The sequence below is a fragment of the Notechis scutatus genome, chromosome 2 (genome assembly GCF_049901735.1).
Source record: "Notechis scutatus isolate UNSWTSFEM ecotype Mainland chromosome 2, rNotScu1.2, whole genome shotgun sequence".
Taxonomy (NCBI): domain Eukaryota; kingdom Metazoa; phylum Chordata; class Lepidosauria; order Squamata; family Elapidae; genus Notechis; species Notechis scutatus.
Window position 1 is genome coordinate 158,877,259 of NC_142010.1, and position 258,991 is coordinate 159,136,249.

Genomic DNA, 258,991 nt, shown 5'->3' on the forward strand with positions numbered 1-258,991 from the left:
TGATATTTACTTCACAGGTTGTACCCACCTACTTTCTTCTAACTACTACAAGTTAGTCTCATCAAACAGGACTGCTGTGTACTAAAGAGTGATACCCTTTGATCACTGTACAGCTGAATAGATTTCTCTGTTCTATTTAATAAGCCTTCTGTGGGCTTTTAAAAAAAAAATCTTTTAAAAATGCCTGTAAATTTCCTTTAGTATAGAGGAAAAAACAAACCCTTTTTATCTTTCTGGAAAACTGCCCATGTCCATATGTACACGTATAGCCCAGGCTGGTCTTAATTAAGCCCAGTGTGACTTGCAGATCTAGGTCATGGATTACATTGTGGTTGAGAAACATACCTTAATCACAACTGATACTCATGTTTAGAAGATTTACTTCCTCAGTTATGGCTTTGTGTGTTAAATAAACCTGACAGGGATGTTTAAGCCACTGTTAAATCCTCCTGGCCTTCAGAATTAGAGATGGAAGACAGGAGAGGCTGCATAGAAATGCCTCCTACTACAGCATTTCAGCTGCTTCTCTGTTATTTGAACATGTTATTCTTGTACTCATTCAGCACATTTCATTAGACTAATATTTCTCATCCTTAGCAACATGTGGACTTACCTATGCAGGCCGGAGAATTCTCAGAGTTGAAATTCATTTATCTTAAAGTAGCTAAGTTTGAGAAAAAAACGGACTAGACTAGTAAATACAGTTCAACTTGTTCCACAGCAACACTTAAAAGTGCTCCTTCCTTCCTTCCTTCCCTTCCCTTCCTTCCTTCCATCAGTTGCCTGCTCTAAAGCCCATGTAAAATCTGCCCACCAACAATACCAAAATAAATCTCCCTTCCCAACAGCAGAATTGGCTTATAGGGAGATGTTTACCTGTCTTTGATTATATGGATATGCCTATGATAAATTCAGAAGAGTGTGCCAAGTATTAACATGAAATCTTTGCAACATGCACAGTTGTCCAATCTACATGATTCAACTTTTCAATTACTTGTTAAAGTAGTTAAATCTACATGGCTAAGCTCTTGCAATGTAACCCTTAATAATTCAGCTTTCCACCACTTCCAGAAGGTAGCCTGAAAAACAGGCTGTTGTCAAGAAGAAAGATTACTGCAGTCCAGTAAACTGCTAGTTCTGTCCCAGTGGGGCTGTGGGAGACCGTGGTCTAAAACAAAAACAAAAAAAGGAGGCATTGAATAAAGCATCAGGAGAACTTGGATGCTACCAAATATTTTCTGAGTAAAATAGACAAGAAGGTGATCTCAACTTGGAGAAAAAGCCATATCACAAACATACTAAGAGACAGAAAGGGATGGTCAATATATATACAGTGCAATAACTTATCTCAATCTAAGTTGGCAATAAAAGGGGGGGAGCTTATTCCTTTCTAATTTTTGTATGAGCTTGAGTCCTGAATTAAGCTTCTTGAACAATTTTTTAAAACTAGGAAAATTCTTGCATGTCATATGCAATCATAGCTTATTTGGCCAATTCCTGTCTCCCCCCTCCCCCTCCCCTTTCCTTTTCTCAAGCCAGCCTTGTATCGAGACATTATGGTAGGGCTTTAAAAAAATAAAGAAAAAGCTAGGCCACCTGCAACAAATCAAACACATATTTTGTGCCACACTTGTAGTCCAGTCCACCTAAGTTGATTTGTTTCTGGGGTATCCAATTTGGTACTGTATGTTTTAGTTCCACACTGATAATTGCAAATTTTCTTTGGTTTCTGATCTTCACATTCATGTGCTAATTAAAGTTGTCCTTGTAAGACAAAAAACTTTAAAAAGCTCAGGTATATCAGCAGAATTTAATTATAAGACTGTTATGTAATCATTAAAGAAATATCGATAACTTGTTTAGAGTGGGATAACAGATTGAGCTAAAGACAAGGGCAAGTATACTCTCATGACTCAGCATCTACCAACCGGTATGAAGCTTAAGTAAATTTTGTTTAAAACTTACAAATAAAATGGAGGTTAGAAGTTTAACCAGGAAGAAGCAAACTGATGTGTGGAACAGGAAGAATTAACCTGGACAGAAAGATGAAAATGAAACTTCAAGCAGAAAGAGCAGCAACCATGTCATCCAAGCATGAGTACAGCAGAGAGCAAACAGGCAGCCAAACAATAGTGGGATTGGCAAGGGAAATATCTTCCTTTGACAGACTACATTAATGTAATGTTATTTCACATAGAAATAATAGAATATTATGTTTATTAGGGCTGATATTTCCGATCTGAAACCCAAAAAATGCTTCACGTATCGGGTTACCTTGGAGAAAAACTGCTCCACTAAATGAGAATCGGAGAAATAGAGATCTGAGTTTCAATTTTCTACATTGAAACACCAGTATAGTGTTCATTAGCCCAAACAGAGCGGACTGGAGAGCACCAAGCTTAGGTCAGGAAGGATGATACAGAAAAGAAGAAAACGGGCTAATCCATGGTAGATAATTTTAATTACATGGTATAATTCCCAATACATACACATACTGCATCCAACACATACATGGATTTGAACCTTAAGGCCGGTTTTTAAATTCCCTGACGCTGCCCTGCTGAGCAGGGAAGCTGGCCCCTTTGTCCATTGTATGGCCCTGTTGCACACATGGTGGCTTTAGTCTCATATCCTATCCATTTTGAATTGACTATATATTTTAGTCTAGCATCAGAAAAGATTCTGCATTCCTTGCTTGTTATTTATGTTACATAAATAAGTATATAACAAATATTAAAATAGAAAATATTAATTTCTTCTTTTCTTTGCTGTGCTAGTGGAGAATAAAAATCAAACTCCTAAATCCCACAGGGCACTCACACAGCATTTAACTGCAGTTCCCCAAAACAGCCACACTTTTTCCTGGGACTGCACAGCTATTCTCCGCAGCTATCTACATGAAGGTTCAAGGTTCAAAAGGATCCTGAAAGACTTGAACATTGGGCCTCTTTTCCAGTAAAATTCAGTTTAATTAGAAGAAATGCAGAGTTATACATGGCTAAGACAGGGGCATCAAACTCATGGCCCACGAGCCGGATGCATCACGCACTGGCCATGCCCACGCCATTTTAGTGAAGGGGAAAAAGTCGAGATACATCATATGACGTGATGCCACGAGTTTGACAGCCCTGCACTAAGACAAGAAAAACCAGATGTGGAAATACAAGATAGGTGGCACCCGACTCAACAGTCACTGTAGTTTAGAAACAGACTCAGGTTCAAAATAAGGAGTAAATGAGTCATTTCCTGATTGTGGTTGCTATTAAGCAAAGGAATAGGCATCACTGATGATTTTCAAATAAAGGTTGGACCAGGGGTGGTATTTAGCAGGTTCTCACCAGTTCTGGAGAACCGGTAGCGGAAATTTTGAGTAGTTCAGAGATGCCACCTCTGACTAGCCCCACCCCCATCTATTCTCTGCTTCCCGAGTCCCAGCTGATTGGCTGGGTCTTCTTTTGTTGCCCTGCACAGGAGAATGGAGCTGGAAAGCAGGTTAGTAGCGTGGGGAGGGGAGAGAATGGGGATTTTGCAGTATCCGTTGCCTGCCACGCCCATCAAGCCACGCCTGCCAAGCCCACAGAACCGGTAGTAAAAAAAAAATTGGAATCCCACCACTGGGTTGGACAGTAATTTGTGATGGTCAATGGTCCCTGGTCAAGAGTCCTGGTGGTGCAGTTAGAATGCAGTAATGCAGGCAAACTCTGCCAGAGTCTGGAATTTTATCCTGATAGGCTCAAGATTGAGTCAACCTTCCATACTTCTGAAGTTGGTTAAATGAGGACCCAGATTATTGGGAGCAAGATTCTGACATTGTGAACTGCTCAGAGTGCTGTAAAGCATTATGGAGCAGTATACAAATCTAAGTGCTATTACTATTCCAGCTTTCTAGGAGACCTCCAAACTCCTTTTCCAACATCTTCTATAGATGTTAGATTACATCTTATATAGATCTATGAACAGAGTCCTAAAGTTGTGTTCAAACTGAGTTTACCTATGGTAAAGAGAATCAGTTATCCAATTAACCTAATCTTCTGAATTTGCACAACAGACTGAACCAAACCCACCACATAGACTGAATTCACTTAACAAATTAAATTAAAACATGGTTCATTAGTTATTCTGTGTGACATACATATAATCAGTTTGATATTTCTTACTAAAAATTAAAATGTGTTTTAGTCAAAACAGCACTAGATAGTGCTACCTCACATATTCTTCCAAATTGCTTGAGACAGCAGCTAATTGTCTGCTTAATTAAACAAGACATATACATATACATGTTTTGAATCTGGCTTGGTCAGTCTATGACTCCTTTCATGATTACCAACCAGGATGTGCAGAGCTTGGGTCCATCATCTCTCTCTCTCAGTCCTAAGATGACAGGAGCAAACCACTTAAAAAAAATCTTGCCAAAAACATGCAGGGACTTGTTCATTTAGTTGCCAAACATCAAGATACACATGCGCACACACAAATGCCTAACTAAATAAACCACATTGGTGTTTTCTGTACAATATATTAAGCCATGGCTAACTAAATATATTCAATTAAACTAGTTGCCTAGATTCATGTGAATACACTGAACCCCAAAAGAATCTTTCAGTCTATTGTGCTGTACAAAGTATACTTTCTTAGTGTGATATATGACTGCAACCATAAAGTCACACCTATCAACCAAATCTTTATTACAGTAGTAGTAGACCAACAAAATTGAAGCCTAATTTTCTACCAATCACCTAAGTCAGGTGTATGGCATGGTCAGATGTAAACTTCAGAGCAAGCACAAAACTTAACTATTTACAGATCACCCATTTCACAATAATGACTCTGGGTGGAGTACTTCACAAGGATTAAAACCATAACACTACAAAGTCACAAGACCCCAGTTAAAATAATCCCAAAATAAAAAGCCACATCAGCAAGAGATTCACCTTGCCTCCTGGCACAAATGCCTGGGTGTACAACCAGGTCTCAATGCCTTACAGAAGACTTGGGGCCACACAGATCTCTAAGGGAGGTGCTGTTTCACAAATCAGCCACACAACAGACATGATCTGGGGTCTAACAAGATGACATTGTCTGATGGAGGGAATCTGGAGCACGCCCTCCCTGTTAAACCTGAAGGAGCAGGCAAAAACAGTGGGGGAGAGGTAGTCCTGCAAATAGGCTGGTTCCATGTTATTACATATTACCTTCCACCTCCCACCCAGCACATTACTGTATTGTTTGAATTCAAAAATGGCTGTCACCTTGGATTATTTTAATCCAAATGCTATAAATTAGAGCATTTCAGTAAATCAATAAAATACTTGTTTTAGGTTCACATGATACAAAAAAACTGAAACCTCAGAAGAGTATTTGCAGTAGGAATGTTACAAGCAGACTCACTCAGGTGTATGTGGCCACAGTTTAAGAGACTAACCTTTTCGAGGTTGTTCCTTAGAGTTCTTCGAAATCAGAAACACTGATACAACGGGGATATAACTATAATTTAAATGTATGCGTCTACCGACTTTCAGCTTACAGAAACAAACGCCTGACGAGTCCTGACTAGCCCTTGCCTTACGCAAAATCTGTGACGTCACCGCACAGCCTGCCTCAAAGAGAGGCACAATTGTCTGCACGATTGTCTGCACCGAGAAATCTTCAAGTACACGTGAACTGGAGCGCAACCGTGATTTAAGAAACCTGAATAAGGATATCCATAAGATCATTCTGCTCTTGCTACAATTACTGTACTCTTTACTGCAGTTTCAGGCTTGGTTTCCTTAATCACGTACATCTAAAACAATAGGAGATAAATAGAACCCTAAAATGTATTTTGGATAACATTTTAACATCATACGAGAACACCGAGTTCGATTAAACTTTCTCCGGAGCAAGAAGTGGCTGTGGAGGTTGCAGTCGAAAACCGTATTATTGTGCTACCAGTGAAGCCCCGCCAAAAGGAAGGAAAATGAGATTCTCCCGTAGGTACAGCAGGGCGGTCGAGATCCGTAAGAATTGGAGGGCAGCGCCTGGAAAGCCCCCTCCGAAGCTCCCGCCATCCTGCTTCCGCTTTCAGGGGAAGAACCGCCTTGCAATCCCCGGACCCGGCCGGGGTGGGGAGACAGCAGGGGCGGGCGGCCGTTCCGGACCTGCTCCAAGTGGGAGTGGTTGGATGATGTGGAGCGTCGATTGCTGAAATCGGCTGCGGAAAGACGGCTCCGGCACGCCTTCCTTTTTCGCGGGTGGTTTTGCTCTCCTCCCGTGCAGACCAGCAGCTGCTACTACTGCTTCTCCTCTTCTCTGGAGCAACTAAATCAGCCCGAAAATCACAGCAGCTTCCAGCCTGTGGGAGAAACCAGGCTCGGGTCCTTAACGCCCAATAGCCAGGCGAAGTAAGTCAGTGATTTTGGCTTCTTCTGTAACTCTTTGTAACTAGGGCCAGTTGCAACGTCGGGTTGCTCCCCGGGCAGCCGGCGTTGCTCAGCGTCGGTGTTGCCTTTACTCCTTTTGTTCGCTAAGCGAGGCTGCAAGTCCAACCTGCCGGGATGCGAATTCCTTCCTTTGAGACTTCGGGATGCATTGACTTGGGCGCGTCCGGGTTCTCACGAGAGGGAAGGCGAAGCCGACTACCTTAGGGTTGACGCAGGAAATTTGACTCACCTTTGTTCCAGAGTCACGATCTTGGGTATTGGGGAACGGCATCGCATCCATTGCCTTCTCCGGCAACTGCGAACATCAGTTAGAGCTCCTCTGGAGAGTAATAAAACTAATGGCATGAGATTACTTTCCTTCTTTATCGGGGTTTTATGTATCTAAATCGCTGTGGAATCAACAGAGTTCTAATTCGGTGTTCTTTCAAGAATGTGTCAAAATACTGTTCTGCTGTTTCTCAGTAAAAATAGGGAGAGGGGAGAATTAGGGGACCATCCCTTCATTGGAAGCTAGTGGCTATTCAAAACAGCCATAGGACCCTAAAAAAGCAGGTGCACAGAGTCCTCAGCCTGGCACTTTCAGGGTTTTGACTATAATATTCATTATCCACAACTTATAGGTTCAATTGGTAAATTTACTGCATGTTTTATCTAATCCATTTGAAGAGCACCAAGTCGGAGAAGGCTGCAATAGCCTCTCTTATGCAGTTAGATATGTCTGTGGGAATCTGGTACTGTTCCAACTGTTAATCAAATGTAGATTATTTAGACTATTATAAATGTACTATAAATGTAGATCTACAGACTGTAGATCTATTTCTTCCACTTCAAGAATCTTTGAGATCTGCTTAGCACTGCTATAAGAGCAAACCAGTGTGGAAGTTCCTCCAGAATTAGTAGTAGACCATTAAAAGAGTCACCGCAATGATTTAAACCAGGGGTGTCCAACCTTGGCAACTTTAAGCCTGGAGGACTTCAACTCCCAGAATTCCCCAGCCAGCTTTGCTGGCTGGGGAATTCTGGGAGTTGAAGTCCTCCAGGCTTAAAGTTGCCAAGGTTGGACACCCCTGATTTAAACTTTTTCTTTTGACCAGTTTCTGTGCTTTTACCAGAACACATATAGTGAGTCGGATCTTTTGTGGCAACCTCAGCTGGCATCCACATTTGTGTGATGGTCCTGGAAGCTGTCAATATTTGCAGCTTTCCAATATTATCCTCACTTGGAAACCTGACACCATGATCATTAGAAGCAAAAAGGGCATCTGCACACCTGAATGGCTCTTCCTAGCTTTTGAGCAATGAAACGTGGCATTCCTGGAGTCAAGACTGCTTGGGTGGAGTGTACAGATAAGCTGATGAATCTAGACTTTTATTTTCTCTCACAATTTGTACAGTTGACATTTTCCTTTGGTGGTGTTTTCCTAATCCACCTTGATTTGGGAAGACAAAAATAGAAGAGCAGTATTAAAAAAAACAACCACAAAAGCCGGATTCATAGGTTGTGTGATTGTTTATTTTTGGCTTAGCATGTTGTATGAAGCCAACTGTTATAACTTGTGAAGCCTGGGTATTATAAAACCTGTTGGGTTACACTTGCTTAGCATAACATGATAAAAGGTGGCTTCACATGAAGTGTAAATCCAAATCAAGTTTGTAAACCATAGAATATTAGAGGACTATTCTAATATTAACATAAACCCAACAAAATTATTAGAAACTAAGTTAAGGTCTATTTCTTACTGAAAAGGTAGAGCTGCATCTGAAGCTTACCTCATGATCAGGATCTAAAAAAAGCAACACTTTCTATAGAAAAGAATTCCTTGCTTCTCTGCTGGCTGGGGAATTCTGGGAATTGAGGTCTACACATCTTAAAATTGCTGAGGTTGAGAAACACTAGCTAGATTTCTCTTTCTTGCATAAAGGAGAAAAATCCTTGCTGGTTCAAATAATACAGTCTAAATACACTGCTCAAAAAAATAAAGGGAACATTTAAACAACACAATGTAACTCCAAGTCAAACACACTTCTGTGAAATCAAACTGTCCACTTAGGTAGCAACACTGATTGACAATCAATTTCACATGCTGTTGCACAAATGGAATAGACAACAGGTGGAAAGCATAGGCAGTTAGCAAGACATCCCCAATAAAGGAGCGGTTCTGCAGGTAGTGACCACAGACCACTTCTCAGTTCCTATGCTTTCTGGCTGATGGGTTGGTCACTTTTGAATGCTGGCGATGCTTTCACTCTAGTGGTAGCATGAGACAGAGTCTACAACCCACACAAGTGGCTCAGGTAGCGCAGCTCATCCAGGATGGCACATCAATGCGAGCTGTGGCAAGAAGGTTTGCTGTGTCTGTCAGCGTAGTGTCCAGAGCATGGAGGGGCTACCAGGAGATAGGCCAGTACATCAGGAGACGTGGAGGAGGCCATAGGAGGGCAACAACCCAGCATCAGGACCGCTACCTCCGCCTTTGTGCAAGGAGGGACAGGAGGAGCACTGCCGGAGCCTTGCAAAATGACCTCCAGCGGGCCACAAATGTGCATGTGGCTGTTCAAACGGTCAGAAACAGACTCCATGAGGGTGGTATGAGGGCCCGACGTCCACAGGTGGGGGTTCTGCTTACAGCCCAACACCATGCAGAACGTTTGGCATTTGCCAGAGAACACAAAGATTGGCAAATTCGCCACTGGCGCCCTGTGCTCTTCACAGATGAAAGCAGGTTCACACTGAGCACATGTGACAGCCATGACAGGGTCTGGAGACGCCTTGGAGAACGTTCTGCTGCCTGCAACATCCTCCAGCATGACCAGTTTGGCAGTGGGTCAGTAATGGTGTGGGGTGGCATTTCTTTAGGATGCCGCACAGCCCTCCATGTGCTCGCTAGAGGTAGTCTGACTGCCATTAGGTACAGAGATGAGATCCTCAGACCCCTTGTGAGACCATATGCTGGTGCGGTTGGCCCTGGGTTCCTCCTAATGCACGACAATGCTAGACGTCATGTGGCTGGAGTGTGTTAGCAGTTCCTGCAAGACAAAGGCATTGATGCTATGGACTGGCCCTCCCGTTCCCCAGACCTGAATCCAATTGAGCACATTTGGGACATCATGTCTCACTCCATCCACCAACACCACGTTGCACCACAGACTGTCCAGGAGTTGGGGGATGCTTTAGTCCAGGTGTGGGAGGAGATCCCTCAGGAGACCCACGTCATCAGGAGCATGCCCAGGCATTGTAGGGAGGTCATACAGGCACGTCGAGGCCACACACACTACTGAGCCTCATTTTGACTTGTTTTAAGGACATTACATCACAGTTGGATCAGCCTGTAGTGTTTTTTTCCACTTTAATTTTGAGTGTAACTCCAAATCCAGACCTCCATGGGTTGATTTCCATTGATAATTTTTGTGTGATTTTGTTGTCAGCACATTCAACTATGTAATGAACAACATATTTAATAAGAATATTTCATTCATTCAGATCTAGGATGTCTTATTTTTGTGTTCCCTTTATTTTTTTGAGCAGTGTACAATTTTACCATGCCATAGCCTGCTTTAAAATCCCAGCTCCTGCATGTGGTCCCTTCTGGCTTTCAGGATGTTAGAGTTTAAGCTTGCTTAGAAGTTGCTTGCTCTTACAATTCTGATTCAGTCTGTTTGAGAACATTGTGGTTAATCACAAAAAGAGGAAGAGACTTACACACATGCTTAAGGGTAATCTTATTCATTATTCCATGGCCTGGCTAAGGACTTGGGAATTGTAGAGTAGCATACCTCCTTGAAAGTTAGTTAGCTCATTTTACCTGTAATTCTTCTGTTTTGTCCCATTGTGCCCTCCCCCCAAGCATCCTATGATACTTAAATCCCATTATCTTAAACAATCCATGATGCACAACAGCCATGTTCACTAGCACTTCATACCTGATAACTATTGAAGTAATCTATAGATAGTAAAGAAGGTCTGAATCACTGGTGGGATTCAAATTGTTTTACTACTGGTTCTGTAGGCGTGGCTTGGTGGGCATGGTGTGGCTTGGTTGGAGTGGGTTGGTGAGCATGGCAGGGGAAGAATACTGCAAAATCTCTATTCCCACCCCACTCCAGGGGGAAGGTTACTGCAAAATCCCATTCCCTCCCCACCACACTAATCTGCTTTCCAGTTCTGTTCTCCTATGCAGGGCAACAAAAGAAGATCCAGCCAATCAGCTGGGACTCAGGAGGCAGAGAATAGATGGGGGCAAGGCCAGTCAGAAGTGGTATTTGCCGGTTCTCCAAACTACTCAGAATTTCCGCTACCGGTTCTCCAGAACTGGTCAGAACCTGCTGAATACCACCTCTGGTCTGAATGCTGGTTAAAGGTTAGAAAGGCAGAGGAGTCCTCTTTTGTATGGAAAGTATAATGACAGAATTCTTTACTACTAATTCTGTATTCAAATACAAATGGTAGAAATTCAGATTAATTGTAACCATTTTTTCATACATTTTTGCTGAGTTACCAATATCAAGCTAGTATTTGTAGACCTGTGACTAAGTGATTTGAATGAATTGTTTATTTAAGAAGTTATTTTAAAAAGAATACATTTCTAGAATATTGGTACTCACTGAAAAAAGTGAAATTCATTTATTATAATGTGACAAATCTATGAAGATTCTCAATCTCAACATTTCAGTGGTGATGCTAATATTTCTGAAATTTCTGCCAGGAAATCCTTACATCAGTCTGAGTGCACAATGTGTTTTATTCCTTAGGCCTACAATAGAAAGGCTTAATTTGTTGTTATTTACGGACTAGTTATAATGTTTTGGCATTTTTTTCAATTATTGTTAGGTTGGAAAGGGAATATCCTAAGAAGACTCAGCAATTAAAAGTTTGTATCGCCCAGCCATGTATCATGTAAAGCACTATGGGGTGGTATGTAAGTCTTAAGTGCAATTGCTATTGCTATTTTGATTTTATTATTTTAATCTCTATTTTTAAAATAATCTCTATTTTATTGTCTTTTCAATATATAAGAAGGTCTGAATGTGTTAGTTTCAAAGCAACAAATTATTTGCTGCTTTCCAAGCAGGCAAGCAGGTAGAAGTTGGTGGAAATGAATTTGTATTTGCTTTTTAATCTTTGGGCATGTTTTCTGTATCTTCCTTGGTTTCAGCAGTAGAAATAATGCTGTAAAAGAGGTGGATTTCATCCTGAGAAAAAAGGGACTAATTGAAATGGCTTCAAGGCAAACTTTTGTGGGGTACAGGGGTAAAAATACTGCAGGTGAAAGCCCCTCTCAGACAATAGGCATTTTTATGTCTGCCCATTTTAGTTCCCTTTGTCTGGCTGCCTAGCTGTGGGATGGGGTGGGGGTACTAAAGTTTTTCTTCCCATATTTTTATTGCTAGATTAATATATTGTCTACTGCTCTGGACCTTATTTGAGATTGAAAATAGATTAATTCTATCTATTCTATTTTACTACCAGTTCTGTGGCGTGGCTTGGTGGGCGTGGCAGGGCAAGGATACTGTAAAATCTCCAGTCAAGGGTGGTTTGTATTGGCCAATATAAAAAAAAACCAACCCCAATTTTCTGTGTGAGAAAGACACTGAAAAGATGCTTCTGGTTCCCTTGACTTTTCTCTAATACAGGTAATCCTCAATTTACGACCTTAGTTGGGACCAGAACTTCCATCACTAAAAGATGAGGTTGCTAAGTGAGTAATCATGTGACTGATTTTATAATCTTGTTTGCCTTATAAGCAAATAATGTAGTTGTTAAGTGAATTGTGATGCTGAGGTGTATTGTGTCGGACTGGTTGAAAGGTCACTTGTTTCAGATTTCAAATAAACAAATGGTCATAAGTCAAAGATTACCTATGCAAGGGAAGTGATGAGGAACATTTTGAAAGAGCTGAGGCTCCCAAGAAAAGAGAGCATGGGTTTGGCTAAAAGCTTGGTCCTTTGAATCAATTCCTTTTCCAGCCTGCAACGTTTTTTTGCAGAGACTTGTTTTCAATTAACCACTGTATGTTGTGACTGGAAGGATCGATCCTGCTGGGAGTTTTGACTCTGATGACTCTGAAGATGGAAGGTTGGAGCCTGCTGTGAATGTGGAGTCTGAATTATCAGAGGACACAGATGTGAGCCAGGAGGATGAGAGATTGTCGCAGAGACAATCCTCCCCAGAACCTTCGACTTCGCTCATGCCAGCAACTGATCCACAAAATGAGTCAGAGGCTTCTAATGGGGAAACTGACATATCTTGGCTTGACGCTAGAACTAGGAGATGATTGAAACGTCAATCTGAAGGGAGGCGTCAAGCCAGACATTGATTAGAGAGACTGACATGCCCATCCAGGTGATTTAAGGAGGCGTGCTGACTCTCAAACTTTGCTTGGAAGCAAAGTGTTTGATGAGTGTGGAGCGGCCTCTGTGATTGATGGACAATTCTGAATTACCAGACAGATTCCGGGAAGTCTGCCAAGGACTGGAAAACAGTACTGTTAACCCTTTTTAGTCTGGTTTTGTTCTTGTTTGAATATTTTGAACTCTGGAACTCTGTATACTCACTTGAGAATATAGGTGAGACATAACAACTGTATATTTGAGATCACTTTATGTGGAACAGTTGCATGTTAATATGACTGAAATATCTCTTTAGTCTTTGAATTACAATAGCAAAACTTTCTAGGACATTCTAGCGGCTGACACTCAGCACAAACTAAATCAATTGGTCTGCACTTAACAGGGGATTAACATCAAAGAAAAGAGTATCTCCTCATCAGCGTGTTGGGAAATGTGGATTACAGAATGAGCCTGAATATATTTCACTGGAAGAGAGAGATGGGTGGATTTGTAAAAGTCATCATACTAGCCGATTAGGAAGGCATTTGTGATAGGATTAGTTATAAATGGCTTCTTTTTTGAGGACTGATATCTTAGTTGTCTCTAAGGCCAGCAGTGATATATTAATTGAGAAGGGTGGAATCAGGAAGTCCATAGAGTTTAAAACTCGGGGTATTGCCTTAAATGTTTCTTCCTTGTTTGTCAGGCAAATTCACAGGCACAGAATACAGATTTCTGAGGAAAAGCTTCATCACTGGAAGCTTTCAAGAAGCTTCGGTCCAATCTAAGTACGATCTAAGTATAGAATCATCTAAGTATAGAATCAATTGGTCCGATCTAAGTATAGAATCATACATTGCAATGACTTACCTGTCAATGAATACTTCAGCTTCACCCATAACAACACAAAAGCACACAATAGATACAAACTCAAGGTTAATTGCACCAAACTTGATTGCAGGAAATACGATTTCAGCAACAGAGTGGTCAATATCTGGAATACTCTACCTGACTCTGTGGTTTCTTCCCCAAACCCTAAAAACTTTAACCTTAGACTTTCTACTATTGACCTCACCCCTTTCCTAAGAGGTCTGTAGGGGGCGTGCATAAGCGCACCAATGTGCCTACCGTCCCTGTCCTATTATTTCTTTTATTTTTCTTACTTATGAATCCATGAATCCTTATTCATAACTATGTTTTTACTTATACCTATCACCTTGTAAGCAATTGACAAACCAAATAAAATAAATAACAAAATAAAGAGACTGGACTGCCATCTGTCAGAAATGGTGTAGGGTCTCCTGCTTTGGTGGAGGGATTGGACTAAATGACCTACAAAGTCCCTTTCAACTCTGTTAATCTGTAATCTGTCATATATACACAGGTTAACCTCCCTTCCTCTCCTTTGGTTATAGAGACAAATGTTGCTAGTTATAAGGTTTTACTCAGCCTGCAACTTTCACCAGTTTGGTTCCACTTGTGTTACCAAGAACTACCTTTCTAGATTTCAGTGCTTTATTTAGCTTTGCTTTGGCCTCAGTGGCCTATTGTTTCACTTGCACTTGGTCTCCTGCAGCCCTTGATGGATGAATTCCCTAGCTTCTTTACCTCTTCTGGACTGGTTTTAAAAATGGAATAAGAAAACACAGTTCTATCATTGTCGCTTGAAGGAGAACTTGGCAGAATTTCAGCCAAACTCCCTAGTTTGGCTTTTGTTTGGCTTTTTTGTTGGATTTCTTTAACAGAATAGTCCACCTTCATATGTTCCATCAATCAACTTGAGCAAAAAATGTGGAGGCTAGAGGCAGTGCCTGATGAGAAAAATATGTTCCCACCATAGTGTAGTCAGTTGGAGTGAGGGGAACTGCTGGAAGCCCAGCATACCAGTGCAAGACAGAAAAAGCTGCTTTTGAAATGAAGCCAGGAGACATGGGTGGAGGGTGAGGATGGGTTGAAGACAACGTCACCTTGGCTCCCTGCACTCCTGAAGTAAGTTAGTGGGTGGCTCATGCTCTTCACTCTAGACTAAGCTGGAAGTGTAGATCTGTAAGCAGAACAGCAGAAGCTGAGCCTGAGGTTGAAGAAATGAGAGGAATTCTCTCTCTCTCAGCCTTGGAACTAACTTATTCAAATCTCCAGAAGGTAGCAAGTACAGGAAAACTAATGTTTTGGGTAGTGTGATTTCTAAGAAAAAACGGGGTTTAAAGGTGTAGAAGAATTTGTGTTAGACGTTTTCTTTTTTCTCTGTGATGTAAATTGTTCTTCTTTCTTTTTAAATTAGAAAATTAAGGTTTATGTCAGCCAGGTTGCATGGGGGTATAGTGCCTGGGGATCCATAATTTACAATAGTGTTTGAAGCCTGCCAGTGTTAGCATCTGCATTCCTTAGCAAGTGTGTGAACAATGGGATGTGGAAATATCTCCCTTAGTTTCCTCCTAAAAATGCCAGGCACCACACAGCAGTGAATGTTCCTGAGGCTACAGAAGAGGGGAGGATTTTCTTTTAGAATACTTTGGGCTAATATAGCAGGTTCCTCCTCTCTTTGTACTCAATTAACTTATACTCTGCCCTTTTCCAAAGTGCCCAGAATAACTATACCCAATCTCACCCTGTCTCCATGTTATCTTTTCTTTAATCCTTTGGGGTAGATTAGGTTCAGAAACAGGAATTGGCATGGTCACCTAGTAAATATTTGAGGGTGGGTTTCTTTATTCTTTATTAGGCACCAAATCGCCATGCAATCCTATGCCTTTTTATCTTCCTTTTCTCTATGCCATTTTCACTAATTTACTTCTTCAGCTCATTCAATTGTTTTCTAGTTTCTACATAACCAATCTATTCTTTGTCTATTTTGAATAAGCAAAGAGATATGGGTGGGTATCTGTTAGCTTCAAAGTTGCCCAGACAAGAAGCACAACCATGAGTATTAACTCTTATCTTTATTATAAGGTTATGTCTATGGAGATTCTCAATCATCCAGGTCATAGTTATCCCAAAGGTGCTTTTTCAAGAGGCAACTGGACTTTCTGATTTTTCTTTGAAGACATTTTGCTTCTTGGATATGAAGGAAGCTTCTTGGATGAGAAGCGAAATATCTTCAAAGAAAAACCAGAAAGTCCAGTTGCCTCTTAAAAAAGCACCGTTGGGATTATAAGATTATGTTAACAGAATCTTGGAAGACTAAAAGAGTCACCCCATCTTTTGGGGCGATCGACAATAAATACATTTAATAAATAATACATGTCTTCCCTTCTTTCCTTTTATTCTCCAGAAAATTAGGGAGGGTCCCTTCCGTGCTCTTTCTTCTCCTTCTGTGGACTGAAGTAGTAATTGGGCAACCCTTTAGGTATATGGATCTTTCTTCCATGTGAAAATACGACCTATTTCTCCTTGGATGTTTTCAAACTGAAGCTGGTTCTAACTTCAAGTGGAGTCTGAAAAATGTGGCATTTTGTTGGCTGACCCAAGTAACCACTTAACTGTCTGTAATGCCCTATATTTCTTTATAATGCCCTAGAAACTGTTCAGGTTTTAAAATGTATAACTAAGGAAGAAATCATCAACACTTTCCAATGATGGGAACTAAACCAATTAGCTATTTCCTCCAGAGATGGAAAAGCTTTCCTGCACTTTGATATTATAAACACTTCTGGCTACAAGGAGAAGAGCATGGGCTCGGAACTTTGGATATAACATCGATTTAGAAGAATGGGAGAAATTATGGAGTACAAATTATAAATTAACTACATCCACGGCATGTAAAGAAAATTTATGTAAAATGTTTTACCAGTGGCATTTGGCTCCAACAAGATTGGCTAAGATATATCCCAACACAAGCCCAAAATGTTGGAAATGTCAACAAACAGACGGTACTTTCTATCATATGTGGTGGTTATGCCCTGAGACCAAGAACTACTGGACTAAAATTAAAAGTTGGATGCAGAAAATTACTGGAGATTAAATTGAACCTAAACCAGAACTCTTCCTATTAGGAATAATCCAACATCAATACCCAAAAGAGATAAAGTATATTATTTTACACATTCTAATGGCAGCCAGGATAGCTTTTGCACAAATGTGGAAAGGACCCAACACCCCTCCCCCCAGAGGAATTAGTCCTACACAAAATATTGGAATGTGCGAAAATGGACATGCTTACGTTAGAAATGAAAGAGAAAGAGAACACCGAATACTACTCAATTTGGCATAAATGGTAAGAATGGTTAGAGAATAGATATAAGAAATAAGAAGAATGGATTAGTGTAATTACTATAAGAGACCTTAAGAGAATGATACGGTAGACACATAAAACATAAGTATATATGATAGAGGTAAGTATAAATAAAGAAAATAGTTATTAGTTGATGTATATAAAACATAATATGATTCATAAGATAACTACATTTGTTGATGTCAAAACGCTGTCATAAACATGAATATGATTTGAACTGGTGGAAAATTTAATAAAAATCTATTTTTTAAAAAAAAAAACCATTTTTGGCTAGAGATACCAGAAATTCTTTCTACCATTGCTTACATAGCTGTTCCAACAAACAGCTTTAATCTGATTCATCATTTTTAATATGCTCTGTTATTGTATCTGATTGAGAACTAATACAAAAGAGATAATGTCAATTTAAAATCTTATTGGCTGAGGGGAGACACAATTTGGTAGAGAATTCACTCCCAGCATTTCTTTCAGCATTCCTTTGATCTTTGCTTTTGTTCAGCCTCTAGAAATTAGTAGGCCTGTTTGCTGATAAAGTTCAGGAAACCAGAAATGTGGTTTTTTTGAACAGCTCTTTGTCACAAGAGAGCCAAACTAGTTTGACTGGTTGGATTAGAGCCTTTGCTATGAGAACCTTGCCAAGAAGGGAGAGATCAAGTAGAACCAGGCAATACATGTACTCAGGTGTGTACATTCGCACAAGCACACAGAATGGTTAATCTCATGTAAGACCTGTAAATAGTATTAATAACTCAGATGTATAACCTTCTTGTAAATAAATCTCAAAAATTTATATTATGCTTTTTTAAAACGAGCCTTCCTTAGCAAACTGGGAGAAATATAGAGACTTCCTTTTCTCCAGCAGCCTGCTGTGCTCCTCTGCTAACAGAAAATGCCAAATCTCCTCTTGTATATTCTGCTATGGGCTTAAAGAAAGGAGGCACATATTGCCAACATGGAATTCCTCCTCAATTACAGCTGCATGGAGAGAAGGTCGAACTGTAATGTGCTATTCTCCTTAATAGCCCGAAATCATAATCACCAAGTCATACATATAATGATACAACGACCAGTTGGTGTCTTGGCTGGCAAAAGATTTGGTTGTTAATTTTATGAAAAGGAAAAAAAAAACTATAACAGATAATAAAAGATTAACAGAGTTGGAAGGGTCCGTATAAGTCATCTAGTCCAATCCCCTGCATTAGCAGGAAACCCTATAGCATTCCAGACAAGTGGCTGTCCAGTCTCTTCTTGAAATGCCTCCAGTGATGAAGCACCCACAATTCTGAAGGCAAGCTGTTCCACTGGTTTGGTTGTTCTCACTTGTCAGAAAATTTATCCTTATTTCTTTGTTGAATCTCTCCTTGATCAGTTTCCATCCATTATTCCTTGTCCGGCCTTCAGGTGCTTTGGAGAATAGCTTGACCCCCTCCTCTCTCTGACAGCCCCTCAAATATTGGAAAACTGCTTATCATGTCTCCCCTGGTCCTTTTCTTCACTAGACTAGCCATGTCTAGTTCTTCATATATTTTAGTCTCCAGTCCCCTAATCATCCTGGTTGCTCTTCTCTGCACTTTTTTTTATAATGTGGTGACAAAAACTGGATGCAGTATTCTAGGTGTGGTCTTAGTAAGGCTTTATAGAGTGGTATTAGTACTTCACTTGATCTTGATTGTATCCCTCTGTTAATGCAGCTTAGGGTTGCATTGGCTTTTTTGGCAGCTGCTCCACAGTTCTGGCTCATGTTTAGGACTCCAATATTCTTCTTACATTTACTGCTATTAAACTAGGTTTCACCTAATCTGTACATGTACTTTTGGTACCATTACCATAGTTTAGGATTCAAGAGAAAAGCACATGTGTGCAAAAATGCAATGTTATCTGAGGGCAATCCAGATGTTACTGCAAGAGAATTATTGGAGTAGAGTTTTTACCCTCCCTCACAAGGAAGCCTCTAAGACCAAAGCATTCAAGCTTTTGTTCTAGTTATCTGGGCTACATATATTAATAAGCATCCTGCTAATGATAATTTTAGAAATGAAGAGGGTTACTTAGTTTTTGGCAAAAAATATCCTTTCTTCTTCTCCCAAGTTGGCATTCTTGCTACCCCACCCACCCCCAAAAAAACCCCTCAGTTTGGAGCAGTACACACAAAATAGAACCTATCTCTCACATTGCACTTTGGGATCACAAAAACAGGTTTATTTTCTTCACTAGAGTCACCAAACCCCATTGATAGGGCAAATGACTTCCTGAGATAGGCCTTTCTGGCATGACTCTAGTTGCCTCATTCATAATGATGGGCAAACCATGGTTATTTGCAGTAAAAATGGTTGCCATCCACCAATGATAGCTTCACGAGAATGAGACAATGTTGGTGTGTGTGTGTGTGTATGTGTGTGTATGTTTCCTTTCTTAGACATATCTCTTCAGTGACACCTGCAAAGCAAGTCACTCTTTATTTTATTGGCATCAGTGAGTAATGTCAAGGGGCGGTAACTTCTTTTATTTGAATTTTCAAATCAGGCTAATGTTTGCTAACAAGGATGTGCCAAGACAGGCTGACCTAGCCTGGCACCCATTTACTTTCAAGCAGATAGAACAAAATCACTAACTTCTCCTAAATGCTTTCTTTATCTCTAGCATAACCTGGGGTGGGATTCCAGATGTAGTTGAAGAATGGAACTTAACTGCCGTTGGAGTCCTTCCTCTTGGCTTTCTGCACTGCTCTTGATTGTGAAGAGAAGAGGAAGAGAAGTTTCTGTTACATCAGTGGCTGTTGCAATAGGTTTGCTCATTTGAGGATACATTTGTATATGGGCACTATTACTCATTGTAAATATCCTGTTGAAGTGTGAAAAGCAGAATATTTTACCGATAAAATATATTCTTGATTAAAAATCAAGATTCATGGTTTAAAATGCACAGTATGGTTAACGGTTCACAAAGAACATCTTAATTTAAAGAAAAAAGGAATAAAATCAAATTAGCAGGCTTCAAAGTGAGTACAGTGTGTCAAATCCTTACTGTAAACATAGTTTGGTTTTAAGGTGAATGTGAAGGTGTTTTTTTCTTGACAATTTTATACCTCTGCTTTGGGAATTCTTTTAAATGACTAAATTTGTTATTTTTGAAAATTGATCAAAGGGCATTCTTTCAACAAAACAGCATGTTTGACGTCTTTATTGTTCTACCAACTCCAATATGTGATATTCCCTCTTTTTTTTGCAGTACTATCAATTCTAAAGAATAATGAAGTTTGATTTGTAGAAAACCTTTTAGATATTCAGTGCAATTCCTTGGGACAGCAGGATGTTCTCGATCAGATCTACGTCAAGTCTTTTAAAATTAGATAATCTCTGTAAAATTCACAGTGCAGGCAATTTTATTTATTCATTTATTTATATTCCACCATTATTATTTTGACAAATAACTCAAGGCAGTGAACATTCCAACACACCTTCTTTCTCTTACTTTCCCCGCCAGAACAGCCGTGTGAGGTGAGTTCGGTTGGCAGAGAGCGTCTGGCCCAAAGTCACCCAGCCAGCTTTCATGGCTGGGGCAGAACTTGAAATCGCAATTTCTTTCTTTCTAGCCTGGTGACTTAACCATGAAACCAAATTGTTGCATTTCTCTTGGAAATTAACTAAGAGCAGACGAAACTCTCTCCTCTCAAAGTATTATGTATTTCTCTTTAATTATGTAGAATTCTTTATTGGCCAAGTGTGATTGGACACACAAGGAATTTGTCTCCAGTGCATAAGCTCTCAGTGATAAAGCATGAACCATAAGCATAAAATACAATCATCATAAATCATAAGATACAATACTCAGCTATAGGCATAGGATATTAAATAAGCAATCAACATAAATCATAAGATACAAACAACAAAGTTATAGTCATAAGATGCTGAGGGAATAGGTAATAGGAAAGATGAGAATAATAATAGTAATACAGCCCTACTACATGGTTTGACATCCTAGGGCAATGATAAGACATAAGACATAAGAATTTATTTGTCATTATACTCGCTAGCGGGTGCAACAAAATGAGGTGCTCTTCCACAAAGTAAAACTGGACAAACACCACTAAAAGAAAAAAAATTGAACTAAACACAACCAACCATACAATAATCTCTATGCAATTTAAAAATGTAAATACCCCATTACTCTCAGCCATTTAAATTCCACAAAAATCTTATGACCCTGCATTCAAACTCAAAACTGCACTTGGATAAAAACTGTTCTTAAATCTGGTCGTCCTTGTTCTTAATACCCTAAATCTCCTTCTCGATGGTAATAGTTCAAAGAGCTGATGTCCCGGATGAGAGGAGTCATTCAATATATTAAGTATCTTCCTCTTACATCTATTCCTATACAGTTCTTCCAAAGAGGGGAGTGAGCAGCCAATGATGTTTTGGGCTGTCTTGATCACCCTCTGAATTGCCTTTTTCTCTGCCACTGTGCAGCTCGAGAACCATACACAGAGACAGTAGGATAATATACTCTCAATTGAACTCCGATAGAAGGTAGTCAGTAGACTCTCAGCCAGTTGTTGTTTCCTAAGAATCCTTAGTAAATACAACCATTGTTGTGCCTTCTTAATTAAAGCAGCGGTGTTTGTGCTCCAAGTCAGGTCATTTGTAATGATGGTCCCGAGAAACTTACATTCCACCACATGTTCCACACGAACTCCCTCTATATACAGTGGCTGAATGTCTGCTCTTTTTTTCCTATAGTCCACTATAACCTCTTTGGTCTTCTTAATATTAAATAGAAGATTATTATTCTTGCACCAGCGGGATAGCTGTAGTACCTCATCCTGATATGCAGACTCATCATCCCCAGAAATAAGTCCTACAAGCGTAGTATCGTCTGCAAATTTCATTATCCTATTGTTGGGTTCGCCAATGATGGCGAACCTTTTCGGCACCGAGTGCCCAAACTAGAACGCACATGCATGTGCACGTGCCAGAGCACCGGAAAACCAAAGACCAGCTGGCAGGTGTGTGCAATGCTGGGTTTTTTGGCCAGTTTTGGGACCGCTTTCAGGCCCTTTTTCTGGACCCTTTTCAGGCCTAGAAACTTGAAGGTCTCTACTGTTGATACCATGTTGTTGTCTAGTATTATAAGAGATGGTAGAATAGGAGAGCTTCTCCTGAAATCTACCATTTCTACAGTTTTGAGTGTGTTGAGTTCAAGATTGTTTCAACTGCACCACAGGGCAAGTTGTTTAACTTCCCGTCTGTATGCAGATTCATTGTTGTCTCGAATGAGATCATTCACTGCTGTATCATCTGCAGACTTAAGTACTTTAGCAGAGGGGTCCTTTGAGATGCACTCATTGGTGTAGATTCTAGAGAGAAAAAGGTAACAGAGAGCACACACAGCGGGGTGGGTGGGTGGGTAGAGGCTATGCTAATTGTACAGCTATCTGATGTGATTCTGCCTAGCTTCACCTGCTGCTTCCTGTCTGTTAGAAAGCTTATAATCCACTTAACAAGTGTGGTCAGACACAGCTAGTTGAGTCAGTTTAGTGAAAAGAATATCTGGAATGATAACATTGAATGCTGAGCTGAATCTACAAAAAGGGTCTTTGCATTCAAGATGTTATAAGATGTAGTGCAGTGCCTTATTAACAGCATCTGCTGATCTATTTGCTCAGTAGGCAAATTTCAAGGGCAATTAGGCAAATCCTAAAAGAGGATTTGTGATGGTTTTCAGGTGGGCCAGCATTAACCTTTTGAAGATTTCATAACTACGGATGTCAGAGCAACCAGTTTATAGTCGTTCAGCTCCTTGATGGAGGGTTTCTTAGACACTGGGATGACAGTAGAGCATTTGATGCAAGAAGACATAACACGCCTCCAGTGATTTATTAAAGATGGGGGTGAAGATGGGGGCCAATTGGTCAGGACAAATTTCAAGCAAGAAGAAGTTGTAAGTACATCTATGATCATGCTTGAATGTGGCTTCTGTTTGCAAGCTCTAGAATGAGTGTTGAGATTCTGCTCTGGCCTTGAGCTTCACAAGAGATATCTACTTCCTTCCCTTAGATGGCCTCTGCAAATGACACCCGACAGATGCCCAAGGATGCTGCTGACCAAAACTTTGATTACATGTTCAAGCTTTTGATCATTGGCAACAGCAGCGTAGGCAAGACATCGTTTCTCTTCCGATATGCTGATGATTCCTTTACTTCAGACTTTGTTAGTACTGTTGGCATCGATTTCAAGGTGAAGACTGTCTACAGAAATGAAAAAAGAGTCAAGCTGCAGATTTGGGTAAGATACTTTACTGTTCATGGGAAGCAGAGTATAGGAACTGAAAACGGAAGTTGGCAGAGCTCTGCATCAGGCAACCAGTCTGTGCCTGGGTACTTCAAGGAGTGCAAATGGGCATACATGGCTTTCTTTGATTAAATCTTAAGAGAAAGAAAGGGCAGTAGAGTATAATGAAAACATGCATTCTTAACTAAAGGAGATAGTGTTCTAGTTACTGCTGTCTTTCTGAGCTTTTGGGCGGAGTTGTACTGATATAGTCATGACATTTCCCCTTACATTTCAATATCCTGAAGAGTTTTTCCCCATACCTGAAAAGGGAAAGTACAGTACTCATTTGGTATAAAACTACATTCTGTGCTCCTGCTGATTCATGACATCAATTGATGGGCGAACATACATGTTTCAGCAGTGAAGTAGATTTCCTAAGAACTGAAACTGAAGAAAATATCTCCAAAGCAATTGGAATTCTCAGTTCTGCTTCCCAGCATGTTGCTTTTATTGATTTAGAATCAGCCTTTGATTGCAGGGAAGCAGAAATAAGCCTGCTTGAATTTTGTACTAGAAATTCTAAATTGCATATTGATTGATCAATGACCTCTGATGTCTGCTCATTTATCAACTAGAAATATCTCCTCTTCTAGCTAACGCAGAAGCTTATAAAACATAAAGCATACATACAGTTTACAATTGAATAATAATTGGAAAAATTACTGCACTAGTGCCTTTCTTAAAAAGTGGGACAGTGATAGAATGTTTCTAGTATTTAGGCATTGGAAAGTGTTACTAATAGGTGTAATTAGGAAGGCCAAAGGGAGAGTATGTATGAATAGATTTGTAAACTTAAAAATACACATTTTAAACATCCAGGTCAATATTTATTCCTGGAATATGTGAAGATGGAAGTATTGTCAAGAATTGTACTGTTTTTGTTTATTCTTGTTTTATATGTTTTCTCCCAAGATGAAATACAAAATACAGAATGAAAAAAACAACAAAATAAAAATTACAAACAAGACAAAAAGTGTTTTTAACAAATATAAAATTAACAGTAAACATACAATCTCTACCCTAGTTGAATACTGATATCTATATCTAACACAAATCTAATAGGTTTCCCCCCTTCCCCTTGCATGGCAGGTCTAAAATAGTTATAGATTTTCCATCGATACCTGTAAATTACTATTTTACAACCCATTCTCTTAATAAATACCCCAGATATATAAATCTATTGTCTATCAATCAATTCAACCCAATTCCTGTTCACTGTAGAATAGAATACAATAGAATAGAATTCTTTATTGGCCAAGTGTGATTCGACACACAAGGAATTTGTCTTGGTGCAAATGCTCTCAGTGCACATCAAAGAGCTGTTAACTGTTAAAACCTCCCAAATAATTTTCAAAGCCCTGTTAACAGTTTGTTATTATATTTAACTTGCAGAAACACCACAATGGCTTTGTTTTTGTTTTTTGTACCATTGAGTCAGCTTGACTTCTGGTGACTACCTGGTTTTCTTGTCTATGGTTTTCTTGGCAAGGTTTTTCAGAAGTAGTTTGCCATTGCCTGCTCCATAGGGCTGAGAGAGAGCGACGGGCTTGTGTTCACTCAGCTGGCTTTGTGCCTCAGGCAGGGCAGAACTCCCATTTTGTAGCCTGATGCCTTAAACCACTATACCAAACTGGCTTAATATGTTTAATATGGCTAAAAATGAATCTGCATTTGAATAAAAAAACACATTTTAACTTTTTTCCCTGACCTTTGCCATTGTCTTAATTTTTCAGCTGATATTATTTCCCCACTTTTTAATAAGATGGATTCAATGAAAAACATCCTTTAATTGTCTATTATTTAGGTGTTAAGTAACACAGGAAAAAATTTAAATGAATACTCTTTGTTGCAATGGTTTAAATTACTATTGTAGCGAGCCATCTTTTAATGGAATAGCTTATTGGCCGGAGGTATCCAAGTATTGTTTTCATATGGATTGTCAGCTACTCTAGAGAATAAAGCACCTGTAGCATTTTATAGATACCCTTTGGCCTCCCAAAACTAACCTGAATGCAAAACTCAAATATTTCTTTGGGGAGAGTGACAGCATGTTTCTGGATCCCTTCAGTGTTTAAATGTGGCATCCTGCTCCAGCGACTGTGAGATGGAAAGCACTACTAAGGTTCTTAGATCTGGGGAAATGTTTTTCAAAATATTGAGGATCCAACTTTTTAGCTATTTGAATACACAATGGCCTGGGCCACTGAGAGGTGAGGCCAGATAATTTGCTTTTTTGGTGTGTTTAAGGTTCCAAGTTTCATAGGTTTGTTGTTTCTTATTAGAATCAACCAATAAGAGAAAAAAAAGATATTTGGCGATAATGTGATAATTTTGTGTAAGTGCTCAATGCAGCATTATGCTGAGGTTCTCCTCCATGCTGCAGCGAAAGCCCAGGATAGGTAGACTCCTTCTTATGACATCATTAAGCTGAGTCTGGAGAATCCCCAGCTTCTTTAAGTCACAAGCTGTGTCTCTGAAAGCGTTAGCGTTTCATTCAGCGATTTTCTACAGAAGCTACCCTTGCTTCAATCAGCTCCTGGGGATCCGGCCAGCTGCAACTTCAGGAGAGCAAGGCTCCGTTCTCCTGCAACGTTGGGATAAACGTTTTCCCAAGTGCTGCTAGGCAAGCAGGGAAGCGTCTGAGACCTTCCCCATAGCCGCAGTTTGTCCGATCGTAAAACTGATTGGCAAACTGATAACAGAGCCAGCCAGCTGATCGCGGGGAGGCGATCTCTTCCTTCTCTGGCTAATCTGATCGCTTGAGGCTTGCAATAGCCTAAGGAGCAAAATTCACTTATCGGAGCCATCGACGAGCAGCGGCCATCTTTGAGTGGTCTCTTCAGACACAAGGTGAGCGGCCATTTTAAGTGGCCTGGTGGCCATTTTCAGGGCTCCAAAGACCCAATTCCACCCTCTGCCATCCTTAAGCACTTTTGAGAGCCATTCTCTCAATGTTTGCGCCTTGCTTATTTTAAAATGGATCAGGACAGTGCTCATGCAGAGCTTTCCCCTCCCCAGTGGAACAGGCCCTCCAACCCACTAAAAGGAAAAGACGCAGACAACGTACTGCTCAGAGGGAAGTGGCTGCAAAAATCAGAGCTAAGGCTCTAGCCCCTAAGAAGACAACTCAGGATGAGTTGAAGGCAGAGAAACGCAGACATGAAGCTCTAGAGAGACAATTTAACAAGACTATTCAACAAATGAGAGGGCAACTGCAACAGGCTTCCCAGCCAGCCGAACACCAGGGTTTCCAGAGAAGCCCCCCCAGGGGAAGGGAAGTTGTTCATGGAGCCTTTGGACACCCCCCATTTGGTCCCCTGAGGCATTTGAGGAACAACTAGATCCTCAGGATTTCAGCAGGTTTGGGCCATATTTCCAGCATTCTGGGCCCTGGGCCCCCTCTCTTCCCTCCAGAGTTCAGGCCTCCCAGATCCTCTACTGTCTTTGATAACAGGCCCAGGGAGATCCAAGATGTTGTTTCCTTAGCCATTAGATAGGGATTGGCTGAAGGTTTTCAACAGATTCTTCGGCCTCTGGAAAGGGTTCAGGCCCTTCTCCCTTCTCAGTCTATAGCTTCCTTACCTCTGCAACGAGATTTCCACAGATCCCAAGACCTCAGGGTCCATTCTTCACAGGCAGAATGGGAGGAGTATGAAGGGGAAGAGGGTGTCTTCCCATCTGAACACAGTTGCTCCTCTCATTCAGAGCGCGAAGAGGGTGAAATCTGTGATGCAGTCTTTCAGAGGAAGAAGACTCTCATCCAGATCAGCCCTCCTCTGCATTAGTCTTTAAACCAGCCCTCTTTAAACCCCTACTTAGCAAGGCCCTGGTCACTGCCAAGCTGTCACCTGAGGAAGCAGCACCTGAACCACAAGGGGAACCCTCCGGGCAACGAGACTCGCTCTTCTCCAAGCCAGTAGTACACACGGAGGTTTTGCCTTCTCCCCTTTTGTTTCTCGACATGGTCAAGGAACAGCGTGTTTCCCCTTCAGCAGGTCCTCGTCCATCATCTTTGGACAAGCGGTTCTACATTGTTAGCACATCCCTAGCCAACACCCTTGCGGTGCTCTCAGTAGACACTCCAGTTGTGGCATCATTCTCCTCTTCTGGCACTCCCACCGAGCCAGAGGATGTCCTTAAACCAGAGGACAAGCATTCAGAACAGACCCTCAAGCGCAACCACCAAGCAGCTGCGTAGGCTGTTCAGGCTTCAACCGCTGCATCATTTTTCACGAGGGCATCTCTACGATGGCTGCACCAACTGCAGGACTGATTGCCTGCCTCTGACCTCAGGTCTCATCAAGACCGTAACAAAATTATAGCAGTGGCGAAATTCACTACGGATGCCACCCTCAATTCCGCCAAATTTGCATCAAGGGCCATGGCATCTTCAGTGGTGTCAAGAAGGCTTCTATGGCTCCGAAATTGGCAGGCGGAGTCACGCCGCAAATGGAAGCTGGCCTCTGCCCCCTGCGCAGGAGATGAGCTTTTCGGCAAGACTCTAGAGCCGTATCTCATTGAGACCAGAGATAAACGTAAAATTCTTTCCTCCTTGGGGAAAAAAGCTGACTATCGCCCAGCTCCTTATCGCCCACCTGCCTTTAAGGCGGAGTCCACCTCCCGCTTTCCTCAGCCACAGAGGGCATATTCTCAACGCCAAGACCAACATCAAGAACCACCTGGCAGACAACAATCTTCTGCTGGTAAATGGCCCTTTCGGGGGGGAGGGGGTTGTGCCTTCCGTCGCTCAAAGTAATACCTCATTCTCCCCACCCATAGGAGGTCGCTTAGCCTTCTTTGCCTCCAAATAGGAGGAGTCAACGACGGATGCCTGGGTGCTCAACACTGTTAGGTCAGGGCTACAATTGGAATTTCTATCGTCACCCCCAGAAAATGTTTTGATTTGTCCTGATTCACGGGACACTTCAAAGAGAGCCCTTATGAATTCGGCCATTCAACACATACTCGACATAAGGGCTATTTAACCAGTTCCCACCTTACAACGAGGACGTGGATTTTACTCTCATCTTTTTGTTGTTCCCAAAGCCTCAGGGGGTGGGGTGGCAAGCCATCCTTGACCTAAAATTTCTCAATCAATTTGTCAAATACACGAGATTTAAAATGCAGACGCTGCATTCTATCTTAGACAGCGTTCGGGAGGGCGACCTCCTCTCTTCCATTGTTCTCAGAGGCTTACCTCCACATCCCCATCTGGCCTCATCATCGCCAGTTTCTCCATTTCTGTTACCAGAATGCCCACTTCCAGTATTGAGCCCTTCCCTTCGGCCTCTCATCGGCTCCAAGGGTCTTCACAAAGATTCTAGCAGCATTGGTGGCTTCACTCTGTTCTGTTCCAGTGAGGATCCAATGCTACTTGGACGACATGTTGATACTGTCTTCCTCCATCCACTCGGCCCATCAGGACTTACAAATTACCCTGTCTTGCCTCCAAAGCCATGAGTTTTCCATCAACACCAAGAAGAGCCATCTCTCACCCACGACCAAACTGCTACACTTGGGAACAGTCATCGTCATGACTTTGTGCCAGTTTTCCTGTCTCCAGATCATGGAAAAAGCCTTGCAGAGATCATCAGCCAGATTCAACAACAACAGACTGTTCCACTGTCGCTGCTGTCCAAACTACTGGGGAAGATGGTCTCCTGTATTGGCATTGTCCCATAGGCACGGCTTTACTCCCGATCGCTCCAATGGTTCAACAAGCAGGAACCAGCCACTCATCAATCAAGGTCCTGCTCTCTCAACAGGCCCAGCGGTCCCTCAGTTGGTGGCTCTCCCGGTCCCTCTGGAAGGGGCTCCAATTCAAGGAACCAGACAGGCTAGTAATCACCACAGATGCCAGGCTTCTGGGTTGGGGCTTCTATATGGAGGATCAGATAGCTCAAGGAGTTTGGTCCAGATCAGACAGCACCCATCCCATAAATTGGTTAGAGCTCAGAGCTATCTCTCTGGCTCTCAAACATTTCAGAGCCTCAGTGACCGGCTCCCATGTTCTCATTTTGATGGACAATATGGCCACAAAGGCACACATCAACAGACAGGGGGGGACGAGATCCAAGGCACTTAAGAGAGAGGCAGAATGTTTGGGGTTATGGGCAGAGAAACACCTGCTGTCGATCTCAGCGGATCACATTTCCGGAGTCGACAATTCCCAAGCCGACTGGCTGAGCAGAAGTTTAGTCGACCAGGCAGAATGGTCAATTCCTCCGTCCCTATTCAGGGATCTTTTCTCAGATTCGGAACTCCGGAGGTGGATCTCTTCTCCACTCCTCAAAATGCCCAAGTCAACAGATTCTTCACCAGGCTGGAGACTAAAACATAAAGAACATTGCAGGATTTCATTTTGGCTAGTCAAGAAAAGAACAACTAGGGGTGACATGATAGCAGTATTCCAGTATTTGAGGGGCTGCCACAAAGAATCCAAATCTCCAAAGCACCAGAGGGCAGGACAAGAAACAATGGTTGGAAACTAATCAAGGAGAGAAGCAACCTGGAATTAAGGAGAAACTTCTTAAGAGTGAGGACAATTAACCAGTGAGACAGCTTGCCTTCAGAAATCATGGGTGCTTCATCATTGGAGGTTTTTAAGAAGAGACTGGAGAGCCACTTGTCTGAAATGGTATAGGGCAGGGATCTCCAAACTTGGCAATTTTGAGACTTGTGGACTTCTAACTCCCGGAATTTCCCAGCCAGCATGGCTGGCTGAGGAATTCTGAGAGTTAAAGGGTCTATAGGGTCTCCTACTTGACAGGGGGCAGGACTAGAAGACCTCCAAGGTCCCTTCCAGCTCTATTCTATGCACAAGATTGCATGGTTAGGCAGCTAGACTGCATATGAGGTTCATTTCACATCTTTATAAACATAAATAGATTTTACAAACCAATTGTAGATTTCTTCAGTATGGAGCAAACTCAAACAGAAACATGTTGCAAGTTCAGAGCAGAGCTCCAGTCTTCAGCAAGCAAGTAAGTTTCATCTTCAATAGATCAGCAGGCAAGCAAGAGGAGAGAAGCAGTTTCATTTCAATAGACAGAGCTCTAACATAGCTGCAGAGTTGCAGAGTTTAACATAGAGCTATGCCTAAGCTACTTTTAGTTTCAGTTTCCAGCCTAGACTACTTCTAGTTTCAGTTTCCAAACTATCCTCATTGGCTGATTTAGTTGCTATGCTTATTCATTGGCTGGTCTTGTTACCATGCTCTATTCCAGATCATGAATATACTCTGACAATTAGTGGATTGCCTATAGACATAGATTTTGTATGGATAAATATAAGGTAATGGGGATTTTTTATTCAAAGTTCTATAGGTTTAAAAAGCATGCTAATCATTATAAGTGTATTAGAATAATGTTTGTATTAGATAATTATATATAGAATTGTAGTTGTTTAGTGGATGTCTCTAATCTTAATAGAATATGATTAATGCTGATGTTCTTGAGGCACATTGTAGATGTCAACTCCAAAAAATGCTAGTAATTATATACCACATTGTGCCACATTGTTATGAGGGTCCATTATAATGACTAAGAAGTTCTGGGAATTGTACTGCAATGCATTAGAGCAGCAGGCTGAGGAAGTCTGCTCTGGGTGGGGTCATTCCATACGTCTTGTATGCAATTTGCTAATTGTCTATAACTTCAGTCTGCAGTCCTTAATGGTGCTTTTTAAATTGGAGATAGCACCATCTGCTTCTGAAAAAAGTATGACTCTCTTTGGATCTGTGCATTTGCATACTGTCCTACAAGGCTGAAAAGATAGTTCTCTGTCTTTTCCAATTTTGGGGTTGGCCTTCATTCCATGTGGTTATTTTGGTGGGAAGGGCAGCCTGGAATACCCTTTTTTTCTATTCCATCAAAAGAGCCCTCAGGCCAAAATCCTCAAAACTGAAGTATCAACAAGAATGTCTGTTTCTCTTGTTGCTTTAATGGTCTGTGCTCTGATAACAATTCCACGCTGGGGAAACATTTCCACACTAGTGAACCTTTTAGGTCAGGAACTCGCTGTCCTTTCTACCCTTAGCCTTTGATAATGCACCAGAAGCAACCCATTTCCAGCTTGCTGTCCTCTTTTCCCTCATTTAAATGCTCCGTTAAGCTTTCAATCTCTTTAAATTTTAATTAGAGTCAAATGCCAACCCTTATGTACATCACGGCCATCATAGAAATATTGTCCTCAACCAGAGATGAGTGTAAAAGGAGACCATATGCCAGGGCCCTGCAGAGTAAGCACAGGTTTCCACAGTAACAGTGAGTCTTTGGGCTACAGGAACAAATGTCAGGAGAATCAGGGAAGAGTCTAGTCTCCAAGGCTGGGCAGCAGAAGAGAGACTGCTCTTCCATAGCCTTTCGGTGCCTGTGCTTTGTAAGTGGCCTCATCTCACTTCATTATTATTATTATTGTCATGTTTTCTGCTTGAAACCATGAACAAATAGAATTGCTTTAGATTATAGGTTTCCCCCAGAAGAATTTCTGAACTTTTGAGATTGAATGAGGTTGGGCATACTTTGCATCTATTAGCGGCATGCCAATCTGAAAAATGGAAAGATTCATGTATCAATGCCGAAAGAACTATGTTGAACTAGGGATGCTGTTTGATAGGTTGATTGATTATAAAAGTAGGCAAGATGGGAGATCACAGAGAGAAATTTCTGATAATAATGAAAAAAAGATAGATGAAATTGACTTTAAAGCTTGACAAAGCAAGTAGTTAGATAAGGAACAATACATGGGGGCTTTGTCTGAAAGGGGAAGTCATTTAATTGATCCTTTTTCTGTTTCTGTCTTTCTAAGGACACAGCTGGCCAAGAGCGGTATCGGACCATCACAACAGCCTACTACAGGGGAGCAATGGGTTTTTTACTCATGTATGATATTTCCAACCAGGAGTCTTTCAATGCTGTACAAGACTGGTAAGGATTGCTGTGCAGAATCCTGTTGGAGCAAGGACTTTTTCTGTCAAGGGGGTGATTTCCAGTTACGGACTAGGAAAACAGACTTAGAAATGTGCTGAGTTGGTAATGTACTTTTTACAGGTACAACCATCTTTCTATTCAGGAACTTGCTCAGGGCCAGAATGTCTTACCAGTACATTAAAAGCTGAGTTAGAAAGCAATGTTTCATTTGCACAGCAACTCCTAGGTTCCATAATTGGCATCTCCAATTAAAGTATTTTAGCAACAGGCCTGTGAAATATCAGGGCCCAAAATAACACTACCAGTCAGAACAGGTGACATTGTATGGCTTTTATCAACTGACTCATTATAAAGCAATCAGGATACACACACCCATTGTACAAATAGACCTCAACTCCTGACTAGTAATTTAACAACTGTTCAGAGTTATGACAGATTCAGAAAGAGAGTTTTACAACCTGTAAAGCACTTCTGGCTATTGTACAATATTGTGCTGTCGTCCCATTCCCCCCCCTCCCCCGCAGACACATGACTACATTTTAGGCACTTGGTAACTGGCTCACATTTAAAGCTGGTTGCGGTGTTCTGCAGTCACATGACCATGAGTTGCAATGTTTTTTGCTGGTTTCTGATAACAAATGCCCATTTGACAGAAGAGTTTTACACTTATGCCTGAATAAAACAGAACAGAACAGAGCTGGAAGGAACCTTGGAGGTCTTCTAATCCAACCCTCTGCTCAAGCAGGAGGCCCTATACCATTTCAGGCAAAAGGCTATCCAATCTCTTCTTTAAAAACCCCCAGAGACGGAGCATCTACAACTTCTGGAGGCAAGCCGTTCCACTGGTTAATTGTTCCTACTGTCTGGAAATTTCTCCTTACTTCTAGATTGGTTCTCTTCTTGATTGGTTTTAATTCATAGCTTCTTGTTCTGAAATGACCATCGCTGGTCCCAGAATATTCCACCCAACAATTCACTGCTCCCTCTCCTGAATACATAATCCATAAATAAACTGAAGGCCCACCCACTAATAATCTCCCCAATATCTAACAATAGCAAAACAAACTAAATAAAAACATAAAATCAAAACACCTGCTAACTGAATTCCAAGCTCTTCCTTTTTCATATAATAATTAACCACATTCCCCTCCCACCCACCAAACACTTCAAAACAGAACAAGAACAGCTACAATTCTTCTACAAACTATTCCACAAGCCAGAAATGGTTACAACAATGATAAGAATATCTCCAGTCATTGCTTGCACAAGTTACTTTAACAAAACACAACTTTCCAAAAATTCTTCAAAGTCCAAATTAGGATTGTCATTCCATTTCTTCTCTTTTTAGAAGTTGTCTTTTCTGTCACATTACCTTCCTTCTGATAATATTCCTCAGCTACCCATCCACCCTTTTTTCTCCCTAGTCCGCTACAGTTCTAAAAAGAGCTTCCAGAATTATTGTAACTCATAAACTCAAAAGCTCATCTTAAAAAGAGTTAAGACCTTCCTGTCTGAATAAGCCAAGTGATATATTTTGAATTGGTATCTCATTCTGGGTGTGTGCACACAATAAGGATTCTGATTTCCTTTTCCCCATTCCTGTCAATTAGGGAAAGTGGGGAGAGCAACCACCATTCAAATCAACACTGTTCCTTTTTGCAAAAGGTGGAAATAATAGTGCATATGAACTGATGAAACGAGGATGATTATTCTGCCTTGACTGTCACTGACTGTTCTTTTTAGGTAACTGTGAAATTACAAACCCAATAGCAAATCCATTCCAGAATTTTCTATATCCTTCTCTTAGGGCAACTCAGATCAAGACTTACTCCTGGGATAATGCTCAAGTGATTCTGGTTGGGAACAAGTGTGACCTGGAGGATAATCGAGTAATACCCACTGAAGATGGCAAGAGACTTGCTGATGAACTAGGTTTGTTTTGTCTCTTATATAGGAACACCTCCAGATTAGATTGCTCCCTCAATCTCCTAGCCAACAAAACAAGAAATGCCTCCTTCCCTCCCTCCCTCCCCTCTCTTTCTCCCCTCCCATCTTTGGGCTGCTTCTTCTTTTTTTAACATTTCTTCTCCTTCCAGGTTTAGAATTCTTTGAAGCCAGTGCCAAGGATAATATCAATGTCAAGCAGGTCTTTGAGCGCTTGGTAGACATAATCTGTGAGAAGATGAATGAGAGCCTGGATGCAAGCTCTGGCATGAACAGCGCCAATCACAAGAACACTGCCCTAAAGGAAGCATCAGCTTCACAGTCCAACAGTTGTTCCTGCTAGACAGAACTTTGCCCACCACTGAGACTTGCAGTGCCTCGCTGCCCTACATAAATGAGGAGGAAGATTCAGCAGATTGCACATCTCCTTTGACTGCTGGTTGGCTCATCTCCCTGTTTGCTTCTGGCTGTGCCTGTTTGGCCTCTGACAGCATGTACCAGTTGCCTCCCCTCCTCTTCTCTGCAGCATGATTGGCCTTTTCTGGCAAAGGAGTATGATTTCTTTTGCACTTCACTTTACACTCCCAGTGACAGGTCTTTGCAACCCAGACAAATTGGGTCTCGCTCTGACGCTGTTTTTCTCTCCACTCTTTTCAAGATTTTAGTGCCAATTCTCTGATTTGATTGCTCTCACTTTGTGACTAGGAATTGAGCAATTTGTCTCATATTTAACCTGGATCTACATAAGGATGTTTCCTCCCGATCTTTCCTTTTTCCAGTTTAAATCCTGCATCAATTTAACATGCATTTGATTAAGTGTGCTGCGGTTCACAAAATTTTATGCCTTTTAATAAAAAGTATTTTTTATTGGAAAGGGGCTATGTTATTCCTTTGGATTTTCTGCCAAATTCAGCCTTCTGCAATTTTCTCAATTCTGCAATTCTGATAGCAGGCTGCACAATTTTTAATGCACAATATTTCAGTGAGACAGAGAACAGAAATAGATAGTTTAATGAATGAGAAGGGATTTTTAGACGCACACACCCCAATTTTTTTTCATTGGGGGGGGAAACCCTTTTTACAGATAATAATACATTGTCAAAGAGCTCTTATTCTCCTCACAATTTGCAAGATTCTCAAATTTCATTTTTCATGTTATTGATTTGATAATGAGCCTTAGATGTACTACACCTGGCATTTAGCTCTTCTTTCCCTACCCTTTATCTGTACTGAGGAAAGCATTTCTTTGATGAGTTCGACCCTCTGGTTGACTGTCACATTGGGAGCCCTCTCCAGGCTTGCCACAGGTTGTGCTGCCCTCCTGGCTTGGGCCTGGATCCTCTGATGGTCACCCCTACTGGTGGTTCTTCCAATTTTCTGATGCCAAATGACCATTGGGGTCAATCCCCCACCATGGGAGACTTACTCCATCTCTCAGGGGATCCGGACAGTGGTACTGGCTTCTATGAGGCTGTCTTAGGGCAGGCGCCAGGTTCAGCTGTGGTTTGCTGGTTGCTCTTCCAGGTTGGAGGAGCCTCAGCTCCTCTCCCCAGTCAGGGCTTTTGCAGTTGTTCTTCAGTCCTGTCACAAATTCTTCCCCGCCTTCCAGCTCTGCTTGATCTTCACCAGAGCTAGCATGGTTCTAAAGATTGCAAAATTCCCATGGTAGATTAATCCTCTGGGTGGATGAAAGAATGCAGTTCTGGCTTACTGTTGGATCTGCCACAATTTAAACCTCTAAATAGAATAATCTTTGGCTCCATTTGTTAAGAAAGGTATAGTTTATTTGTAAGTTCAATTGTAAGTTCAATTGTATTGCAGTAGTGCAAAGCCAGAACTGAAAATTGCATGCCAAAATCCCTAAGTTCTACTTTTCCCTCCTTTAACTGGCTGACAAACCATACTCAATGAGGAGTCCTTAATGGTCTATGTCTCCATGGAAGGAAGGAAGCAGTGGGGTACCACAAGGTTACATCTTGGGCCCAGTACTCTTCAATAAGCGACTTAGAGAGGGAATAGAAGAGGAACTTACCAAATTTGCAGATGATACTAATCTGGCAGGAATAGCTAGCACCCTAGAAGATAGGCTCAAGATCCAGGTGGATCTTGACAGACTTGAACATTAGGCCCCATTTAACAAAATGAAATTCAATGTAGAGAAAAGTAAAGTTAGGCAAGAAAAACCACAGGCAAGAAAAACCTAAAGTATGCATATAGACTGGGTGAAACTAGGCTTAATAGAAGCAACTATGAGAGGGATCTTTTGAGTCTTCATTGACAACTAGCTAAATATGAGCCAGCAGTATGCAGCAACTGCCAAAAAAGCCAATGCAATCCTAAGCTGCATTAACAGAGGGATACAATCAAGATCAAGTGATGTACTAATACCACTCTATAAATCCTTAGTAAGACCACACCTAGAACACTGCATCCAGTTTTCGTCACTACACTATAAAAATATGTTGAGACTCTGGAAAAATGCAGAGAAAAGCAACCAGGATAATTACAGGACTGGAAACTAAATCATATGAAGAACAGTTACAGGAACTGGGTATGTCTAGTGAAGAGAAGGGCCAGGGGAGACATGACAGCAGTGTTCCAATACTTGAGGGGCTGCCACAGAAAGGAAGGGGTCAAGCTATTTTCCAAGGCACCTGAAGGCCAGGCAAGGAATAATGGATGGAAACTGAACAAGGAGAGATTCAACCTGGAAATAAGGAGAAATTTTCTGACAGTGAGAACAATCAATCAATGGAATAGAAGTTGCCTTCAGAAGTTGTGGGAGCTTCATCACTGGAAGCTTTCAAGAAGAGACTGGACTGCCACCTGTCAGAAATGGTACAGGGTCTTCTGCTTGGCAGGGGGTTGGACTAGATGACTTACAAGGTCCCTTCAACCCTTCCAAACTGTCTCTTATTGTTTCCTCCAGTGTAACCAATCCAGTTCAGGCAAGATGTTTTCCTAATGGTCAGTCCAAGCATAGTTTGGTATGCGGCCCCCTCCTTCCAGCTGGGTGACCTTGAGGCAGTGTCTCAAAGAGATACAGCATTTACTTTCATTTCTCCCTTCTCCCCACAGTTCATGGCAGTCTGTCACTACATAGCAAAGCACAAGCAAGCGTAAGGTGGCAACTGCCATTGCCACTGATCCCCGTCCTCTCTCCCTCCCACTGTGTGGCCACAGGTGATTCACCCAGGACACTAATCTTTGACCAATGATGGCATGGACAATTGTCCACCAGCCAATCCGCACGTTGCCAACTACTATAAAGTAAAGATACAGGTACTGTGGATGGGATGAAGGCATTAGCCTTATTTGTGTCAAATAGGATTGAGATAATTTTTGTGTATAACTGGTAATAATTTAGGGGAGGGATAGAGATTTTGCTAATTAGCAAAACCGAAAGAGTGAGCACTGATTCAACTTCTGGTATTCTCTATGTATTCTTTGTGAATCTTTACTTTCAAATTCATATTACTTGTTAAGAGACTGAACAGGCTGATACAAAAGTGCTCCATGATTTCATTGGTATATTAGACAAACTTAGCAATTAACCAATTTTTGTTATAATCATGATTAATTATGCTTGGTTGTAATGGTTGATTTTATTTCTGGTTATCTTGTTTCATTTTGTTTATGTTTTTATTTGTTTTAATTATAAATTATATTCTATAAGTTGCCCAGAGTCAATTGGAGTGGGCAGCTATATGAAATCTAATAAATAATAATAACAAAAATAATAACAATTATAAATTGCAAAAGGCAGCTTTAGAGAACAACATATCCTGTGACGATGCCTTCAACATCATCAAACAATAATATCAGCCTATTCCAGTCCTTGGGAAGGACTTGATAGATGGATAAAAATGCCAAATCCAGTCTAAATATTTGGCTGACTTGCAACAGACCACAATAATAAAGTTCATTTTCCTTTTTTCATTCCCTATTATGCCATATCAAAAAAAAAAAAAACCCTCCTAGTTCATGGCTTCATTAATTAAAATTGTCTACTAATTCATCTAATACAGCATTAGCTAATATTTTTGTTACTTAAATCAAACTCTGAAATCTTAGCTACATAATGAAATCAAAATAACTCCTAAAGATTAATCACCTAGTGACATAAAAAGTATAGCACATGTTTCTTTAATTTGAAGTTACAGTATATTTTGTCTTTCAGAATAAAGAACATTGTATAAATAATTATGGCAAAAGGAGTTAGATTATAATAAAAAGTGCTTGAGAGTTATATTATTATTAATGACACGTCTGCATCAGCAAATTTGCCTATTTGCCATTTAAGTTGCTATCTCATGCAGTATATTTTCAAACCATTCCATGAGACCCGTACTAAAGGTTTGTCATGAAATATTTTGACACCACTGGCTCTTAACTGTGTCACTTCTGGGAACCAATTCTTCCTGGCCCCAATTCAAAGTTTCCAAACAGGGAATTACAGATGCTTTATATAGCTGCATTCCTGATCTGCTTTAGGAATGATACTGTTTCCCTGTGTGCATTCTCATCAGGTCTGCTAAGCCTTGTGCACATATCCTTACAAATAACATTCAAATATATTTAATGTTGTTTTTCAAAGTAAATGTTCCTTCTAAAAATTTCCTGGGGTTCCCACCACATAGAATAAATAGTAGTAGGTAAAGCCAATTTATTTTCTTGGCATGTCTAACTATTATACCATTTATAATAGTAAGGGGAAATTAATGATCAATCAATACCATTATCAAAAAGGTTCAAGATGTGCCAGCTCTATAGCTATACAGAACCACTGAAAGATACTGCTTTTTTCCATTTATGAACAAGGACAATTGTCCTGTCTCTTCACCATAGGCACAGAGATTGACTTGGCTGGTGCTTGATCAGGCCAAGAGATGGCATTTTGCTTCAGACCTTTGTACCTATATGAAAATAGAGGATCAAGGAGACAACCATAGCAGCCATCTACAAAAGAAAAGAAAAAGTGAAATGAGATTGACATAAACAGATTGCACACTACTTTACTAATCTTACACACCCTCTGATGTAAAATGGACTTAAAATGTCCTAAAAACCTTGAGAACCTATTCAATTATTCTTTTTCTAGATTTCAGAAGGATTATGATAACATTTTGGAGAAAAATATGCAGTAAAAGTTTGACTCATTTTCTATAACAGTGTAGTCTCTAGTATACGAGGGCTATCCACAAAATAGATTACGTTTTCGTCTGTAGCAAGAAGGGGCGGAGCTAGGGTGGCCATCTTTGGTCTGTGCGTCCGCCGCTCAGTCTGCATCTAGTCGTGCTAGTGGGAGGTTCGTATCGTTGCCCATTATTTCACAGCAAACGTTTGAAATGTGTGCTGCAATTGAAAATCCCACGAGTTGTGAGGTGCGATCGGTGATAAGGTTTTTGTTGGCAAAAAAACATAAACCGATTGAAATTTTTCGGCAACTGTGTGAAGTGTACGGGGACAACATCATCATTGAAGGTGGAGTGCGCCAATGGTGCATTAAGTTTAAAAATGGATGAACTAATGTTCATGATGAACAGCGGAGTGGACATCCGAGCATTGTGACTGATGAACTGGTCGCGAAAGTCGATGACAAGATTCGTGAAAACCGCCGTTTCACAGTAACGGAACTTTCGCTTAGTTTTCCACAAATTTCACACAGTTTGTTGCATGAAATTGTTACACAAAAGCTAGGCTACCACAAATTTTGTGCAAGATGGGTGCCAAAAATCCTGACAGAAATCCACAAGAGTCAGCATATGGCCACATCATTGACATTTCTGTACTCTTACGACAAAGATGGAGATTCATTTCTTGATCGAATCGTAACTGGAGACGAGACTTGGGTCAAACATGTGAACAGCGAGACCAAATTGCAGTCTATGGAGTGGGGGCACACAAATTCCCCCCAAAAAACCAAGAAAATGTTTGCAAACGTTGTCTGCAAGGAAGATTATGGCGACTGTTTTTTGGGATAGGCAAGGTGTGCTTCTTATTGATTTCTGGAACATGGTGCAACAATAAACTCTGTGAGGTATTGTGAAACGTTGCAAAAACTAAGAAAAGCAATTCAGAACAAGCGTAGAGGAAAGTTAAGCTCAAAAATTTTGTTTTTGCATGACAATGCCCGACCACACACAGCAAATCGCACTCGAGAAGTCCTGAATGCTTTCAAGTGGGAGATTTTTCCTCATCCGCCCTACAGCTCTGATCTTGCACCAAGCGACTACCACTTGTTTCTGAGGATGAAGACCTGGCTTGGAACACAGCGCTTTGATGACAACGTGGAACTGCAGGTGGGTGTGACTGACTGGCTCAAATCTCAGGCGGCTGAATTTTATGACAATGGAATTACAAAGCTTGTTCACCGCTATGATAAGTGCCTCAATTTGTTTGGTGAATATGTTGAAAAGTAGTATTTAAGTGTCACTTTCAAGTGTATATAATAAAAATGTTTTCCTACACTTTGTTTTTTTTCTATCGCAAAACGTAATCTATTTTGTGGATAGCCCTCGTAGTATCTAGGCAACATCTACAAATGATATAGGTGAGTGACTTATATGAATTTTGCCTGAAGTTGGAAGATTTATTTGCTTTTAGATATGGTTTTTCTGAATCCATTTATCAATTCCACTATAGAAAAGAGATAGCAACTTCTGCAAATTAACCCAGATCAGCATACTGGTATATCTCTGAAGACCAGGATATAAGAGGAGATATTTTGCTGTGATGGACAGGAAACCTCCTATTGCTTCTCCTGCCCTTTGGAACAGAAGTGAGGTCAGCTCTCACCTTCCTGACCTTCTGCAAGAGCCTGAAAATGTCACTCTGCCAATTAGCCTGGGGCCCAAGGGGACTATCACACTGGAGGTGGTTAATTGGTTAATAACATATTCACCTGCTCAGCCTACTCCCTCCCCCATCTTTTAGCTTTATTTATACCTGATAATTCATATTTTATAGTATTTTACTCTTGTTGTATACATATTGTTGTATAAGCTGCCCAGAGTCACCTTGTGGTTGAGATGGGCAGCAAATAAACTTAAAAATAAATAAATAAATGAATGAATGAATAAACCACATGGAATATAATTTTAAATCTGCTAGTGACATTCAGATTTTGACATTATGATTACTGGAGTCTTTTATTAGCAGTAAAGCAGTAAAGTATTTTGGCAGTAAAGATAAAAAGAATAAAGATTGGAGAAGATGGTTAAAAATACTCATACTGGATCTGATCAATGGAGGTAATCAGATGAATTATACAGTTTTTCAAAAGTCTCTATCAAACAAAACAGTGAACATACATTATCCACACTGTCTGGGCTTTTGCAATAAATTTAATCAAAAATTACTTTTGAAAAGCAGATTCTTGGGTCTATGTAAATAACATCATGAATCTTGAGATCAGGAGAATGAGCCTATGTAAGCCTACCTCAACCATCCCAACTGCTAGAGCCACTCCTCCGACAATCTTCCCATTGTGGTTCAGAAACATCTCAAATTCAAACAAGCAACCCTGAAAGACGAAGGTATGTGATGTAGTGGAGATAATTTGTTATCACTTTTCTATGTTACTGAAATATCTTAATATCAGTATTAGTATTGATACAAGAGTCCTGAATCATTTTGCCAATTTATTGAATTCCTTGGGACTTTAATAAAGGAGGATGTGTAGTAGAAAAAAATCAGACACTTTTATTTAAAAAGCATATGCATTAGCATCATTCTATCAAAATATTTTTACTTCTTGTCATTAGGCATTGTTAGGAATCTGTCCACCAATTAGTTGGGTTGGCAATATACTGTATAAACCAACAATGTATGTTTGTAGCTTTAAGACAAAATCACTGTATTGATTTGTACTGTGTTCCGATTGGTTGATTGTATTGCAGATTGCCATAAGAGAGAGCTAGAGATCATGGTTTGCTCTCTCTGATATTCTGTATCTCTGACATTTTGTATCTCTGACATTCTGTTGCTATCTAAGATTCTCTGCTGTGCTTATACTTTGATATCTTTGTTTACTGTAAATGACAAAGGCAACTGGTAAGAAGACTTTGTAATTGGATATTCTTTGGACTGTTAAACGTATATGACCTGGACCGTTTATTGGATTATGCTATTTCTTAAAGTAAACTTTAACTCAATTTAGTGTATCTGTGTGTGGCTGGATAATTATTCATAACTATTCTCATAAACATTTCCATGTGCATATCCTTGTTACTCAAGGGTTATTTTGTAGATATCATAACAGGCATCAAGCTTGGAGACAAAGGCTTGCTTGTTCTGCATTTTTTAAAAAAGGTTGTTTAATATATGCTAACCTTGCCAAACAGTAAACAGATTAGTAAAATTCTTTCCTTCCTTGCTTGGCTAGAAAAAAGAACTATACATGCAACATAGGAGGATACTTCCCTCCCCCAAATTTTACTGCAAATACATCATTCATTCATTTTATATGACTATCCACCTGCAACTAATTCTGGGGGAGTGGGGATATTGAATCATATACACCTCTGAAATGCATGTCTGCAAAGAAAGCAGTCTGTGGGGTAGATATCAGGGTCAATAGTGGGATTCATATTTTTTTACTGCCAGTTCTGTGGGCGTGGCTTGGTGGGTGTGGCAGGGGAAGGATACTAATCTCCAGTCAGAGGTGGTATTTGCCGGTTCTCCAAACTACTCAAAATTTCTGCTACTTGTTCTACAGAACTGATCAGAACCTGCTGAATACCACCTCTCAGGGGTGGGATTCTACCAGTTCTGTCCACCTCTGTAGAACCGGTTGCTCTGAAGAGCAGCAGACATAGAACTGGTTCTATGTCTGCTGCTCTTTTGGCCCACCCGCCCACCCTGGCTCTTACCTGACCTTTATTTCCTGCTTTTTCAACCTCAGCTGCTTTGTGCGGCACAACTGTGGTTGAAAAAGCAGGAAAAAAGGGCTTTTCCAACTGCTGCGCACCTGCACACAGCGCTGCTCAGCTGTCGGGTAGCTTAGCAGGTCGTAAATTGCACTCGCGCGACTCATGCATGCACGCGCGACGCAGAGCAACAGAACTGGTATTTATACCGGTCGGATCCCATCCCTGCCACCTCTGATCTTGACCATTCTGTTCTGAAGCATCTGGCAGTGTTTTTGCATCTACCCCCACCAATTGTAACACACATATGATGTCAGTTTTTATACAGAATCATGTTGCTTTCAGATACAAATGTTGCTTTCAGCTATTAATGTATTATTTCAGTCCTCATGCAGTGACCAAAGAAAATGCCTATTTTCATTTATTTTAAGGGACTTTTAAATAGAGAGGTGGATCCAATAGGGATGGCAATAACTCCCTCCCACTGATTGGATGATGGTTTATGAAAGCAATCCTTGGTTCACATGTTTCCTGTAATTCAGGAATCGCTTTAATGAGGCAGAAAATGCTATGGTTCAAACAGCTTGCTTTTCTGGTGGAGGAGAGCTCCAATTTCCACTCAAATGTTTCTTTGTCATGATGGTATTCTGGTTTGACTGACTTACGGGGTCCAAATGGAGTGATTCTAACCACTTATTTACTTTGAAGGGGACTGATGTAATTTATTTCTTTTTCTTTGATTTCTTTAAAGAGAGGGGATGGATGTTTTGAGCTTAAGCCAACAGTGCAGAGAGCAATGCAGTCAATAATAGGCCAAGAACTGAACACTGACTAGATGGCAGTTCTGTGTGCTTGGCTATTGGGCCAAATTAAGCAGTTCCCTGCCTACAAAACATTTTTTTTGTAGTGTCTTGATTCTTAGCAGGAACTGAAATGATCAGAGTTGCCTTGCACAATATCAAGTAGTCTTTGAATTGGGATTAGAATGGTTTGGGGATGAAAAGGTTGGTGGCCCTCAATTAGCTAGATTTTACCTACATACTGGTGGGGTGTCATTTCCTCTACCAAATTTGATGGGCTGCTTTAGGTTTTCTTAAAAGTAATCCTTGTCACAAACCTGAAAAGCAACCAGCCTTTTGTGATTCTTTAGGAAACAAAGTTACCTGCTTATTCTGGTCGATTTCAAATTGTTGGCATTCTTTGCTGGATAGGCAGCAAAGAGAAGGATATTTCTTATGAGTTTGATAGAAGTAGGAACTGTTGAAATCTGCATAGTTGTTGAATCCACAGCATTTCAGCTAGAATATGAAGATGCATAGGGTTTACAGTTGCCAAAAGACAGAGAAACAGCCAGAAAATATATTGATTATCCGAAAGCTGCTAAGATATAAATTCAGTACCAATCGGAGCTTTTATACTAAAATATTATGATAAATAACACACTACAAACAAGATATATACATTTGGAGATTTATATTACCCAATTCATTATGCTTAATGTCTTACAAAGTAGACCATTTTCCAAGATTTTTCCAGAGGTAATAGAGGGATAGAATCGAGATCAGGTGAAGTAGTAGTACCACTTAGTGCAGCCACACTTGGAATACTGCATCCATTTTTGGTCACCACAATATAAAGAATATGTTGATATTTTGGAACGAGTACAGAGAAGAGCAACAAAGATGATTAGGGGGCTGGAGGCTAAAACATATTAACAACTGTTGCAGGAATTGGGTATGTATAGTCTAGTGAAAAGAAGGATTATGGGAGACATGATAGCAACATTCCATTATTTGAGAGGCTGCCATAAAGAAGAAAGGGTCAACTTATTTTCCAAAGCACCAGAAGGCAGGACAAGAACCAATGGATGGAAACGAAACAGGGAGAGAAGCAACTTAGAACTAAGGAGGAATTATCCTAATGATGAGAATTCTCAACCAGTGGAATAGCTTGCCTTCAGAAGTTGTGGGTGATCCATTACTGGAGGCTTTCAAGAAGAGATTGGACAGCCATTTGACTGAAATGAGTCTCCTGTTCATGCTGGGGGTTGGATTAGATGACTTTCAAGGTCCCTTCTAACTCTTTTTGTTACTTTGTTATTCAGTTGGTTCTTCAGATTGCAGCACATATACAATTCATTATATTTTCTCAGTCTTTCTGTCCCTTCTTGCACTTTACTGATGCATACAGAGATTAAAACAGAACAGTCTAGAGGCAAGTACAAATTAAATCATAAATGAAAAAAGAGACTTTCCCCACAAATACCCTGGTATTTGTTTAAAATGCAACTGTATTTGAACAAAATGAATCAAACTTAGAATTTCTTCGAGTTAAAGTGGAAGGCAAACTAACAAGTTTGCAATGTCATGCCAAATAGTCATTTGAGTGCTGGCATTATATTATCACAAGTTAATTTTAATTAACAGTAATTGTGATTCATCAGCAGTAATTGTGTGATTTCAAATGTGGATATAAAATTTGAGAGATCATTTATGAAGACATTGAAGAGCACTGGGCATAAGACAGAACCTTGAGATATTGCACTGCATGCTTCCCTCCATGTAGATGTTGTTCTATTGAGGACTACATGCTGAGTGTGGTTGGTAGCTGGTTGTGAATCCATCTGGTGGGGATAATGTCTGTCCCACATTGTTTTATCTTTCCAAAAAGTAGGCTATGCTCTATTTTGTCAAATAGCTTACTGAAGTCCAAGTATATCCACAACATTTCCTCGATTCATTAATTTAGTCACTTTATCAAAAAAGGCAGACAGGTTTGCTGTTTTTTTTTTTGCATCATCTGTTTTTTAAAAAACTGATGCAAGCTTCTATTAATCACCTTGTTCATGGTTCACAAATCTGCCGCTTGGAGATTTTTTTTCCAGGATTTTTCCAGGAATTGATGTCAAGCTGATTGATCTGTAGTTTCCTGGATCCACCCCACCCCCCTTTTTTTTAATGGAACCACATCAGTTCTTTTCTAGTCCTTTGGTAGTTCCCCAGGGCTCCAGGATCTTTGAAATATATAATTCAATGGGTCTGAGATCTTGTCTGTCAGCTCCTTTAGAACTCAGGGATGTAATCCATCTGATCCTGGTGATTTGAACTCGTATAGGGTGAATAGATGCTGTCTTACTATTTCTTGTCTATTTTAACTTTTATTCCTAGTCTGTCTTTTAGGATTCTTGTTTTGGTAGGTTGGGCTATTTTTTTTCTTTTCTGTGAAGACAGATGCAAAGAATGAATTTAGTAGCTCTGCTTTCTCCTTGCTGCCTGTCACCTTCTTATCATCTTCTCCCATTAGTGAACTGATTTTTTTCCTTGACTTTTTTCTTGTTTTTTTTCATATATTGAAAGAAACTTTTTAAAAATTATTTTTGACATTTGTTGTAAATGTTCATTCTGAGCCTTAGCTTTCCTGACTTTGCAGATTCAGACTATATGCCGGTGTTCTGCCTTAGTTATGTGTCCCTCTTTCCATTTTTTTCCTTTCTTTCTTTCTTTCTTTTTTCTTTTTGAAGATGGGAACTATATCAGCTCTTTTCCAGTCCTCTGATAGTTTCCTGGTGCTCCAAGATGCTCATTAGAGAGAGATCCAATCTGAACTAAGGAGGAATTTCCTGACAGGAGAACAATTAGTCAGTGGAAAAACTTGCCTCCCAGAGCTGTGAGCACTCCATTGCTGGAGGTTTTCAAGAGAAGATTGAACATTAATTTGTCTAGGATGGTATAAGGACTCCTGCCTTGGGCATGGGATTGGACTAGAAAACCTCCAAGGTCCTTTCCAGCCCCTATGATTCTATGATTTTATAAAACTGGTCTTTGCAGCTGAATTACCTGTTTCATTGTAGTGTCCCAAATGGCTGTGAGGTCTTCTTGCCTCCCATAGTCTTCTTTTAAAGTCTTCATGGCCCAGTTTTTCAAGTGTTCAACAAATATAGATGTCTGGAGTCAAGAGGCATGTTAATGGTAAATGATAACATTACAATTTGTCACTTCACCTCCAAATACCGTGTTTCTCATATAATAAGGCCGGGTCTTATTTTTTTTGAGCCCCGAAAAAATGGCTAGGCCGTCTTTCTGGGGGTGACTTAATTCCCCCCCCTTGCATCTTTGGGTGGGCGGGCAGTGACGGCTTGGATGTTGACCTCAGCGTTGGTGGGGCACTTCGTATCGGGGTCAACACAGGCAGCACCATATCCGGATGTGCAACAAAAGTACTTCCTAATGGCAAGCCCCCCCCCCCACCATTCCCCACCATTTTGCATGTTTTAATATAGGCCTTAATTGGGGGGAGGGGCTTAATTTCATTTCATGCCTATAAAACATGCTGGGACTTCCTATTGGGGGAGGCCGTATTGTTGGAGAAACAGGGTAATACTGTTTAAAGTGTCATCTACCTTATCAGCTGTTCAACATATTTCACTATAGTTGGATGAACTGTGTCATCAACATGCTTAAATCAGCTTGTCTAAATTTGGTGTTCTTTAGACCTATTGGACTATACTACACCACATATCCTAGTAGGATGGGTATTGAGTAGCCTGTGGAAAAATGGTGGAGGGGGGTGGTGATTGTTAGCCATGACTTACCACAGTGGAGAAAATCAGCACCACAACAGCACATACCACTTCTGCTGTGAAGATTACCAGTATAACTGCAAAAAACTAGAAACAGAGAAATGTGCTGTTTACTACTAGCAAAGCCAAAGCTCAGAAATGCTAATTAAAGATTACAGGAGGCCCAGGGTTTAGGCAAAATCTAAATAAAGTGACTTTCCAATGTTTTTAAATAGAAAGATTCGATATTGCACCATATAATTGCTTTTAGTTGAGACAAAGAGAAACAGACACACCGCAGTGAGTAGATAAGGTATGCTATTCTTTCTTTTGTTGAGTTTGTTCTCATAGTGTTAATAATACCTATACAGCAGCCCATTTTTTGGTATACTGTACTTATATCGATATAAATTATGTCCATGTGGATTATAAGGGAGATGGATGGAAGTCAACATATTGCCAAAAGTGAAGTGGCCTGAGACTGCCCCCACACCACATATAAGGAACAGCCTATTTGACAGAATGAAGCAGCCAGATCATTTAACTAAGCGGTTTCTGAACTGGGTAGGCTTTATAAAGAGATGGATTTTAAGATATTTCTCAGGTGCTTTATAACGATGTTTGATATCATGATCAAGAAATTCAAGATTAGTCTGCCTTGACTTGCTTGGGTATAAGAAGGAGAAACTATGTTAGGCTTTCAAGATTCTATTATTAAAGCCTATTTCAATAAAGTAATCTATTGTTTGTGATACTTGTTTTCTCATCTGCCTTAAAGGGCTGACAGGTTATTTCAAATGTCAAATAGCATCCAATACTAGGGCTGTGCAGCATTTTGAATTTGAAAGCACTTATGTCTTTAAAGAACATATGGATATATCGTCAGGACCTATCTACAATTCCTTTAACCTTTCATCAGTCTTTTGCTGATAAAGAATCTAAGTAGAATAATTCTTTGCACCATCTATTAATATATTGAAAGAATTTTAAGGAACAAAAAATAATATTCCTGTCTATCTAACTGGAATTTTTGAGTAATATCAATATCGAGAACTGACTTCAATCCAGTTACATAAAATAAATAGGAATCAAAAATGCTTGAAAAAGAGCCTGGTGATCCTTTCATGATAAATGCTAGTTGGGACATTTATTTTGGTACTCTACCAGCATATCAAGATTCAAAAGAATTGGGAGGCAGAAAAGGTCCAGGAGCATATATTAAGTCAAGATGAGAGTAGCCATGTGTAAACTATACAGCTTAGTAACTTCACAACACCCACATTTGGTCCATGGCAAGATATTTTTGCAAATTACTTACTACCAGCAGGAGACATCTGTTTTCTTTCACAGCTCCCCAGCATCCCAAAAAGCCCATGATGAAAAGGATGCTGCCAACTGTTATGCATAGGTAACCCACATGGAGAAGAAGCAACATTTGCGGTGAAGCAACTCCAAGGATCTTCTCAAAGGAATCACCATCTACCTTCACCCAGATACCAATGCCCAGCAAAACTAGGCCCCCTAGCTGGGAGGAAAATGGAGAGAACACAGATGGTATCACTTCTAATTCTGCAATAAAAGCTTTTGAGCAAAAAGGACTGTTTGCTAGTTTCAACATTTCATTCCTAAGAAACTGAACCACCTATCAATTGACTGATTAGAAATATTCATAAATCTTCCCCTTACCACAAGGGATACTCAAGGCAATGTACAATCTATACACATAGTCCTTGACTTACAACTATAATTGAGCTCAGAATTACAGTCATAAGTTGTTGCAATTGTAAGTCATGGTACTCACATGGCCGGAAGTAAGTTTCCAACCTTTTTTTTTTTTTTTGCAACAGTTGTTAAACAAATACTACACACACACCTGATCTTAGCCAAAAGGCCGAGTAGCGAATACTGAAGTTATTAAGTAAAGGCTATAGTTGTTAAGCCAATCCATTAATTTGAATGAGTGCTTTTTATCGGAAATCAGCATAAAACGCTAGAAACTGACAAAAAAATCATTGCAAATTGTGGTCAGGTAACCAAGGTAGGTAGCAAACAGTCATAAAGTTGACTCCCCTGACAAGTAGTCAGTGACTATGGGAGGCAGTGTGACCATTTATGATAGCTGAAGGTGCTTATAGGTTGTAAAGCACCCATTCTATAGCCACTGTAACTTTAAATGGACATAAAATGACTGGTTGTTAAGTGAGGACTATCTGTAATAAATAGGTTAAAAAGAAATATATATAAAAAGCTAAAATATAATGAAACAATATCTTTCTTAAAAGAAAGCAGAGAATGGGCATTCCATTCCATTGAGAGTTTGATGGAATATTTCAGCCATAACAAAGGTATCCTTTTAAAATATTACTTTATCTAACTGTGATAGCATGTAGGTTGGATTTTCAAGAGTGACAGGATACACTCCAGAGAACTAAGAGGCAGTTTAGTTCAGATAGTTTGTGTAAGAGAAAGAAAGAGTCTCTAATAGTTCTCTGTTTATAGTTTACGCATGTTGTGGGCAGCAGGGTGCTTCAGTTTGACAAGATTCTGTTTGTTTGTTTATTTAAAATTTGTTTCCATGCATCCTGCCACCAAGCATCTCTATAAGTGAGGAACAATAAAGAAATCTGCTTGGTAGAATCAGCACGTGTCTTTCTTGGTTTCTGGAGCCTGACACTAACTAGATATTGCTTATCTGCCAAGACTACGGATTGCCCTCACTTTACAGTCATTCATTCAGTGATGACTTTAAGTATTTTTCACTGGCCTTTGGCTGTCTGCCTATCTAATGCTGCCAGCTGTTCCTGCTGCCTTGTTCATCACTGTCATACTCACTTCATAGTCTACCACTACTATACTGGCCCATGGCCTCTGTTCACGTCCCACTCAGGGTCTCTGTTTTGTGCTGGCCACAGGCCTCCATTTGTTGCCCACTCCAGAGCCGCATTGGGATATATACTTTTTCAAATAAGTTTTTTTATTTTTCAATATAAATATACATATTTTGTGAACATTGCATTGACTGGGTAACGTCTTTTTTAAGCAACAGTAACAATAATACAAATAGGTATGTGTAATTCTAATCTTTCAATTTCCATAACTTCAACAATGCTAGTCTCTTTTCATAACCCATTTCTCATTTTCTCATTAATTAAGTGTAAATAACATTTCTTTGTGCCCTGTATTTATAGTCCCTAAATAATATTATTTAATTTTTTTGAAAATTATTCATAATTCCACCATAACTTCAATATTCCAAATGTGTAGGGTTAATAATAACGCCAAATATTAACATTATTTAATCAATCCCAGAAGTGTATCTCAAAATCCCACCCAATTTCTAATCCTTAATATTTTAAATTCATAATATACTTAACACACAATTAATATTAGTAATACAGTTTAATTATCTAATCCTAAATTCCCATTTACTGTCTTGACTTATTTGGATTATATTATTAAATTATATTTTCTATTAGTGCATATACTACTATTTTCCCTGTATATATTTTCCCATTTTATTCATATGTTTTCTCATTATCCATCATCTCTTAATCTTTTTGAAGTTCCATAGTTTATTGATTTTTTAAATCAACCTTTTCTCTCTCTCTCTCTCTCTCTCTCTCTCTTGGAATCTTGTATTTCTTTTTGATTTTTTTTGTACCTAATCTTTCCCTTCTGAATACTTTTTGTCTCTTCTGTATTATTTGAACTCCCATCAATAAAACTTCTTTTGGTTTTTTTTAAGGAGATTTTTTTCCTTTTCTCACTATTCTGTTATAAACTTTTAGGGGGTTATTTAATTGTCTTTTACTTATTAATCCTTTCTCCTCTTTGTTTTTGACTTCTTGCATGAAAGAAGACCCTGGCTGGTACCATAAAGGTACATAATGCAGTGAGCATCTAGTGTGGGGGCAGCAGACAGGGCTGGGTGGTGGCAGCAGCAGCAACTAGCAGCAATGGGTATAAAGGTGGCCAAAACAGCAGAAATGTGGGAGCAGGTGGATGGGGGAAGTTGAAGTGGAGGCAGCCCCTTATCTTTTTCCAACAGTGGCTTGGGTTCTCACCTAACGGTTATGTGGTATTCACTCAAAAACACCAACTGGGAATACTAAAACTGCTGCTACTGATTGGAACAGTCATGTGACATTTCACTCAGCAACAGGGTTGCCAGTCCCAATTAGTGATGACTTGTACTGAGAATGGAACTATTTGTTGGTGAACAAATACACATAGTAAAATAAACAAACTTGCAGAGAAGGATGATACTTAATCCTTCACATCCCATGCAATTATTTATATCAGACAATGTTAGATAGGAGGTGATTTGTTAAGAATTGGAGGATGGAGGAGGAAATTGGGATCATTCCCAATTTGTGCCATTACATTATAAGAGAACTACAGTGGGAAACCATTTTTTCTTTTCATATTTGTTCTGTTCTATGAACAATGGAATGTATTAAGATTGCTTTCCAATGCTGAATATTTCCACACATGAAGCTCATACTGCTCTTAAACCTCTCACATCTGCATATCAAAGATATTTTGCAAAAATGTACTTTGTGCATCTATTTAACCTCCCAAACTATTTATCCAACTCTCTGCCACAATAAGTTTTCATCCACCCTAGCACATACTTACAAAGATCACTCCATTAAATACAAACATCATCATTTTCAGGAAGGAGAAACAGATATTCATTTTGTACCTGCAGTCAAGAGAATGATAATTATCATTATCATAATTATCAGAAAACCATAGAAGGCTGACAATGATAGTGTAGGATTTGGCCATATTTTTTGGCCATAAAACAAAGACATTAAAATTAATAACAAATTTGTGAAGTCATTAGTACAGACTTAAATTGTAGATTTTAGAACAACATCAATTTTCTGTTCCCTATCATTTGCTGCCAAATAAATGTACAAAATTTAAATAGCTGAAAAATTCCAACTTTAACAACATCACCATGTCATTGCAATGCCTCATACAACTGTCTTAGATACTTCCAGAATTAAGAATGCAGACTTAAATGTACTTGTCCACTATGTTGTACTATTTTGGGGCATCAACGTTATACAAAATACAGAAGGGGAATCAGAAACAGTGTTAAAGTAATTACAGGTTTGAGCTGGAAAAAAGAAAAGGAAATACAACTAATTCTAGTTTAGACAAACATTGTTCAATATAACAAACTTTTCTCTTTATTTCTTGCATATAGATAGCATCATGATCATGATCGTCTTAGCCATTGTCTATCTATCCGCAGGTTAAAGACCTCTTCCACATGTTTCCAATCAATACAGTCATGAGCTTTCTTTTGCCAATGGGGCCTGTAATACTGCTGATGTCATAGATCCATCTTGTTTTGGGTCTCTTTCTTAGATGCTATTTATCGTGTGGGATCCATTCTATGACTATTCTATAGTCCACCATCAGTTCCTCTTGCTATGTGACCAGCCCATTTCCATTTCCATTCTTTTACTCTCTTGATAATATTGTATACTTTGTTCTCTAATCCATGTGCAGGTCTTTGTATCTTGTCTTGTAATGCTGAGCATGTATCTTTCCAAGGCTCTTTGCACCACTCATTACTTTTGTATCAATTGTGAGGTTAGTGTCCATGTTTCACTGGTATGTAGATATACAATTTGATATATTGTCTTTTGTTCTTTAAAATTTTCACCTTTTGTCAGGATTTTATCTACTTCATCCAAACATAATTCTCTTATATTTTTTCTTTCTTTTTGAACCGTTCAATTTTTTTCATATATTTGTCCTTCAACTCAACATTCTCTCTATGTGACTAAACCACCTCAATATGCCACTTTCATACATTTTCCATATTTAGTCAATGTTCTACAAAGGTACACAAATTCATCTACTTGCTCTTGTTTTTCATTTATGTATAATTTTTCATAGTTCAATGCATTTACCTTTTTTTGATAAATTAATTTTCAAACCCATGATAATAATTGCATATACATTCTACTATTTCTTGCAATTGATTCATGTTCTTAGCCAATAATATGGCATCATCTGCATGCAAAAATACACAAATATTTGTGTCCTCAAAAAACACACCTCTGGGTGGTCATCAAGATCACTCCCATGTAGCGTGCATTATAGTCGTCTGCAAGGTGACAAGGTCTGTTGCTCAGCCTTGTGTGGGGCACTAGCTAAAATTGGGCCAAGTTTTTCTTGTCCATAGCTTCTATCTACTACTTCTTCAGGAACTAAGAGTCCAGGAGCACCCCAAATTGCACAGCAACTCTTTCAGGAGGAGCACACCCCCATACAGAGCTAAATTCGAGACTTTTCAAGTGTTTCTGAACCCACTGCATTTTGTTTTGTGTATTCAAAAGTAAAACATAATAATTGCCAAAGGAACCAATAGAATTACAACTTTCAATCTTTACAGGGAATCAGATGTACACGTGTTTCTCTTTATATTTGGGGCTTGCACTAAGCCACGCAACCCAATACTCAGCTTTTACCCTCAACCACAACCCTACCTCAATCCATCCACCATCACCCAAGACTAGGCACGCACGCCCCCAACTACCTCAATTCCAACTACTGCCGGCCTTAAATGCAAACTACTCAATGCAAGAAGCCTCGTGAATAAAATACCTGAATTTCTCTTCCTCTAAATATGGCTAACTTCGACATTATATTTGTCTGTGAAACATGGCTCAATGCATCTCTCCCCGACTCCATTACCACAGTAAGAGACTATCATGTTTACAGATCAGATCGTGAAAATCGTCGAGGAGGTGGTGTTGCTATATTCTATAAAAAATCCTTACATCTAAAAAATATCCAAGTTACCCAGGAGCTTGCCCTTCCTGAAACCATCATCTGTGAACTATCCTCAAATATCACAATTCGATTCTTACTATGTTACAGAGCACCTGATTATGACATCGAACATGTAAACAAGCTAAATACATTACTAACATGGGCTGCATCCTGCCCATACCCTTTTATCCTTCTTGGTGATTTCAATCTACCTCATATTGACTGGACCCTAAATGATTGTACAACTGAAATCATACACACAACCTTCTACAATGCTATTACAAATCTGGGACTGGAACAACTAGTAATCAACAACACTAGACTAAACAACTGCCTCGATCTCATCTTCTGCAACAGTTTGAACCTAATTTACGGAATACAAACTAAAGAACCCTTTTCCAGTAGTGACCACAATATGATTGACTTTTGTCTCAACATACATCCACACAAAAATCACCACAATGATGTAATCCCCTATTGTAACTTCAAAAAGGCAACTATGATCTTATAGACAACGATCTCTCATCCCTTGATTGGCAATCTCTATTCACTGGATGCAATACCGTTGAAGACCATTACAACATATTTTTACTTGAAGTCAAAAGAGTCATCAAACTATATGTTCCAACAACAACTCCCAAAACAAAACAAAAAAGCAGATTACCCATATCAATAAGGAAACTTCAATCCAAAAGAGATCACTCTGGCGGAAAAACAAATCTGGTCACGTTGCCAATTTCAAAAACCGATACAAAAAGTTATGCCACCAGATAAAGACTGAATGCACCAATTATCACATTAAACAAGAGGAAAACCTTCTAAGCACCAATTCCACCCGAGCTTTTTACAATTTTGTAAACAACAAACTAAAAGACTCAAGGTCCATCCCTCCTTGATAGGACCTGATGGTAAAGACTACAACGACGACACCATTAAAGCCAACATCTTTAACACATTCTTCGGCTCAGTATTTGTAAACAGCAATGGATCATGCCCAGTATTTCCTAGCCGTACCACAGATAACAACAATGATCTAATACATATCGATTTCACAGAAGACAATGTTGAAAAATCACTACACAATCTAAAACCATCTCTATCTATTGGACCGGATGGAATATGTTGCCTACTTCTTAAGAAAGCTATCCACTGCCATAGCCAAACCTCTAAGCATAATCTTTGAAAAATCTTTCAGGATCAGCTCCTTGCCTAACCTATGGTCACAAGCCACAGTCATCCCCATCTTCAAAAAGGAGACCCAAGCATAGTTGAAAATTACAGGCCAATCTCCTTATGCTGCGTCACCTGTAAAGTCATGGAATCAATTATTAACCAATCCATCATCCTCCACTTAGAGACAAACAACCTACTCTCCAATAAACAATTTGGTTTCAGAAAAAAACTATCCTGTAATCTGCAACTCTTACACTGCAAAAACATATGGACGCGACACAACTCGACCAGGGCAAAGCAATAGACGCAATCTACATAGACTTCTGTAAAGCCTTTGATTCAGTGGTACACGACAAACTACTCCTAAAAATAAAATCCTATGGTATCTCTGGACAACTGAATAACTGGATAGAAGCATTCCTGTCAAACAGACAACAAATGGTCAAAATCGGAGCGTCCTATCAAATCCAGTACCTGTCAATAGTGGTGTCCCCCAGGGCAGTGTTCTAGGACCAACTCTCTTCATACTCTACATAAGCGACCTCTGTGATCATATTAAGAGCAATTGCGTTCTCTTCGCTGATGATGTAAAGCTGTTCAATACCACAGACAATACTGCTACCCTACAAAAGATCTTGACTATGTATCTGAATGGTCAAACAAATGGCAACTTCAAATCTCAACAAATAAATGCTCTGTCTTACATATTGGCAAAAAAATCAGAAAATAAAATACAAGCTGAATAGTCAAGATCTTGTTGATGACCCAAGCTCTGTAAAGGACCTTGGAATACTCACCTCTAATGATCTAAGTGCTAGAGCCCACTGCAACTACATAGCCAAAAGGCATTAAGAGTTGTTAACCTAATCCTACGTAGTTTTTCTCTGGTAATATCACACTACTAACCAGAGCATACAAAACATTTGCTAGACCAATACTCGAATACAGTTCATCAGCCTGGAACCCTCATTTACGTATCTGATATTAGCACAATTGAGAAAAGAAATATTTCAGAAAGAGTTCTCCACTCTTCTACTCGTTGTAGAATACCTTATGCCACCAGACTTGAAATTCTAAACTAGAAAACCTTGAATTACGCCGTCTTCGGTCTGACTTAAGCATGGTATATAAAATCATACATTGCAATGTCCTACCTGTCAATGAATACTTCAGCTTCAACCATAACAACACAAGAGCACACAATAGATACAAACTCAAAGTAAACCGCACCAAACTTGATTGCAGGAAATACGACTTCAGCAATAGAGTGGTCAATGTCTGGAATACTCTACCCGACTCTGTAGTCTCTTCCCCAAACCCCAAAAACTTTAACCTTAGACTGTCTACTATTGACCTCACCCCTTTCCTAAGAGGTCTGTAGGGGCGTGCATAAAGCGCACCATCGTGCCTACCGTCCCTGTCCTATTGTTTCTCTTATTCTTTTATTTTTCTTATATGTTTCTAAGCCAGAACAAAACCATCACATTATGGCTTAACTTATTGTGTAAATCCAAGTATCTGCACCTTCAATAGCTCACCAGAGTGACCCAGGTATCACTAGGACCCAAAGTAAACACTTCAGAAGCCTTTTGCATAACCAGAAGCTTGCATCAGCTTCAAGCTCTGTTTATACCTTACTCAGGAACTGGCTGAGGGGAGGACTTTCACAGGGGGCTGCTGGAAAGCAAAGTGGGAAACCTTCAGAGAAAGTGGACTGGTGGGAACTTTCACTTCCTTTAAGCAGGGGCTGGCTTTGGAAACCTGTGGCAAGTTGGCCAGTGTGAGGTGTCCTACAGCCAGGTGGTGATGGGTGACCAGATGGCACAGCAAGTTGTCATAGTACTGGAATGGCTTCAGCCCATATAAGGGATGCGGGATGGAAGAGTGTTGGAATGAAGTTGAACCTTGTAACATTAATCCTTCTTGCCTCTCTCAACTAATTTGTTAAGACAAATGGCCCAAAGAGAAAGCTAGAGAAACAAACTGTGATAGCTTTTCTTGGCTACCAAGTAAGGACATTTTTAACCTTTCCTCGACCCTACTTTCTGTCACTAGTGAGCCCATTGTTCAAAAATTAGCATCACAGCTCTGATCCCACTTACTCTGGCAGGCCACATCAGATTAACTAAAGATCTGTTTCTTAGAAGTGAGAGAATGAGAAACAGTCCTCTTCCCTCTTCAGGTCCTCAGTGTTATGTTGTCATTACAAACAGTATGTTCCAAAAAAACTGCCATCAAACTGTAGCCAATGACTCTAGGCCATTTTGCCAACATCTTTCAGTTGATAACTCAGGCCTTGTTTTCTTTGCTGCTGCTGGAGACAAGCTGGAGCTGTTGCTTAGCAGCACCCCAGCAGCTGTTATTTTCTTGCAACTGCCAAGCTCTGGTTTCTGGTAGGCAAGGGATATCCACCAGTGCCTTTGTATCACGCATTTAGATCAGGGGGGCAAAAATGTCAATCTCTTGCCTTCTCAAATTAATCGCGGGAATAGACTTGTGGCACCAAGATGTCTTTTTTGGAGGGAAGAGCTACTTGGTATCCTCTGTACTGCGATCCTTCTGTTAAGAACCAGATTAAATCTTAATCTAGGAAATTATTCCCATTATCATAACTAGTTGCTGGATTTGCTCTTCTTCACATTAGGATCCTTGAATTCCTGCTGAATTACTTCCACAGATTCTGACCTAATATTCCATTTCCTAAATTTTATAGCCTCCATTCTCTGTTGACGAACTTGATACATTTTCATTAAACCCACTGAAATACCCACCCTGGAAATCAATGCCATGGGATTGCAGAGTACAGACCATCATCTGACAAACAAGACTATAGCTCATCCTAGATTTGGGCCATATTAACATGTTATATAGATGAGGGTGGTGGGAAGACTAAACAGAATGATTTCATATTGAGGCTTGACATTAACTTTATGGTCCAAAAAAATTACAAAAAAAAAAAAAAAAATTAAAAATATTAAAAAAAAAAAAAAAAAAAAAAAAAAAAAAAAAAAAAAAAAAATAAATGTTGTACACCAGTTATGCCCATTACTGAATAGGGAGATCACCACTCAGTCACTTGTGCCCTGGTCATCTCCTGTTTGAACTATTGCAATACATTCTGTATGAGGCTAGCCTTGAAAAATATTTAGAAGCTTCAGCTGATACAAAATGTGGCCAAACAGGCAATATTGGGTGCCCAAAGAATGATGGATATAACACCTCTGCTGCGTAATCTGCATTAGATGCTGGTTTGCTTCCAAGTCCAAGGTGTTGGTTATCACCTTCAAAACCCTGCATGTGCATGTGGTCAGGTTAACTGTAAAGCTGTCTTCATCCTGTTACATTACTCCACCCCAGGCAGGGAAGGTATGTTGCGAACCCTATCAGTTAAAGAATTCCAATTATAGTACACCATCCAGACTCCCTTTGTAAGCGAGAAGGGTGGTTTTAAATATGACAAATAAGTAAACAAATATATTCATTGGGACTTGGGATATGTGAAAAAGGTTAGCACTACCCTCCAGTTCTTTCAATAGAATTTTGTTAAGCATTTATACATTTCTTCCAAAGGTCTGGACCTATGGTAACAGTTGTTTTGTCAAAAGCTCCACAATGCAATCCTTGTGGTTCTTTTATATAATACATTGAAGATGAATTATATATCTATATAACAGTAGAAATAATACAGTGTCATTGAAGGAAAATGTATTGTTGTGGGCTGGTGTCTCTATAGCTGTCCTTGAAATTGTATATATACAATACATTATTTTGGATTTTAAAAACTATTATAGCACTCATGTAGCAGATACAGAGACAGCCTCATGGGCTTTATAAGAGCTTGACAGTGATGCAATACTGTGCAAAGTCTCACTGTATTCATAGGTAATTAGAAATTATAGGCAATTTAACATTCAATAAACTATTCCAGAAGCAGGTTACCATTATTTGCCTGTTCGGTTTTATAGTTATCTCTGGATGTAGAACACACAGGCAATTATCCAGTTTCTGATAAGATTCCATCTTTCAGAATGAACTCCAGCAGGACAACTATTCAGACTATTCAGCTTTAAGGGGATGAGATGTAAAATTAGACATCTTTAATATTCTGGCTCATTATTTTCATGCAGTTTGGGTTCTATTAATCCTGACAGGATATAACATATGTTCTGATTTTTCTTTATTTGCATATTTTTATCATAATACTGGAGCTTCTCAATCCCTTAGTTTTTCTTAAACTACATCTCTCAAAATTTTGTATCTAGACCACAATACTTGCAATCTGTTCAATGCATCCAATGAAACTATTACTCCGCTCTCAAAAAGTTCTTACCTTTAGGAGATTTTCAATCAAGAAATATATCCCTGTAGCCCCTGTACCTTCTATGTACTTGGTTTCTGGCATATCATGAGCTACTAAACCAAAAATCTACCTATGGCTGTGATTTCTTTCTTTGCCTCACACCTGAAGCTTATCACCCTCCATCTTTGCTCTTCACCTTAGTTTAGAAAGAGGGAGGAGAAAATACAAGGTCTCTTGAGAAGATGCTAGTTCTTTAACCCTTTATTTCCAGAGAGGAATCCATTAATTGTACACTTGAAATGTATCTGAAGGGCTTGTGTCTTCCTCATGAAGTGTTAGCTCTGCCATCTGCTCCACTAAACTGCTGGCATCCTGCCATAAATGGGGCAGGGGGCACAGCCATATTGGGGAGAAGGTGCATGAGGAAGTAGAAGGAGGCAAAGTGGGGAGGGATTGGTACTGACAGAAACCAGACATGTGAAAACTAGACAAATCCAAGGATGCCTGGCCTCAGAAAGAATAAGAAGCCATTTCAAGATGCACCTAACATCAAAGCGGTTCACAAAGCATCGTACAGGGATGTGACACTTTGGGTAGGAAGACATAGTTCTAGCCTGCTTTAGGAACTTAGGTGGGGCAGGTCTGACATTAGACTAGAACTGCAATAGTGGTCAACCCAGAGAGACGCTTCTACCGTGGGGACCAAGTTGGCCCACAGGAGTGACTAGGAGGAGATCAAGGCTTGTGGAGAAATGTTGGTGAGATCCCATGATGGAGTGGACCTCCCTCAATAGCTAGCAGAGACAGAAGTCTGCAATAATCAACCAAGACTCCAATGGTCACTGGGGGTCAGGAAGAAGGAGGGAATGGGAAAAAAAGGCTTCTAGGAAGACTTTCATCCATGGGGGCTGAGGGAGCTGCCAAAGGGAAGTTGGGGGAGCAAATCATGAAGACCTGATGCTGGGGCAAGTCATAGAGTTCCTGAGAGAAGCCTTCAACAACCTCAAGGTACATGCAGCCCTGGCTCGAATGGCACTGCCAGCTGCCCAACCAGTGCAGGTTGATGGTCGTTACGTTGCGGCAGCACCTGCCATGGAGGCTGCAGAGGTGCCTGCTCCTGTGGCACCAGCATTGCAATCAGCAATGGCCCACCCAGTGCCACCAGCTTGGGCTGCCCCATCAAGGAGAAGAAACTGCAGACCACCAGCCCTCAGGGTGAAATTCAACGGTGATTCCAAGCAACTGAGAAGTGTGGGAAGGAAGGGCACTGAGCTACCGACTGCCAAGCTACACATTCAGTTCAAAAGGTAACTTAGGGGCTGGTACATTGACTTCGCAGTCTGTGCAGGGCCAAACATCTTTTATAATTGTAGATGCATATTCAAAATGGCTTGAGGTAATACTGATGACCACTAGATCACCAGAAGCAGTCATTAAGGTGTTACAGGGACTTTTCTCCACCCATGGCCGACGAGACATTGTGGTCTCAGACAGTGGGCCCCAATTCACAACAAATCAATTAGAAACATTTTTAGCAGAACATGGAATCTGCCATGCCCTGTCCGCACCATTGCATCCATCAACCAATGGTCAAGCAGAGAGAATGATGTGGTTCAAAGAGGTGCTAGCAAGAATAGGGGACTGGCAAACTAAAATCAATAAGTTCCTCCTAGTTCAACACATAACCCCTAGCGCCATCACAAACCAAAGACCAGCAGAATTCAGATCACAACTAGACAGGCTACATCCACATTACAATGCAGAGACACCCACCAATTCAACCAGCCAGCGCTGGTTATTTGGCATAGGGGACTTAGTATATGCCCGCAACTATACCGGGGGTGCTGCCTGGGTCCCTGCCAAAATAATCACAATTACAGGCCCCCGTTCTTACCAGGTGGAATTAGAAGACAGTAAGATATGGAGGAGGTATATTGACCAACTCCAAGGCCAAGTAGGGCACTCTGTCCTAAGACAGCCAGAAGGACAAATGACCCTAACAACTAAAATTCCTGTAAACTCTCAACAACAAACCAAGACTCCCCATACACTTAGCTCAAACCCGAATCAGCAATGCATACACATACCTGAAGTACCAAGAATCCAGCGAAGAATCCTTGGAGAACTGATCCTGGTGGAGTCAGCCACACCCTGAAAAAACTTCCAGGTGCTTCCATTGGCTGACACCAGAGCAGCAGCAGACCTGACTATTGAGGTCGCTGCCACTGCTCCAACTGAATTTCACAGGTCAGGTGGAGCCCACCATCGTCCCGCCTACCTGCGTGACTACATCAGTTAAACAGCATTGATTGGATAACGCTCTTTCCTAGAGGGGAGGGGTGTTGAATATGCTAATGAGGAGGGAAACTGAGGAATGAAGGTTTCCCTCCAGTCTGCCTTTCTGGCAGGAAAAATAATAATTTAAAATTATTGGTTGGTCCTGCTGGTGGGAAATTACAGGAACCTCATTGGTTGGGCTGCCTGACAGCTCCCTTTAAAAGAGGGAGCTGCTGGACAGCCATTTCACTTCTTTGTACTGGTCTACTAAATAAAGAGCTGTTTGTCACTAGCTGAGAGTCCTGCCTCTTCCCTTGACCCACACTTAACAAAGATCATTGGTTGGGGAGCCCATGATGTTCAGATGGGGGCCCACACAGAAATCCTGAGCTTCATTGTGGCACCAAGCATGGAGAGATTCCTTTGCTAGATTTGGTGTGGCTACTGAAGTGTAACACTTTACACATTAAAGGAGGATATTAAAGATCTGGTGAAAGAGCCCCAAGGGAAAAATCAAAGAGAGACTTAATATCCCTAGCCCTAAACTGCTGAGAGTAGAGCTGAGAAGGGTGGTGTGAGCTGCGATCCGGAACTGCCCCAAAGGCGATCCCCAGATATCTAAACGGTACTGGAACTTACATGACATTTTTATATATAAAATTTAGAGGCCCCTCATCTCACTCATAGAGCAACTATGTGATATTTACATAAATAAAAATAGTTTATGCTAGTAGCAAACATATGTTTTTGGATATCAATCCTTATGTAAGGAAAATACCATCAATCCCAGTGACAATTTAATAAATACTATGGGAAAATAAGCTAAAACTTCTAAAAAGTTGATGTTATAAAATGTTGAACAATGATAAAAAGGAATCTATAGAAGTAGAAATGAAAGAAGTTGAAGAGAAGTTGCAGTTTCCTAAGAATGCAATATTAAAAACACAATTGCAAACACTTCTAATTTAGAGAAAAATATGGAGGACAGCCAAAGAAGCCAGTGTAGCTATGTAAACAATCTGAAAACAAAAAAGGACATGCAGGAAATGGAAAGTGGACCAAGTCACAAAGGAAAGGTCAGAACACAGACAGAATGCAGACCAGATAACCTGGAACTGCAGAGCTAATGACAGGAAAATGAAAGCAAGAAGAAGCTGAAGTTAGCAAAGGTACTTAAAATAAAATTTAGATATGCTAATAAAAGTCAAAGAAAATGTATTTATTTATTTCTCAAACATAACTCACTGCAATTACAGGTCTCTCAATGGCTCACAAAACAAAACAGAAGGAAGACAGATCAATGTAGTACAGGTAATCCTTCAGTTATGACCACAATTGAGCCCAAAATTTATGTTGCTAAATAAAACTAGTTAAGTGAGTTTGCCCCATTTTATGACTTTTCTGGCCCCAGTTGTTAAGTGAATCATATCATTTATTAAGCTAGTAACATGGTTATTAAGTGAATCTGGATTCCCCATTGACTCTGCTTGTCATAAGGTTGCAAAAGCTGATCACATGACCCAGGTCACTGCAACCATTGTAAATATGAACCAGTTGCCAAGCATCTGAATTTTGATCATGTGACAACAGGGATGCTGCAATGGCCATGTGTGAAAAATGATCATAAGTCACTTTGCTCAGTGCCATTGTAACTTTGAACAGTCACTAAATGAACTGTTGTAAGTCAAGGACTACTTGTATACCTTCTGTTTTGTAAAGAAGGCACAATGCCCCAATTGTCTGAAGTGACAGCTTTAATAATTCTGCAGATCATTTACTTTCTGAGCAGATCTTTCCAGGGGTGGGATTGAAATTTTTTAACAACCAGTTCTGTGGGCATGGCTTGGTGGGTGTGACTAGATGGTCATATGACTGGGTGGGTGTGGCTAGGTGATTGTGTGACGGGGTGGGCGTGGCTAGGTGGTCATGTGACCGGGTGGGCATGGCCGACTCGACATCACTTTTTTGCCATAATGACTGTTTTAAGTATAAAAAAAGATATACCAAAATGTACTTTATTATTTCATGCCTTTAATGCTTAAATAAGAATAAAAAAGATAAACAAAATTAGATTTTGTTAACAAGAAAGTTTTAAAATATTAATCAAAAACTATCACCCAGGGAGATCAGGCAGGGCCACAGTGGAAGGCAGGCAGCAATGGCAAGTGGACGAAGATTGTGGGCGGGCGAAGATGGCGGGAATCAGGACTCAACTGGGGCTGGCGGTGGTGGCAGCAGGTAGGTGACCGGGGCTTGCTTGTAAAGTCTCACTCACCCAGGGAGATCAGGCAGGGCCATGGCGGAAGGCAGCCAGCAATGGTAGGCAGGCAAAGATGGTGGGCAGGCGAAGATGGCATCTGGCCCGGAGTTGAGACTCAACTAAAGGTGGCAGTGGTGGTCGTGGCAGGTAGGTGACCAGGGCTTGCAGAGCCTCACTCACTCAGGGAGATCAGATCAGGCAGGGCTGCAGTGGAAGGTAGGCAGTGATGGCAGGTGGGCAAAGGTAGGCTGCAGGCAGCGATGGCACGGGAAGGAGAATGCAGGCAGCAATGGCGGGCAAGTGGGCGAGATGAAGAGTGACTGGGTGGGACAGGGTGGGCAGGGCCAGCCAGTGGCGCGATTTGTCGGTTCTCCAAACTGCGCAAAATTGTAATAAATGGTTTGCCCAAACTGGACCAAACTAGCTGAATCCCACCCCTGGATCTTTCCTAATGTTCTGTTTCTTCCTCACTAACAAGAATTTGAATCACTGTCACAACAGAAATCTTTTGTCAACTTCTATCGTCAACTCCATGTTTTGCAATCTACTGGGAATAGTAAGTCTTCGATGAGCACACGTATCATTCAATCTTGTTCTTGTTAATTTAAACTGTACACTGAGTCACTTTGAGAGTGAGATGGGTAGTACCTAAATTTGACAAATTAATAATAGTAAATAATTCCATGTTAAAATGAAAGATAAGCTTTAAATGGGGGTACACATAAATCTCATTGCACTAGTTCAGACTGAGAAGAACCAGCTGTATCCAGGCCTCAGAGGCCTACAATAGAGCACTAAGATAGGCCTCACTAATGCAAAGGAGCTAGAAAGTCTATTAAAGATCCCAAACAATGGAAATGTGCCTTTAAAGCACCAACTTCTCAAATATTTACTAACAGCTCCATTTTTATATGCAATTTTTCTGCTTCACTTCTGTCATATTATAGGCTATTTAGTTCTATACCATCTTGTACTTGTTGTCTTGGGATTGGTTTGTTTGTTTTTTAAAAATTGCAACAAAGATATTAAAAATAGAAGGCGTGTTTTACTGGACTATTGTGCAATGGAATTTACAGTGTGTTGAAAGAAAAATCTGGCCCAGTTCCAAAACTGGGAGAAAGACGCTGAAAATAAAATGGAGACTGGCTGCAAGGAAAGAAGGTTTATTTTATATGGATGCAAAAAACTTCAGTGACAGCAGAATGTTTCTGGGGTGGCTGACCAAATGGAGTTGGGATAGGTGGGCTTTTATATATTCTTTGGGATTTTGTGATTGAGTTCCTGTGTAATAGTGTCCCTTAATATATTAATGGCTGTTGCCAGATTCCTATGGGGTCATGTAGGGGTCATGACTGGCTCTACAGGCAAAAGGGAAAATACAAATCCTAGGTGTTTTTCTGTGCTAATTTTGTCAATTCTGGCTTGCCTAATTGTGTTCCTTATTTGGAGTTTATTGCTTATGAATAGATTGGCCCACTCTTTCTGAATGGATATAAAAATCTCCATTCAAAAAAACCAGCCTCTTCAAGCTTCTGCTTGAGGTTGTTTTCGTATGGCAGGAACACTGGGGCTGCTTTCTGCCTTTGTTAAGATTTTTCTCCATTTCTCCTTTGAGGAAAATATTCTATCTGCCTCTTTTAATGTCCCCCCAAATAGTTTATTTTCTAGGAGAAGGGGGGAGCTTCTCACAAGTGCAACAGATCAATCAGTTGCTGCAATTTATCTTATTTCATCCCATAAATGACATCAATTGAAATAATTCATATGACCTCCCCAAGAGATGTAAATCCCAATATCCAACTGTGAAAGTTCAAAAACTTTTCTAAAAGACTGGCCATGTCTTTCCTGCGGTGACTCTGTTGGAACAAAATATTGCTACAGAATTTTTAACTTTTAACACTAAATAATAATAACTTTCAATATATTGTAAGACACCTGGGAACCTGCTAAGACCATTAGATATTACTAGTTTGAAGAACGTGCCAAATGAAATTGGCATTTATTGATCTAAGCTCAACTTGTTTAACCACTCCTAATTCTGTCAAAGAATACTCAAGTAAAAATATATGCCAAGTTCTTCGACCAGCATCCTCCAGACAATCTACAATCTCCTTCACTGCATGTGGGTTGAGGAAAGTGGCTGTGCAGTTAATTGTTAAGGTATGAGAGTGGGCCTGGGAAAAATCACATTCAGGTCTATTCACACTGTGTCTGTTCCCAGGAGGACTTGGGTCAGTGACTCTCTTTCAGAACAATCTACTCCACAGGTTGCTGGGGTGGGGGGAAATGGGAAGGGAAGTACTTTGGACTGTACAAAACATATTTTAAAAATATAGACATTATATAGTTAATCCAGCTACATCCCAATTCTGAACATGTTGCATCATAGCCTAGAGGAAATGGTTTTATGAAAAGATGAGCTTAAAGCAAGAGTAGGCAAGATGGTACTCTTCAAAGATTTGGGATTGTAATTTCAGATTACAGATTAACAGAGTTGGAAGACCTTGTAGGTCATCTAGTCCACCCCCGCTGCCCAAGCAGGAGGCCCTACACCATTTCTGGCAAATGGCAGTTCAATCTCTTCTTGAAAGCTTCCAGTGATGAAGCTCCCACAACTTCCGAGGGCAAGCTGTTCCATTGGTTGATTGTTCTCACTGTCAGAAAATTTCTCCTTATTTCCAGGTTAAATCTCTCCTTGTTCAGTTTCATCCATTATTCCTTATCTGGCCTACATTGGCTTTGGAAAATAAAATTTCCTGGTTATCAGACCCACATGGTGGGATTAATGGGAAATATAATATTAAGCATCTGGTATAAATCCAGTGGTGGTATTCAGCAGGTTCGGACCAGTTCTGGAGAACCGGTAATGGAAATTTTGAGTAATTTGGAGAACCGGTAAATACCATCTCTGACTGGAGATTTTAAATTATCCTTCCCCTGCCACGCCCACCAAGCCATACCCACAGAACTGGTAGTAAATTTTTTTGAATCCCACCACTGTATAAATCTGAATATTCATGCTTCATCTAAATAAACCAGTTCCGAACTTCCGGTTTGAAAGGCTTCGGCGACAGACAGAAATCCGCAATCGTGCACAGTTTCTGTCTGGGCTTGCCGCTGGAGTGCCGCGAGCCAGCTGGTTTCGGGGCTAAGCCACCCCATAGAGGTGGTGAAGAGGGGGGAGACTGCCAGCAGGGTCGAAGAGAGCCACATCTCTCCTCCTCAGCTGGCCATTACTCCATTTCTCGAAGGCAGTTGCAGCGGTGGTCAGAAATTGCCACCACAAAGAAGAACTCGACCGGAAAAGAATGTGCAGGAGGAAGATAAGAAGTGAAAGTTTTGGCTGACCGGGTTAAATTGTAAAAGCAACAACCAAGGTACCCTGGAATTTAAACTTACAAAAAATAACATCGCTCCCAAAGAAGAGTCGGAAGCAGCGAAGGAAAGTGAAAAGGGAAAGGTTTGGCTTTTTCCCCTTCTCTCTCCTTCCCTATACTGACAACTAAGAGACTTAAATAAGAAATTGGAAAAATCCGCTTTGACATCAATAGGCAATTAAGCTGAAAATAAAACAAAATACCAAAGGGATAATAAAGATTTCTGGACATTAAAAACTTTCTTTTTCATAAGCAGGAAGGGGGACAAAAAGAATAAGGGCAGGATCTGGAAGAGGGAGGAGACTGCCTGGAATTAAAACGAAACTAAAGTAAAACTTCAACAAGACTTCTAAAAGATACATTTTAACTGAAACTTTGCAACTAAATAGTAACCCCAGGAAGAGAAAGTGAAAAAAAGAGCAAAAAAGAAACAGCTTGCGTGTATTTGGATTATTTGGTGATCTTTGGATTCTTGGTTATTACATTTGAATAACTAAAATCAATCGGGTGGTTGTTTAAAAATTTATACAATGGCACCACTTCTGGATGAATTTAAAATGGAACTTAAAAAGTACAAAGAAGATGCACAAGAAGGGAAGGGTTCTTTTGGCTTCGTTTTTCAATTCTTAGAAATGGAGATGTGGAACTATGAGAAAAAACAGGAAAAGACTGCAAAACAAGAAGATTGGGACGACTTCCGGTTTGCCAGGCTTCAGCGGCAGCAGGGATTCGCGATCCTGCGCGATCCCTGTTGCGCTAGCCGTCTATCCCGACGGGTCTGGAGGCTAAGGCTGCCCCGTAGAGGCAGCCGAAGATAGGGGGGATCCAGAGAGGGGTTTGGGGGCATCGCAGACCCCCTCCCCAGCCAGCAAAACCCCCTTCTCTCAAGGCGGTGGAGCGGCGGTCTGTAATGGCCGCCACGAAGAAGCTGGCAGCTGGGTAAGACTGTGCAGGAGGAAGAGGGAGAAAGTTTTGAAGAGAAAGTTTTTTTGGCTGAACCAGGACTTTAAGATATACCTAACATCCTGAAAACCATGACTTTTTGAATGATACTTTGTTCCCAGAGGAGATTTTCAAGCAGCGAATTTGAGGTGCTGAAAGGGAAAGTTTACTCTCCTTCCCTATGGAATTAACAAATGGACATTGAGAAACCTGTCTTTTTATAGAAGGTAAAAATTTGGCTCTTTGTTATAAGTGGGAAGGGAGAGGACTATATATATATATATATATATATATATATATATATATATATATATGTATATGTATATGTATATGTATATGTATATGTATATGTATATGTATATGTATATGTATATGTATATGTATATGTATATGTATATGTATATGTATATGTATATGTATATGTATATGTATATGTATCATGCCCGGCCACATACATTGGACAGACCAATAGAAGAATAAGTACCCGCCTGGATGAACACAAAAATGCAGTCAAAAAGCTGGAACACACTTCCTCACTAGTCCAACACATGGAAGCTACAGGTCATAGCATCAACTTCAATGGCACCAAAACCCTGGCCACTATGGAAAACCCTAGCCACAGAGTCATCAGAGAAGCCATAGAGATTGAAAAAAGACCAGAAAGCATGAACAGAAGAGATGATTCCACCAGGCTGTCAATCATTTGGAAGCCTGCACTCACAAACAAAAAAATCTCCACACCACAAGCCAGGCAAACACCTGGGCACAAACAGATCCCCCTGATACCTCCAGCTCAAACACACCCCAACCAGGCACCCAGATGAAACCCAGCTTCCTAACTAATGATAGCCGTCCATTTACCCGAAGCCAAGCTGCACTAAAGACCTCCATTAAAGTAACACAATGCTGCCAGCCAATCAAGATACAAAAAGAGCCAAAAACAGACAGAAGATATTAGAAACACCCATCAAGCAGAACACAGCAAACTCCGAGACCAATAAACACAGACCAAGACTCCCAACCAATCAGGATGAAGAAAAAACCATTCTGGCACAGCAATAGGCTGCCCCAAATTTAAATCTGAAACCACTGTAAAAGTCTGACCCACAGACGGACACAATACAGAAGCCTGATGATGGCAGATGAGATTCTGCTGAAACGTTGCTACAACTTTAAAAGAACTACAATGACGTGGGAAAATACCCGAACCAAGCCAACACCATATATATATATATATATATATATATATATATATATATATATATATATATATATATATATATATATATATATATATATATATATATATTAAGATCTTGTTGGAGGAGATGCCTTGAATTAATTGCAACAAGGCTTTAAAATACAGACTGGGCTTTTTTTCCCCTTTTATTGATATTACCCCCGGAAGAGAAAGTGAGAACTTTGTGCTTTATTTGGACTGATTGATGACTCTGGGACTTTGGGGAATTGTTTCAACTTTTGAAACATCTTGGTTGTTTTAAGAAGAAGACGAAGAGGGGGGGAAAAAGAAAAAAAGAAAAGGTTTATAATGGCTTTACCTGTTGATGAACTTAGAAAGGAATATGGAAAAATAAAGAAAGAAGGCAAGGACGCTGTGGAAGAAGCCTTTCATTTTTTAGAAATGGCGCTTGCTATTTGTCAGCAAACACAACAACAGATGGAGGAGGAGGAGGAGGAGGAGGAGGAGGAGGAAGAAGAAGAAGAAGAAGAAGAAGAAGAAGAAGAAGAAGAAGAAGAAGAAGAAGAAGAAGAAGAAGAAGAAGAAGAAGAAGCCATCTTTAATGAATCCAAAGGTTTAATTAAGAAAGAAAGGAGAAAGAGAGGAAGGAAAATGAAGGACTTAAGACTTAAAAAAACACCCAAGAAAGAGAAAAATAAGATGAAAAATCAACACAATGTTAGAAAACAAAAGAAAAAAGGAATACAACAGAGAGGGGAAGCTAAAAATGCGGAGGTTAGAAGAGGGGGGGGTAAAAAGGCCAGGTGGGAAAAGAAAGGAAGGGAAAAGGGGGGAAAAAGCCACAAAGGTATGAAACAAGATGGGAAAAAGGGAATTTTTTTTAGGGATAAAGAGTAATGTATAATCTTTTTAAAAAGAAGATTCTGCAAGGTACATAAGATGGTATTGTAGTATTTGTATTAGAAATAGAAAATTAGAATGTTTTAAGAATTAATAAAAGATTAAAATATTGAAATGTTTAGTAATGATAGACTTCAAAATTTAACAAAATATTAAAAGGAATGTTTAAAACATTGAGTTTAATTACAGAGTTTAATTGATTATTGTGTTGATGTTATTATACATTTATTACTGTAGCATTTGTTTTTGAAATAGATAATTGGAATGTTACAAGATTTAATATTTAGATTTATTATTTAATTAAGTATTTAATCATTTTGGATTTACTATTTTTTCTTTTTTTTAAAAGTTAGTAGGTAGAATGTACTAAGCAGAATCAGATTGGGAACTAGGTGTTATTTTAAATGTTAATTTAGGGGGATGATAGAAAGGCATCATACTTTGATTAGTGATTCCAGGAGAAATCCTTTTTTTACTATAGGGAATGAGATAAATGGATAATTTGGGAAGAATGGGCAAAAGATACAAGTATAATGATTTAAATTAAAATGAAATAAATAAAATAGAATTTAGAAGAGTGAAAAGCGGGGAGAAGCTATATAGAAGATATAGAATGGTAAATAAGATAGGTAATGGCATATAAGATGAACATGAATTTAATTGAAGTCCATATAAAGAGAGGTAATCTAGGGCCAAGCTACTTTCTAAAAAGAAGTTTTATGTTTTTGTGTTTTGTGTGTTTATGTTTGTTTGAGAATTGATAAAACCTTGGAGGAATGTTGGATGAGAATAACGGTAAACAAGTCAGAGAGAAATGAAGATGATGACTATAAAATGGATAAATATAGGAAAAAAATAATAATAATGAAATTGAATAAGAGTAAAGAGAAATAATGAGAAATTTGCTAAAAGATATTTATATGTTCATATGGAAATGGGGTAAAATAGAATTATATTATATAAAATAATGTTTTATCCGACTTGTAAAAATTTATAACGGAAAGAGGTTTTATGTACTCAATGGTTAATGATGGTTTGTTTGTCTTTAAAACTAATAAAATTTGTTTTAAAAAAAAAGAAGACTGGGACAAAGAAGAAGCCATCTTTAATGAACAAGTAATTTTATGTGGGGAAGAAAAAGGAAAGGGGGGAAAGAGAATGGAGAATTTAAGACTTAAAAAAACAACCAAAGAAAAGAAAAATAATTTGAAAAATAAATATAATACTGGAAAGCAACAGAAAAGGGGAATACAGAAGAGAGAAATAGAGGTAGAGAGACAAGGGGGTAAAAAGGGGAGAGAGAAGAAGAGAGGGAAGAAGGAAAGGAAAAGAAGTTACAAAGGACCGGAGCAAGATATAGAGAAACAGGACCTATTTAGAGATACCGGGTGAAAATCTAACTGAAAAAGGGATTCTGTAAAGGTACATAAGATTGTATTGTTATATTAGTAATAGAAATAACTTTAGAAAATTGGAAACAACGTATGATTAAAATGAGGGATAAAATAGTTAGTGTAATTTAGTGAAATGTTTGTGAATAAAATAAGTGAAATAAAATAAATGAGAAAATTGAATTAGGAAAGAACGGGAACATTTTAATTAGTTAATGTTTTATAAAATATAAGTGAAGAGGGGAGGGAATTAACTATGGAAAGCTTATAATTGTTCCCATAGAAGTATGATATTTAATTGAAAAGTAATGTTAAAGATGTTAAGACTTTAATGAATATTAATATTAATGATAGAATTGAATTGGAATGGAATGTTGTTTTAATTATATACATTTATAATTTTTTTCTTTTTTTAAGAATACAGTGTGTATTTTAAGAATGTACCAAGCAGAATCCGAATGGAAGTTATGTCTTATATTGAATGTTACAACTTTAGGGAAAAGATATGAAGGCGTCATACTCCAATCAGTAACTACAGGAGAAATTTTGTTTAATGAGAAAAGATAATAGATAATTGAAACAGGACAGACAAAAAATATAAATACAATGATTTGAATTGAGATGAGATAATTAAAATAAAATTGAGAAAATTAAAAGAGGGGAGAAGCTATGCAGAAAATGTAAAATAGTAATAAGATATGGAATAGAATATAAAAATGAGCATGAATCTGAATTTGTGTCTGTACGAAGAAATGTAACCCAGGATTATGCTGCTTTCAAATAAGTTTTATTTGTATTTTTTTCTCTTTGTGAAAATTCAAATAAAATTTACAAAAAAATATATATGAACCAGTTCCTTGTGTTTGCTCACATTTTAAGCAGTAAAACAGTACTTATTTGAGGGATATGTGATGGGACCAATTCATTGCTATTATTGAAACAAAAATCCTATCAATTTCTCAAAGGAAACCACTGTATTCAGACAACAAGATAATTGTACTGCACAATCCTTGCCAATAATTTAGAAAATAGGCTCAAGATCTAAAAGGATCTTGACAGACTTGAACATTGCGCAAGAAAAACCAAGTGTACACCAAGTGTTCTAAATAGGTAACTGGCTCAACAGCAGTAATTATGAGTGGGAGCAAGTCATCCTAGTGGACAACCACTTAAGTATGAGCCAGCAGTGTGCTGCTGTTGCCAAAACAGCCAATGCTGTCCCAGGCTGCATCAACAGAAGGATAGTATCAAGATCACGTGAAGTCTTAGTACTACTGTTTTGGTAAGACTACCCGTGGAATACTGTATCCAGTTTTGATCACCACAATACAAGAAAGATGTTGAGATGCTGGAAAGAGTACAGTGAATAGTAATAAAGATGATTAGGGGGCTGGAAGCTAAAAGAGTTTCAGGAATTGGGTATGTCTAGACTAGTGAAAACAAGGATTAGAGTGTTCCAATATTTGAGAGACTGTCACAAAGAAGAAGGGTCAACCTATTTTTCAAAGCATCTGAGGGCAGGATCAGAAGTAATGGATGATATCTTACAATCAAACCTAGAACTAAGCAGAAATTTCAGTGAGACAGTGAGAACAATTAACCAGTGGAACGGGTTGCTTCCAGAATGGATGCTCAATTACTACAGATTTTTAAGAAGAGATTAGACAGCCATTGGTCTGAAATGGTATAGGCTCTCCTCCAAGCTCCCTTCCAAGTCTGTTATTCCGTATTCTGCATTCTGAATGTGGGAATCAGTCTTCAAACAGCCCTTGCCTCCCTCCCACAAACTGAGCATCAGGAACAGTTGCAATAATCAATGCAAATTTACTGGTTGTTTAATCTTATACTTAAGCCATCAACACTCTGAATCACAGGTATGTGTCTTGCATTTTAGTGTACTCAAGGTAGAAATCTTATTGCCTTCTTTATCAGCAAGACTTACTGAACCACATAGCATCTCTCTCCTCTTCCAGAGATCACCTTAAACTCCCAGCCTACCCCCAATGAAAAACCCAATTATCTGTGAAAATTCAGAAATATTCTGATAACATCTTTTTTCATTAAATTGCAAAAGTAACATTTAACTGATACTTTTTATTTTTCTCACATGTAGCCTGCATCTACACAATCACTTTGCCTATCTTCCCTCCTGTACAGCCTCAACCCAATTTAAATCTTACATGAGCCTAGCTAAGGCATGTTCAACATTTTGGCTTGCCTGGGCCGTACTGAGTGAAGAGGAATTGTCATGGACCACATATAATATATATACTACTATGACGTGAGAAAATACCGAACAAAGTTGAAGGCCATACATACATACATACATATATATATATATATATATATATATATATATATATATATATATATATATATATATATACACACACACACACACACACACACACACACATACATACACTATATATATATATATATATATATATATATATATATATATATATATATATATATATATATATATAGTGTATGTGTGTGTGTGTGTGTGTATATATGTATGTATGTATGTATGTATGTATGTATATATATATATATATATATATATATATATATATATATATATATATATATATATATATATATATATATATATATATATAGCCTTCAACTTTGTTCGGGTATTTTCCACGCCATAGTAGTGGTGCTTTTAAAGTTGTAGCAACGTTTCAGCAGAATCTCATCTGCCATCATCAGGCTTCTGTATTGTGTCTGTCTGTGAGTCAGACTTTTACAGTGGTTTCAGATTTAAATTTGGGGCAGCCTATTGCTGTGCCAGAATGGTTTTTTCTTCATCCTGATTGGTTGGGAGTCTTGGTCTGTGTTTATTGGTCTCGGAGTTTGCTGTGTTCTGCTTGATTGGTGTCTCTAATATCTTCTGTCTGTTTTTGGCTCTTTTGTATCTTGATTGGCTGGCAGCATTCTGTTACTTTATTGGAGGCCTTTAGTGCAGCTTGGCTTCGGGTAAATGGACTTGCATCATTAGTTAGAAGCTGGCTTCATCTGGGTGCCTGGTTGGGATGTGTTTGAGCTAAGGCAGTTTGTCAGGCGGATCTGTTTGTGCCCAGGTGTTTGCCTGGCTTGTGGTGTGGAGATTTTTTTTGTGAGTGCAGGCTTCCAAATGCTTGACAGCCTGGTGGAATCATCTCTTCTATTCATGCTTTCTGGTCTTTTTTTCAATCTCTATGGCTTCTCTGATGATTCTGTGGCTAGGGTTTTCTATAAGTGGCTAGGGTTTTGGTGCCATTGAAGTTGATGCTATGACCTGTGGCTTCCATGTGTTGGACTAGTGAGGAAGTGTGTTCCAGCTTTTTGACTGCATTTTTGTGTTCATCCAGGCGGGTGCTTATTCTTCTATTCTATCTTCTATAGTGTCTGCCCAATGTATGTGGCCGGGCATGATGCAACAGGACTTCAGTATATGCCTTGGTTTTCCAGGTCAATTTAGGCCTTGGGGTTTCTGAGGATGGCTGCCATTTTTTTTTTTTTTTTTTTAGTAAGCATACTATACAGACACCACATCAAGACTGCCTTCAAAACAGACAGAAAAATAGCAGCCATCCTCAGAAACCCCAAACCCCATAATTTATATAGTATAACATTAAGGTGACCAACTTTTTTACAATGGAAAGGAGGACACAAATAAATAGAAGAAAAAAAACAAAGCCAGTTGCGCGCAGCACACTCTTGCACATGGCGCACTCTTGTGTACAGTACACTCTCTCAAAACAATTCTCCTGTGTGAAGCGCATGTGTCTCACAATCGCGTCTCGCCGCACTGTACCGAGCCTTGACGAATCGCCATGTCAAATACAAATACGTCATATCACACACAACGGATCGGATCAGCATCAATCAAATACAGAGATTTACAGATTAGTCTTCAAATATCAAAAAGGGGGACATTTAGGAGGACACTTTTCGAGAGAGGACAGAACTTACAAAAGGAGGACTGTCCTCCCTAAAGGAGTACTGTTGGTCACCTTAATAACATTGAATGTTTATGATTTTGTGGGGCTACATTACTAGCTATCCAGGGTCTCATGCAGCCTGTGAGCAGTGGGTAGGACAAGTCTGGTCTAGCCATTTCATTGCATCTGATGAAGAGAATGAAAGCTCATGATTTATATATTTTTTAAAATAAAAATGCTTCCTGACTCCTCCTGATTGCTTGTTACCATATACTAACACCCTTCTTTTCGTACAATATCTACAATCTACTGTAAGTTCCGCAAGATAAAGATTTCATTATTCCCTCTTTCCTCCCAAACAAACTTGCTCAGTTTATTAACAGTGGAAAAATGAAGGAGGGAAAATGTCTGGGAGAGCTATTATAAATCTTTGTTAATATTTATAATGTGTCACATTTTCCCCTCATCCTTAGAAGAAATATAGTCATTCCTGTTGCACTTTCTTTAAAATACAGTAATAGTCAGTACAGGCCATTAAATTATATCTAGGTGACCAAAGATACTCACTCCTTGTTTCAAAGTATTTGATATTGGAAACACTTAGTCACCTTTTTTTGGTTCAAATTTTCTGCTTGATTAATTTTCTTCTCTCCTTTTTAAGAATTCATGTGTGAGGAGATGCTAAAATTTCATATGGTTTGGATGGAGCAATACTGGGGGAAAGTACAGAATACGTTTGTAGGAAGGGCTACCTTAAGTCTTCCTGACTTAAGGTAGCCCTTCCTACAAACGTATTCTGTACTTTTCTCAGAAGTGAAAAGATATCCGGGAAATATTCATATCCTTCAGCAGGTATAGCCTTAAAAATCAAATGTCTTGTTTTTTTTAGTAACGTGTATATATGTGTATATATGTGAGCATGTTTTGAATGTTAGACTCTTTTCATAACAGTAGTCATGCAAACGTTTGTGTATTGTGTTTATTTCCTACATCCGTGAACAGACTCCACAACCTTGAATTACATTTCCTGATTCCAGCCACTGATTTCAATTCAACTCCTTCAAATGTATGATCATTCTATAGGTAGTTCTTCCTTACCAATGATAATTTGGATTAGTAAGTTCATCACTTAGAACTGAAGTTCTGACAGTCCTAGTTGCTGTTGTTAGGTGAATGCCATACTCTCATACTCATGTGATCTCCATTTGTGACCTGTGATCTTCCCCATTAGCTTTTGTTGTTAGAAGCCAATAAAGATCTCAAATGCCAAGGACCCTAAAGGATGCTGTGAGGTCATAACTGCAAGCAGTTGCCAAGGACCCAAGTTGTTATCACATAACCGCGGGGATTTTATGACAGCCACAAACATGAAGGCCCAACGTGAGTACCCCTTGTACAGTGTTGTTAATGTCAAAAAGTTGCTGAATGAGTGGATGCTAAATAAGAACTACCTATAGTCTATAGATCACGACTCATTATGGTAGATGAAATTTGAAAAGCTCATTGCTAATACTATATTGTTGCTAGGATATGTTCTTGAAATTCTTTTGGAAAATATTGCAATTGAACAATATTGCTGGCAGAATTCCCTATATTTGTAGGCCTAAATACAATTTTGCAGGGTTTTTTCTTTGCAATTTTTGTCACAGATATCACGAAAGTTGAAGAGTTAGTGTCCCACCTCCCCCATTTGTATTTCTTTCCAATTGTCCTTTTGCTTGTTCGGGTATCTGGTAACCCTAGGCTGCACAAATCCAGACCAGGCCTAGATGGCAGAAGAATTAGCTTTCTTTATTTGTTTTCTGCTATCTAGTGGCTGTTTTCAGGCCTGGTCTGCTAGAAAAATTTCAAGAGAGCTTTTTTTTTGGTGGCTGTTGGTTTTTTTCTTTCCATCAACATTTAGTGTAGTGTTGGACTTCAATTTCCCAAATTCCCCATTCCATACATCTTGATCTCACTGAGGTTGAGAAAAAAGATGATTGGGGGAGAGGAAGAGGAGTTACTGAAGGCAGGATCCCCGCTAAATATGCACCCCTCATTCATCACGATAGAAAGCATTCTATTGTTTAAGCAAAAAGGGAGGAATGAAGGAAAGTAGTAATAAGGATATAATCAATAAAAGTAGTATATATTATAATAGCTTTAGTAGAAACTTGTTATTCAAGCATTTACTTGTTATTCTATAAAATTTGTTCTCTGTAACACAAATACCCTACATTATGCCTCTGTATCTTCCTGTATTAAGGCATATCAAACATATCCTCCTGCTATCTGAATCTATCATAATTCTTACCCTTGTTTCATCTAGAGACTGGCACATATCTCAAAGGGCAGACACACCTGTATTGCTAGTTCCGTGTAGCAATAGGGGGCCAAGTGGTTAATTGGGAGAACAAAGGAATGCCCCAAGGATGAGATAACACTGGTGGGAAGGCATCTATCTTTTACAGGACCATGAAGAAGATGCAAATCTAGGTTAGGAAGCCGGAATTAGGGGATAATTAGGAATTATTATAATATAATAATTAGGAATTAGGGATAAGCTAATGGTATAAAAAGAATCCACATCTTCTCTTAGATGTAGCTTTTCTCTCATATCTCTTTTATATATCTTTGGAAAGGTTTACCCAGAATCTTTGCTTTGATCAAAATAAAGTCTGATTTTTGTTTTTCAAGCCTCTGTTTAAATCCTTATTTTGGCTCATTGTGGGCTTAAGCGTATTGCCAGACCTTACAAATCTTTTATCCAAAGCTGAGGCTTATTGACCTTTTCCATTGATACTAATCATAATCAACTGTATGCATTTTCGCAGGCTTTGATTTAATAAGCAGAGTCCTATGCAGAATGCTCCAGTGTCAAAGAAGCATTATTGTGCTCCCTAATGAATACAAATAAAATTGCTGTCTATATCGAGTTGAAGATCTTTTAAAAAAAAAAAAAAAAAAAAAACAAACTACTTTCCTTGTTTTTAAACGATGCACGTTCGTGTTTCAACAGAAATAGCCTTAGGCGTTCCCTGGCAGGAAGAAATGTCGTTTCCGATATAGTTTTTGGCATCTACCGCAGTACTTAATTCCTCGTGGGAATTCTTCGTGGCCAGAAGTTTGTTTGTTGACATATTACCAGTCAGAGAAGTGGCTATGCATATCCGGAGCGGGACATCAGAAACGGAAAGAATAGACTCTGCCCATGTCCAGAGGCATTCTCGTTCCTTCTTATTTAGTACATATTTTAAGACTAATTTTATCACTGAGAACAGATTCTCCTTCAACCACAGCCTCTAATTGCTTTTACCCCACCCCCACCCCCAAGCGACCAATTCGAGAAACGAGGTAAAGGAGAAAGTAAGCCTGGGAACCGGAGAGAAGAGGGTGGGCGGAGATGAAATCGCGGCGCTTGCCGCTTGAAGCCGACAGGGAGCGCTTTTGTCCCTGCCGCTGGCACCGAGGACCCCGCCTGGGCTCCGCCCCCTGCTCGCTCGGTCGCTGCCTTCGGCTCAGGAGGCTCGCACCCCCAGGCGGCGGTTCCCTCCCAAGGCAGCCTTGTTCCGCCCTTTCGCGCGCCGGGACTCCCGGGCGAAGGATCGGCGGCGGCCGCGCTCGCGTCGGAGAGGGCATGGCGGCTCCGGAGCGAAGGGCCTTCGCGCACCGTATTAACCGGTGAGGGAACGGATGGACGCCCGCGTGCATGCAAGGGCAGCCCTCTCGCGAGGGACAAGCAGAGGGGGAGGCGAGACACGAGGGTTCAGTTGCGGCAAGAAGCGTTTTTTCGGGCAGCTATAAGACCCTCGCCTCCTGAGGAGTAATCACCCCGCCCCCAATTCTTCCTTCGGTCTCCTCTTTCTCCCTAGTTGAGATTCGTGGACTCCCATTCCTTTGAGCTATCAAGGGCACCCTTGCAAGAAGTCCTATCAAAGTCCACTTTCTGTGTGGACTTTTCTCAAGTCTGCAACTTGGAAAAGGTGCCCAGAGGGAGGGAAGATTTTTTGCCCTGATCATCTGAACCCAATATTTAGGTATTATCGGTTATTCAGATGTTCGTTCAAATGTGTACTCCCCAGTATAATTGATTTTCTCTGACTTGCAGATAATCAGAGTTGGAAGGGTCCTTGTAGGTCATCTAGTCTCAATGTTCTTTTTCAGCATCATCAAATAGCCCTTCATTTCCTTGCCCAGCTGTCTTGCTAAAACAAAGGGAAAGAGGAAGCACATCCTTCACTTATTTCATTGAGCATGGATAGGCACTTAATGGCAAAATCATTGTCCCCACCCTTTGAGGCAGATTTTGAGCCAGTGCCCAAAATTTAATGGTTGTTCTAGGTATAATAGTTCTCTTGTGCACATCTAAATTGGTCCATCTGGAGCTTGGTTTATTTTTAATTATTTTTGCATTGTTATCTATAGAATCAACAGGCAGATTTTTTTTAAGGAGATTGTAGTCTATAATTATTGGTGGAGGGACATGGAACTGATGATAGAAGAAAGCTGTACTTTATTATCAGTTATGTGCATTGTAATACCCATTTTCAGAGAAGGGCTCTTCAATCCTTTTCTAGGATAGGCATAGAAAAGGGAGTACCTAACCAGCCTTTACGAGTTTTATGCTTCATGAAGAGACTTCGAATGAGTACCTCATGATCTTGGCCTTCACAGAGAAATCCCTTTATTTATTTGTTATATTTCCATTCCAGCTTTCACTCAGGAGTTCAAGGCGGTGTACATATTGCTCTGTCATCCTGTTTTCCCCACAACCACCATCTGTGTAGTAGGTTGAGCTTAGGGTGGGCTAACCTCAATCACCTAGTGAGTTCTAAAGAGAGCTTTTTACCTTGTACTTCAAAGAGCATGGCTAATATCTGCCTTACAAGTAGTTTTCATGAAGATGACAATTTAGAAAGTTTTCTATTACTGTACAATTCGGAGTAGTCATTAATAAGGAACTAAAATGTGTGTTACATCTTTGTAAGCCTCTAATGCTGTATATAAATTGTTTATACTTTGTAAAGAAAGAAAACACGAGTTTTTCTTGTTCTGACCAGGAAGGAACTTAAATAATTGTGCTAAGGTTTTCTTTCTTTTTTACTTTTTGTTTCATTATTTTGCTTTCTTTTGAATAATCAATGGAAAGTTCAATCAATTATTTTTGGATTGAAACACTGAAGTTATTTATTGGTATTATCTGAATAGTTCTCATTTTGATCTTTTCCTCTTGCTGATTATTTTTGCTCTTCCTTCTTTTGCAGTTCATTTACAGTTCTAGACTATTAATTATTAGCAGGCAGGTACATATGTTCATTCTTCACTTTGGAAGGCAAGAGAGAGAGAGAGAGAGAAAGTGCATGTGAATGAAACTTTTGTTCTCAACTCTATTTAGAAATGCAGGTACTTATAATTTACTTCATCTGCAACATTAAGTATAGTATTGGAAACCATGCTTAATGATGGAAGGCTCTCTGAATCTAATGTGAAAATAATTATTTTGGCTTTATGATAAGCTGTGCATAAAAAAAATCTTAGTCCTTCAGCTGAAAATGTTAGGTTTCAGAAAAACGGAATTTTGAGCTCTTTAGAAAAATTGTAGGATATAATGTAAGTATTGATTTTAAGAGGAGTTTAATATCTGATGTTCTCAGTAAAGTAAAAATTTCAGGATGTTCTTTTTAAAAAATGATTTCCATTTCTATTGCTTTGCTCTTATGTTTCTGGAGCACTGTTTTCATTTATAAAAAAAGGAAAAGGTTTCCCTGTCTGTCGTGAGGGTGCTTATCTCTTTTTGTGGTCATATGGCCAGCATGGCTATACACCTAAGGCACACAGAATGCTGTTACCTTCCCATCAAAGTGGTCCCTATTAATCTACTTACATTTGCATGCTTTCAAACTGCTAGGTGTGCAGGAGCTGGGGCAAGTAATGGAAGTTCACCCTGTTGTGTGGAGCTTGGGATGTCAGTTCTCCAGCTGACAAGCTCAACATCTTTAACTGCTGAGCCACTGCACCACCTTTGTCTTCATTTATGCAAAATCTATAAAGTACTTGCTAGGCACCCTTTTTTTGAACTATTACCATCTGGCAGATGGTACCGGATAATAAAAACAAGGACAAATAGGCTGAAAAAAAAGCTTCTATCCCAGGGCACTAGGATAGTTGAATTCTATTGAATTCTACCGGGAATCGGCAACGTGCAGCTCCAGAGCTGCATGCAGCTCTTTGGGCCCTCTCCTGCGCATGATCCCACCGCTAGCTGGCCTCGCCCTCCCCTCCCACTCACTCCTCTCCTGCCCTGAGAAGGGTGATGGTGGTGGATGGAAACTAGTTCCAGGGCGGGAGCAAAGCACCCCTCTACTTGCCTCTTTTTCTGGCCCTTGTTGGTGCTGTTTGCACCTCGGCCACTGGGGGAGACCTGCGACTTTCTGCCCCGAGACACTGGCTGGGCCGGCTGCAGCTGTTGCTCCACGTGGTAATGGGCTCCAGGAGGAAGAGGAGGGGACGCAGTCTCCCCCATTGTGAAGCGTACTAAGTGTGCTGCGTGAGGCAAAGCCATGGAGGCGGCAGGAGCAGCAGTGTCAGTGTCTCAAGAGAAAGAGAGAAAGTTGCGTGTCTTCCCATATTCCTCTTGCCACCTCCATAGCTGCTTGCTGCTCTTGCAGCACTTTGCGCAGCACACTTAAACTTAGCGAGGTGCGCACACAGGGGTGGGATTCTATCAGCTCGCACCTATTTGCTAGAACCGGTTGTTAACATTCTAAGCAGTTCGGAGAACCGGTTGTTAGAAGAAATTACTGGCCTAATCCTGTAAGGAAGGCAGGAAGGAAACATTCTGGTGTTGCTTACAGAAACTGCCTCTCCGTTAACCCTTATTACATTCTTGGCAGGACTGGACTTCCTGTCTCAGGAACATCTCTGGAATTTTTTTCCCCTCCTTTGCTGGTACTTTGCTTGTGTGGAGTGACCATTCAAAGTTACAATGGCACTGAAAAAAGTGACTTATGACCATTTTTCACACTTACAACTGTTGCAGCATCCCCACAGTCATGAGAGGCCAGGCGAGGAGATGCGTGCCTCGATGTGAATGATATTGAGTTGGTCACGCCCATCCAATAACATGACCACCAAGCCATGTCCACCCAGTCACATGACCACCAAGCCACGCCCACCAACTAAGCCACATACACAGAACCGGTTGCTAAAAAATTTGAATCCCACCCCTGTGCGCATAGCATCAAGAAGGCCTGGAAAAAGAGGCAAGCAGAGGGGCACTTTGCTCCCACCCTGGAATACAGAGGGAGCCCCCATCTGCTGCCATCGCACTTCTCTTTTCAGGGCAGGCGAGGAGTCAGTGGGAGGGGAGGGCGAGGGGCAGGGACAGCCAGTGGTGGGTTCAGCCCACAGGAAGCCACAGCAAGGGGACGAAAGAGCTTCATTTATCTGGGAACCTGAAATAATTGGATTTAAAAATGAGAAAGAAATGAGAGAAAGAGAGAGAAAGGGAGAGAAAGGGAGAGAAAGGGAGAAAGAGATGAGATGAGAGAGAGAAAAAAGATGAGAGAAAGAGGGGAAAAGGGAGAAATAGATGAGAGGGAGAAAGAGAGAGAAAAAGAGTGGGAGAGTGGCGAGATGAGAGAGACAGAGAGAGGGGAGGAATACCAGTTTCCCAGAGAAAAGAAAATATCGGTAGCCAGAAAACCTGCGTAGGCGTGGCTGGGGGGGTGTCATGTGACTGGGTGGGAGTGAGTGACCATGCCCACCCAGGTTTTGTTTTCTGTGGGAATTGGGTCCAAATGGCTCTTTGAGTGCTTAAGGTTGCAGACCCCTGGTATAGTGCAATATTAATGCAGTATCAGGGGTTTTCAGTTCAATGTATAGAATGTGAAGGATGTTGTGTTTGAATTTATTTTTAGAATCATAATGTACACTGAAGATGATATTTAATTTAGTTGTACAAGGTGCAATGACAATAAAGTAAACTAAACTAAACTTTCATACTGGGTAAGATTTCTACTAGTGTCTTTTTTGCTTAGGCTTCTATTTTATTTATTGTTAATGAGGGGTCTTCTATGTGTGTCAATCAAGAATAGATAGCAACTTATTCTTTTTAAGTAAGGATACAAATATCAAATATCAAAGAGAGATAAGCTATAGCCCGTAGGTTAGATAAACCATAGTCTGTGGTCAGCCAAACTTACAAATCTCAAATGATCCAGTTTTCCCTTCTGGAATATTTATTTTATTTTTTGCCTGGATGTGGGTTTTTTTTGCCAGGTGTTAGCTATAGCTAATAGTTATAGTTATAGCTATTTTTCATTTTTATTTGTTTATAATATAAATTTCAAAAAATACAAAGACAAATAGTAGGGAAAATAGGGGAGGGAAAGGTGAAGGGAAGAGTGCAGAAGAAAAGGGAAAGAAAAGGCATTGACTTCCAACTCCCCTTTGGTGCAATAAAATAAGACAGTAACACAAACCTCAACTTTTTACTTTTACATAGTAGTATAAACTAGACATTTCTATATCAACAAATTCTATACAAAAAATCTATCTAATCAGTAAAACCCAAAATCAAAGTTTCATTTTTTTCCACCGAAGTCCAGAAGCAGTTTCCAAGTAGAAACAAAAGTACTTGTGTTTTTTCCTTTTACCAAAGCAATCAATTTAACCGTTTCTGCTTATTCTGTCAACTTTTGCAGCTATATAGAAGGCAATTTAATTTTCGTGTGACGATTCCCAAGGTTTGATATTATTCTTCTATACACACACGTGACACAATGTATAGCAGGAGTTATATACACTGTGTGGATTTAAGATAAGCAACTTCCTTAGCTAAAGGAAAGGGTGAGGTAGCTTCCTGGATCAGGTCCAAAGTATCCCAAGTTTTTTCTGTTTCCTCCCAGGCTATAAAGCTACCCTTAATTGCAGGTTGTTGACAGCCGCCTGCTTCCTCTGCCTCTTGCTCCAAATGCCTTTGATCTTGTTATTGAATTCAGTGTGCAGCTACCCATTCTGTTAAGGAGTCCAGATAGAAACAAATATATGCAAGAAGATCTTTGTTCATTTCTCTGCCCTTTCTCATTCTATTCAGAAACATGTGTTTCTTAATAAACTCCTAAGCTAGGGGTATACAACTTCTTCTAAACTGAAGCCTTACTTGATGCTCAAGGAGTGGGGCGAGGGCAAAAACTAAATCTGATTTCATTTTAATTAAAATACAGATAGTGCCTGACTTACCATTCAATCAATGATAGTTTGATGTTATGTTGTTTAAACCATTTAATTGTTTCAGACTCTTGGCAACTTTTTAGGCAAGTGCTCTCCATGTTATCTTATCAAGCACAACTTCTTTCAGTTGTTGGATGTTAATCTTTGTATCAGTTTTGAGGTTATCAAGCCAGAGTGTTCTTCGCTTGCCCTTTCTTCTTATTCCACTAACTATTCCTATTTGCATGCATGACATGGCCAAAGTAAATCAGACGTAGTCTTATGATTTTAGCTTCTAGTGACATGTCTGGTTTTATATGACTTAAAACCTCTTTGTTAGTTACTCTGGCTATGTATATGCAATAATTTACACCAGCACCACAGTTCAAAGGTGCCAATTCTTCTTTGACCAGCCAACTGTCACACCCATACATCATATAGGGAAGTTTATTGTTCTAACTAGCCTGCTTTTTGCATTGATATCAGTGTCTTTGCTTTTCCAGATCTTAGTCATCTTAATCATTGCAGTGCTGCCTAAGGTTATCCTACATTTGAATTCAGGAGTAGAACTACCATCATGAACAATTTTAGATCCAAGGGAGATAAATTCCTTGGATTCATTCAATGTTATGATGGCACAGAATTAAGGGACTTATGACTAATTCCTGAAGTTACCGCCTTTACAGTACCCCCATGGTATGTGATCAAAAGCTGGATGCTTGGCAGCCACCCTCACTTATAGGGGTGTTTCAGTTCCCTCACCTCCCTGTCTCCCTCCACCACCACCATTTATGCCCTTTGTGGCTCCCTGCTCCTTGCTGACCTTTGTGATTTCCTTGCTCCCACTGCTGACAGGTCTGGCCTCTCAAGTGGCAGCTGCTGGCCATATGAGCCTTTCTTCCCCAAGTCTCACCCAGTAGCTCCAGAAAATGTATTTGCTTAGTTGGGTTCTCTTTATCTACACAATTTTATGTTCTGTGTGCAAAACCAGTCATGTTTTATATTATATTTATACAGAAATATTGAAAATTCAAAAAAGTTCACAATTTTTAAGCAGTGCTATAAATAGAGGTAAGAGTAATAAACTGCAGATTGTGGAGTCTTTGGTGAAAATACATAGCATAAGTTTTTCCATCTCTTGTAAAAATCAGCATATTAGTTTAGTTTATTGCCATTGCACCTTGTACAGCAAAATTAAGTACCATCTTCATTGTACATTATGACTATGAAAATAAATGCAAACACACATCCTTCATATTCTATACATTGAATTGAAAACCCCTAATATTGCATTAATGGTGCACTATACAGTAGAATTCAATAGAGTTACTGCCCTGGGATAGAAGCTGTTTTTCAGCCTATTTGTCCTTTTTTTTTTTATTATCCTGTACCATCTGCCAGATAGTTATAGTACAAAAAAAGGGTGCCCAGGATGAGATGGATCTTTGAGAATGTTTTGAACTTTCTTAAGGCAGAGGAAGCTATAAAGCTCTTCCAAAGAAGGGAGAGGGCAACCAATGATCTTCTGGGCAATGACGTGCTGTCCTATCTGCCACTGTGCAATTGGCAAACCATACACAGGTGCAGTAAGTTAAGATACTCTCTGGTGAAGTGGTAGAAAGTCACCAGCAGTTTTTCAATCAGTTGTTTTCTGAGAAGTCTCAGGTAGTATACCTTTTGACCAGTGCTGCAATGTGAGCACCTCAGGTCAGGTCCTCTTTTATGGTAATACCCATAAAACTGGCCACTTGCTCCACTCGGTCTCCATTGATAAGCATGGGCTGGATGTCTGAGCTGTTCCTTCTATAGTCCACTATAAGCTCCTTGGTCTTATTGGTGTTGACCAAGTTATTGTCTCCACACCACGAAAGCAACCTTGGTAGGCAGAGTCATCCCCCCCGGAGATGAGTCCCACCACTGCTGTATCATCTGCAAATTTAGTAATAGTATTACTAGTGTGAGTATGAATGTAGTCATGCACATAAAGAGTATAGAGTAAGGGATTTAACACACAACCCTGTGGTGCACCAATGTTAAGAATAAGGGCTGAAGAGGTATGATTACCTAATCTGACTCTCTATGAGCGGCCAGACAGGAAATCCATAATCCAAAGGCAGATTGAATAAAAAAGTCCAGGGTCCAGAAGTTTAGACACTAGTCTGTGTGGAAGAATTGCGTTAAAAGAAGAATTGTGTAGCTGAAATCTACAAAAAACATCCTCCCACTGTTCTAGATGAGTCAGAGCAGTGTGAAGAGTGATGGCTATAGCGTCCTCTGTTGTTGTAGTTAGCCGGCAGCAGGTGTGGATGGCTGAGGAGAGCAAGGACTCAGATGAGGGGCCAGGACCATCAGTGAGTAATCTGCTGCCTTCAGAGATTGTGGGGGCTGGCAGCAGTGATGAGGAGGTTCCCGAGGAGCCTGTGCCAAGTGTGCATGCACACAGGAATGCTCGTAGGAAAGAGCAATTACAATAGCACGGGCAATCGGGAGTAAAGCTGCAAGGTAATGGTCCCTCCTTCAAGAAGATAAAAGCCAGCTATGAAACTAACCTTCTTTGCAGAAGGCAAAGACGTTTTAAACTCAGCCTCGTGGACATTATAGTTGAGATTTGAAGACTCTTGTATTGTAAACTATTTCTTATCTGTTGTGTTTTGGCAGACTTGCAAAAACTTGGCAAGGTTCTTTCTTATCGGAGCTAATTAGTTGGAAGCAGCCTTTTATCTGTGAAGAAACAGAATTCTTAGCTGAAACATAAAAAGGTTGTACTGCTGCTTTTGTCTTGTGTTTGCTCTCTTGGAACCAGGTTTGGGTCAGAACATCTGTAGATCTATTTCTTTTGTATGCAAACTGGTGTTTATCAAATGTATGTGGAAGACCAGAAATGATGTGCCAGCAGACCAATTTCTCAAAGCACTTCATGATTATAGGAGTGAGTAATTGTTTGTAATTGTCTGTAATTGTTGAGGTTATTGATAGGGAACTTCTTTAGCAGCGGAACAATGGTGGAAGCATTCAGACAAGATGGAATAGTGGACTGGGATAAAGACCGATTGAAGATCCTGGTAAAGACTCCAGCCAACTGATCAGCACAGTCTTTAAGCACTTGGCCAGAGATACTGTCAGGACTGGCAGCCTTTCTAGGGTCCACAGCCCTCAGAATGCTCCTCACCTCCTGTTCCTCCACAATGAGGTAGGGGCTACAATTGGCTGGTAGTTGTATTTTATCTGTCTCTGATGTCTCCACTTCAAAGCGAGCAAAGAAATGATTCGGTTCCTCTGCCAATGAAGCATCCCCCTCAGCAGGGATGACATTGGTCGGTTGATGGTTTGTAATTTGTTGAATCCATCGCCACACCTGCCTCATGTTATTGCTATAAAAATTATCCTCAATCTTCCTCTTATAATCAGTCTTGACCTTCCGAATACCTTCCTTCAGACTAGCTCTGGCAACACTGTATCTTGCCCCCATTACCCGACCTAAAGGCCTTGGTCCTGTCATGCAAGAGGCGCTGGACTTCCTTGGTCATCCAGGGCTTCTGATTGGGATAGACCCTAATACATTTGGATCTATAATATAATATAATATAGATCCTAATACATTAATGCTATAATCCTAATATCTGGCTTCTCATTCTTGTTTATAGTAAGTTTACAGTTTTGTCTGTTTGAGAATTCGTTTTAATTGGGTGTTGATTTTATGACTTTTAGTATATAATTCATAAAAATTAGGAGAAGTATAGTAGTTGCACGGTGGGACTGATTTGGAAGGTTTCTGTACATATTTGTGAGTTTGGGGAAACTAAAAATAGTTGCATATGTGGAAAAGGTTAATTTTAAACTATTAATTGGTATCCACCAGTTCTCCCTTCAACCCTTGAAACTGTTTTGCAATTTATTTCAGAAACCTTTATAAATTATATTAATTAGAGTGATTGATACTGCTCTTAAAACAGAATCAAAAGTGTCAAGAATCAAAACAATAGAATCAATCTATCAGAAATGCAAGAAAAGCAACGTATTTAAATTGGTATATTCTTTTGGGTATGTATGAGTTTTACTCAAATGCAAAATTCAGCTCATATCATGATGGCAGCGGCTCCATATCTGTAGCTCTGCCAAATGACATCAGTTTGACTGTATTGATTTCCTTGGACCCTGAAAACCAAATTGTTTTCATATGCCTTGGGTTGCTGTAGTTTTTAATGGTGTTCATTCTTCTTGCACTTTAAAGGTTGTTTTATTTGAGTTGGGGTTTTTGCTATTGCTTGCCTTAGTGTGATTACATTTCACCAGAATTATGCTTTTATGTAAGCTGTCTTGAGATGATTTAGCTCTAAAATACAATTGATTAATTGTTAAAATAATTCAATATTTATAGAGCTTCCAAGATATAGTTGAACTTTTATTTGCATTTTAATTGGGAGGCTGAAGTAATTGCCTTCTGTTTTTAATCACAATCTGTTCTTCTGCTTGTGGGGCTTTGTTAGGTATATAAACTTCAGAAGGAAGCTTTATTGATGAATAGGTGAGTCAGATCTGTTAATAAATAAAAACTATAAAATGCCAAATAGGAACATCTTCCTGTTGAAAATTCAAGAGTCCAGTTCACACAAAATGCTAAAAATTATGTAGTTCCTTCATGTTTTGATTTACTGTGATATACAAGCTCACGTTTATGACTCATTTATAAAGATGCTGGCAAACTATGATTTAAGAAACCTTTATGTGAATTAATATTTGGAAACAACTTTCTTCTTGTATGTTTTTTTTAAAAATAAGAATGCAGTGAATTCTGATTTGTGTTTAAAAGTATAATGGTTCATTGTGGAGATACAGTACATATTCATTTATTTTTCTGCATTCACCTCTTTATATTTATATTGATTACTCTTTATATTGATTACTTCATCACCTCAAAACTTATAACTTTATTACCTCAAGACATATATCAATGATTAGATAATGATGTCTAAAAAATAATTTCTCTATAATAATTCACTCTAACAGCATTGCCAAAAAGGCATTAAGACTTGTAAATCTAATCTTATGAAGCTTCTCCTCTGGAAATATTGAATTGCTAACTAGGGCATACAAAACCTTTGCTAGACCAATACTCAAATACAGCTCATCTGTTTGGAATCCTCACTGTATATCGGACATTAATACAATTGAGCGAGTCCAGAAGTATTTCATGAGAAGAGTACAACACTCCTCTGCTCACAACAGAATACCCTATATCACCAGACTTGAAATTTTGGGCTTGGACAGCCTTGAACTACGCCACCTAGCATAGCACACAAAATTATCTGCTACAATGTCCTACCAGTCAATGACTACTTCAGCTTCAACTGCAACAATACAAGAGCACACAACAGATACAAACTCAATATTAACCGCTCCAAACTTGATTGCAGAAAGTACGACTTCAGCAACAGAGTGGTCAATGCCTGGAATGCACTACCTGACTCTGTAGTTACATCCTCAAACCCCCACTCCTTTAACCTCAAACTATCTGCTATTGACCTCACCCCATTCCTAAGAGGTGTGTAAGGGGCGTGCATACGTGCACTATCGTGCCTCCTGTCCCTGTCCTATTGTCCCCATTTAATCGTACCTATTTTCTGTATTCTTACTCATGTTAATACTTATACTATTATTTTGTAAGTGATTGACAAATCAAATAAACAAATAAATATATGGTTAGATAGAATTTTAGTTTTTATAAAATGAAATCAATGAAACCATATCAATTTAGTAATCAGCTATATTCATTAAACAGTCTGGGGGGGATCTATGTTATGGATCTAGCAAATGTTGGTCTTCAAGATCTCACTGTGTTTTGTAGAATGCGTGATTAGGTGGAGTTTAAAAAGTGTAGAATTTCTGCCCTGCTAAAGTGGATTGCTTGACACTTTTTTTGTTTGGATATGTTGGGTCTCTAGAAAACTTTAACAAGGGCAGAGAGTTGGGCATGCAGAAAAAGTTTTGCCAGTTTCATAGGAAGAGAGAAGGCAAGGTTTTCTGTTCAATTTCATAGGAAGAGCCTGAGAGCGGAATCAGTCCAAAGGCCCTTGGAATCCAGCCTTCTGTTCCTGCAAAGCCCTGTCAGACAAGAGTTGGGAACTATGCCTGTACCAGCATCATTTTCTTTTTCAGGCCCCCAACTACTGTAGTATAAGGCCTTTGATCAGTGGTGGGATTCAATTTTTTTTACTACCGGTTCTATGGGCATGGCAGGGGGAAGGATACTGTAAAATATCCTGTCAGAGGAGGTATTTGCCGGTTCTCTGAACTACTCAAAATTTCTACTACCAGTTCTCCAGAACTGGTCAGAACCTGCTGAGTACCACCTCTGACTTTGATATTCTGCAGGGCTCTTCTGCTTTGCTTCATTAATCTCTTTATTGCCTCCCAAAGAAAGTTAGCAACACTGTACTTTAATGCTAGAAATTGCAGAGTGTGTACAAGGCTTCAACTAACTGTTTAATTTGCCTTCAAGTAAAACTATTTGGCATTTCTTTCTTTTATACATACATATTTGGTTATATGGCAAAATATTGTAATATATATAAACATTTCTTGTGTAGTTTTTCTTCCATTAATACATATTTGTGGCAGTAGTAACAATACTTCGATATAAATAATCAGAATACGGTTTGAATATTGTGTCCTGCTAGCTTTTAGATGAATACTACAAATTACTTAATGACAGTAGTTAGGACCTGAATGTCTGTTATAGTCATAAAGCACAATGTTTCATGTGATCAAAATTGTTATTAATGACAATTTTGACTTTTCCAGTTGCTGTTGTTAAGCCAATCTTGCATTGTTATTAAGTGGAACCTCACATGGTTGCCACTTGTGATCTCCTGCCAGCTTCTCCATTGATATTGCTTGTTGAGAGCCAGCAGTTGAAAACCACAAATGGCAATCATGTAACTACAGAATGCTGTAGTATCATAATTTTGAATAATAATTTGAATTTGCAGAATTTGAGAAATGTTTCAGATCCTGAAATTTAGCTTAATATGTAGCAGGCCATGTAGGCCTCTTTTAAAGCTTTTACACCTTTTTTTGTCTTTTAATGACCCCATAATCCCTTGCATCATGGTGGAGTTGGGGCAGCTGAATGGAGCTGAGTGTTTACTGGCTGGATACCCTTCCTGTCGTCAATGCAGAGTTTGCAGCTGATATTTACTCATTGTGCCCAGAGAGAGAAATATCCACCGCTACCTAGGATTGAACTCACAGATTCCTGATTGTGAGGCAAGAGTTCCACCTCTAAACCACTGAACCACTGATTTTACACTTCACTGTGTTGCCTCAAATAGTCCCTAGAGATTTATGAATAGCACAACGCGTGGTTTTTTTTTGTTAATTGCTGTTACAATGAGGTACTGTACTTAGATACTCTTTCTCTCATTCTGTCTGCTTTACAACTAGCTTTCTGAACACAATAAACAACATATATCAGTCCTTACAACAGCTTTCTCATTGTAGGAAAGAATCCTCTTGCTCTTCCCCACTTTTCTTCTAGTGCCTGTTTGTACCCAGTACATCATGATACAAATTTCAGTTTCTGATTCAGTGGATGGAGCCAGAGGATTGGAAAGTACACCCATTTTGTGTAGTGAACTTTCACAGAGTTCAACAGTAGGAATTTATTGGTGTATTTCACTGAAGCCAATTTGTAGCTTATTCAAGAAATCAAAGTTCTGTATTTTAGCAGAATCAGATAAAATATTGTACACTTATTCTTCATTCACCTTGGGCCAAAGTACATTAATTAAAACATACATTCACAACTGGACATAAATATTTGTTACACAAACACACATACACATACAAATAATATTTTGGTCTAAGAAAACTGCACTGGGAGTCAAATGGAACTTTTTACAAAGGTCCATGTCTTCTAGAGCTAAGAAGCAGAAGAAACTTATTTCTAACACCCATCCTCTCCAAAGAAGTCCAAGTTAATTCCCACTGTGCTCCTCTCTGTTGCCAAAACAACATTTGAAGAATCTCTCTCCCTCCTTTCTCACAATTAGAAACTTGCTGGAATGGCCTTTCCTTAGCTTTATTGAAAGCCTTCTCAAGTTGTCTGCTTACTTATCATATTTTTCAGATTCTTCTGTTTTTGGGGGAAAGTGCCATTTATGTAATTTGTGGAAAAATTCTCATGTGTGTGCTGGTCTTTGTGCTTGAGCACAGAAAACAGAGTTGATAGCTCTGTTCTTTGCTTGAAACAAAAAAAGCATATTAAATATCTGGGGATTTTTTTTGGTGGAAAAATACCTTACATGCCTCCAAAGTGTTAATCTTCCAACATCTCTGTGATTCTCTAAGCCTGCTCCTTTCCCCCTCCAACACAACTGCATCTACTCTAGCTGCCTGGGGATTGGTTGAAGCGTATGACATGTAACAGTCTCTTTTAGTTCAGATTTCTTATCTACCTTCTTGTCTTTATCTCAGATCTCTTTGTTGATCCATCAGTTCCAAAAGCAAAAAAGAGAAAGGGTGAAGAAAATGGAAGAGGGAAGTGGTTTGATTTCCATTCATCCTGGGGATTTTTTTTTAGAATGGAAAATGGGTCTTGGCATGCTAAAACTCAAAGAAGCCACCTACTTGCCATATTTTGTGAATGCAAGAAAGATGTGGATTTGATGGCCAAATGGATTGAAAGGCAGGAAGTAGGGAGTGCAGCATCTGCAGACATCAGGAAGGGCAGGAGGGAAAGAGGCTATATGACACATAACTGACGGAGAGAAGAGACACAGACTCAAGTCCTTCTTAAGGCAGGAAAAGGACATGATGTCAAGCTTACCAGCTTGGGCAACTGCTGATAAAAATGGCAGTCAGCTGCTTCTGAAGGAGTGGCCAGGCAGATGATGCAACATGGAAGAGGCAAGTCCTGGACCTTTCAAAGAAGAGGGAAAGCCTGGCTGCCTGTTTGTACTCAGGATGGGCAGCCAAAGTAAGCCACTTCTTGGGAGGAGGCTTTGCCAACTTCTATGCCATTAGAGGCCAATCGGTCTTTTCAGGAGGAAAAGGCAGCTGTTTTCACTCCTGCTGGGGTATTTCTGAATGAGGAGAGGTTAAGATTCCACAACAATTACCCAGACTGGTAAACTTGGCATCATATCCTTTTCCTATCTTACGAAGAACGTGAGTCTATGCCTCTTCTGGTCATCTTCCTTCTCAGCTACCTGACTTGGAATCTTCTAGAATGCAGTGCAAATAGTCTCTCACAACTGGAGAATTCCTTCTGCTGCGATTGATGGTCTTGTTAATCATTGTTAATGGGCATCACCCAATGTATTTTGGTGGAGAGGAGCATCGCAGCACCACAACACTTAAAAATTCCTCTTGCTGCTCCCTGGGTGTCAGCCCTATAGTCATCCTATGAGAGTCTACAGGGCTGCCACAACCACAGCGATGGTTTAGCTAATTATGAAAATGAAAGTGGGGGTGTAGATAGTGGGGGTGTATAACCATAACAGCATTCTTTCCTCTGGGAGCCTAGGAAGTCCAGCTGGCACCTGGGAAGGACTAAGAAAAGTTGGCTGGAGTTGGGACGTGAATGCGATTGGAGCACATGATGAAGAGGTGGATGCAGGGGAAGGAACTGTGGGTTTTACTTTGGGTGAGGAAAACACAGGATTTTAGATTTGGGTTTTCCCCAGATGTTCCAATAATGATGCCTCCAATAAATTTATACTTTGAGGAAGAACTTTGCCTTGGAGTTTTAATTCTGTTGGAGGAGTTATTTGGATCCCTGATATTGGGATTATCATCCTACAGAGTGTGCATTATATTTGCTAAAGTGTGAGTTTTGGCTTGGTATACTATTATGTATTCACTAAATAATGATTATATAAAGGAAGCAGAAATATTTTGTTGCTCTGTCCATTCGTATAACCTGTCTGATTCAGAAAATCTAATTTTCACTCATGAATTTTCTGAAACCTACTATAGAGGTCTGTAATAGTGAATGAAAATTTATTTTGAATTATTAACCTAAATATCTTACTGTGAAGATGCTATTTTCTTGTATCAGGATGAGGTCGGGGTTGGTTTTGTTTAAAGAAAAAACAGAGTAAGGATCAGTTTCTGAATGATATTCATCTCTTCTATGTTATTGGCACTGAATTGAGGTCAGGGGAGGTTTGAACTCTATGGAAGCTGAGACTAGAATAAATGGAGACAATGGCTGCAGATAATTTGAAATGCAGAATTATAGTTTGGGATTTACTATTAATTGATGATATGTTGATTCAGAACAAATGTATACTTTGTCAATGAAGGGGTTCCACTCCTCATAGTATTTCTGGTGGAGTGGAAAAAGGTCGAGAGTATGGATGATACAGAAACAAAAAATAGATGCTTCACTATTATCTTCCTCTCTCACAGGACTGTGGCAGCTGAAGTGAGGAAACAGGTGTGTCGAGAATATGGCAACTCACCACAGCTCTCCAAAAAACGTGGTGGCACCCTGCAGTCGGTGAGTTATCTGGCACTATATTATGGTGAGCGATGTCAGTAAACACATCTGGTTATTAAAATAGTAAACAAACTCCAGAACAGCAGATAACTAGTTGTTCTTTGGCAGAAAGTAAGGATAGGAGAGTTCAGTATTGCTGATTAACAGACAAAAGTAGATGCCTTTTGAATGTTGGCTAAATTTCTTTGTCCTTTGTTAATGTACTAAGAACAGCTGCTGAACCACTGCTGCTTTTGTGTTTGGGCATTTTTATGGTATCCATTTCCCTTTCAGATTATTGCTACTCTCCTTTGGATTCTTCTAAAAGATTCCCATAGCCCTGAGAATTTGTTAGAAGAAAATTTGATCTCTTGGTTAGCATGTAGCTCAACAATAGAAGGCATTTGGTAGCCAGATTCAGTGGCAGAAATTTCCCAAAACCTTTATGTCTCTTCTTTTGCTGTTTGTCATGAGAACAAATGCTTTATTTAGGTACTTTCCAAGTGGCCTATGCAAACATTTTTGTGTCTCAGGGGAATGATAAATCCAGCAGTTGTTTCTTCTTTCTGTTCTAGTAATAATAACAGATCCACAGCACAATAAATTATCTGAATTTTGTTGTAGCTTCATTTATTAAGGGAAAATAATTGTAAATTGTGTCAGGATTCAGCATTAGTGTTTGGGGTAGGGGTTGTGCAATTGTTAACTGCACTTGGGTCCTTATGGTCCTTCTCATGGTGCTTTCTAGACTTCATTGAAGCTCCATTCTAAAATGGTAGTTGCCATTGGTGCTCCTTAAAGTAGATAAATAGACAGATCTGTAATATGTTCCAGGATGTAAATGAGGACAAAACTTGCAGCTCATGGGTCACAAACAGCCTATTATACTCCCTTCATGGACTTTATAGATGTCATGACTCAATTAGTGGATCAGGGAAATGCTGTAAACATAGTATATCTGAACTTCGGTGTCATTTGACAAAGTAGACCATAGCCTACTACTTGGTAAGATATAACAATGTGAAATGGACATTATTATCACCGGATGGATTCGCAGTTCATTGATCAACCACATTCAGTGTGTAGTCCTTAACAAACTACATATACATGGAGGGAAGCATGTAGTGGAGTATCTCAAGGTTCTGTCTTGGGCTCAGTGCTCTTCAACATTTTCATAAATTATCTAGTTGAGGGGATAGAAGGACAATTCATGAAATTTGCAGATCACACCAAGCTGAGGGGAGTGGAATTGCTAACACGTGGAAGACTCAGGATTCAGAAGGATCTTGACATATTTAAGCATTGGCCCTAGCCTACAAGATACAGTTCAAAGATAGGAAAATCAGAGTCCTACACTTGGCAGGAAAAATGCATTGGTATAGAATAGGCAGAAAATAACAATATAAATAACAAGAAAAAAAATCAAGGAAACAGTTGGTCCACTAAAGAGAGAAGACGGCAAGGAAGTAACAGGCAACAGAGAGAAAACAGAGCTGCTTAACTCATTCTTTGCATCGGTCTTCAATGAAAAAGAAACTATAGCCCAACCTACCAAAAACATAACTGTAAAAGACAGACTAGAAATACAAGTTAAAACAAGCAAAAAAAATAGTACGAGAACACCTGTCTGATCTTGATAAATACAAATCACCAGGACCTGATGGATTACATCCCAGAGTTCTAAAGGAGCTGGCAGAGGTCATCTCAGAACCATTGCATCACATCTTTCAAAAATCCTGGAGCCCCGGGGAACTACCAGAGGATTGGAAAAGAGGTGAAGTAGCTCCCATCTTCAAAAAAAAGTGTGGGGGGAGGGGAAACAGACCCAGGAAACTACAAACCAATCAGCCTAACATCAGTATCTGGGAAGATACCGGAAAAGATAATAAAAAAACAGATCTGCCAACATCTAGAAATGAGTAAAGTACTAACTAGCAGTTAGCCTAGGTTTGTTAAAAACAGATCATACCAAATCAATCTTATTTCATTCTTCAACATAGTGACTAAATTAGTAGATCAGCAAAATACTGTGGATATAACATACTTAGACTTCAGCAAGGCATTCGACAAAGTAGACCAGGGGTGTCAAACTCAAGGCCTGGGGGTTGGATGCAGCCTGTGGGGTGCTTAGATATGGCCCGCGAGGCTGCCCTGGAAATAGCAAAGGACTGGCCCGCAGTGCTTCTGCTAGCAAAAACGGGCTCCCGAGCCCCATTTTCAGCTGTCATGGCCTCCTGCAACACTCTGCGTCTTTTCACAGGCAGAGGGTTACAGGAGGCCTCTGCAGCTGAAAATGGAGCTCAGGAGCCCGTTTTCACGGGCAGAGTGCTCGGGCCACCACAACTGCCCCCGACACAAGTGATGTTGAGTTGGCCATGCCCACCTTGGCGACACCCACGGTCAAACACAACTCTGATGAGGCCCTCAATGGAATCGAGCTTGACACCCTTGAAGTAGACCATAACCTACTTTTTGGTAAGCGAGAACAAAATGGCATAGATAGCATCACCACCAGATGGATTCACAACTGGCTGACAAACCATACCCAATGAATAGTCCTTAATGGGTCTACATCTACATGGAAGGAAGGAAGCAGTGGGGTACCACAAGGTTCCATCTTAGGCCCAGTACTCATCACTATCTTCATAAACAACTTAGATGAGGGAATAGAAGGGGAACTTACCAAATTTGCAGATGATACTAAACTGGCAGGAATAGCTAACACCCTAGAAGATAGGCTCAAGATCCAGATGGATCTTGACAGACTAGAACACTGGGCTGTTTCTAACAAAATGAAATTCAATGGAGAGAAAAGTAAAGTCCTACACTTAGGCAAGAAAAACCAAAAGTACACATATAGATTGGGTGAAACCAGGCTTAATAGCCGTAACTATGAGAGGGATCTTGGAGTCTTAGTGGACAACCAGCTAAATATGAGCCAGAAGTGTGCAGTGGCAGCCAAAAAAGCCAATGCAATCCTAAGTTGCATTAACAGAGGGATACAATCAAGATCAAGAGTGATACTAATACCATTCTATAAAGCCTTAGTAAGACCAAACCTAGAGTACTGCATCCAGTTTTGGTCACCACACTATAAAAAAAAGATGTTGAGAAACTAGAAAAAGTGCATAGAACATCAACCAGGATGATTAGGGGACTGGAGACTAAAACTTATGAAGAATGGTTACAGGAACTGGGCTTAGCTAGTCTAGTAAAGAGATGGATCAGGGGAGACATGATAGCAGTCTTCCAATATTTGAGGGGCTGCCACAGAGAGGACGGGGTCAAGCTATTTTCTAAAGACCTGGAGGTGAGACAAGGAATAATGGATGGAAACTGAACAAGGAGGGATTTCACCTGAAAATAAGGAGAAATTTTCTGACAGTTAGAACAATGAACCAATGGAACAGCTTGCCTTCGAAAGTTGTGGGAGCTTCATCACTTGAGACGTTCAAGAAGAGATTGAACTGCAACAATATAAGGACAATTTTAGATGTTAGAGAGTGTTACGAAGATCATAGTTGTGACCAGGTGGCGCTATTGTTTTTAGATGCCAAAAAAGCTTTTGACAATGTGAAGTGGGATTTTATCTTGCAGCAAATTAAATATATGGATTTTGGACAAAATTTTCTAAATGTAATATTGGCAATATATGATAAACAAGAAGCTAGAATTTTGGTGAATGGGAAGATAACAATAAATTTGAAATTCAAAAAGGAAAGGAACAAACAGGGATGCCCATTATCGCCACTTTTGTTTATTTTGACCTTGTAAGTCTTAGCGAGAACAATTAGGAAAGAAACAGAAATTAAAGGATTAAAAATAAAAAAGAAGAGTTTAAATTGCAAGCCTTCTCTGATGATTTTCTTTTTATCTTAGAAGAGCCACAAAATTTGGGTCCAAAATTGAGAGACAATTTAGAAAAATTTGGAAAAGTCGTGGGGCTAAAAATTAATAGAGAGAAAACAAAAATAATCACAAAAAATATGACAAATAAACAAAAGGAAGCACTAGTAGCGAGAATGGGCATTCAGATAGTAGACAAAGGAAAATACAGTACTTGGGGATTATAATTTTGGTATGACATACAACACTTAAAAAAGATAACTATGACTCATTAATAAAGCGAATAACAGAAGATCTAGAAAAATGGGATAAATTAAGACTATCTTTTATGGGGAGAATAGTGGCTGTAAAAATGAACATATTACCCAAATTATTATTTCTTTTTCAAAATGCTCCCATAAAATTGGAAAAAAAGTTTTTTGATAATTTAAATGATATCAAGTTTTATATGGCAAAAGGAAAAACCAAGAATCAAATTGAATTTGCTGCAAGATGCCACAGAAAGGGGAGGATTCAGCCTATCTGACTGGGAATTGTATTATAGAGCTGCAATTCTAACATGGGTGAAAGACTGGATAAACCATAAGAATAAAAGAATACTAGTATTAGAGGGTTATAATTTGCAGTCAGGATGGCATGCTTTCCTGTGGTGGGATAATCAAATCAGCTATAGTTATGTTCAAAGACACAAAATCAGACAGACCCTCTTAAATGCATGGAACAAAACCAAAAGACAAATGTATGTAGAAACACCTATTTGGCTATCAACTTTAGAAGCATTGATGCACCCTCACCTACTTAGACAAGGAAAAATCACGAGGATATATTAAATGATAGAGGGGAACTACAATATAGACATGATTTGAAGGATCAAGGAATTGATATAGAATGGTGGGCTATTTTGCAGCACAAGATCCAGGGTATCACCACAACAAAACTCACAAGGCCATCACACAGCCCATTATACCAACATCAACTCCATCAACCAATCAAGAGGCAGCAGTGCAGCCAACCACCCCAGCACACCATCCCCCACCACCAGTATTTATAGAGAGACGGCAGTTCCGATCACACACTGCTTGCACTGGCACGAAGCCAAAAACACCAGCCTGAGGATGGCGAGTGGGACGTCGCCAAGATACTCTTAATCTTACATGGGAAAAGACCCGAACACACCTAGACCTACATACCTGTACCCGTGAAAATCTACGAAAACAAATATGTGTGTGTGTGTGTGTGTGTGTGTGTGTATATATGGTGAACACTATATATGATGAACACTATACAGAAGCCTGATGATGGCAGATGAGATTCTGCCGAAACGTTGCTACAACTTTAAAAGCACAACTATAATGACGTGGGAAAATACCCGAACAAAGCTGAATACCATACATATAAGTACCCACGAAAACTTAAGAAAACATATGTATGTATGTATGTATGTATGTATGTATGTATGTAATGTAAACATGCATTATTACCATGTGATTTAGCAATGTAAGACAAAGATGTGCGTTAGGAGGATTGTACCATGTTCAATATTTTTAATGTATTTTTTGTTTGTGTTTGTTTAATAAAGAATAAAATTAAAAAAAAGAAAATGAAAAGCTGTAATGAAGCCCTGTTTGAAGTAATTGCACAAATGTATGCTATGAATAAATGCTTTAGCTTTGTATTTCTCAAAAAAGAAGAAGAAGAAGAAGAAGAAGAAGAAGAAGAGAAGAAGAAGAAAGAAGAAGAAGAAGAAGAAGAAGAAGAAGAAGAAGAAGAAGAAGAAGAAGAAGAAGAAGAAGAAGAAGAAGAAGAAGAAGAAGAAGAGATTGGATTGCCATTTGTCAGAAATGGTGTACGGTCTCCTGCTTGGGCAGGGGTTGGACTAGATGACATACAAGGTCCCTTCCAACTCTGTTCATCTGTAACCTCAGTATCTGACTTAACAGTGGAAATTGTGAGAGGGATCTAGGTTTCCTTAGCGAACTACTACTTAAGTATGAGTCAGCGGTGTGCCAAAAAAGCCAGTGAAGTCCTGGGCTGATCAACAGAGGGATAGTATCAAGAGCACAAGAAGTGACAATAATGTTTTATACTGCACTAGTAAGACAACACCTGGAATACTGCATCCGGTTCTGGTTACCATGATACAGAAAAGATGCTAGAAAATGTGCAAAGAAGAGCAACAAAGGTTATAAGGGGTCCCTTTGTATGAATGGTTAAGGAAGCTAGATATGTGTAGTCTATCAAAGAGAAGAATTGGCTGGGACATGGTCAGAGGTGCTATTCAACAGGTTTCTGACCAGTTCTGGAGAACCGGTAGTGGAAATTTTGAGTAGTTCAGAGAACTGGCAATTACTACCTCTGACTGGAGATTTTACAGTATCCTTCCCCTGCCATGCCCGCCAAGCCACACCCACAGAACTGGTAGTAAAAAAAATTTGAATCCCACCACTGGGTCACATGATAACTGTTTTCCAGTACCTGAGGGGCTGTAATAGAGAAGAGGGAATCCAAAGCACCAGAGGACACCAGTGGGTGGAAGCTTGTCAAAGAGACATCCAATCTAGAACTAAGCAGAAATTTTATGACAGTGAGAACAATTCATTAATGGAATAGCTTGCCTCCCAGAGTTGTGGGTGCTCTATTGTTGAATGTTTTCAAGAATAGACTGGACAACCATTTGATTGGGATGGTAGAAGGTCTCCTGTTGTGAACGGGTTGGACTAGAAGACCTTTAAGCCCTAGAAGATCTTCCAGCCCTATGATTCTGTGAGTATTTTCTATGGCCCTTAGAGCAGGGATCGCCAACCTTTTGGACCTCAGGGACCACCAAACTCATAATTTTAAATCCCACGGACCACTAATACGAATTTTGAATGACGGTGGCTTGCTGACGTTGATGGGAAAGAGAGAGATCCAATTTAACCTTGGAGGGCTAGCGGTGATGTTCTCTCTTCTCTCTCGCACACACACACATACACACACACACACACACACACACACGTGTCTCAAACATCCCCACCCCCTCCAAGGCAGCCACATTCCTAACCTGCTTTTCAACTCCATTCTCAGGGGGAGAGAGAAAGAGAAACTTTTGGCTTCATGCAAGGAAAGCAGCAGAAGCAGCAGAAGACTTTCTTTCTCTCCCCCAAACTCCGCCAGAAATGAGTCTTTGCCGGCACAACCTCTTGGAGCAGGAGGCCTTGAAGGGTCCCAAAGACTCATTCCTGGCACAGTTTTTGGGGAGAGAAAGACTTTTGCTGCTTTCCTTGCGTGCAGCCAAAAGCAGAAGAAGAAAGAAGTGGAAAGAAGCAAACCGGTGGCCAGGTGAGGCACATGGGGTGAGTGGGGCAAGTCTCCCCCTCCACCCTTTCCCCTTCCGCTTACTACCTCATGTTGTTCGCAATGCAAGCCTTGTGTTTCCGCAGGCCATGTGGGCGGCACAGCCTTATGTTCCCATGCAGCCTCGATTAATTGCTTTGGGGGGTGCTTTGGGGGTGACATTTCTTTGCAGACCACCAAAATTTTCTCGTGGACACTGGCCCACTGGTTGGTGACCACTGCCTTAGAGGCTTTCAATGTGGGCACTTCTGTCGAAGTTATTTAAACATTATTTGTCCATAAACATTTAGAGGGTTGGCAGAAAGGAATTTAGTAGGGAGCTAGGCAGTTTTTATGCCTCCTGTTAGGAATTGCTAGTCACCTAACAGTTGGGTTGGAAATATAAAAATCAGAATAGATATTTAATACTGTCTCTTTAAGGGGATGCTAAAATTGTAATTGGGTATGGTTCCTCAAATGGCCATAAGATGGAGCCAGAAACCTGGGTTGTTAGTTCTGTTGTTAGTTGTTAGATGTTCTGATGTTCCCTTTTTTTGGTTCCTGCATTTTCCCTATTGACTGTTGCTGATCGTCGTTCTTCTTGGATTTGATGTGAGTCTATTTACTGAACTGTTTATGATATTGGACTTTGTTATTTGGATTATCCCTGGACTGAAAACTGACTGCTTTAACCGTGAATGACTTGGACTGTTTGTTGGACTTTGCTTAACCGTTTACTGGAAGTAAAACCTACATTTTACTATTCAATGTATCTGTATGCTGGTTGTGTGTTATTCCTCACCACTCTCACTACGTCTCCCTGTGTGCACTCATTCTCCTAACGGGGAATTACCTCAACACTGGTTATGGGCCCAGGCCATACCAGGCTCAGATAACTGAGAGTTGGTGTGAATACACAGTACTGTATACAGACAGCTGTTTACTGTTTAATTGTAGGTTAATGTCCTGGTAAAGATGGCACAAGACCCATCAACAAGTTTATCACTGATAACCCAGTTGGATGGAACAAACTATGTTTCCTGGTCTATGAAGTGCAGTTTACTTCTGCATAGAGAAGGGTTATGGAATACAGTTCAAGATCCACTGGATGTAAATGCTTGAGATCTAGATAATGAGGACGATGGCAAGAAGTTAGCTGACTTTAAATGGAACAACAAACGAGCTCTTTGTATAATTGGACTAACACTGAGTGACCAGCAGCTAGTCCATATTGGTGGAGAAGAGTCTGCTGCTAGGTGTTGGGAGAATTTGAAGAGGATTTATGTTCGTGACAGTGTAGGTGCACACATACATCTTACACGTAAACTGTTTAGAGCACGTCTTCTGAAAGGTGGAGATAGGTTAGCTCATTTGAACTTTATGAAAAGAACTTTTCAAGAGCTACATGAAAAGGAACTGATATTTTCAGAGCTGCATCAAGTTTACATCATTCTTTCCTCATTGGATGAAAGTTATGATGATTACGTATCTTCACTGGAAGTCCTGACCAAAGATGAACTGACATTGACTGACATAACCGGAAGGTTGTTAGAAGAAGCAAGAAGTCGACTGGATAGGGACCAACTGGGGAAGGAACAACCACAAGAAGAGGATTTGTCTTCAACTACCTATACTGTTAGGAAATGTTTTTCTTGTGGGGCTAGGGGACATATAGCTAGATTCTGTAAGAAGGGCAAACGACAGAATACTGGTAATCACCAGAAGGCTAAGAAGAATGTTAATTTAGCTATGTCTAGCAATTCAACACTAAACCATGATTTGTGGGTAGTTGATAGTAGAGCATCACAGAAATAGAGAGAGGTTTGGAGCATCTCTAGAAATAGAGAAGTTTGTAACGATGTCCACGAATAGGCAACATGTATCATTGGCAAATGGATGGAAGATGAAAGCGTCTGATGAAGGTACTGCATATTGTTCATGTATAAATGAGCATTTATCTATGTTATATGTACCTAAACTGAAATTTAATTTGTTATCAGTAAGGGCTTTAGTTAATATTGGTTATGTAGTACCCTTTAGGGGAGATAACTGTATAATAGAGAAAGAGGGTAAAAGTGTTACTGCTACTTTAGAGAATGATTTATATGTTATACATGATGACCAATTGCAGATGGCTAACTCGGTTTATAACAATGTTAAGCCACATGACGAATGTATACATTTACTGCATAGACGTCTGGGGCACATTAATTTCAAAATTCTGAAACAAACTGTCGAATTGTCAGAGGGAGTAAAATTAAAACCCTGTAGCAAGTACTTAAATTGTAATGCCTGTAGTCAGGAGAAAGGTAAGGTTACTCCAGCAAACAGACTAAATGGGTTTAAGACCAAAGAACCTTTAGAGGTTGTGTTTGCTGACATAATTGGTCCTAAGAAACCCAGTTTGGAAGGTGCCTGCTATGTTTTGAGTATAGTGGACCATTACTCACGGCACGGTTTCTGCTATCTCATGAAAAACAAAACAGAAACATTCCAACATTTCTTTAATTGGCTAAGGTTTGCAGAAAGAAAGATGAGACATAGAGTAATTACTTTAGTTACTGATAATGGGACTGAGTTTGTTAACAATAGATTCCAAACTATGTTAAAATTGGCTGGTGTCGAGCATAAACGTTCTGCACCTTACAGACCACAACATAACTCGTTTGTAGAACGAAGAGGGCAAACATTACAAGCCATGGCTCGCACTATGTTATCTGATTCAGGTTTGCCTGAAACACTGTGGAGTGAGGCCATAATGTGTAGCAACCATGTGTTGAACAATGTAGTTAACACAACAACTGGTGAATTGCCATTCACTCATTGGCATGGCAGAAAGCCAAATTTAAGTTATCTACACAAATTTGGAGCTCCAGCATGGGTGCATATTCCCTCACAAGTAAGACTGAAAGGGCAATATAGAGCTAGAAAATTATTTTTCATAGGTTACGAGGCCAACCATAGATCGTTTAGATTCTGGGATCCAGGCACAGCTCATGTTTATTGTAGCGCTAGTGCTAAATTTCTTGAGCACGTTGGCTGGAATAAACTGGGATAGGAATCCAGCAATGATGTTATTATTGACACCAAAGTAGTCCCTAAAGATGAAATAAGTAAACCACGAATAGCCATTAAAGAGGAAGAACAGGCACAGGAGGAAGTAGGAGAACAGGCACAGGAGGAGGTAGGAGAACGGGAGCAGGTGGCACAGGTGAGTCCACCAGTAAGCCCTGTATTACCAAGACGTTCAACCCGAGTATCGCGACCACCTGATAGATATCAGGCTAGTGTTGTATGCCAAGTGAATACAATTCCAAATAACTATAATGAACTGAAACTGTATCCTGTAAGGATCAGGCTGCTTGGCAGGAAGCAATGGATAAGGAACTGAAATCCTTACAAAGGTTGGAGGTATACAAAAATGTTAAGTTACCATCTGGTAAACATGCCATAGGATGTAAGTGGATTTATAAACTTAAGACAGGTGTGGATGGGACTGTTACCCATAAAGCCAGGTTAGTAGCACAAGGGTTCAATCAGACAGCAAATGACTACGATGAAGTGTTTGCGCCTAGTCTGAAGGCTACTACATTACGAGCAGCATTAGTGTGGGCAGCTAAGGAGAAATACATTATAAATCATTTAGATGTAGAGACGGCATATCTGCATGCACCGTTGCAACACATTATATATTTAAGGAAACCTTTAGGTCTAAAAAATGATAATACAATTGATTGCTGGAGATTGAAAAAGAGTCTTTATGGCTTGAAGCAATCAGGATATGAGTGGAACCACTCCATTAAGGAATTAACTAAGATAGGTTTTGTAGCTGGCATGGCTGATCCATGTTTATTTAAAAAGGAAAGTGATGGTGTAGTTTCATTGTTGCTATTGTTTACTGATGACATAGCATTAATCACCCAAACTGAGCAAGAAGCTACTGAAATAATTTCACTGTTAGAAAAGAAATTTAAGATAAAACAGTTAGGTGAAATTAAACAATATCTTGGTTTAAAAATAGATAAAACTAGGGGAGGCTACAAAATCTCACAGGCAGATAAAATTAGCCAGTAACTAAAAACTTTTAAAATGGAACTTTGTAAGCCGGCTAAAACACCGCCGAGCCAGGAGTTTAGCCACAGTGATGTTCATAGTCCTGTTTTTGATGAAGATATTTATCAGTTCTTGATTGGTAGTTTATCTTATCTCAGTAATTGGTCAAGGCCAGATATAGCACACAGTGTTAACCAATTAGCTAGATTTAATGCTGAGCCAACTGAAAGGAACTGGCAAGCTGCTAAACGTGTGTTAAGATATCTGAAACAAACAATGCATTATGCATTATATTTGGAGCCTAAGGATGAACTAAGTTTAACTGCATATGCTGATGCAAGTTTCGCTACAGACGTTCCTACACGTAAATCTACATCAGGTACGGTGGTATTATTAGGAAGGGTCCTGATTGGATGGAGGTCTATTTGACAGAAACATCTAAGTTTATCAACAATGGAGGCTGAATTCTTATGTTTATTTCTATTATGTGCAGATTTAGTTTGTTATAAGCGACTATTGATTGACATGGGAATTGATGTAACAGATTCTATTGTTGTTTATGAAGACAACCAATCAGCAGTACAGATGGATTCCAATATCGCTGTAAAGACAAGATCAAAACACACAGATCTAAGATATTTAAATGTGAGACAATGTGTGCAAAATAAAATTATTAAACTGGAGTACTGCATGTCAGATAAAAACATTGCAGATCATTTTACAAAAGCTCAAGCTCTGTAAAGCATAAGGCTTGCTGTGAAGGATATGGACTTAAAGTGTAAGGTGTTATATATTGTCCTACCCAAAGGGGAGAAAGTTAGGAATTGCTAGTCACCTAACAGTTGGGTTGGAAATATATAAACCAGAATAGACATTTAATACAGTCTCTTTAAGGGAATGCTAAAATTGTAATTGGGTGTGGTTCCTCAAACGGCCATAAGATGGAGCCAGAAACCTGGGTTGTTAGTTCTGTTGTTGTTAGTTGCTAGTTGTTAGATGTTCTGATGTTTGCTGTTTTTGGTTCCTGCATTTTCCCTATTGACTGTCGCTGATTGTCGTTCTTCTTGGATTTGATGTGAGTCTATTTACTGAACTGTTTATGATATTAGACTTTGTTATTTGGATTATCCCTGGACTGAAAACTGATTGCTTTAACCGTGAATGACTTGGACTGTTTGTTGGACTTTGCTTAACCGTTTACTGGAAGTAAAACCTACATTTTACTATACAGTGTATCTGTATGCTGGTTGTGTATTATTCCTCACCACTCTCACTACGTCTCCCTGTGTGCACTCATTCTCCTAACGGGGAATTACCTTAACACCTCCTTCCTCCAGCTTTGTGCTCATGAGTCCATCCATAACTTCTGTAAATTTTTATAAAATGATCAGTTATTAGACCTGAATAATAGAATGCTTTGACCTGATATGGAATTGAAGAATGATTGCTGAATGTGGCATATGGTGCAGTATATGTAATATATGACTGTCATGTGAAAATAAACAGAATACTTAACACATAATTCAGCCTTTTGTAAGAAACAAGACAAGAATGGTGTATTTTGCTTATGTATATAGGTAAATTTACAAAAATGTTTATGGTGCCTTTAAGTATGTGTAACATGAACATGTAGATGATTTTGTGTTGCTAAAAATCAAAATGATACCTTGTACGGTGTATTGAGGAATATGCATTTGAATATGAAATAACAAGGTAACTGTTTGAAAAGGAAAAGAAAGGAAATAATTGCATGATATACACGTATATGGCCAAAAATGACATTTGAGGGATGGTTATTTCAGCTGAAGAGGGGGAGGGGTAGAGGATTTACACTCCATCTTTATTTTGTACAACTCAAGACAGCATACAAAATCCTCCCACCTCCTCTTTTTTCCCACAATAACAACGACCTTGTGAGGTTGTTTAGCTGATAAAGAGTTGCTCAGACAGAGTCACTGAGTCAGCTTTCATTTGGGTACTTAAGAAGAGAAAGAGTAAAGAAATGTGTGCTGAATGAAAGTGGAGAAAATATTAAACTACTGTATGTTGAAATAGTCTGATCTTATCTGGAAAATGAATGAGAATCAAATTATGAAAACAAGCACATGAAGGAGGAAATGAATGAGTTGAGAGAAAGGGAAAGGTTGAGAAAATCGTAGTTGGATAGAGTTTATTAGTTTCCTTAACAAAAGAGAAGTTATTTAAAGCAGGGATCCCCAACCTTTTCGACGCCGCGGCCCGGTTCCGGCGTCAACTGGGCGCCGCGGCCCGGTTCGGCGTTAGCTGGCGCCGCCATCTTTTGACGAAAATCACTTCCGTGACGCACGAAGTGATTTTTCGTCAAAAATGAGCGGCGTTAGTGCTGGTGAGCTTTTCGGTAGAAATGGCTTTCTACCCGAAAAGCTCACTGGCGCGCTGCGCCGCCATCTTTTTGATGAAAAATTGCTTTTTTACCAAAAAGATGGCGGCGCCAGCAACCAGCGGCCCGGTAAGGCTTGTTCCGCTGACCGGTGCACGGTCCGCGGACCGGCGGTTGGGGACCCCTGATTTAAAGAACAAAAGTCAGTGTCTGGCTATGGAGGAAGTAAGTCTTTATCTATGCTCAATCATTGAGATTCTTGACCCAATTGTGGTTGTAAGTGGAGGACTATGACATTGAAAAATTCTAAATAGGAGAAAAGCGATCAAGGATTCATCTTACCCTAATCACAACAAGTATGGCATAGGAGTGGTTCAGGACCTTCAGGTAATTTAAACGAATCAGCTGCATCTTGTGTTTCTTTTTACCTGTAACTTTCTCTGTTTTCTTTCTTTTCTTGTTACCCTGCCCTTCAGTTACCTCTGACAGAAGTGGTAGAGCCAATTGACTTTGAGAAATACCTTAGCACTCACTTGCCAGATGCTGAGCCAGGCCCACTTGGTGACCTGATTGAGTTTCCTAAAGATGACCTGGAAGTGTCCCATGAACCCCGGGATTGTCGGACCCTAGAACCTGGTGTCCCCGAGGATGGGTAAGTGGTATGATGGATAATTACTGAAATAGTTCTATCATACAGTTCCCCACTCCTTTTACCCCATAAGACACAAGGCTACAAGCATTACCAGCACAGGGAATTTGACAGCATGCTTGCATTTTCTGAACTAAAACTTTTTAATTTTGTGCTGTTGAGCACAAAAACATGTTAAAATGAAAATGGGCTTTAAAGAGGAAATCAGTAGTTAATTACAAAATATCCCTAAATGGCAATTGTATGCTGTTTGAGGCCTTTTGGATTGTATAAGTATGAAGAATACAACTACCAGATGTGTTACTACTGAGTATTACAAGATGATGTATTTAGACTTTTCCTAGAATGACCCATGGTTATTATTTTGTTATCTGTCTTTTCACATGAGAATAGCATAAAGATAGAAAATATGCCTGAGATATATTTGGTGTATTTCTGCATATTGAGTTGCAAGAATTTTCTAAAACGATCATCAGCATCCAAGAACCTGGCCGACTGTATTATTTTCTCTGTACTCAGCTTGCAAAACATGTAGTCAGGGGAGGAAAATATTTCTTTTTGAAGCAAAATACATAGGAAGAGGGGGTGGAATGAGATGTAAAATAACCCTTAACATAATTCCCAAATTATTTTGGAAGAAGTCAAAAATTACAGCTGGACTTTGTAATGAGTTTCAACTGGAAGCATAAAAATGAGGCACAGAATGCCAAATAAATGGGAACAGAAATAATCTTAAATTAGTACACTGTGTATATAATGCATTTGGATAATAAAGTCAAGGAAAATAACCAGTTATGGCTTCACTGAACCACATTACGTGCAGGTTAAAAATAATAAAAGTTTAAAATTCTATTTTTTGACTCTGGTTTAGCAGATTTGAAATAAGAGACAGTAGTTCACATGATGTGTATAGGAACATTAGGTTAAAATATTCCACAGTGTAGGATGCTATAGATGTCTATGGAGATTCTTAAGGTCAGTGATGGCTGCCCTTGACAACAGTCCTAGTTTCTCATGTGGTCCCTTGGGGAAAATTAATTGCCCACCCCTGCCCAAGATGGTTCCACACTCGTTCAGGTGACTCTGAAGACACAGCTTAACCCCAGGTGGTCCCAAGGACCTCTCAGAGTGTTAATGACTGTCTGACTGCAAGACTATAAATCCTTTCCATTCCTCACCAGTTAGTTAGAACTGAAGATCCTTCTTGGCTAAGAAGTGAAATGTCTTCAAGAAAAATAAAGAAATTCCTGCTGCTGTTTGAACAAAGCATCCTTTGGGACAATGCTAAAGACAATATCCGAAATTATTACTTAGATTGAAATCATTAGTGTTAAGGTCAGTGCATCCAAACATATTCAAAGTTCAACCATATTTCTGCCTGGCTTTTTAACATGCAGAAATATTTCGTTCAGTGATGTTGAGGAGATGCATTTAAAATTGAAAATAACTTTTAAATGCCATGTAGAAATGGCAATAATGTTTAGAAATTAGTGCTCACCTGTATCTAGTTAAATTCAGCATGAGCTTTCTGCTATCTCACCTGTCTAAATAGGCCAGGTGTCCCAACAATGCTGTCCCAGGTCTCTGGGAGAGGTGGTCAACTGGACAGAGAGCTGCCTGCCTTCACAAACACAAGGGAGGATCAGCTGCTGATAGGCAGTGGTGCTGACAGCAACAGATCACCTCTGATGAGGAACAGCTACCTCTCTACTGGATCTAAGGACTCTCCCACTCACAGTCCACTCACAAGGAACACCTGGAGTGGACTGATTAAGAGCCATGGGGAGTCAGTCTTTGCAAGGAACAATTTTTGTTTTGGATTACACTCCCTCAACTTTGACTCGTGCCTTTTCCTTGCTTCGAGGACTGCCATTTGCCTTGTGGACTGCTTTTGTCATTTGCTTTATTTACCTTCAGAAGTGCCTTTGCTTGTACCTTGTCTTTTCCTTGAGAGTGCCATTTGTGCAGGGTGCGATTCAAATTTTTTACGCCGTTTCTGTGGATGTGGCTTAGTTGGTGGGCGTGGCTTGGTGGTCATGTGACTGGGTGGACATGGCTTGGTGGTCATGTTATTGACTGGGCATGGCCAACTCAATATCACTCACATCGAGGCATGCATCTCTCGCCTGGCCTCTCATGACTGTGGGATGCTGCAACAGTCGTAAGTGTGAAAAATGGTCATAAGTCACTTTTTTCAGTGCCACTGTAACTTTGAATGGTCACTCCACACAAGCAAAGTACCAGCAAAGGAGGGGGAAAAAACTCCAGAGAAGTTCCTGAGACAGGAAGTCTAATCCTGCCAAGAACGTAATAAGGGTTAACGGAGAGGCAGTTTCTGTAAGCAACACCAGAATGTTTCCTTCCTGCCTTCCTTACAGGATTAGGCCAGTAATTTCTTCTAACAACTGGTTCTCTAAACTGCTTAGAATGTTAACAACCGGTTCTAGCAAATAGGTGCGAGCTGATAGAATCCCACCCCTGCATTTGTGTTATGCCTGGACTTTGCCTTGTGGATTTTCCTGGTAATATATGGGCTGTTGTTTGGGGGACTGAGGGTGGCTGCCTTCAGGGTATTGTGGAGTGGAGTCTTACTGGTAATTGGAGGGCTGTTTGTTGAACATTTCTTGAGGGAAATAAAGGACTCTCTAAAGGGCTGCCTTTAGAGAGTCCTTTATTTTGGGAAAGTTTCTGGCCAGGTACACAGTTCCTCCTTTGTGCATCCTGAAGCCAAGATGGTTGGGCTTGAAAATGTTAAGCAGTCCAAGCTGGCCTCCCTGAGACCAGACCTCCTCATTGCTTCTCAGAAATTTCATTTCCGTCTCCTGCGTTCTCCTTCCCAAATACACAGTGGTCCCCTACCCAACATTTCCATGGCAGCTGGCAGCAAGCTTGAAACGAAGATGCAGTCTGACATTAAACCTGCTTGTTGTTTTTACGAAGTATTTTTAGACATATTTCTTCTTTAGGAAACAAGATGCCCGGGTAAGAGATGCTGTCCAAGTCTACACAGAAGATTGGGTCATCGTCAAGAAGAAGTAAGTTTAGTAACATTTTTTATCATTTACAGTGTCTCCATTGTTGCAGTCTTTTTAAGAAACATTAAAAAGTGATTTTCTTGTATGTAATGGTGATAATGTAAGTTTTAAACACATGAAGCAGTTTACTCTTTTAGATCTGAGTTGGGAATACATGTATTTGTATTAACTTTTTAGTTGATTGACTATTTGATACATAGGAGTCACTATATTCAAAGCCATATTTATAGTTTTAACAATGATTCAGTAATGATTCTGTGAAATATGTCATGATTGTCAGCTAACCTTGATTTTTGTGAATCTTTGACATGGAGGTCACTGTATGGAAGAAGAGTACGCTTAGCTTCTATGTGAAATCGGTACATTTCCTTTTCCTGCAGCCCATGTTTTGCCTTATTAAATTGCTGAGTCCAGTAAGTCTTGTTGATTTCAGCATGTTTTGAATAAGATAGTGGACCATAGTATTCACGTAAAAGATTGTATATAATGGAATTCCGCCATTGTTGTCATCCATTGTTCTACTTTCAGAATGTACTGAATAAACTGAAGTCCCTTGGATTTATAGGGCTGCTCAACTTAGTGTGAATCTGGGAAGCATGCAACAGAAGCAAACAGAAAAATAATCATATAGTATTAAAAGAATAATATAAAATATAAAATGGTGATCAAACAGAATAATTAGACACCCAAAAGAAGATTTCATTCAACTTGACCTAAAAACCTGGGGAAATATTTTTCGCAATTACTTTTTCACTATAGTTTTGCAACAAACAGTTGAGCCAGTATAACAGGATAATGTCTATTCATGGGAGAAAAATATTTACTTTGGATATTGTGGGTAATATGGTAATCAAAGAATGTAAGAAATTGTTACTTTCCATTTGATTATACAGGTAAGATATTTTATGCCTTGAACAAACTATATATTTTTGAACATGTGCCTAGGCATTCTGTCTCTGTGACCCGTTTAACTTTGTTGTCAGCATCACAATTTCATGGTTTAAAACTGTTCCCCATCAGTAACATGGTTGACAAATCTGTTGTCTTTCACAGGGCCATGTACAAGCAAAGGTGGCAAGTTGTTGGGGCTACATGTGGTTGTTTTGGCCCACTGGCTCTTGATAGTGCTTAGTATAAGAAATGTAGGTTATTCTATTCAGCATTTCCTTCCTCCTAAATGTAAATAACTGAGGACTGCTTATAGTTTGAGAAATATTGAATAGGAAATCAATAGATATTTCTGAAGAGACATCTGGGGAAATGGGCCAGGCATTTTTGATATGTTTGTAGTGTGTTTACAGTTCATAGTCTTGAAAAGGCTACCACAGTACTGTTTGTCCAGATATATCAGGCATATGATTGCAAAAGATATGCTTCCATATCTCTTTATTAAATTTCCTACCTTTGGCTGGCAGAAAATACTTCAAATATGCATTCTTTAAAGTATCTGTTTATAAATCTCAGAGCAGTTTCTACAGAAATGTAGCGTAACAGTTGAAACTCTCTGAATTCTGTAACTGATCAATGTAGAATGTTGAGAACCATGCCAGGTTCGCACTCTCCCCTCCCTTTAAAAAAAAATCAAAACTACATTATCTTTCTCCATTCAGCTTAAATTTACATGCTTGTCTCACTGCCTAATCTCTGTATAAGGCCCTGCCTCTACTCCCCAATCAAGAAAGTATGGACTTTTGAGACAATGGCATTTCAAAAGGAACCTTTTATTGAAATGGAGTGATTGCAAGACAAAAGCAAAGCAGGGTCTGAGTTCCCCCCAGGCAATTCCGTTAGGATAAAGTGGTTAGAAACCCCTCCCCTCAGTCGCTTGTTGAATGAGCCAATTCACAGGTGCGAAGATGTTGTGGAAACGGCCGTCCTGAGAAAGAGATAAGGGTTCCCATAAATTCCCATGTGCTTCTTCTGTTCCGAACTGAGAGAAAACAGATGGCCCTCCCCCTTGCACATTCCCCAAGGTAAATCAAAGCACAGGGCAGAATAGGTGACAGGGTAAAAGATATAAACTAGGGAAATGACAGGATACATAGGAAACAGGATGAGAGCAATAAATGAGTAAAAGAATCCGGGGTTTCCTCCCCACATGAGTGGCAGTATCATGATCGGGATAGCAGTTCTTGGCAGTTCCTGATTTCCAGAAACTTATGATGGCATAGAAGGCAGACTTTGACGTAGAAAGCCAGATGATATCTTGAGTGTAATTTAAGAAAGATGATAATGAAGGAGTGGTAGAAAGAGAGAGAAGTTTGTTTTGGTTCCACCAAAACTTGGCCAATAAAGTATTCTATTCTATTCTATTCTATTCTATTCTATTCTATTCTATTCTATTCTATTCTATTCTATTCTATTCTATTCTATTCTCACTATATATATATATTCCCCAAGAAAATGTAGTCATGCTTTTGAACGAAATTTATCCAGAGTCTTTTGGAATAAGATGGCTAATCATCATCATCATCATCAGACAAAAATGTCAAACCCAGTCTGAACATTTGGCTGACACGACGATGATGATGGTAATAATAATCCACTGACAATCCAAACTGCCGACTTTGCAATGACAAAGTTGAAACTGTTTCACATTTGATATTGAATGCAGCAAAATTGCACAAAGACACGACCGAGTTGCTGAATAATCCACTGGTCATTATGTAAAAAATACGACTTATCTGTATCCAAAAAGTCATGGGAACATAAAGTGGAAAAAGTTATCTAAAATGAGAAGGTAAAGAACTTGTGGGACTTTCGAATACAGATGGATCGTCATTTGGAACACAACATGCCAGATATCATAGTTGTCAAAAACCAAAATGTACAATTTATTGATATTGCAGTACCAGGAGACACCAGAGTCGAAAAAAAAGAACTGGAAAAAATCACGAAATATTGCAACCTGGCCATCGAAACTATGCGATTATGGATGAAACATGTAACAGTGTCATTGGGGCACTTGGTACCATGTCCAAGAATTTTATAAAATACATCAAGAAATTGCAGCTTCCTCAATAACAACAGTGGAACTGCAAAAAACTGCGCTACTCCGAACACTGTACGTCTTAAGAAAATACTTGGTTGATACCTAGGACGCTGGCAGCAACCCATACCAACCATCAGAGCCAGTCAATGATATTTGTGATACATTTTTAAATGTTCAGTTGATTGAGTTTCATGTTTAATGAATAAAAGAGATAATAATAAATAATATCTATGAAAAATATGAAAAAACCCAGTTTTATTCTAAGTGAGAGTGATGTAGTGCCAGTGTTTCGTGTTAGAGAAATAATTTCATTTTAGAGAAAGCAGAACTTTTAAGAAATTGTATGGTTCACTCAGATATTCATAGAAAGATGAATTAATCTAGGCATTTAATGAGATTGTCTTCAAATCTTTTCTGCATTCATGCTATCAATAGTTTTCCAACAGGAGTAACATCATTGTTTTTTCTGCCTTTGTTTAGGTACCAGAAACTGAGTACCATGTATAATGCCATTACTGCTGAGAGGCAAAGAGAAAGACAGAAAGGATTATCTAGGCAAGTCTTTGAATTAGATGAAGTAGCTGAAGAGAGGAGCAATCAAGGGGATACGGTAAGTCAAGTGAGAATGTAATAATTTATATAAAGCAACATGTTTGGCAACCTTCCGTTTTCTTTATGTAATGTGAATGAGAGGACGGTGTCATGTTATGCCAAAAGCATATGCAGCAATCTCATAAACCCCAAACCTTATCGAAAACAATGTCTGGAATGTGAGGTCATATTGAGAAGCACACAGTCTATAAATTTCTATTGCTAAGCAAGAGTTAAGTGAGTTTCACTCAAATTCTACAACCTTTCTTGCCATATTTGTTAAGTGAATCTCTGCAGTTGTTAAATTAGTAACACAGTTGCTAAGTGACTTTTCCATTGACTTTGCTTGTCACAAGGTTGCAAAAAGTGATCACATGACATTGGGACACTGCAACTGTCATAAATACATGTCAGTTGCCAAGTGTCTGAATTTTGATCATGTGACTATGGGGAACGCTGTAGTGATCGTAAGTGTGAAAAATGGTCATAAGTCATTTTTTCTGTGTTATTGCAACTTTGAATGGTCACTGAACAAATGGTTGTAAATCAAGCACTACTTGTATATCATTTCCCTGAATGGCTTTGCCAGCTTTCTTAACCTTCAGGCAGTTCAAAAAGCAAGTTGGGAAATTAACCCATACCGGTTGAAAGCAGATATCAAAATATTCAAATCTATTTCTCCCCAGTTCTTTTGAAGAAAGCCAAATTCTCAACACACACCCTTTGATTATCAGATCACATTTTTTCTAAAAGTAAAACAAAGGTGTAAAAGCAGAAAATGTATGGAGTGTGACCAAAACTAAGTTCACATTTGAATTGAATTCATTATACTTTGAATCTTCTGCGTGTTAGCTGGACTTTTAAGTTGAAAAACACCTCAATACTAGTCTGGTTTATGGAAATCTTCATAAATATGCTTCTTACAATGTAAGCTTAATGTATTTAATGTACATTCAAATTTAAAATATGGAATTTTAATTTAGCCATTGACAGGCAAGATATGGCACAGAAGGAGTTCAATAACCAGAGGCAACAGTTGAAAGAAAAGCCAAGGGATGGGATGGGACAACTTACCATGGCCAACTCGTCATGGGACAACTTACCGCCAGACAATCCAACAATTGAATTTAATTATTTAAAATAATTTTTTAAATATTTTAATTTTTATCATTCACATTTCATTTTGTCCCTCCTTTTGCATCCTTTCTTTAATGATTCTGTAGCACCATTTCTTTGATATTAGTGCAACTCTTCTCCCATGGTGAATTGTCCCTCAGAGAAGTGGCTGTGGCAAGTTGTCCCATGGCGAGTTGACCATGTCAAGTGACCTTTAACTATCTTTGTACAAGTGCTTCCCCACAATTTGTCATTATCACTTTAATTATCACATTACACTTCATAATGTGTCTTGAAAACATGCAGTTGCTTTTGAAGGGACAAAACCCTCCTCTTAATTCATAATTTAACTTTCAAGATACAATAGAATCTAGATAATACATACAGCTATGCTGACTTAATTTTTGTCTTGTTTACTTCTGGCATGGAATGTTACATTAAAAAAAGCTTCTCAAAAGCCATATTTTTTTTAACTCACAAGGGTAGTATCTGATATAAGATGCAAAATTAGAGGGGAAAGTACTAGATTGCATTAAAGGTGGAAAGTACAGAAGAGACTCTGTCTTCTACTTATCCTCAGTACTGTAGTATGAACTCTTGCCTCACTTCATATATGCCGGTATTCTGCTCTAACATTGGAAGAGAAAACTAAGTCAGCTATAAGCAATGCTAGCTTGGCTAAGATGTCTGCGTGCAAAAAGGCAATACTTGATATATATTCTGAGCAGCATCCAGCTCTCAGGATTGGTGCTCATTTGCAATCTTTGAATTTGCTATCAGCAGCAGCACTACTACTCTTTGTTCTCTATAGGGCTGTAGTTAGACATTCCCCCTTGTCTTAACAACAAATGCTGCTCCATCTATCTTTCAGGATGACATAAAGCGTTGCTCTGGTTCCTTGGAAGATATGCCCCGAGGCAGTTGGACATCCAGTATCTTTGACCTGAAGAATTCTGCAGCTGACTTTTTACTCCGTTCACTCCTGGTGCGCACTGCCATTGAAGAGACTGACTGTTGTAATGAGAAGCTACGCAAGAAGAACCGGCATCAGGAGATCTTGGCCCTTTACTCAGCCCCTGATGAAGTGAGTGGAAATACTGAGATTCCCTTTGGCTTTCTATGAAACCTGGTAGGATACAGCAGATGGGAGCCACATGAACCTACAAATGCATGTGTTTGCACAAAAGAAATAGGCAGTAGGTTATGAAGATTATTTTTCCATGCTGGGATCTTTGCTGAGTTTTGAGGGATTCGATCTCCATTGATTCTGACAACAAAGGGAAGCAATCTTCACTAAGTCTTGGTGGGCAGCATTAGTGGGGGTAACTGGCTTTGCATGAGCGTACATTTTCTCTTTATGAAACCTTGGACTGGTCAACTTTTGCATCCCAAGGTCATGCTTGCTTATTTTTAGTTGCTTGTTTGTTATTATAACTCCTCGAAGTAACAACCAACAAATCTTTATTTAGTCATAACCAGAAGATAAAACACTCACTAATTAAGATAAAAAGATAAATATATAACATTTTAAAATATTTTTTAAAAAGAGGAATATTACAGCATATTGTAAGAACTATAAAGCAGTACTTACCTTGGTCAATCAAGTGAGATCTGATTGATCAGATAGTAGCAATTTAAGATTTCAGAATAACCAGGATACTTAGTGAAAAATGAAGACAATAATTCCCGATGAGGGGATAATAAGAAATAACATGATCCATCATTTCAATTATTTCTCCATCACATGGACAATCTCTGCTCAAAAGGAATATTTGGTGTCTCTTCAGTAATAACTCTTGGGAGGGCATTAAATCTAGCCAAGAATAAATCCCTTCTAAATTTCAGAACTGTTAGGTAGTTTAGGTATCTGGCTGGTGGGAGAAAATCGGCAGAATGCCTCAAGAATAGGCTTCTAGGTAGAAATGATGAATTTGGTTGCAGTTCTATATTGATGGCCCATTGTTTGAAATCAGCTAGTGCAGTGGTTCCCAAACTTTTTCAGTCCATCGCCCCCTTGGTGCTACAAACTCATCCTCAGTGCCCCCCATCCAGGGGTGGGATTCAAATTTCTTAACAACCGGTTCTGTGGGCATGGCCTAATTTGTGGGTGTGGCTTGGGGAGTCATGTGACTGGGTAGGTTTGGTTTAGTGGTCATGTGACTGGGTGGGCATGGCCATGTGAGTGGCAAACCAAATACAAGTGGTCCTTGCTTAATGGCCGGTTGCTTAGCAAGTGTTCTAATTTAAGACTGACCTCCCCAGAGCTACCTGACCGGTTTTTGGAGTTTTGACAGCCATGCAGACACACACACATGTGTGCGCGTGCACACACACACACACACACACACACACACACTCTTCTAACCCTGCTGGAGCAGGTGGTTGGACTAGATATCTCATTCACTTTCTCTTCCCTCCCTCCCTCCCTCCTCTTCCTCCTCTTTCTTTCTTTCTTTCTTTCTTTCTTTCTTTCTTTCTTTCTTTCTTTCTTTCTTTCTTTCTTTCTTTCTTTCTTTCTTTCTTTCTTTCTTTCTTTCTTTCTTTCTTTCCTTCCTTCCTTCCTTCCTTCCTTCCTTCCTTCCTTCCTTCCTTCCTTTCTCTTTCTTTCTGTCCCTTCCTTCCACCACCCCTTTCTTTGTCTATCCTTTTTCTTCCTTTCTCTTCCTTTCTCTCTCCCTTTTTCTTTCTTTCCCTTTTTCTTTTCTTTCTTGTCTCTTCTTTCTCTCTCTTTCCGTCTCTCTTTCTCTCTCTCCCTCCCTCCATATATCCCATTCACTTTCTCCTCCCTCCCTCTCTTTCTCTTTCTTTCTGTCCCTTCCTTCCATCCCCCCTCTTTCTTTGTCTATCCCTTTTCTTTCTCTTACTTTCTCTATCCCTTTTTCTTTCTTTCCCTTTTCTTCCCTTATTTTCTTGTCTCTTCCTCTCTCTCTCTCTCTCTCTCTCTCTCTCTCTCTCTCTCTTCCCTTCTTCCTTCGCTCTCTCCTTCTAAGCTAGGAGACCCTCCTGAAACACACACACACACACTCTCATCCAACAAGGCAGCATTGCTCGTGATGAAGTCTCCCAGAGTCCCAGGGACTGGGCGCGATTGTTCGTTCACGCCCGGTGCCGCATTGCCTGGAAAAGCTGGCAGGCAAGGCTTCCAGGTCAACAAAGGAGCCGCGGGTGGGACTTCCACCCCTCCGTCTCTTGGGGAAAGGACTGGGAACTTCAAGTGAGGCTGCAGCCTTGCCACAGGAATTGCGGGAGAAGTGAGCTGCAGGAAAGGTGAACCAGCCTACCCTGACTAGCTCACCAGTCAGGGCAGACCTGCTGCTACTTGGCTTCCTGCCAGCCCACATCACGTCAGCTGCTGGGGCTCGCGGGTCGCAGCTGCTGAGGGGGAGTGCAGGAGGCAACCAGGAAGCACAAGGCTTACACCACCTGCATCGCCCCTCTGCCAGCCGCCCCTCTGAGCGTTTTAGTCAAGTGCAGGCCGCCGCTATGCAAGCTCAATGCGTGGAAGATCCGCTCTCGCAAGGCTTGACTCGCATCATTCTCACAACGGTGGTCCGCATTCAGCCAAAGCGCGCAGGCTGGCGGGTGGCAGAGGGAAGGGAAGTAGGCAAGGGGCGATGCGGGAGGTATAGCATCGTGCTCCCTGGTCAACTAGCAGGCCCGCCCTAGCAGGCAAGGCCCAGCAGCTGTGGAGAATCCAGGTGGGACCCAAGTGGCAACGGGTCAGCCCTGGTTCGCCTTCCTCTTGGCCACCACCAAGTGGGGTGTGGAGGAAGCTGAATTGCACCCTCCGAGGGGCCCACCTCCAGCACTCCTCTGCCACCCCCTTGCCTCTTAGCACCCCCTTGCTGCCCCCCTTGCCTCTTAGTGCCCCCTAAGTCATCCCCCCCAGGGGGTGGTACCGCCCACTTTGGGAACCACTGAGCTAGTGCATGTTCATAGTGCACCAGTACGAGAGTTGCTCAAGTAAAGCTATAAAGATGGCAATTTAATATGTAGTGCCTGGCATCAGGAAAACTGAAAGCTATCAGTCATAGTTAAAGGGTCAAGCCAAATAGAGTGAGGGGGAGCACAAGCCAGTAGAAGAAGATATAACTCCAAGCAGCAGTTTTGATATTAAGTAGGCCACAATGAAGCACCACATTTGGAAAGCAGCGAGATACTTGAAAAATAAATCTGATAAACATGGATTGAACTCTTTCAAGGGAAGTAAATTGGCCTAAGCAAATAAAGGATAATTTTTGGAATGTTGCACAAATGAATGCAAAGGCAGAATAACAACATAATATTTTATGAGCTTTCAAAATCTCCATCTCTCTTAGCCTCTGGCTCACAATTGGGTCAATGACATATCTTACTTTGACTTCCCAGGAAGAGGCAGTAGAACGGTGCAGCATCCCAGATATTCCAAAAGAGCAGTTTGGGCAGAGGATCTTAGTGAAATGCTTGTCTCTGAAGTAAGTCACAATTTCTTGGCAACGTAGAGCTGCCAAATGTCCGGTAGAAAAAATGATTGAATGTAGAATAAAATGGGTTTTTTTTAACTGTTGTTTTTGCTCAATGATACTGTGCAAAAAGGGGGGGGGGGGCAAAAGATGCCATGCAAGGTACAGCTTCACATGTACTGATTTTGCTGGAGGATGCACATGCATGTGCATTTGCTGCCATAGTGTGAAGGAGCTACATTATCACTCAGTTCTGTGAACACAGCAGACTTCTGTGATACAGTGCAAACAGGTAGATGGCAGAGTTACCTGAGAAGAAATTACTTTGGTTTTGGATTCATATTCCTGAGCAGTGGAAGCTCCCCAAACCCCAAAAACTTTAACCTTAGACTGTCTACTATTGACCTCACCCCTTTCCTAAGAGGTCTGTAGGGGGCGTGCATAAGCGCACCATCGTGCCTACCGTCCCTGTCCTATTGTTTCTCTTATTCTTTTATTTTTCTTATATGTACCCATTTCATGTATTCACAACTATGTATACACTTATACTTATTATCTTGTAAACAATTGGCAAATCAAATAAATAAATAAATAAAAGCTGCATGCTCCTGGCAGCTCAGCCTGCCAAACTGATGCCCAGAAATGCAGTTTGTATTGCCCACATATAGGATGGAGACAGAAGGAGATTTCCTGGTATGACAGTCAGAAGACATTTCCCTCTCTAATGAGGAAATGCAAGATGTTACCTTCCTCCATTACTACACTTCTCAAGTTTGAACAGTTGTTGGAAATCCTACACAACTTCAGAAGTTAATTTCTGAATGTTGTGTAAGATTTCCCACAACTTGATTATTTACAGATTTCTATTGTTGGATGACTGCAAAAGCCTCTCTTTTTGGTAAAAATCCAATTTTGCTTAAAACCATCTACTTGTTTAACAGTAAATTGCATTGAAATCTGTGTTCAATTAATTGATAAGGAGATGGCAGAAGAAAGCTTTATGTAAAATTCTTGCTAGTTCTGATTCATACTCTGAGGTCCTCAGCTATGTCGTTACAGAGAGGAGAAATGGGAAGGGGTCCATCTTTCTTTGATGCCTCGAAGTCCACCATAATGATGAAGCAAAATAGTGTGAAAATGCTTTGTAGGGAGATTTATCTTGGGATTTCTAAGGGGTACCAGTATTTAATATCAGAAAAGTTCATTTATCCAATGGCAGGGGAGCATCTTGTTTCATTTAGATTAGGTATTAGAAGAAACAGGTCATATTTTGCTTATCATGGATGGAGGAATGGCAGTGGTGTTGATTATTCATGATTCCTTTTGATATAGAGCTCCAGATTCTTAACCGTTGTATTTGCTAGAGCAGGACAAGGTAGTCAACTTTTTGCAATGTATTTCCTTTCATATTCCTTTCCATGAACTAGGTTTGAAATAGAAGTTGAACCCATCTTTGGATCACTGGCACTCTACGATGTGAAAGAAAAGAAAAAGGTACTTCTTGTTTCTGATTTCTCTTGGATAATGACAAGAAGTGCTGGTCTCTGTGTTCTGCCAGTTAAGCACAGCAGAATGTCAGTTGCAGATTTTATATTATGTTCCTTCTGATACCTCTATCAAAGACATGGAGAACATTAACTGGATTGCTCTGAAGCACGCAGGATGGATATCTAATTTGCACTTTCTTAAGGCAACATGATTTAGGTTCATTTCTTCCCCTAAATTTGTAGCTATTTACATTTCCTCTCTTCTAATGGATAAGCAGAAACATTCAGATTTTTGAAAGAGAGAGTTTGTGTCTTTAGTTGAAGCAGCAAGTTCCTAATGATTCTTTTTTCAATTACAAATTTCAAAGAATGAAGGATGGATCATCTGAGCTAAGCAGATGATGCATTGGAAATAGCAACAGTGAACTTTACTTCCTTGTAGATTGTATCTTATTTGATCCCCTTTCAAGTTCCTGGTGACTTTAAACAGAATAAAAAACTTAGTGGGCTGCATGTCCTAGATGTTTCTGTCTTTCTCCAATTGCTCTCCAGTCCCTACTAGGTTTCCCATTAAAATTGTTTTGATTTTTTTATTCTGTGTGATGTATTATTTCTTGTTGTAATAATTTTTCTGAAATCAGTAAATAATGTATAGGTCCCTGACCTATTAATCACACATAGCCTCCAAAACCCCATAGTTCTACAATATGTGATATCACCAATGTAATTGTGCTAGAATTTTCACTTCTGGTTTTCCCATGTTGAGGAGAATTAAAGGGCAAAATGTGTGCCTTAAGTCTTGGGTATCCTTAACATCCTCATCAAATCAGTCGTTGTTCATGGCTTGAAAAGGTTGAGTGAGAAAACGGGCACCCTAAGTCCCTGCAATGGCTAAAAATAAGAAAAACAAATGCAAATATTTCATCTGGCTGAATGCCACTGGTTATGATTCCTGTTGCTCTAGGTAGGGCACAGGAAACAAAAGTAGCTACAAGGCCAAACCCATTATTTCCTCCTATGCTAAAACATCCTCTGGCTATTAAGCAGATCTTACAGAAAACAAAGGGAATTGTTTGTGTTCCCATGTTGTTATATGAAGACTAAACCCAAGTATCTACCAAGAATAAGCTAGATTTCAATATTATATTCACCAGAGCTACAGTTAAAAGTTTCTCTTTTCTGGATACTGAGATGTTGCCTTTTGTATTGTTTTGATTGCTGTGAAGTCATGAAGAGATTTGATAGTATTTTTTGACTGCTGTCCTTCTCTCTGTTTTGTAGATCTCTGAAAATTTTTATTTTGATCTCAATTCGGAACATATGAAAAGCCTTCTCCGAACTCACAGTGCTCATCCTGCCATCTCTACACTAGCTCGTTCAGCTGTGTTCTCTCTTACACATCCTTCTCCAGAAATATTCTTGGTGATCAAGGTGAGATGTTTGTTGCCTTTTTAATAGTCACACTCACAGCCATTCTAATGAATGCCGTGGAGCAAATATGACTATATATACCATTATTTCACATGAATGCAAAATGTTCATGTGTCTGTGAAGAAAGCATGTATTTTGGAATTCCTGATGCAAAGTTTGATTCTCTGAAATTAATGGATCTCAATAAAGTTGAAAGTCAAGAGGATGCAGCTTTAGTTTCCTCCAGTTATTTGTATGGGGAGGAGAGTCTCTTTTTATCTGCTCAAAAAACAGAATGTCAAATAGATTAGCTAGCCATACAATGTCCTTTCCTAGGAAACACCTAAGACCAACAGCAGACAAAAAAACTTTTCTTGTTAAGTAGAAGGTAAAAGATGGACCCACCTCCTCTGATATGCCATGCTCTCTGTCTTTAAAATGTAAAGAAAAGAGGTGCATTTTCATAAATAAGTCTGATTTTGACTTTTCAGTTTTCAAAAACATCTGGCATTGAGATGTTACTTCTGATCCTTGTATGTTTTTCAAAAACAAGGGATAAATTCACAAATCCTGTTTAATCCTTATTCAGTTAAATTTATTATACCTTTCTTCTTCAGCTGGGAAAATAGGAATTGGATATAACTCACAGTGGGAGCACTTATTTCTAGGCTTTTTTTTTTTATTTAAAAAAAGAGAATGTTTCCCCCAAGTTTCTAACCCTAACCCTAACCCCCAATTGTTCCTTGGGTTTTTCACTTGTCTACTCAATGTTTTCTGCTTCCAGTTTTTAAAGTAATTACATGCAGTTATTTCATGAAATACTCAAATTACAATACAATTAAATACTAACAAAACATGGCATGTTCTGAAGCCAAAGTCTAGTTAAGGATCCTCTCTAGATTCCCTGTCAATGAAAAAAGAATTAAGTACATTCTAAGTAAAGAAAGTATCCCTTGTTCTAGTCACACATATTTTGTTCCAACTGACTTCATACTGTACATACCATATTAGGCTGTTTAGGCATTTCAGACAGAGTGAATGTATAGCTTTCTACAGCTTAGAAGTTTTATCTCTCACTATCTCTCAAACTGACATAGTCTCTGCTCCTTTCAAGGGATAATCGCTTTGATTCTCTATCAATCTTCAGAGTGGGAGAAAGTGTTCAGTGTATGATAAACTGCATTATGAGGCAAGATGTGCATTCAAGTGGAATGTAACAGCTAGTGACTAGTCCTTGACTTAAGACCATAATTGGGACCAAAATTTCCATTACTAAGTAAGGCAGTTAAGTGAGTTGTACTCCATTTTACAACCTTTTATGCCAATGTTCTTAAGCAAAATCGCTGCAGTTAAGTGAATCATACAGTTGTTATGTCTTCCCCTATTCTTTGCTTCTTAGAAGTCAGGTGTGAAGTTCACAAATGGTGATCCAAGTGATCTCAGGATTCTGCAGTCATTGTAAATATATGCTGGTTGCCAAGCACCCAAATTTTTATCAAGTGATCATGGAAATGCTGTAATGGTTGTAAACACTACTATCAGTTATATGTTACTTTTTTCACTGCTGTTTAATTTCAAACAATCGCTAAAAGAATTGTTGTGAGTTGAGAATTAACTGTACTAGGTTTCAATTAGTGATATTGGTGGGAATATTTTTTATTCTGTGAAAATTGTGTCACCTCTATGATTCTGTTACTAAGCACTAATGAAGAATTGATTCCCTCTTTATAATAGTCATAGAGTTCATAGGTTCTCTACCTAGCTTTGATCTATCTAACATCAAACAACAGCTGGAAAATTGGTGATAACTATGGGGAGTCTTTCTGTTCAGAAATGATGATGACTGCATTATTAATAATAGTGACAAGCTTTGATTCATGGGCTCAGTTTTTCATTCATTCATTCAAAAAGGATCCCATAATTGAGTGACAAATCACAACTTGCACTTTTTTCTTAAAACATGTCTTTGCATATCTGCCTCAAGCTTGATCACATTAAGAGATTTGGGATGGAGTTTCCTTGGAAAAGGTATAGTCCACAGAGTTATTGCATGTAATATCCTGTCTTCTGAACATTCCAGCACAAAGCCAGAATTTTACAACAGAGTTAATGCCTATGTTATTTTTTCATTCTTTTGAATTGCTAGCAAAAAAGAACTTTGTTAATAAATCACACTTGTCATTCCAATTTTATTCCCCTAGTATTGAAAAAAGCCATTTCTGAATGTAGGACTAGTTGTCTCAGTTCTGGTTTTCAAAGTCATTAAAAGTTGGTTTTCTTGTCTTGTAAATGAATAACACTTGAGATGGTGCTCAAAATATCTTGATTTTATTCTTTGAAACTTCAGGATATCTGTTAGATTATTTCTTCAGGATGTCTACTAGGTTTGTGACACATTGTGTAACATGTTTTCTCTTCCGTTATAGCTAGAGAAAGTGCTACAGCAAGGGGACATCAGTGAATGCTGTGAACCTTATATGGTCATGAAGGAAACAGATGCTTTGAAGGTAGATGAAATCCAGATGAAACTGACAGCTGTGTGTGTAATTCCAATAGAAGATAACATAGGTAGTTCAAGGTTGAACTGTGGAATTCTTGGTTCTCTGAACTTGGTGGTTTGTTGCAGACATTTCATTCCAGAGTTGGTAACATTATTAGTTTGAGTGTGAGGTTTACTGCCTGATTATATATAGTAGCTTGCTCTGCCAGATTTTTGGGGGGGCTGGGGGGGAGGATATTTTGAAAATAGATGATTGCATTATGTAGGACAGACCTGTTAATTTAGCTTAATTTCATCTGAATCATTCCCCCTAACTCCAGTCATTTTCACTGGAATAATAATAGTTTGTCATTCAGAATGATAATTTGGGCAGCTTTTCCTAACACAGTGCCTTCAGCTCACATAATTTTCTGCCATTTTGCCTTTTGCAGCCCAACACATCTACACAGCACAAATTTGGTTAAAATTAGGATCAAACAATTAGAATTGAAACACAGCGATGGTGTTTTCTGCTTGTGCTTTCAGAACAAGGAGAAGTTGGAGAAGCTGCGAGTGACAGGAGAACAATTTTGCACCCGGTTGGGGCGCTACCGTATGCCATTTGCCTGGACTGCCATCCACCTCATGAATATAATTAGCACTACTGGGATGCTTGAGAGGGATGCTTCAGACTCTGAAAATGGTTAGTCGTTTAAGGCTGAACTCAGTGGAGAAGAATTATCTGCATTTGCATAATAATTTCTCCTTGAATTCAGTTCTACTTGTTTTGGTATTTAGGTCTTGGCCCCAAGATAGGATAGGAACGAATACTTTCTGGATCAAATTCAAAACTTTCTCTGTGAGAATGGGCACTGTGCCATAGGTGGTTTGAGTGAAAAATAGAATGCATAATGTGGGGAGATGAGGAAAGCTGTCTTTGAAAAGCATTTGGAAGCTGCAGCTCATGCAAAATGGAGTAGCACTGGCAGTTATTTGTGCTCCTCAGTCAGTGCACATTGCATCTCTGCTCCATGAGCTGCACTGATTACCGGTATGCTCCCAGGTGCATTTCAAAGTGCTAATAATGACCTATAAAGCCATACATGGCATGGAATCAGGCTATTTCAGGGATACCTTTTCTGTCTGATAATGGTGGGGAACCTTTACACTGTTGAGCTTGATTCAAGAATGGACTTTGACCACTGGCCATGCTTATTTTTATTTTCTAAGTGGCTTCTGGTATTTTATATGTTTCTATTTTTTATTTTGAGATAGTTGTTTTTAACTATTGTAAGCTTCCCAGAATCACTTAAGTCAGATGGGAGGCCATACAAAATAAAGTAAATCAAGCAGGGTAGATCTGTTGATAGATTACCTCATAAATGACAATTCAGTTCATGTGGGGAAACATTTAAATGAGACTTCACTTTAATTAACTCACTTTAAATTCTCAACTTAAAAATGTGATTCTAAATGAGGCTCTGAAATTTTTCTTAGTTTCCAAGAGTTTCTATTTATCTAGCATTAAAGATAACTTGCTGAAATACATGCTGTTTTTTTTTTCCCTTTGGTCTTGCCAGCTATGGTGCATGGGCTTGACACATTAGAAAGTATATTATTCTTCCACAATGAAAACGAAGATGCCTTGTGCCTGGCATCAGGAAGAAAATGCCATTCCTTTCCCCTGGCTGAGTCATTCTTTCTGATAGTTTACTAGCACAAGACAATTGCAGTCAACATAAAACTGACATGCAGGCATTCAACATAAGGATCCCAATACTGCAATACAGAGTGATGCATTTTATTTATGATCATGAGGGTGGAAACCAATTCTAAGGAAATCAACTTTTTTAAAAAAGAAAGGGATACTCTTTCAGTAGATTCACAATTAGAGATAAGCAATTTAAGTTAATCTTAGTGGTCATATTTCAAGGTCCCTTGTGTGGCAGACGTTGAATGCTGTTTGCAAACTTCATTGTGTCTATAGTGTTCACATAGCTTTTTATATTCCACTGACTCCCTCTAGAAGCTTTGGAGATACGCCCTGACAAGAGCCATCAGAATATAGCCTTGTAATGGACTGTGATAGTTCAGGGCCCATTTTTAGGATACTGAGATTCCCTTCCAGAAAGATGTATTAATGGCTTGTGTTCTATTTCTTGGAGGCTCTTTTGATTTGCTTTTGTTTTTAAAAAGCACGAGAATAATTTTCAAAAATGGCTAATTGGTCCTCTACTCTCTCAGACAGATTATATGCAAACTGTAGTCTGTATCCCTTATGTTTGCCTTTGAAATAAGATTACTCTTTTTCTGTGCTGGAGATAAGGAATTTGAAGACCATAATAGTATCTCATCTAACTGTTAGGTTATTTCTTGCTTATGACCTCTAAGGGCAGATGCATGCCTTTCCCATTGAACACACTCTTCTTTTGCAGAGCGCAAAGGTACCTGGAATGAGCGCAAGAGGAAAGCCTATGGACGCTTGAGTGTTGGGGAGGAGATGTGCAGCTTTAGCAACTTCCGTCCAGCCACCCTCACAATCACCAATTTTTTCAAACAGGTTACAAGTTAGAATGTTTTTTGGACTAGTTTCACCCAGAGCATCATGTAGGTTTAACATTTCTGTGAGAATGTAGACATAGAATCAGAGGGGCTGTTTGTATGGCACTGTTTGTTTCCTCAATGCATCTGTGAAGTGGCTAAAGCATGAATTTCCAGAATCTCTTCTGGCAAAAATGGTAATTAGTCTGCCATGAAAGAGTGGGGAAATCCCTTTTCTATAGCTCCCAAAATGAAAATATGTCAGTGGGATGGACACAGAGTTCTTGCTTAATAGAACGGGTAAGCCCCAGGGTCTTAAAGGAAGATGGCTGGGAGAAACAAGGCCTTCAAGATGCCCTTGTCTCCATATTCCTTGGCATGCTGCATTTTTAAAGTGTTTTTTTAAAATACTGTTTTAATCAACATTAAAAAGATTACAGTTAACATATCTTTAAAAAGTTTAGTCATCAATTTGTAATGCTACATTTTAAGTATGCAGTATAACTATATGAATTGTATTACTATAGTATAAATATCTACATACTTTAGAAAAAAACTCTAATGTACTACTGGTAGTCCTAGACTTATGACTACAGTTGAGACCAAAATTTCTGTTGTTAAGTGAAACATTTAAGCTAAGTGAGTTTTGCCCCATTTTACAACCTTTCTTGCCACAGTTGTTGAATGAATGACTGCAGTTGATAAGTCAGTGTAGTAAAGTCCTTCACTGAAAAGTCCTACACTTGGGCAAGAAAAACCAAAAGCACACATATAAACTGGTTGAAACCAGGCTCAATAGCAGTAATCGTGAAAGGGGTCTTGGAGTCTTAGTGGACAACCAGCTAAATATGATCCAGCAGTGTGCGGTGGCAGCCAAAAAAGCCAATGCAATCATAAATTGCATTAACAGAGGGATACCATCAAGATCAAGGGAAGTACTAATACCACTGTATAAAGCCTTAGTAAGACCACATCTAGAGTACTGCATCCAGTTTTGGTCACCACACTATAAAAAAGATGTTGAGATTCTAGAAAAAGTACAGAGAAGAACAACCAGGATGATTAGGGGACTGGAGACTAAAACATATGAAGAACGGTTACAGGAACTGGGCTTGACTAGTCTAGTGAAGAGAAGGACCAGGGAAGACATGATAGCAGTCTTCCAATATTTGAGGGACTGCCACAGAGAGGAGGGGGGGTCAACCTGTTTTCCAAGGCACCTGTAGGTGAGACAAGGAATAATGGGTGGAAACTGAACAAGGAGAGATTTAACCTGGAAATAAGGAGAAATTTTCTCACAGTGAGAATAATCAACCAATGAAACAGCTTGCCTTCAGAAGTTGTGGGAGCTTCATCACTTGAGACTTTCAAGAAGAGATTGGACTGCTATTTGTCAGAAATGGTGTAGGGTCTTCTGCTTCTGTGGGGGGTTGGACTAGATGACCTACAAGGTCCCTTCCAACTCTGTTAATCTGTTAACCTGGTTGTTAAGTGAATCTGACTTTCCCCATTGACTTTGCTTGTCAGACGGTTGCCAAAAGTGATCACACGACCTCGAAACACAGCAATGGTTATAAATATGAACCAGTTGCCTAGCATCTGAATTTTGATTACATGATCATGGGGATGCTGCAAAGGTCATAACTGTGAAAAATGGCCATAAGTCACTTTTTTAGTGCCACTGTAACTTTGCACGGTCACTAAATGAACTGTAGTAAGCCGAGGACTATCTTTATATCTCTATAAACAAGAGGAAAAATAGAAAGAAAATCATACCAAATGACCTAGGGAGAAGAATAAAAGCAAAATGAAATCTGTAAAATTGAAAAACAAACCCTAAAAAAACAACTGAACAAATTAATCTTATTAATCAAATCAACACATTTTCAGGGTATTTTCAGTACAAAGCAGATTTGAAGGCTGAGAGTCTTGGCATGTTGTGCCCTCTTGTCTGTCTTGATTTTTGAATATTGAAGCTCTGTATGAACATTTGTGGGTGAGAGGTAATAGAGAACACTCACGAGAGGCGTTATTCATTATACTAGTGAATGCCACCTTATTTGTTTTTCTTCTGCCTCTCTTCATTGTCAGGAAGGTGATCGTCTTAGTGATGAGGACTTGTACAAGTTTCTAGCAGATATGAGGCGCCCATCTTCTGTCCTGAGAAGACTCCGTCCAGTTACAGGTAAAATAGGGTATTGTAATCTCTGCCCCTTTATGTTACTTCTTCTATCATAATCTTTTCTGAATCCCAATGTATTTCAAATTGTGTTATGAAGTAGAACTGAACCGCCAGTTTTCAACTGGTACTTTGGAAATTGCATTGTGGTAAATGAAGTATCCATTCCTCAAAGTACTGAAATAGCTACATTCTCTAGAGAGCTCAGCCTGATGAAGTCAAAGGCTTTTATTTATTTGTATTCCACCTCTATCGTTTTTACAAATAACTCAAAGTGTTGAACATATCTAACATATCTTCCTCCTCCTATTTTCCCCACAACAACTCGGTGGGTTGGGGTGGGTTGAGAAAGAGTGACTGATCCAAGGTCACCTAGCCAGCTTTCATGGCTAAGGCTGGATTAAAACTCACTTGTCTTTCTAGCCTGGTGCCACTAGACCAAATTGACTCTCTTTTGGCTATGCAGGCACCCATCCACAAAACCTGGACCCACAAAGCTATCAGCCATGCAGAGTCACTATATTCATTCATTCATTCATTCATTCATTCAATTTCTATATCCACCCATCTCTGCCAATGATTTTTGTAATCTAAATCCCAGTACTATGGCTAATGGCTAATCCATAGTTTTTCAGAATTCCCTTGACTCTTCACACATAGAATTAACCCTTCACACATAGATCTCCATGCTGAATGCTAAGTTAGTTTACTTTATTGTCATTGCACCTCGTACAATGAAATCAAACACCATTTTCAGTGTACATCATGAACATGAAAATAAACACAAACACACATCCTTCACACTCCACACATTGAATTGAAAACCCCGACACCACACCAACACTGCACTCTACATTAGAATTCAACAGAGCTACTGCCCTGGAATAGAAGCTGTTTCTCAGCCTATTTGCCCTTGTTTTTATTATTCTGTACCGTCTGCCAGATGGTAATAGTTAAAAAAAAGGTGCCCAGGATGAGATGGATCTTTGAGAATGTTTTGAACTTGCTTAAGGCAGCGAGAGCTATAAAGCTCTTCCAGAGAGGGGAGAGGGCAACCAGTGATCTCTTGGGCAATGATGTTAACCCTCTGGAGTGCTCTCCTATCTGCCACTGTGCAATTGGCAAACCATACAGAGGTGCATTAAGATACCCTCTATGGGGCAGAAGTAGAAGGTTACCAGCAGTTTTTCATTTAGTTGTTGTTTTCTGAGAAGTCTCAGGTAGTATAATCTCTGCTGGGCCCTTTTGACCAGTGCTGCAATGTGAGCACCGCAGGTCAGGTCCTCTTTTATGGTAATATCCATAAAACTGGCCACTTGCTCCACTCGGTCTCCATTGATAAGCACAGGCTGGATGTCTGATCTGTTCCTTCTATAGTCCACTATAAACTCCTTCGTCTTATTGGTGTTGAGGACCAAGTTATTGTCTCCACACCACGAAAGCAACCGGTCCACCTCATCTCAGTAGGCAGACTCATCCCCCTGGAGATAAGTCCCACCACATGGAAATACTATTACAAAACAAAGCATATTATACCTTAGCATTGTACATGAAGATCTATGTGTGAAGGGTCAGTTCTATCTCTGCTAGTTCCAGTAGTCTAGCTCTTGCTCTGACATCTTCTAGTGCTCGCTCTTCAGCTTCAGAATGGCTTCACATGGGATATTAAAGATGGATCTCAGCGTCTCCCCATCTTCTAGTTGTCCATGGTCAGTCCTTGTGCTTGATGCCTGTCTAGACATGTTGCTCTGTATGTACAGTAAATCATTCTTACATTCCTATTGTTTTTGCATCACAGCTCAATTCAAGATTGATATTTCACCAGTGCCAGAAAACCCCCATTATTGCCTCTCACCTGAACTGTTGCATGTCAAGCCCTACCCTGATTTGCGTGTCCGACCCACCAAGGAGATCCTTGAATTCCCTGTTCGAGAAGTCTACATCCCTCACACAACATATCGGTGAGCAAACACCTTGTGACATTGCAAGTGTAGTCTCTGAGAGAAAAGAAGCTCTGTTTTGGATGTTTTCTTACTTTCTTACTCAAAACTTGCAAGAAAAGGCTTTCCTTCCTTCCTTCTTCTTTCCTTTCCTTTCCTTTCCTTTCCTTTCCTTTCCTTTCCTTTCCTTTCCTTTCCTTTCCTTTCCTTTCCTTTCCTTTCCTTTCCTTTCCTTTCCTTTCCTTTCCTTTTTGTGTTAAAATAAAACCCTTATTTAAAAGTCTGCAGGAGAACTTAAGGAATAGCAATAGCACTTATATACCACTTCATAATGCTTTACAGCCCTCTCTAAGTAATTTACAGAATCGCCATATTGTCCCCGACAATCTGGGATCTCATTTTACCGACCATGGAAGGATGGAAGGCTGAGTCAACTTTGAGCCAGTGAAATTCGAACTGTCAAATTTTTGGCAGTCGCCAGACATAGCTTGCAGTACTACATTTAACCATTGTGCCACCATAGTTCATATGATGATGTCTCTGCCCTCAGCCAGCATAATGAAATCCAACAGGGATAAATATGCTGATTATCTACTGGATTACTTTCTTCTTCTGATCTCTTACTAGTTTATCTCTATGGCTACAGGGCTAGTCATACTTAAGTGCAATGTAAACTCGTTTCAGATCCCCCCATTCAGTCCTCTGTGGTTCTTCATCTGAAAAGGGACATATGCAGTTGCATTGGACAGTTATACTGTCCAGCCTTTATAGAGTAGGGAGGATAGATCTTGTTAAATATAACCTCATGTTTGTTAACCTAATAACCAATATGAGATAAATATCTCCCTTGTCAGTGATATGAGCACTGTAATAATCTGTTGTTACATGTAGGAGTCAACTCTGCCAGGGCCACTGGTATCATTTGATATGTGTAATAGTATCCTCCCTAAGGAATATATTTTCCTCTTGTCTTGCTTTTTTCTTGAATCCAGAGCAGCATTTTTTTCTGTTCAGCCATTTGTTCTTGCTGCTACTTGGCTGCTTCCAGTAGGAACCAAATGGTGACATTCTGCTGTTGCACATGGGCCTTGAGGAGAAGAGAGGAGAGGTTGGTTCTTACAGGAGTGCCCTTGCATGCTGTTGGACAGTAGTGCTTGAGACAGCAAACGTTGAAGAGCTTTCACTTCTTTCACTGCATGTCCTCTATTTGCCTTTCATAGACTGATCTCCCCCAACCCTTTCCCTCATCCATTCTTCTAAGGTGGGCCTTCTTAGGAAAGAGCTTTATTCATGTGGATGCTTTCTAATGTGCTTGGCAAGGTCTTATAGTATCACTAATTAAATTACAATGGCAACTTGGCTCTCTAGAAAAGGAACAGCATACCAGAAAACTCTTGTATCTATGGCAGGTAGCCTGTTTATTCTCTTTATCAGCTTTGCTAGTGAAATAAGTTTGTGCATCGAAGAAAAGCTGTAAGAATTGGGAGTAGGGGTGGGGGGTTGGAATTGATACAGCTGACCAGTAGGAATTATCCCTATAATGCTCTTGGTACTGAAGAAATGCCAGCTAATAACTCAGACAACTCTAATCCTTGCCCTAAGACCTCTGCTGCACAGACTGTTAAATCAGACATCACCTTAAAAGGGATCTGGGTAAGCTGAAAATAAGCTTATAAGATTAAAGCAGATGTAATTGCCATTGCTGAAACTTAACTGTATGCTGCTTGAAAGAGTTGGTTATTTTATGCTTGGTCCCATGTGAGGTGTACTGTGTGATTTTTATTAGTTACAACTATACATCATAACAGCTTTATGCCATTCCTTTCCGGGAGCAGAGAGACAGGCTGGTGAAGCTTACCCAGCTGGGACTAGATATGAGTGTGGGAACTCTTCTCAGAGAGAAAACTGGCATGTGAGTCCCTCTCCAGTTTAGAAGCTAATATGACTTGAAAAAAAATTACTCCTCTTAACCCTGGGCAGGCTTTCACTAGTCGTTGAAAATGTTTGCAGTCAGAGACATTAATTCTTCCAAGCCTTCATATATTTTCTCTTTGCATTCTAGACTGTCATGTGGCCAAGAGCGTTTTGTATAATTTATCATAGGAAGTGGGTCTTGCTGTCACACAGAGTTATGTTACCTAGTTTCGGTACTGAAACATCTGCAAGAAAACAGCCAAGCTTAGAGAGCATCAGGACCCCTCATTTCAACTCTGAGCTACAACTATTATCCTTTATAGAGCTGCAGCTCGCAACATAGTGGAAACAGGAAAGTTTCCATGATCCCAGATCGCCTGCAAAAGTTAGTGTAGGGCAGTGCCTCCCTATGGCAGTAAGGGCCTCCCTTCCGGTTGCTTGTATTAGTCAGGCAAGTGAACTATAAAGAGAAGCAATAAATATAATTGGGAATGGATTTTGGTGAGGTGGAAGATGATCGGGTATATAGATGGAAGGTACAATAAGAAGTCTCATGAGTTGTTAGATCTTTAAGGCAATCCAGACAAGAAGCACATCCATGAATACTACCACATTTCCCAAAAATATGACCTGTTCAATGTTTCAATATATTATTCTAGCACCTATAACAATACATACAAAATAATTCTATTGATATTCTTTGCTTTCATCCAGTTTATATCATTCTAATGTTAATACACCTGTTTATATTAAAATGTGTTCTTAAAAAAAGGATCTTCTCTCTCTCTCTCTCTCTCTCTCTCTCTCTCTCTCTCTCTCTCTCTCTTTTTTTTTTTTCTATTCGTCATCTCTTGACCACATCAATATTTTAAGTCTCATTTTTTTTGACTTGCCTCCCGTATTCTTCTCTTGGATCTTTGTCTCTATCTACATCTACGTTTACATCCTGGCTGTTCAATCTAAATATTTCTCCCATCTCTACTCTCTTCCACTGTCTTAACTTTATGACTATCTGCTCTGATCCATATCTCCGTTGCCAAAGCATCTTCCTGCTTCTCCAATTCTCTTTTTAAATCTCTTAAAATGTTTCCCCCCGGTAAGATTCATCAGTAATCGTTAATGTTATTGATATCTCAGATAACAGATAATCAGAGTTGTAAGGGACCTTGTAGGTCATCTAGTCCAACCCCCCACCCAAGCAGGAGACCCTACACCATTTCTGACAAATGGTAGTCCAATCTCTTCTTGAAAGTCTCAAGTGATGGCGTTCCCACAACTTCCGAAGGCAAGCTGTTCCATTGGTTGATTGTTCTCACTGTCAGAATGTTTCTCCTTATTTCCACGTGAAATCTCTCCTTGTTCAGTTTCCATCCATTATTCCTTGCTGGCCTTTGGGTGGCTTTCGAAAATAGCTTGACCCCTTCCTCCCTGTGGCAGCCTCTCAAATATTGGAAGACTGCTATCATGTCTCCCCTGGTCCTTCTCTTTACTAGCCTAGCCAAGCCCAATTCCTGCAACCATTCTTCATAAGTTTTAGTCTCCAGTCCCCAATCATCCTGGTTGTTCTTCTCTGCACTTTTGCTAGATTTTCAACATCTTTTTTTATAGTATGGTGACCAAAACTGGATGCAGTACTCTAGGTTTGGTCTTACTAAGGCTTTATAGAATGGTATTAGTACTACTCTTGATCTTGATTGTATCCCTCTGTTAATGCAACTTAGGATTGCATTGGCTTTTTGGGCTGCCACTGCACACTTCTGGCTCATATTTAGCTGGTTGTCCACTAAGACTCCAAGATCCCTGTCATAGTTACTGCTATTAAGCCTGGTTTCACCCAATCTATATGTGTACTTTTGGTTTTTCTTGCCTAAGTGTAGGGCTTTACTTTTCTCTCCATTGAATTTCATTTTGTTAGATAGGGCCCAGTGTTCAAGTTTGTCAAGATCCATCAGGATCTTGAGCCTATCTTCTAGGGTGTTAGCTATTCCTGCCAGTTTAGTATCATCTGCAAATTTGGTAAGTTCCCCTTCTATTCCTTCATCTAAGTTGTTTATGAAGATATTGAAGAGTAGTGGGCCTAAGAGGGAACCATGTGGCACCCTACTGCTTCCTTTCTTCCATGTAGACATAGACCCATTAAGGACTATTCATTGGATATGGTTTGTCAGCCAGTTGCGAATCCATCTAGTGGTGGTGCTATCTATTCCACTTTTTTCTAGCTTACTAAGAAGTAGGTTGTGGTCTACTTTGTCGAATGCCTTGCTGAAATCTAAATATACTGTATTATGTACACAGTATTTTGCTGGTTTACTAATTTAGTCACTGTGTTGAAGAATGAAATAAGATTGGTTTGACATGATCTGTTTTTAACAAACCCGTGCTGACTGCTAGTTATTACTTTACTTGTTTCTAGATGTTGGCAGATCTGTTTTTTTATTATCTTTTCCAGTATCTTCCCCGGTATTGCTGTTAGGCTGATTGGTGTATAGTTTCCTGGGTCTGTTTTTTTTCCTTTTTTGAAGATGGGAACCACATCAGCTCTTTTCCAGTCCTCTGGTAGTTCCCCAGTGCTCCAGGATTTTTTAAAGATATGGTGCAGTGGTTCTGAGATAACCTCTGTCAGCTCCTTTAAAACTCTGAGATATAATCCATCAGGCCCCGGTGATTTGTTTTCATCAAGATCAGACAGGTGTTCTCTTACTATTTTTTTGCTTATTTTAACTTTTATTTCTGATCTGTCTTTTACAATTATGTTTTTGGTGGGTTGAGCTATAGTTTTATTTTTGCGTGAAGACAGATGCAAAGAATGAGTTAAGCAGTTCTGCTTTCTCTCTGTTGCCTGTTACTTCCTTGCCATCTCTTTAGTGGACCGACTGTTTCCTTGATTTTTTTCTTGTTATTTATATGTTGGAAGAAACTTTTTTTAATTATCTTTGACTTTTGTTGCAAGTCTTTGTTCGTTCTGAGCCTTTGCTATCCTGACTCCGTCTTTGCAGATTCTGGCTATCTGCTGATATTCTGCCTTAGTTGTATGTCCTTCTTTCCATTTTTTGTACTTGTCCTTTTTTTCTTTCAATTTGCCAGAGAGATCTTTGTGCAGCCATGCTGGTTTCTTCTTGGATTTCTTGTTTTTTTTCTCAGTGGTATTGTGCTGGTCTGGGCTTCTATGATCATACTTTTTAGAGTTTCCCAAGATTCTTGAGTTGTTTTCCTCTTTAGGATTTTCATCCATGGAATCTTTCCCAAGTTCTCTCCGAGTTTATTGAAATCAGCTCTTTTAAAATCCAAGACTCTGGTGTCATGATGTTCTGTTGCTTGTGTTTGTGTTATGTTGAATTCTAGTATGACATGGTCACTCTCACCTAAGGTTCCTGCAGTTTCAACTCCCTCTATCATTTCTTCTCTGTTTGTAAGAATTAAGTCCAGTCTGGCTGTCCCTCTAGTTTCACCCTCTACCTTTTGGACAACAAAGTTGTCAGCTAGGTTGGTTAGGAACTTATTTGATTTCTCACTTGGTGCAGAATTAGTTTTCCAATTGATATCAAGATAATTGAAGTCTCCCATTACTATTGCCAAAGCATCTTCCTGCTTCTCCAATTCTCTTATTAAATCTCTTAAAATGTTTTCCCCCGGTTAGATTCATCAGTAATTGTTAATGTTATTGATATCTCCTCCTTGTTGTTTTCTTTTCGCTGATTTCCCAGTTCTGCTTCTTCCTCCATCCCTTCTGCTGGCTCCTTCTTTTCCTGAGCATCTTGGTCTTTACTCATTATCCCTTGTATAATATTTTCCAGTTTTTTGTCGATGCCATCTATTAATTCCATAGTCACCTTGTGTTCTTTCTGTATCATATCTTTTATGCTTTGAAACATCAGCTCCGTCTCATTCAAAGTTCTACTCCTTTCGTCCATGTATTGCATCTTGTCTTGTTTAATAAATCCCACTTTTGGCCAATAGCCCAAGAACCCTTTATTCAAAGCTGAGGCTATTCTTCAGAATGCACACTAACCACAGTTCTTTATGTCTCACAAATAGTCAGTCAGTTCCATTAAAATAGTTCAGAGAGTTATCCAAGCCTCCTTAAGTCATTTTTATAAGTTCAATCATATAACATAATATTTCGGGGTCATTTTAATTAAAAATCTTCCTTGTTCTCATATTTAAATCTCCAGTAGTCTTAGGGTAGGTGAATATAACCCAGTAGGTATTTTCACAGTCCTTCAAAGAAATCTTCCCAGTCTTGTATATTTTTCTCTCATCAGCAGATGGCGCCCCCTGCATAGCAACATTGTTGCTGGTAGATCTGATTTTAATTATTTTGAATTGTAATTCAAATATAAAAGCAGCGTTAATTTTTAAATCTGTAATTCCAGCATTTTAAAATGCCTTCTCAATTCCACGTCTTCCCAGTTTGGGAGTCCAATTTCCTGTATTTTTAAAGAAGAAAAAAGTTTTTCTGTCTCTCTCTTTAATTCTTTTCCTTCCGGTTTGATAATTTTCTCAAAGTGTTTACACACGCTTTAACAAATAATTCTTCTCCCCTCCCCCCACCCAGTTTTTTTATTTTTTATAAACATATCAATACGTGAACAGTCTGGCACCTGTGTGTCATACATTTTGATACAAATAAAATAGTATCACTTATATTTTTCATTTAACAAGCTTATATAATTCTAGTAATAATACACATTTTTGTTAGATTATTGTCAGATCCCTAGAGTGATACTGCCATTCAACTGGGAGGAAAGGGGGGGGAGCCCAAATATACTTCTTTCTTGTTACCTCTGACAACTGCTATTTTATAACCTTTATCCTGGCACCTAAGCGCCCTGAGATTTTCTCACCTTTTGGGGAATGTATAAGGGGGGAGGGCCATGTGGGTTTTTTTCACTTTGAAGGCAGGTGGAAGATGAACCTGGGAATGCCTGCTTATCTGGTTCTCAGGACAGTCGTTACCATAACATCTTCACACCTGTGGATTGGCTGGAGGTTTCTAATGCCTTATTTCTAAGTGTATTGCCTGAGGGGATTTAGAGTCCTTTGCTTTTGTTCTGCTATCACTTCTGCTCAATAAAAGGTTCCTTCTGAAGCTTCGCGAATCCCTACCGCTCGCAAAGCCGACAAACCGGAAAATCGAGAAACCCAGAATTTTATAGAAGTATAAACAATGAGGGGTGCAGAGGAAGCTACAAAAAAATTCAAGAACTGAGCATGTGTTGTTGTGAGCGCATAGCACAAAAGATTGGAATATAAAATGAAAAACTTGGGAAGCAAAGAATAATGGGATAATTCTGAAAAACAGCAAAGCTAGCAGCATGGGCATTCCATGTGAAAACATTCTGATTTGGAAGATAAAATTTTCTGCTTCTATGGCTTCAAGAATAATACATTCCTCCTTTCTCCTCTTGTGTCTAATATTTTTCTTTTTCATATTTTTTTTCAGGAATCTACTCTACATTTATCCACAGAATCTGAATTTCAGCAGCCGTCAAGGCTCAGTGCGAAACATTGCAGTGAAACTACAGTTTATGGCTGGAGAGGATCCTAGCCAAGCCATGCCTGTGAGTGAGACCCATCCTCAGTTGCTTCCTCCTGCCTTGCATCCATCACTGGATTGTGGAGCAGAAGGGACCCCCTGAAGAGACCGCCCCAAATATTCTCTCTTGACTCAGTTTTCATGTTTGAGCTATCCCATTCAGGGTGGGTGAGGGGCTACATTTATGACCAGACCCACAACTTATATTCCTATAATTTCTATTTTCATAAAAGAAAATGTATTTTGAGTTTAGAAAATAACCTCAAAGTGCAACATTTTCCCTTATGAAATTTTTGCTGTATTTGCAGCAGATTTAATACTCAAACCATGGGTCTTTTATACTAATGGTTGTCTGGTGCTTGCCAGCCAATTTAATAGCCAGTCAGGGTTTATCATTACAGTATGACCTGCCAAAAAGTTTGATAAGTTCAGAAGAAATCATGCTGAGTAACCAATTTAAGGGAGATGTTTTCAGTTTTCCTTAGAAATGTTCCTGCAAAATAGCAATTTGCTTATGGTTTCAACCAGAGCCTGTTACAGAGCGTAAATCTGCAACCAGGGTTTATGAAAGTTCTTAAGGGAGAGTTTCTGAAAGATCATGTCTGTGTTTCTTAGTGGAGTTGGGAAAGTATTGGATTTTGTTACCTTGATTGTAAATGACAATGTTATAATAGCCATTGAAAATACCTGAAAGGGTGTGAAAAAAATTCAGCTCAGTGTAGCAGTAGGTTATCCTTATGGTATTTCTGGACTTGAATAATCCGAATAATGTAAGAAAGGAAAGGATATGGATCACATGGAGATTTGTTTTCTTCCCAGACATGCCAGAATGGAAAGTATTGAAATACAGCAATAACAATAGCACTTAGACTTATATACCACTTCATAGTGCTTTACATCTCTCTCTAAGCAGTTTACAGAGTCAGCATATTGCCCCCAACAATCTGGGTCCCCATTTTACCAATCTCAGAAGGATGGAAGGCTGAGTCGACCTTAGGCCGGTGAGAATCAAACTGATGGCAGTTGGCAGCAGTTCGATTCTCACCAGCTCAAGGTCAACTCATCCTTCCAAGGTCAGTAAAATATTGTTGGGGGTAATATGCTGACTCTGCAAATGGGTATATGTGGTATTTGTGGGCAAATAATGAAAATCGTATGGCTTTTCTAAGTGCTTGTTTCACTGGTTTATCTCTCATGCTCCCTCCCTTGATCAGATGAGTTTCATGCTCTCTGTTCCTGACTGATACTGTTTTTGCTTCTCCTTATGCTTCAGGTTATCTTTGGAAAATCAAGTTGCAGTGAGTTTGCCAAAGAGGCTTACACAGCTGTTGTGTACCATAACAAGTGAGTCTTTAGCAACCAGATTAGGAATTGATGGTGGCTGTAAATAGGTGGTTGTGATTAGTCTACACTTAACTATGCAAACTTTGCCAGAAAAAATGATCTTTGATTTCCTGTGCAGAACTTTATCACAAATATGTAAATGAGAAATTTTGTAAAGTGTTAAATGGCAGCTTTCCAACATCCCTGTCCACAGGTCACCTGAGTTCTATGAGGAGTTCAAGCTGAAGATCCCAGCCAATTTGACAGACAACCATCACCTGCTTTTCACCTTTTATCACATTAGCTGTCAACAGAAGCAGAACACACCTCTGGAGACTCCTGTTGGTTACACAGTGAGTTTCAAAAGAAATACGGAGTTATGTGGATACAAGGGTTGCGCCTGTGATTCATTGTAAAAGGGCACCAGTTTAAATCTCCACTATCTTCCATTGCAAAGAAACTCAGATAAAGGGACAAGGAGAATCCCCTGCTTTAAGACTATCAATAAATTTTGGCATGAATTGAGAGTATCTGTCATTGTATATACGGTATTCATCATATTTGATCAATTTTCCTGGAATGCCCTTTACGGGCAGTCCTCAACTTACCTCCATTTGTTCAGTGTCCATTCAAAGTTACAGTGGCATTGAAAAAAGTAATATATGATCATTTTTCACACCTATGACCATCGCAGTATCCCATTGGTCACATGATTAAAATTCGGATGCTTGCCTGTTGGCTCATATTTATGACGGTTTACCAACCCCCCCCCCCCCCCCCCCCCCCCCCCCCCCCCCCCCCCCCCCCCCCCCCCCCCCCCCCCCCCCCCCCCCCCCCCCCCCCCCCCCCCCCCCCCCCCCTGCCTTTTTGTCAATACCAATAGTAAATTGCCTTAAGTATGGAAGGTGGAATAGTTGGAGAAGAAGAATTCTTTTGTTCTATGTTCTGTATGTGATTGTGGGTCTGCTTTTCTTACTAAAACTGATCTGTGGGACAGAAAGAGAGGGTTGGATTGCAGAGGAAAAGTGGCAAGTGAAGATGCCAACCTGCAACTTAACTTTGCCTGTTTTCTCTTTCTAGTGGATTCCTCTCATGCAACATGGACGGCTGAGAACAGGGCAGTTTTGCTTGCCAGTGTCAGTTGACAAGCCTCCACCCAGCTATTCAGTGCTCACTCCTGATGTAAGTAAGGAATGGCTTTGTTTTCTCAGAGAGCAGAGGCTGAAAGGCCTTTCCTTACCTGGGCTGCATTGTGAAAGATGCCTCCTTTCTCACTTCTTACTCCCATTGCACTTCTCTCAATTTGTGCCAGGCTTTGACAGGTCAGACTAATCATAAGTTTTCATTTTTCAGAATTGTAGCCTGTTTCACAATGACTACTAGACTTTCCACTGGCAGAACTTTTTATGCATTTTGTTTATAAATCTTTTCCTGGGTTGCTTCTCTGTAGGTGCAGCTACCTGGCATGAAGTGGGTGGATAATCACAAAGGCGTCTTCAGTGTGGAAATTCTGGCTGTCTCCTCTGTTCACACTCAGGTGAGAGGACAAGTCAGTGGTTGATCTCCTATGTTGCTCTAGGAAAACAAAGAACAAACCAAGGCCTGGTTGTATCGTCATGTTGTTTTTCAGCTGGGAATTTGCATTAGTTTTTCCCCCTTCAAATCTAAAACTGAAGTCTTAGTTCACATATAAATTAATTTTCTTTTTACAAAATACATGCCAAACACTTTTCCAAATTCATAATATATTTCTTCTTTGGTAGCTTATTAGGCAAAATTGTAAGGACCAGCTGGTCCCTCAGAAAAGTAAGACTCTTGAATCCATTAAGTTGAATCAAAGGAACTTTTATTGAGAGAAAGTAATTTGCAGGAAAGCAAGGAGGCAGGAAAGAAAGCACCTGAAAAGTCCCATGCAAAACAAGCCCAACCCCACTTGACCAATCCACCAGCAGCCAATGTAATGCCACAAGGTTGTTTTGAGAATGCTGAAGTGCTAGGCAGATAACAGTTCACTCTCAGGGCATGATGGCCTTGAAACCAGGCTGGAACCGGCTGGGAAGGAGTCCGCTCCATCTCTGAAGACAATCCCCCTCCCTAATTCCCAAGCAGTTACAGCAAAAACAAAAGCATGCCAAAATTCTAGCAAGCCTCCTCCCTGTCCCTTCCAACAGAATGATAGGACACAGTGGTGAACCTGACATGCTGCCCCTCTAATCAGCAACTTTAGTCCTGGAGAACATAACAGAAGAAACAGGGAGAGAAGAAACAAGAGAAATGTGATTTACATTTGTCAGGATTCTGATTACAGAAGTGTTTTATGAGTTTAGGGGCTCTAACGTGGCGATGGTCAATCAATTCATTCTGAGTTGTTGGGAAATCTTTCCAGGCCATTAAGCACTGAAGAGTTCCCCTATGCTTACAGGAATCTAGAGTTTCCAGGATTTCAAAGTGCTGCTCCCCTTCTATCATTAAAGGCTCCAGGATTGGTGGAATTTTAGATCTAAGGGGAGAAGTGACCTCAGGCTTCAATAAGCTGCAGTAAAACATAGGGTCACCCGTCAAAGAGACTTGGGCAAATCTAGTTCTACAGTTATGGGGTTAATGATGCATTTAATTGGGAAAGGCCTACAACTTCTTTGATGGTTGTAACGATTGCAGGAAGCAGATGGAAAAGTAAACTTGGTCACCAATTTTAAATGGCTTGGGTTACTCATGCTTCTTGGCTTGCTTCTTATAAGCCTCACATACATCCACCAGAGCCTTCCTCACCACCAGCCATGTATTTCGCTGTTGGGAGACAGACCCACTCTTTCAGTGATGCGACTGGGGGGAGTGTTTGTCATTGAATGGCAATTCAGGCATATGCACAGAATTATTAAATGCTACCTCAGCAAAAGGCAACAAATATCAATCCAATTATCTTCCTGATAATTGATGTAACACCTGAGATATTGTTCCAACACTGAATTCATTCATTCATACACCCCCATTAGTTTGGGAGTGGTGACTTGAGCTAAGCCTCATGTCAGTCCTCAGTAGTTTAAGAAATGCCCTCCAAAACAGTGGTTGTCAACTAGTGGGCCAGGGACCACTGGTGGTCCGTGAAAATTTTTTGGTGGCCACAGAGAAATGTTCCCCCCCCCCAAAGCAATTAATCCAGTCTGTGCGGGAACACAAGGCGCTGCCCACATGGCCCACCCATCCGCTGTTCCCCCCCACCTCTTTGGCCGAGCACAAACCTTACCTTGAGTAGAGCCACGCAAGCTGGAACTGGAAGGTAAGACCAATGACGGGGGAGGGAAATCCGCCCCAGGGTGGCTTGCTGACGTTGGTGGGAAAGTTGGTCCCATATTCCAGAGCTTCAGTAGTCACAAGACTGGCTCTTTGGTCATCCAGGAGCAGTCTATAGCAGGCCAGTGCACCCAGGTGTTCACTCAGAGAGGTCCAGCCGAGGGGAGGTCTGGATGAAGCTTCCCCCAACATTCAGCTTCCTCCTGGTCACTGCTTTGGGCTGACATCTATTACACATTCCCCACGGTAGGGCAGTGTGCCTCTCCGGGTTGACCGACCTTTGCTTAATGTAAGGACCTGCCCCAGCTGGTCCCTCAGAAAAGTAAGACTCTTGAATCCATTAAGTAGAATCAAAAGAATGTTTACTGATAGAAAGTGATTGCAGGAAAGCAAGGTGGATTCTGAAAAGTCCCATGCAATGCCCAAAGCAAGCTCAATCCCTCTGACCAGTGCACCGGCAGCCAATGTGATGCTGCAAGGTTGTTTTGAGAACACTGAGGTAAGGCAGATAACAATTCATCCTCAGGGCATGACGGCCTCTCCGTCTCTGAAGACAAGCCCGCTCCCTAGTTCCCAAGCAGTTACAGCAAAAGCAAAAGCATGCAAAAATGCCAGCAAGCCTCCCCCACTTCCAACAGAATGGCAAGACATGATGGTGGACCTGACATCCATTGAGAAAAACAGAATGTTCATAGTTATTCTTAAGAAATAGTCTGTGTTAGAGACCATATTTATGAAATGGCTATCTCGCTAAACCTAAGAAAATAAAGATGATTGTATAGCAGGCTTGGCAGTTCCTGAGGTTCTTACAATGAAAGAGACCGACATTTGATAAAGGGATTTAAAAACAGATCCTAATCTTCCTTAATATAGAGTTGGATATTATCACACACACACACACACACACACACACACACACACACACACACACCGTGTTTCTCCAACAATACGCCCCCCCAATAGGAAGACCCAGCATGTTTTCTAGGCATAAAATGAAATTAAGCCCCTCCCCCCAAATTTAGGCCTAGTTTAAAACATGCGAAATTGGGGGGGGGGAAGGCGGGGGGGAACTTGCCATTAGGAGAGGGCCCCGCGGGCAGCTACGCCTCACCATCAGCTGCTCCTAACACCATGGTGGAGCATGGAGGGCTCCCTTACCCCTCCCTTAACCGGGTCAGCAGGCGGGCAGCGTCAGTGTGGATGTCCGGCAGCGTTTCAGTCGCTTCTCAGGCCTCTGTAGCTTCCATGGTTCCCACCGGTGCTGGTGCCTGTCTCGCCAGCGCCGTCTCCAACAACAGCTTCTGAGTCGCTTCCGCTTTTCCCCGTCCCGTAACAACAGGAAAAAAAAGATTTTGAGGTACCTGGGAGCACCGTGCGCTGCGTTTTGGTTTAATCCCGGCGGCGGCTGGGTGGGCGTGAGAAGAGCTGAGCGGCGTCTCTGTTGCTTCTACCCTTGGTGCTCCAGCCTCGGGCTCTGCAAGTTGCAAAAGTCCCGGTGCGCAGCCTGTTCCTGCATTCAAGCGCCCAGGCCGAGCTGCAGCTGTCCCTCTCTCACCAGCTCCATCTCCAACAACAGCGGCAGCAGCGGCGGGAACTGTGGAAGTGTTTTAGCCATTTCTCGGGTTGGAGAGTTGCCTCCGTAACTTCCACGGTTCCCGCCGCCGCTGCCGCTGTTATTGGAGACGGTGCTGGCGAGAGAGGGACAGCTGCAGCTCGGCCTGGGCGCTTGGAATGCAGGAACGGGCTGCGCACTGGGACTTTTGAAAACTTGTAGAGCCCGAGGCTGGAGCACCAAGGGTAGAAGCAGCAGAGACGCTCGCTCAGCTCTTCTCATGCCCACCCAGCCGCTCGGGATTAAACCAAAACGCAGCGCACAGCGCTCCCAGGTACCTCAAAATCTTTTTTTTCCTGTTGTTACGGGGTCAGGGGAAAAGCGGAAGCGACTCAGAAGCTGTTGTTGGAGACGGTGCTGGGGTGTGTGTGGAGAAATTAATTCACCCCCGAAAAGACGTCCTAGCCATGAGAAACACGGTACAAACACACACATATATACACCCTTGCTGCTAGAGCAGGGGTGGGCAAACCACGCCCGCAGGCCACATCCGGCCCGTTGGTCTGTCCAATCCGGCCCGCCCTGAAAAAAAATCGCTGCCATTGGTCTGTCCAATCCGGCCCGCCCCTGAAAAAAATTGCTGGGCGTGGCGTATTGCCCTGTGCCGTGTGGCCCCAAAGATGCAAAACAGTGCGGAGCGATCTAGGGGTAGGAAAGAAAAGAAATTTGCAAAGGCCTCGGCTGGGAGTTCGAAATCACCTTCGAGTGCGACCTCTCGAAGGTGAGTCCCGCCGATCCCCTTTTTTCCCGGGGCTTCCAGGCTTAACCTTTGCAAAGGCAAAGCTTGCAGGCTGGAGCGTCTTCCCGCCAAGGAGCGGGAAGGGTTCCGCCTGGTGGGCGGGCGGGCTGCTTGGAGTGGGCTGCTTGGAGCCACCTAAAGCTAGGCCGCTGCTGGTGGAGCCTTGCCCTGCCTTGGTGCCCCGTTTCCCGGCTCGGCGGTCCTGCTCGGGTGGCACTTTAAAAGCCTGCTCCCAGCACCCGAGCAACTTCCCAGCAACTTTCGGCTTCGTTTTAACTCGCGGGCGCTCGTGCCTGGCCCCGAGCCGCGTGGTGGAGGGAAGCCCGGCGGGCGGGCGGGCTGCTTGGAGGAGGCGACCGGGCGGTGCTCTGGCAGCAGCAACAGGCAGTTCCGCCTGGGCTCCGCTCAGGTGTCCGGCTGGGGCTGTCAGGAGTTGCTACTGCCGGCGCAGCTCACGCGGCTCCAGTCCTGCGTTGCCTTGGGAAGGAAAAGGCAAAACCAGGAGCCGCTGAGCCTGAGCCTCCGGTGCCGCTGCTGCCATTGCAAAGCACCGCCGCGGCTCTTCCTTTTTGCCTTTCCTTCCCGAGGCAACGCGGGACTGGAGCCGTGAGCCACGCCGGCGGTAGCAACTCCTGACTCAGGGGGCCTCCGAGGGGAGGGGAAGGAGGAGAAAAGGGGGGAAGGGGGCGATTCCCAAAAATCTTGTGCTGACCTGGCCCGTCTGTCAAATTTTAAAAGTCAATGCAGCCCCGAGCCAAAAAGTTTGCCCACCCTGTGCTAGAGTATAATCCCTTCATTCCTAGTCATGATAGTTGAAGATTATGGGAATTACAATTCAGCAATATCTGGAGAACCATAAATTCTTGTCCAACCTTAATACTTGTTATGCATTTTTATCTCTTTATCACATCATATTATTGGTATAGTTAAATGATGATAAAACTTAATCAATATTTAACACACAGCTATTCTTTGTTCTGGGTAGGATCCATTCTTGGACAAGTTCTTCACTTTGATACATGTGCTAGAAGAATATACCTTTCCCTTTCGACTCAAAGATGTGATCCTAACAGAGAACAACATAGAGTCTGAATTGAAATCTAGTGTGGGCAACTTACGAGTAGCTAGCCTGGAACCTTTGGTGGCCTTCAGTCATCAGATTCTCAACAAGCTGATCCAACTCATTGTGTATCCACCTGTCATTGCAGGGCAGATTGGTGAGTGTCATATCTATGGTCCTCTCCATTTCCTCTGAAAGGATTTTCTTGTTATCTGAAACAAGTGGAATAACCTAATGTTCCATTTTTTTTAAAAAAAACCCTTAATCTTACAGAGTTGGATGGAAAGTAACATGTTTGCGGTATGGGATACCCTCCACTCACTAAAAAAATGTATCTTCACTAGGACATAGGGTCTTCTGCTTGAGTAAGGGGTTGGACTAGAAGACCCCCAAGATCCTTCCAACTCTCTTATTCTATTATTCTGTTAAGTAAACGTAATATTCCAGCTTTCACATTTTGGATTTAGACTTCCACATTGAGATGAGTCCTCTCTGGATGCCAGCATAACAAAAAAGTTTTGAAGTATCAGTACACATCTCAGCATTGTTCTGGATCACAGTGGTAGAATTCTACTTGGGACAAGCAGCTAGCTGGTGCTGTCAGTTTTTTTAGCTGTTTGCAAGAAATGCTGTCAATCACTGTTGTATTTCTGTTAGTCTGTTAATGCCCTTGCACAGAAAGTAGTTGATTTTTTTTCTGCCATAAATTTGTTTTTTTTATACTAAGTTATCATACACAATCATTTTAAAACATTTTCTTTTTGCATTATGTTGAATATATGACAGGTCTTATTTGACTAAAAAGCATCTGAGTATATTTGTTTTTGAGGGCGTCCAATTTTATGGCACATGTAACACAGTTTCGTGTATGATAACAAATCATTCATTAGGACTTACTCTCAAGTAGCCCCAATGCGTAGGATTTAAACCTTTCAGTCATCTAACTTTTAAGAAATCTTTTAAAGGCAGCCTTTTAATTAGCATTTTTTGTATTTATAGGTGTGGGGGGGGTGGGGGGGTGTAAAAAGAAAAGAAATAAAATAAGGGGAAAATACCCTCTCCCCAAATACCTTTGTTAACCAATTAAAACTGAACACACACACACACACATACACACATACACACACACAAACACACCATATATATTCATGTTCCCTTTAGTTTAGGTAGTTTATTCTATGCTGGGAAAACATTGGAAATTAAAAATAGACATGTGTTGGTTATTTCCAGGTTTCTAAATAATCTCGCAATACTATTATTGAAAATTAAATGCTTGTTCAATCATAGAAACAGATTTAAGATCTTCAAACCATTGATGGAGAATGGTACATTTCCAATTCTGTACCACAGAGAGGAAGAGTGTTATGATATGCACAGAATAACCCTTGAGTAACAAGGATATGCACATGGAAACGTTTATGAGAGTAGTTATGAATAATTATCCAGCCATACACAGATACACTAAATTGAGTTAAAGTTTACTTTAAGAAATAGCACAGTCCAATAAATGGTCCAGATCATATACGTTTAACAGTCCAAAGAATATCCAATTACAAAGTCTTCTTACCAGTTGCCTTTGTCATTTACAGTAAACAAAAATATCAAAATATAAGCACAGCATAAATACAACAGAGATCCTTAGATAGCAACAGAATGTCAGAGAAACAGAATGTCAGAAAGAGCAAGCTATGATCTCTAGCTCCCTCTTATGGTAATTTGCAATATAATCAACCAATCGGAATATAGTATAAATCAATACATTGATTTTTTCTTAAAGCTACAAACATACATTGTTGGTTTATATATTGCCAACCCAACTAATTGGTGCACAGATTCCTAACAAAGGGGTCAAGCTATTTTCTAAAGCACCTGTAGACCAGACAAGGAATAATGGATGGAAACTGAACAAGGAGAGATTTAACCTGGAAATAAAGAGAAACTTTCTGACAGTGAGAACAATCAACCAATGGAACAGCTTGCCTTCGGAAGATGTGGGAGCTTCATTACTTGAGGCTTTTAAGAAGAGATTGGACTGCCATGTGTCAGAAATGGTGTAGAGTCTCCTGCTTGGGTGGAGGGTTGGACTATTTATTATTAAAAGCCTGCAGTAAAATAATAAATGGCTAGTGGAATTTTTAAAATTTATATGCTACTCATATCACTGTCTTCCTTATTTGTTTGAAGTAAATATTAATGAATTTTTTGCTGTCTTCTGCCATGTGAAGGAGTTTTAGTGAAAAGAACCTCATTTTCACTTTATGCCAAACATTTTAATCATGGTCACATTGCACATGATAACAAACCAGTTCCCAGTCTCTTCCTTTTAGGAAGCTAGCTAATCCCACTGCTACATAGGATACAATTAAAAAAAAAAAGACAACTTGCTTTATACTCCTAGAAGTGCTTTTAAAAAAAAAGTCCTGTAAAAGTTAAAAGAAAAGCCCAAAGCTGCTGTTGCCATCCACTGATACTACCATGTCATTACCTGCTACCTGCAGTCTCTGCCTACTGAGTTTCCCATCTCAGGTTGAAAGAGATGATGCTTTGAAGCAAGTGAAATAGAAAAACTGCCAGAGAAATTCTTCCTGTATCTTTGTGTGCATAAAGTAGAAGAAAAGGCCCCAGGCATTCATCCTCTGATAGTTTAATAAAAAATCATTCAATGCTAATATAGCCCAGGTTGCACTCATGATAGTCTCTTTTGGTTTTTCATTCTGCACTCCTTTTTTCATTAGAAGATGGAGAGACAGAGCAAATTTTACAGGTGACTATAGATATTAAACATATAAATATCAGCTAGAATGCCATATTTTATGTTTATTGTAAATTGTCCGTTTTTTGATGTATGTAATTTCTCTTCTATAGCTAATGTTTGTCTTACTCAGTTCAGTCTCACCTTTCCCTATTTCTTTTCTTGCTTCTTCCAGTTAACTTGGGTCGTGCAGCATTTGAAGCCATTGCTGTGATGGTGAACCAGATCCATAAGAGCCTGGAAAGCAGCCAAGATCAACATGGCCACAATCATCTGTTGGCCTCTTATATCTTCTACATTTTCCGTCTGCCTGTGATGGACCCAGGTTTGCCATGCTTGGTATATGTATGGGGCAAGCAAAGAACTGTGTGTCTGATCATCATTCCTATGGGCTGTGAGCCATTTGCATGGCCTGCAACTTAGGCGCATTTGGAAGCATTCCAAGTATTCAGTGAAGACCTATATTCACAAAAAAGTCCTCCACTTCTTGTATTATTAAATATCTCTGTTAAAATGGATGAAGTAATTAGGTAGCACCATTTATCAATTTCAATTGTATGCAGAGAACAAAGACTTGTTTATATTTGACATCTTTAGTTGAATGATTATAAACCTGGGGTGACTGATTTAGGTGCTGCTGAGTGGTTCCAAAAGGTCTGAGAAACAAACTGAGGGATTGCCAAACCAAACTTCGAGGATCAAGGACAGCTTAGTGATTCTCTTAATTTCTGCAGAGGAAAATATCCTGAGCAGAAACCTATCGTATTTGGGATATTCCCTCTCCCAATTTGAAATTAAAAGTAGGATTTCAGAGGCTCCGACTATAGGTAGTCTTTACTTAATGATCACAATTAAGGACCAGCTAAGTGACTCAGACATTAACAAAAATATCACCTAATCAGATTTACATTGTCACTTCTCCTGGGATTATTAAGCAAATCACCACAGATTATTAAGTGAGATGTGGCTCACCATGAATTACAGTTTTACTGTCAATTTCTCCATCAACTTTGCTTGTTGGAATCCAGCTATGAAGTGTGGTATTGAGACCATGGGACATTGCAACAGTTGTAAAGATCCATTGGTTGCAAAGTGCCCAAATGTCAACCACAAGACTGCAAGGATATTGTGGTGATCATAAATGTTGGGACTGATAATAAAGTTACATTTTTCAGCACCATTGTAACTTCAAATGGTTACTAAACAGGGCAGTCATTAAGTAGGTCTACCTGTAGTATGGTTGCTTACCCAGTCTCTCCATTTCCTCCCAGTGCAGCAGCCAAGATTGAGAACAGCACGACATGCTCCATTATAGGTAACAGGAGGATGAGGGTTAAAATAGTACTCGTACAACATATAGTGTAAAAGAACATCCTCTAATCCACTTCAGCATTATAACACAAAATTAAATTCAAGAAGCTCCAGTGCGAAATTGCAGTAGAAAAATATTTTAATGAGTTTTCTAAAAGGAAGGCAATGGAACACCCTAATGGAAAAGAGGGGAAATTTATGATAATTTCCCCTTTGCTTGAACAAAGGAGAATCTAATAATGGACAGCTCAATCACACGTGAGAGATTCATAGACATTTTTAAAGGTCTGCACAAATGATAGAAGAAGTCATTCTCCCAGTCTGACTCACTCTGTATTTCTTCCAGAGATTGGAGTGCCACCCCACAGTGGTACCCTTCAATATGCTACCTTGTCCCGTGCAACTGGGCGCCCTGTCAGCCTTAATCTCTCTCGTTCCAAAAGTATCAGCAACAGCAATCCTGACTTGACCACTACACCAACTTCCCCAGATGAAGAGGTTCAGAAGATTATCAGCAGCAAGGTTAGTACAACACTGACCCTGTCCTTCCCAAGAAGGAGGAAGTTTGTTTAGCTGCCAAACCATTTGCCAAAATTATGGTCTTTGAAGTGCCAGGTGATAATCAGGCATTTTGGTTTTTCACAATTCTAACACTGTGTTCTTGTGATTGAATTTTATTGGTTGTGCTGTTCTTTATGCATGTTTCTGTTCTTATTCTGCTGCTTTTGTACAGTTTTAATAGATTGCTCCCTACCCAGAAAATATTACCAATAGGCAATTTGGATATGTAATAAATACATTCTACCACACAGAATAATTAAAAAATAGAAATGTAAAGATTTGTAGACATAAAAATGGTTCCCCATCAGTCTTTAGGTTCCCTGGTTTTTCTAAATGTGTGTGTGCTCATCAGATTAGCCTGGGCATCTATTTCACAGATTGGGCTAATCCCAGATTCTAATCTGGAGAAGGAAAAAGTTTGTTTTTTTTATTAAATGTGACTTGAAGGGATTTCTGTACAAAGTCCCTCTCTCTCCATTTTTCCTACCCTGCACAGAGAAAAAACAAAATAGTTAATTCTACCCAGATAATGTATGTTTTCCTCCCCAGCTCTGTAAGAACTTCCCTCTCTTAGTGCTAAATTATTTAAAAAATGCCTGTTTCAGTTGATTTGCATTAATCATCTGGGGAGATGTGACTGGGAAGGATGTATGTATGTGAATATATGTGTTCTATATGGGGTGGGCATATTTATGTAAATTTAGGGATTGGCTCCACCATCACCCATCCATTGTTGGCACTTTTTTTCTCTAGTCTTTATGCTTTGGGCTTCTTAGAGAAAGGATTTTCTTAGTTCACTTCTTTAAATAGAGTACATTGCCCTGCATAATTTTGGATTTATAGGAGAATAATCTGATCTTAGCTTTCCATGGAAGCAGCATTTACATGGCTTATTCTAATATTTGTCTTATATGCAATTATCTTTCTTACTTTTTTTCCTTCTCCCTTTCTTTCCCAAGCCTTTAGTTAGATTTTTTTAAAAAAAATGCAACCAGTGAACCATAAAACCACCAAAATGTTTCTTTGGAAGTAGCAACTTTAGAACAGTTCGCAGTGAAATTACACCAGCAATTTGATTCTGCCCAACATCTGTGCTATATGAAAAGCAAATCTCACATTTGATGGAAAACCACTGGTTTTGCTACTAGAGGGAAATGATTCTGTTGCCTGGCAATTAGAGCTGCCCCTATATGGCCCAGGGTTATTACTGACAAACATTTATCTACATAGTTCGATGAATTGGACATGTGAAATTATTAATAGAATTAATAAAGCAATCTGAATCTCTCTGAGAGTGCCATTCTATATTGTGGATATTATAAAATGACAGCTTAGTGGGCAGGGCAGCTGGTAGGGATAGCCAACATCCCAGAAGACAAGCTCAGGATCCAAAAAGATCTTGACAGACTTGAACAATGGACCCTATCCAACAATATGACATTTAATGTGAGTAAAGCAATGTTTTACACTTAGTCAGGAAAAACCAAAGCTACAAATATAGATTAGGCAAAACCTGGCTCAAAAAAAGGAACTATGAGAGGGACCTTGGAGTCCTAGTGGATAATCACTTAAATATGAGTGAGCGGTGTGCAGTAGTAGCTAAAAAAGCTAATACAATCCTTGGTTGTATAAACAGGCATAGAATCAAAATCATGTGAAGTATTAGTACCTCTTTATAAAACTTTAGTAAGACCATACCTAGAATCCTGCATCCAGTTTTGGTCACCACATTATAAAAAAGACTGCAAAAAGTGCAGAGAAGAGCAATTAAGATGATTAAGGGCCTGGAGACAAAAAAATAGGAAGAACGGCTGCAGGATTTGGGTTTGGCTAGTCTAGAGAAAAGAAGGAGGGGTGATTTGATAGCAGCATTCTAATATTTAAGGGACTGCCACAAAGAAGGGGTCAAATTATTTTCCAAAGCACAAGAAACAATGGTTGGAAACTAATTAAGAAGAGAAGCAACCTGGAATTAGAGAAATTGCCTAACAATGAGAACAATTAACCAGTAGAACAGCTTGCCTTCAGTGGTGAGTGTTTTACCACTGGAGGTTTTTAAGAAGAGGCTGGACAGCCACTTGTCTGAAATGGTATAGGGTCTACTGCTTGAGCAGGGGGTTGGACTAGAAGACCTCCAAAGTCCCTTCCAGCTCTATTCTGATTGATTGATTGATTGACTGATTGATTATGGAATCTGGACATATTTGATGTAAAACAACCTCCTCCAACCTATTTTCCTCTGATGTATTAGAGTATAACTCTTGGGATTCCTTCCTCAGGCTGTCTTGAAGTTCTGTGGATCTTATGGATGCTTGACTCTTGCCCCACACCACCAGCAAGATCAGAGGGCTGCTGAGGAGAGATTTATGAGGAGGACTATAGTGTTGTTCTCACTGGTGGAAGGAGAAAGCCTCATTTAATGCAGCAAAAATTGGCTGATGTATCATGCAAGTGGAAATACTGTTTTTCCCCTTGTTTTGGCTTTTTTGGGGGTGGCAATTTATAGTGTGCTAAGCTCTTTTAAAGGCTTCAAATACCTTATTTTTTCTGTACCAAACGTTGGAAATAAATCATGCTGATTCCCACCAAATTTATAGAGGAAGAAACGACTATAGAAGTTAGCATAGATCTGTAATTCATGCTTCTGAATAGCAGATCAAATAGCAAATCGAAATCCAAGAAGAGTCTGAAAAGCAGAAGCAGCCATACTGGCAATGTGGGGGAAAAGAATTTATATTAAAATAATAATTTTATTAGGCCAACTGCAGGCTTTCAAAACTACATGCAAGCATTTAAGATTTCAGAAACAATTTTCTCAGGCAAGATGTCTACACACGGAGGGAGGGAGGGAGGGAGGGAGATAACCACTTTTTCTCAAGTAAATACTACATCTCTACACTCTGTTCCAGTTATTTTTACTTTCAAAAGCAATTCTCTCAGCAAGTTGCACATTAGGCCTGGCAGATTATGAACAACCCCTGGCCTGCTTGTATTCTTGTTCTGCTTCTCTAATGCATTGTGCCCCAGATGACCATGTCAACATGCCTAAAACTACGAAATAGTCCTTGACAGTTCCAAATTGACTCCCTTTGGAATTTCATTGCACTCTCTGGCTTAACAGAATCATAGCACTAAAATTCCTCCTTTTCTTTGCAGCCACCTTCATCATCAAAAGTTTATCTTATTTAAACTACAGCAACAGTGGTTGTTGCTTTTTCTGAAGCAGTCGATGTGGTTCTTTTGCCCTGATCATTGTATCTGTTGTGATTATTTTTCCTTTCATACTGTTTTTCTACATATTGCCTAGGGGATCGACCGCTCTCACTCTTGGGTCAACTCTGCCTATGCCCCTGGAGGCCCCAAGTCTGTGCTTCGCAGGAACCATCCGAACTCCAGCACGGACCTGAAGCAGGTGCCTTTCCTCTCCCTCCCATTGTGCTTGTAGCTTCTCCCTTTGGCAGGCTTGTCAAAGTTCATTTGCAATAGCAGCCAGATTCAGATGGGAGAATAAAGCTTTCCAAATGGCTGAAGTGGGAGGCTGCTGAGCACAGCACTGGCCATCAACGGCATTTTCACAGACAATGAGTTTTCTTTCTTTATTGAACATTCCAATGTTCTCCACTTTCCCTTTGCCACTTTGAAAGTTTAATCGGATACAGAGTGGTTTCTAGAAAAAAGAACTGTGGCATGACAGGATACACACAAGGTTTTCTTGCTGGGACAAACCATTCTGTTTTTATTTTGGAAGCATTTGAGCTGGGCACTATCAGAGAAAGAACTTGTCTGTAATGCCCTTTGAAAAATCTTGAATGCTTCCATTGATAATTTAGATGTGTACTTACTGATCTGTGTTTGCTATACATATGGTTCTTAGCATCAGCTTCCTAATCGCATAGATTTAATCATGAGAGTTTGTGGCATAATAAAACCAAAACAACCTCTTTGGGTGGTGCTCTAATAAAATCTTCTTAATTGTTAATTTACACAATTAACTGTTGCCTTTGACAAATCCTTAAAACAGGGATAAACAAGATTTGGGGGGATATCCATTGGCTCCTGCTAGCTACTTTTGCCAAGTAAGTAGGCTATATTGTACCATCTATTTATGTTCATTCCTGTTTCAAAAAGCAATATGTTAGCATGAATTTTATTACTTTTCTAAATGGTTGTTTGTTTAAACATTGACGAAATCCTGCCTTCTTTGTTCCTATATGAGATTATGTTAGGTAAGTGCTTGTTTTTCCTCTCTGCAGGTTTTCTTTTCATGGCTGGCAGGGCTTTGTGTCCTTCAGAGCAAAGCATTTGACCAGAAATATATCAGAGCAAGGAGAGGAATGTCTAGAATTAATAGTTTAGTTTAGACTTTCCGAGTTCTCAAGATCAAGAATAGATTGTGGTTGTGCAGTTGATCCTTTACCCTCTGTTGCTTGCCTGACCAATAAGATGCTTCTAATTTTACCTGCACTTTTTGGTTAAGCCAGAAATGTTCCTTTTTCCACACTGAGTGTAGAAGTGTTTGGGCTTCAACCCCCACAAGCTGCAATCATAGATGGATGGCAAACATTGGTTTGGCCACTGCTCTTGGCCAGCTAGGACAAGTTCAGTTTTCTGTTTTAATTTTGATGATGACATTGTTCTCTGAGCAGTTACTGTAGCCCTGGAAAGAAATGGTTAATTCTTTTGATTCATTGAGGAGTCTAAGGAAAGCAGGCATTAGTGTTATTTGTTGCAAACTTTCTTAATCAATTGTATTCCTGAAATGTTTTATTTCAGCTCCCAAATTCCTACTCAGCATAGTGAAGGCTGCTGTTGTGAGGTGTGCATCCTAAATATGGTGGGGTGGAGAGTGGGGTTTCTGCCCTTCAGGAAAAAAATTATACTGGAACATACTTGCTCTGTGAGCAATGCCAATCTTGTGCTTTTATTGATTTGCACATATGTATTTGGAGGTGTGTGTGTGTGTGTGTGTGTGTGTGTATTTGTGTGTGCATGTCTGTGCAAGTGCTGAAGAACTGCAAGTTTGAATCAGCCTTCTAGTTCTGGTACAAAATGGTTTGTTTTCTAGATTTCATTATATAGGACGGTAACTGAGGTATATAACAAGAGTTATATTTTTTGAGTTGTTCAGTTTTTTTCATACATTATTCTTGAATCTGACTAACAGATCTATAAAATTGGCTAGTGTTGCAGATTTGGAGTGAAGATGTAGATATTAAAAAGGGAGATAAAAACTAATACAGCCAAATGTAAAGCAAAAAAATTGAAACAAAGCTAAAATTGCAAGAAAGAAAAATAGAAAAGAAAGAAAAAAGATACAAAGAATCGCTTCTCATCTTTTCTACAACAGTTGTAAGTACAATTACAAATTCACATCTTTATGGTTATAACATAACTCTCTTCTTTCTATAATCTATCCTGTCTAATCATCAAAACCATAAATTACAAATAGTTTTTTTTCTGTTTCACACAATCAGAATAGAGCTGGAAGGGACTTTGGAGGTCTTCTAGTCCAACCCCTTGCTCAACCAGGAGAACCTATACCATTTCAGACAAATGACTGTTCAGTCTCTTCTTAAAAACCTCCAGTGATGGAGCACCCACAACTTCTGGAGGCAAGCTGTTCCACTGATTGATTGTCCTCACTTTTAGGAAGTCTCTCCTCAGTACCAGGTTGCTTTTCTCTTTGATTAGTTTCCATGCATTGTTTCTTGTCCTGCCTACAAGTGCTTTGGTAAATAAGGTGACCCCCTCCTCTTTGTGACAACCTCTCAAATACTGGAATGCTGCTATCTGTTACCCCTAGTCCTTCTTTTCTCTAGACTAGCCAAACCCAAATCCTGCAATTGTTCTTCATATTTTAGTCACTCTGCCTAGTTGCTCTTCTTTTCACTTTTTCCAAAGTCTCAACATCTTTCTTGTAATGTGGCAACCAAAATTGAACACAATATTCTAGGTGTGGCCTTACTAAAGCTTTATAAAGCAGTACTAATACTTTTGATTCTATGCCTCTATTCATACAGCCAAGGATTATATTAGCTTTTTTGGCTACTGCCACATACTGCTGGCTCATATCTAAGTGATCATCCACTAGGACTCCAAGGTCCCTCTCAAAGTTTCTGTTTTTGAGCCAGGTTTCGTAGCTTTGTAGCTTTGATATATTTTTTTTGAGCCAAGTTTTGTAGCTTTTGTTTTTCCTGCCTAAGTGTAAAACCTTGCTTTTCTCCACATTAAATTTAATGTTGTTGGATATGGCCCATTCTTCAAGTCTGTCCAAATCTTTTTGGATCCTTTTTGGATCTTCTTGGGTGTTTGCTATTTCTGCCAGCTTAGTATCATCTACAAATTAAACAAGTTCCCCTTCTTTTCCCTCATCTAGTCATTTATGAAGATATTGAAGAGTACTGGCCTGTGACCATTATCACCTTTTTAGGCTTGACAACAACAAGAGACATGCGAACAATATAAAAAGCTATTTATTAGAAGCGTTTGCAAAGGCTTGGACTCCTTCTCCTTTTGGGGAGGAGATAGGAGACATCTTCCATAGAAATTCATGACAGTTGTATTCATTTTCAGAAGCTCAGCCTTGCTACCACCTCTTCATCCTATTGGCTAATTTCTGGGTGGTTAAGGGTCTTTTTCCCATAAGTTCCATCCCATCTGTTTACCCATTACCATAATCTCCATTCTGTTTGGCAGCTGCTACTATTGTCAGCATTATTAATTTTAGCATGACATCTGTTCAGTCTGACCTGTCAATTATCTTTTGTGACCTGCCAACTATCTTTAAACAGAATGTGCAAAACAATATTGTTATTGTAAATACAAAGAACATTCTTACACAATGTCTTACTTAATATTCCAGTAATATTCCAGTAAAATGTATTAGGTTACTTTGAGGCTAAAAATGGAATTACCCTGGCTCTATCATTTACAGGAATACTTCTTAGATATCTAAGACAGAATCCTGTGGTATCCCCTGCTTACTTCCGTCCATGTGGATGTAGTACCATTAAGGACAACTCGTTGAGTACAGTTTGTCAGCCAGTTACAAATTCATCTGGTAGTGATGCTATCTATCTCACATAAGTTTGGTCTATTTTGTTGAATGCCTTGCTGAAGTCTAGCTATACTCTGCCCACAGCATTTCGCTAGTCTACTAATTAAGTCACTTTATTAAAGAATGAAATAAGATTGGGTTGCCATGCTCTATTTTTAACAAACCCATGCTAGCTTTTAATTATAACTTTACTCATTTCTAGATGTTGGCAGATCTGTTTTCTGATTATCTTTTCCAGTATCTTCCCAGGTATTGATATTAGGCTGATTGGTCTGTAGTTTCCTGAATCTTGTTTTTCCCCCCTTCTTTGAAGATAGGAACCACATCAACTCTTCCAGTCCTCTGGTAGTTCCCCGGTATTCCAGGATTTTTGAAAGATACGATTCATATTTCTGAGATAGCATCTGACTATTCCCTCAGAACTCTGGGATGTAAACCATCAGGTCCCAGTGATTTATATTTGTCAAGATCAGATAGGTGTTCTCTTACCATTTTCTTGCTTATTTTATTTTTTATTTCTAGTTTATCTTTTACAGTTATGTTTTTGGTGGGTTGGGCTATACTTTCTTTTTGCATGAAGAGTGATGCAAAGAATGTATTAAACAATTCTACTTTCTCTCTACTGACTGTTACTTCCTTGCCACCTTCTCTCTTAAGTGGATTTACTGTTTCCTTGATATTTTTTCTTGTTATTGATGTGTTTATAAATCTAAATTATATTTAAATTTAAAAGTCTATAAGGTATTTCCAGTCAGCAATAAGCATAGATATTGAATTTTCTCTGATCAAAATAGTCAACAGATTAGGAGTGAAATTGATGGGAAATCTTCTAAGGCTCATTGCAAGGTAGAAGATTAAGGATAATAACAAACACCCCAGATAAGTCATAACATGTCATTTAAAACACGGAATAAAAAATAGGTTGGCAACTGGCTTCCCTTTGGAAATCATAATGGCCAGAAAGTTAAGATTTGCTTTTAATCAAATATAGTTACCGTATATATTCAAGTCAGGATTGGTGTGCATCTGTCTGTCTGTTTGAAAAAGAGAGATAGAAAGTTGGGAAAATATTTGGAAAATATTGAACTAATATTTGGGAACTGCTATAGATTTCAGAGGTTATGATTTCTTTGCCATTGCATGATTGCCATCATGCTAGTTTTCCTACTGTCTTTTCATTCTTGCTCATACTATTTACTTTTAAACAAGTCATAGTTTCATTCACAAGAGTAAACAATTAAATTTTGTAAGCTGGCAAGTTAATCATTCCCAGTTATTTATCTGCTTAACTTTTAATTTTGTAAAACACATTTTCTTTTGCTCCCTGGACAGTTACAACTTCTACCCCAACTGTGTCATTTTCAAACGCAGGTTTGACTCTTGGAACTCATTTAGATGTGAAGCCTGTCAGTTCCTCTTGAGAGTGAAATTTTTCCTTTTTTTAATATTATGATACCACAGTTTTATGTTATTTCCAAACCCTAACAAATTGTACCAGTCAAATGTGGTGTTATGAAATAAGCCAACTTAAAACCATGATTTTGTTAACTTATTTCAGTCTGCAGTTAAAATTTACAGGCATTTAGATTTCAGATATAATGCTAAGCTAATTATTTGGTAAGAAACAATGCTATTGATCTTTTCTTTACAGCCATTGGAATTTAAGAAATTAAATTATGTGTAACTCTAAACCATAGTTAGTTTTATATTCAAACCAAGCCTGGGCATAGCTAGTTTATAATTACATATTTGTAATGCTGGCATAGAAGCAAAGACAGACTCTTTTGATCTGTTGCCTGTCCCATCCACCTTCCAGATTGTGCTGTTCAGTTTGGAGATACAAGCATATACAGTAAGAGAGATTGGAACCCAGGCTTCACCTTTTTCCTAATTCCAGATAGCTAAAAAGACCTGAATAAAAATAAGCAGAGTTCCTGCTATTATAATGCCTTTGCCCAGTCATCCACACTGCAGCGCAGTAGATAAACAAGCAGAGTTTCTCCATATGGGGAAGATGAGTGATGCCAGGAGAACTCTAAGATAGGCTGGTTTTAGACAGTAGGGCAAAGGCTTGTCATTAACCAGCAGGGGGATACACAGTGCTGCACTAAAAGAAAAAAAAAAGAGGAAAGTATCAGCGTTACCTGTTTATGCAAACTTTGGCAGTAAGATCTTTGATTGCTTGAGCATCTTGAAGCAACTCCAGAATTGTAAGTCCCCCAGTTCTTATAACTTTCTGTTTCCTGGCAAAATGTAGCTGGCTTTCGAATTCTAAGCAACGTTTTCTCAGGTAAGGAAGTCAGGCTCTTTTTCCTTAACCATCACGTCACCATTTCTTCCATTCTGGGTATCATTCTCTTCACCATCACTGTTTCCTCTCTTTTTTCTGTCTTCTGCTCCTCCTCTCACAGGCTGCAGAGTGTGCACCTAATCGTATCTCCTCCTATCTCGAGGGCTCCACTTTTGTGCCAGCAGCTCCGATGAGACCAGCAACCAAAAAGGTAGAGAAGGACTGTCAACCCAAAAATGTTCTCTGTGGCACACTGAAATGTTGTTGCTAGACACACTTGGTTGGGAGATGCAGTGAGACAAGCTTAGAATTTAGCTAAAAGGCATTTTAATCAGAAACTTTGTTGAAAACTGAAAGAGATGCTGTAAAAATGTGGTATTACAGAAATGAATGCATAGAATGTGGCAGCATAGGCTCTGCAAAGTGGCATAGCTTTAGCTGATGGTCATCTTTCCTTATGTCAGGAATATTCCAGAACCTGCTGACTGCAAAAACCAAACCACACTACAGTAGTAATTATGATAAGCTTATAGTTGTTCAGTTTATTGGGTCCTTCTGTTTTCACTTTTCACTCTTCCCACCTTTTCTAACTGAAGATCATGTTAGCCTTTCCCACTTCCTCATTGACTTATGGCTTTGGTTTTTCCATACATGATATGTAACTCCCCAGATTTTCTTCTCAAGCCAATCTTCTAAATTACTCTTGGAGTCCAGAGAATTTACCAGGAAAGCATGTGTGGACTTGGCTGTTCATGGTTAATTGAATTAGGCTACCTGAAGTAGGAGCTGCTCCCAGTTGGAGCTTGGTGAGGGAGAACCACTATCATTTGTTGACTACTTAAGTGAATGTACTGTGATTGAAGATTTTTTTTTCCTGAGGAGGGTGGAGTTGACGCCGCAGCGATATGACAGACTTTCTCGGTGTTCCCGGGGGACCCGTCAAAATCCCAACAGCCGATGGACCCTTTGGACCTAAATCATCTTGGAGGGGCGGTTATCAAGGAGGGGACACTCTGTAGATCCCAGGGATACTGCAGTATCCTTGGTTGATCCAGAGATAGCCTCTCTAGCCGACTGGAAAGGAAAGTGGCCATCACGCACTGCTATGAGGCTGGGGCAGCTGCTAATGGAAAGTATGATTGAGCTGGGTGAGAAACCTTTAAAAAATATTAAAGGAAGAACCCCCCCGGGAAGAAAAGGGAGAAGAAAAAGTCAAAAATAAAGGAGGTGGTGGGTAAACACCCCCCACTGGAAGAAAGCAGCAAGGAAAGCAGTTTCTGGCACAAATAGAAAAAGGAAGCCGCTAATTAAGGACTTATGAATGGAAAGATAATTTAAAACGGGACTGGACTTATAAAATTTACTGGACTAAACCAAGGGTAAATAATAAGAGGTTTGGATTTTCCCTTTTTTTTCCTTGCTGACTTTTTAAATTTTAAATTTCTTGTATTTTAATATAAAATAGGACTTTAAATAACAAGGAGAATAGAGAAAACAGTGCAATAGCACCATCTAAAGGTGAACGAAGGAATATAAGACAGAGGGAGACAGAGAAAATAATAAACTGTATGACCTTGACAGAGTGATAACTGATACACTGTTGAATAATGGAGAGTTGAACACTGAGAACTTTCATTTAAAACAGTGTAACTCTTGGAAAAGAAACAAATGAGATACAAAGAAATGGAAGATTAAATCCCTTTCTCCTGGACTGTTTTGTCTATCATCACTGAAAGACAATTGCAAGCCTGCATTGTGAAATTATTGATGAAAATAACTGGTGATTGGATCACGTTAGTGATCTAACGTGGATTATAATTGGATAATTGACTTTACTTTTTTTCATTATAATATTATATTAATTTCTTGGATATCACATTATACTATTTTATAATTTTTCTCTTTTTCTTTTTTCCTCTTTTTTCCTCTTTTTTATTCAATTTTTAAATTTTAAATTTTGTAAAGGGATTTTAAGACTTTTTTCCTTACTTTGCATACTTATTTTTGCAATATTTTTCCACATTTTTTTGTTTTTTGTTTCTTTTTTGTCATTGTTGCTGCTTTTGGCATATCTTCTTCTCTTTGGAATATACATGAAGGTATAGAAGAAACTGAAGAAAGGAATTTGGGAGAAGAGCTCGCAGTGGATTATTAATTGTTTTTGATTTGCTGATTTGATTGGATTATTACAAGATGGATTACAAAGAAGTTATAAAGAGACAACAAACACAATATCTTAAAATGAAAAAACAACACCTGCCCCATCTTCTGCCTCTTCCTCGGCTACTTCGAGCCCTGCCGAACAAAGATCTCTGGATGTTATGTTACAGCAAGTGAAGGTGGATGTTATGTTACAGCAAGCAGAGATCAAAATGATTTTACAAGCTTTGCAAGAGAAAATATGGAGATTGGAAGTGAAAGTAGGAAATGTAGAAGGTAGGAAATGTAGAAGAAAAGGTAAAGAACATCCAGCAATTGATGATGAAAAATGAAGAATGTATGGGAAAAATAGAGGAGAGAGCAGACATAACAGAAAAAAGAGTAGGAGAAATGGACTTTTGGCTGACACTAGCAGACCAAAGTAAGGAGAAAAAAATTATCCCACTAGAGATGGATCGAGCCGATTATTGTTTAAGATTTCAAAACATTGAGGAAGAAAAGGAAGAAAACCTAGCAGAAATAATGGCAGACTTGGTGTTAGGGGCCTTGGAAGTGACAAAAGAAAAAGTAATGATATAGACAAAATATTTAGAGTACAGACCAGATATGCACTGAGAAACAAGTTACCAAGGGAGGTACATATTAGATTCACAAAGAAGGCCATAAGAACAGAAATACCACAAAAAGCAAGAAATGACACATTGAAATATAGAGGGAAGGTAATAACAGTTCTGAAGCAAATAGCAAGGAGTGTTAGAGATTTAAGGAGGGAATACTAATTCTTGACAAAATGTTTAATTAAAAGAGGGATTAATTTTAGATGGCTGATACCAGAGGGAATAATGGTGATATGGCATGAACAGAGACACAGGCTAGATTCAATAGAGAAAGCAGAGCAAACTATTTCAGAAACCAAGAGGGAGAAAGAGTGGGGGAAATAGAAGCAATAAAACAAAGAGAGGAAGCAGCAGGAGAGAGGGATAGAAGACAAAGAGGAAAGAGAACGAAGAAAGAGCGATAAGAGAAGAAGTAAAACTGAAGGAAGCAAAGGGAACAAGAGCAGCAAAACCTTATTATAAATAAAAACACGGAAGAGGAAATAAAATTCATGTCAATATAAATGGACTGAATTCGGCAATAAAAAGGTTTTTCAGTAAATTAGAGAAACTAAAATTGGATATAATTTGTTTACAAGAGGTGCACATCAAAAAACAACATGATAAAATATTGGACTATTCCAAAAATGGAAAACTGTATACCTCCCTGGCACAACAAAGTAAAAGAAAAGGAGCATTATACATTAAAGATAAAATAAAAGCTAAACAAATATGCCAAGATGATGAAGGGAAGGTGTTAATGGTGGAAATAATAATAAATTGTAAACAGACATTACTAGTGGCGATATATGCACCAAATGAGAATCAAGAAGAATTTTACGATAAACTACCCCCCAAAATAATCAAACTAGAATATGAAAGTATATGTATCCTAGGAGACTTTAATGCAATAGTGGATGCTGAAATGGACTATAAAACACAAAAGACAAATAAAAAGAACAGGAAAACATTACCAAAATTCTTCTTCAAGATGACAGAAGAGTTAGCAATTTGAGATGCATAGAGAGAAATACATCCTAAAAATAAACAATGCATATTCTACTGGAATAGACATTTGCCCTGGTCCAGGATCGAGGTGATGTGAATATCAACAGATTTAATTTCCAACATACAAGAAATAAGTATCGAAATAAACACATGGGCAGACCATAATCTGATTAAGGTCATATGGAAGGGACAAAAAGGCCAAAATGGACAATGAACAATTTAATATTGAAATAAAAGGAGTATATTTAATATATGGAAAAAGAATTGGACTTTTTTTAATGAAAACAGAAAAGAAGAAACCTCACTACAAAATGTATGGGATACAGCAAAAGCATATATTAGAGGATTAACTATAACATATATGGGAAAGAGAAACAGAAAGAAAAGACAGGCACAAAAAATACTAGAAGAAGAATATAAAAAGATGGAGAAAGAACTCCAAAGAAACTCGCAAAGAAAGGATATACAAAATAAAATGAATTTAACAAAGCATAAAATGAAAATAATAGACAAAAAAGAACTAGCACAAAAAATAAAAAGCTCTAAACAAAACTTTTTTGAAAATGCAAATAAGCCAGGAAGGTGGCTAGCATATAGACTGAAGAAAGAGAAGGAAAAGAGACAGGCTTCCCAATTAACAGATGATAAAGGCAACCTTTGCTATAGAAATGAAGAGAAAAAAGAGATAGTTCAAAAATATTATTGGGAGCTATATGAACAAGAATAAGTGGAAGGAGGAGAAATTAAAGAATACTTTAAAAAAAGCAGAATTACCTAAAGTACCAGAAGAAATCAAAACAATGTTAGAGGAAAGAATTACAATGATGGAATTAACAGAAGCAATTAAAAAACAAAACAATGGGAAAGCACCAGGACCGGATGGTATACCAGCAGAAATGTATAAAACCCTGCAGGACTCTTTGAGCAATACATTACTAGAAGTGGTAAATGAAGTACTGATGGAGGCAAAAATACCTAACTCAACTGGAAGTTTATGTTGGCACAAATGGAAGAAATGGATTTTGGGGAAAGGTTTATTAAAATGATTAAGACACTATAAACAATATGCAAAAGTGATGGTTAGTGGAGAATTGTGATGGTTAATGGAGAATTGACTGAAAAAATTAACATTAAGAAGGGAACAAGGCAAGGGTGTCCCTTGTTGCCATTACTATTTGTATTAACATTAGAAGTGTTAAATAGAAATATTAGGAAAGATAAAGAAATAAAAGGGATGGAAATAAGAAAGGAGGAACAGATTTTGGTAAAAAGAAATATGATAGAGAAACAGAAAAAAGAATTAATGGAGAGATTAGATATTCAGATTGCAAAGAAAGTAAAATATCTGGGAATCCAGTTAACGGCTAGATGTGGAACGATTAAGGAAGATAATTACTAAATTAAAACAATAAATTAAGCCAGATTTGGAAAAATGCGGGAATATGCAATTATCATTAATAGGAAGAATTGCAACAATTAAGATGAATATATTACCAAAAGTGTTGTATTTGTTCCAAACAATTCCGATAAAACTGGAGAAAAAATACTTTGAAGATATCAACAAAATAGTATTGAAATATATATGGCAAGGGAGGAAAGCAAGAATTAATTTTAAAATGTTACAGGATGCAAGAACGAGAGAAGGGTTTGGGTTACCTAATTGGGAAATATACTATCAGGCCACAGTACTAACTTGGATGAAAGAATCGATAATTTTAAGAAATACAAGGTTGCCGACACTGGAGGGACATGATTTGCAATTGGGTTGGCATGCATTTCTGTGGTACAGGAGAAGTAAGATACATGGTTATTTTCAAAGGCACTTTGTTAGGAATGCTTTATTGTTAGTATGGGAAAAAATTAGAGAAGAACATTTCTTTAAAATTCCAGTCTGGTGATCAACAATAGAAGCTCTAATACACCCAAATACTGGTAAAATGGGAACTATTGCTAGATATAAGGATATACTGAATGAAAAGGGTGAGTTCAAACCAAACAAGAATTGAATGAACAAGGGATTGATATGCATTGGTGCAAATACAATCAAAATACCAAAAAGATACCAAAGTTGAAGGTATCCATAAGAAGTTGACAGAATTGTACAAAATACTAACAGGAACAGAAGACAAGCTGATTAAAAAAGTTGTACTGTTATTTACTAGGTGTAAAACTAGAAGAACATGTAAAGAAAACAATAAGAGCATGGGTGAAAAATTTTGGGCATACGATAGAATTAGATAGATGGCAGAAACTATGGGAAAGAAATTATAAGTTAACAATATCAACAGCATATAAAGAAAATGTGTATAAGATGTTTTACAGATGGCACTTTGCACCAGCAAAATTGGCAAAGACGTTTAAAGATAAATCAGCCAAATGTTGAAAGTGTCACCAGACACCTGGATCATAGTACCATATGTGGTGGACATATACAGAAGCAAAAAGATAGTGGACAAAAATCCACACATGGTTGGAAAAAATGATAAAGCAACACATAGATTTTAAACCTGAAATATTTTTATTAGGAATGATACCTAAAGGCTACAGCAAAGAAAAAGTATATTTGATTATTTATGTATGAACAGCAGCTCGATTGTATTTGCTGAGAATTGGAAAAGTGATAACGGCAGAGGAAAAAGTGATAGAGAAAATATTTGAATGTGCAGAGATGAATAGATTAACACTGTCAATTAAAGAAAAAGAAAAAACTGAATATTACATGGTATGGGACTTATTTTATCAATGGTTGAAAAATAAAACAAGTTAAAACTGAGTAGATGAATATATAGAGGAATTAGTTAAGATTGTTATAAAAGTAATAGATATAAGAAATAATGGTTTACAAAGAAAATGTGATTATTGTTATATTGGTAAGAAAAGTGTTAATTACAATTGTTAGCACAAAATATATGTACCCAGTCAACACACTGTATGAATGAAAGATGAAATTATTGTAAATATAAAAAAATAAAAAATAAATTAAAAAAAGATTTCCCCCCCCCTTTTGTTTCCTTGATGGATGAGCAATATATGGATGACCTTTTTCAATTAAAAAAGCTCGCAGAGAAGGAAGCACTTCTGGAAGCATATCTATTTCTAACTGGTCTGGTGGATAGATTGTGCTATTACTTCTGGATATAGTATTTAGAGAACTCAAAAACAAAAAGTTATAGGCCAGTCATCCCATGTAGACTCAGTAATATTAGTATGTCTCAAATGCTTGAAATTTCAGCCCAAGTTGTTTAATGCATTTTCTTTAAACATTGGGATATATTATATTGTTTTAAAGCATTTGGTACCAAGCCATGAATGTACATCAGGCAGGCCATGAAGATGATAATTTGGAGAGCACCTATGTAGTTTGATTGGGGGTAACGATGCCACAAAAATCTGATACATATTCTAGCTGATTTTCAGAAAGTTGTCTTCTTGTGGGCCTTGCAATAGCTTCTGGAAACAGAAAGCCATGGTGTCAAAATGTTATAATTTGAGTTAGAGGATATTTCCAGATAAGCTTTTTATTTTATGATTGATCAGTCTTATTCACATAATTTTATATAAGGAGTCCAAATACCCTCATCCAGTGTAGTTCTCCCAGGTTTATGCTAGTCCCACCATTTTTCCTGTTACATTTTTCCTGTGGAAAATCTGTTTGGGGGGGAAAACCCAGTAGAGGTGCAGTATGCCTTTTGCTTTACAATATGGTATTAGGAGTCTGTCAGAAGGTATCCATGGAAAACCGAAATAGGGATGATTCTGCAGGGCATCCTCTGAATAGTTCAGTACAGCGTATCATCCATCACCTTTGTTCTTTGTAACTCTCTCTTTCTCTCTTCTTTTTTTTTTCTGTCTGGACCTGCAGCTACTTCATGAAGAACTGGCCCTCCAGTGGGTGGTGAGCACCAGTTCTGTGCGGGAGGCTGCTTTGCATCAATCCTGGTTCTTCTTCCAGCTGATGGTATGTTCAGATTGTCAGTCTTTAGTGTCAGAAACATTGGCTTCTCTTTGCTTGTTTATTTTTTTTTTTTAAAATAGGCAACCTTCTGGCTGTCAATAAAGACATTTCTGTTTTGTACAATGCAAAAATTTCCAATTTCTTGTTTTGTCCTTCTATGTATTTATATATAGTAATTGTCCCACCATTTATATTTGGGAATAGAGGATTGCCAATAAATCATGATCACATACTTTCCAGATTTGAAATGAAGACCTTGTTCACACATTTTGTCATGTTAACTGTCTTTAACTCTCCAGTAAAGGGAGTGAAAGAACCCTTCAGTAAGGAAAATGACAAAACCAGTCAGAATTGTGATTGTGATTGAATAAGAGTCCTTATTGGAAATACAATTCTCATTTTACTAAAGCACAGGCACTACCAAAGCACTACTCTAGGAGGAGTCACTCTGCCTGCATGGCAGCCTAAATTGGTTGAAGCTGAGATTGGAATTCACTGGCTGGATTAGCTGGGCTGATGCATACATACTCTGGCTCTCCATTGACAGGGGCTTGTGCTTCTTGCAGGTGAAGAGTATGGTGCACCATCTGTTCCTGTGTGACAAGCTAGAAGCCCCACGCAAGACACGCTTCCCTGGCCGTTTCATCGATGATATCTCAGCCCTGGTATACACTGTCAGTGGTGAAATTGCTAGCCGTTGTCAGAAGGTTTGTGAAAGATTCTTAGGAAAAATTCCATCTTATGGAGCTTCTAGAAAGTTAAAAAAGATATGGGGCAGGGATCTTAATTCCACAAGGTTGGGGCTGAAACATAAAATAGTTTATCCTGGCCTCTGTTCCCTTCACTTCATGGAATAGGGAGTATGACCAGAAGCTTCTTTAAAAATCCCCTGGGCAGGATGATTCAGAGAGAAAGAGGTTCTGCAGATACCTAGGTGCTCAACTATGGGGTTCATAGATCAAAACAATACTTTGAATTAAACCCAAAAACCTATTGGCAACTATTATAGGGTCTGAAAGACAAGTGTAATGTGCTTTTCATGAATAATACCCAGCAGTAGGCAGCTGTTCCATTTTGTATTGTGGTTTTCAAATCAGTCACAATTAAAGCTCATTGGAATAGTCTAATAACATAATGATGGGAATATGTATCACTGTCACAATAACCTTAAGCCTTAAGGTAAGGCTTATTCTGGTACATTAGTGAAACCTGGACATTGCCTGGCAGCAGCTGTAACTACACTCACCTGTTCTCTCAGGGGCAATGACACTCCCATTAAGAGACAACACTGGAGTTGATTGACAATACAGAAGAAACTTTGTCTCACTTGGTTTTAATTTCAACTTGTCTTGTCTAATCCATACCTTACATATTCCAGTCAGCAGGACAAGACTTCCACAGTCTTCCTGGTATGACCTAGGCTGGTAGTGTACAACTGGGTATTATCCCATACTGCTAATGCTGGAATGAATGTGTCCCAGGAGTTTATGTAGATGTTAAACATGAGGGGACCTATCCTGAAGCACTCCATAAATGAAGGACCAGCAAGCCAATCTCTTCTCTCTAACTACATCATCACTTAACTGCATTTACCTACTAAGGAAAGAGCAAAACAATGTTTTACATTCCCAACCCTTGCAGGGTTCAGAAGTATAGCATGGTTGACGCTCTTGAATGCCGCTCACAAGATAATAGGGCCAGAAAGGATATACTATATCGGCTGATCCCAACAAAGATAATCCACCAGAGCAACTGACACTGCTTCCACCCCATACACAAACCTGAGTCCTGACTGAAAACAGTTTAGAGCATGGGTGTCAAATGTCATGGCGGTGTCACGTGATACATCAGGACTTTTTTTCCCCCTTCGCTAAACCGGGTGTGGGCGTGGCCAGCCTGTGTTGCATCCAGCCCATGGGCCGCAAGTTTGACAGCCCTGGTTTATATAATCTGCTCCCTCAGAGCATCCTGAAGTTCAGTTTCTATTACCCTCTCAACAACTTTTCCTAAAAAGGGAATATTGAAGAGTGGATCCTATATGCCAAACTTTACAAATTCTAGATTTGGTCAGCTCTCAATTCAACTTTGCTAGTGAGGCAAATATAACACTTATTAGTAAAATAGTTTCACATTTTATTGAAATCTATAGGCCTGGCTGTATTTGCATTTGCCTGCTGTGCCCAAAACTCCACAGCAGTTGTGAAGTGTGAAAAACCTCTTATTCTCAGTTGTACGGGTCGGAGAATCCAAAGTGTGGGCTGTCTTCTGCTTCCTTGCTTAAAGACGGAATCAGTCAAAGTTTAGTCCATCCCCCTTTCCACTGCGCATGCCCAGTTTTTGACTCCGTCTTCATGCAAAGAGGACACGAGGAGAGAGTGCTCAGTAAGAAAAATAGAAAATATATCCAAATGCTTTGGATTCTTTGAGAAAAAAAGAGAGAAAAGAGAAAGAGTGAAAGTCAGCAAACCATGAGTAAGCAAAAGAGCCGGGACCTCATCCCAAGATGGAAAAGCCCACATAGCTGTTTGGTGTTAAGAGAATAAGCAGCAGCAGCCTCAGTAAGAGCGGGTGGGCTCTTGATCGGCTAGCAAAGGAGGAGGGCAAATTAACTCAGCTTTCCCAGAGCCTTCGTTAAACAAACCAGAAGCCGCACAAGCCTCCAGCGCTCTCTTTAATTGGGGGCAAACTCAGTCTTAGGCTGAGCAAGCTTCCATCACAGCCACACAAGCCTACCCAGGAGAAAGGGAGGCTAGAGTCCATGCTCAGGCCAGTCTGAGTATACTCTATCGGCAAAAGCCAACTTATCACAACAGATGCAAGTTTAGTAGGCTGGGGAGCCCGCTGTCAGAGCCAGATTACACAGGGTCAGTGGTCTCAGTCAGACTTCAAGAACAACATCAACTGGTTGGAGCTCAGGGCATCTCACCTGGCTCTAAAGGCCTTCAGGTCAGTGATAGTGGGACAGCATGTGTTGATCCTGACAGACAACGTGACCGCCAAGGCTCATATCAACAGGCAGGGAGGTACTCACTCCCTAGCGCTCATGCAAGAAGCAGAGCGATTGGGCTGCTGGGCGGAGACGCACCTATTGATCAGGGCGGAACACATATCGGGAGTGGAAAACGTTCAGGCAGATTGGCTCAGCAGAACAATGGTCGACCACTCAGAGTGGCGCCTACACCCGGACCTGTTCAGGGAACTGTTGCACAGATTCAGGAGAACAGTCCTGGACCTGTTTGCGATGCCAGCAAATGCACAACTCCCAAGATTCTACTCGAGATTCCCAACACAGGGAGCGGAGGGAACCAATGCGCTCCGAGAAGCATGGCCAAGGGGTTTGCTCTACATATTCCCCCCACTCCCCTTGATACCAAGGGTAATCAAGAAAGTGGTAGAACAGGGGGCGGAGGTTTTAATGGTAGCACCTCACTGGCCCAGGAGGTCTTGGTATGTGGATGGTAGATCTGTCGGTATCCAGACCATGGAGAATTCCCCCAGACAAGGTAGAACTGAGTCAGGGAGCCATATGACACCCAGAGCCACAATGGCTGCAACTAACTGTAATACAGGTAATACAGACACTCCAGGCATCCAGGAGACCATCAACCAACAGAATTTATGATGACACTTGGAGAGCATTTGGAACCTGGTGTTCCAAGAAACAAATAGATCCAACCACAGTATTAGTTACTCAAGTGCTGGATTTTCTCCAGGAACGCCTGGAGAAGGGTTTAACCCCTAACACCTTAAGGAGGCAGGTAGCAGTGATAGCTTCAGTGTTGGGTTACGGGACCTCGGAGTCCCTCTCATGACACCCCTTAATCCGCATGTTCATCAGGGGAGCAACCAATCTAAAGGCACCAGTGATACACAGGTACCCTATTTGGGACTTGACAAGGGTGCTAAGGACGCTCATGATTGAGCCCTTTGAACCACTGAGGTAAGTAGGACTACCTTCACTCACCCTTAAGGTGGCTTTCCTAATAGCCATTACATCAGCCAGAAGAATTTCAGAGTTGGCAGCATTATCCGTGAGGGAGGACCTCTGTATAGTTCACCTGAATAGGGTAGTATTAAGATTAGACCCGACCTTTATCCCAAAGATCAATTCTACGTTCCATAGAGCACAAGAGTTAGTACTACCAGACTTCTGCCCAGAACTGGTCCATAGCCTAGAAAGGAAGTGGCACTATATGCATTTATATTAAGAGAACAAGGCACATTAGAAAAACGGAAGCATTGTTCGTTTCATTTAGACCGAGTTCGTTGGGACAAAGGGTTTCACCATCTACCGTAGACAGATGGATCAAGACATGTATCACAAAAGCTTATGAAAGCCAATAATTGCAATTGCCGGGTAACATAACAGCACATTCAAACAGGAGTGCAGCCACATCAGTGGCATGAAGTACACAGGCCTCAATTGAAGATATCTGTAGGGCAGCAAAGTGGTCATCGCCATCTCCATTCATCAGAAATTATAAACTGGATACATTTGCATCAGTGGAAGCATCCTTTGGAAGAAGAGTGCTACAAAGAGTTCACATGGAGATGGGGGCTAGGAACAAGGAGTTGGCCCACCCTCAGGACAATTAACCTGGGTATGTCTCACGCTTTGGATTCTCCGACCCGTACAACTGAGAAAGAGCATTGGGCTTACCTGAAACACATCTTCTAGTTTGTACGGGAGGAGAATCCAAATTCCACCCTTAGATAGTTAGTCCTGAGCATGGAACTGTCAAGAAAGAGCACCAAGAACTCTCCAAGTCAATCATCAGCCTTCATCAAAAACTGGGCATGCGCAGTGGAAAGGGGGCTGGACTAAACTTTGATTGACTCCATCTTTAAGCAAGGAAGCAGGAGACAGCCCACACTTTGGATTCTCTTCCCATACAACTAGAAGATGCATTTCAGGTACGCCCAATGCTCTTTTTCTGCATTCTGCTGCTGCACTCTGTGCCAAAGGTCCATTAAAAAAGCATTTTAGGTAGGGCCAATTCATAAATATGCTGTTTCCATAGGATGTGGAGCTGGTGGAGCATCTCAACAGTAGCCTGGCCTTTTTTCTCAATGACCTGCTGTCGTTCATGAATCGTGGCTTTGTCTTTGATCTTCTGCGGTCTTATTATAAGCAGGTAATAAGCATGTGTCTTTTCCACAGAATTATGAGTTTTCTGTTGGGAAGAGGATACATAATTAGACTCAAAGTGCCAAGATGACTATGGGAATCATTTTGCATTGCAGGGCTTAACTACTTTTTTTTTGTAACACATTTTTTATTTTTTCTTCTTCTACAAGCATATCGTGTGAACAGTGTGCTTACAGGGTATTCTATATTTTAGAACAAACATGACAATGATTTCATATTGAAACTGTTAACTTAATGATTAATATTAATACAAATTATTTATCCTGATTATTCTAAATTCCCATATCTCAACATCACTTCTTTTATTATAAATATATATTATTGGTCAAACTTGCAGTGTTTAACAAATTTTAATTTTTATAGCCATTCATAAATTCATATTAATTTATATTCTCTCCTATTTATCCCATTTTTGATTCTTAGTTGTGCCATTAGTATAATCCCTTTCTGATCTCATTTTAGTACAAACAAAATAATATTCATCCTTTTTACGTTTAGCAAATATTCTAGCAATAATACAATCCCATGTAATTAATAGCATATTTCATTGGGTTATTTTTTGTTTGTCAGGTTCCATATGTCATTTCTTTTCTTACAGTACAATATTAATTCTCATATTTTTATAATTAGCAATTTATATGTTTTTAACAATCATCCTATAGTAAAATATTTCATATTTATTACAACTACCATATTAATTTTCATGTTTATTATAGATAACAATTGTATATCCTTAATAGTAATCCTATAATAGATTATTTCATGTTGCAATTAACAATTAAATATCTTAATAATAATACACACGTTCATGTGGAATCCTTATCCTTTCTTTTTTCAACTTTCGTCTCTTACTCTTAATAAAGCCTTAATTGGTCACTTCCTGGCTTGTCTCCCAATTTCTATCATATTTTGACCCTTCCTCTTAATCATTTCTCCCTTCTCTAATATATTCATCATCTCTTTTTCCAATTGTCTAGTTTTACCCCAATTCTCTTAAAATATTCTCCCTGAAATTCCATCTCCTGTTGCTTTTCCCTAATAATATTCTCCCCTTGATTTATTACCTCTGTCATTATCATTTTATGTTTTTTTACTTTTTATCCTCTCTTTTTGTTGTTGTTCCATCTGTTCTATTTTTCTGGTTATAATTTCAGTTAGCACCACCTCTTCCTGGGTTTCTTGTTTCCTTTCCGTTGTTTGTGTCTATGTTCAGCTCTCCTGCCATGCATTGTATTTTATTCAAAATGTCCTCAAATATTCTACTCATAATGTCCATTGTAGCTTGTAATTCCAGCAATTTCTTCCTTTCTTTTTTTTTAACAAATTTTATTCAGTTTTTCACATTAAAAACAAAAGTCTCTTTTTAGTGGACAACATATTTCCGGGTCATCACCTTTACATACCAATATGACAGCAATTATACATTCATATATGCATACTTAATTCTATCATTATCTTTTCCATTCCAAATTTTCAGTAAGGAGAGAAACAAACACGTTAATTCTAGCCTCTTTCATTAATCTCAATCGAAACAACTTTTTGTTTCATTTCAATTGTTTCAAATATAATCCTTTAATATTTATTTTAAAAATAAAGATAAACAATATGTGTTTTAATAATAATAATAATAGTTACCAATGTCTCTCCTTGCTTTTAATAGTCTATGTTAACTTATTAATTTAGTTGGTTCTTTAGTCTGTCATATTCCCTTTCCATTACACATTCTTTTTATAAATTCTAGATTAATATAAATTTTAACACTAAAAAAAACAAACAAGTATAGGTTTCCCCCCTTTTACTGCTTTGAGTGTGACACCTCAATGTTTAAAATATACCTTTATTCCCTCATCTTGATTCCCAATAAACCATTATTTTTAATAAGTTACAATAATAATCATTACATCTTTCCATTTGGATTCCGCAGCATATTTCCCCCCACTTGATTTTTAATAAGAGTTATCAGTATCTATATTACCCTATTTTCTAAATATTTTTAATTGCAGAAATATTCTTATTACTCCTTGTCACCCTGCAGAATCCCCTTTTTAATTCATCAACCATTATCTCTGAAAAAACAATTTATTTTTATATTTATTTCTTCTCAGTAATTGCTTTTATGAGTTCTTCTAAGTTCATACTTGTGATACCTATATGCTGTCAAACCATCTTCTTCTGGTCTCTTTTCCCATTTTGAGTTTTCTAAGGCTAGCTGCTGATGTTAATAGGAGATCTTTATGGTAGAACAAGAATCCTTCCATTACATCAGCAAGTTATCTTCAGGAATCCAATATAAAGCCCAACTGTGTCTATCCCATTTTGTTGTGAACTAATTTACTTCATTCAACTGTTCTAACTTCAATTTAAAAAAATACATTAGTTGTGAAATTACCCAATTGTGAAATGGTGCCATTTTTGCATAGAATGTTTGGGATCTCATTCTGTGATCCTTCTCATTCTCCAAAACCTAATTCAGCCTTGTTACTTCTTGCAGAAAGGTTTGCTTAGTGTCTTTTATGAACGCACCTGGAGATAGAGATAGGCCTGTCTGTGACATATTTTTGAGCTTCTAATTTAATGGAAAAACTCTTGAGTACTGTATGAATTGATGGGATAATGTTTTTCTGAGCCTAGAAGATGGGTCTCCATCGCTACACTAAGGGTAGGATAATTCAAGGTTGTTTTTTTCTACTTCTCCAGATCAATAACTGGCTGTTGACCACACAGAACCCCAATGCCCTTATTGCTCTCAGGATGGATTTGATCCGTATCATCTGCAGCCATGAACATTATGTCACCCTAAATCTTCCCTGCAGTGGTCTCTCCCTTCCTGCTTCCCCTTCTCCTTCCATCTCATCAGCAACTTCCCAGGTAGGTAAAACAGCATGAAGGAAGAGGATGAGAGACAAGAGTTTCTTGTTGAAAATCACGTTCTCCCCTTCAGTACTTTCATCAGAAGTCCCATTGAGAAGTTGCCAATCTGATTGCGGAGGTTCCAATTAGTTGTCAGATTTTAGGGTTGGGTGGATCTGTGAATTTTTCCACTGTTTAAAATAATATTGAGGTAAGGGGTGATGGGGGGAAAAGACTGGTGGCTCAGGAAAAATTTGCCAGAAAAATAGGGCTTTGGGAAATATATAAAAATGGGATATATTGCTTTTGCGATACCTGCATCCCTTAGAGGAAAAGCAAGATATAAAAGTAATGATGTTTTTTAAAAGGCAAGTAAGGAACAGGCTAAGGACAGGAATTACATAATTGCCATGGATAAGACAAACAGGTAACAGCAGGATTTTCTTTCCTGGGAAAAGAGTGTTATTCTCATATGATGAAAAAAAGCATTTTCCACTATTTGGGGAATGTATACTACTAACTTATCTGTTCTTTTTTTATTGACGCTGCTGCAGCTTTCCGCTTCCTATTTCTGGTTTCTTCTACCTCCCACTCAATATTGCCAATGATCCCTAAAAGGGAGATGGGGAGTCCCTGAGTCATTTAGACTGATGTGATACATCGGGTATTGGGCAACCCATGGCCCAAGAGCCCCTCTCCTGCTGCTACCTGCCGACCCGGTTGCGCGATCTGCTCTCTGACTCGAGAAGGGGCAAGCCTCTTCGCAGAGCTGCGTGGCTGAAGCGCCCCTAGCATTTTCTCTGCACTGTCTGTGACCAGTTGCTTTTTGCGATTCTGTGTCCTTCACAGGCAGCTCAGCACCAGTCTCTGTCCCCTTCATGTTGGCTCAAGAAGGAGGGGAATGGGGAGGAGCAGCAGTAGCCATTGCTGGATGCAGGGAGGGAAGAGCTCTGGCTCTCCTGCGCTGCGCAAGAGTCTCCTGTGCTGTGTGGCTCTCCTGTGCAGTGCAGTTCTCCTGCGCTGCACAGCTGGCTACTCACCTCACTGCGCAGTGGTGGCAGCGGTGGGAGGAGTCCCCTGTTGCCGCTGTGTTCCCAGCCCAGGAAGGTATTTTGCTTGTGCGCGTGTGTGAGAAAGAGATGAGAAAGAGAAAAGGGGAGAAAGAGAGAGAGAGAGAAATGAGAAAATGATGGAGGGAAAGAATGAGAGAGAGGAAAAAGAGAGAGAAACAAGAGAGAGAGAAGGGGGAGAGAGAAATGAAAGAGAGCTGGAGGGAGGGAAAGAGAGAGGGAAAAAGAGGGAAACAAATGAGAGAAAGAAAGAAAGAAAGAAAGAAAGAAAGAAAGAAAGAAAGAAAGAAAGAAAGAAAGAAAGAAAGAAAGAAAGAAAGAAAGAAAGAAAGAAAGAAAGAACCAACTCTCTCAGACCTATGACGAAAGCAATGGCAAGCTAGGTCTCTTGCCAAGAAAACTGCGGTTTGCCAGAAGACACAAATTGGAAGCAAGTCTGATTTCTTTTAAAGGAAATAACAAAGATGGCAAAAATGCATCTGAAAATAAGATTATTTATAATTTTGGATAATGTATTATATTCTGTTAGTGCAATCTTGCCAGCTTCTATCAACTTAGAGTTCACTATGAAAAGATTACAGAGAAGCAATTTCCCACAATTAATAACTTTATTTTGGATTTGCTATCGTATTCAATGAGAAAGAAAGAAAAAGAAAGAGGGAAAGGGAAAGAAAGAAGAAAGAAAGAAAGAAAGAAAGAAAGAAAGAAAGAAAGAAAGAAAGAAAGAAAGAAAGAAAGAAAGAAAGAAAGAAAGAAAGAAAGAAAGAAAGAAAAAAAGAAAGAAAGAAGAGAGAGGAAAAAGAGAAAAACAGAAATGTGAGGGAGGGAGGGAAGGGGGGAGATATATATATATATATATATATATATTTTCCACAGAAAACATGAGAGCCATGAAACCTGGGTAGGCATGGCTGGGGGGGTCATGTGACTGGGTGGGAGTGACATTGAGTTGGCCATGCCCACCCAGGTTTTGTGGCTCCCAGTGTTTTCTTTTCTGTGGGAAACTGGTCCAAATGACTCTTTGAGTGTTTAAGGTTGCAGACCTCTGTGATAGATAATAGCTGCTGCAAGGAGGTGGCTTGGATTTCCACCCTTTGCTTTGCATTGAGGGGAGAAATTACTGATGGTGCAGCATTACCTGGTTTTTCATTGGCCACTTCTTCTTTACAGAGTTCAGCGTTCTCCAGCCACATGCAGGACCAGCGAGTGGCCAGCATGTTTGAGCTCTCTGTAGCTTTTCGCCAACAGCACTTCCTAGCAGGCTTGGTGTTGATGGAGCTGGCACTCATCCTGGAGCCTGATGCAGAGTGGTAGGTATGATCTAGTGGGGAAAACAGGAACCTTGTGGCTGCATGTGTCCTCCTCCATTCCCTGACCACGATAGCCAAAAATGGGAGGTATTATCTTCCACTCCTTCAAACTAGAAATTAGTGTAAAACAATGTGTCTTAACTGTGTCTATGGCGATTTTCAGTCATCCAGGTCATGATTGTCCCAAATGTGCTTTTTCAAGAGGCAACTGGACATTCTGATTTTTCTTTGAGGATGTTTTGTTTCTTATCCAAGAAGCTTCTTCAGCTTCAGTGTCTCAACTTTGTTAACTTTAAGATGTGGACTACAATTACAAGCATGCTGATTAGGAAATTCTGTGGATTGAAAATTCATGCATCTTAAAATTGCCAAGGTTGAGAAACTCCCGCCTCTGAAACTCTGAAGACAGATAACAGAAAATCCTGATGCCCTGCCTACCTGGGTTCTTCATTTTGCCCTTCCTCTTAAGTGTAATTCAGAGCCACTAAAAGACTATCCATCTTTGGTCAAGGAGAGAATTTGCAGTAAAATGAGCTGAAGAAGCTTCTTGGATGAGAAGTGAAATGTCTTCAAAGAAAAACCAGAAAGTCCAGTTGTCTCTTGAAAAAGCATCTTTGGGACAGTGAAATGTATGTTTCATCTCTTTTCCTGCAAATGTCAAAGTTTCGTCTGAGGCAGTGCATCACTGAAGGAAACATTGCCTGTGACAACTGCTATTTTATAACTTGTATCCTGGTGCTGGAGCGCCCTGAAATTTTCTCACCTCTTTGGGAATGTGGTAGGAGGGAAGGCCATGTGGGTTGTTTCATTTTGAAAGCCAGCGGAGATGGCTATGGGAATGCCTGCTTATCTATTTCTCATGAGTGGCTGGTACAATAACATCCTCACAGCTACTTCCGGTGGTGTTTCCATCGGCAACGGATCAGAGACTGCGATTGTGTGTGGCTTAGATCTGTGTTTACCTTGTCGGAGGATCCCAAACGACTGGATCCATCTCAGAGAGGTGGGGAAAGAGGGAGAGACACCAGCTAGGTCAAGGGGAGCTGCATCTCCCTTCCGTGGCTAGGTATACTCCCCTTGAAGACAGGAGTAAGCGGCAGTCTTTAATAGCTGCCCTAAAGATGGGAAGCTATTTGGGAAATAAGAACATGCTGGAGCGGAGAAGTGGACAGCTGGGAGACCAGGCAAACTAGCTGACATATAGACATTAAAGTACCCTGGAATTAAGCTAAAAAGAAATTTTAAGAAAGAAAGATAGTAAAAGCGATGACCAGAGAAAGTAGGGAAAAAAATGACAGCTAAAAGTGGCTTTGAACTTTGAACTTTGAAATTCAAGGAGGAAGCCAGAAGAAAATACTTTTTTTTAATTGGACAAATATATGATTTTGGCACTAAATAGGCATAATTAAAAGCTGAACTTAAATGTGTCAAAAAAAGAACAGTGATTGATGATTGGATTTATTGGATTTTTTGGAATTTAAAAGCCTTAAATAAAGAAAAGAAAGTGGGGGTGGAAGGGTGGAATTTGGACATAACAGAGAGCGCCACCTAATGGTAAAGGAAAAAATTTAGTCACTCTTTAAAAAACAGCTGGTTCTTTCAAAAGTGGATGTTGATACAAAATAAGATAAACTTTATTACAACAAAATAGAAACCCTGGAAAGTGAAAAGTGAAAACATAGAATATCAAAATAAAAGAAAGAAGTGTGAAGAAATTACTCTTAGGGCTGTTTGGGGATTTTGCCATAAATTTGAATCTATGGATATTGAACTGTTTGATGAACTTGGAAAAAACTTAAAGAGGAATTAATAGAAGTTCATCGTTGGAAATAAATATCAAAGACGCTGGTCGAAATAAATTACTGGACAGTTGGTTTGGATTTAAAGACTGAAAAAAGGGATAAAGAAAATATAAAAGAAGTGTTTAAAAATGCAGAACTTTTTTTGGAACTAAAAATGGAATTAAGAAACATAAAAGAAATGTTACATGAAAAAGGTGAATCGTGCTGCCTAGCTTTGCAATCATTAGAAATGGCGATTCTGGAGGATGAAGAACAAGGAGTGCCAGAAGGGGAGGAGCTAATTAAAGAAGAGGCCAGCTTCAATGAACAAATGGAGCAGCGAACATTAAAGCAAAGGAGAAAAAGAATGGGAATTAAAACTTGGAGATTTGAGGAGGCAATTAAATAGGGAAATGTTTTGAAAGCCAAACAAAGAAAATGGAAACAGCAGAAAAGGGGATTACGGAGGGAAACTTTAAAGAGGGAGAAGGATAAAAACTGGAGTAAGAAAGGGAGGGGAAAAATGGAAGAAAAAAGAAGCAATAAGAGAAAGGACCAGGAAATAAGGAGATATGGAAATTGTTTAACAATGGAAAGAAATTGTTTAGTTAGAAGACACAGAGATAAGGATTAAGAAAGGGGATTCTGCAAGGTAATGTGGTGTAATATTTGAAGTAATATTTGAAGCATTTGAAGTAATAAATTATTTAGGAGGTGAAAAAATATAGATTTTCAAAACAAAAAGATTGGAACTGATGTTTCTTTGTTGCTAGACTACTTGTTATTGTTAAATTACATACAGAGGTAAATGGAATAAATGTGAAAAAGAGAAACTATGATACTATAAGTATGCTAAATATGTTTAATAAATTTAAGAATATAGTTAAAATGAATTATGAGGACTGTTATAAAAAGACTAACATCATTTTTTATGATTAATTCAATAGATTAATTTATTTGAAATTATAAATGATTTAATGCAACTGAAGGGGAAAATACCATGCGGAATCTGGCCTAAAATGTATATGTGTTAAGTAGTTATTAGGAGATTATTGTTATGAACTCTTAAGGTGATAATTAAAAAGTGATTATATTGCGATAAATTATTATTATGAATTAAAGAGGAGTTAACTAAATGATGTATAAAATAAAGGGGTGATACACTCAAATTAGTAATTAAAGGGGAAATTTTTGAATTATTAGAATTAAGATGGAACTTTTGGAATAATGAAATAAGAATATGTGATGAAATTGCAAATGTGACAGATTAAAATATAAAGTATAATGAATATGAAGATATGAGAACTATTTAAAATAAAAAGAAATAAGAAAGGAATAGAAAATATATAAAATAAATTTGAAGAATATAAGAATATCTGAGAAAATTTATAAAATATGAAATGTAATTACATGATATGAAACCAAATGTGAAAGATGAATATGTAACCAAGATCATGTTTGTATGGAAACCATGCTGTTCACTAAAAGAGATGTTTTTGAAATATAAAAAATAAAAAACTTTTTACAAAAAAAAACATCCTCACACCTGTGGATTGGTTGAATCTGCCTCTGGCTAAAGGGAAGGGTCTCTACTGCTTTAATTCTACTTGTCTTGCCTAGATGTTGCTTTGAATGTATTGCTGTCATATCTGCTTAATAAAAGGTTTCTTTTGAAATACTTCATTTCAAGAGTCTTCACTTTCTTAAGTTAGGAGGAGAGGCAATCCTTAAACCCCCTTTACCTTCTGCTTGCAGCTTATGACTGAGATTTCCTGCCAGAGGCTACTTATACTTTGAGATTAGGGCTGGCTTGCTCAACCTACCCAGACTACAAACTAGAGCCTTCAAAGGGCTCTGGAGAGGATGAGCTCTATTCTCCAGACCAGAAACTGCAGCTTGCTTGAATAGAGCTTACATTTAGCCAGCAACTTGTTGTAACATTAGTGAAGTAATACTGAAAGAGCCATTCTAGGTATATGTGCAGGAGGCCATTCCCATTAAAATCTTCCCAACAAGGTTTGACCCCAACCATGCAGTTTTCTTTTTTTTTTAAACTAATTTTATTTAGTTTTTCACATTAAAAACAAAAATCTCTTTTTAGTGGACAACATATTTCCGAGTCATCACCTTTACATACAAATATGATAGCAATTATATATTCATATATGCATACTTAATTCAATTATTACCTTTTCCATTCCAAATTTTCAGTAAGGAGAGAAACAAACACATATATTCTAGCCTCTTTCATTAATCTCAATCGAAACATCTTTCTGTTTCATTTCAATTATTTCAAATATAATCTTTTAATATTTATTTTAAAAATAAAGATAAACAATATGTGTTTGCCTAATAATAATAATGATGATGATGATAATAATTATTATTATTATTATTATTATTATTATTATTATTATTATTATTATTATTATTATTATTATTATTATAAAGGTTACCAATGTCTCTCCTTGCTTTTAATAGTCTATATTATTAATTTAGTTGGTTCTTTAGTCTGTCATATTCCCTTTCCATTCCATTCTTTTTATAAATTCTAGATTAATACAAATTTTAACACTAAAGAAAAAAAGAAGAAGTATAGGTTTCCCCCCTTTTACTGCTTTGAGTGTGACACCTCAATGATTAAAATATACCTTTATTCCCTCATCTTGATTCCCAATAAACCATTATTTTTAATAAGTTACAATAATAATTATTACATCTTTTCATTTGGATTCCGCAGCATATTTTCCCCCCTTGATTTTTAATAAGAGTTATCAGTATCTATATTACCCTATTTTCTAAATATTTTTAATTGCAGAAATATTCTTATTACTCTTTGTCACCCTGCAGAATCCCCTTTTTAATTCATCAACCATTATCTCTGAAAAAAACAATTTATTTTCAACATTTTACTATTTTCGTATTTCTTTATTTCATGCACCTGTTTCTTACTGCTTCTCCTCCCCCTCTTTTCCCCATATCTTTTCTCATTCCAGTTTATATCCCTCTCTTTCTTAATATCTTCCTTTTCCCTTTTCTGCTGGGTCTTTCTGCCTTTCCCGACTTCACAGGTATTCCCTTTGATTGCCTTCTTAGATCTTTGATTGCCTTCTTAGATCTTCCTTCTTTCCCCACTTCTTTGTAGTGTTCCTTGTGTTAATTGCAGGCATGATATTCTTCCGATTAAAATCGAATTCCGATTTTTGGGGAATCGCCCCTCCTTTCCCTCCACCCCTTCTTCTCCTCCTTCCCCTCCCCTCGGAGGCCCCGAGTCAGGAGTTGCTGGCGCGGCTCAGTCCCAGCGTTGCCTCAGGAAGGGAAAGGCAAAAGGAAGAGCCGCGGCGGCGCTTGCAACGGCAGCAGCGGCTCCTGGTTTTGCCTTTCCTTCCCGAGGCAACGCGGGACTGGAGCCGCGTGGAGCTGCGCCGGCGGTAGCAACTCCTGACAGCCCCAGCCGGATACCTGAGCGGAGCCCGGGCGGTGCGAGCGGAGGCCGCTGAGCAGCAGGAAAAGGGAGCTGGGCCAGCCACAGACCAGCCTCCGTGCAACACACCGCCGCCCGGCCCCGGCGAGGGAAAGCAGCGGGCGCTCCCGGGCGTGCGGTGGGGGGTCTCTTTTGTCCGGCCCCGATTTTTTTTCCAGAGCGGAATATCATGCCTGTAATTGTCTATTTAAAATGTCTTCTCCTTGAGTCGACTCCTCCTCCTCTGAAGCTCTTTCTTCTTGTTCTTCAATCGCCATTTCCATTTTTTCTAACACAGAGCAAAGTTCACCTCTTTCACCTCTTTCCTCTAGTAATTCTCTCATATTTTTAAGTTCCATTTTTAATTCCCGAAGAGATATCATCATTACACACTCTTATATTTTATGATCGTTAAAGTCCACAAAAAAACCACTTTTACTTTCCTTCTTCTTTCAATTTTCTAAAGTTCTCAGTTATTCCAGCCCAGGGTCTATACCAAAAACATCAATTAATCCCACAGTCAGTCTTTCCTTGCTTTTTCCTTTATTCTGGTTCTGCTTGCACTTTCTAAGATTCTTACTTTGTTTCAATATTTCTTTAATGTTATATCCACACAAGTTCATTCAGAAACAGGATGCTTTCCGTTTTGTTTGAGCTCAAGTTTTTGTCAAAAGGTGGCACTCTCCATTATACAAAGTCTTCACCTTTTTCCCCTATTTTTTTATTTAGGGTTTTTTGAACCTCAATATTCCAGCACAGTCCGGTCTCCAATTTGTAAACTTTATTATTATTATTTTTTGACAATCTTAAGTCCAGCTTTATTTTATGCCTGTTTATTCCCAAAATATTTTAGTCCAACTTAGTTAAATCTTTAGTTCCGGCTTCTTCCTTTCCCGGTTCGAAGCCCCACTTAGCTGTCAAAAATATTTTCTTATTTTTTTCCTGTCCCTTTGTAATTTCGCCACTCACTTTTCTTTTCTTAAAAATTCCATGTTACCTTAATCCCGGGGTACTTTTGTTTAGTTGTATTGCCCAGTTGTCCCGGTTCAGATGTTATCCACCTCTTTCTTCCCTCCTGCACAAATCTTAATCCAGCTGAGTCCTCCTTTTTGTGGTGGCCATTTTAAACCACCGCTGCAGTCGTCTTCGGGGGGGAAAAAGACCAAGCCCAGGGGGGGAGATGCGGCTCCCCTCAACCTGGCTTGTGGCTTCCCCTTACTCCACTGCCCCTCTAAGGCAGCTTCAGCCCCTAATCGTAATGATAGGGGGTCTCCAACAAAAGAGCATGGACCATAGCCACAGAGAGTCGCGATCTGCGGTCTGTCAGCAAGGAGGCTCCGCCTTCTTCCTCAACCATGCAGTTTTCTTGGCAACCTTATGGAAGTGGTTTTCCACTGTCTTTTTCCAGGATGGTTTTGATTTTCGAACCTGACTGGACCCTGGTTTTCCTTGATAGTTTTCTGTTCACAGCTGATCCAGGCTGGACCCTGCATAGCTTCCTAGTTCAGAAAGGGTCAACCTGGTGCTGCCACCTGCAGGTCTGTGAATATTTTTTTAATTACAGTACTTCCTTATGGCAATTGGCCTTCTAGAATAGAGGCTTCTTGGAGGCTTCTTTATTACCATTATTATTATTATTATTGTTGTTGTTGTTGTTGTTGTTGTTATTTTAGCATTTTCCTCTGCCCATGGGGGAATTAAATTAATTTTTTGAAATTAATTAAGTATTTCATGTTTCTGTTCTAAAAATCTTTCCCTCCCTCCATCAGGGCATTCTTCCTGCACAAGAAAGCCATCTGTACTCTACACAACCTGCTATGCAGTCATGACTCTGATAGCCGCTACAGGGACCCTACTGTGCGAGCCCAAGTCGCTCAGCTCTATTTGCCTCTGATTGGCATCATCATGGATGCTCTACCGCAGCTCTATGACTTTACAGGTAAGGCAAGGGGTGAGGGGTGCAGAGTAACACTGCCAAAGGAGATCATTTTTCTAGTCCACTGTTGCCAGTGGTAAGTCTGCTATCATCAGGTCTTTAAGTAGTTAGTGTATTAGCTTCACTACAGCCATAACTTCTTGGCGACTGCATTTGCTTTCATACAGATTCCAGCAGCCCAGGCTTGGTCATGTCAGTACCCTTTTTTCCCAAACACCAACTTATTGTTCTAACAACAATGGTTGGCCTTTACTTTAAAAAGAAAAAAATGACTACCTCCATGGCTTCAAACACATTTTAATTTTAGTGTGCCATTTCATTGTGTTTTTACGATATTTTAATCAGCGGATGATGTGTTGATTTTTGTTAGCTACTTTTAATATCTAAACACAGAAACGTTTTGTTACTGATTTATTTTCATAGATGGAACACCATTAAAGTGGCTGACTGGATGGAAAAAACTTACTTTTCTTTCTATCACTCAAACACTAGTCAATTCTGTTTTACAGAGAACCACCTCCAGAGAGGACGGCTTGCTTCAGTGATGGTTGACGATGGAAATGGAGATGGCAGCACCATTAGCCAGTCAGTTGCCATGGCCATTGCAGGCTCTCCTTTGCCTCATACTCATCGGTCTACGGTCTTCCAAATGCCATCAATGGTGAGTGTCTATTGATCTTGGGAAATGGGAACATACAGTAGAACAGAACATCACACTCTGGATTTGAAGCTTCACAATTTCCAGCTTTGAGGAAATTTTCTCTCAGAGATGAGACCATGTGCATTTTGGATTTGTATCTCTCCCAATGCCTTGAATCCAGCCACACAAGAACTCTTTGTTATACCCATAGGTCTCAGGAGACAATCCAGCAAACAGATAGGAACTTGCCCTCTCAGCAGCCTTCTCATAATCATCCACACATGCTGAATATTGTGGGACATCCCAAAATAAAAGGCTCTCAAATGCCAAGTTAGGGAGTGGCCCCTGGGAATACATCTATTGTGCATATCCTTTGATTAAAACAGTATCATGAGCAAACTTGAACCAAGCTTGATAATAAGCATCATAAGCCAAAAAAAAGGCAGTGCAGGTCATTTATTCTGGATGGCATCTAAAAGCTGTAGAAGATATATGAAGCTGCCATGTAGCACGTTAATTCATGCAAGGAAGTCTATTCTTTTTGGTTGTGAGTGGTAGTGTGTTTCAGGTTCCAGGCTGGAGTTTTCTGTTCTAATTGGAGATGCCAGGGATTGAATTGGAGCCATCTTCACATAAAGAACTTGCTTGACCACCAAGATATAACACTTGCCTGCAGATACAACTCTTTCCCCCCTCCTTTGGATGGTACCAGTTCTTCCAATTAGAGTAGATTAGATCAATGAACTCCTATCATGCACAGCATAAAACATGTTTAGAGTTTGTTCATGATCTGTTCTGTGTGGCTTTTGTTTGTCTGCAGCCTCCCCGCCAGTACAGTATGTTGTCTGCTGAGGCAAGTCGCAATCTGCTGATCTGTCTTCTCTGGGTACTGAAGAATGCTGATGGGGCTATGCTACATCGTTGGCTGGCTGACCTCTCAGCTTTCCATGTGAACCGTCTTCTTGACTTACTCTACCTTTGTGTCTCCTGCTTTGAATACAAGGTTAGAAGAAGATTGAGAATTATATTTTGATTCCCTTCCTCTCCTTTAAAGATTGAGATAAAAACAAGAATACTGTCTTTGGCTCATATTCTATTTCCCCAGAAGTTGGTATGAAAGCCAAAAATATAATTCATAGACTTTTTTGTCACAAGCTCCTAACCTGAGTATAAAATCTTTGTCTAAAAGCAACATGGTACTTAGGAAGAACTGAAAAAATATAATAATGTATTGAATTTTTAAGCAAAACTTAACTATAATTTAGCCTGTGAAAGAGTTGAATGAATATCAATATAATTAATTCACCTGAGTCAAATAGCAGGAAAGTAAAACTGAATTTAAAAAGTCAGTTATTCTTGTGCTGTGCTTTAGTATGCTCAGCAGAACAGGTTGGTTATGGTTAGGGACAGGAAAGAGTGATGTATCTTTCCAAAGTCAGAAAATTTCTTCTTAGAGTCTTCTGTGTGGATACTGGGTGGGAAGACAAATGCAGGAAAAAAATAAACCCAGTGACTTAAGAATACTTTAATTTGGCCCCCATGTTATCAGCATTTTCATAAAATATTGAGAAATCTCTTGAGTTTTTAAAAAATGGATTGTTAATAGCAGTGAGTGGAAATGGAGGGAATATGGGGTTATTAATGAAATTTTGAAATGGGCTGAGTGAAACTGAGATGTGACAGTGTTCTAGAGTATCTGGTGCTGAGATTGTAAGCTGATTTGGCTTCAGCACCAATACTTTTAGTGGACCCAACAAATCATGATGTTCCTTGCTGAACTCCTGAATAGCCCTTTCATTACTTTATTCTAAGGGAAACTATTTTTCCTATTTCTGAAGAACTGTGGGCAATTGATTGGCAGATCTTGTTCCTGCAGTCAAGTATCTTCTTTCTTAATGAGGACTGATGCCATCCCATAGGGCAAAAAGGCCTTTGAACGCATCAATAGCCTGACCTTCAAAAAATCTCTGGACATGAAGGCGCGACTGGAGGAAGCCATCTTAGGCACTATTGGGGCACGTCAAGAAATGGTTCGACGCAGCCGAGGTGAGACAAGCCAAAGTGCATGAGGCAGTGGAACTGCTTCCACAGTTCCCTCTTCCCACAAGACGGACCATTTCTGGGCCACATTTACTGCAAATTTAGCCAGTGGTAGTAAAAATTCTGAAGAAAACAAACACATTGGATTTGATTTTCTTTAGTTTTTAGATCGGTTCAAATGGAAAAAATTAAGAAAGAAGTTTCTATTTGTTGTAGTGCTATGGAAATGAATCCATAATTAAAGACATCCTGATTTTTCAATGTTGCACCATGGTAAAATCCTATTTGTAGTAAGGATGTTCTGTTTGAAGTAAAATCAAGAACCCAGAGGGGTCTCCCATTCAGGGGGAAGGATGAGAGGAAGAAGCTGGTCATTTAAGCACTTTCCCCTCAAAACACATTTTGTTTTGCAGTGGTGAAAGCCAGATCCTTTCCCCTTTTTTTCAGCAGAGCGCAGCCCTTTTGGAAACCAAGAAAATGTTCGCTGGAGGAAGAATATTGCTCACTGGAGACAGAATTCGGACAAGGTGGACAAGTGCGTTTGTGGGCAATTCTGACATATCTGCACATTGAGAGGCCTTCATCCTGCAGTGGATAGACAATAGCTAGGATGAGGGTGATGGGCATATTCTGCTGCTGAGGAGTCAGTGTGATACATATTTGATCAGCCACATGTAGCAGGTTTTTTTTTCTCATTTCATTTTAATTACATGTACACATTTCTTCCAAAGAAGAAGAAGAAATTGATTTGGTTATTGCATGTTACCTTTCAGAGTCACTTCATTGGGCTTTTCTTATTCTAGCAGCTATATGAGTGGAAGCCTCTGGAAGTAATACAAAAGAAATTAAATAATGCACTTCTCATGTCAGTTCAGAAATTGGGAGATAGAGATCTTAGTCTTAGCTTCATCTCTTTCTGTGAATTTCAAAGGTTTCCTTCAGACCCAAAAGGCAGTAATTCAACCTTTACTCTTTGAACCCTTCCATTGTAATCCAAATTTTACCTTTCCCAAAATGAGTTAATTCATAGTACAATAATACTATAATTTGGTTCAGTAATACAATAATAACCTTTCACTGCACGTAAAAGTATAGTCATAAGAAAAGCCCTGAAGGACCAGGCCTTAGGCCTATTGAGTCCAGCATTCTGTATCATATGCTACCTGATATCATTCTATATTATCTAGCATTCCATAACCTACAATCAAATAGATGCATTTGGGAAGTTTCCAGGCAAGACTGGAAAGCTATGGTCCTTTTCTACAATCATACGTACCAGTCATGTCCCAGCAAACAGTATTCAAGGTTTTTTTTTAATTTCTGTTTCTCTGTTCATTGCCTTCCATTAACTCAACAGCCTAATTTTGTTTCTATTTGATCATTTTTCTTGGGGAAAGATAAACCAACAGTTTTGCGGTAGCCAGTTACTTTCACATAATGTCTTGGGGGAGACTCCCTTTTGGGAAAAATCATTCTGCTCTTTTTCTCTGAAGGCAAATGAGGTAGCCCAGTGATCAGAAAACAACTAAATAAACTTTGCAAATTTGAGACATTAATGTTCACTTTCGTTATCATTTACATAGGTCAAAGGAAGAGATAGAACATGATGCTTTGGTAGATGGAAACCTGGCTACAGAGGCCTACATGGTGGTGCTGGATACCCTGGAAATTATTGTGCAAGTAAGACCTAGCCTTACTCATTATGATAAAGCTTTGAGTTTCAGTAAATCTGTCTTGTCCTCTAAATGTGAGGTTTCTACTATCTCTGTTATGGTGCATTCAGAACTGGTCTTAAAGAGAAAGGATCCTGCTTCCCAAAATGCATCCGATAAGTTTAGACCTAGACTTAGAATAACTTTATTGTCACTTTGAATGTACACTAATCGGCATACATTAAAATGAAATTTAGTTGCATAGATCACCATCTTCAATATATACTACATAAACATGACAAAATAAATAAACATATAAATACAAAATTATGCATATACTGACATATTATATGACACGGAGAAACAACACAATCTAGTTCGTATGTATAGGTGTGCATGGCGAGAGAAATGAATCTTGCACGTTTACCGGATGGATGGCTTAGGGAACAAAGCTGTTACAGAGTATGATAGTCCTGCTAGAAATACTTTGAAATCTCCTCCCAGAGGGGAGCAACAAAAACAGACCATGAAGTGGGTGTATAGGGGTGTCTAACAATGCTTTGAGCTCTAAGCACATAGTGCTTATAAGCAGTATCCTGAATAACAGTAACTGGGCTTCCTATAATCTTCTTGATTGTCCTTACTACTCTCTGTATGGACTTTCTCTCTGAGGCACTGCAGCCACCAAACCAAACATTGATGCTGTTTGTTAAAATGCTGTCAAGAAATTCAAGAAGAAACCAACATGGCTGCACAAAGATCTCTCTTACAAACTGAAAGACAAAAAGGACAAGGGGGGCGGGGGAGAGAGAGAGAGAGAGAGAGAGAGAGAGAGAGAGAGAGAAAGAAAGAAAGAAAGAAAGAAAGAAAGAAAGAAAGAAAGAAAGAAAGAAAGAAAGAAAGAAAGAAAGAAAGAAAGAAAGAAAACACTATCAGGAAGCTCTCACATTTTGTTGAGGCTTTAAACAAGATTCATTGGACCAGATCTCCACCCTAAAAAATTACTTTTCCCCAATGTATTACAGTGCCAATTCTGAAGAAGGCAAAACCAAAATGTACTGGTAAATTACAAGGAGAATACACACACACACACTCCCTTCTAACCCTGCTGGAGCAGGTGATTGGGCTAGAATAGATATCTCATTATCTTTCTCCTCCCTCCCTCCCTCCCTTCCTCCTTTATTTCTTTTTCTTTCTGTCCCTTCCTTCCATCTCCCCCTTTCTTTGTCTGTCCCTTTTTCTTTCTTTCCATTTTCTCTTTCTTTTCTTCCTTCTCTCTTTCTCTCTCTCTTTCTTTTCTCTCTCTCTCTTTCCATCTCTCAGGCTCAACCCATTGACTTGGTGCACTGCTCCGCTTGGACTTGTTTGGGCAGGTCCCTCCAGTGCAGCGGGCTCAATGGGGTGGACCTGCGAGGCTGGCATCTAGAACACGGCAGTAGCAGCACATTTGAAAAGTAGAGCAAAGCTAGAGGTCAGTAATTTTTGCTGCAAAGAATCACAAAAGCTTCTGGGTTGTGCACAAGAAGGGACACACATGTTGTCAGCAACATAAAATAAAGAAATACAAATAAAAATCAACAAGAATTGGCAAAGCATCTCTGATCAGATTCTATTCACTACTAGAATCTAATCAGAGATGCTTTGCCGATTTTAGTCCAATGACCTGCTCCAGCAGGGTTGGAAGGGAGTGTGTGTGTATGTGTGTGCATGGCTGTCAAAACTCCAAAAACAGGTCAAGTAGCTTTGGAGAGGCCAGTCATAAATTAGAACACTTGCTAAACAACTGGCCATTTAGTGAGGACCACTTGTATTTGGTTTGCCAGTCACCTGGCCACACCCACCAAGTCACATGACCACCAAACCACGCCTAGCCAGTCACGTGACCAGCAAACCACGCCCACCCAGTCATATGACGAGTAAGCCATGCCCACCCAGTCACATGACCAGCAAGCCACACCCTCAAATTAGGCCATGCCCACAGAAATTTGAATCCCAACCCTGGGTGGGGGGCACCGAGGATGAGTTTGTAGCACCAAGGGGGCGGTGGACTGAAAAAGTTTGGGAACCACTGCTATAGACCAATCAGTCTAATATCAATACCTGGGACAATTCTGGAAAAGATAATCAAAAAATAGATATGCGAACAACTAGAAGCAAATAAATTTATAACTAATAGTCAGCATGGGCTTGTAAAAAACAGATTATGCCAAACCAATCTTATTTCATTCTTTGATAAAGTGACTTAATTAGTAGACTAGCGAAATGCTCTGGACAGAGTATAGCTAGACTTCAGCAAGGCATTCAACAAATAGACCAAACCTACTTCTTGGTAAGCTAGAAAAGATAGACAGCATCATCACCAGATGAATTTGTACCTGGTTAATAAACTATACCCAACGAGTAATCCTTAATAGTACCATATCCCCATGGAGAGAAGTAAGTAGTGGAGTACCCCAAGGCTCCATCTTAGGCCCAGTACTCTTCCATATCTTTTGCATGACACTAAACTGGCAGGAATAGCCAACACCCCAGAAGACAAGCTCAGGATCCAAAAAAATCTTGACAGACTTGAACAATGAGCCCTATCCAACAACATGAATTTTAATGTGGAGAAAAGCAAAGTTTTACATTTAGGCAGGAAAAACCAAATGTAAAAGTACAAATTCAGCGAGACCTGGCTCAAAAACAGTACCTGTGAGAGGGACCTTGGAGTCCTAGTGATAATCACTTGAATATGAGCCAGCAGTGTGCAGCAACAGCCAAAAAACCTAACACAATCATGGGTTGTATAAACAGAGACATAGAATTAATATCTCATGAATTATTAGTACCACTTTATAAAACCCTGGTAAGACCACACCTGGAATACTGCAACCAATTTTGCTCACCATACTACAAAAAAGATGTTGCGACTTTGGAAAAAGAAGAGCAACTAAGATGATCAAAGCCTGGAGACTAAAACATATGAAGAATGGCTGCAGGATTTGGGTCTGGCTAGTCTAAAAAAAAGAAGAATTGGAGGTGACATCATAGCAGTATTTTAGGGGCTGCCACAAAGAAGAGGGGGTCAAATTATTCTCCAAAGCACTGGAGAGCAGGACGAGAAACAATGGTTGGAAACTAGTCAAGGAGAGAAGCAACCTGGAATTAAGGAGAAACTTACTAACAGTGAGTACAATTAACCAGTAGAACAGCTTGCCTTCAGAAATCGTGGATGCTCCATCACTGGATGTTTTTAAGAAGAGTCTAGACCTATCTAAAACGGTATAGGTTTTCCTGCTTGACTAGAAGACCTCCAAGGTCCTTCCAGCTCATTCATTCTTTTCTATACTATTACAATTCCTGTGTCTATAATAATAACAACTCTGATTATTCCTAGTCATGATGATTCTCAGAAACACACTGTTGAGCAAAATTCACTTAATATGTTGGGTAAGGCCTGAAAATAAAGGATGAATGGGTGGCATATAGAAACTAAGCTGGACCATAGACGTTAAGAAACAAAACATATCTATGACATAGGAGCTTCTCTAGGTTTCACTAGTGACAATAAGTGAAGTACTAATACTTAAGACAGGCAATCTGTCTTAAATAGAAAACCAGACCCAGTAATACTAAATAGGTTCTGCAAGCCCTCATATTACTAGCCATACTGAAGTTTCTGTTAAGTTTCTTTGCCTGCAAGCAGACTTCACATCTTGATGTAAAAATCTGAGTTATAAACTCTATAAAGGGATCCCACAATTTAGCAGGGACTTAATTGGTCTCCATTGCATTTCAAGGAAATTCTGTATCAAAAGAAATACAGTGCTTCTCAAATATCGTGCCAAATAGTTTTATTTATCATCTACTTCATATAAGGAATCTGCAGATAATAAGGTAAGAAAATAGCTTTCTTTTAAATTTAAGAAATGTTACATTTCTTGTGATAAAACATTTCCTTAAAATACATTTGGAATCTCATTTACTTGTGCAGCTATCATTTTGTTCCTACGTTGTAATAAAGGGTGATAGCATGAAACACTCCTTCATTCTGCAGTGTAACGAATTCATTTTTTCTTCCTTCCCCTCCCCCACAGACAGTATCTGAAACCAAGGAGAGTGTCCTGGGTGGGGCGCTGAGGGTGCTTCTTCACAGCATGGGCTGTACACCTAGTGCTGCTTTCTTGCAACACTGTTTTGCCACTCAGAGAGCACTAGTGAGCAAGGTGAGTCTGCTTGGTAAGGAAAGTCTCGTCGAATGCAGTTCCTTCCAGTCAATCTGCAACTTTTGCAAGGATCATGATCTGCTAGGAGACATCTTGCTTGCCCAGGTGCTTCCTTGTCTGAGATGTGTCTGCTATTGTCCATAGCAGATTTCCTCAGTCAGTATACTCCAGATATGGAACAGCCCACATGGCAATAGCATTTCTATCTATTGCATTTCTATCTCTCTAAGTGGTTTACAGAGTCAGCATATTGCCCTCAACATTCTGGGTCCTCATTTTACCCACCTCGGAAGGATGAAAGGCTGAGTCAACCTTGAGCCTTGTGGGATTTGAACTGCCAAATTGCAGGCAGCCGATAGTCAGCAGAAGTGGCCTGCAGTACAACCACTGCGCCACCGAGGCTCTTAAAAAGACTGTTAATTGTTCAAAGTCCAGTGGGAGGCCTGGGTTAGATCTTCCTGTTTTGAATGTTTTAATACCTTAGGGTTTAGAAGTGATACACAATTGGGTTGTATATTTCACTAATATAAATTGGGTGGAATCTCCAATACTTTCTACCCATCCTTTACAACAAACAGAGTGGGTATATTCTAGCCCCCTTAATTAAACATTGAGATTGCCTTTTCTGTTGCAGCACTTGCCCTTTAGAATAATATCCACCTAGAACAGTGTTTCCTACCTTAGCTGTTTTAAGATATATGAGCCTCAGGTCTTCAATTCTGGGAGTTGAAGTTCACACATCTCAACATAGCTAAGGTTGGGAAATATTGCTCTAAGATTTGTATAACTTCTACCCTGATTTATATTTAAAACCTGGCTGTTGCTTCAAGCCTTGAGCCCTTATAGGATTATATTTGTTTAAAGGATTATATTTTCAGATATACTAGTTGGTGTTTCTTAGTATTTTATTATGTTTTAATGCTGTATGCTGCCTGGAGTCATATAGAATTTAGTGGACTTCCACATCTAATTAAATAAATAACAAATTAGAAAAACAATTTTTATCATTGTCAAATCAGATAACTTGAATCCCATGCTTACAGTTCCCTGAAATGCTTTTTGAAGAAGATACTGAACTGTGTGCTGATCTGTGCCTGCGTCTCCTACGCCACTGTAGTAGCAGAATAGCGATCATTCGCACCCATGCAAGCACCTCACTCTACCTTCTCATGAGGCAGAACTTTGAGATTGGCAATGTAAGTGCTATTGGGAAAAGGAGTTTATGTGTGGGAGCATTAAGGGGTAGGACAGTTCTCCATACAGCTGCTTTTTTGAGGGCAGAGCAGCGACCTTTTTCTCTCTTCCAATTTTCAATGTTTTAGGCCCATGACCTATTTTACATTACTTTTATCTGCTTGCTTATAATACATTTATTTCCTATTCACATGCTGTGTCTTCCTATTTTGTTGTCTCCCCCCAACTCCATTCTTTATTATTTATTTTTATTATTTTGTTATTAAGATAGATTGGGTTAAAATATACTGCTTGATTCCATGAGTTTTGTGTCAAGAAGAGACACAAAGCATTGCCAAGACAGTTCACCATGCTTGCCTGACTGTCATGTGTTTTTATAATATATAATATATATGTGTGTGTTTGTGCATGTGTGTGTGTATCAATAAAATATTTATGGCAACCCATGGCCTTACAGAAACTGAAAATGCCACCTTTTCAAAATGCGACAAGCCATCATCATTTCCATTATGCTTGTTTGCAAAACACTTAGCACTTCAGGGCATTTACCCAAGAAGTTTTTGCCTTAGGTTGGTTGGCTGAAGGGGCTAGATATGATGAAGAAAGCAGGGAGTTTCTTTTTTATGTATGTCTGGAATTTTGTTAACACTAAAAAGAAATACCTTTTTGAAATTTTCTTATACAGAACTTTGCCCGAGTGAAGATGCAGGTCACCATGTCCCTCTCCTCGCTTGTGGGAACATCTCAGAACTTCAATGAGGAGCACTTGAGGCGCTCACTGAAAACCATCCTTACCTATGCTGAAGAAGACCCGGAGTTGCGAGAGACAACCTTTGCTGAGCAGGTATTGTGCGCAGTACCATAAATTGCTTGCAAGAGATTTGGGGCAAGACTTGGGCCTTGTCTTGGTTTGCCCATACCCAGCTAGAAATATTACCTTTTTAAGATCCAAAAAACTTAAAACATTGCATTTCTCTTCTTTCTTTCTTTCTTTCTTTCTTTCTTTCTTTCTTTCTTTCTTTCTTTCTTTCTTTCTTTCTTTCTTTCTTTCTTTCTTTCTTTCTTTCTTTCTTTCTTTCTTTCTTTCCTCCCTCCCTCCCTCCCTCCCTCCCTCCCTCCTCTCCCCCCCCCCCTCGTAGGTTGGTGATGGGGAGAGCTATCTGGGCAAATGGAATGAATTGGGGGTAAAAGTTCACAATCACAAGAAGCTTTGCAGTTGCTTCCGAGTGCAGGGAGGAGCCCACTCTAATACTGCCTGCACCTTTTTGGGGTCTATCCCCTCATGGGAAATGCGGTAGCCTAGGCAATCAATTTTACTTTGGTGAAATTCACATTTGGATAGCTTGGCATATACTTTGGCCACTCAAAGTTTTTGAGCACAGCTCTGACTAGTTTTATGTGTTCTGCCATTGTCTCAGTATAGATTGAAATGTCATTCAGGTAGACTAGCACTCCCTTGTACAGATGCTCATGCAGCACTTTGTTTATCAGCTGCATAAAGACAGCAGAGTCCCCTTACAGTCCAAAAACAAGGATTTGCAATTGGAAACATCCTAAGGGGAAATCCATTGATCTTCCGCCTTGATCCTAACTCAGTAGTATGCCTCTTGCAAATCCAATTTGGTGAAGACCTCCTTGACCAAAGGGCATGCCTTCATCAAGGGGAAGTAGTAGACATTTTCCACGCAGACAGCATTGAGCCCCTGATAGTCAACGCATAGATGAAGGGACCCATCCTTCTTCTCCTGAATCAGTACCAGGGCAGCCGGTGTGTCGGACTGGATGAAACCACACTTTAATTTTTTTTCTATAAAAGTCTGTAGTTCCTCCAATTCCCTAGGGGTCATGGAATACATCTTGGGTTTTGGTAGTTTGTCTCCTGGTAGGATTTCTATGGAGCAGTCTGTCGGCTGATTGGGTAGGAGTGCATCTGACCCCTTTTCACTGAAAGCATCACATAAGTTCCAGTACTCTTCGGGGATCAGAGATTCACCTTGGAGTTGGTCATTGGCGCCTGCTTCCTCCTCCCTTCTAGGCTTTGCCCATGGCAGCTTATGGTCCTTCTCCCTTTTGCAGCTGGCCTGCCAGATTTTTAGCAATCCCCTCCTCTAGTTCACATAGGGGTTCCATTTCAGAAGCCAAAAGAGTCCTAACACAAGAGGTCTCTCCATGACAGGGGCCATGATAAAGTTTAGGGTCTCTCTGTGTGTGCCAATCCTCTTCTCTATTGGCTTGGTGACAAATGTCGCTGGGATCTCCCATGCCACTGAGCCATCCAGTTGGCAAAATCTATGAGCACTTCAAATTGCCTGAGTGTCACACCCAATTTCTTGATCAGGGTAGGGTTAGCCAGACATCTGATGCACCCTGAGTCCAGGAGGGCTACTAGGCTCCCTTTTCTCCTTGAAGATTAAACCATTATGGGGATGGTCACTGGGTTGACCGTGTGACTTACCAAGGGATCATCAGGCTGGGGAATGAGGTGAACTGTACAACCTCTACTCCCTTCAGGGCTGTCTCGCAGGTTCTCTGTGGCGGTTTCCCCGGTTTTTTGACAGGTCCTAGAGTTGCCTTCCGGGTTGAATATATGGCTTGGCAATCAGCTTGGTGTCCTGCCTTCCCACACCTGAAGCAATTGATGGATTGTCAGCATGAGCTCTGCTCATGTGACAGTGTTTTTTAGGGAAGGATCTTCACCACCCACAGCTCAGCCGATATTTGGATCAAGCCAAGTCAATTTCCACTTCCTTTGTTAGGACATACCTGCCATGGAGGGGAGGAGAGCACCCCTGGAGATACAGGTGTTGTAGACCTCACCACTTAACCTGATCGATGTCTTCTGGCCAGTTGGCAGACCAGGTCACAAAACTCCTGGGTGTACTTGGCCCTGCGCCCTTGGCTTGGCTTGGGTCTTCGAAGCACTTCCAAAGGGTGGCCATGAACTGGTTGAAGTTTCTCAACTCCAGGGCGTCATCGTTATGGAGGGTGACCATTCAGTCACAGTCTTCTCCAATGCCATATTCATGCACCGCACCTTGGTCCCTTTGGTGGCTATTTCTGGACCATACTCTTGCATGTATGTCCAAATTTGTGTAAGGAAGAATCCCAGCTGCTTGAGATCTCCATTGAACTTTACACCCAGGGTTTATATCTTGTGTCCTCTTGGCCACGCTGGCACTGCCCTTACAGCTGATGCAGGCTGGCCTATGGGGCCAGCTGCAGGGGCAGCTGCCACTGCCATGGGGCCTCCTGCTGCTGCTGCTGCCATTGCAGCAACAGAGATGATGGCTCCATTGCTTGCTGTGGTTGGAGTCGGCTGGTCAGCGGGGTGTGCCTCCCTGGCCAGGGTTTTTCGTGCTTTGAGAGTGTAAAAAGCTCTTCCCCAATCTGATCCCTTAGGAAAGAGAAACCCTTGACCGCATTTGGTTGAAGCAAAAGATTCCTTTACTAAGAAGATGATGTCTGCAGTAAATTCAGCAAGATTTATGTTTTCCGTGCTCAAAAGATACAGAAAGGTTTACCCTCATCCCAGCCTTCCCCCCCTCACCATGACCAGTCCATCTTCAGTCAATCAGAATTCACCGAAGTGTTTTGAGAATGCTAAGAGGTATTGGGGTAACCCACGTTCTTTCTCAAGGTGCCTGGCCTTGGATGCTGGTACGAACTGGTTGCGAGCATCTGTGGTCTTTATCATCTGTCATTCCCCCCTCCTTATTTCCCATCACATACACACACAGCTTTATTGCCCATCTATTCTTTCTGGCCTTTGATCCCAGGATGCCTGTGAGGCACCAAGCTGAGCCTGGCAGACCTAACAGTCCAGATAGTCCTCAACTTATGACCACAATTGAGCCCAAAATGTATTTGTTAAGTGAGAAGTTCATTAAGTGAGTTTGCTCCATTTTACGACTTTTCTTGCTTTATTTGTTAAGTGAATCACTGCAGTTCTTAAAGTAGTATCATGGTTTTTAAGTGAATCTGGTTTCCCCATTGACTTTGCTGATCAGAAGGTCACAAAAGGTGATCACACGACTCCAGGACACTGCAACAATCATAAATGTGAGTCAATTGTCAATTATCCGAATGTAAATCACGTGACCATGGGGATGCTGCAAAGATCATAAGCGTGAAAAATTGTCATAAGTCACTTTTTTCTGTGCCATTGTAACTTTGAACAGTCACTAAACGAACTGTTGTAAGTCAAGGACTACCTATAGCTTTAAGTGAAGGAAACCCAAAGACAATACTTGGGAAAAACTATGTAAAGGAAAAATAGCTAATGACATGTCAATTTGAATAAAGAAATAGAATGAGACTGTGGGGTGAAGTGGAAGGCAGTATTTGGTGGGCACACACCTAATACACATAAAATGCAGATAGGAAATGTGAACTGGGGGAAAATAGAAGGAAGGAACAAAATCCACTCATTTACAGCATTTCTGATTGGTGTGCAGAGTATTAATAGTATGCTTGCCAAAAGGAAGGGCTTGACTTTCGAAACATTTAGTATTATTACAATGGAGATATGTGTTTCTGTTTATACCAGACATGAAATAAAAATATTTTGCATGATAACAGTGAGATTTCTCTAACTAAATAAAAAAAGAAAATGGTTTCCTTTCAGGCATCTCTAAGCCAGTATCTATCATGTTTACATGATTTTTATAAGTAGTTTTTCATTGTTGCTTATATAGAAATTGCTTTCTCCTTTTCCTGCTCAGGTACAAGATCTTGTCTTTAACTTGCACATGATCCTGACAGACACAGTAAAGATGAAGGAACATCAGGAGGATCCAGAGATGCTGATAGACCTTATGTATAGGTAAGGTCACAGTCAGTAGAGGAAGCATTAAGAAAACTCCAGAATAGTTTACTTTCACAGCCTTAATTCTTTGCTGGATATTTCCCAGAGAGTCAAGAAAAAGGAAGCCATTCCAGATGCAAATTTCCTGATTTATTTTGTCTTGTTCCCAGTCCTTTTAGGGAATGTTCAGAAATCACATTTGACATTAAGTTCATTAGTTGGATATTCGTGGCCACTGTGAGCCTTCACCAAAAATAGCTTTCTTAGAAAAAAAATATTGCTCAGTACTGGTTTTATTGATATCAGCCTCTGTCAAAGCCAATAAGGGGTAATCTATATATATAAAAGCCAAGTACCACTCACTCATCACAAAATCTCCAGAACCATAAAGCCTACAAACTTGAAATTTGGCACCTATGTTCTTCTTGGCTTCTAGGTGCTCGCTAAGAAATGGTTTTTTGAAATGACCAACAGATCATTAGTATTTCTTATACAGTAATTAACATGCTCTGATGCTAAGGAGTTCTACTCCCCTTCCCCACCTGAAAAGAACTCTGTTCCAACTGCAATTGTCTTATATTAACATGGTCTGATGCTAAGGAGTTAGATATTCTATTCCCCCTCTCCACCTGAAAAGAACTCTGGTCCAGCTGCCAGTTGCCTTATATTAACATGCTCTGATGCTAAAGGAGTTAGACATTCTATTCCTCCTCCCCTCTTGAAAAGAACTCTGGTCCAACTTGCCTCACATACCGTTACCTCAGTTCAAACTGGCAGACGTTCCACTCCTTCACTCAGGAACGACCTGGGGCTCCTTACGTTGGTACCTCACCAAAATGTCTACGCCTTCCACCTATTGAACTGCTTCCGGACTCAAGGCGGCGGGAACGATATTCCCTTATGTGTTTCAATCACCGACCACCACTGAGTCAATGGACTATGAACCAAATTTCTCCTGCATAGCTCAATCACAAAGTTTCGTCGGGAAGCACGGGTATCCAGTTACTTTATTATAGAAAGGAAGAGGGAGCTTGGGTTTTCATAACTTTACTGTAAAGGCATCAGGCATTTTGAGCTTGGAAAAGGAGTACATAGCTGGAATATCAAAGGAGAAAATAATTAGGAGTTGGAAATATCTTTTCTCATTTTCATCCTACATGAATTATCAGGCTGTAATTCCACTTAGAGGTTTGGAGCTAGAACTCCCATTGTTTCTGATGACAGGGTATTACAACCCAAGATGAGCAAACAGTTGGGGAAAACTGTTAACTAGTATGAGCAGAAAGGCACTTGTCTTCGATTTAAAACACTGAATGTGCCTGCTTTTAAAAGGTAGAAAAAGTAGGAAAGGTACAAAATTGAACTAAGGAACATAGCAATGTCGCTAGAGATCACCCTGTATGACAAAAACTCTCCACCTTACATACTGTAAGAGGGAGAGAAAGGCACTTAGTGTAGATGTGCATAAAAGTTAAGACTTTCGTCTCTGACATAATTTGCTTCTCAGGATAGCCAAGGGATACCAGGCGTCACCAGATCTGAGGCTAACATGGCTGCAGAACATGGCAGCAAAGCATTCTGAACGTGGAAACCATGCAGAGGCAGCACAGTGTTTGGTGCATTCTGCTGCACTGGTAGCTGAATATCTGAGTATGTTGGAAGACTGCCGCTATTTACCGGTGGGCTGCGTCACTTTCCAGGTAACAGCAGAGCAGTTGTTGTAAAAGGACTAAACTACTATGTCAGAATAGCACAACACTTCTACTCATTTACTCTGTACTTTTTATATCTGCTGTTGAAAGGAAATGTTTTAGCTCCTTCCAAGTTTTCTCAAGAGAACCAGAAACCAGAACCAAGCCCACTTTCTAAGTTTTCTCAAGAGAACCAGAAATAGAGCAGCGATATTCCATATCTTGATAAGATCTCTGTGTTTCAAGGAAGTTATAGCTCAGAGGACTTTAATCTGATTTTGGAATTCAATTTATGAGATAGGGATAATATGATAAGTGGCTAAGAATTATGGGAGTTTCAGCCAAGATACCTGGAAAAGACCAAGTTGCCTACCTCAATTCTAGAGTGAGTTATTCCTCTCTACCTAAGCAGCTTTGGGAGAATGAGACAGTAAAAAGGTTTTTACAGAATGCAAAACAACAGAGTTGGAAGGGTCCATACCATTCTGGAGAAGTGGCTGTCCAGTCTCTTCTTAAAAACGTCCAGTGATGGAGCACCCACAACTTCTAGAGGCTAATTGTTCTCACTGTCAGGAAACTTCTCCTTAGTTCTAGGTTGCTTCTCTCCTTGATAAGTTTTCATCTGTTGCTTCTTGTCCTGCCCTCAGATGTTTTGGAGAATAGGTTGACCCTCTCTTCTTTGTGGCTGCCCCTATTGGAAGACTGTTATCATGTCATTCCTTGTCTTTCTCTTCATTAGACTAGACATGTCCAGTTTCTACAATTGTTCACCATACACTTTGTTTTAGCCTCTGACTCCCTAATCATCTTTGTTGCTCTTCTGTGCATTCTTTCTAAAGTTTCAACATCTTTTTTTTGGTATTGTGTTGACCAAAATTGGATGTAATAATTTATCTCAGTAATTTATCTCTGTTTCCAAGAACATATCTTCCAATGTGCTAGAAGAGTCTGCTGTTTCAGATGACATATTGTCCCCAGATGAAGAGGGCATCTGTTCTGGAAAATACTTCACAGAACAAGGACTGGTAGGCTTGCTTGAGCAAGCAGCTTCTTCATTTACTTTGGTAAGAACTTCAAATGTGGCATGACCCTTGTGTGCCCTTATTTCCAACCTACAAAAGAATTCTATATTGCCTTGATGGTACCTGGCTGATTTACTAGTGGGAAAATAGACAAGGAAACAGCTTGGCTTCCTATGCACTGGGATGATGTCATGGTTTCAGATGCTCAAATTGAGCCACTTTACATGCGAATCATTTAGAACAATGTCTGAAGTTCAAATAGCCCAAGATTAGCACAATTTCTGCCCTTCCATATCAGCAGTTCTTGTCTGTATTAGCATAACAGATACAAAGCACTCATAAAGAATGTACATCACATAAACCATACCACACCAGATCAGGTGTAGAACCAGGAGCTATCAATATTTTGGAGCTGTTTTCCTAGGAAAACACTCCTGGCATCTGAGCTCATCAAAAGGCTGGCATGTTTTCCTGCTAGTTGTTGATTCCAGTTCTTAAAGGGTCTGTGGTAGCCCTTCAATAGCCCGAGATTTCTACACAAGGAAGTCTCTAGTTGAGGGAATACCCAGTAAACCCCTTCTTAGATATATCAGCCCAATTGATTTCAGAGAATGTATGCAATTGTGGATAAGGATATCATCCATTTTATCCCTAAAACATGCCTTAAAATAAATTTTAAAATAACAAAAAAAATCTTACATTTCAGTTAATTATACGTACTTTGCACAATACATTTCCAGGATCAGGATAGAAAATTGTTGTATAATAGTAACAATTAAATGTTTTCTTCCATGGGACAGCAAATTATTCCTCAAGTAGCCTTTATCAGTCTTTGGTACATTCCTTAGAAGAGAAGCATTGCCAGTCTTCTGCAAAGTACTATTTTTAGTGTACCTGCTACCTATCCAGCTTGTTGAAGTACTGACTGCTTCTACATTCCAGTTGTCCCTCATTTCTCCTATTAGCCACCTTGAAACTTGCTTCTTAGTTGTCAGAACTGCCCTGATGGGATGTTCCATGCGCTCTGAATTCTTGCTTCATTATTCCCAGGGTGGACTTTATGAGGCTGTCAATGAAACCTACAAGATCTTCATTCCAATCCATGAAGCCAACCGTGACTTCAAGAAGTTGGCAGTGCTGCATGGCAAATTGCAAGATGCTTTCAGTAAGATAACTAGCCAGGTAAGAACATTCTGTAGCAGGGTTCATTGCAGTATCTCATTTTAGGAGAGGAATTAGAATGATGATCAAAAGGAGCATTAACCTCTCTCCTTCCCAAACATTCTTGTGGCCCATTTTATATTGTCTATCAGAAAAAATAAACACAGAGTACGTTGGCACATCATTTAAGCTGTAGTTTGTTAATTGTCATAATGAAAGGCCAATGTAATATACATTAATAGAAATTTTTTATGCAAACCAATCTATAAAAGCAAAATACCACTCACGCAGCATCATGAAATCTCCAGAACTGTAAAGCCTCCAAACTTGAAATTTGGCACATATGTTCTTCTTAGCTTCTAGGTGCTCGCTAAGAAAGGATTTTTTGAAATTACCATTCAATCATTAGTATTTCTTAATACAGTAACTAACAAGCTCTGATGCTAAGGAGTTCTATTCCCCCTCCCCACTGAAAAGAACTCTCTTCCAACTGCCAGTTGCCTCACATTCCGTTACCTTAGTAACTCCACAGCCATCTGCACCACTCAAGTGACACAGACTTCCAAGTTGCCTCAACCATTCTCTAAAAGGATGCATATTACAATTCCAAACAGGAAGCTACTTAGGCATCAAAGGTTGTAGTATTTTTATTACCCACCATCCAGTCAGAGCTGAAGAAGCTCCTTGGAGAAGAAAAACATCTTCAAAGAAAAACCAGAAAGTCCAGTTGTCTCCTGAAAAAAAGCACCTTTGGGACAACGGAGGATTGTATTTTACAGTATAACACTTTTGATAGATAGATAGATAGATAGATAGATAGATAGATAGATAGATAGATAGATAGATAGATAGATAGATAGATAGATAGATAGATAGATAGATAGGAAAGGAGGAAGGAAAGGGAAAGGAGGAAAGAAGGAAAGGAAAGGAGGAAAAAGGAAAGGAGGGATGGAAAGGGGAAAGGACAGGGCAGGACAGGACAGGAAAGGAAACTCTTATGTGTTTCAATCACCGATCACCACTGAACCAAGTGATTGTGAACCAAATTTCTCCTGCATAGCCTGATCTCATAGTTTCGTCATGAAGCACGGCTATTCAGCTAGTAGGAAATAATTTCATTACACACTGCACTGGTAAGATTACTGTTGGCTTGTTACATTCAGTTCTAAGCATTGTACTTTAAAAAGATAATGGAAAAGCTGGAATACATTCAGCTTGCAAAAAAGAAATCTTATTCACAGATACACACAGTAGTTAACCATGTGCAAGATTGGTGCCAGGTTTTCTATTAGAATTGAGAGATGAATAAGAACCAGCAGGTTGAAATGAAAACCTAGGCTGGATATTTGGATTAGTTCTCTAATGATAAGAGCTGTTAAATGGAGCTTCTGCTTCCTTATACTGTAATTTTTCAAGTGGGGATTGGATCTCTACTTTTTAGGCATGGTTAATGAATTCCTATTCGGAGTAGGGAGCTGAGCTACATAACTAATATGGTCCTTTCAGACACATACATCTTATGATTCTTTGGGTCTATAAAATAAGCCAAAATGTTTAGACTCCATTCATGAAGTAGAAACCAAACAAGCCATAAGTTAGTGTGAGTTGAGGACCAAAGTATTGAATCCATTCGGATAACTTTATTAAAAGTTTTCACAGCTAAAGTTATGTGGCAGTAGTTTGAATATCAGGACTAAAGAAGTTCCTTGAAGGGGAAATGAGGCATATGGCTTTACTGTGATATCACTGTTTCATATCATAGATTCCATGAAGAAAAATGGACGGGCAGGGAAATAAACACTTGTAGATCTCAATTTTTCATAAATATTCCATTTATTTCTATATATTTCATTGTATAAATATGGATGAGGGTAGAAAATGCAGTTAGGAATTGATGAGAACCATGCTAATTTCAGATAGCTTGTTCAGCCAATACAGTTTTTTATCCCTGAGCCAGCATCTTGTGATAAATATTTAAGTGTCACAAATTGGAATTACTATGTTAATTATATGGTCAGATCTCAATCAGAATTGATTTTCTTTCATTGTTGAGATCTTAGGGATAGACAGAATGAAGCTAGGTATAAAAAGCCAATTTCTAGCTAACCCATTAAGAAGGGGAGGGATTTTGCATTGCAGAATTAACACTCTTCCCAACCCTAGTCCTAAAGAACACGTACTTTATGTTCAGTTCAAACATACCCTTGGGACTAGCCAGTGATCAGTTAGAGAGTAAAGGATGCTGAGGTTCAAAAAATTAACTACCTTTCTTCTACCTGTGTTTTCTGTTTCCCTGTCAATCAGGCCTCTAGCTGGGAGGTAGGCTATAATGTTGCTTCTTCTTATGTGTTTGTCTGAATCTGCATGCAGCTTTAGTCCTCTAATCTCCAGCCTTTCTCTCTGCATTTATCATCAAACTACACTACAGCCCTTTTATTACAATTACATAACAAAAGAATAGAATATCTTATTTATCTTGACCAAACTATATGTATGTGTGTGTGTGTGTGTGTGTGTGTACCTAAATATCACTTAATCTGCAGTTAAAATGAAAACAGTGCAGGAAAACCTCTCTGGATCTCATCTCAACACCTATATTGTTGTTTTCAGTGTCCGAACTACAAGTAGTCATTGTTATAGCTGCAATTGGGATTGGAATTGCCATTACTAAATTGCTTAGTTATAAAGCACAATTTCCCCAGACTGCTGCTTAGCGATGGCAGTTCTGACAGTTCTGGTTGCTGACATTAAGCAAAGATTTCTGTATTTGCACATCACTCTTTCTTATAATAGGGAACACTTCCTTTCCATTTTAAATGGAACATTTTGTTTGAATAACCTGCATTATTCTATGCTGTACAGCAGTGGTTGCCAACCAGTGGGCCAGGGACCACTGGTGGTCCGTGAGAAAATTTTGGTGGTCTGCAGAGAAATGTTCCCTCCAAAGCACCCCCCCAAAGCAATTAATCCAGGCTGCGTGGGAACACAAGGCTGTGCTGCCCACATGGCCCACCCACCCGCTGACCCCCACCCTCAGCCGAATGCAAACCTTACCTTGAGTAGAGCCACGCAAACTGGAACTGGAAGGTAAGACCAACGGCAGGGGAGGAAAATGCGCCCCGGGATGGCTTGCTGACGTTGGTGGGAAAGTCGGTCCCATATTCCAGAGCTGCAGTAGTCACAGGACTGACCCTTTGGTCATCCCAGAGCAGCTGTTCCTCCACCTACTAGCTGTTCTTACTATGGACTGGAGGAGCTGCTCCGGGACAACCAGGGCCAGTCTTGTGACTACTTCAGCTCTGGAAGATGGGACAAGTCCTTAGTGGGGTTGGAAATCTCCAGGTGGCATGTGTAATGTGCAAATTTGCAGGTGGTGCAATGTGCAAACAGCAGCGCAGCCCTTGCAGGCCAAGACGAGGTTAATGGTGCTGTTGTGGCAGGAGGGGGGCGGCGGCACAGGCGGGCCGAAGTGGTGATGGAGATGGCTAGAAGGTGCGGGAGCGCCACGCTACTTGCATTTGCGGGGCATCAACATTTCACCCTTGCTCGAGGAGCCCGGCCAAGGTTTCCTGCGGCGCTCGTGCTTCAGTGCTTTGACTCCCAAGGTTCAGCCAAGCTACCTGCAAAACAGTCTCTCTCTCTCTCTCAGAGCACTCGTGGAGAGAAGCAGCTGGAGTCACTCTTGTCTCTTAAGAGCCTGGCCGAAGTTTCCCATGCTGCTTCTGAGAACGGTCCTTGAGAGAGAGACAATTTTGCAGATAGTTTGGCCAAACTCCTGTCCCTGGGAGTCAAAATGCTGAAGCGCGAGTGCTGCAGGAAACTTTGGCTGGGCTCCTTGACCAAAGGTGGAATGCTGATGCTGTGCAAATGCAAGTAGCATAGCGTTCCCGCACCTTCCAGCCATCTCCATTGTCGCTTCAACCTACCTGTGCTGCCAGCCCCCTCTTGCTGCAACAGCACCGTTACCTCGTCTGGCAGCGAGGGCTGCGCTGCTTTTTGCACGTTGCACCACCCGCAAATTTGCACATTATACATGCCACCCCCTATGGCGGAGGATTCCAACCCCACCACGGGCCAGTCCCATATTCCAGAGCTGCAGTAGTCACAAGACTGGCCCTTTGGTCATCCCAGAGCAGCTCCTCCAGTGCATGGCAGGCCGGTGCACCCAGGTGGAAGAGCAGCTGCACTGGAATGACGAAAGGGCCAATCCTGTGACTACTGCACCTCTGGAATACAGGACCGACTTTCCCACCAACATCAGCAAGCCACTGTCAGTCAAAATTCATATTAGTGGTCCGCGGGATTTAAAATTATGAGTTTGGTGGTCCCTGAAGTCCAAAAGGTTGGCGACGCCTGCTGTAGAGGACCTGCAGCCTGGACAATTCCCATTGCAGCTTCGACCCTTTTTAAAAAACCTAAAAAGATGAGTTCCTTTATCATCTATCCCACTTGTGGTGCTGCAGTGGGAAGGAGCATAATATCGGTTTATGGGTGGATATGAAGTGTAACCTATTTCTTAAGAGTTAGAGGGAAAGGTATGCCTTCTTGCTGGGAAATTCCCAACCACAGTCAAAGCCACCAACACCTGAGTAGCATGAATCAGCCACAGTCCCTCTATTCCAGCTTACCCTGCATTGCTTGAGGTTTGTTTTGTGTTGCTGAAACTTCATAAAACTGGCCACTCCCCACTTTGAATTGTAGAGCATGGCTCTCCTGGCCCTGCTCCTCCTGTTCTCCCTTGCCCCATTCCTTCTGCTTCTCAGATAAAATAAAAAATCTGGGATTCAAGGCTGCCTAAGAAGCTTGCCTTTTGTCCTACAGCCTTCCCAAATGTTTTAGGATTTTCCATCATAGCTCTGGGAGTTGCAGTGTGTGTTGCTCAAAACTATTGTTTTCATTATGAAATCCAGACGTATATGATTCAATTCTTAAATACACAAAGCTTTTGAATTTATTTTGTGAAATAAATAACTAGTCTAAAATAAAAAAACCTCAGGAATATTATAATGCGTGAACAGTGGAGAACACTCTAAAATTACTATTACTAATATCTATGTGCCTTCATCATTTTAATTTCAAAATCAGTATTAAATTACAAATAATCTGGCCAAAGAGGTGTGTATGTGTGTGTGTGTGTGTGCCAATTTGCAAATTAAGGAAGCATTGCACTAGAAGTGCTTCAAAAGATGCCCTGCTAGAAGTCATTGCTGACCTCATTATACAAAGAAACAGTCCTTTCTTGACAAAGAATAGAGGTTTCAGAAACAGCATCCAAGTTCTGTTTGGCAAAGGAAATGGAACAATCGTGAACCTAAATTTATCTCAGTCTACTCAGGGGCAGCTGGGCTCAGTGCCAATGCTTTTGGGTTCTTATGTGTAGCATGCTTTATTAAGGCACCTCCTCTTCCCTCCCACTCTGTGCAACATGGCAGGAAGCTCAGGTATAGAAATTCTCAAGATGAAGAATGTTGGAAGGAGGGTCAGGAGCTCTCAATGTTGCCTTAATTTGTTTGGGTTGAGGTTTTTTTTTTTAATAGTACACATACCATGAGGCAAGCCAAATATGGATCTTCTGCTATTGCATCAGGAATGTTTATTTGTGTTTTTCAGACACTGCCAAATCAGTGGTTTTATAATTGTTCTGTTCTGTTTTTCTTTTTCTTCTATCACTTCATCTCTTCCTTGATGTTTTTATTTCCATTGGACATCCTTCATCAAAATTGATCAAGTTATGGCTGTTACCAAATGTATTTTTGACCAAAGCTGTGATAAAATTGATGACAGAGAATGTTCATAAGTGTCAAATATCTATTGAAAAATGGGTAGAGTATGAATTACATTACCACAAGGGAGCACTTGATCAAGTTCTGGGCTGTGCACAGAAAACCTTTACCTGCAACCTTTATCACCAAGGTTGTTTCCTCCTTATAATTATAGCTGTATATAAAAATAATGTGTTCAATAGACAGTGAACATGCACAGAGATATCCGGATATCTCATATAACAATAAGTTATATGAGATATATAATAATAGCAACTTACATTAGGATAAAGAAGGATCTCAGTACAGGTAATCCTCAATTTACAGCCACATTTGGGACCAGAATTTTGGTCACTAAGCAGTGTGGCTGTTAAGCAAATCATGTGACTAGTCACAAGTTTATGACCACTTTACCTCAATCATTCAGCGAATCTCATAATAATTAAATGAATCATGCAGTCGAGCAAATTCAACTTCCCTAATTGACTTTTCTTGTCAGAAGCCACCTATGAAGGTTGCAGATCATGATCATGTAACCTCAAGACTCAGTAACCATCATAAATGTGCACAGGTTGCCAAGTGTCTGCAATTATGAGATGGGATGGAGGGAAGGTACAACAGGCATAACTTTGAAGACAGGTCATAAATCACTTTTTCTGAGGCTGTTGGAACCATTGTCAAACGAGCGATCGTAAGTCGAGGACTATTTATAGTGTAAGGCCCTTTATGAACAAATCACTGAGACAAGACTCCTGTCCTCAGTTCACTCATTCCCACTCTCTCCATCTGGAGAATTGATTCAGTTGAAGAATTGCCATTCTCTTGCTAACTTCTTTCTTTGTTTTCCTTTTCCCACTCAACTTCTCTGCTCTTGATGCTGATCCTGATTTGCCCGGTCCTGATTTGGTGAGTTGGCACATGTTTTGGGAAATGAAGTGAGCAACTGACTTGATTAGTGTGCATGTTTTGAAAGGAACTGCTAAAGATTTGGGTAAAAGCTTAAAGAAACGAAAGTGTAAATCTCACCAACCCATTTGTTATTGATAAGTACATTGATAAGTAAATTTGTAATTATATTAATAAGTACAAAACACACGTGGGCAGGGCGGAAAGGGATAAATTTTCAAGTCAGGGAGTAGAGGGTTAAGAGCAAAGTCCTTGAAAACAGGGTGAGATTTCCAACAAAAGAAGTGCATATTACTTCATAAAGGGCCAAGAACTTTTATAAAGTCTTAAATTTTTAAAATTTCTGAATTTCTTTTTTTAATTATTTTTTCAATTTTTTTTCAAATAATTTTTAAATCCTTTTTTCAAATTTCAATCTTTTTTCAACTCTGAAATATTTTTAATTTTAAAATCTGTTTTAATTTTTAATTCTTTCAATTTTAAATTTTTCATTTTTTAAAAAAAAATCAATTTTTAAAAATTTTCTTACATTTTTAATTTCTTTTATCAATTAAAATTTGAAAAAGTTTACTTATTTTAATTCTTGAGAAATTTTTAAATTCTAATGATCTAAGAGAAAAAATGATAATAAACCGTGGAAAAAGAGACAGACAATTCAAAACAAGGAAGATAGTGATTTTTTCAAGACAGAAAACAAAAGGCCAAGAACTCTTGTAAACCATCATAAACTGATGCTTTACAACAGGGAAAATATTTAATTTTTATAAATGTTTAATTTTTTAAGAAACAAACAAAAACGTCATGGGTATAGAGACTGACATTATAGTGACTTGCAAAGTGTGTCTTATGTTTCAGCTTATGCATCAAATGTAAACTACTTGAATTACTACAAGAAAAAGTAAAGGATCTAGACGCAATTCTAGCCACTCTGAAATTCAATGAGCAAAGTGAGGAATCCCAACCTAAACAAGAAGATTACAAAAAATAAAATATAATACAGAGCAAACAGCTTCTAAAAATGTGTCTCCATACATAAACATAAATAAGAAAATTGATACACCCAAATCGAACACAATGGGGAACAAACAGCTTCCATAAAAAGCGAGCCTACATATGTACCTAAAAAGCAAGACCGATGGAAACGTCACTCTTAGAAGAAAACAACAACCAAGAGCAAAGCCCTTACTATTTACCTAGCCCACTCCAGTGAAGTCCCTCTGGAACTGAACAATTGCTTTCATAGCGTCTCCCTGGAAGAAAATATGCAGGCACCCACAAAAGAGCATTTGTCAATATTTTTTTTTTCCTGAGACAGGAAGAAAAGTATTCCAGACTTCCCTAAAATATGTATATATATTGGTGATAGGAGAGTCAATTCTTAGGGGAACAGAAACTATAGTCTGTAGACAGGCAGTCAAACTAGGGAGGTATATTGTCTCCATGCAGCAAAAATCAAAGATCTAAGAAGAAGACCCTTTCTTCTTCTACATGTGCGGATCAATGACACAACAATAAATCTGAAAACAATAACGAGATTACGAACAGCTAGTGAAAAAAGGTAAAGAATTAGGAGCACAAGTTGTGTTTTCATGTATACTTCCAACAGAAAAACAACATCCAATGAAGGAGCAAAGGATTTTAGAAACGAACCATTGACTTAAAAACTGGTGTCAAGAGAATTTCAGTTTCCTAGACCAGAGATCATTACCTACATGAAGGGCTACTGGCAGGGGATGGACTGTAGCCCCCCCAAATGGAAAGAATATAGTCAGAAAGTGACTGACTCATCAAAATTTTAAGTTAAAATTGAGGCAGGAGGGGGCAGTCCTCACAACCTAGGGACTAGGGAGGGAGTAAAAAGAAGGAAGAAATAAAAAAAGAAAAATATAGTGAAGTAGAGAGTGATGGGAAGGATGGAAATCCCACTTACAAAGTAGGAGTTATAAGAAACATACCCAAGACCCATAAAGGACTTGGATGCCTAATGCTCAAAGTTTAAGAAACAAACAGGGTGAACTTGAGGCAGGTATATGAAGGCAGGTATGATATAGTTGCCATTGCTGAAACATGGTGGAATGAAACTCACGACTGAAATGTACTGATAGAAGGATACAAACTATTCAAAAGAAACAGATCTAAGAAAAGAGGAGGTGGAGTAGCATTATATATAAAAGATCACTACATCTTTACAGAAATACATAAAACCAAGGATGAAAACCTCCTAAATCCATATGGGTCAATATAAAAGGAAAAAAGAATGACATTGCTATAGGCATATACTACAGGGCCACCCAACCAAGCAGAAAAAAATAGACAAACTCTTTGCTAATCAATAAACAAATGTATGTAGAAAACATACCACAGTAGTAATGGGAGACTTTAACTACCCTGATATTAACTGAGAGATAAACTCTTCAGCAAGTGGGAGATCAAACAGATTCCTAAACAACTTAGCTGACAATTTAGTCATCCAAAAGGTAGAGATATAATAGAGGGATTTGAAGTTGCTGGAATCTTGGGTGAGAGTGATCATGATATAATGCAAACACAAGATATAAAATATAATCCAACCAGTGTCTTAAACTTTAAAAGACTGGTTTGAACAAACTCAGAGCAAGCCTAAGAAAAATACTGTGGATAAAAATCCTAAAGGGGGAAACAACTCAAGATGCATGGGAAAGTAAAAAATATTATAATAAAAGCCTAGTCCAACATAATACTACTGAAAAATAAAAGCAAGAAATCTGAGAAGAAACAAGCATGGTTGCACAACAATCACTCTGATAAACTGAAAGATAAAAAGGATAAGTTAAAAAATTGAAAAAAGGACGTAAGTAAAGCAGAATATCAGTAAATAGCCTGAATCTGCAAAGATGAAATCAGGAGGGCAAAGTTTCAGAATGAACAAAAACTTGCAACAAAAGTCAAAAATAATAATAAAAAGGGTTCTTTCAATATATAAATAACAAGAACAGGGTCAAGGAAACTGTTGGTCCACTAAAGCAGGGGTCGCCAACCTTTTGTACCTCGGAAACCACCAAACTCATAATTTTAAATCCCAGGGACCACTAATATGAATTTTGACTGACGATGGCTTGTTGACGTTGGTGGGAGAGAAAGAGAGAGATCTGATCTAATCTCTCTCTCTCTCCCTCCCTCTCTCTCTCTCTCATACACACACACACGCACAAACACACAGAGGCAGGGGTGCAATTCAAATTTCTTAAACTGTTCTCGGGCATGGCCTAACTTGTGGGTGTGGCTTGGTGGTCATGTGAGTGGTTGGGCATGGCTTGTATGTAAATATAAATATTTATGTAAATATTGAATTTTTTATATTAAAGAGCAACTTTTACCCAAAATCAGACAAAGCAGGCAGGCAGATTGAGTTGCTCATAGAATCACAGATTTAGAGATCTATCTTTCTGCCATTGGCTACCTGAGTGTCACATAAAATTTGCTTGCAAGCAAACTCACAAAATTAACTCACAACACACTGTGTATATAAATATTGAATTTTTTTATTAAAAAAGAGCAACTTTTATCCAAAATCAGGCAAAGCAGGCAGGTAAATTGAGTTGCTCACAGAATCACAGGTTCACTTAGAGATCTGTGTTTCTGCCATCAGCTATCTGAGTCTGCACTGAATAATAGAACCTTCAGTCCTAAGGGAGGTTCTAAAGATCTAAAGATTAGCTAGAAAGCAAGAAATCCAATGATTTCCTGCTTTCTAGCTAATCTAAATCTCCCGGCACACAGAACAGCTGATGGTCGGGGGGGGGGGAGGAAAAATAGCAACTTAGCCAGCAAGTTTGCCAGATAAGGAGTGAGTGGGCGGGGAGGGTTCCCATGGGCCATGTGGGCTGTGCAGCCTTGTGTTCCTGCGCAGCCTGGATTAATTGCTTTGGGGGGGTGTTCTGGGGGTGACATTTCTCTGCGGACCACCAAAATTTTCTCATGAACCACCAGTGGGCCACGGACCACCGGTTGGCGACCACTGCACTAAAGAGAGAGAAGAGGGCTAGAAAGTCACAGGCAGTAAAGAGAAAGCAGAGCTGCTTAACTCATTCTTTGTACCCGTCTTCACACAAAAAGAACCTATAACCCAACCTACCAAAAACATAATTGTAAAAGACTAGAAATAAAAATTAAAATAAGCAACAAAATGATAAGATGAATATAAAACACTGGGACCTGATGGATTACATCCCAGAATCCTGAAGGAGCTGGCAGATGTTATCTCAGAACCATTGTATCATATCTTTTAAAAAAATCCTGCAGCACCAGGGAACTAACAAAGGATTAGAAAAAAGTTGATGTGGTTCCCATCTTCAAAAAAGTGCAGGGGATGATGGCACAGACCCAAGAAACTACAGACCAATCCGCCTAACATCAATCCCTGGGAAGATATTGGAAAAAACAATCAAAGAACAAATCTGCAAACATCAAGAAACAAAATTATAACTAAAAATCAGCACGGGTTTGTTAAAAACAGATCATGTCAAACCAATCTTACCTCATTCCTTGACAAAGTGACTAAATTAGTAGACCAGCAAAATGATGTGGACATAGTATGCAGTATTTAGACTTCAGTAAGTGATTCAATAAAGTAGACCACAACCTATTTCTTGGTAAACTAGAAAAATGTGGGACAGACAGCATCACCATCAGATGGATTTGTATGCTCTTCAATTTTTTCATACATGACTTAGATGAGGGAATAGAAGGGGGACTCATCAAATTTGCAGATGGCATTAGGCTGGCAAGAATAGCCAACACTCAGCAGAAGCTCAGGATCCAAAAAGATTGTGACAGACTTGAACAATGGATCCAACAACATGAAATTTAATGTGGAAAAAAAAAGCAAGGTTTTATACCCGGGCAGGAAAAACCAAAGGTACAAATATAGTTTAGGTGAAACCTGGCTCAAAAACAGGAACTGTGAGAGTTCTAGTGGACGACCACATAAATATGAGCCAACTGTGTGCGGCAGCAGCCAAAAACCCTAATACAATCTTTGGTTGCATAAAGAGAGTCATAGAATCAAAATCACATGAAGCATTGGTACCACTTTATAAAACCTTATTAAGACCACGCCTGGAATACTACATCTAGTTTTGGTGACCACATTACAAAAAAATGTTGAGAGTCTGGAAAAAGTGCAAAGAAGAGCTACTAAGATAATTACAGACATGAAGACAAAAACATATGAAGAACGGTTGCAGGAATTGGGTATGGCCAGTCTAGAGAAATAAGGACTAGGGGTGGCATGATAGCAGCATTCCAGTATTTAAGGGGCAACCACAAACATGGGGTCAACTTATTTTCCAAAGTCCCAGAAAGCAAGAGAAGAAACAATGGTTGGAAACTAATCAAGGAGAGAAGCAACCTGGAATTATGGAGAAATTTCCTAACAGTGAGGACAATTAACCCGTGGAACAGCTTGCCTTCAGAAGTTGTGGGTGCCTCATCACTGGAGGTTTTTAAGAAAAGACTGGACAGCCACCTGTCTGAGATAGTATAGGGTCTCCTGATTGAGCAGGGGGGTGGACTAGAAGACCTCCAAGGTTTTCCAGCTATATTCTTTTTCCATTTACGGGGTTGCAGGAAGAGATTGGCTTTTATTGGGAAATGATGGTCCCTGAAAGTATCTTCAAGATCCCAAGATTAGCTGGATTGTTCTTTGTGGATAATACAAGCTCAGACTTAGTTGTAGATGTATGTTATTGATTATTACCTGCCCAAGGTTGTTATTAAAATGAGTAGCTAAAATGTTTTAAATAAATAAATAAAAACTGGATTCAAAGAAAGAATTCCTGAGAAAGGATAGGTAACCAGGTTAGTAAGACATGTTTTGGTTAAGTTAAAACGACTGATCTAACTTTGCTGTTTTATTTTTCACTCCATTCTTTTAGATTGTTTTAGAGAATGTTTGGAACATATTTCCGGGTTGGTTTTTATGGCAGCAAATTTGGAGACTTGGATGAACAAGAGTTTGTCTACAAAGAACCTTCTATTACTAAATTAGCTGAAATTTCTCATCGACTTGAGGTAAGAGCTAAAATATCCTCAAAGGAGATGTAATAATGATTGAATATGTAAAAGACAACAGATTGAATTGTGAATAGGAACCCTGCACTAATTGTGTCTCTTTAGAGCAGGGGTGTCAAACTTAATTTCATTGAGGGCTACATCAGGACTGTGCTTGGCCTCGTGGGGGTGGCAGGGGAGCATGGCTGATTGGTTGGGCGTGACCGACTGGGTGGATGTGGCCAGCTTGATGTCACTCCCCAAATTGCTGGCATGTTTTCTCTTCACACTGGGTAGACGGGCTGAAACCATGCTTGCCCAATGTTTCCTCTTTGAACTGGGTAGACCGGGCCAAAGCGACGTGGGCCAGCCCCTTCTATTTTCCAGGATGGCCCCATGGGCTGCATCTGGCCGGGCCTTTTGTTTGACATTCCTGCTTTAGACCATTTGCATGCACACACAGCCTTGCTCCTATGGCTTGGTAAGAATTTTCTGAAAAGAAAATTCCATTCTTGGCTTTCAGAAACCTATACAAGTAGTCCTCCACTTACAGCCATAATTGACCCCCAAATTTCTGTTGCTAAATGAGTTTTGTCCCATTTTATCACCTTTCTTGCTACAGTTAAATGAATCCCTGCAGTTATTAAATTAGTAACACGGTTACTAGGTGAATCTGACTTCCACATTGACTTTGCTTGTCAGAAGGTCACAAAAGGTGATCACATGACCCTGAGACACTGCAACCATCATAAATATGAACCAGTTGCCGATCATCTGAATTTTGATTGTGTGACCACAGGGATGCTGCAGTGGTCATAAGTGTGAAAAACAGTCATAAGACACTTTTTTCAGTGTCATAATATTGAATGGTCATCAAATGAATGGTTGTAAGTCAAGGACTACCTGTATACACTGTGCAGTGTGCATATGCATGGTGATCAGACTAGATGATCTCCATAAATTCTTATCTAGGAAGTAGTATCAACATACTTGATGTTTTATTTAAATTAATACAATCTATTAATATATTTATTTATTAGTTTTTATCCTACATTTATTATTTTATAGATATTGTAACTCAAAGCAATGAACTGAAATAATACTCCTTCCCCCTCCTATGTTCCCCATAACAACAACCCTACAAATTGGACTGGGGTAAGAGTGTGTGACTGGCCCAAAGTCACCCAATTGGCTTTCATGCCTAAGGTGGGAGTAGAACTCATCTCCTGTTTGTGTAACCCAGCACTTTAACCACTACACCAAACTGGCTCTCACTTTGATAAGAATATAAGAATATTCTATAATTTAGACCAGTGGTCGCCAACTGGTGGTCCATGGCCCACTGGTGGTCCACGAGAAAATTTTGGTGGTCCGCAGAGAAATGTCACCCCCAGAGCACCCCCCAAAGCAATTAATCCAGGCTACGCAAGAACACAAGGCTTCACAGCGCACATGGCCCATGGGAACCCTCCCCGCCCACTCATTCCTTTCCTGGCAAACTTGCTGGCTAAGTTGCTATTTTTCCTTTTTTATTCCCGACCATCAGCTGTTCTGTGTGCCGGGAGATTTAGATTAGCTAGAAAGCAGGAAATCATTGGATTTCTTGCTTTCTAGCTAATCTTTAGATCTATAGAACCTCCCTTAGGACTGAAGGTTCTATTATTCAGTGCAGACTCAGATAGCTGATGGCAGATACACAGTGAACCTGTGATTCTGTGAGCAACTCAATCTGCCTGCCTGATTTGCCTGATTTTGGGTAAAAGTTGCTCTTTTTGATAAAAAAATCAATATTTACAGACATGGTGTGTTGTGAGTTAATTTTGTGAGTTTTAATTTTGTGAGTTTGCTTGCAAGCAAATTTATAGTTTGCTTGCAAGCAAATTTTATGTGACAGACTCAGGTAGCTGATGGCAGAAAGATAAATCTCTGAATCTGTGATCCTATGAGCAACTCAATCTGCCTGCCTGCTTTGTCTGATTTTGGGTAAAAGTTGCTCTTTTTTAAATAAAAAAAATCAATATTTACAGACATGGTGTGTTGTGAGTTAATTTTGTGAGTTTGCTTGCAAGCAAATTTTATGTGACACTCAGGTAGCCAATGGCAGAAAGATAGATCCCTGAATCTGTGATTCTGTGATTCTGTGAGCAACTCAATCTGCCTGCCTGCTTTGCCTGATTTTGGGTAAAAGTTGCTCTTTTTTTATAAAAAAATCAATATTTACATAAATATTTATGTTTACATACAAGCCATGCCCAATCAGTCACAAGCAACACCCACAAGTTAGGCCACGCCCGAGAACCATTTAAGAAATTTGAATTGCACCCCTGCCTCTGTGTGTTTGTGCGTGTGTGTATGAGAGAGAGAGAGAGAGGGAGAGAGAGGTTAGATCAGATCTCTCTCTTTCTCTCCCACCAATGTCAACAAGCCATTGTCAGTCAAAATTCAAATTAGTGGGTCCCTGGGATTTAAAATTATGAGTTTGGTGGTCCCTGAGGTACAAAAGTTTGACGACCCCTGAATTAGACAAGTATCCAATACTTGTTTTCCAATACTTGAGGGGTTGTTGCAAAGAAGAGGGGGTTGATTTATTTGATCCAACCTAGAATTAAGGACAAATTTCCTAACAGTGAGAACAATTAATCAGTGGAACAGTTTATCTCTACAAGATTTGGGTGCTCCATCACTGGAGGGCTTCAAGAAAAGACTGGACAACGATTTGTCTGGAATGGTATAGAATCTGCAGCGGGTGGACTAAAAGACCTCCAAGATCTCTTCTAACCCTATTGTTCTCTGTTCTGTGTTCTAAGAACTTTGTAGATAAAATTCCATTGATTTGTTATATTTTTCCTTTCTTATATCATGACCACAATTTACTAGTATTTTGCTTTCCAATTTTAGTGTTCCATTCATCTGTGAAAGGATGGTAAATTTGGGTGTGTTACATTGGCATAAATGTGTTTGATATTCATTTGTTCTGAAACTGTATTGGAGCATAGATTTGGAATCACCCTTGTAATGAAAGACTTGCCTAGGCTCACATTCGGATTGTATAATTTGGGGGGTTGTGTCTCAACACTGGTTTATGCACTCTTCTTTAAAAACTTCTTTTACTCTTTTCTTGTTAACAATAGATGATTTGGTACTCCTCTGGTGTGAAAAGCAACCACTCCAGTCCATTTCAGTTAACTGAGGATCACTAATACCTACTATGTCAATCTTAGGTCTTGTTATATTACTGGCTTACCTATCTTGGCAGCATCAATTTTTCATTTTGCCTCTAGGCACATCAGTAGCCACTTGATTTTAATTCTCTGTCACTCTGCTACTCTTGTTTTCACTGTGCTTTTTCCCAGTAGCTTGTTGGATACTTTCCAGGCAGGCAGGCTCATCATCTACTATCATGTAGACATGATTTTGATTATGAATATTTATTTTCTTTCTCTTGGCAGAATACTGGAATGGATTGTCATTTCTGCCTCATTGCTGACCTGAACCCATGTTTGCGGGATCTTGGGTAGCCTGGGTGGGAATATGTAGTTCTAACAATTATAGGAATAAATAAGAGATATGAATGAGGTACAATTTGATAAAGATATTGACAAGATCCTGGTGTATTTCCCTTCCTTTTTTTAAATAATAGATTGGGGAGTGGGAAGGGTTCTCTGTTGATGTTGTAAAAAATGTACCACGTACTATGAGAAATGGCATAAATGTACAGAGTGGTCTCTTAGGCAAGATCTCACATTTAGGGGAAATCTAATACTTCCTAAGGGGAATTTTCTGCATCTTTTTTGTATGCTCATCCTCCTGAAGGATGCTTTAACTGAAGTATGAGATAAGCTTATCACGTATCCTGGAGTAAGACAGTGATGTATCTTACTTACTCAAACTTTTATACTGATATAATCAGAGGTGCTATTCGACCGGTTCGCACCTATTCGGGCGAACCGGTAGCAGTTATTTGGCATGGGTTGCCAAACCAGTGGCAATCCTTGGCTGCCCATGCCCCCAACCCGGTCGCCCAGTTGCTCACTTGCGATTGCTGTCCTAGCTTTCTGTTCCCCACGTCCTCTTTCTCCCCAGGGAAAAGGAAGAAAGGCATGGACACTGCAAGTATCACTTTCCCCGTGTGAGTAAAGTGCCTGGAGTGAGAAAGAGTGTGGTCTGACAGAGGGGGTGGGGGTGAATCGAGCCTTGGAGCACTTTTGCAATGTAAAAGAAATGCATTTTGGAAGCAAGTCTTTTAAAAACTTCTCCATGGACGCTGAAAGTATCGCTTTCCCCGTGTGAGTTAAAGTGTTGGGAGTGAGAAAGAGTGCGGTCTGACAGAGGGGGTGGGGTCACATCCAGCCTTGGAGCACTTTTGCAAGTAAAAGAATCCACTCAAGCCTTGGAGAAATTTAAAGGAGCTGCTTCCAAAATGCCTGTCTGTTAAGTGCTCTCTCTTGTGTGTGTGTGTGTGTGTGTGTGTGTAAGAGAGAGAGAGAGAGAGAGAGAGAGAGAGAGAGAGAGAAGAAAGAAAGAAAGAAAGAAAGAAAGAAAGAAAGAAAGAAAGAAAGAAAGAAAGAAAGAAAGAAAGAAAGAAGGAAAGAAAAAGAAAGAAGGAGGAAGGTAGAGAAAGAAAGAAAAAAAATAGGAAGAGAGAAAGAGATAAAACTCTGTGCTATTATTTTTAATTGTTCCATTATTTATCATGTGTTAATATTTTACACTGTCCCTACACCTCGAGTGATTTTTCTGCCTTTTGCCCAGGGCTACCACATATTTTTCAGGGTTTACGTGCATTCAATGTCAGTAGTATAAAATACACATGTGTTTAACAAGAGTTGAAAGGGACCTTGGAGGTCTTTTAGTCCAACCCCCAGCTCAGGCAAGAAAACTGAGGATGCCAAACTCTGAGGAGGATTTCTGTGAAAGGTGTCAGAATAACACTTAGAAGGGACCTTGGGGTGAACCCTATGCCATTTCAGAGAAATGGCTGTCCAGTCTTTTCTTAAAAACTTCCAGTGATTGAGCACCCAGAACTTCTGGAGACAGGCAGTTCCACTGGTTAATTGTTCTCACTGTCAGGAAGTTTCTCCTTAGTTTTAGGTTGCTTCTCTCTGTTCAGTTTCCATCCATTGCTTCTTGTTTGCATTCTGCTTCTTGGAAAATACATTGTCCCCCTTTCTTTGTGGCAGCCCCTTAAAAGCCTGTTGCCTATCACACTCTTGAGTAAAGCATGTGAGCCATTTCCTCCTTTCAGTGGTCCATGAAAGTACATCTATAGTATGCAGATAATAAAGTCAAAAAAGGGGAACAACATTTTTACAGAACTATAGATAAGTTGAAGCTGGGTGACAAGGAATGGCTGGGAGGGGAGGGGCCAGGTGAGGCACCCCTTGATGTGAGTGACGTTGAGTTGGCAATGCCCACCCAGTCACATGACCACCAAGCACGCCCACCCAGTCACATGACCACTAAGCCACACCCATCCAGTCACATGATCACAAGCCACACCCACCAAATAAGCCACATCCACAGAACCGGTAGTAAAAAAAATTGAATTCCACCACTGGATATAATTATATAAAACATAATTAAATGAAGAAAAATATTTTGTTTCTGTTGGACACAATTTTAAGAAGAAAAGGTAGTTATTGGAAATGCTCAAAATCTCATATTAATTTTGTTCAACTTTCCATTTAACTTCTGGAAATGTTGAATTGTTCTTTTGAAGTATTTACCAATAGGATATAGTTGAAAACTAAAAGGAATGCAATTGTAATGGGTATTACGACTGTTCTTCTTGTTCCATGTCTAGATCAAACATTAACCTGCCAGAATGAAGTCATTCTTGGCTTTGTTATTGGCGAAAAAAAAGTCATGATTGGTACATGTTTCTGGTAGTAGCTGACATACCAGCAAATGGGCCAGGCTCTGCGTGTTTCCATATTCACATAGGGTGTTGTTATCTGCTGAGAATCTCCACTTGAACATATTTGTATTACATGTAGACACTCCAACTCTCAGCCTAATCAGGGTCCTCCAAATAGTATAAGGGTGGTCAGATCCTTCAGGCATGTCTCCGTTTAATATTATTCTTTGCTCAATAGTCTCCTTCCTCTATCTTTTAATTCAATTTTATTCTTGTGTACCCTCAAGAATGTCTGTTTTTGCCATAAAGCTGTTCCTATATCCGAGTCAATGAGCCTGGGACATATGTCTGCTCAGAGAGTCATTATCTTGCTTGGTTCTCTTAGTATCTGCTGCTACTTCTCTCCTGATCTTAGGTGGGGCAATGCCAGTGAGAGGATATATTTTCTTAATTGTGTAGGTTTGAGACAACTTGTCACTAAGCATACTGCTTCATTGACGGTGATATCAACTTATTTCACGTATACAGAGGTGCCCCACATTGGAGTAGCAAATCTGGGAAAGCCAGGGATAAGAAAACTGATCCCACAGGAAGTATTGAATTATCTTGTCCCTAGAAATGTGGTTAATATGCATTTTGATGGACTGAGGTATTCAGAATGATCTCAGACCTTTTTGCCTTGGCAAAATTGTCCTGTTTTGTTTTCCATTTAGGAGTTTTATGCTGAACGTTTTGGGCATGAAATGGTGGAAATCATCAAAGGTTCCAATCCTGTAGATAAGACCAAACTGGATCCCAATAAGGTAGATTCTACTGTACATAGTATTAGACATTGCTGTTTTACAGGTGGACTATATATTTAAACCAAGAAGACATGAGCATAAAGAAGCTGTGGATCTCTAGGCATAGCAATTCCTAAATATTCCTAGGTAAGAAGTGATTTGCCACATTTCTTCTTCCATACTACATACAGGTAAAAGTAAAGATTCCCCTTACACATATGTGCTAGTCGTTTCTGGCTCTAGGGGGTTGTGCTCATCTCTGTTACAAAGCCAAAGGGCCAGCGGTGTCCGAAGACGTCTCCGTGGTCATGTGGCCAGCATGACTAAACGCCGAAGGTGCACGGAATGCTGTTACCTTCCCACCAAAGTGGTCCCTATTTTTCTACTTGCATTTTTACATGCTTTCAAACTGTTAGGTTGGCAGAAGCTTGGACATGTAACAGGAGCTCACTCCATTATGCGGTGCTAGGGATTTGAACCACTGAACTGCCGACCATTCTGATCGACAAGCTCAGCATCTTAGCCACTGAACCACTGAGTCCCATATCCTACATATACCCCAGTAGAAATGCCTTTAAGATTTCTCCTCTCATTCCATAAGCTACATATCTTGTCTTATAGACTATTGAAATGGCAAGGTTATTAGAAAGCTAATTCTGTTTCCTCCCTCCAAGAATCCAGTTCTGGGTTTGGGGGAGCTGCTCTCTTCTCTACTCACTTGTCCTTGTTCAAATTATAGTCTGAACTCCAAGCAAGCAAGCACCTGATGCAACAGTGCTGAAAGGATGCTGATCCTTTCTTGTCTTGTCACAGGCATACATCCAGTTGACTTATGTGGAGCCTTTCTTTGACACATATGAACTGAAGGACCGTGTCACATATTTTGACAAGAACTACAATCTGCGCACTTTCATGTTTTGCACCCCTTTCACATTGGATGGACGAGCCCATGGGGATCTGCACGAGCAGTTCAAGCGCAAGACTCTGCTCACCACTTCTCATGCTTTCCCTTACATCAAAACTCGCATTAATGTCATCCACAAGGAAGAGGTAATGGGAGAATCAGCTCGTGAAGGTTTCAGGGATCACAATTACTGGGAGTGAAAAAATTGTAGAATATGATTTGTATGCAAAATTCAGATTACTGTAATTTATGACATATGGAAGTAAGCTTGACAATGTTTCAGAAGTACATTTTTAAAATCTCAGAAAAGTTAAATTAAGACAGAGAAATGGCTAGAGAATATTGTACTGTGAATGCAATGCAGAATTCTGCAACCTGTAGCATTCCTAGGCTGCGCTTTATAATAGGTCAGTTGAGAATAAATTATGCAAAATAGTAAATGTAACAAGCACTCATTGTAAATTAAATTACGTGAGAGAAGTCAGACAGTTATAACCTTTAATATTAATAAAAACCTTTAACTGTATGTAGAGCACACAAGTCCATCTTTTCCTGATGCAAGACTTGGATTGGAACTAATTTTATATAGGGTGGGGGTTTTATGCATTTATACACATTGTTTTAAGTACAAGAAGGTAATATGCTTGCCTTGCCTTGTCTCCAGATCATTCTTATTCCTATTGAAGTAGCCATAGAGGACATGCAGAAGAAGACTCAGGAATTGGCTTTTGCCACCCACCAGGAACCAGCTGATGCCAAGATGCTGCAGATGGTGCTTCAGGGATGTGTTGGAACCATAGTCAACCAGGTACTCAACCACGGAATGGGAAGAACTGTTTTATTGCAGGCAGAGAGGCTTCAGGCCTGGTTATGTGATACACAGCAACTGCAGAAGATCCTGAGATTTACGTTTGGGGATGTATTTTGGGAGCAGCATTGACTGTGTTTGTCAGTGATCTATGGCAGAACCTGTATAGAGGTTGTCACCGTAGGATGCAATGGAGTGGCCAGCATGAATAGGACTATGATGGGGCAGGAGAAACAAGGTGATTATGTTGATGCAGTGGGTACCAGAGGGCTTCCAGGTACAATTCAGTGTTGATCTTCACCTCTAAACCCTTTTGCGGCTTAGGCTCAGGTTTTGGTTACCCACAGGACTGCCTTCTAAGACCAGTCATTTTTGCCCAACCAGTAAGACCAAATAGAATTGACGTATTACAGGTCCTGATTTTAAAACAATGTCATTTTTTAAAGGGTCCTAGGAGACATGTCTTCTCTATAGCGGTACCTACCTCTTGGAACAGCATTTTTTTCTGAGGTCCTCATTCCTGCTGTATTTTCATAAAACATTAGTACTGTGCCTCTTTCAGTAGGCTCTGAGGCAAGATGAAATGATCAGCTCTCTTGAAAGAGCATCTTGGATTTAAGATTGTTTGAGTTTGGTGTATGCATTACTGTTTTCTTGGTTCTTGCTTTATTTTATTTTTTATTTTATAATGTGTAAGCCTTCCAAAGGTACGCCAGTGAAAGAGGCAGCATTCAGGTTGATAACTAAATAAAAATAACAATGTCTAAGAGTGGCCTAAATTTTGATAGAGATGGAACGGCAAGGGAAAGAAATCTTTCCACATATGTCCCAGATCCTGACTCCAGTTCAGGCATTCTTACCATACTACATCTCCATGCCCTTTCTGTTGCAGGGTCCCCTGGAAGTGGCACAGGTATTTTTGGCTGAAATCCCTGATGACCCCAAGCTCTATCGACACCACAACAAACTCCGACTGTGCTTCAAAGATTTCACTAAGAGGTAATAAACAACGTCATAGGCTCCATTCATGATTTGGTAACTACATTTATATGCTATCCCATCATATTTAGGGCCTTACAAAAATAATTGCAAATAATAATGTTAATAATGTGCAAGAACATAGGATAAAGCAGCATCACATAACTTCAGTAAAAATAGATTTAATCTATAATTGCAATAGATTCAAATGCTCATAATATAAAGGTTTGGGTGAGAAAATAAAGTGGGCTCCACCCAAGGAGATCTCTTGACAAAATTCTCAATATAGATAGCCATCCAAGTATGATGTGTTACATCAGAAATGACCCTTAAAACTTGCAAACTTCTCACATTAATCCAGATGCAACTGTTTTATCCCAGAACATCTTTGCTAGGATTAACATGAGGCTGAGATCCCCATGTGCTTTTCCTCCCTTTGCAGAGAACCATTTAGATTATATGAGTCTTCATAATAGAGTCAATAAATGTCTTTTTGGGCAGCATAAAAACAACTCCAAGATGATATACCAGAAATGGTCTTGGAGAATGAAGGAGATTTCTTTTGCAAGTTATATAGGGAAGGTCAGTGAAAAGACATATCCAGAATTTGTACAGGGAAGAAAAAGATTTCTTAGATAATAACTTTAGAAAGCTTGTCTCAGCTACTCTTTGGCACAAATGCAGGGAGAAAATAAGACACTCTTCGCTTCAGTATTTCGTAACACAAAAGCTTATTGTTTATTCCTTCCTCCGCAAGGAGTCCGAGATAATAGTTAAGCAAACAAAATAAAGTTGGATCTAACCCGAGTTTCCTGGGACTTGATATTTATAATGATTTCCCCTCATTACCCTTCATTACCCATGATTACCCTTATTACCAGTGATTACCATTTTTAATGATAATTATTCGTATGAACTCAATCACATGAATCGTGGTTAATGCATAGAGCTTCACCTCACAGCATTTTACATAGACCGCGCATATTATTATGATACAGAGTTTATTCTGATGAAGAGGAATGCCATCCTTCAGGTCGATGTGGCTTCGATGCAAACGTGTGTGTTGCATAGTCGCGACATGCGTCCCCCTCTACCAGGAACCAGTCTATAAAACAATATACATTATATCACTAATTATGTCTCTACTTGTGGTCCAGGTTTATCGGGATGTTTGGTATGAAATTGCCTTATCAGTCTATTTGCACACACATCTGCTACTTTCACCCAGGTTGCTTCTGTTTCAGGATATCCTTTCCATCTCACTAAGTATCGTAACACTTTTCTACATATCCGCAAATCTAGAATTTTATCAATTTCAGCATGGGTTACATCTTTAGCTATTACAGATTCCTCAAGTTGAGGTATATCAATGTATTCTACAGGCTTAAGTAAACTAGCATGAAATACAGGATGGATTCGATGTAACCGTGGTGGCAATTTAAGTTTTACAGTTACGGGGTTTATCACTTTCGTAATTTGGAAAGGACCAATATATTTTGGTCCCAATTTTCGACTATTTAGGTGTAATTTTATATATTTAGTTGATAGGTAAACATGATCTCCAGGTTTGAATGCTTTATACTCTTTTCTTGTCTGCTTGATGTTTATATTCTAGTGCTGTTTTATTGAGAGTTTCTTTTACTTTATCCCAACTATCCTGAACTTTTTTTTACCACATTTGGACATTTATGGGTTGTTGTTCATCACATTGTAAATCAGGAATTGGCACAAATTCTATCCCATTTACTACCTGGAATGGGCTATATCCTGTGCTTTCATGTATAGCATTATTATATGCTACTTCAGCAAATGGAAGTAAATCAGCCCATTCTCGCTGTTGATAAGATGTATATGATCTCAAATACCTTTCAATCATCGCATTAGCTCTTTCAGCAGCACCATTGGTGCTGGGATGGTATGCAGAGCTAAAACCTTGAGAGCATCCTAAAAGGCGTACAAACACTCTCCAAAATCGTGCTGTGAATTGCACACCTCTATCCGAGATTATCCTCCTAGGTGTGCCTTGTAATCTATATATATGTTTTATAAACAGGTTGGCTAATTTTGTTGCCAAAGGTAATCCTTTACATGGTATAAAGTGAGCTTGTTTTGAAAACAAGTCTATAATAGTCCAGATTACTGTATATCCGTTACTGCTGGGCAACTCCACAATAAAGTCCATGGCTATATCTTGCCATGGCCAGTTTGGATCCGATACAGCTTGTAATAGTCCTAAAGGTTTTCCTACTGGAGGTTTCGTAGTAGCACAAATGTGGCATTCTTTAAGGTGCTGTTCAATGTCTGATCTCATATGTGGCCACCAAAACTGCCGCCTTACCAAATGTAGTGTTTTTAAAAATCCAAAATGTCCAGCCTGCCTTACATCATGATATTAGGATAATATCTTTTTCCTACAATTTGATGGAACATATATTTTATCCCCTCTCCAATACAATCCATCTTTATGTAAACAGGCACTATTATTTGTTTTTATCCATACATCCATTTTTGTAGCCTCTTCTAATTCCTTTTTGGTTATCTCTTTCATGGTCAACATCTGAATTTGTTCGGTTGATGGTCCTACAGAGATCATGGGCTGAATAACTTCATCTCTAGACACATTGTATTAAGGTAGTCTAGATAGTGCATCTGCCATGAAGTTTTTACCTCCCGGAACATATTGCAACTGGAAATCAAAACGTTTAAAATACAAAGCCCATCTTACTTGTTTAGGGGATAGTTTTCTCAGTTTCTGTAATGCTAGTAAATTTTTATGATCCGCCCAAACTTCGAATTTTTCTTTCAACCCTTCTAATAGGTGTCTCCATGTACTAAGTGCCCATTTTACGGCAAAAGCCTCCTATTTCCAAATAGCCCACCTGCGTTCTGTGATTGTAAAATTCTGTGATGTATATGCACATGGCTGTAATTGTCCATCAATGTTATACTGTAAGAGGACAGCCCCCACAGCCACATCATTTGCATCAGCTTGTACTACAAAACTTTTGGTTGTATCAGGATGTTTTAAAATGGGCTCTTGAGCAAATAAAGCTTTCAGGTTGTCAAATGCTCGCTGACACTCCTGTGACCATACAATGGGTTGACTAGGTCTGGGTTTTGGCGCTTGTTTAGTTTTTAACAATTCTGTTAGTGGTAAAGCAATTTGCGCGAATTTAGGAATAAACTGCCGGTAAAAGTTCGCAAATCCTAAAAAACTTTGCAATTGCTTTCATGTTTTTGGCTCTTTCCAATCAACTACAGTTCTGACTTTATTGGGATCCATTTCTATTCCTTTATTGGATATCCTGTAACCCAAATAATCCAATGACGTACAGTGAAACTCGCACTTCGAAAGTTTCACATATATTTTGGCATCAAGTAATTTTTTCAGAACTTTTCTCACTAAGGTCACATGTTCCTCCATTGTTTTGGTATAAATTAAAATATCATCTAAATATACTAGAATGCCATGATATAAATATTCTTGTAATAATTCATTTATAAGTTGCATGAAGACAGCGGGTGCCCCTTGCAACCCAAATGGCATAACGTTAAACTGAAAACTTCCAAGGGGGCAATTAAAAGTAGTTTTCCATTTATCCCCCTCTCGTATTCAAACTCTAACTCAAACTCTCGTAAGTCCAATTTCGTAAAATACCTGCCAGTCGCTAACATTGCTAACAAATAGTTGATCAGTGGTAAAGGATATACATTATCTATACAAATAGCATTGAGCCCGCAGAAATCAACACAAAGACATAATCCACCATCTTTTTTCTTGCAAAATAAAACAGGGGCAGCTATATGTGATTTCCCGGGTTGAATAAATCCACGCGCCAATTTTTTATCTATATATTGTCTCATTTCCTCCATCTCTTTTGGAGTCATGGCATACATTCATGGTTTTGGAAACTTTGCTCCAGGAATTAAATCAATTGCACAATCAGTTGTTCTGTGTGTGGTAATGTTTCACAGTCCTTTTCGCTAAACACATCTGCTAGGTCTTTATATTTCTCTGGATAACGTAGTTCTTCAGAATCATCTATAGCTGTTACAACTTCCCTATTATTTACATATGGAGGGGACATAGGGCCAACTGCAATTCGTAACTTCCTAAAACCGCTTGCTTCTTAGACCCAGATTTCCCTGATTCACATTACAATTAAAATAACTTCCAGCTATGCTAAAAGAAGATTAACTGGAATTCTGTTTCACAAAACTAGCCTTCCGGAACAACTCTGTTTTCCAGAATAACAACTCCGGGAGGAGGTTGTTATGAGTATTGGAGCATGGAGATGGAGGATGCCTCTGCTATGTACTCTCTAGAAGAGCTAAAGGAATATTCTGCTTTTACTATGTTGACCTGCATCCTGCTTCCATACACAAAATATATCAAAGTAATACATATCTATGTTAATAGAACTGTTGTGAGCATTCCAAAAATTCAGCAGAGTATTTCAAGTGATAGACTGTGGTTGGGATTAGTAGGTTCCTTTAATGAACTGAGGAGAGCCAAGTAAAAGGTCCTATTCAAATATGGGGCTCACCAATGACTTTAGCCTCTCTTTGTTAGATGTTCTGGAGATAAAATAAGAAGAGACTCCTGTGTATAGTTTCAGCAGGTGGCAGCATCTAACCAACCTTATCTAAGCTCAGAAGCTAAGCAAAGATGTTCTGGTTAGTGATTAGAAAGTATGTGGACATGTTCACCAGCATTCAAGTTCAACTCAAAAGTGACTATCTTTTATCCTCTTCGGGACTTAGGAGGTAGTCAGCATAAATGCAGTATTTTCTATTGAAAGCTGGGGCGGGGAGAACTCCCCTAATTTTATACCTACAACAGCAACTGTATGGAGATAGGCTGGGCTAAAAAAATAGGACTGGTTCAGAGGGCTTCATGAGTGAGGGTAGACTTTTATCTGGCTCTTTCTGGTCCAGTAAAAGAAGATAGATGAAGTGCCTCTTATACATAGCCACTTGTCAAGTAACAAAGCTGCCTCAATTCATTTGTGTCAATACCTCTTTTTGAATATTTGATAGAGCTGAGAATTCTCTGACCCGTAATCATTTTAAACTAATGATGAGCTAATGCTAAGTAATTAATTGCTGTCCATCCTATATACACAGCTTTGCTCTCTGCCCAGCTGTGTCTTTTGTACTGAGTTTTGCAAAAAAAAATTGTTTCAGTTCTTTAGTGGACCAAAGAAAATAGTTTCCTTTAATGTCAGCCAGGCCTACACAATCCCCTTTTGGTTGGCAAAACTTTAGTATGTTTATTAACTTGATCTTCAGCTTTTCCTCTAAAAAGTTCCAGACAACTAAAAGTAAAGCCAATCTTTTGAAAGGATGTCTTCAAAGGAATACATTTTGCAGCACATAAGTTCATTGCCAAGGCTTCTGCAGTTCAGTAAGGGTGATCTGAAAAGAAAAGCTTGTCTCCAGAGCCTTCCACATCTAATAGACACTTCAAAAATCTATCTCCCTTTGAGGGCATTTCAGGCTAGAAGCTGGGAGCAATTACATTAAGGTTGGAACAGTTAGACAATGTAAATAGCCCAAAGGAGGAGACAGAAAACCCTTTGAAGCCTCTGTAAGCCAGTACCACCATGCATATCCACCTGACTATTTTCTTAGATGTGAAGATGCCCTTCGTAAAAGCAAGACATTGATTGGACCAGACCAACGTGAATTCCTGAGAGAGCTAGAGAGGAATTACCAGCGTCTAAAGGAAGCCCTGCACCCGCTACTCAACCGCAAAATCCCTCAACTCTATACACCAGTTGCCCCTCATTCTGCACACAGGTGAGACCTGCATGCCCAGCTTGCCTCTGGTATGAGTAAACACTTCAAAATGGATGCTCAGAATCAAAGTGCTTTGCACAGGCAAGCTTATTGGTATAATTCCATCACTATTACACTTAGGGACCCTTCCTAATTTGTTGGTTTTGTTTTCATCTTTTGCTCCTTAAGACATAAATGAATCCCACTGAATTCTTCTAGGAATTCTGCTCCCCGAAACCAGGAAGTATAACCATATGCTGCTATCCAACACAAGATGCTATGCTGTTGGATGATATCCAGATGTTTAGAATGTCATAAGTGGCACAGGGGCACTATAAGTTGTCCATTGCTTGCTTTCAAGGGACACAGTTCTTACCTTTAGTAATTTTGAATCAGTTTGGTAGAATCTGTTAAGTGCCATTTGTGCCTGTTTAGGGCTTCTTTAAATCTTATAATGACTCTGATTGTGCCAGTTGCTTTAGAGAGATCCTGCTTCAGAATCAGACCCAAATCTAATGCAGTTCTTTCCTTTATTCAGTAGAAGTATACATTTCTGCTTTTGCTATTTCACTCTTTCCCCACATATAATGTAAATTCCTTTCCAATATTTGTTTGAAAACCTTCTTCTATTTCTCCTCCAGAAACTCCTTCAACAGATTGTGTCTGCGGAAGATGGAAGCCTAACCTGGATTTCTTGAATTGCAAGGAGCCTAATTTATGAGAGGAAGTACTGAACTTTGCCGCCACCAGAGTTTCAGTCTTAATGAAGGATTGTGCACTTACTTTGCACTGGAAGACAATATTGAGATTCCTGCCCTATTTTTCCTGCGTTGTTCAAGATTTGAAGAAAGAGTTTCAATCAAATAGAAAGAGAACATTTGTTGAAGATGTTGGAAGGAGCTCCCACATTCTGCCTTGTTGAAGACTGAGCTCCACCCTTGGGAAATTTCTCAGCAACAGCCATCTGGGTTGGGAAGGCTAGGTCAGACCTCCTGCAGATCTTCTTGATCCTAGTGGAGATTTGTGTCATAGACACTGACCTTGAATTTCCATATACAGCAGGTAGATTCAAAATGTAACTCTAGGTGGACTTGGAGATGGACTTGAAGATAGGTGGAATATCTCTGAAGAGTACTCTGATTTCACTTGAAAAAATATGAAGTTACATTCTAGAATGTTCCAGATAGCCTTTTTAATTTTCAGAAGCATACAGAGACATTGTGCCATTTAAATATAAGGTTGTCCTGACTATTGAGATTCGACCTAAACTGAAGTCTTCAATAATGGTAAGAAGCATAAATTGGTTAGCAGCTCACAATGGCTGTCAGTTTTTAATTAAAACTGCTCCTGTTTGGAATTGAAATATCCCTCCAACGTTTTCTCTAGATCAGAATTCTGTCTTGTTCCAAGTCTAAGCTGAGCCTTGATTTTTGTCTTGAGGAAATTATAATAAAATTTATTTATAATCCAATTATTAAAATAAAATATGAGATGTCTGGCCCTGTTCCTGGATACCAAAGCCTTACTTATTTGCATGTTAGGCATTGAAGAATTCCATACAAGCTATATTCGTCCAATATCAGAATGAAATCAGCAATGTGATGGAACTTGTGTCTCATGAATGTCTGTTTTGAAAAATCAAATTTCCAGCCCCTGTTGCTAAAACAAAAGCTGAAGATTCTGTGTAATACTTGAAAATTATAAGGGGAGATTACTATTACTATCATGTAGTCCTTCTTGCTTTAACCTTGATATGATAGTTTATCTCTCCTTTCTTACTGGGCAGCTAGTGATAATCTTTTCTTTGTCATTAGCAAAGCCTGCAGTTCTAAAAACATATTCAGTTGTTTAGTTAATGTAAGCTGTTAATCAGAATTATCTGTATTTGGAAAAGTCTGGTGTGACTGTCCTTCAGCATTATTTCCCGATCTGTAGAGCTGTCACATCAGGGGTTAGGTGCCCAGTTTGGCTTTATCTCTGGCATAGAATGACTGAAGAAGAGTCATTGGGGTAACTGCTATTTGTTACGAGACAGGTAAACTTTCCAAGTCAAGCGACTGCTGGGGATTTTATGTAATTTATCCACATGATTTTCTTCTAACATAGCAATAGCACTTAGACTTTCACACTGCTTCACAGTGCTTTACAGCCCTCTTTAAACAGTTCACAAAGTCAGCATCTTATCTTGCCCCCAACAATCTGTCCTCATTTTTCCAGCCTTGGAAAGATGGATTGCTGAGTCAATATGGAAATGGTTATTCGTTGCCATCTTTTGGGATAGTTTTCAACTTATTAGTTGGGCCTCCCATCCAGGTTTGAGCTTTTTAGATTTTCAAAAAAAGATTTTTAAAAAGCCAGTTGATGGAGTGTGGGGGACAAGTGCAAATTTGAAGAAAAAATATTGTGAATATGACAGTGAAACAATAAATAAAGCAACGAAAATCAGGAAGGTCTGCTATTCAGGAACCATTAAAGACTCTTGTTAAGTCGGATGAAAAAATTACAATGATGGAAGGACTCTATTGGCAGATATGAGATCCTTGTAGCAACGAGAATTGGATGAAGAAGCTAATGATAGAGTTGCAGTATGTAGTCCATCTCTTGTCAGATGAGTCGTTAGAACTGAACACTGCTTCGCCAGTACGGAACAACAAAACTCCTAAATATCAGTGTTGGGGAGGCTGGGCCCTGCACATTTGTTCTGATGACAGAAAAATAGCCTAAAGCAGAGGCATGATTGGAGTCTTCTAATACCAAAACAGCTGTCACAGGGAAGAAGGTATGGATAGGTCCATAGGTCCAAATCAGTGATGGGATTCAATTTTTTTTACTATGGGTTCTGTGGGCGTGGCTTGGTGGGTGTGGCAGGGAAAGGATACTGTAAAATCTCCTGTCAGAGGTGGTATTTGCTGGTTCTCCGAACTACTCAAAATTTCTGCTGCTGGTTCTCCAGAACTGGTCAGAATCTGCTGAATACCACCTCTGGTCCAAATGTAGAAGAAGAACCAAGTTTCAGCAATTTTCTGAGCAAATGAGTTATTGAACTGAACAGCCTGTCCCCCAGAGTGATGAATATTCTATCCCTGGACATTTTCAATCAAAGGTTGGGATGGTCTGAGGATTCCTGTCCTGGGCAGTGGATTGGATTAGAAGTCCTCCAAATCCCTTCTAAGTCAGTGATTCTAGGATATTCCATTGGAAGGCAAAGGGGAAGGGGCTGATGCTTGTCTTGAAATAATTGCAAATGGAAGAATCTTTATACCACTTTCTCTGGGTAGTTTACAATGTCAGCATATTGCCCCCAACAAGCTGGATCTTCATTTTGCTGATCTTGGAAGGATGGAAGTCTGAATCAACCTCAAGCTCCATCAGGATCGACTCCAGGGTAAGGGCAGAGCTTGCCTACAATACTGCATTCTAACCACTGCACCACCAGGGCTCTTCTCACATAACCCTATTTGCACATGTTGAATTCTGCAATTAAATAAATTTCAAAGTTACCAGGTACTATAAAAAGGGATGGGGAGCAGTTGGGTATTGAAACAGAACATTGGAAGTGCCCCTTTATTGCAAATTGGGATGAGGGAGAAAGAGATTTGCAAACTTTTAAAATCAAATTCCTTGTTAGAAATGAGAGCAGCGGCTATTCAAAACTCAAACTGTATTGTTACAATAGTGCTTTAAATACCACAAGAGATTGTGAGGAGAAGAATATCTCCTCAAATTGGCTGCAATACTGGAGGAATTCATTCAGTTGTGGGGAAGGCAGTTTGAGTGACATATAAATTTGCTTGGAATTTTATCCCGGTAATGGGATTCCTATGATTCTGCAATCTTTAGCAGCAGCAGAAAATAGTAACCTATGTTCATGTAATTTATCCAAGTAGAAATAATACAGGAAGAAGGTTCTGTTATGGCAGCTTAGAACATAAGAATTATTTCACCTCATTGCCTGTCTTAAGCCACTGTAAAAACCACCAGCTATTTCTTTAGGTAAGATAAATAGATCTGCTAAAATGTGGCCTCCTGTGTGAAGAGACCCTCTTCTCTCAGGCATTCACTTGTACTATATCAAGGCCCACGGTGGGAAAAGGAATCATTTTCTGAACAAGTTATTGGCATGAGAAAAGCAGGAGTACAGCAAAGTTGGTTCTCTTGGAAGTACTACACATGTTAAGTGTTCAATAGTAAAACACACCCTAGCTTTATCTACATGGCCTGCCAGCAAGTTTCTATCAGAAACCCATACATTGGAATTGGAATATTAGCAGGTGCAGACTAAACTTAGCAGTATCTGTAGAGCAAGTGCCCTCCATTGAACAGCACAGCCTGTGTTCTGGCTAGCAACAAATTGAAGGCAGAAGTCTTTGGAAATGACCTTCTGGAATTATTGGTCTGCAAAGAAACACTTGGTCTAAGCAATATATTTCAACCCCTTGGTTATGCAGTGCCTCCCAACTTTCAGACTTCTATCACAACTAGTGTGCTATAAATACAATTTTTCACATTTAGGAGGAATATGGATTTATTTCTGCCTTAAGTTTACATTGGCAGACCTGATGTTGCCTGTTGAGTCAATTCATTTGAGCATGCTGTAAATTTTGATAGCATTTTTTTTAAAGGCTGAATAATTGAGTAATCATTAAAAGACAGCAAATAAACACTTTAAGTCATTAAAATCAATCCTCTTAAGTACTGTTATAGGCATTTTAAAACTATTTTGGTAAAAGTAATTTTAGTTAATGTAAACCTAATGAAACCTAATAGACTGATAAAATTGCATTTTGCAAATTAAAAACTTAAAAGGTAATAGGGAAAAGGTGTTGAAAGATAAATGCAGAGAACAGACTTATCTCCCTTTAGTATCACTTCATATCTGTGTCAAATATTCCAGATGTTTAAAATCAGAACAAGAAAGTACTAACTGATTCTCAACTTCAGGAACTGTTTCATTCATTAAAAATATCGTTTGAAAATTAATACCAGAGACTGCACAGAAAAAAAACAGAATATTTTAATGACAGATTTATAGGAAAATATTGAAATCCATATTTCATACCAAGGTATTTATCAGTTTGCCTGAACATGCCAAGGATTGAATGTGGCATCTAGGGCACGTGAACATTAGCAAAGGACTTGTGACTTTTCCTTAAGACTGTTATTAGAACATAGAATCACAGGGCTGGAAGGGACCTTTGAGGTCTTCTAGACCAGCCCCTGGCTCAAGGCAGGAATCCTTATACCATCTTGAACAAATGGAGATCCAATCTTTTTTTGAAAACCTCCAACAATGGAACTCCCACAACTCCAGGAATTAAGCAATTCCATTGGTTAATCATTAATTTCTCCTACCACCAGGATTTTTTTCCCTTAGTACCAGGTAGGATCGCTTTTATTGACATGATACACACTGGACTTTCTACACACCACACTCTCTGCCTTATGCAATTTTACATAGATTTTACATTGTTTTAATTAAGAAGAATAGAAAAATAGCATTCTGGAAAGGAAATCACTGGTTTCCAGCAAATATATATTTTGGTTTTCAAACAATCTTTCTAAGCCTCTTTATATCCCAGAGACCTGCTTAGAAAATAAAGCAGTGAAGGGATTGCAACCCAGAGCTTTGCTTGGATGGGTGTTCATCAGTTCAGGAGAAAGTAGAAAGGGACAGGAGATTCCTAGGAGGCATGGAGGCATTGTTAGGAGGAACCTAACAGACTGCTTTCTGGGAAATGGGTATTTCATGATTGCTCGTGTCTTCCATCCCATTTCTTTTGTGAGAGAGCCAGATTCCAAAAGTCTCCCCTGTTCCAAAAAGGCTGGAGACCTCTACATTTGAGCCCTGAAGTCTTCTGCCACTTTGCATGTGATTGTGTAACATGCAGATGTCCAGTGAAAAAACAAAGCTTGGTCATGGGAGGTACTAGTTTCTTTTCACAGATTAGTATTTGTTTGTATTTAGCAAGACTAAGCGGTAAGGAGTGGTAAGGTGTTTTGATAGTTGAAAAACAGTCATGGAAAGGATGAAGGTGACTGGGAAATGTATTACCAGGCTGCGGCTATGGTATGGATTAAAGATTGGATCAACCTGGAAAATAGAAGAGTATTGTTGATAGAGGGTCATGACTTGCAGAGAGGGTGACAGTTTTCTATGGGATGGGAAATGTAAACAGCATGCATATTTTCAGAGACACGATTAGAGATTCATTAATTCGGACATAGAACAAGATTAAAAAGAACTATTATACTAAAATACCAAACTGGTAGTCAACTATGGAAGCACAAATCTACCCAAATGCAATGGATCTGGGGAAAAAGAGGACTTATAAAGACTTATTAGACACACAAGGAAGATTAAAAACGAGACAAGAATTACAGCAACAAAATATAAAGATAGATTGGTGGCCATAAATGCAAATTCAGGCGAGATAACAAAAAGGACAAAGAACAATTTGGTTTCTGCATGGAAAAGCATCAATTAGATAAAATTATACAAGAAATGGAAAAGAAAATGATCTCAAGAATATATAACTTTCTACTAGATTTTAAAATGGAAGAGGAGGTGGTCAAAGAGACGATGGTGGTATGGGCGAAAAATGTTGGCCATAATATAAACCTGGAAAATTGGGAGAGAATGTGGGGATTAAATTATAAATTAATTACATCTACAGCATACAGGGAAAATCAATATAAAATGTTCTACAGATGGCACCTTCTTCCCGCTAGACTGGCAAAAATGTTTAACTCAGACCCAAACTATTGGAAATGTGGAAAAGAAAAAGGCACTTATTTCCATACCTGGTGGACATGCCAGGAGGTGAAAAAATATTGGAATACAATTAGACAATGGCTAGAAGAAATCACGAATCAGAAAATTGAATTTAATCCAGAAACTTTTTTATTAGATCTAATAACACAAAAATGCAATAAAACAGATAGATATACCATGTTACACATATTAACAGCTGCAAGGATTTCGTATGCACAACTCTGGAAAGAAAAAGGGGTTCCATCAGAAGGCATGGTTATAAAAGAAATAATAGATTGTATAGAGATGGACAGGCTAACGATGAAAATAAAAGACAGAGAAGATTCAATTTACTATAGGGCCTGGGATGCCTGGTATGAGTGGTTTAGAAATAAAAAGAAAATAAAATCCCAATTAGGAAAAGAATGAGGGAATATGTAAATATGTAAATATACCATTGAGAAGATTGATGTGTAAGGATAAAGATATTGATTTATAGCAAGAGTAAGATGCAATGGAAAAGGAATAAGTAAATACATGTACTGAAAAATGTAAGGAGATACAAAAGATGTCTTGATGTTGATAACAATGTATAAAGTTTTATTTTATGTTTTTTAAAATTTGAAAACTTAATAAAGTTTATTATATAAAAAAAGGAAAGGATGAAGGTGACAAAGAAAAATACGTTCTGGAGGAAGTCAGGCCTTGGAGATTGTCTGCAGAGTAAATATAAGTCTGAGCTCTGCAAAAGCAGTGATTTCCTAGGAGCAGGGAAAGGTAGGAGAGAGCACTGTTGCAAAAAATAAAATTGTACGGGTGGGGCAAATGATCAAGGCCCAAGATGAGAAGTTTGTTTTGGACATGAAAAGGAATTTGGAAAGATTTGAATCCAGAAGGGAAGGGCAGAGGAGAGTTGGCAGTTATGACAGCAAAGCAAAACAAGAAATAGTCAAAAGAGGATTAAGAAGTAGCTGCCTCTCTCCAAAATTTCATACGCAGCAGGCAGTTTGAGCTATCTTGCTGATTAGACTCCTTTGGATCCTTGAAAAGGTAGGTGAGATGAATCTTGACAGATTCATAGCTGGAAATGTTCAATTTCAGGGCTTTGTTTCTCCTGAAAGTGTTGCCAGCAGAGGTGGAACTGGCTGTCGGCTGTCCACCTAACCCTAAGTAACTCCTGGGACATTGTTTCTCCCCAAAAGTAAAACTTTACTGAATACACTACCTTGGCACAGAAGAAGCGAAACCAGCTCTGAATTTGCCACACAAAAGCCCACATAGTTAAACTTGATTTTCCCATGTTGGCAAACCCATTCCGTTGTCCAATTGAATATGCTTTTGTTATGAGAACGGCCTGCATTGTTCAAAGACCTGTAAGGCATGACCTTTGGAGAGGCAGCAGGGTGTCATGATCTTCACACGGAGTCTTGGCATTCCATTCTCACCCCAGACATTCCAATCACCCCCGTACCAATTGTTGTCAAGCCGAGAGCAAAGAAATAACTAGGTAAAAGAGCAAATCATTCTTGACATGCTGACCCCCCAAAAGAAGGATACATCTGGAATTAATACAAACATACATAGGTGTGAACAATTCTGCTTCTTACAAAATATACATCTTACTTTGGTCATTTAGGGTTTCTGGAATGAAACCTTTTTAGTAGATTAGCTGCTTTAACAGCTACCCACTGTGCATCCAACAGGGTAGCCTTTTCACTATACAATTTTCTTCGGTGGTGTCTAGGATGTCCTTAATTTCATTATGCTCCTCCCCTTTTATGAGGACTGGAGGCAGATGGGGTCCCCCAACTGGCCTCAGTTTAGAGCAGGGGTGGGCAAACTACGGCCCGGGGGCCACATCCGGCCCATTGGTCTGTCCAATCCGGCCCGCCCCTGAAAAAAAATCGCTTGGTGTGGCGTATTGCCCTGTGTCGCGTGGCCCCCAAAGCTGCAAAACAGTGCGGAGCGATCTAGGGGTAGGAAAGAAAAGACATTTGCAAAGGCCTCGGCTGGGAGTTCGAAATCACCTTCGAGTGCGACCTCTCCGAAGGTGAGTCCCCGCCGATCCCCCTTTTTTTCCTGGGGCTTCCAGGCTTAAACTTTGCAAAGGCAAAGCTTGCAGGCTGGAGCGTCTTCCCGCCAAGGAGCGGGAAAGGTTCCACCCGGCGGGCGGGGCGGGCTGCTTGGAGCCACCTAAAGCTAGGCCGCTGCTGGTGGAGCCTTGCCCTGCCTTGGTGCCCCGTTTCCCGGCTCGGCGGTCCTGCTCGGCAGCACTTTAAAAGCCTGCTCCCAGCACCCGAGCAACTTCCCAGCAACTTTCGGCTTCGTTTTAACTCGTGGGCGCCAGGCATGATATTCCGCTCTGAAAAAAAATCGGGCCGGCCAAAAGAGACCCCTCGCCACGCGCCCGGGAGTGCCCGCTGCTTTCCTCGCCGGGGCCGGGCGGCGGCGTGTTGCACGGAGGCTGGTCTGTGGCTGGCCCAGCTCCCTTTTCCTGCCGCTCAGCGGCCTCCGCTCGCACCGCCCGGGCTCCGCTCAGGTATCCGGCTGGGGCTGTCAGGAGTTGCTACCGCCGGCGCAGCTCACGCGCTCCAGTCCGCGTTGCCTCGGGAAGGGAAAGGCAAAACCAGGAGCCGCTGCTGCCGTTGCAAAGCGCCGCCACGGCTCTTCCTTTTGCCTTTCCCTTCCTGAGGCAACGCGGGACTGGAGCCGCGCCAGCAACTCCTGACTCGGGGCCTCCGAGGGGAGGGGAAGGAGGAGAAGAAGGGGTGGGGGGAAAGGAGGGGCGATTCCCAAAATCGGAATTCGATTTTAATCGGAAGAATATCATGCCTGGGGCGCCGCGCCTGGCCCCGAGCCGCGGGCGGAGGGGAAGCCCGGCGGGCAGGCGGGCTGCTTGGAGGAGGCGACCCAGCGGCGCTCCGGGATTCCTCCGCCGACGGCTCAGGGCGCGCGAGCGCCCGCGAGTTAAAACGGCCGAAAGTTGCTCGGTTTTCCGGGCTTCCAGGGCTTTGCAAAGGCAAAGTTTGCAGGCTGGAGCATCTTCCCGCCGAGGAGCGGGAAGGGTTCCGCGGGCGGGGCGGGCTGCTTGGATCGGGCTGCTGTGCGGCTCGGCGAGGCGTGAGCGCCGCGAGTTAAAACGAAGTCGAAAGTTGCTGGGAAGTTGCTCGGATTTCCGGGGCTTCCAGGCTTAAACTTTGCTCGGGCGGCACTTTAAAAGCCTGCTCCCAGCACCTGAGCAACTTCCCAGCAACTTTCGGCTTCCTTTAACTCGCGGTCGCCGCGCCTGGCCCCGAGCCGCGTGGAGGCTGCTTGGAGGAGGTTCCGGGCTTCCTCTCCGCCAGGTGCGAGCGCCTGCGAGTTAAAAGGAAGCCGAAAGTTGCTGGAAAGTTGCTCGGGTTTCCGGGGCTTCCAGGGCTTTGCAAAGGCAAAGTTTGCAGACTGGAGCGTCTTCCCGCCGAGGAGCGGGAAGGGTTCCGCCCGGTGGGTGGGCGGGCTGCTTAAACTTTGCTCGGGCGGCACTTTAAAAGCCTGCTCCCAGCACCTGAGCAACTTCCCAGCAACTTTTAACTCGCGGGCGTCGCGCCGCCCGAGCCGCACAGCAGCCGGCTCCAAGCAGCTCGCCCGCCCGCCAGGCGGAACCCTTCCCGCTCCTCGGCGGGAAGACGCTCCCGCCTGCAAACTTTGCCTTTGCAAAGCCCTGGAAGCCCCGGAAACCCGAGCAACTTCCCAGCAACTTTCGGCTTCCTTTTAACTCGCGGGCGCTCGCGCCTGGCCCCAAGCCACGCGGGCGGAGGGAAGCCCGGCGGGCGGGCGGGCGGACTGCTTGGAGGAGGCTCCGGGCTTCCCCTCCGCCAGGCATGAGCGCCTGCGAGTTAAAAGAAAGCCGAAAGTTGCTGGGAAGTTGCTTCTGTTTCCGGGCTTCCAGGCTTAAACTTTGCAAAGGCAAAGTTTGCAGGCTGGAGCGTCTTCCCGCCGAGGAGCAGGAAGGGTTCCGCCCGGCGGGTGGGCGGGCTGCTTAAACTTTGCTCGGGCGGCACTTTAAAAGCCTGCTCCTAGCACCCGAGCAACTTCCCAGCAACTTTCAGCTTCCTTTAACTCGCGGGCGCCGCACCTGGCCCCGAGCCATGCGGCAGAGGAAGCCCGGCGGGCGGGCGAGCTGCTTGGAGGAGGCAACCCGGCGGTGCTCCGGCAGCAGCAACAGGCAGTTTCGCCCGGCTCCGCTCAGGTGTCTGGCTGGGCTGTGAGGAGTTGCTACCGCCGGTGCAGCTCGTGCGGCTCCACGTCCCGCTGCCTTGGGAAGGAAAAGGCAAAACCAGGAGCCGCTGAGCCTGAGCCTCCGGTGCCGCTGCTCCCGTTGCAAAGCACCGCCGTGGCTCTTCCTTTTGCCTTCCTTCCCGAGGCAACGCGGAACTGGAGTCGCACGGAGCCGCGCCGGCGGTAGCAACTCCTGACTCAGGGGGCCTCCGAGGGAGGGGAAGGAGGAGAAGGGGAAGGGTGGGGGGCGATTCCCAAAAATCTTGTGCTGACCCGGCCCGTCTGTCAAATTTTAAAAGTCAATGCGGCCCCCGAGCCAAAAAGTTTGCCCACCCCTGGTTTAGAGTCTCAGAAGGGGTGCAATGAAACAATAGATGGAACCGCCTAAGACTCCTTGGCATCTGAAGCTCCACTGTCACCAGATTAATAATCCACACAATGAAGAAGGGACCTATATATTTGGGACCCAGCTTCTTACAGGGTTGCCTTAGGTTTAGATAATTTGTGGATAGGTACACTTTATTGCCCATCTTAAACTTTCTTTGAAGTGCTCTCTTCCAGACTGCTTGCTTTTTCTGGGCCTCCCTTGCTTTTTCTAGTTTTTTCTGCACTATATCCCATGCACCTCTCAGAGAGTCCATCCATTCCACCAGTGTTGTGGAAGATGGACCCCATCTTCTGCAACACTCAGATGAAGCTCCAGCATGGCTATGAATTCAACCCCCATAGCAACCTTAAAAGGGGTAAAGCCCGTGCTACTATGCACCAAGTTATTGTAAGCCACTTTGGCAAACAGCAGCAGTTGGTCTGCTGATAGCATGTTAAGTATTGTTTCACTATTGAGTTAGCTCACTCTGCCACTCTGTTAGTATTAGGATGAAAGGTGGAGCTAAGTCCTTGGGATGAACCTATCAAGTTCAAAAACTCCAGCCACAATTTTGCAGTAAACTTTACCCTCTGGCTTAGGAGACCATTTCCTTGGGGCTTTCAAAGCTTCCAGATTTTTGTGATCAGTCCAGACTTTGAATGGGATTTTGCTACCCTCTAAGAACTGCCTCCAGGTGAGGAGAGGACAGCATAAGCCTTCAGAGGACAGCATAAGCCTTCTTCTCCCAGATTGCCCACCACCCCTTGGTGTTGGATAGTTTCTGAGAGGTATAGACACAAACTTCTCTGCAATAAACAAACTTCTCTGCAATAAAACTGCCCCTATGGCCATGTCACTAGTGTCTGCTTGAATCACGAACAGCTCCTTTGGGTTTGGGTGCTTCAAGACTGGCTCAGTGGCAAAAAGCCTCTTTAGCTTTTCAAATGCTGCTGGCACTCAACAGTCCAATTCAAGGGTTGACTTGGTCTGGGCTTCACCCCCCCTCCCTGTTTTTAATAGATTTGTGGTAGGCAGGGCTATCTATGTGAATGTGGGAATGAATTGCCTATAGAGGTTTGTAAACTCCAGGAAACTCTGCAGCTGCCTTCTGGCCTGTGGGGCTTCCCATTCTAAGATTGTTTTCACCTTCCCCAGGCCCATTTCTACTTTCTGCCCGGAGATACAGTACCAGAGTAGTCTAGACTAATCTTGTGGAAGTCACATTTGGATAGTTTCGCATATAGCTGGGCTTTTAACAGCCTTCACTAGTTTTATGTGTTTTTCTGTAGTCTCAGACTAAATTAAAATATCATTCAGGTACACCAGCACCCTTTATACAATTATTCATGTAAGACCTCATTTATCAGCTGCATGGACATCGCTGGTGCTCACTGCAACTGAAATAGCATTGGTTGGGAGAGTTGAACACGGTCTTCCCTCTCTCTAATCTTCACTTGGTAGTACACTTCCCTCAGGTCCAGCTTAGTGAAAATTTTCCCCTTGGACAAGTAACCTAACATGCCTTTCATGAGGGGGAAGGGGTATATGTTCTCTACACAAATGGCATTTCCCCTCCCCCCTATAATCCATGCATATCCTCAGGGACCCATCTTTCTTTTCCTTGAAGAACACAGAGGCTGTCACCCTTGATAAAGCCTATAAAGCCCCTAAGTTCGTCCATCTCCCTGGGCATCATGGAATACATTTTTTGGTTTTGGCAATTTGGCCTCCAGTACAATTTCAATGTCACTGTCTGTGGGACGGTGGGGTGGCACAGCCGACTCTGTCTCACTAAACACCTCAGCAAGATCGCAGTATTTCCTTGGAATAAGCAGCTCTCACCCCTCGCTCTCTGTTAGTGTATTTGCCAGCTGCACTTTCACTCTCCTAACTGTAGGCTCATGGCGGTGCCTGGCACTTTCCTCAGTTCCTGCCATTTAGCCACTCTCTTTCTCGTGCACCATATGTTGTTGTCCCAATCTACTTCCAGGTTCCACTTCTTCAGGCAGGCTAGCCCCAGGATCATAGTCATTCCAGGGACCATAATAAAACGGATAGTCCCTGAATGATTCTCGAGCCTGAGGCTCACTGGTTCTGCACACACACTCACCATAAGGGAACCATCTAGCTATTCAAATCCCACGGCCCGCCTTAGTTTCCTGAGTCTTAGCCCCAACATTTCCACCATTGGCAAGCTGATCAGATACCAGGTGAACCCCGAGTTTAACAGGGCTGTGAGGCTGCCCTTTATTCCTGAGTAAGGCACCAGGATTTCCACTCAGGCAGTCACTGGGATGATGGTGCCACTTACCATTGGGTCATCTTCCCCCTCGTTGTCACTCTCATAAAAGACCAAGCCAGGCTTATCAGAGGTCAGAGTTCCCTTCTCTTTACTGGATTGGGAGGGAAACCTCCACAACCTGCTGTACAACCCGCATATTGTCCTTGGGCTTTGCCAGCAGTTTCTTTGCCTTCAGCCAAGTCAGGATCCATGATGCAGATGCTGGATGTGGAAAATGGCAGTTGGTGGCCTTACTTCCCACATCAGAAGCAGGCTGCTGGGATTCAGCAGGGTTTCTCCTTGGGGACCGGGGGAGAACCTCCCTTCCCCCATGCACTCAGTGGCATCACACTGCTACTCAGTGGGGGCAACTCTCATGCAAAGCATGCTGCTGGTACTCCGACAGGTTTAGCTCCACGTTAGTGGCCAGCTGGTACCATGCCTGGAGGTCGTTAGACAACTCTCAGGCTAGACAGTTGTGGTACAGCTCCTGGTTCAGACCATCCCAGAATTGGTAGACCAACAGGGGCTCACGCCATCCTCTCAGGAGGGCTACCAGGCTGCAAAACTCCTGAATGTATTCTGCAACCAGCTGCTTCCCTTGCCGAATGGAACAGATCCTGGTCTCTGTTTGGTGGGTCTCCATGGAGCCCTCAAATCTGTATTGCATCTCTTGCACAAGGGTTTCCACATTCATCAGCTCTGGGGGGCCCTCATTGTAGAGGGACATCAACCATTCTGCAGCATCTCCTGCCTTCTGGAGTTGTTGGAGCTCCGTTGATGGAAGTATACAAGAAAAAAAATGGACTACTATTTGTCCTGGATGGGATGAGATTCCTGCATTGGGCAGGGATTGAACTAAAATCCTTTCTAACCTTTTGATACTGTGCCACATGGATACAAGACAACTACTTCAGGGAAGATCTCAAAGGAAGGGAAGAGCTAATCCAAACAAATGGCAATAGAATTAAAAACAAAAGAAATTTCCATTTATAAGAACTGAAGAATATTAAACTGAGAAGTGATTTAAGGACATGAACACTTCCTCCTCCAGCAGTGACTCTCCTCTTCCTTATTCATCAATTTGGCTTTTAAAGGGGTTATAAGTCAGCTGAAACTCTTGAATCTAAATCACCGTGAGAACATGAAGAAGTGATATCACAGAACCCAAACAATAGCCAAGGATCTTTCCTATGAATTGGACTAGAGCAGGGGTCCCAAACTACTGAGCTGTGGCCTATTTGGAAGTGGGTGATATAAAAGGTGGGGTGGTACATGTCCATTCTGCTCCACTTGCACAAGTGGTGCCCAATATTTTTCTTCTCTCTTTCATTAGTGGAGCTGCATATGCATACACCAGCCCCTCACTGTGCAGCCTGGTTCCCCTCTTCACTCACCAGCCAGGCCACCAAGTTGCCTGCTCCCAATGCTCCAAAAGAAGTGGTGAGAGCAGAGGCTGAGTGGGCAAATTCAACCTGCTCCACTTTGCTGATTCACCGAGGCTGCCTGAGCAGGACACCCAAACCACTTTTGGAGCATCGGGCAGCTTCAGTGAATCTGAAGGAGTACGAGACCCTGCCCCCAATGGCTTCTTTTCCACACCAAAAGTTTTTGCAAACAGATGAAAGGCTTTGGGGGAGCAATCTTGGTCTCTTTGCAAAAGGCTTTTGGTGCAGAGAAGCCCTAAGGAAAGCTTCTCTTCTCGCTCATGCGACCTGGTTCCACTCTCCCCACTCAGCTGGGCCACCAACCCACAAATGTTGGGGACCGCTGTACTAGAGTCAGTTTCAAGATTTTATTTACATTAGTGATAGTAGCAAAATCATTGGAAAAAAATCCTAAAATGCATTAATCTACTGGGGGTTAGTGCACTTGCAGAAGAAAGGTGTTACATGTGCATATTGTGGAATGTGCTGCTTTCTGGACAAACCATAGCTTTCAAATGCTCTTCAAGGGCAACCCCATGTAAAGTGCATTGCTGTCAGTGGGCAGGTGACTAAGGTTTCCTGATCCAAAAATGGATGCAATTGGTGTACAAAGCAAACCTGTGAAAAGGCCCTCTAAGCCATGATTGCCACCTATACCTTCAGTTGTGAAACCAAGTTGTGAGATCCCAAAGTTGTGTACCAATTTCATCTGGCAGAGTGCAACCCCATTCAGACACATATAGCCCACAGATGCTCCGTTTACCAGAATTGGATCAGAGCCTGTTTTTTCTCAACCAGGCCCATACAACTTCCACTTTCTAATAAAGAACTTGGATGGTATTATTTGGTTGGCCTGGGATAGAGATGTATAATGGTGTATTGTCAGTTGGTGTGTACCCCATATCATCAGATTTATTTAAATAATTTATGTGGCTGCTCATTTCACAATAGTGACTCTGGGTGGTGTACAAAAATTAAAGCCCAGCAACCAAAACCAATTATCTGTATTTTTTGCTCCATAAGACACACATTTTTGTCTCCCTAAAGTGGCTGGAAATGTTTGTGTGTCTTATGGAGAGAATATTGCCAAAGCCCCTCCTACCTGTTGGCCCCCACTATTTGGCCATTTTCGGCCTGCGTGTACCCCATTTTTGGCTTCCACATGTCCCATTTTTGGCTTCTGTGCATCTCATTTTTGCCCTCCGAGTGCCCCATTTTCAGCCTCCACACGCCCCATTTTTGGCCTCTGCGCACCCCGTTTTTGGCTTTTGCGTGTCCCATTTTTGGCCCGTTTTAGGCAGCAGTGATTGGCAGCGGCAGAACTTGGCAGCGATAGGCGGTGGTGGTGGCGATCCCAGCCACCTGGGACAGGCTGAAAATGGGACACATGGAGGCTGAAAATGGGGTGCAGAGAGGCAGCGATAGGCAGCGATTGGCAGTGATGATCCCCACCACCTGGAACAGCTGATCAGTGGTATTCTGGGAGGCTGATCCAACTGCCAATCAGCTGCTGATGCTAAAGCTGACTAGGCTATTTGCTGCAAGGATGCTAGCCAGATAAATACTGCATGAATGCTGGGAGGCAGAGGCAGATTTTTTTTTCTTATTTTCCTCCCCAAAAGGTAGGTGTATCTTATGTTCTGGAGCATTTTATAGTGCTCCAGAATAATAACAACCCATAATGGTTGAGGAAAATTGTACCTTCTAATCACAAATCATATTCACAATAGAGCTTGCCTAACCTTTTGGTCCAAATGCCAGGAAAAAGAAGAGTCAAGTCCTCAGAGCCCAATATGGTGATGATATCTGGTGGAATGCTGTTCCACAAGACAGGAACAGTCACAAAGAAGGCTCTTGAGTCTCACAAAATGATTTGACAAGAGGGACCAGGAGCATGCCCCTTCTGTTATATCTGGTGTGTTGAAGAGAAACAATGGGAGATAAGTAGTCTCAAATAACCTGGCCTTACTATCTCTTCTAGCAGCTTCATGTTAGAGTGAGGAGAGGGTACTACTGAGGAATCCCATCTAGTAGGGTCTTGATCTTGATCTCTCCCCACCTACCAGTCTTGGACAAAAGAGAACTACTGGAACACTATGTCCAATCCTCTGAATTAATCCAGAAAGACCCTACAAGCAGTAACATCTAATGCTGAGACTTTGAGAAGAGTCAAGATGGATAAGTTTCCCCCTTCCCAAGCTTGCCAAAGGTCCACAACACATAGAATCAATGCCACCTCAGAACTGTAACCAGGTCCGAATTCCAACTGAAAGGGATCTCGATAATCCACTTCTTCCAGGGCCCTGTGGAGCCGCAGGTTGATTATCTTCTCAACACTTTGCTAAGAAAGAGAAGGCTGGAGACTGGATAAAAGCTATTCAGGTCCACTACTAGCTTTTTGAGAAGACAGAAGATGACACTGACCTTTCCTGCCAGGATGCATTAACCATCATATGTCATCTTAAGCAACCAGGAGGGACATGGATCAGAGGATGTCCTCTATACTTTAAACGCTTCTGCGTTCAGTCTTACTCCTCGATGTTCACATGGCAACTATAAATGCAAGTATCTCCTGTTCTTCCTTTGGGATTCCAAGGGAGGCTGATTAGTTCTGTCATGAAGACATTTCACATTCAAGCCCACCCTATAGAGCAATGTTCAAATTTATAATTAAATGTCATTAAAAGAAGAAAATGTGTTAAAGGCTTACTTTGCTAAACAGGCTCAATACTGATGGTGGAGAAATTTTTGAGGAACTCAAAAACTTATTGAAGCAGCAGGGTGGGGTGATGAAAACATGCATTTGGAGTCAGTATTATCAATGTTAGAACAAGAAGTAAATGGGTGTGAAGTAACATTCTTCACCCTGCAGACAAACTTCTTCCTTCCTACTCCATTAAGAAAATATAACCCTCTTCATTTGACTATATGGACGGAGAGACAGACATATGGACAATTGGCAATAGATCAACAAGGAACTCTGACTCTAAGGAACAAGAGTCATTATAAAAACTCTTTATTTACTCTATTATGCGAGAGAGTTTACTTCCTGTGAAAGTTCATTCTCAAAAATAAAGATTCTTTTGTGGAAACTCCAGTTCTACTTTGAAAGTAAAACCCAAAGCAGAGCATATGCTTGGAGATACCTCGTGCTTGGGAAACACCCAGTTTGATGCCTGTCTTCCTGTTTTTCATCTGATGGTAGATTTCTGTCTACTGTGCAAAAACAAAGTTGATTCACACAAACCTTGATGCTACCCACCACTGCCATAAAATGGAAGGAATGAGGATATGTGTTTTTCTCATTATCTTTCTTAATGTGCTTCTTGATTCAAATTCCATGTAACTCCTCCTCAATTGTTTTGGTCTTAACTGTCTACCACCTTTCTTAATGTTTAACGTAATTGTATCAGCACAATGAATGCATACTGTTAGAGCATAGTTTTTAAGAAATATACAGGATTGTTGGAATTAAACAATCTAAAGTAGTTTTGACCATCTGCAAATGTACTGGCCTATACCATTTCTTAATTCCTGTAATATAGCTGTGATGTTGGATAAGAATAATGGCAACATTTCTGGATAGAAAAAAAATGAGAAAACAGGGATACACGACTTGTCCTTTCAATATAGTTGAATTGCAGCACTTGAGTATGGTGGCTAGGGCTGAAAGTCAACCATCTGGAAAAAGGACAGGATTATATATCCTAGTTAAAGGGCCTTAAAATTCCATATCCCACTCCCTACTTTAGCAATCAATTTGTATATCCATATATAACCTGGTTTGTTGAATAAACCACAATTGGGTGGGTTTTCAGAACATGGTTAATTATACAAGACACGGTTTACAAGTCAAAATAGCTGAATGCACAGAACACTCTAGATTAAAATTATTTTATTACCCAAGTGTATACACTGAAATGTTGAACCTGAGCAAGATTAGTAATAGCATAAACAGCAGGTACAGAACAATGATCCAGTCCAGATATCTCACAAAGACATTCATGCAATATAAATTATTTACATTATACTGCCTATAATTTACAAAATATGGATCTTGTAGACTAGGCTTGACTTGGTTCTACTTGTTCCCATCTTTGTAACATTTTAAATAAATATTCTCTGTTTTTTCCTCCGGCAATGACAGCATGAGTGATTGCCCCTTCAATTCACATCGAATTGGGGAGGGGTCACTACAACTTCTTTGGATGAGAAGAACAGTACTCCAGCTAATTTAAAAGATGTCACAGTTACTGAGCAGCTGCTGACAGCAAGCACTACCTCAAGTTTTTCAGTAGAGTTCAGAAGGAGGAAGAGGGGAGAGGCAGCAAAGAAGCTGTTCATTTTGAGGGATTGCGTGTGTAACTCTGAAGAGCTGTTGATTGCAAGGAATGTGTCTGAGTGTCCAGGACCAACAATAAAATAACCTTCTCTGTTCATAGGCATAAGACTGAGTGGGGAAAGGTTATCTTATTATGTAATCAGGAAAGACTCACTGAGCAAGTGAAAAATGTGTCAGTGGAATATGGCAATGGTGGTTAAGAGAAAGTTGCTCTGTGTTTGGCTAATTTGGAAAGCTTACAAAGAAAATATGAAACATATAAACCTGTCTAGTAGTATATCTTAAGAAAGAAAAGAGGCCTCTCCTGTTGTGAACTGGCCTGGGTGTGTTCCTAAGCAAATATTACTTGTTGCATATTGAGAGGGAAGGGCAAGTTATAGCCATCAGTCTCCAAGCTACTGTGATGTCATTGTGCAAATGTCATCATTACATAGGTACCTGCAGCCTGACATCTGATGCAAGACCATGTTATGGCAGTTGCATGATGATTCCATCATACAACTATCATTATTTAGTACCCACCCTTGCCCTTCCATGTTTATAGCAGTCCTTAAAACAAAAGGCAAAACAATGAACTAGCAAATAGCCACTGTTCAACTGATAGGAGACAACAAAGATTTACAGTGGAAAGAAAGGAGGCACTAGGATAGAAACTGACACTGGAAGCAACACTACAAGGAAGGCAGTCAAAAAAAGAGAAGTCCCAGTGGACAAGAATAAAAACCAGATGCAAGAGGCATAGAAGATATTCTGCAAAATTTGAACTTGGGAATAGTTTCTAGGCCTTGAGAGAACAAACAGGCTCTGAGTGTTCCAGGGAAAGAAAAAAACAAAAACCTCTGTGGAACATGGAACAGGACAGGGATCCCTGAAGGGCAGAGGGGATGTAACTGTGTCTCACAAAATAACACAATAAAAATGTCAGAGTAATTGCTAACTCTTTGCTACGGGGAATCAGAGCAAATAGATACTAAACAGTGAGCCTTGGTTAAGAATCAAGGATTTGACAAAGCAACTTCAAAGATTTATCTACTTACAATATTCCATAACTATCCAATCTATGACAGGAAACAAGGATATTAGAAAATATAGCTGTTTCTTGACTTTGAAAGATTAAAAAGGAAATGCAAGCTCTTTGAAATGAAATGAGGTTGGTCCTTCTAATCCACAGATAGAACCAATAAGGGAAGGAAGAATACTGGAAATGAATGATGTCAACAGGAGATATTTGGTTTGGGACCACAGACTGAGTTATTTAGATCAGGGCCCCAACCCCCCCGCTTTCCGGATGGCAGGAAAATAAAAAAATATTCCCAAACGGACTTTTTTTAATCCCCCCCTCCTAATTAAAAAATTATTTCTTTTTATCTTTTCCCCCAAACAACCCCCACCCAACCCCTTTTAAAAAAAAAAAAATTTTTTCTTTAAATTTCTCCTCCCCACCCCCCCCCCCCCCCCCACCCCACCCCCCCCCAAAAAAAAAAAAAATAAAACCAAACCCCACCCCCAACAAAACCATAAATAAAAAAATAATACCCCCCCAAAAATATTACCCCAACCCACCCCCCAACCCCCCCCACCCCCCCCCCCCCCCCCCCCCCCCCCCCCTGATTTAGATGATGGACTTCTGACTCAAGAGAAACTGCTTTTAACTGGGATCAGTAAAATATGTTTACATGAATCAGGGCAAGCTTGATTAAGAAGCCTCTCAACTGAATCTTGTGGGGATTTGGAGACAAAAATCCCTGAAGTATGGGCCTCAGAAAAAGGCACTGCTTGTACATTATAGCATAAACAAACAAACAAGGGAGCTATAATGGACCCTTGGCCCCAAAACTACACAATCTTTATAGTCTAGACCAGTAGTTTTCAAATGGAGACTGGAGATCGCTGGGTTTCCCAAGACCCTTTCAGGAATGTCTGCAAAATCAAAGTAAATATTTAAAATTTTCTCAGTTTTAATTTATAACACAGTATACACAGACAATAGAGATATAACCCATATAGACAACAGCTCTTTGGGGTCTTCAATCACTTTTAAAAATACGAAGATGTCCTAAGACCAAAATGTTTGAGACCTGCTGGTCTCTAGATTCTAATGCTGGAACTATAAGGGAAAAAAACCCCAAAAGGCAAACATGACTTAATATAACAAAAATTTAGCAGAATATATTATGTGACAGAAATATATCAATATAAAGATTCTATTTGTTAAAGAAGAACTGAAATAATAGAAAGGGAGGAGAAACAAATAAAAGCAACCATCCTAACAAGGATAAGATGATGGTGCCTTCTGTAAGCAAACTGCAGGTCTTTCAAAGAGCCCGAAGTAGCAGTGATGGGAAACTTGTATTACCCAAACATCTGTTGGGAGAGAAACTCTGCCAAGCATGGTCCTTCCCCAAAATTCTTGACTCGCTGACAACTTTCTCTTTCAGGGAGTTGGGACAGGCAGAATAATATCTGTTACTCTTGCCTATTGCTTAGTATCTCTAAGCAATAGGCAAAGCATACTTAGAATAGTGAAAGTAGTAGGAACATTGGATATAAGTGAACACCAAATGCTGGCGTTATTGATTTTAAGGAAAGTTGAATTCAATTTTCTCTCTAACACACAGCCTGGATGCTTTTTTAAAGTGTATGCATTGGTCAAACTCAGAAGAATTAATAGGGATATCCCATGGCAGGAAAAGATGCTCAAAATGAATGGGAATTTCTTTAAAAGGACACACAAAAACCACAACTGCCAACAGTTCCAGTAAGGGAAATAATATGTGATCCACCAGGAATTTATCAAGAGCCAAGTTAAGGACATAACTGAATGATTTAAATCTTCACAGCCAGATTTTCACAGGATACTAAAGAAACTAGCTGATGGTCTGGCTGAACTTTTAATATTATCTTTGGAGTACTAGATGAACAAACTGGAGAACAAATTTTGTCCTTAGTTTTAAACATTTTTTTAAAAAAGGAGGGAGTAGTCAGTTTCATATCCTTATTTAATAAGAGTCTAGAGCAGATAGGTCAGTTTGCATATAAAAACAAAATACAAAAATCACCAGGTCAGAGTGGATTGGATTGCTATAGATGTATCACCAAAACTTTTGATAGAGTACCCCGCAACAATCAAATGGATGCATAACTGGCCCCCAAAATGTTACTTGGCAGCTCCTAATCCATGACTCCTCTTCACCATGGATGTACCATAAGATTGAGTTCTGCGCCTTCTATTCAAGATTGTTCTCAGTGATTTGGGTGAAAAGATGGAGGGAATCCTCATCTGCAGATGACACAAAATTGAATGGGATAACTAATACAGAAGGACCTGGCCACGTGAAGCTCATACTTCATTTCTAGAATGACACAGGGAGGATCTGTTAGCAAGGTTTAACACCTGAAAGGATTTTGCTCAGAAGGCTACTGAAGAAGACTTCAGTGAATCTGTTCAAGCACTTTGCCCGACCTATGGTCATTAGCCATGGTCACTCCTATCTTCAAAAAGGGAGACCCCAGCCTAGTTGAACATTACAGACCAATCTCATTATGTTGTGTCACCTGCAAAGTCACGGAATCAATCATCAACCAATCCATTATCTTCCACTTAGAGACAAACAACCTACTCTCTAACAAACAGTTTGGTTTCAAGAAAAATTAGTCCTGTAATCTACAACTCTTACATTGCAAAAACATTTGGACTACACAACTTGACCAGGGCAAAACAGTTTACATAGACTTCTGCAAAGCCTTTGATTCAGTGGTACACTACTGTTAAAACTACACTCTTAAGGCATTTCTGGATATTTCTGGATACAAATGAATAGTTGCATTCCTGTCAAACAGGCAACAAGTATTCAAAATATCAAACCCTGCACCAGTTAACAGCGATGTCCCCCAAGGCAGAGTTCCAGGACACACTCTCTTTCTAATTTACATAAATGACCTTTGCAATCATATTAAAAGCAACTGCATCCTCTTCACTGATTATGTAACATCACTGACAATACCGCTGCCTTACAAAGTGACCTTGACTATGTGTCAGAATGGTCAAACAATTGGCAACTTCAAATCTCAACCAACAAATGCTCTGTCTTACACATTGGCAACAAAAATCAGAACACTAAATACAAACTGGGAAGATATGACCTCGTAGACGACCCTCACTCTGTCAAGGATCTAGGACAGGGGTGTCAAACACAAGGCCCGCGGGCCAAATCCGCCCGCCAGACCTCGTCTGATGGCCGCGGTGCCGCCGCCAGCCTTGCAGCCTCCCCTTTTTTTTCCAATGAATTTACTCCGTGCCTGCACGGAGTAAATTCATTTAAAAATGGCTCAAGTTAAAAAAAAAAAATTACTT

The 258,991-nt window shown here is 40.0% G+C and overlaps 3 protein-coding genes and 1 long non-coding RNA gene across 12 annotated transcripts; 3 read left to right on the forward strand and 1 right to left on the reverse strand.

The window, feature by feature from the left end:
* Positions 1–4,671: 4,671 nt before the first annotated feature.
* Positions 4,672–35,054, forward strand: RAB3D (RAB3D, member RAS oncogene family). Of its 2 annotated transcripts, none has more exons than XM_026679629.2 (5): positions 4,672–6,380; positions 23,031–23,258; positions 32,115–32,233; positions 34,044–34,168; positions 34,333–35,054. In XM_026679629.2, exons 2-5 carry the CDS (start codon positions 23,031–23,033, stop codon positions 34,521–34,523), a joined length of 663 nt encoding a protein of 220 aa, XP_026535414.1. In that variant the 5' UTR covers positions 4,672–6,380; the 3' UTR covers positions 34,524–35,054. The 2 variants fall into 2 exon arrangements, with proteins under 2 accessions (XP_026535414.1, XP_087813205.1); XM_087957079.1 differs by lacking the exon at positions 4,672–6,380 and adding an exon at positions 19,564–19,762.
* A 2,016-nt stretch (positions 35,055–37,070) lies between these two features.
* On the reverse strand, positions 37,071–60,068 carry TSPAN16 (tetraspanin 16). The gene is made up of 8 exons (XM_026679539.2): positions 59,910–60,068; positions 52,247–52,313; positions 48,927–49,133; positions 47,642–47,716; positions 46,887–46,994; positions 44,214–44,348; positions 41,622–41,705; positions 37,071–39,139 (listed from the first exon to the last, which is right to left on the reverse strand). Exons 2-8 carry the CDS (start codon positions 52,304–52,306, stop codon positions 39,083–39,085), a joined length of 726 nt encoding a protein of 241 aa, XP_026535324.2. The 5' UTR covers positions 52,307–52,313; positions 59,910–60,068; the 3' UTR covers positions 37,071–39,082.
* Positions 38,374–42,340, forward strand: LOC148132361 (uncharacterized). The gene is made up of 2 exons (XR_015747900.1): positions 38,374–39,356; positions 40,696–42,340. It is a non-coding gene; the product is annotated as an uncharacterized LOC148132361 (long non-coding RNA).
* Positions 60,069–79,664: 19,596 nt separating the features above from the next.
* DOCK6 (dedicator of cytokinesis 6) lies at positions 79,665–236,717 on the forward strand. Of its 8 annotated transcripts, none has more exons than XM_026679586.2 (49): positions 79,665–79,819; positions 95,765–95,855; positions 109,884–110,059; positions 113,023–113,091; positions 116,564–116,693; positions 118,662–118,874; positions 122,159–122,244; positions 123,660–123,726; positions 125,001–125,150; positions 127,556–127,636; positions 128,155–128,311; positions 130,044–130,168; positions 132,241–132,334; positions 134,127–134,289; positions 141,626–141,743; positions 142,992–143,062; positions 143,256–143,394; positions 144,122–144,223; positions 144,492–144,578; positions 149,669–149,900; positions 152,671–152,820; positions 154,153–154,328; positions 157,675–157,779; positions 163,836–163,925; positions 171,341–171,436; positions 172,000–172,140; positions 176,455–176,568; positions 179,280–179,450; positions 181,673–181,812; positions 188,826–188,995; positions 189,502–189,653; positions 190,453–190,635; positions 191,552–191,678; positions 192,120–192,207; positions 193,256–193,352; positions 197,404–197,532; positions 198,576–198,728; positions 199,412–199,570; positions 203,448–203,548; positions 205,038–205,230; positions 206,142–206,285; positions 207,294–207,425; positions 219,998–220,123; positions 226,673–226,762; positions 227,555–227,791; positions 228,310–228,453; positions 229,346–229,452; positions 235,066–235,233; positions 235,854–236,717. In XM_026679586.2, the coding sequence occupies exons 1-49, from the start codon at positions 79,776–79,778 to the stop codon at positions 235,894–235,896; spliced, it is 6,321 nt and encodes a 2,106-aa protein (XP_026535371.2). In that variant the 5' UTR covers positions 79,665–79,775; the 3' UTR covers positions 235,897–236,717. The 8 variants fall into 8 exon arrangements, with proteins under 8 accessions (XP_026535371.2, XP_026535372.2, XP_026535373.2 ...); XM_026679587.2 differs by having other exon boundaries at positions 192,123–192,207; XM_026679588.2 differs by lacking the exon at positions 163,836–163,925.
* Positions 236,718–258,991: the final 22,274 nt, after the last annotated feature.

Excerpts from the sequence above, each read along its gene's own strand:
- RAB3D (XM_026679629.2), top strand. The coding sequence starts at position 23,031 with ATGGCCTCTGCAAATGACACCCGACAGATGCCCAAGGATGCTGCTGAC. Across the intron at positions 32,234-34,043 it reads TTCAATGCTGTACAAGACTG|GGCAACTCAGATCAAGACTT; the intron begins GTAAGGATTGCT and ends TCCTTCTCTTAG. Across the intron at positions 34,169-34,332 it reads GAGACTTGCTGATGAACTAG|GTTTAGAATTCTTTGAAGCC; the intron begins GTTTGTTTTGTC and ends TTCTCCTTCCAG.
- TSPAN16 (XM_026679539.2), bottom strand. The coding sequence starts at position 52,306 with ATGAATATCTGTTTCTCCTTCCTGAAAATGATGATGTTTGTATTTAAT. Across the intron at positions 49,134-52,246 it reads TATTTAATGGAGTGATCTTT|CTAGGGGGCCTAGTTTTGCT; the intron begins GTAAGTATGTGC and ends TTTTCCTCCCAG. Across the intron at positions 41,706-44,213 it reads AAATCGACCAGAATAAGCAG|GGTTGCTTGTTTGAATTTGA; the intron begins GTAACTTTGTTT and ends TTCGTCTTTCAG.
- DOCK6 (XM_026679586.2), top strand. The coding sequence starts at position 79,776 with ATGGCGGCTCCGGAGCGAAGGGCCTTCGCGCACCGTATTAACCG. Across the intron at positions 141,744-142,991 it reads ATCCTAGCCAAGCCATGCCT|GTTATCTTTGGAAAATCAAG; the intron begins GTGAGTGAGACC and ends CTTATGCTTCAG. Across the intron at positions 198,729-199,411 it reads AGAACTTTGAGATTGGCAAT|AACTTTGCCCGAGTGAAGAT; the intron begins GTAAGTGCTATT and ends TTTCTTATACAG.